At 44.7% G+C, this 285,448-nt stretch overlaps 15 protein-coding genes, 1 long non-coding RNA gene and 1 pseudogene across 20 annotated transcripts in view; 10 read left to right on the top strand and 7 right to left on the bottom strand.

Moving 5' to 3' along the window:
• Positions 1–3,348, bottom strand: part of LOC146387923 (GTPase IMAP family member 5-like) — a 4,390-nt gene extending 1,042 nt beyond the window's left edge. The window contains exons 1-2 of the mRNA XM_084924955.1: positions 3,299–3,348; positions 1–94 (exon numbers count right to left, since the gene is read on the bottom strand). The exon at positions 1–94 is cut by the window's left edge and continues 1,042 nt beyond it. Coding sequence (XP_084781081.1) covers positions 1–94; positions 3,299–3,302 — 98 coding nt within the window. The 5' untranslated portion in view covers positions 3,303–3,348. The remainder of the gene's footprint in view (positions 95–3,298) is intronic.
• Positions 3,349–9,778: 6,430 nt separating this feature from the next.
• On the bottom strand, positions 9,779–12,557 carry LOC146387922 (GTPase IMAP family member 9-like). Its single transcript, XM_084924744.1, has 2 exons — positions 12,464–12,557; positions 9,779–11,232 (listed from the first exon to the last, which is right to left on the bottom strand). Exons 1-2 carry the CDS (start codon positions 12,474–12,476, stop codon positions 10,487–10,489), a joined length of 759 nt encoding a protein of 252 aa, XP_084780870.1. The 5' UTR covers positions 12,477–12,557; the 3' UTR covers positions 9,779–10,486.
• A 19,602-nt stretch (positions 12,558–32,159) lies between these two features.
• Positions 32,160–37,912, top strand: LOC146387921 (uncharacterized; annotated as a pseudogene).
• Positions 37,913–47,519: 9,607 nt separating this feature from the next.
• On the top strand, positions 47,520–50,429 carry LOC146387920 (GTPase IMAP family member 4-like). Its single transcript, XM_084924742.1, has 3 exons — positions 47,520–47,585; positions 48,314–48,337; positions 48,857–50,429. Exons 1-3 carry the CDS (start codon positions 47,579–47,581, stop codon positions 49,639–49,641), a joined length of 816 nt encoding a protein of 271 aa, XP_084780868.1. The 5' UTR covers positions 47,520–47,578; the 3' UTR covers positions 49,642–50,429.
• Positions 50,430–56,554: 6,125 nt separating this feature from the next.
• On the top strand, positions 56,555–62,146 carry LOC146387919 (GTPase IMAP family member 5-like). Its single transcript, XM_084924953.1, has 2 exons — positions 56,555–56,801; positions 57,941–62,146. Exons 1-2 carry the CDS (start codon positions 56,741–56,743, stop codon positions 58,795–58,797), a joined length of 918 nt encoding a protein of 305 aa, XP_084781079.1. The 5' UTR covers positions 56,555–56,740; the 3' UTR covers positions 58,798–62,146.
• Positions 62,147–67,349: 5,203 nt separating this feature from the next.
• LOC146387918 (GTPase IMAP family member 4-like) lies at positions 67,350–73,932 on the bottom strand. Of its 2 annotated transcripts, XM_084924740.1 has the most exons (3): positions 73,836–73,932; positions 73,583–73,727; positions 67,350–69,874 (listed from the first exon to the last, which is right to left on the bottom strand). In XM_084924740.1, the coding sequence occupies exons 2-3, from the start codon at positions 73,647–73,649 to the stop codon at positions 69,060–69,062; spliced, it is 882 nt and encodes a 293-aa protein (XP_084780866.1). In that variant the 5' UTR covers positions 73,650–73,727; positions 73,836–73,932; the 3' UTR covers positions 67,350–69,059. The 2 variants fall into 2 exon arrangements, with proteins under 2 accessions (XP_084780866.1, XP_084780867.1); XM_084924741.1 differs by having other exon boundaries at positions 73,583–73,840.
• A 7,448-nt stretch (positions 73,933–81,380) lies between these two features.
• On the top strand, positions 81,381–85,159 carry LOC146387917 (uncharacterized). Its single transcript, XM_084924952.1, has 4 exons — positions 81,381–82,041; positions 82,802–83,158; positions 83,522–83,630; positions 84,820–85,159. Exons 1-4 carry the CDS (start codon positions 81,966–81,968, stop codon positions 84,830–84,832), a joined length of 555 nt encoding a protein of 184 aa, XP_084781078.1. The 5' UTR covers positions 81,381–81,965; the 3' UTR covers positions 84,833–85,159.
• A 7,292-nt stretch (positions 85,160–92,451) lies between these two features.
• Positions 92,452–95,023, top strand: LOC146387916 (uncharacterized). The gene is made up of 2 exons (XR_014800007.1): positions 92,452–93,449; positions 93,807–95,023. It is a non-coding gene; the product is annotated as an uncharacterized LOC146387916 (long non-coding RNA).
• Positions 95,024–95,950: 927 nt separating this feature from the next.
• casc3 (casc3 exon junction complex subunit) lies at positions 95,951–105,976 on the top strand. The gene is made up of 12 exons (XM_084924947.1): positions 95,951–96,147; positions 97,401–97,425; positions 97,512–97,567; positions 97,660–97,890; positions 98,029–98,177; positions 98,460–98,633; positions 98,804–99,684; positions 100,386–100,559; positions 100,723–100,821; positions 100,935–101,101; positions 101,264–101,471; positions 103,003–105,976. Exons 1-11 carry the CDS (start codon positions 95,962–95,964, stop codon positions 101,408–101,410), a joined length of 2,289 nt encoding a protein of 762 aa, XP_084781073.1. The 5' UTR covers positions 95,951–95,961; the 3' UTR covers positions 101,411–101,471; positions 103,003–105,976.
• A 671-nt stretch (positions 105,977–106,647) lies between these two features.
• On the top strand, positions 106,648–116,848 carry med15 (mediator complex subunit 15). Of its 3 annotated transcripts, XM_084924948.1 has the most exons (18): positions 106,648–106,822; positions 108,669–108,762; positions 109,199–109,250; positions 109,772–109,795; positions 109,963–110,127; positions 110,334–110,620; positions 112,455–112,760; positions 113,094–113,198; positions 113,518–113,640; positions 113,844–113,944; positions 114,133–114,260; positions 114,444–114,578; positions 115,081–115,144; positions 115,420–115,486; positions 115,582–115,739; positions 115,813–115,979; positions 116,061–116,159; positions 116,495–116,848. In XM_084924948.1, the coding sequence occupies exons 1-18, from the start codon at positions 106,755–106,757 to the stop codon at positions 116,629–116,631; spliced, it is 2,280 nt and encodes a 759-aa protein (XP_084781074.1). In that variant the 5' UTR covers positions 106,648–106,754; the 3' UTR covers positions 116,632–116,848. The 3 variants fall into 3 exon arrangements, with proteins under 3 accessions (XP_084781074.1, XP_084781075.1, XP_084781076.1); XM_084924949.1 differs by lacking the exon at positions 109,963–110,127; XM_084924950.1 differs by lacking the exons at positions 106,648–106,822; positions 108,669–108,762; positions 109,199–109,250; positions 109,772–109,795; positions 109,963–110,127 and adding an exon at positions 110,141–110,257.
• A 357-nt stretch (positions 116,849–117,205) lies between these two features.
• On the bottom strand, positions 117,206–124,032 carry thoc6 (THO complex 6). Its single transcript, XM_084924951.1, has 13 exons — positions 123,047–124,032; positions 122,473–122,564; positions 122,323–122,387; positions 121,638–121,741; positions 121,520–121,557; positions 121,391–121,439; positions 119,386–119,457; positions 118,953–119,055; positions 118,570–118,619; positions 118,420–118,482; positions 117,976–118,086; positions 117,765–117,893; positions 117,206–117,416 (listed from the first exon to the last, which is right to left on the bottom strand). The coding sequence occupies exons 1-13, from the start codon at positions 123,059–123,061 to the stop codon at positions 117,336–117,338; spliced, it is 972 nt and encodes a 323-aa protein (XP_084781077.1). The 5' UTR covers positions 123,062–124,032; the 3' UTR covers positions 117,206–117,335.
• Positions 124,033–132,840: 8,808 nt separating this feature from the next.
• Positions 132,841–156,722, top strand: LOC146387912 (zinc finger protein 646). The gene is made up of 5 exons (XM_084924937.1): positions 132,841–133,026; positions 141,570–144,364; positions 144,886–145,995; positions 146,994–147,856; positions 153,861–156,722. Exons 2-5 carry the CDS (start codon positions 141,789–141,791, stop codon positions 154,283–154,285), a joined length of 4,974 nt encoding a protein of 1,657 aa, XP_084781063.1. The 5' UTR covers positions 132,841–133,026; positions 141,570–141,788; the 3' UTR covers positions 154,286–156,722.
• Positions 156,723–161,712: 4,990 nt separating this feature from the next.
• Positions 161,713–209,380, bottom strand: stx1b (syntaxin 1B). The gene is made up of 10 exons (XM_084924946.1): positions 208,903–209,380; positions 182,414–182,488; positions 181,165–181,264; positions 176,193–176,267; positions 172,578–172,651; positions 171,636–171,744; positions 170,645–170,718; positions 169,345–169,482; positions 169,137–169,247; positions 161,713–168,978 (listed from the first exon to the last, which is right to left on the bottom strand). Exons 1-10 carry the CDS (start codon positions 208,930–208,932, stop codon positions 168,898–168,900), a joined length of 867 nt encoding a protein of 288 aa, XP_084781072.1. The 5' UTR covers positions 208,933–209,380; the 3' UTR covers positions 161,713–168,897.
• Positions 209,381–216,389: 7,009 nt separating this feature from the next.
• Positions 216,390–224,923, bottom strand: prf1.3 (perforin 1.3). The gene is made up of 7 exons (XM_084924938.1): positions 224,026–224,923; positions 223,893–223,934; positions 221,856–221,948; positions 220,732–220,868; positions 220,094–220,592; positions 219,001–219,371; positions 216,390–218,720 (listed from the first exon to the last, which is right to left on the bottom strand). Exons 1-7 carry the CDS (start codon positions 224,257–224,259, stop codon positions 218,474–218,476), a joined length of 1,623 nt encoding a protein of 540 aa, XP_084781064.1. The 5' UTR covers positions 224,260–224,923; the 3' UTR covers positions 216,390–218,473.
• Positions 224,924–233,750: 8,827 nt separating this feature from the next.
• Positions 233,751–244,128, top strand: LOC146387909 (uncharacterized). 2 transcript variants are annotated; one of them, XM_084924941.1, is made up of 5 exons: positions 233,751–234,234; positions 236,972–237,268; positions 237,466–237,825; positions 238,341–238,561; positions 238,649–244,128. In XM_084924941.1, exons 1-5 carry the CDS (start codon positions 233,991–233,993, stop codon positions 238,886–238,888), a joined length of 1,362 nt encoding a protein of 453 aa, XP_084781067.1. In that variant the 5' UTR covers positions 233,751–233,990; the 3' UTR covers positions 238,889–244,128. The 2 variants fall into 2 exon arrangements, with proteins under 2 accessions (XP_084781067.1, XP_084781066.1); XM_084924940.1 differs by having other exon boundaries at positions 233,752–234,363.
• A 3,094-nt stretch (positions 244,129–247,222) lies between these two features.
• Positions 247,223–258,637, top strand: LOC146387908 (uncharacterized). The gene is made up of 2 exons (XM_084924939.1): positions 247,223–247,840; positions 254,512–258,637. Exons 1-2 carry the CDS (start codon positions 247,367–247,369, stop codon positions 255,634–255,636), a joined length of 1,599 nt encoding a protein of 532 aa, XP_084781065.1. The 5' UTR covers positions 247,223–247,366; the 3' UTR covers positions 255,637–258,637.
• A 575-nt stretch (positions 258,638–259,212) lies between these two features.
• Positions 259,213–263,556, bottom strand: LOC146387907 (keratin, type I cytoskeletal 13-like). Its single transcript, XM_084924943.1, has 8 exons — positions 263,014–263,556; positions 262,182–262,264; positions 261,448–261,604; positions 261,215–261,376; positions 261,010–261,135; positions 260,406–260,480; positions 260,175–260,320; positions 259,213–259,581 (listed from the first exon to the last, which is right to left on the bottom strand). The coding sequence occupies exons 1-8, from the start codon at positions 263,500–263,502 to the stop codon at positions 259,509–259,511; spliced, it is 1,311 nt and encodes a 436-aa protein (XP_084781069.1). The 5' UTR covers positions 263,503–263,556; the 3' UTR covers positions 259,213–259,508.
• Between the last annotated feature and the right edge of the window lie 21,892 nt (positions 263,557–285,448).

Genomic DNA, 285,448 nt, shown 5'->3' with positions numbered 1-285,448 from the left:
TTTGAGGTGAAAGTCTCTGTGTTCCCCATGATGATGTTTCCTAGAGTACTTTTACCAACCGAGGTCTTCCCAAACAGCACGATCCTCAGGTCATCTGTTGGAAGAATATTAGTATGTGAGAACTGTCCCAGTCACGATCTCTTACAGCACTGACATAAATCATAAAGCAGCTGCGAGGAAGGAAATATAAAACATGAAGGCAGGAGGAATGAACAATCAGCATTTATTAACAAGGAAACACAAAGTCTAAGGAGCTTAGAAATCCTCAAAAGAGGATCCTCTCTTTCGAGGATGCCAATGTTCATATTTTGGACAGAGAGGACAGATGGTTTGAAAGAGGAGTGAAAGAAGCATCTATGTCCACTGTGAGCGACCATCTTTGAACAGAGGCGGTGGTTTACGACACCAACTGTCTGCCATCTATAATCCAGCTTTGAGTTCCCTCCCCAGACGCCTTAACGCCCACTCACATCCTGGGCCATCTGACCTCAGGAAATCACATGATAAGGTGGGGCCAGGTTTCACAATGAGCTCACCTGAAACCCTGGCTGATTGTGACCCACACCTGTTTCCACACCTTTGCTCATGTGATTAGGTAGAGGATCATTAGGTCACTCCCACTGGACTTAAATCTGGGACTCTCCACCATTTTACCCTAGAACTGAAGAACCTTCTCGGATGAGAGGTGAAACGTCTTCAAGCAACTTAAGAAAGTCCAGAAGCTTTTCTTTCTAAGCTCCTTAGAATACGATGACTTTCACAGACAAGGAAACACAAAATCTTTCAGCAGAGACACAAAAAAAGATTCCCCAAAATTCAGAGTGGGAAACCACAGAGTGCAAGATGAGGATCAAAGATCAGGATACAGTGTTCTCTCTCGTGCTCGTATCTCATGTTTCGGAAGAACAACCTCTTGACTCTCAAACGTACCTTCTACTATCTTTGGGTCTGTTTTTCAGATCCGGGACTGAGGAGCAGACTGAGAGATACGTGGATATATGATATGTATATGAACATACTAGAATGTTCATATACATATCATATGGTGAAAGACTGAAAAAATATTCTCTTAAAATGTGTAAAAACATCAGTTTGTGCTGAAGAGAAGTGAACAACCTGTAGCTACAGCTGTAAAATAAATGTAGTCCTTGAGTAAAAGGTAGAGAAGGGAAATGTTAAGTAAAGGGGTCTTTTTACATTAGAAAACATAGCTAATAACCAGAAGTGTAGCACTGCCTGAGCTCATACAGGGGTGTGAAGAAGTCTTTGCCTCCTTCTTGATTTCCTTGTTTTTTTGAATATTTATCACACTTGAATGTTTCAGATCATCAAACAAATTCAAATAGTAGACAAAGATAAGACAAGTGAACACAACATGCAGCTTCCTAATAAAGGTGTTTATTATTAAAGATAATCCAAACCCGTATGGCCCTGTGTGAGCGAGCGATGGACCCATAAACCTAACACTTGGTTGGGCCACCCTTAGCAGCAACACTGCAATCAAGCCTTTGTGATAACTGCCAATGAATCTTCCAGCACTGTGGAGGAGTTTTGGCCCACTCATCTTTGGAGGGTTTTTGAGCATGAACCAACTTTTTAAGGTCATGCCACAGCATCTCAATCGGATTCAGGTCGGGACTTTGAGGTCACTACAGAGTCCTGCTGCAGAACCCAAGTGTGCTTCAGCATGAGGACAAAAAGGTGTGGCTCTAATCAGGAATGGATATAATCAGAGTTTGGAGAAACCTGGAGTCGGGATTAATTTCCTGGTCAAGTAAAGTTAGCTGACTTAAAGCTAGCAAAGCATGCTGCAACCAGCAACTCTAAGCTGCTGATTAATATTCTGATGTTTTCTCTTTTTTTTTTGGGTGGTGGGGTCCAACCCGGGCTTACTGGGCTTAAGCCCGGGTAATCTTATCAGAAGCCCGGGGTCTTGGAGTGTAATTTGTTTCATAGTTAGATGCCTCACTGACAACTGTATAAAACAAAAACTACATGACGCACAGTCGTAAATCCCCCCTAATTTTGGTATGATCCGAGCTCAGGCACTGGGCGACTGAGCACTTACACATGTGAGCGAGGGGGAAGAAGCTGCTGCCTGCGGGTTTGCTGCAGACAGAGGAGAGCTTAGTTTGACCAGGTACCAAAGCAAATCATTCCTACTGTACAAATAATGTAAATATGACGGTGAATCACAAAAGATTGATATCAAACTGATCACTTGACCCATATTAGGTTACTTGTTCTTCGAGTGAATCAACAAACGGCGAAATGAAAAGCCGAACAACAACAATGCTGTTTTTTAGAGAGTCTTAGCTTACATGTGTGTTTATTTCACATTTTCTGTTGTTTCCCTCCACGGCTAAACAAAGCACTCTAAACCGGTTTCAGTTATGTACTGATGGACACAAAGGAAGTTAGCTCGCTAGCTTCCATCTAAATACAATATAGCATGTCCTGACTGAGGGGGTTTGCAATCCCTGGGCTGTAGCTACATCGTAAGGTTAAAACTGAGCTTAAATAAATGATTAGCGGTAATAAAAGCCGAGGGAGGTCAACAGTGATCACTGACTGTTTTAGGAGCTTTTTGATATTAAATAGAAGAAAATACAAAACATTAAACATGGTAACAACACAAAAGCCATATTAAACACAGACTACTTTAGGCCCGGAAGCAGGATTCGTCACATCATCACTTAAAGACTGGATAGGGCTTCCAGATTTCTTTATTTGAAAATGACCAACGAGAGCTGACTTTATCACCTGATGATGATTTTACAGCTCATCAATAGTTTTTCTATAAAATGAAAGGATCTGATTATTGAACAACTTTGTTTTAAAAGTGCGATAAAAATATTCACATTAAAAAAACAGAAACTGTTTTATTTCATGAGCAGATGATACATTTAAAACTTTTATTAATATCAACTCATCAGCTCAGAGTTTTATAAAACTTGAATAATTATATATTTATAATTTCTATTACTGACTCAAATATTAAGAGTCATATGAGATTCATTTGGTTATTTTCCTCTTATCTGTGATATAAAATCTTTACAGCTTAAAAAAACAAATGATTTCTTTGAGTGCAGCTTGGTGCTAATCAAGCTTTAAACTGAGATTCAATGATCAAACCTAACATGTGTGAACTAAAAACACATTTCAGACTGAAACTGAAATCGTGTCCCAGTGATTTAAGCAAAGAGCTGCTCCTGTTTCATGTTTCAGGAAATAATGACTGTCCCAAAACTCAAAGCACACACCAGCCTGAGGATCACTGCAGGACAAATACACTCACCCATGGGCTGTGGATCAATCAGTACCTTGGTCTCCACTGCAGTACGACCATCCATGTCTTCTTCTGACTATTTACATTTCCAACTCACCTCTATATTTGAGTCTGCTCCTGGTTCCCGCCCCTAAACTTCAGCTGTCCAATCAGAAGTCCGGCTGAAAGAAACCAATCAGAAGGCTGAAAAAAGTGCATCATCAGAGTGCATTTCCACAGGTCTGCCTCCCCACACTTAACCTTCTGAAGACAACAGGAAAGATCACAATAAAACAGCATTAATGTGTTTGTTATTCAGATCAAACATGTCAGGATGAGATGAACCATCAGCACTGAAGCACCAAAACCTGCAGTTCCTCTAATGTCCAGCAGAGGCTCCTGCACTGACTCAGTCCCATAGCCCCCATGGTGAAATGTCCAACTTTACAGTGGAAATAAGCATGTGTCTGAACTGGACCTCTCCTCTGTGCTTTAGAGAATTTTTGCTCTAATTGTGTAATCAATAATTTGGCTGCTGTGTGTTTAATTGTGCCAATAGGGTGAGCTGCAGTTTTGGGGATTGGAATTCTTATTAAGCACAGTTTAGCAGGAATCTGGGCCTGTGTAACGCACCTGAAATGCATTTTTCTGGAATTTTTGGTTATTGTTCCTTTCCTCACTGTTTAAATAAACGCACCATTGAAACTATAGATCGTTCATTTCTTTGTTAATGGCCAAACTTACAAAATAGATTCAAATAATTTTTCCTGACTGTATACTGAGAGCGTCTGGCAGAGGCTGCTGTCGGGGAGATCTGAAACTCCTTTGTCAGACAGAACTTTGACAGAATCCCAAGGAAAGCTGGGACACTGAGTCCAAACAGACCACCTCCATTACTGATGTAGCTTCATGGAACTATGGCTGTAAGGTGGTTGGTGTCAAGATCGCTGGATCCTGGTTCGTTTGGAGTCCTGCGTTTGGAGTCCTGCGTTTGGAGTCCTGCGCCGCGTTCTCCCACCTGCTGCTTCACCTGCCCATGAGCATTCACCACGTAGAGTGGGCGTCACCCTCCGAGCTTCGGCTGCTCACTCCCTCACTCGTCGCTCGCCCGCCAGCCGCTTCATTCACCGGCCCTTCCACCTCGCCATGGCACAGTGGCTCCGCCTTCCCTCTCGGCTCAATGTAGGCTCCCTCGCTCAGCCGCTCAGCTCCCTCCACTCAGGAGAAGTCAGGCTCACGCCACCGTCGCGGTCCCCATTCGGAGCAGCAGCATCAGGTGGTGAGCAGAACAGACTTTTTTCCTCCTCCTCGTCACCACAACCCAGAGACTGTTAATTCTTCAAACACTCTAATGGCCACTGCGTCCTCCTAAACCAAAGACTGTTTACTGTGACTTTAATCCTCCTGTTTTCAAAGAGACTGTTTCATCATCCCAGGCTCCCGTTAAAGACATTTACACCACTAGATCAGATAATTCCCCTCATCCAATCACTATTTCCTCACCCATTGCTCAGACTTTTCCTGCTAGCAGGGCGGCTCAGATTCTGCCTTCCCCTTCACCTGTTTCATCTTCTCAGGTGAAGGCGGCTAAGGCTCGGCCTGTCCCTGTGGGAGCTCCTCAAGCAGCTAGGGCTCAGCACGTCCCCGCACCCACACCAGTTCCACGGGACGATGCTGCTGACGCCCAGCCATCACCAGTTCCCAGTGTTGGGGAGTAACAGAATACATGTACAGCCGTTATGTATTTAAAATACAAAATCTGAGTAACTGTATTCCCTTACAGTTACCATTTAAAAGGGTGGTATTCAGAATACAGTTACTGTGTTTAAATAAATGGATTACATGGCGGTCTTTTCCTGTTTTATATGCTAGGCTATGCCCTCTATTTTTAGTAATTCCAAAAATAGAGGGCTAACAGTTGGGTAATTTGGAACCCGACGTATCAGCCAGAGGTCCCTTTACTACGGTCCGGAGCCGCGGACCTGTTTTATATACGCGCCGAATAGTTTTCTATACGAGATCGCTGCAAAAAGTGCAGCCTTACCTAATGTCCACCTGCTGTTACTCATTTATATTAAGATTTAAACATCTAGCTGGTGTTGGTGTGGAGAGTAACCTTCAGTAATGAATCACACAGCAATAGGACATTCATGTAGTTGTAAAAAGCTTAAGAATATATTTAGTAATCCAAAGTATTCAGAATACGTTACAAAATACATTTTGGGGCATGTAATCTGTAATCTGTAGTGGAATACATTTTAAAAGTAACCTTCCCAACACTGCCGGTTCCTGTGTCAGCTCCCAGGACGAGGGCAGCTGAGACCCAGTCTACCCCTACACCCATTCCTGTTCCTCGGGTGGGGGTGACTGGTGTCCAGCCAGCTCCTGAGCCTGTCCCAGCGTCCAGGGTGAGGGCGGCCAGGATCCCACCTCACCTCCCTAGAGGCTCAGTTGAGACTCTCCAGCCTTTGTCCTCACACTCTGGAGGCTCAGAAGAGCAAGCCTGTCCACCTGTCAGTCCACCACTTCATCCACCTCCTCACCCAGCTTTCCAGGCCCTAGCACAATCTGCTGCACTGTCACCATCCTTAGCTCAGTCTTCAGCTCAGCCACCATCCCACTCTCCCGTCCAGTCTCTGATTCAGTTAACAGTTCATCCTCCAGTTCCACTCCCTGACCTGCAGCCACAGCATGCAGAGCCGGCTGTGAGCTCTCCCGCTCCTCAGCCAGAGGTTCCCGCAGCTGCTGGCCCTGTCTTGTCGTCACCACCGGCAACTCCCACACTGTGGCCTGCAGCTCCCATGCCGTCGCCTGGTCCTGCGATCACCTCGCCTCGGGTTTGGCATCGGCGGCAACCTTCCAGGCTGCTGACTGGACTTGGACTGGACTAACCCTTGCAAGAGCTCGGTCCCCATAGCCGTCAATAAGTGGCACTCGTTCCCGGCAGGTGATGGACTCTGCCAGGGCTGCCCTTTGTTACCAATTCTGTTCATAATTTTTATGGACAGAATATCTAGGCGCAGCCAAGTGACGGAAGGCCTTTGGGTGGTCTCAGACTCTCATCTCTGCTTTTCGCGGATGATGTGGTTCTCTTGGCTTCATCGGGTGATGGCCTCCAGCTCGCACTGCAACAGTTTCCAGTCGACTGTGAAGCAGTGGGAATTAGGATCAGCACCTCCAAATCTGAGGCCATGGTCCTCATCTAGAAAAGGGTGGAGTGCCCACTCCAGGTCCGGGACAAGTTCCTGCCCCAAGTGGAGGAGTTTAAGTATCTCGGGGCCTCGTTCATGAGTGACGGGAGAAGGGAGCGGGAGATCAACAGATGGATTGGTGCTGCGGCTGCAGCGATGCGGCCGCTGTACCAGTCTGTTGTGGTGAAGAGGGAGCTGAGTGTAAAAGCCAAGCTCTCAATTTACCGGTCGATCTACGTCCCTACCCTCACCTATGGTCACGACAAGCGGCGGAAATGGGCTTCCTCCGATGGGTGGCTGGCCTCTCCCTTAGAGATAGGGTGAGAATTTCAGCCGTTCGAGAGGGGCTCAGAGTAGAGCCGCTGCTCCTCCACATCGCAAGGAGCCAGCTTTTTTTTTTGTTTGTTTGTTTTCTTGCCTGTCCCGTTCGGCTCTTTTGCATCAGAATTATTGTCTAAAGGTGAAGAAAGATGCCCAACGGATTTACTTTACCAAGTGGACCATCCCAGCCTTGCTGTAATGGTCTGTTTGATTCACCTTTTATTGTTTATTTTATTTTATTTTCACTTGTTAAATACGGGACAGACTTGACTGGGGAAAAGAAAGACAATCACCTGTTGAGAAAGAAAAAAGAGAAAACAAGCAGAAGAAGAAAAAAAGAGCAACATAATAAACAACATGACGATGATCTATGTGAATATAACAGTAAATACTACATATTAAACATTATTGTGCAGCACGTAAGATCGACAGCACACAGTGTGCTTTGAGGTAGGAGCCAAAAAGGGTGCAGTTTGTGTGTGTGAGCACCCGTGTGTACACCTGTGAGCATGGACGTGCTTGTATTAAAAGGTTCCTTCATGTAATGATCTGCTAGAGGGTGTGGGGGGGGGGGGGGGGGGGGGGGGGGGGGCACAGCCCCGTCCTCCAGGGCATGAAGCAGGTATGGAGGAGATCAAAACTCCAGGCATCCAGAGGCCCTCAGAACACAAGAGACCAAGGAAGACCAACAGAGGGGCAGCCGCGCCACTGTCCCAGAAAGAGCTGAGGAGAGCCCCAGATGAGGGGTCACTCAGCAGCCGCGGAGCAGAAGCCGGGGGGGTTGCAGTGACGTGTCCGTGAGCTCCGCCGGCAGCCAGCTGTGCCAGAGTGACCGAGCCCCAGGCCGAGAGGCCGAGGGCACCCCACCCCCGAAGTGGCCCGAGCGAGCCCCAGGCTCCAGGCCCCGATAAGCAGCCGCCAAGGAGTGAGCCGGTGTGTACCTGGACGCCCATCCCCGGACACAAAGAACCACCAACGCACCGATGTCTGAGGGCGTCTGCCACTGGCAGGGGGAGTGGTGGTGGGGGGAGATAGGCCTCCATACCTTGGAGGGCCTGAGATGTCCCCAGAGAGGTGGCGTCTGATACCCGACCTGACATATAGACACAGACATGACACAGAACTGCACCCAGACCCAGGTGGTGTTACCCTTTTCCCTGGGGTGGGGAGAAGCAGACCGCCCTGACTCCGCAACAGCAGGGAGGCCCCACACTCCAGACCCCAGTCGGACGGCCAACTCCTCCTCCCGGCCCCCCGCTCCAGCAGCCCGCAGAGAACGGGGGTGTGAGAAGACTCCAAACCTCCCTCCGCCCGCTCATATGTAGTGTTGATGCATGTGTGTTCTAAGGTGCATTTAAAACCCAGGAGGGCCTGGAGCTACCTGCCAGAGAGCAGCAGGTAAGCATAGCCCCTCCTGCTAGCCCTCAGTGTCTACGTGTATTTAAAATTGAGAGGTGGGCAACGACGCCAGGGGTGAGGTTGTACACCCTGATGGTGTTTTGGAGTCCGTGTAGCGTGCCCACCCCCAAGATCCTGTATGTATGTGTTATGAGAGTGTGAGTAATGTGAGTGTCTAAGTTGTGGGATAAAATTGAGGCAGAGGCAGCCAGAAGGGGACAGGGGGGGGGTGCCTCCCCTGCACCCTGGTGACACACCTTTACCCCAAGGCCCTGCATGTGTGGGTGGTTGTGGTGGAGCGGGAAGAGGGAGGCAGCTGGAGATGGGGAGGGAAGGAAGGGAGGGGCAAGTGACCCCTCCCTGGGGCCAGCTCCCCCGCTGACCCCAGTAGGCACCCCCACACTCTGCAACCCGCCAGGGAAAGGGGGGCCCAGGCCCCTCCGGACTGAGGCCTAGTACAGCAGCGCCGCCTGGCCCCACAGAGCCCGGGACAGCCCACCCGACCCCACCACAGAGAAAACTGCACCCACCCCGTCATCCACTCATCTTCCAGACTACATGAGACAATAGACGCCCAGGCTGAGATCTTCCCCCCCACCTGGCCCCGGAAGAAGATGAATGGATGGATACATGGAGAATAGAATAGAATAGAAAAACATTTATTATCCACATCAATGGAAAATTATTTTGGGGTTAACAAAGCCATAAACAAATCAATCAAATCACTTCACATCAACCCACATTCATGAATACACACGTACAAAACTTCAATACAACAACAATAAAAACACATCAGAGCATCTCATTGTTCAGGACACTGACTGCTCTTGGCACAAATGAGCCCTTATACAACTTTTCACTAGCCAAAGGTATCCTATGACATCGTCCCGAAGGCATTCATTCAGTCGGCATAAAGAGGGTGTTCAGGGTCAGCAAAGGCTTTCCTCACAACAGCCCAATGATACAGCTGATCCAATGAAGTTTGACGTCAACCAGTAATTTTTTACAGGGGTTCTGACAATCCTGTTCAGTTTGTTATTAATTGCCAGTTAGGTTACTACATTGCACTGAAATATTCAGCTTAGGGATGCTAGGAGGCAACAAGAAAAAAGAAATGAGACAAACCTGTGGAGGCAGATGTTACCATCATTCCTGAGAGACACCATGAAATCGATCTCTGACTAACTCAGCTGCTGCTGCTGATTTCTTTGTTTGTGTGTGATAATTGTTTGAATTCTTATTAATGTCATTTACAGGAAACCATAGTTTATAGAAGTGAGGCTTACAATCCAGTCTAATGCATGCCCGTGTTTGTGCTGAACTCTATGAGCCTTGCACAAGAGGTCAAAGAGAGGCCATATCAAAACTTTTCACAATAAGAGAATGTTAGCATTGGTAATACAGCTGCAGCCATAAATAGTAGCACATACAGGTTTTTGTTTCAAATAAAGAGCTCATTCCTTTATATTTACATTCCAACTAGTACTGGAATAAAGTTAGAGCACAACAAACTCCATTTCATTTCATTTCTACTCAAATCAAGAAGTTTAAGTTTAAATTCCCAGAGGACTTAGCTGTTTTATTCAGTGTTTTCAAATGTTGCATCATGTTCCAGTCAGGCATCCTTCCTCTGTGGAGTTGCTTCTTTCTGTCTTTTAATCAGAGCAGGAGGAGAATTCAACCCAAAGGCCTCCTCTTACACATGGAGACAAAGACACTCAGTGGTATTTTAACTTTATTATATAAATGAATAGCAAGAAACAAACATCACACAAGTACAGAAAGAGTTCAGGCAGGTGACATGTAGCAAGTCAAAAGTCCACATTTTAACATTTTATTTATTTATTCATTCATTATTTTGATGAAATAATGAATGAACTGGTTGTTCTAAATTGCCACAGGTGTGAATTTGAGTGTGAATAGTCTTTGAAAAACCCCACCTGCTCCTCCACACACAGCAGCGGGGGTGGAGCAAAGATTTAACAGTTTAGGAACAGTTAATCCCCCAAAACATATTAAAAGTAAAAGCAAAAAAGAAAAAAAAACATTTTAAAGCATCCAGACTTAATCTTTCACCTAGTAACGATTTAACTAATTTTGATTATAAACTGCTGACATGTACAAACCCAAAAAATTAAAATATAATGAAAGCAGAACAGAAACATTTAAAAATCCTGCGGAATATCTTTTTGAGCATAAACATTGTGTAGACAGAGATATTCATGAAAACTATCATCTAATCTCATCAAAGGAGAAATCTCTGTGTACAACAGACAAAATCACTCTGAGAGGCATTTTTTCAGGGGCCTCATAGCCATTCATCAAACTCCTTTGCCAGGTAAGAATTAAGCTGTATCAGTTCCTCAGCTGATTCTTCACCCAGCACAGGAGTTAACAAGCCCTTGGCCACAGAGGTCAGTTCCCTGTTTGCAGCACTGACCTGATATTTTGGTTTCAGCCTGTTCTTATGTTCTTCCAACATTTCCTTGGTGTAATATTCTTTGCCCTCTGCCTTGTTAGTTTGCACCACCTGATTGATTTTGTCCACCAGCTCCTTTACCTTTTCAGTTTTCTGCTCTTTTTCACCTTTGTTGTTAAGGACACAGTAGTTCTCTGTTTTAAAACCAACTCTCTGAGTAAACTTTGTTATCTCATCCCCAGCTCCATCTACATGAGTCATCAAGAGGAAAAAGTAAGGCCCTGACGCGTCGCCAAACATCTTCTTCAGGACTTCCACTCGTTTCTCGTCTTGTGTGTTATCGCTCTCCCATTTTTGCACATACAGGAACACATGAGGACCCTGATCAGCCTCAAACACGGATGCAGTGATCTTATTCAGCACTTCCTCTTTTTTATAGTTGGTGTGGCACAGACCAGGAGTATCAACTAAAACCAGTTCTTGGTTTCCAATACGTGCCGTCTCCGTCTTCCACGGTGTTGTATCTGAGAGAAGGGGGTTCTTCTCCACAGCAGGTTTACCCAGGAACGTGTTGATGGTTGAAGTCTTCCCAGCTCCAGTCTTTCCAACGAGGATAATCCTCAGCTTCTTTTGCTCTGTGAGAGAATTGAAATAACACATTTCATTGTAAATATGATATTATATGACATATGAGTACTGCAGCAGTTAGAGTGCAAACAAGACAGGCATGGATGTAAACAGGAACTGATGTTAGCTTAAATTGTGCCAAACTGCATTTATTTCTTACTTTCTTTTGAAAGAAATATCTGTACTGTTGCACTCATCTGAGAATATGGTTTGAAGAGCCCTTGACTAATATATTCATGAAAATTAAAGCCTGGAAAGCTGTTTTTCCTGCCTGTCAAAGTCTTGAAGTTGCTTGATCAATGAAAAAAATGTCATTAATTAATAAAATCTATTAGTAATCCAGTAAACTGCTCCATGCCATAAAGTTAAAGTATTAGATTATGGTAGAAAATAAAATACATTTCCAAATATCCAAAATAATATATATGGCAAACCAAGTAGTGAAGGGCAATGTGAAAGCATCTAACTTTAAACATAAATATGATTACTAAGCAATAAAAACTAGAATTAAGTGAATGCTAAACAGCTTCAATTGTTTCAGCTGTACAGTTAAATAAATCTATACTATCAATGCACAATCTTAAAACTTTATTTTATTATCAGTAACTTTGTTTTAAATTTTGTTCCAAAAATTGTGTCAGTTTAATTTAATCAAACTGAAGTGAATCAATGAATTGCTATATGTGTGCTCAGAGATGATAAGTGAAAGAAAAGCGTAAAAGTGAGTCACTGCGAATGCCCAATTTTTCAGATTTCTGACATTTCTGATGTTCTGAGCAGCATCAGAGCATCAAGATTTAATGTCTCAGTCATCCGGGTCATGGTAATCTAAGGAGCTTGAAAAGAACAGCGATCAGACTTCTTTGAGTTTCTTGAAGACAACTGTCCACAGGACGAGAGGTGAAACGTCTTTAAGAAACTCGAAGAAGTCTGATCGCTGTTCTTTTCAAGCTCCTTAGATCTAAATTTAATGTTTTAAGAGTTATTTGAGAGAAAAGCTCATTTGTTTGGTGACAGGCTTTGATAATATGTCAGTACAAAAAGACAAAGAAAAACACCTTCAGATACATCCTGAAACAAGGTAATGCTCATGTGATAAAGGAAATGTTTTTTTCTGTTTGTTAACAACACATGCAAACATTAATTACAAGAGAATAAGTTCAAATATGTATATGCATATATATATAAAGATCTACACACACACACACACACACACACACATGTATATAATGTACTTACCACAATTGGCCATTCTGTAGATTCTTCGTAGATGTGGTTGGTTGCTGTGTCGAGAGCGTTGCGTGTCTTGAGAGTCGTCAAAGTGCCTCGTAGTTCAATACTTTGTCACTTCATGTTTATATAATAAACGTCTGTGTACTTCCCTCCCCTTGAAGAGAGGTCACCAAACCAGTTTTAGAAAGAGCCAACCAATTACAAAATAGAAATCAGAATTAGATGCAGGGCAAAAAAAGTAAGTAAAAAGAAGCCACCAAAGAAGCAGATTTTATGTTGGTTTTTGATACATTAAAGCCACATTTTTAAATTTGGTTCTATATTTTCTGTTGCTTTGCTTGGATGCATCGGTACAAACAGGCCAAATATTGAGTGATTAAGACAATCACAGCAAAGTGGAAAGCTCTAAAATTTTGATGAAAGTGATGTTCAATTTAAACACATGTTCAGTTTTACAACAACTGTAGACGGCAAGGTAATTATTGTTACCTAAAACTAGACTTGAGAAGACATTTTGGTTCATTAAAAACTGAAACTATATTTTTGAACTTAGAAAACTAACAAAAATAGAACAAAATGATGAAGGAAATATCGTTAGTTTTAGTTTGTATTTTGTAAATATTTGGTCATATTTGTCAGATCAATCAGATCTTGCCTGATGAGGTTTGATGGACGTATTTATTGAGATTTCAGATGTCTATAAAACTCTGAGTCCTCTGCTTTCAAAAGGTCTGCAAATACTTAAAAAAACCAACACTCAAACTAATCAAAACAAACAAACAAAAAGTTTTCAAACAGAAAACTTTAAACTTAAATACACAAACTCACTCTGGGAACTGACTGGAACTAAACTGCAATATGTTTTCTCTGTATTATGGTAGGGTCTTTAAAATGTAAAACGCCTTGAGGTGACTGTTGTTGTGAATTTGGCACTGTATAAATAAAATTAATACAGTGCCAAACAGAAATGTACAAATAAACTGAACTAAATTGAATTTAAAATGACAAAACTAATTAGAAAATACAATATGGAGTAACTAAAGTAACTCAGGTAGACAGTCATGTGGGAAGGGCTGCATGAGTGCAGTCTTAAGTAATGGCAGATTTGTTGCTAGTGAATTTGAAAGGGTAGTTTTACTTGAAATACCCTTCCCTAAAAGCAGTCACCTATTGCAGCTGGCGTTTGGTCCCTTAACACTGAGTGTCAATCTCTGAAACCAACACTGAAGCACCAAAAACTGCATTTTCTCTAATACTGCATCTCAGACAATTAGAATATTGTAAAAAAAAACCAACAACAACTCTATTTTCTTCCAAAATTTAAAGCAGAAATGTCGACTGGTGAAAAGCATGTTCATTTTTACACTCTGTATTTGGTTGGGACTCTTTTACTATAGTGCATCAGTGCGGAGTTGCGTAGAGGAAATAGGATTGTGGCACTGCAGCCTGGGTTGTTTTAATAGCAGCCTTCAGCTCATTTCTATCTTTCAGTCAGCTGTTTTTTAGATTTTCCATTGGGTTCAGGTCAGGTGAGTTGGTTGACCAATCCAGCACAATACAAAAACATGGCCAGCAATCCACTTAATAGTGGTGTGTCTCCAGGCAGCTGCTAAGTCCTCCTGGAATAGGAAATCACATTTGCCATAAAGCTGTTCAGCAGATGGAAGCATGGACGCTATGTTGACTTCTCACTTGATCATACACAACAGACAAAAAACCATAAAAACCAACAGAGGTCATTGGCCTCCAAATCATTGAAGACTGCAGAAACACCACCTTGGATTCTGCCCTTCTCCTCTCTTTCTCCAGACTCTAGGACCTGTGATTTCCAAATGAAATACACATATCAAGGCAGTCAGAGGGAAGCTAGGCAAGTATTGGAGCAGCAGAAAGATATAATGAAGAATGAAGAAGCCTAAGAAGTTCAACAAGCTAGCCATAGCCGAGGCCTTGGAAACCGCCAGCAAAGATTTCCGTTCTTGCCCAGCTGCTTGAAGACGTATACCAGAGAGATAGGAAGCAGGAGAAGGTGTAATCTCAGCGGCAGGGGAACAATATGAGTATAGCCCCACCAAGGCTGCAGATAAAGCAATACTGGAAGAGGATATGGGAGAACGGTGCAAACATAACAAAAATGCTCAGTAGCTAATGCATCCAAGACTGGACCACAACCCTCCTGACCAGGGTCTAGTAGTCATCACAGTGGCAGACATCCAAGAAAGGGTCTCCGACTTGGACAGCACCAAGCTCTGACATGATTCGTACCAACTGGCTGAAGAAGCTGACTGCACTCCACGAGTGTCTAGAAGCACAAATGAACCAGCTGCTAGTCGATGAGAGACACCTCGACCAGGCCAATAACCGGCCAATAACCTGAGGGTCCTGCGCAGTATCTTAGCTGTTCCTAGGACTTGGAGTCACTTACCCAATTTACATCTTCACGTTTCCAGTCTATGTCCCTGTATTAAATAAAGCTTTGTCAACTCACAGTCCAGTTGTCCTTCGAGTCTGCTGTGGTCCACTCCTACGTGCTGGCCTCCTGGTCCATGACATGTACAAACTGGAGTCTATTAGATAGATATGATACAAACCACTGCAATGCAGTACCTGTAATACCTACAGCGTGCTCTAATCGCTCTAATAGGATATTATGGTCGACAGTATCGAACGCTGCACTGAGGTCTAGCAGGATCTTCATGTAGACAACTTTTGAGTCAACAGTCTTCTGTTGATTCTGATTGTGCTAACTGAACATGGAATTTATATTGTTTGAATAGTAAATTATTCTAACTCAAAATGAAATATGCAAAACATTTGACACAGTGAATTACTGATTTTCATGATCTAGCCATAATCATTAGAAAAGCTAAAAATATTTCTCTTTATCTGCAAAGAAGATATAGAGTATATGAAAGTTTACCTGTATAAATACTTTTAATGACGCTTGTTTTTACAGTATTATTTTTTTTAAATGTGCTAGTAATGCCTAGCAGAAGCTCTGGCCCATAAACTCCTATGTTAAAACTTCATATCAGAAATAAACATGTTTACAGCCTGATACAAAAACTGATTGGTTTCTGTGGATCATTTCCCCCTTCAACCTGTACGGGGGGAGAGTCTTTGTACATCTCATCTGTTGAAATTGTGGTGGAGGTGATCTCCAGCTAGGATGGTTTTTGGCATGTCCTACCAGGAAGAGGCTCACAAGCATTGTGTTTCTGTGCAACACACTGAACCCAAATTTCTCCCTGTGCACCCATCAGACTGTGAGTGGATGTGACAGAAAGTACTTGTGACATAGAATAAAGTTCTACAGGAATGTGTGAGAATGGGTAAATGAGGCTTCTTCTAAGTATTTTGAGGTTAATAACCAAACAAACTTAGCACTCCCAGCTCTTCTCCAAGTATCCGGTCGTTAAGTCTGACGTCACTAGCCGTGTCTGGGCCTAAACTCCTCTGCAGGTCCATATATCAAACGATCACTATGGCATTACTGAGAGTTGAAAAACTGTCTAAAGTCTTTCATCTTTAATAAAATGATCAGCGTTCTGCTCTACCAGGTGTAACAATTGAGTTTAACATCCAGGCATCCATGAAAACGGAATTTATGACATTTAACGGAGTTAGAAGTTAGCAGGAAGTTAGCTCGCTAGCTTCTATCTAAATACAATATGGCATGTCCTGACTGCGGAGTTTTGGAAACAAATTCAAACGTACAGCTCTGTTATCACTTCCAACATAAATGAAGACAGAAAACTAAACAGCAGTGACGTTTGTAGGGTTACTGAAGTTTGGCTAGCTGGTATATAATTATGACCGCTAGCGACACAGCTATGTTAGCATAATATAAACAAGCTAACTTTTTTCCACTCGATAAAAGTTAACGTGAGTGTTCTGGGTGGTCAGGAACAAATGTAATCGCATGGCAGGATGCTGTAAAAGGACCAAACTTCAGCCAGGAGAACAACTGAGATAATCCATCCACAATACGAGGTTAGTCATTCATATACTGCTGCATGGGCTGGGCTGTAGTTACATCCTAAGGTTTTAAAAACTGAGCTTAAATAAATGATTAGCGGTAATAAAAGCAGAGGGAGGTCAACAGTGATCACTGACTGTTTTAGGAGCTTTTTGAGATTAAATAGAAGAAAATACAAAAGATTAAACATGTTAACAACACAAAAGCCATATTAAACGCAGACTACTTTAGGCCCGGAAGTAGGATTCGTCACGTCATCACTTAACGACCGGATAGTCACTCCTGTCTCCATAGACCAGCACTACAGGACCCAGTGTGAAAAGCAGCAGTTGATGTCACGGTGACTTCAAACACAAACACAGACTCACTACAATGTTTAGACTTTTCATTATTTCTGTGATAAATTTTCTGTAAAAAGGTGTTCAAAAAAATAAGTTCAAAGAAACTCGAGTGAATTTAAACTGTCCTCAGTCTGTGTGGACGACGTCGTTTGTGTGTAGCTGCACAAAAAATGTACATTTCCACGAGATGTTGTGAGACTGTTGTACCAACATTTCATTTTAACAACAAACAAAGGTAACTGTTGTATGAACCATGGTGGATGACTCGGTTTTTCCTAAAACTAACTAAATGGTAAATTCAAGACACAAATTCAAAATAAAAATAGCACATTTATCTGTTAGTTAAATGTATTGTGTAGTGTTTACCTCAATGTGATTATTAGAATAGTGCAGGTTTTAATTTCAACACCAACTTCTTCTTGCCTTTGCATAATTGAAACTCCACATGTTTCAGCCTGAGGAGGACACCTACTATGCAAATATGTCAGCAAAGCCAGCGGCTGATGGGGGCGGCGTGTCTGAGCTCGGCTTTGCCCTTCTTCCAGGGAAGGGTGTCAGATTTGCCAAAATGCTGTGATTGCATAAATATACCTGTGGGGACAAATACAAATATTTCCTGCAAAAGACTTTTTTCTTTTTTTCTTTTTAAACATCCAGGTCCTGCTGCACTCACAGATACTGAACCTTAAATATTCTGTGTCTCATTTCATGCATCCTTTGAGGCCAAGGCTGCAAAATATACATGAAATTGTGAGAAGGAAACTTTGCCCATGATTATTATGAATAGGAAAGGTTTCTTTCTATGGACAGATGCTGTTTCAAAGGATGTTGGACTCTGAGGAGCACTGCAGCTGTTTGCTGAACGTCTGCCCTCTGTTGACCACAGGAGAAACTACACCTGCTGGTCTGTCTGGGTTTGAAACATCTGACACAGGCTGAGGTTAAAGGGTGAAGTGACCTGAAGTGTCTGCAGCTCTAAAACTCACAGTCTGAAGACAACATCTGGTTCTGTCTCTGTCACTGTGAGCATTGGGGCCGAATTATCCTGAGGGCATTCTGGGTAGGAGTCTAGGGGCCCATGTACAGCTGGGGGCCCATCAAAGAGGCAAACAAACAAAGACCAGGATTATATTATCTTAAATAGAGTTACATAATTGGTAGAAGACAATACTCTGTATTTGACCTGCCTCATCCCTCCTACACTGTCGAGGCTACTGGTCTGTCCCAAAGTCAACCAGCTAGTGGTTCTTCCAAAATGAATAAAACAGGCATGATGGGAGAAAACTGGGATGGACATTGATTGCTGTTAAGTTTAAAGCTGATGAGACGTTAAGCGTGATGACATGCAAGCTAATCCACAGGTTAGCCGCTCACAGTCAACGTTTCAGTGGATCTAAATGAAGGAGCTCGGCTATATCCATGAAATATTCTGTTATATTCGTTTTCTGTAACATAATTATCATTATCATGAACCCACACACAGACACAAATTCACATCGTAATGAAACACACAAGAACTTCTTTTCATGTTCAAGTTTGAACACAAAGTCAATTTGAGTGTGAAGAAGTTGATTTTGCAGCAGTGTCTTCTTTGTTGGTCATCACTGTGGACAGATGGGCTGGTGTTCCAGCACATTCTAGTTCATAAAGGACGATGTCAATATGACGCTTACAATATATTAGTATAGATACTGATCATTTCTGTGATTATTAAATGTTTAAAGTGTTTCTGATTTTGTATTTACAGCATTCATTCATCATCAGTTCCCATCCTTGTCACTTCCTGTCTTCTGCAGTAAATATTTGTGTCTCTGCTCACAGTCTGATTACTGTAATCGCAGCATTTTGACACGTTTAACAGCTTCTTCAGAAGAATGGTGAAGGCAAGCACAGTCGTGGTGGAAGAGGCGTGATGAGAAATGAAAATATCCTACAGCAACATTTTCTGAGTCTAAGGTCTTACAGTAATCCTGCTTCTGCACATGTCCTGTCATATTTCGTAGGTGTGAGTGTTAATGGTTCGTCTCTCTGTGTTAGCTCTGTGGTCTGTATGAAGATCGTCTTCTTTCTTATTTAAATTTGTGCAACGTGTTGTTTATGTTAAGAATATAATTCATATTCATTTTGTTGAAATAAACCTTTAAAGTCAGTGAATTCAGATTCGCCACATTTACAAACCACAAAATAAAGCTGAGTAATGAAAGAGTGCCAGGAAAGTAATGCATTTACTCAAATCAATATTTATTGATTGATCTGATTCTGTTGTTCAAAATTGATTGGAGCAACATATTTTCACACACTGATTAGCATTTTAACTGCATGACATGATAAAAATAAAGAAAAGGCACAACAAAGAAAGGAAGAAGAGCTGTGAGTGAAATTTAACAATCGTTCTTTTAAACAAGTCCACTGAGTGGAAGCACAAAATCCATCAGGCTTTAACACATTTCAGAAAACAAATGAAAAGAACTTTTAGCAGCTTTGATAGGAAACTACAGACTGTGCTGCAGATTCTCCAGAAAACATCAGTTGTCAGGTTTCCCTCTAACTGCAGCAGCTGAGCTGAGGTGGTATCACAGCGCTGCATTTACAGTGAACGCACAACAAAGGTCACACCTGTCTCATGCATCTGTATATACACACAAAAGAAGAAGAAAATGGTTTGTATATAATTCAGTTCCGAATTATTCAAACTCATGTTTATGGAATACGAGAGTTGTTTAACCCTTAAAATGACTTTTTGATGGAAACTGTGTGAGCACTTTCTTTGTTGTGTTACAGTCCGTGTGAATAATCTGTGCATGTTGCAGGACTGCAAGCTGTGAAATGAAGAAACATCGCTGCTGTTCACATGTTCTGTTTAACAGCTTGGACAGTGTAACTGTACAGGGGCGAAGGACTTTATAACTAACCTGTTTAAACTGTATTAAAGGCTTAAAGTTTGCATTAAAGTTTGTGTTGACTACAAAGATTTTTCATTAAGGCTGTGCTCGATGTTTCTCTCAGATTAAAAAAAATGTAGAAAAGCTGCTGACAGGTTGGTGTATAAAAAATCATTTCCTAAGAAACTCAAGTGAACATTCAGAGACAGGAAGCCAGCGCATCAGTATGTATCAGCACATCCTCAGGGAGTCTTTGTTGGACAGAATCAAACCTTAAATTATGGGCTTGTGTAAGGCTGCAGACTTGTTTCCCTGCAGGTACAGGGTGAGGTTACTGAAGAATTTCTGGTTTTGACAGCTCTCCACACCTGAAGTGAACTCACTGCCTTTGCTTCACAACACAAATTGAAACAGCATGAAACACCGAAGCCACAAGAAGAACTGATTCATCACTTTAACTAAGAAATGATAAAGCCTTTCAGAGTATATTCTGTGTAACTGTGACGAAGGAACCACACCTGCTATAGGAGGGGTCAGAGGTCAAATCTATTACTAAGGCATGAATAAACTCATCTCTATTAATGGACCACATTCCACAGGCCTTTAAGGTAGCAGTAGTTAAAACACTATTGATTTAAACTACATGACCCAGCAGTCTTAGCTAATTATAGGCCAATCTCCAACCTTCCTTTATATCAAACATCCTTGAAAGAGTAGTTGTCAAACAGCTAACAGATCATCTGCAGAGGAATGGCTTATTGAAGAGTTTCAGTCAGGTTTCAGAGCTCATCACAGCACAGAAACAGCTTTAGTGAAGGTTACAAATGATCTTCTTATGGCCTCTGACAGTGGACTCATCTCTGTGCTTGTCCTGCTAGACCTCAGTGCAGCGTTCGATACTGTCGACCATAATATCCTATTAGAGCGATTAGAACATGCTGTAGGTATTACAGGTACTGTGCTGCAGTGGTTTGTATCATATCTATCTAATAGACTCCAGTTTGTACATGTCATGGACCAGAAGTCCAGTATGTGGGAGTGGACTGAAGCAGACTCAAAGGACGACTGGACTGTGAGTTGACAAAGCTTTATTTAACACAGGGACATAGACTGGAAACGTGAAGATGTAGCATGAGTCTCAGGCCTGAAGATCACTGGAAACAGAAGGAGGTTAATACTGAATGGAAAAGGTGGGCAAGAGGTGAATTGTGAGTATAGAGAGAGCTTACATGCTTGACGAGAAGTCCGAATGCTTGGGGAGGGTGATAGAGTCAGTGTCCAGCTGAGTGGCGAGGTGACTGGAGTAGATGATCCAACAGTTGTTTCCAGTGATATAGAACTGAGCGGTAAGCAGGAAAGCAGGTAGATGAGAGTAACTGAGTCATGGTAGAACTGAAACACATTTGTTTTTGTACTTTTCAGAGAAGAGATGAACCAGAGTAAGCTGATAGATTAAGATTCCTCTCTGTTGTGTTTACATCCATGTTAATAACCATGAGTGTCGTACGGTCAGGTTTCCTTCATGAAAATGAACATTACATAAAGACAGATTTCTGTACATGAAGTCAAATCACTGTGTTGCAGTCAAAGTGAAGATTGAAGCAGATTTTCACCAATAAGCTTCGTCCCATCTGTACAAACTTTAAACTCTACATGTTTCAGCCTGAGAAGGAGGCTTGATATGCAAATACATTTAATGTGAGCAGAGTTGAACGAGACCGTGTCTGTGCTCGCCTGCACCCTTCTTCCAGGGAAGTGTTAAACAGAATGATTACATAAAACTGCGTGTGAGCACAAACACAAATATTTCCTGCAGAAGACTTTTAGTTCAAAACAACCGTCTGCTGCTCACACCGACAACTCAACTGTTTAATTCACTTTCAAAACACAGGATGTTTGTATTGTAAGATAAAGACTTCTGAGATGTTAAGATTAAAAAAATGGTTTGATGTAAATAAATGATCTTTGAATCTGACAAAAACGAAATTCATGATATTTGGCAATCGTCTAAAGGAGGATGAAGTCATTATGTCCATTGATGGAGAATTGATTGATAGAGTTACTGAATTTCGTTTTTTGGGTGTAATAGTAGATGAAAATTTGATGTGGAAATCACATATTGAGTATATTAGAAAGAAGATGGTTAAAAGCATTTATATATTTATAAATGCTATTATTTTTTTATATATTATTTATATATATTTATATATATTTATATTTATTTATTGGATTATAAAACAATGCAAATTTTATATTTTTCATTGTTTTTCTCATATTTTAGTTACTGTGTTGAAGTTTGGGGGAATACATATGAGAATACTATAAAACCTCTAAACTTATTACAGAAGAAAGTGATACGAATGATTCATAATGTTAAATATAGAGAACATACAAATAAATTATTTATAAAATCAAAATTATTTAAAATTAGGAGATTTAGTGAAATTACGGACACTATTAATTATGTTTAAGGCTAAAAATAATATTTTGCCCTTTAAGTTACAAAGAGTATTTTTATTGTGTTCAGGGGGAGAAGACAGCAGAAGGAAATTTTATTTTAAGCATCAGTTAGCTAGGACCACACAAAGATTAATGAGTCCAACGGTTAGGGGTATATGACTGTGGAACTCTCTTCATTATAATTTAAAGAGTTGTATAAATTTACATTGTTTTAAAAAGTGTTACATGCTTAAAACGATAACTCAATATGAAGAATGCGAATGAAATTGGAGTTCATTGAAAAAGGATCCATTATAATTTTTTGTTTTATTTATTTTAATTTTATTTTTCTCCTTGTTACTATGTGGAGTGGTATATTCTGATTGTAAATTTGTTGTTTGGTTTGGGTTAGGACCGGAGATAAATGTTAATGTTAGTTTGTTCCCTGATTTTTGGTGCCCACTTGTAATATAAGTTGGATTGTGGATAGGGGGCAGGGTTTAATAAGAATATTTTCTTCTTCCTGCTCCTTTTCACACATGGTTGTAGTGCTTTATTGATAGAAAGTGTGGTTGGTTTGTTTGAACTGTTGTACCAAGTGTGAAATAAATAAATAAATGAAATGAAATGAAATGAAAGAACCAACAATATCAATAAATACTGATGACACTGAACATGTCATGCATCCTTTGAGGCCAAGGCTGCAAAATATACATGAAGTCATTAGATGAAATTCCACCTCTGAATAAGAATTGAATGACCGATACTGTGTGAGTGCAGAGCAGAGACCTGCAGGGTGGAAAGAGCTCAAACAGCCTCATTTGTCCTCAGAACAGACACCTTCATCCCTGAAATCTTCATATTAGAGAGTAAACAGAGAACATGGTTGATGCTGACGAAACTCTGGTTTGAAACATGTTTCATGTAAAAATGCAGCAGTGTGTTAAGTTTGCACTGCAGAGTCTTTAGTGAGCTGCACAACAGAAATGACCTCCATGCAACACTTTGGTTTTCAGCAGCTGCTAAAGCATCAGGATGAAAGAAGGTCAGGAGGAAGAGGAGGGAGGAAGGAGCTCCTGTGATGCTCAGAGGAGCAGTGAGCCGTCCTGACTGAGCGCGCTCCTCTCCTCAGTTCTGATAACCCCCTCCTCTCTGATGGTCCAGCTCCTCCCCAGCACTGAGCCCGCCTCCTGGTTTGAGGATGTTGGACTCTGAGGAGCAGTGCAGCTGTTTGCTGAGCGTCTGCCCTCTGGTGGCCACAGGAGAAACTACACCTGCTGGTCTGTCTGGGTTTGAAACGTCTGACACAGGCTGAGGTTAAAGGGTGAAGTGACCTGAAGTGTCTGCAGCCACGATGAGAGCTGATCCACATCAGCTTTACACTCCAAGACTCACAGTCTGAAGACAGCATCTGGTTAAGTTCAGCTCGATGTTCTCCAGACCCAGCTGTGAGCATCAGTGTGATGGATCCATCACAGTGTGAATCACCTGCGGCAGGTTCATGGCTGTGACGCAGAGGAGCAGAAAGCAGTGCTGATGCCATGATGTTGAATCTGTTTCTGATCTGGTTCATCTCATGTGGGATAGATTGATGAAAAGTCTCCTTTTACTTTTACTTTACTTTAAATTTTAACTTATTTAAGTTTGGAAAAGGTTTTTAAAATACTGAAAGTGCCTGGATCACAGAGGCTTTCAGGATGCTAATTGTTATTTATCAATGCCTATATTACCTCTGATCAGCTGTGACATAAAATAATACTTTCTATAAGCCATTGCCATCCGGGATTCACTACCTTATCAAGGTGGAGGGGTTTGTGTGTCTTGTGGGGCTTTTTGTCCCTTGGTAGCGTCTCCCATGGCCAATTGGTCCTGGGTGAGGGACCAGATGAAGAGCGACTCAAAAACCCCTATGAGCAGAAGATCCAGGAAATAGTTTGCTCTATCTGGGGTAGGGTTACTGATCTTCAACACCCACCTGCAGCAGATCTTTGACAGCATTGCAAGGGCACACTAGTCTGAATGGACCATGTTCAGCATTTCCAGGTGGTTGGTGTCTGTCAAGGTGGTAAGCCCCGAACCTGATGGTGGACATCAGAGGTGAAAGGGAACCACCAGCCTGAAGAAGGAGTCCTATCGGGCTTGGTTAGCCTTGATAACTTCAGAGGAAGCCAACCAGGAACCAACAGGCTGAACAAGGCTTGGGCAGTGGCTGAAGCAAAAACTCAGGTGTGGGAGGAGTTCAGAGAGGCCATGGAAAAAGACTTTTGGACTGCCTCGAAGAGATTCTGGCAAACCATCAGGTGACTCAGGAGCGGAAAGTGCACATAGACTATAGTTGATTGATTTAAGCCTTTATTTGTCCCTTGCAGTTGCCTGCAGCAAAATTGGACCTTTTCTAAACTTATCTTTGTCCTGTTCTCTCTCTCTCACCCCAAAAACGGCAGATGGCCCCGCCACTCCCTGAGCCTGGTTCTGCCAGACATCATTGCAGGGTCTTGAGGCGTCTGTCACTGTGATTTGGTGCCGTATAAATACGTTGAATTGAAAATCAAATTATTACTGCTGAGATCTTCGACCTTCGTAATGCACATTTATTACTGCTTCTAGGGGACGCCTTCTTCGGGGATCTGCCAGGCATGGGAGCCGTCGCCAGTCCCCTTCGATGCCTTCCCCAAACCACAGCTCAACTCATGTCCAAGCATCACCTTTACCTACTAAAACGCTGTCAAACCTAAAATGAGCACGTGGGCCCAGCTAGTGAAAAAAAAAAATAAACACAATGCTTTGGTTCTATAACATTTTTTCTATCATTGCTTTATTATGGATCAGGTGCAAGAGTTGTTAAGTGTGGATAATAAATAATCGATCAATGCAATAGCAAACTGTGCCTTTTTCTCAGATGAACAGAAAGTGGAGAGTGATGAGATATGAAAATGGAGGAAAGACAAACTCCACGTCTCTCTGGACATCCTCCGTAATTGTTTATCTAAGTATCAAAAGTCTGTTAAAGCTGCCAAATCTGCCTTTTTGTCCAGCATTATCATGACTAATAGCCACAACCCCCGAGCCCTTTTTAATACTTTTAACTCTGTGGTAAACCCTTGCACTATCACTTATAGGGACGCCTCCCCTGCTCTTTGTGATAAATTCTTAAAGTATTTCTCTGAAAAAGTCTCAGCTCTAAGGGCTTCTCATCCATCTCCTTCATCATCAGTTTTAGACCCAGTTCCAGTCTCTGAATGCTTGACTGTCTTTCAACAGTTTGAGCCAGTTTCTTATTCTGCTTTAAAAGACATAATTGATCATCTCAAAATCTCTGGTTCCCCGCACGATATTCTTCCTTCTCGTTTCTTTAAGGAAGCTTTACATGTTATTGGTCCTTGTATCTTATCTCTGCTGAATGCATCATTGTCATCAGGTTGTGTACCGTCTGTCTTTAAGCATGCTGTTGTGCAACCTATTATGAAAAAGAAAAATCTTGACCCTAATGGTCTCACTAACTACAGGCCGATCTCCAAACTCCCTTTTATTTCCAAAATATTGGAAAAGGTAGTTCTAAAACAACTTCAGGCCTTTTTAGATGCAAATGGTATTAATGAAAAGTTTCAGTCTGGTTTGAAACCTCGCCCCAGCACAGAGACGGCCTTACTTAGAGTTTTTAATGATCTTCTTTTAACTGTTGACTCTGGCTATTCTGTGGTTTTAGTTTTACTTGACTTGACTGCTGCTTTTGACACGGTTAACCACAACATTCTTCTGTCAAGACTGGAACATGTTGTTGGTCTCAAAGGTACGGTTTTAACTTGGTTTAAATCCTACCTCTCAGAGAGGTCGTTCTCTGTTGCTATGGGGCAACACTCCTCGGCTTCTGCCCCTATTTACTGTGGTGTGCCTCAAGGGTCCGTGCTCGGTCCTGCTCTTTTCTCTTTGTACATGTTGCCCTTGGGATTAATTTTTAGTAAATACAACATCTCCTTTCACTGTTATGCTGATGATATCCAGATTTATTCACCTTTGAAATCCGATGTGTCTGCTTCTTTGCAACCTCTGTTCAACTGTTTGCATGAAGTTAAAATTTGGTTATCACATAATTTTCTTTGAACGAGAATAAGACCGAAATCATAGTCTTTGGTAGTCACACTCCGCTAGACCAGTTAGCTGATGCCCTAGGCCCTCTCGCTCACTGTAAGAAACCTCAGAGTGTTCCTGGATGGCTCTTTTAAACTTGAGAAACAGGTGTCCACTGTGGTAAAAAACAGCTTTTGCCAGTTGCGTCAGATATCTAAAGCAAAGCCGTTCCTTCCTCTAAAGGACCTTGAAAAGCTTGTCCACGCAGTTATTACATCCAGACTGGACTACTGTAACTGCCTCTACTCGGGCCTCCAACACTTTTCTCTTTACCAGCTTCAGTTAATTCAAAATGTAGCTGCGCGTCTTTTAACAGGTACGAAAATCTATGAACGCATCACTCCAATTTTAGCCAAACTACATTGGCTCCCTGTTAAATATCGCATAGATTTTAAAATTCTTTTGTTCACTTTTAAAATTCTAAATAATTTAGCGCCCAGTTATCTTTCTGAACTACTCCACTTATACAATCCCAACAGAGCACTTAGATCAGGGGTCTCGAACTCCAGGCCTCGAGAATTTGCATAATTAAGATTCAGGAACTGACCTCCCAGCCCATTGTCCCTTCAGTGGGCTGGTTTCAGTCATTATGCAAAGGTACTGTTTATAAGATTGAAACCTGCAGTCAGCTGAGACTGAAGACGTCACCTGGATGAGTGACGAAACATTTCTGGAGCTTCACAATCACCGTGGAACGCCCCTCCCAGAGTTTATGTGAACGTTAATGGAGCAGCTCTGGATGCCACACTAGATACAGGTTAGTCTCTTTCAGCAGTAAATGCAGACCTGTTGCCTGAAAAGAAAAAGTCATTAAAGAATCTGTGGGATTCTCCACCCATAAGACTGGCCAATGGCTGACCAATCCATTAGGAATAACCTGGTTAATCGTTGGATTTATGGGCAAGCAAGTCTATCAACAGTTTGTGATAGTGCAGGACCTGACATCCCCCTTGGTTCTTGGGATGGACTTTATGACTCACACTTCACTAACAATACGTGTCCCAATGAGAACTGTAATTATGGATGATCTGTGAAAATGGCTTTGTGGAAGCTGATCTTGAGTGTGGATCAATGATTCTGCAGAACACCCCACAGCTCTCCCTCCATGATAACGCTGGAGAAGCCAACTTGGATTCTGCGGAGAGAGAAGGACTGTTAGAATTGTTGGAAAGATGGCCGCCTTGGTCACGCTTCTCTGGCAGAACATGTCATTGTAACTGGGGATGCAAACCCTGTTAACTTGCCACCATACCGCACCTCCCCGACTAAAAAGCAAATCATAGAAGAGCGAGTACAAAAATGCTACAGGATGACATCATCGAACCTGCATCAGGACCATGGGCTGCTCCCATGGTCACTGTGAACAAACCCCCCCGCGAACCACGGTTCTGTGTTGACTTCCATGGTCTAAATTAGCTGACCGCGAAAGATTTTTACCCACTCCCGCAAGTGAATGAAACACTGGACTTTTTGTCAAGAGGGAAGTTTCTCACAACACTAGACCTCGCTCAAGGTTTCGAGCAGGTCCCCATTGCTGAAGAAGCTAAACCAAAGACTACTTTTATCATGCACTGTGGCCTGTTTCGTTTCAGAGTCCTTCCTTTTGGCCTGTGTGACACCCCTGTGACTTTTCAGCAGCTTATAAACAATGTTCTAGCTGGCCTGGTTTATAAGTCCTGCGCGGTGTATCTGGATGACATTGTTGTCACACCACGACTTTTGAGCAACACCTACTTGACCTAAAAGAGGTCCTTGGTAGGCTTAAGTCCGCTGGCCTCTCTTTATAACCAAGCAAATGCCAATTCTGCCTTACAGAACTCACCTTCCTTGGTTATTGGGTTATGCCAGAGGGGATCCATTCTGACCCTGACAAGGTGAGAGCCGTGAGTTCAAAGTGCCAGCCACAACAAAGCAGGTGCGACAGTTCCTTGGCCTAACTGGCTACTGTCGCCGCTTGTTAAAACCGTACCTTTGAGACCGTCATTCCAGTGTGCCAAGCAGCTGTAGACTTTCTTCATTCACACTGATGCATGTGATGCTGGTCTTGGAGCAGCATTAATTCAGAAGTATGAGGATGGCAAAGATGTTGCTGTGGCTAGCCATGCCTTGCACAAATCAGTAAAACCCTACTCGATTCCAGAGAAGGAGTGTCTGGCTGTCATCTGGGCCTTGGACCCTATGTCGAAGGCTTGCACGTAACTATTTACACTGACCACAGCAACTGAAAGTGGTTGATGTCTCAACCAAACCCCTGTGGCAGGCTTGGTGGTGTCTTCTCCTTCAAAACCTTGAGTTCAGCATTATCCACAAACCTTGAGAACGTAATAAGGTGCCTGATGCCCTTTCATGTAATCCCCTCCCAGGTGTGGATGCCCCTACCGATCTTCTCCCTCCCTATGCCATGATTGGGAGCATGGACCTTCGTGCTCTACCTTCTGCAATTGTTTCTGACCGACCGCATGTTCGTCAGTTGCAGCTTGAGGACCCAGTCACGGGCTCATTGCTCAATCAGCTCAAAAGTCAAAAACAAACTGTGGAGGATAGTCGGGATCTGGAGAAGTACGTTGTACAAGATGGTCTCCTCTATTTCCTCAACCAAAAACAAAATGTGGTCTCCATCCACTCAGCCCTCCTGTTAAAGACTGAATGTCCACAAAACGTCTTACTCAGATAACCCGAGAGCTTCACTTCAGGAGGCTCATGAACATGTTCGCTTGGTGCTCGCAGAGAGTCATAAACAGCGAAAGCACTACTATGATCTGAGACGTCGTGCGGTCTCTTACGATGTTGGAGACCTAGTCAGAGTAAAGTCACACCCAAAATCAGATTCATCGTCCAACTTTTCTGCAAAGTTGGCCCCTTTTTACACTGGTCCCTACCTTATCCCCAAGAGGAGGTCTGAGGTGAATTACTGTCTCACCACAGTGGACACTGGAGAGAAAGTTTTTCATGTTGCAAACCTGCAACCATTCTACAGATTTAAAGATCTCCAGACACCCTAATCTTAGGGAGGTGACGGGCGGTCACAACTTTTCTGGGAGAAGGTGTAGAGATATATGATATGCTGTGGAATGTTCTTTCTTTGAGGCTTTTGGGAAGGTATAAAATAGTTCAGGGCAGTTTTATTTAAAGTTTCCGTAACAAAAGCTGAAGGCTGCAGCAGCTTTGGATCTCAGGCTCCTGGACAGCAGCTTGCCTCCTGCTCTTCCAGACCCAGACTGTAGTGACCTTTATAATGTTGATACGAACACTTGTCTCTAGCCACACCCCTGCCGAGATTGACTTTGACCGTACTGACACCGTCCCGCTTTTCGTGGACCAGAACTCTTTCCAAGAGACTACTGACATTGCTCTGGAGACAGAGGCGTCTACTTTAAACAGACCTGGAGTGTCAACAACATCATATTTTTGACAGTCAATGATCTTTCCTTCCTTATGGCACTTCTTTGAGTCCTTATCAGAAGTGAATATTTCTCTGCTGCCCATGTTGATGCCTCCTAGAGTACTTTTACCCTGTCCACTCTGTCCATACAGGACGATTCTCAGCTCACTCGCAGAAAAAATATTTCCATGTCAGAATTTTCCCAGTCATAATGACTTCAAAGTCATCAATCTCTCGCTCTCAAACCTGATTCAAACTGTGGAACATATTTCATCATTTACAGTAATGTATCCAAAAATGTATTCATCAAGTCATTAAACAGACTTTAAAAGTACAAATGCTGCAGTGAAAGGAGCTTGCAAAGAAAAGCGTCTGGACTTCTTTGAGTTGCTTGAAGACGTTTCACCTCTCATCCGAGAAGCTTCTTCAGTTCTAAGGTCAAATGGTGGAGAGTCCCAGATATAAACCCAGTGGGAGTTTCCCCCCACAGAGGGACAAAGGACCCCCTGATGATCCTCTAATCGCCTGAGCCAAGGTGTGAAACTGGGTGTGGGTCCCAATCAGCCAGGGTTTCGGGTGAGCTCATTGTGAAACCTGGCCCCACCTTATCATGCGAATTCCTGAGGTCAGATGGCCCAGGATGTGAGTGGGTGTTCAGGCGTCTGGGGAGGGAACTCAAAACTGCTGCACCAGCTCACATACACATATTTTTATAAATTAAATAATTTGATTTTATGTATTTTTTTCTGAAACCTAGTTAAAATGAAAAATAGGAATATTCTGAATATCTATTTTCTATATCTATCTGGGTTTGTGTCACAGCTGCAGCGGTCAGAGCATAGACGCCCAGACTTCCCTCAGCCCAGCCACCTCTTCCAGTTCATTCATAGTCCAAGAACTTTCCTAATCAACCATCCCAACAGGAGCAGCAGCTCCACTACAAGTGCCTCTCAGATGGCTGACCTCCTCAGCCTGCCTCTAAGGAAGAACTCCTCATTCTTTTGGTCACAAAACCACATCAGAGTCGGAGGCCACCACCTGATAAAGCATAAACAGATAAACAGAACCACACCATCGTAAATGGTAGCTGCAATGGTTCTTATGCAGCGCTTACTCTGCCTGTGCAGTCAAAGTGCTCCTGAGCTACAGCCACTGCTCATCTGCAAAAAGTAAAGATGAAATCCTGAGGCCACCAAAGTGCAGTCCTTCCATCACTTATGCTATTCTGTCTATAAAGGTTATAAAAGTTCAACACTCAGTGTCATATTTTTCCACTCTGGGTCTACTTCTGCTGGATTGATGGATGTGCACCGCTCTGCCTCTCCTCTGTAAGCTGACAACACTGGTGAGACTGTGCTGAGTAGACCTCATACTGGACTGTGTTAATGGTGAAAACATTTTAATAATTTAACCATCATAGAAAAGAAGAGCTTTCTTTTACCAGACCTTTGTGTGTTATTAATCTGCTGATGTTCAGTGAGCAGTTTCCTGCTACTGACTGACTTGGTGATGGTTGAATTTCACTTGTGTTAGCTAATATCGTCTAAAAAAAACCCCAAAAAACAATACAGGGTCAGATCTGCTCTGAAAAACCAAAAGATTCATCCAGGAATCGAAGTTTAGATGAAACTGTCTTTCTTCTGTCCAATGCTGACAGGAGGATCTTTTACTAAGATCCTTCTAATGCTGTATAGTTGTTACTGTACTGCTGCTGTATAAATATGTTATGATATCTGATCTGTTGTTGCCAAACGGCTGTTTCTAAACTCCCTGAATCATTGCTTACTTGTGTGCTAGAGAACATTAGTGCCTGTAAGATGAACACACGTGTTACTGAGACGAGTGTCGTCCTGTTGTGTGGGCGTGCCGTCACTGAAAGAAGGAAATCTGCTGGAAACAGAGCAGTCTGGAGCTTTTGTCTCACATGGATTATTCTGTATACCTCTAAACGTCTTTTATATATGACTTCAAACAGTTATGATAACACATGTTTTTCTCACCCAGCAAAGGAATATTTGCTATACAATTAATCACAGCTTGTGATAAGCCTTTTAAGCTTTCAGGTTGAGGCATCAACACAGTAAAGGAACAACATGTGTCTCTTTCATAGATAATTCATCCGTATATAAGCTGTAAGAGATATTTGCCTTTGAGATAAAGAAGATATCAAATGATATGAAATGTAAATACTGAAGCTCAGTATTTGAAATTTAAGTTTCACTGCTGTCATTTTTTAAAATAAGTACATTTCATTTATTAATACAATGAATGAACGTTGACCTGTGTCGGCAACCTGAGCAGTGCTTCGTGTTGTAGACCAGAGCTCTAGGCTACATTAAACAGCCGCTCACTCCAGCCTTCACAGCCGGGTCCTTCAAACAGTGCAGCTCCTGAACTGAGACACAGCTACAGCTACTGCACCAATTATCTGAAGGCAGGATGTGTCCACAGTGCAGAATTGTTGATGTGAAAGAAAAACCTCCTCACATCTGTCACCATCCAGCGGAGTCCCTGAAGGCTCAGTCGTTTTGTTCTTCTTCTTGCAGACATCATGGGTGCTTCTGACTCTCGACAGTGTGAAGTTGTCTTTAGGAATTACAGCAGGAACTACACGCTGCGCAACCCCAGGTGACTCCTTACTCAAACACAACTAATCACTCACATTTCATTTTTTCTGCTGGTTAGTTCAAAGTGCTTCACAGATCATTGACATGCTGTTAATAACAGAACTATTGAGCAGATTAAAAACAGAGACATGAACGACATGAAATTAATTAAAAAGTAAAAACATCATAAAAAATATAGAACAGAGTGTGAATGACTAACAAAGACCAATATAAAGCATGTTAGGGGTGTTCATCGTTCGCCTTGGAGCAGCTCTCAGTTTCTCATTACACACACTCACCTGTGCAAAACACACTCCAGCAATCAAAACTTTTATCCTATTTGTCATGAAAACTCAGTCAATCACTTCACTGATCACTGAATTCAGATCCTTTCATTACATTTTTGAGACTTTTATCAAAACTTTGCTGACTTTGGAAAAATATTGGCCTCGTGTAGAAAAGTGTGACACAAAAATAAAACGCAAAATCAAATTACTGTTTGTTTTACCTAAAACTCTTCTTAGAACGTGTTTATTTTAAAGGCAAATTCACTGCTGTTACATGTGTTGCTATGTTTGCTCTTTCAAACACGTCTGAATAAAGTTTGAAGTGATTTGATTGAAATACAAACAGTGCTGAGGAAAGTGAGAGATCTGTGCTGTTCAGATGAGAAGCATACTGAGAAATATGTTGATGCACATATTTCACACAATAGTGAATTATGACTGATGTGAGAACTGCATTAAGAGCAGTGAGAATGACAAACTGTGAGTGGTGTTTAGGGCGGGGCTCTGGACTAACTTTTTGCCACGGTTGCACTGGTGCACCTAAATTTTTTTTCTTCGGCGCACCGGCACAAAAGTTAGACGCACTCAGATTTTTCAACCGCATCGCTTCACACCGCAGTTTCACATGTGCACTTTTGGGGGGGAATTGCTGTCCATACAGACAATATTCATTTGTAAATGATTAACTAACAATCGTGTGCTTGTGCTTAAAGTGCGTTGGCACTCTGGCAATATTGTAGACAATGTTAAACTTAATCATCACATCGGCCTCTGACGACCTGTTTGCTGCTGCACAGCTGCTGAAAGGCCGTGGGGAGAGGGGACACTTGGGCATTTATTCTTATTATCATGATTCTGATGCGTCGGGTCTGCGCTCTGTGTTTACGTCTTTGTGTGGAATCTGCTCTCATTTGTGTCTGTTGTTGACCACACGGAGACTTTTTGTTTTTTTGTTACTTGAACAGTTGGTCGCACCGGTGCGACCTAAGATTTTTTTTAGTCGCACCATTGAAAATGCGATCAAATTGGTCGCACTCTAGAGCGCCGGTTTAGGGATCTGCATTTTTAAATGTTGCCTGAAACTGGAATTTTATGCAAATTGGGAATGGTTGAGGAAAAATGTTATTTTCTAGGAATTTGCTGATCGGATGGAATCACTTGGCACTTGTTTAGTGAGCAGAACTGAGCTTGCAGAGCAAATTTACCCACGAGAGTGAGAATCTGCTGGAAGCTCACAAAGCCTGTCCTGCTGCATGTGCAACAGTTTCTCTGTGCTTGGCTGCTGAGTTCTTCACTCGTGTGTTGTTTAATTTGAATTTGAGGAATGAAAAGAAGAATTTCAATGTGGCACTTTCAATGAATACCTGAACGAACAAAAGGACTTTTACATTGGCTCCCATTAAACTTTAGGATTCAAAAATCTTATGCCTACATACACACCACTAAATGGACAAGCTACACAAAGACACGTACATAATGTACTGCTGCTAAGATGGGACCGGGTGTGTGCTGAACAGGGCGTGGACACAGATGTAGGACTCAACAGACGGATTCAATTCTAAATCCAAGCGTTTAATTTCTCTGCATCTGAGACCACAGTTGCAGGTCCCAACACTCACACAGGGTGTGGACCCAGATGCAGGAGTTGGCAGACTTGTTTCAAAATCACAGAGTTTATTGTGTTTATTGTGACAAAAAAGGTAATACAAACAAAAGCAAAAACAATAACAGGGAGGGGGGGGGAGCTGCACACACAACGAGGGAGGACATGAAAAAAGAACCTTCATTTCACTGCAGTTTACCGCATGTGGCGAATAAAAGTTGATGATGATATATACACAGGAGGAAATCAGAGCAGAATAAATACGCCTGGGAAGACAGCTGAACAGAGTCTTCTCGTCGGGACACACGAGTGAACACCACACACACAAAGCAGGAAGTAACATATGCTTCTCATTTTATTTTGATAGACAAGGAGACTGAGACCAGACTAACACATGTGAGCTTGACGCAGAGACCGGAGATAAACACAAGACATAACTGGGACAAAACACAGAGAAATGATTAAGGATAAACACTGTAACCTGGACTAAAGATGTAGGAGCTGACAAGGCAGGGAATGCAGATAACCACGGAGACACAGAGAGACAGGACAGACACGGGGACACAACTGGTAAAGCACAAATAGAGATGAGAGACTAGAACTAGACTAGACAAAAAGTAGAAACCAATATATTCAAACAAGAAAGCAGTAATTATAAATATAAAACTACAAGGCTCTGGGAAATGCAGAGCTAGAACATGTACTTCTTAAATATCTGTATCAGTATATAGAGACTAAGAGAAGAGATGTGCAGTTATAACAACTTCTACTGTTATAACTGCACATTACTTCTCTCAGTTTATATATACACTAACTTATTGGAAGTTACATGTCTATTTTTTAATGCACAGATACAACACACAATCTGCACTTTTCCAGTTATTCTAAATATTCTTAACTATTTAAACATCTTTCAGTATCCTGCTCTGATTGCACACTACAAACTGGGTTTGCCACTTATCTGTACTCTAATTTTAATAACTGTACTGTACTCTGATTTGGTAACTATTGTCCATGATGTAAATATGTAAAAATTGTGTTTCTGTGTGTATTTGTGGGGGTTTTGCTGCTGTTACAACCAATTTTCCCCTTGTGGGACAATTAAAGGATTTTTCTATTCTAAATGTAAATCATAAGTCCAAAGGCAAAACTCCTGACTCAGAATACTGGGACCATGACAGCTCCAGGCTCAGAAGTTGTTAGTTGTTCCTTGTTTGAGCTCAAAGACCTTTCAGTCTGGAGCAGTTGGTGGATCAGTTCCCAGGTTCTACAGTCCATGTGTCAAATTCAATTTTATTCAATTCAATTTCATTTATATAGGACCAAATCACAACAACAGTTGCCTCAAGGCACTTTATTTTGTACAGTATATCCTATAATAATAGATACAGAGAAAAACCCAACAATCATATGGCCCCCTAAAAGTAAGCACTTTGGCGAACCAGGCTCAGGGAGGGGCGGGGCCATCTGCTGCGACCGGTTGGGGTGAGAGAAGGAAGACAGGATAAAGACATGCTGTGGAAGAGAGACAGAGGTTAATAACAGATATGATTCAGCAGAGAGGTCTGTTAACACATAGTGAGTGAAGAAGAAACACCCAGTGCATCATGGGAATCCCCAGCACTCTACAACTACTGCAGCATAACTAAGGGAGGATTCAGGGTCACCTGGTCCAGCCCTAACTATATGCTTTAGCAAAAAGGAAAGTTTGAAGCCTAATCTTGAAAGTAGAGATAGTGTCTGTCTCCTGAATCCAAACTGGAAGCTGGTTCCACAGAAGAGGGGCCTGAAAACTGAAGGCTCTCCCTCCCATTCTACTTGTAAATACTCTAGGAACAACAAGTAGGCCTGCAGTGTGAGAGCGAAGTGCTCTAATAGGGTGATATGGTACTACAAGGTCATTAAGATAAGATGGGGCCTGATTATTTAAGACCTTGTATGTGAGGAGCAGGATTTTGAATTCTGGATTTAACAGGAAGCCAATGAAGGGAAGCCAAAACAGGAGAAATCTGCTCTCTCTTTCTAGTCCCTGTCAGGACTCTTGCTGCAGCATTTTGGATTAACTGAAGGCTTTTCAGGGAGTTTTTAGGACTTCCTGATAATAATGAATTACAGTCGTCCAGCCTGGAAGTAATAAATGCATGAACTAGTTTTTCAGCGTCACTCTGAGACAGGATATTTCTAACTTTAGAGATGCTGCACAAATGGAAGAAAGCAGTCTTACATATTTGTTTAATATGTGCGTTGAAGGACATGTCCTGGTCAAACATGACTCCAAGGTTCCTCACAGCGTTACTGGAGGCCAAGGTAATGCCATCCAGAGTAAGAATCTGCTTAGATACCATATTTCTAAGATTTTCAGGGCCGAGTACAATAACCTCAGTTTGATCTGAATTAAGAAGCAGAAAGTTAGCGGCCATCCAGGTCTTTATGTCTTTAAGACATTCCTGCAGTTTAACTAATTGGTGTGTGTTATCTGGCTTCATGGACAGATAGAGCTGGGTGTCATCAGCATAGCAGTGTAAATGTATGCTATGTCTTCTACTGATGCTGCCTAAGGGAAGCATGTATAATGTAAACAGAATTGGTCCTAGCACTGAACCCTGTGGAACTCCATAATTAACCTCAGTGTGTGAAGAGGACTCTCCATTTACATGCACAAACTGGAGTCTATTAGATAGATATGATACAAACCACTGCAGCACAGTACCTGTAATACCTACAGCATGTTCTAATCGCTCTAATAGGATATTATGGTGGACAGTATCGAACGCTGTACTGAGGTCTAGCAGGACAAGCACAGAGATGAGTCCACTGTCAGAGGCCATAAGAAGATCATTTGTAACCTTCACTAAAGCTGTTTCTGTGCTGTGATGAGCTCTGAAACCTGACTGAAACTCTTCAAATAAACCATTCCTCTGCAGATGATCTGTTAGCTGTTTGACAACTACTCTTTCAAGGATGTTTGATATGAAAGGAAGGTTGGTGATTGGCCTATAATTAGCTAAGACTGCTGGGTCTAGAGATGCTTTTTGAGTAAAGGTCTAACTACAGCCAGCTTGAAGGCCTGTACCACAGGCTGAAGGCCTCTCATCCGAGACACTTCATAAGTTCTAAAACCAAATGGTGGAGGATCAAATGTTTATTTATCCAACATTGTGGGAAATTTGGTAAATCTTTTTGTATATCAGGATGTGATATGGAAAGTATCGTGTTGGAAGTATTTATACTGTGTGACTGTTAAATGTTTGCTCTGCAGTCTTTGTGGCAACCGTAGCCAAACATTTTCTGTTAATCCAAAGTAACCCTGGTACATGCTTGTCTCATGACCGCTGCCCTTCATTTCAAAACTGACATATTCATTGAGATGTCTCTTGTTTCTCTGTCCAGAGTGCATTTGGAGAGTGGACAATATGACACCGCCATGCCTTCAACACTGTGCACTTCTGAATATGGCAGCGCTGTGTTTTCTAAGACGGCTGGCGCAGCGCGTGGATGTGTTGGAGTCGTCACCTACGATCTTTACAATGAATCTACAAAGCGAGCTGATAAGAAAATCGCTGGCATGTTCTCTGTTCCTTTCGATTATAACCTGTACTACATCTGGCATGGAATCAGAGTCTTTCCCATCAACACACAATGTAATTCTTGTCTGTTTGACATTATGAAAAACAATGAACAGTGAGGGTTTGTCAGAGGAAGAGCTGAGGGTCCCACTCTTACTTACAGAGATAATGATGTTACCCTTACTTCCGCCATCACAAACTGTAGTCAAGCAACTATGACAGTGGAAGTGCGCAACCGATAGTAGACAGTCTAATATTGGAGAAAACAGAGTGACGGGTTTTTGTTTTGTTCTTTGGAATAACCTTCAGACGATCTTTTGTTTTTAGTGGTTTATCAAGACAAAGAACATCAAAGTGGAAATTAAAATGGCATCAACATTAAAACTAGGAGGTCAGTGATATAGAAGCTCACTCAGCACAATACGTCAGAATTCACAACTTATTGTCCAAAAAGTGAGAAATATAACCCTGAGCACAGTTTGGGTGACGACCCATTAGATGAGTATTGTATGTAAGTTTGATTCTATTCAAACCAATAGTGTGGGAGAAGAAGCAGGTCTGGTGTAATCGTGAAACAGAAAACAATCATCAACAATGAAGGAAATTTGGATCTTCTGTAATGTGGAAGTCTGTTCCACAGTTTGGGCCTGACATTAACTGCTAAACAGTGAAGAGGAGTTAAAACAGGAATTTGGGAAAGAGTATTTTTAATTATTCCTATGATTCGATTGTTTCATGCAGAAATAAACTCACACTTTTGTTCTAAAATGTCCCCGATACAACAAAAACTATGTGGTGGTTTGTCTGCAGATCACTGAATATGAACAATAAAGATATCTGATGTTACTATCCCTCAGCCACTCCTGTGCTTCATTAACTGATCATGATGACGTTTCATTATTACTGGGTTGAATATTTGACCAAATAATATATTTGTTTAAATGTCTGTAGAAAGAAAAAACTGTCTTCAGGTAGATACACAAAATGCTCCATGTCTCACAATTCAAAGCAGTGCATGTGTTCAGTGTAGCAGCTTTGTTGAACCACCAGAGGGCATCAGCACTTTTCTGTGACAGCTTCAACTTGTCAGCTAAACACAGCCCCTGAGATTCACTTAAGCATTCATCATCAGCAAGGATAAAGTTACACCTAAAAACCAAAATCTGGACTTTGGTTTCTCAGTCAGTAAGACAATAAGTAAATCAAACAGGCAACATGTTTCATTTATCTTAAGCAAGAGTTCTGTGAATGCTCAAAAGAGATTTCAGTCCCACAGGATTAACATATTATACTTCTCTTATATTTAACTAGTCGCACAAATTAGAAAGTGAAGCTAAAATCTCAGCACACTGATAAGAACTACTCCCCAAAGACTTAATGTCATAATGTAATTCATTTGAAGTGTATACAGAATATAATCACCAGATAATTCAACCTCACCTCAATCAATCAATGAATTTCTTAATAAACACACTTAAACAACACTGTGAGGTGGAAAAAGCTGACTTTTACAACAGAATTTATTTGTTTCTCAAATTAAAAAATGCCTTCAAAGAACACTCGCAGATTATTTGCAACAGGAGTTCTGGACTTTTCCAGAGGGCCAAGGTCATCCTTAAGAGAAGGACGAGCGTCTAAAGGTCCAGATACTGCAATCTCTGTTTTGTTTTTATTTTTTTGATCCTTTATATTCAAAAATGTAATGCCAACCATGATTTTATACTGTCAAGACAGCAAAGACAAGACAAAAAAACCACAGGCTCCATAAATGCTAAAGAGGTAAGTATTTATCAGTTGCAGTAGATAGAAATAGATAGAAAACAAGCTGTAGGAAACCAAAACAGAAGAAAGAAGAAGAGAAATAACAATTTAACATAAACCAGTGACACACTCCAGGGCCTGATCAACCCTGGCAGGGCCTCCTTGGATGAGGGTGTCTAGTGATAATGGCCGAAACACCCGATGAATCCAAGGTCCACTACTGATGATGTGTCCCAAATTTAAAATGATAATCTAGATCTAATCCCTAAACCTAACAAAGGAAGGAAAATGGCAGATTAGCCTGGGTAAAAGACCAAAAGTTGAGGCACACAGCGATGTGTGTTTCTGGGCTGCCTTTCCTCATAACAGCCATCCCTCAAGAGTCTCTCCATTTAAAGCAATGCATTATCAGGGACTGTAACATCTAGTCCTTTAACTGAATTTTTTAAGAGGAAAGTAGATTTGAGAATCATTGGCGTAACAGTGAAATGAGATTCTGATTCTGAAAATAGAACCTATATGGGAGCATGTAAAGGGAAAAAATACTGGACCAAGGATATATCCTTTAGGCACTCTGCATTAAAGGGGGTTGGATGTGGATGAAGAGCCACCAAACCTGACAGAAAAACTGTCAAGATTGGAGCTGGTTAAATAAGATTTAAACCATTCAAGCGCAGTTCCTTTAATACCCACAGGGTTCTCCGGTCTAGACACTAGAATACCATGATCTGCTCTATCAAATGCAGCGTTCGCTAACAGTCATGTTTTAATGTTCTTCATTATTAAATATTCGCACATAAATAAGTGACATAATGTTCAGTACTTACTTTTGAAAGTAAATCTGTCATCAGTTAAAGAGAGAGGCCGTGTGGATTTATTCTAAGCTCAGAATAAAATCTCGAGGCTCCATCTTTCTGTGTGACTCTGGACTAATGCAGCTTCAGACCCACAGTGGGCCTGAACTGGGAGGCTAAACTGGAGCTAACTGATCAAAAACAGCATCCTGCACACACGTGAATTTAGTTACTACTTAAACAATTAAATCAGACTAAAGCTAACTTATATTTTTATGATTATTATCTTTTAATTCCCCTCTGAAATGTAATTAATTTAACGATAAGCTTGGTATTTTTATTTGCTACGAGTGAGAATTTTAATTTTCAAAGGGGGGGACTGCAGTGAAAATAAAACGTGGCATTTTAAGTTCATGTGCATTCATCAGTGTTTTAACAGAGGGGGTTAAGTTCTGTACTTGTACCTCTGCATGCTGCATGTTGCATGAAACAGAAACTCGCGGTTAAGATGCCTGAGACGAGCTCTTGCAGTTCACCAAGGTGATAAATATCAGCCTCTTGTACAGGAACAGTTGTGTAAAGCCCCTCCTCCTCAGCCTTTTTGGATTCACCGCCTGTTTGCAGTTTGCCTTCTTGCTGTGCAGACTCCGATCTCTGTTTGAAGATATGATTAAAACTCAGAAAGACTCCTGCTCCCTTTTGGAGTCAGACTCAAGTGGTCACTAGGGGAGTTTCATTTTTGAGTCATAAAAGACTCAATGAAAACATGGCTTCCAGATTAATTTAACCGAAACTCTGAGCAGACCCTGCTCTGAACTAGGTCAAGTGTTCAGTATAGGTTACCATGGTGATCTGATAAATTAAAAGACATCCACCTTGTGAGACTGACAACTCTGACTTTAATCTGTGTTAACTCATTAACCCAGCTTCATGGTACAGCCCTCAGGGCAGCAGCTTCAACTGTTTAACCACAGTGCACATATAGGGCTCGTCCCAGAGAGGAAGGCAGGCTAGTTCAGGTTCAGCTGTAAAAACTAGAATGAGAGAGGAGGGCCTGAAACACAGGACCAAAATCAGAGGAAGATTATTCTCCATTATTCTTTATGGTTATTTATGAACTTTTCCTGTCATCATGTTGTCTTGATAAGCTGCTTGTCTCAGTCCTCAGGTGTGCGCTGAGGGGGCGCAGAGATGTTTAGACAGGAAATGTAAGGCACACTTTACAAAGGTTACAGGCGGTGAAATACAGCTGTGATGTTTTGCATCTGTAGGAGTGCAACACTCATGAAAGAGGAAGTACTGCAAGCTTGTGAAGCAGAGCATAAAAATGATGAAGAGAAGTGAGGGAAAAAGTGAAGAAACTGACGTGTTGAAAACACATGAGGTATACTGGCATAAAAACAAAGGTGCTGGTGCAATCCAACTGCCCGTTTAATGCCGTCTAAGGACAGACATTTTAAAGATGACCAGAACTGAGTGGTGATGGATACAATGAAGACCCACACCCTGCTGTACAGGAACATCCACACTGCATGGAAAATACATAATATTCCACACCCTGAGGCCTGCAAACACACTGAATGCCGAGTCCTTTTCCAAGTGTGGAAACATAGTTACACACATCACAAACACGTGGCTGCAAACCATGGTGTTTCATTGCTTTAAGAACATGCTGTGTGAAAATTGGACTCATACCCATAAAACCTCACCCTGTGGTTACAAAGCAAGTGGCACATCAGGAAATGACAGCTACACAGTTCTTTCAGTTTTACACACAGACCTGCAGAGCAGAGCACATTTGTGAAGAAGAAAAAACTGGCTGGGTCACAAACAGGGCGTGTTAAACCGTCCTGAACATGCTAATCTGGCACACAGCAAAGACCACATGTCAGCAGGAAGAGATCACAATCTGCACAGTTAGCCAGGGTTAATACAGTTAATACAATACTGTTTCAAATGACTTCCCAACATTTTGTGAGTATGGAGTAATCTGTGCTTAACACATAACAGAGACAGAGAAGGAAGTAGGTAACACAATCACTGATTCACAAACATCCAAACAAAGGCTTCAGGCATCTGTTTTGCTGCCTCGTGACCTGAATGCATGAATTCTGCTGTCTACCAAAACATCCTGAAGGAGAATATCTGGCCATCAGTTCATGACTTCACTCAGATGCGCACTTCTTGATGCACCTCTGAAAAGCAAAATGAGCGGCCTAGTCCAGACCTGAATCTGACTGAGATGTTGTGGCATGATTAAAAAGGCGGTTCATGCTAGAAAATCCTCCAACGTGGCTGAATTAAGACAATTTGGCAAAGATGAGTGGGCCAGAAATCCTCCACAGTCCTGTAAAAGACTCCAGGTAGCCAGTTAATGCAAATACTCGAATGCAGTTGTTGCTGCTAAGAGAGGCCCAACCAGTTATTGTGTTTAGGAGGCAATCACTTTTTCACACAGGGTCATGTAGGTTTGGTTTATTTTCCCCTCAATAAAAAACATCTTCATTTAGAAGCTGCATTTTGTGTTTACTCGTGTTATCTTTGTCTAATATTTAAATTTGTTTGATGATCTGAAACATGTAAGTGTGACAAACATACAAAAAAACAGGAAATCAGCAAGGATGCAAATACTTTTTCACACCAGTGTAATTCCTGTTTTTAAATCAGATATCGGTCTTTGCATGTGAAATGTTTTTCATATTGTGAAACGTGCTGCAAAACAAACTAGGGTGTTATGTAAAGGCTGCATGAAAATACTCAGCAGGTTAGGTTTGCAGTACTGTGATGGATTTAAAATAAAGAGCAGTGTGTGATTGGTGCACAGTGGTTATCGTGTTCACAGTCACAGTTAGGGTTCATCAAGTGTAGCGTGATGAGTTTGGGGTGGGGGGCTGTAGCTCAACAGGTAAAGCAGGTCACCAAAAAATGACTTCCAAGTCTCTGTTAGTACATGACTTAATAATTGATCAACAAATCGATTTACTCTGCCTTACAGAAACCTGGTTGCAGCAGGATGATTATGTTAGTTTAAATGAATCAACACCCCCGAGTCATTTTAACTACCAGAAACCTCGAAGCACAGGCCGAGGGGGAGGTGTGGCAGCAATTTTTCACACCAGCCTATTAATCAACCAAAGACCCAGACAGAGTTTTCACTCATTTGAAAGCCTCTTACTCGTCCGTGTCCAGCCTAGCTGTAAAACTCAACAAACGTTTTTTGTTGTTGCTGTGTTGTTGTTGTTTGTAAAATCACACTGGATCATTTTCCTACATATGGCACAGAAACTGAATATTTTTAGTATTTCCTGAAAACTGAGGAAAAAAAATTCCATTCCAAATCACATTTAAATTTACAATAAAGATTTACACGGCTGTGAGTAATAGATTTCATCACAGTAGACATCGTTCTAAAAGTGCTGTAACTAAGTTTATAATTCCTATAGGATATAATTCCTTCGTTGATATTCAATGCCATGCGCCAGCACAGTGCAGGGAAGCTACCTGAACTCTGCCTCCACAGAGGTCGATTATCTTGTTAATAGTTCAACATCTACACTGCATATGACTCTGGACACTTTAGCTCCTCTGAAGAATAAAAGTCTCAAATCACAAGTATTTGACTCCCTGGTATAACCCTCAAGGACACACCTTGAATCAGAAAAACTACAAGCGGGAGCAGAAATGATGTCTCAGTAATTCAAAAGATCTTTATGTAGCCTGGATAAGCCCTCTGTAACCATCTCGTAACACGTAACATATATACAGATACTTTCAATACTACTGATATTTTTTAGACTCTTTTTCTCTATCTATTTTCTTCTACTTGTCCAGGGCCATGTCACAGGAGCATAAGCCCAAGGAGAGGCGTCCAGACATCCCTCTCCTTAGGCACCTCCTTCAGCTTATCCTTGGGAGCACGAGGACATTTCCAGGCCAGCCAAGAGACATAATCTCTCAAGTGTGTCCTGGGTCTGCCCTGGGGCCTCCTTCCAGTGGGACATGCCTAGAACATCTCACACAGGAGACACCAGGAGGCATCCTTATCAGATGCCCGAACCACATCAACTGGCTCCTTTCAATAGCGAGGAGTATCTCACCCGGTTTCTCTAAGGGAGAGACCAGCCACTCATTGGAGAAAGCTCATTTCCACCCTTTGTATCCACGATGTAATTCTTATACTTTTGGTAACTACCCATACGTGAGGATGAGGATGTAGATCGACCGGTAAATTTTGACCTCCGCTTCAGCATTCAGCTCTCTCTTCACCACGACAGACTGGTATGTCTCGGTCTGTCCAGTCCAAAAATAACTTCAATTTTTATTTCAATTTTATTTATACAGCTCCAAATCACAACAACAGCTGCCACAATACAAAGAAATACAAAGACCCCAACAATCATATGACCCCTATGAGCAAGCACTTTGGCGACAGTGGGAAGGAAAAACTCCCTTTTAACAGGAAGAAACCTCCGGCAGAACCAGGCTCAGGGAGGGGCGGGGCCATCTGCTTTGATTGGTTGGTGAGAGAAGGAAGACGGGATACAGACATGCTGTGGAAGAGAGACAGAGATTAATAACAGATATGATTCAATGCAGAGAGGTCTGTTAACACATAGTGAGTGAAGAAGAAACACCCAGTGCATCATGGGAATCCCCCGATTCCCTGGCCAATGAAGGGAAGCCAAAACAGGAGAAATCTGCTCTCTCTTTCTAGTCCCTGTCAGGACTCTTGCTCAGGGCTGGACTGGGACAAAAAATCGGCCCGGGCATTTTGACTAGAGACCGGCCCCCCAAGTGTTATAGGAAAAGCCATAAAGCCTTTGAATGAAAACAGACGCTGCTGTGACAGTGATGTACACCAGCGGTCCCCAACCCCCGGGCCTCGGACCGGTACCGGTCCGTGAGTCGTTTGGTACCGGGCCGCGAGAGTCGAGGCTCAGGTGTGAAATGTATAGTTTTCAGGGTTTTTATCGGTTTTCAGCGTTATTTTGTTATCGTTTTTATCGTTAACTCTGTTTTCCTGGGTCTTTTCACGTGTGTTATGAATAAATCTTCTTTTTTTCGGTACCGGTACTAGTTTTATTTTGTTGTATTTATCCGCGACACCTTAAAGGCCGGTCCGTGAAAATATTGTCAGGCATAAACCGGTCCGTGGCGCAAAAAAGTTTGGGGACCGCTGATGTACACTGTCTTGTTGGTATATGTATGATTTCTATACATTTTACGTCAGATAAAAACTTTGGTTGTAAGCTTCAGATAATTATTTAATAAAAGCTAGACATTTTAAATGAGAATGAGAACGTATTTCTTTGTGCCCCCCTTTCCCTGTTAATGCCCTGGCAAATGCCCGGTATGCCCGATGGCCAGTCCAGCTATGCTCTTGCTGCAGCATTTTGGATTAACTGAAGGCTTTTCAGGGAGTTTTTAGGACTTCCTGATAATAATGAATTACAGTCGTCCAGCCTGGAAGTAATAAATGCATGAACTAGTTTTTCAGTGTCACTCTGAGACAGGATATTTCTAACTTTAGAGATGTTGCACAAATGGAAGAAAGCAGTCTTACATATTTGTTTAATATGTGCGTTGAAGGACATGTCCTGGTCAAACATGACTCAGTTAATCCAAAATACTGCAGCAAGACTACTCACAGGGACTAGGAAGAAAGAGCAGATTTCGCCTGCATTTGCCTCTCTTCATTGTCTCCCTGTTAAATCCAGAATCAAATTTAAAAACATCCACATCATATATAACATCTTGAATAACCAGGCCCCATCTTATCTTAAAGACCTCATAAGTAGGGCTGTCAGTGTCAACGCATTAATGTGTAATCAAGATTAACACGATTAAAACTTTTTAACGCATTTAACACATCTGGAGCACAGACAGCAAACTTTGGACAAACTGCCTGAAGTGTGTTGACATTTCAGGGATTTTGAGTCATTCTGTGCTCCGGATGGGTTAATCGTGATGACAGATTAATCTGCATTAACGCATTAAAATTGACAATCCTATTCATAAGATATGATCACCCCATTAGAGCACTTCAGTCTCCGACTGACCTCAGTTTTCAGGCCCCTCTTTGGAACCAGCTTCCAGTTTGGATTAGGAAGACAGACTTCTCTATTTTTAAGATTAGGCTTCAAACTTTTTTTGCTAAAGCTTATAGTTAGGGCTGGACCAGGTGACCCTGCTTCAATAATGCTGCAAAAGATCTGGGCTGCTGGGGGATTCCCCTGATGGACTGAGCACTTCTTCTCTCACCTGTTTTCACTCACTATGTGTTAACAGACCTCTCTGCATTGAATCATATCTGTTATTAATCTCTGTCTCTCTTCCACAGCATGTCTTTATCCTGTCTTCCTTCTCTCACCCCAACCAATCACAGCAGATGGCCCCGCCCCTCCCTGAGTCTGCTGGAGGTTTCTTCCTGTTAAAAGGGAGTTTTTCCTTCCCACTGTCGCCAAAGTGCTTGCTCATAGGGGGTCATATGATTGTTGGGTTTGTCTCTTTTTTCTTTGTCTTGTGGAAGCTGTTGTTGTGATTTGGTACTTTATAAATAAAAATGAAATAAATTGATTATGGAACTTTTTATATATTTTTTTCTTTTCTTGTTAAACTTTGGTTCCCATTAACAACAAAGAAATTAGAACTAAATAAAGTTTATAAGATGCTTATATTAAAACAGAAAATGTAGCATTTAGTTACCAAAGGCAGCGTAATGGTTTGCTCTTCTTTCTCTTGTCAAACACATTAGCTCCATTCCTCTATGCGCTCTGAAATGGACAAGCTAAAGGTCTGGTTGTAGGTAAATAGCTGGCTCAACTTAATTTATCTGTTAATTCAATGTCAATTATCTAGCATCAGAGATTTTAAGAACATGGTATTACTTACTGTATAACTACTGATTTTATAACTAATTCAGTTATAAAATGTTAGGCGAACAATAGAAAATGTGCTAATTCAACATTAATCAAGTTGACGTTTTTACAGTGTGGGTAATCCTGCTGCACAAAAAAAATACTTCCTCTATCCCGCTGTGGCTAAACGGTCAAAATGCCAGGTTCAGCATCCTGGAAAGTTCTCATTCCAGATTGCCTTTTCGATACTCAAACATGATTTTACTGTAAGAGAGGGAGCTTCCCCGATTCCTCCAGTCGTCAAAATTTTGTTTGGTTCTATCGTTTGCTGCGCACGGATATTTTGGTTTCTGGTTTCTGAGAAGTCGGCTCATTGGCAAGCAGACGACAGTCGAACGTCATTAAGGGGAGGACGCGGCACACTGCTGAATATAAAGATGGCAAACTGTTCAACGACAACGACATCAACGACACACTGCTTTTACAAAGGACAAAGATGGGCGGTACGTACATTTTACATTTCATACAGGTTTTAAATAAACCAGCAGAGCATTTCTGTTCTTTCTTATTACGTTTTCATGTGTTATTAGCAGCAGTACTAACAACACAAATGTCTCATCTGTAACAGAGAAAGCTACACTTACACAGTCCAGCACTCCCTGTTTAGTCTACGAGCTCGCTGGTTTTTAAAATAGTTTCTAGTCATCAGACGCCTCATTCATTACATCAAAGGTCACTCGGCTTTTTAATCGCCTTCATTTGTTGCTTCTTTCATATAATTTAATATTTGTAATAATTTCTTGATTACTTGTGTAAGTATGTAACATGTAGAGATTTGTCTTTTTTCTAAATTGAATCCTGAACAGTTCTCAGTTAATCTGACGACATGAAATAATAGAAAAGTTGTTATTTGCAGTCAGTGCTGAGTGCAGCTTACATCATCACTCCGAGCACCCTAAAACTTTATCATCTATAAAATAGTAATGTTATTACATTTAATATCATTTTGACTAAATTGAGTTTTTAAATAATTGTGGCAAAGTTCTACTGAGCAGCATGACAGAAAGGCTTCAGGTGCAAACTGCTCCCGATTTATGTATTTTTAGCCATTTAAGTCAGAAAATCCTAACGTAGAACTGCTGGATCTGTTGAAATATGCAGTGTGTACCATAATAAAATTAATAATTGTACACATTTGGGGTTTTAACATATTTAACAATTCTCTTTATAGGGTCCCAGGGGAGTAAACCAGAAGGTAGGACAAACATCTTATACAGCTCCTATAAGTGACATTAACATAAAAAGCAGCTTTCTAGGCTAAATCTTCTATGCATTAATATACCTGCTTTTAATTAAACGCCTGCCCTGCACCGGACCAACGATTACTGCAGTACACAATGAAACAGCAAAGTTACTTTATGAAGTAAATTTTCTGAAAATGAAAACATTCAACTGTACAAATGGTCAACAGACACGCTGCGATCATATTTATCTGAAGTGTTTCTGAACTTTGAATTCATCAGCGAGACACCATAAAACTAAGATGGGAAAGTGTGGGAGTAAAACGGGACTGACTGTGGTTTACATGAAAGCTAATGAGTCTATAATGCTGATAGTTAAGATAATAAAAACATCTGAAAGTTAATTTCTTTGTAATGCAAAGTCAGTAAAACAAATGCAAGCTGGGAACAATTGAAGCGTCATTCAAACATCAGCTGTTGTTCAGACTAAGTGCTGCAGTGCTGATATGTGATATGATATGATTCTCCAACAGTGCCAGAGGAGCTCAGGATCGTGCTCATTGGAAAGACTGGAGCTGGGAAAACTTCAATCATGAACACATTCCTGGGAAAAGCTGCTGTGACGAAGAGCTTGCTTGCCTCAGATGAAGTGCCGTGCACAACCGAGACGGCGCCGTTTGGAAACCAAAGACTGGTTTTAGCTGATACTCTCGGCCTGTGCCACACCAGCAAATCTAAGGGGGAGGTGCTGAGTAAGATCATTGCATCCACCTTTCAGTTCGATTCTGAGCAGGGGCCTCACGTGTTCCTGTACGTGCACAGATGGGAGGACGGTTTTACAGCACATGATGTGGAACGAGTGAAAGTCCTGAGGAGGATCTTTGGTAAAGAGGTCATGCGTTATTTCTTCCTCCTGATCACGCATATCAAAGGAGACTTGTCTGATGGGCAGAGAAACCAGATAAGGAAGTTTATTAAGAAAGTGGGATTTAAAACACAGAAATACTGTGTTGTTAACAACACAGGTAATGAAAAACAAAAAACAAAAGAACAAAAGGAGCTGGTGAAGGAAATCAATGAAATGGTAGAAAATAACAAGCTAAGGAACTACACCAAGGAAATGTTCGGACATGCACAGGAAGTCTTAAGGAAGCAAATCCAAAAGTCAAAAACTCAGACGCAGATGGGTGCTGTAGACCCACATGTGGCCACTGTCGCTAAAGCCCTGTTGTCTCCTGTGCTGCCCGCGGACTTTGTTGCCTTAGTCCTACAAGCAAATGTCTGGCTGGCAACAAAGTTTGACAACTGTCTCAAATAATAACAAAAAGCAGGGAAGTAAGTCGAGACCTTAAGCCTTCAGACTGTAGCAACAAACCCATTAAAACGATCCACATTTATTGTGCTGTAATAAAACTGCAGCTGAGTACTATAAAAGAGTGAAATATTCAACTATTTTTACTGCACTTTATTAATCTGATACCTTCAGCTTCTCTGCAGACCACAATCAATAATACAACCAATGCATCACCATGCTTTAGAGGAAGGACATTTCCATGCTTGCTCCATCTGTGCCGACTCCACCTTTATCATTTTTCTGTAAACACTTTTTTTTAAAGTGATCGTTGTGTTTGGTGATGCCACATTCTTCTCCTCGTGTGTTCTTTTATCTTTCTGATTCAGTAAAGTTAAAATGCTAATGTATCAATCAGTTTGTGGAATTAATCAGACATTAACAGCAAAATCAGCAAATAAAAGATGATTCAAACAAAACGGTTGATTTTCTGACATGACTCAGCTGTGATGTGACGGGAAGATTTTAAAAAAACAAAATACAAATTTACAAAACTTGGAAAGAAGAAAATATCAAATGCAGCAATAAAAATAATAAAAATAAAACTGTACAACAAAAGATTATTCTGATTTCTTTATAGACCTTTTGTAAGAGCTAACAAGAGTACAGAGACTCAAAAAAGAAGTCCAACAGCATTTAAAGACTCAAAACAGGAAGAATGAAAACAAAGAAAAACTACAACAACAAAAAATGATCATGACAATACACAACAAGTTGCTGCTGTCATTATTATTATTGTTACTGATGACATCATTGTAAACGATTATAAGGTGATTGTAAAATTATACAATAGTAAAACCAAAGTATTATTATTTTTATTATTATCATTATTATTATTATCTTTTAATGCTATAATACTATTTGATCCTGTGAAAACTAAGGTCTCTAATCAGAAGTACCTGACTCCGTGGTATAATTCTCAAACACGTAGCCTAAAGCAGACGACTCGTAAGCTGGAGAGGAAACGGCGTGTCACAAATTTAGAGGATCATCATTTAGCCTGGAGAAATAGTTTGCTGCTTTATAAGAAAGCCCTCCGCAAAGCCAGAACATCTTACTATTCATCACTGACCCTAAAGCAGATGTGCTATATAAATAAATTTGACCTTGACCTTGACCTTGATGTTAAGTTAGACTCTTTTTCTCCAATTGATCTTTCTGAGTTAACTTCAATAATTACTTCCTCCAAACCATCAACGTGTCTTTTAGACCCCATTCCTACAAAACTGCTCAAAGAAGTCCTGCCATTAATTAATGCTTCGATTTTTTTAAATAGAGTATGATGAACTGCTGTAATGCAGAAATGCACTGTCTTTAGTCTGGTTTTATTTTATTTGAAAAATCTTGTACTTATATTTTTATTATTATTATTTGTTTTCCATTAAAATGATATACCACCCATTAAAAAATGCAAAATACAGTTTCAAACAGTAGTAACTGAATATATACTTATAACAATCTACTGTTCATTTTTGATTATATTAACTACAAAAAAAGTTTAGCTAGCCAAACAACAACTTTAGCTGAGTATAAGCTAACATTATACCAGCTAATGTTAGGCTCCAGTATGCTAAATACTAAACTTTCCTTCTAAGAAACAGTTTAATTATTCTCAAATTGTATTAGCAATTTTTTGCGTCAGAGTCCAACAACATTAGATCCACTTCAAAGAATTTTTCACCAACACTCGTAACAGAGGCTAACAGCAGCCAACAGAGTGTAACAGCAGCAAACAGAGGCTAACAGCAGCCAACAGAGTGTAACAGCAGCTAACAGAGGCTAACAGCAGCCAACAGAGTGTAACAGCCGCTAACAGAGGCTAACAGCAGCCAACAGAGTGTAACAGCCGCTAACAGAGGCTAACAGCAGCTAACCGAGGCTAACAGCAGCCAACAGAGTGTAACAGCCGCTAACAGAGGCTAACAGCAGCCAACAGAGTGTAACAGCAGCTAAAATCATATAAAAATCAGTAAAATCATAATTCACGTCGGCAGTAATGACACCCGGTTACGCCAATCGGAGGTCACTAAAATCAATATTGAATCGATGTGCAACTTTGCTAAAACAATGTCGGACTCTGTAGTTTTCTCTGGTCCCCTCCCCAATCAGACCAGGAGTGACATGTTTAGCCGCATGTTCTCCTTAAATTGCTGGCTGTCTGAGTGGTGTCCCAGAAACGATGTGGGCTTCATAGATAATTGGCAAACCTTCTGGAGGAAACCTGGTCTTGTTAGGAGAGACGGCATCCATCCCACTTTGGATGGAGCAGCTCTCATTTCTAGAAATATGGACAAATTTATTAAACCCCCCCAAAATATGACTATCCAGAGTTGGGACCAGGAAGCAGAGTTGCAGTCTTACACGCCTCTCTGCAGCTTCTCTCCTCCTGCTACCCCCCCAAAAACCCATCTCCATAGAGACTGTGTCAGCTTCCAAAAAGACAAAAAACAAACTAAAAACCAGCAACAAACAACTTAAACATAAACAATCAAAAAGAAAGAACAATACAGTATCCACATCTGAACCAAAGAGTAAAACAGTGAAATGTGGATTATTAAATATTAGGTCTCTCTCCTCCAAGTCTCTGTTAGTACATGACTTAATAATTGATCAACAAATTGATTTACTCTGCCTTACAGAAACCTGGTTGCAGCAGGATGATTATGTTAGTTTAAATGAATCAACACCCCCGAGTCATTCTAACTACCAGAAACCTCGAAGCACAGGCCGAGGGGGCGGTGTGGCAGCAATTTTTCACACCAGCCTATTAATTAATGAAAGACCAAGACAGACTTTTAATTCATTTGAAAGCCTGATGCTTAACATTGTCCACCCCAGCTGTGAAACTCAGAAACCAGTCTTACTTGTTATCATCTATCGTCCACCTGGGCCTTACACAGAGTTTATGTCTGATTTCTCAGACTTTATATCTAATTTAGTTCTGAGCTCAAATAAAATAATTATTGTGGGTGATTTTAACATCCATGTAGATGCTAAAAATGACAGCCTCAACACGGCATTTAGTCTGTTATTAGACTCAATTGGCTTCTCTCAAAATGTAAAAGAACCCACCCACCACTTTAATCACACTCTAGATCTTGTTTTAACATATGGCATAGAAACTGAACATTTAACAGTGTTTCCTGAAAACCCTCTCCTGTCTGATCATTTCCTGATAACATTTACATTTACAATAATTGATTACACAGCAGTGGAGAGTAGATTTTATCAAAGTAGATGTCTTTCTGAAAGCGCTGTAACTAAGTTTAAGAATATAATCCACCCACTGTTATCATCTTCAATGCCCTGTACCAACACAGAGCAGAGCAGCTATCTGAACGCTACCCCAACAGAGGTCGATTATCTTGTTAATAATTTCACCTCCTCACTACGTACGACTCTGGATACTGTAGCTCCAGTGAAAACTAAGGTCTCTAATCAGAAGTACCTGACTCCGTGGTATAATTCTCAAACACGTACCCTAAAGCAGATGACTCGTAATCTGGAGAGGAAATGGCGTGTCACAAATTTAGAGGATCATCATTTAGCCTGGAGAAATAGTTTGCTGCTTTATAAGAAAGCCCTCCGCAAAGCCAGAACATCTTACTATTCATCACTGATTGAAGAAAATAAGAACAACCCCAGGTTTCTCTTCAGCTCTGTAGCCAGGCTGACAAAGAGTCAGAGCTCTGTTGAGCCAACCATCCCTTTAACGTTAACTAGTAATGACTTCATGAACTTCTTCACAAATAAAATTTTTATCATTAGAGAAAAAATTACCAGTAATCATCCCACAGATGTAATATTATCTACAGCTACTCTTAGTACCATTGATGTTAAGTTAGACTCTTTTTCTCCAATTGATCTTTCTGAGTTAACTTCAATAATTACTTCCTCCAAACCATCAACGTGTCTTTTAGACCCCATTCCTACAAAACTGCTCAAAGAAGTCCTGCCATTGATTAATTCTTCGATCTTAAATATGATCAACCTATCTCTAATGGTCGGCTATGTACCACAGGCCTTCAAGCTGGCTGTGGTTAAACCTTTACTCAAAAAGCATCTCTAGACCCAGCAGTCTTAGCTAATTATAGGCCAATCTCCAACCTTCCTTTCATATCAAAAATCCTTGAAAGAGTAGTTGTCAAACAGCTAACAGATCATCTGCAGAGGAATGGTTTATTTGAAGAGTTTCAGTCAGGTTTCAGAGCTCATCACAGCACAGAAACAGCTTTAGTGAAGGTTACAAATGATCTTCTTATGGCCTCTGACAGTGGACTCATCTCTGTGCTTGTCCTGCTAGACCTCAGTGCAGCGTTCGATACTGTCGACCATAATATCCTATTAGAGCGATTAGAACATGCTGTAGGTATTACAGGTACTGCACTGCAGTGGTTTGTATCATATCTATCTAATAGACTCCAATTTGTGCATGTAAATGGAGAGTCCTCTTCACACACTGAGGTCAATTATGGAGTTCCACAGGGTTCAGTGCTAGGACCAATTCTGTTTACATTATACATGCTTCCCTTAGGCAGCATCATTAGAAGACATAGCATACATTTTCACTGCTATGCAGATGACACCCAGCTCTATCTGTCCATGAAGCCAGATAACACACACCAATTAGTTAAACTGCAGGAATGTCTTAAAGACATAAAGACCTGGATGGCCGCTAACTTTCTGCTTCTTAATTCAGATAAAACTGAGGTTATTGTACTCGGCCCTGAAAATCTTAGAAATATGGTATCTAACCAGATTCATACTCTGGATGGCATTACCTTGGCCTCCAGTAACGCTGTGAGGAACCTTGGAGTCATTTTTGACCAGGACATGTCCTTCAACGCACATATTAAACAAATATGTAAGACTGCTTTCTTCCATTTGCGCAACATCTCTAAAATTAGAAATATCCTGTCTCAGAGTGACGCTGAAAAACTAGTTCATGCATTTATTACTTCCAGGCTGGACTACTGTAATTCATTATTATTAGGATGTCCAAAAAACTCACTGAAAAGCCTTCAGCTAATCCAAAATGCTGCAGCAAGAGTACTGACAGGGACTAGAAGGAGAGAGCATATTTCTCCTGTTTTGGCTTCCCTTCATTGGCTTCCTGTTAAATCCAGAATTGAATTCAAAATCCTGCTCCTCACATACAAGGTCTTAAATAATCAGGCCCCATCTTATCTTAATGACCTTGTAGTACCATATCACCCTATTAGAGCACTTCGCTCTCGCTCTGCAGGCCTACTTGTTGTTCCTAGAGTATTTACAAGTAGAATGGGAGGCAGAGCCTTCAGTTTTCAGGCCCCTCTTCTGTGGAACCAGCTTCCAGTTTGGATTCGGGAGACAGAAACTATCTCTACTTTTAAGATTAGGCTTAAAACTTTCCTTTTTGCTAAAGCATATAGTTAGGGCTGGACCAGGTGACCCTGAATCCTCCCTTAGTTATGCTGCAATAGACGTAGGCTGCCGGGGGATTCCCAAGATGCATTGAGTTTTTCCTTTCCAGTCACCTTTCTCACTCACTATGTATTAATAGACCTCTCTGCATTGAATCATATCTGTTATTAACCTCTGTCTCTCTTCCACAGCATGTCTTTTATCCTGTCTTCCTTCTCTCACCCCAACCGGTCGCAGCAGATGGCCGCCCCTCCCTGAGCCTGGTTCTGCCGGAGGTTTCTTCCTGTTAAAAGGGAGTTTTTCCTTCCCACTGTCGCCAAAGTGCTTGCTCATAGGGGGTCATATGATTGTTGGGTTTTTCTCTGTATCTATGAAGCGCCTTGAGGCGACTTTTGTGATTTGGCGCTATATAAATAAAATTGAATTGAATTGAATTGAACAGAGGCTAACAGCAGCCAACAGAGTGTAACAGCCGCTAACAGAGGCTAACAGCAGCCAACAGAGTGTAACAGCAGCTAACAGAGGCTAACAGCAGCCAACAGAGTGTAACAGCAGCTAACAGAGGCTAACAGCAGCCAACAGAGGTTAACAGCAGCTACTAGTGGCGAAAACAGCAGCTTTTAAGAACAGAAAAGTTAACTATATCCTCAAAAACTCACCGCAATAGTGAGCTTGTCTCATGTCCTTTCCTGAGTAAATGAAGGCAGATGCTGCACAACCAGCACCAACAGCAGAGTGACAGCATTCCACAAACAGGGAAAAACTCGGGGTTTGGTCCAAACAGTAGTAGAAACAAGCCAGCTGGCCTTGGCCTTCATGGGGTACAAACCAGATTTAATTGTTCCTGATCTATCTTGGCTGTCTAAAACATGTTTGTCCTATAGCCTCCACCCAGCTAGGATTATGCACCTAAACTGGTTGGAGTAAGAAAACGTTTTACTGCAATCTGCAGTCTACTGACATCAGGCTGTGAGATTCTACACACTGTAACTGCTGGTAACGTTTTCATGATTTTACTCTAACTGGAAACTAGGAGCAGACTCAGACACCAAGATACAAGAAAAAAAACACATTTATTTACAAAGTGAAGCAATGAGGAAGAAGTGAGCGAGCCTGGGAAGGTGACTCTGCCAAAGAGAAAAGAAGGACCATCAAACTCGCCCCAGAACCCGGCATGTTTTTAGGGTTGTCTTATTTTATATGAATGCACAAATAGTTCTTCTACATTCACATTTGTCCAGGTTTAATAAGGTGTTGTCTGTGCTTTCTATAGATGTGTTGCTTTTGACAGCAGGTTAGCTGTTTCTGTTTCCAGCTGTAAATCTGTCTTACAGATATGAAAATACAAACATAACTGTCAAAAAAGACAAAATCATTTTTCATAATGTGAAACTTTTGTTTTGAATTTGCTACTGTTAGGGTTTAAATGAAACTGTGAACAGATGCGTTACTGTGATGTCTTCATGGAGTCATGTAACTGTTATGGGTGAAAAGGCAGACCTGTGGAAATGCACTCTGCCTGATGCACTCTTTTTCAGCCTTCTGATTGGTTGCTTTGTGCCACACTTCCTGCCCTAGAACAGCTGAAGTGCTGTATGTGAGGAAACGAGCAGCGGACGGTGAAATAGAGGTGAGATGGAAATTTAAGCAGCCAGATGAAGACATGGGCAGCACTGAGCCTTCAGAGAGCTCGGTGATGATCAATGAAGATCCAGAGAATGAAGGTGAGGTTGTCCTGCAGGGATACTCAGGCTGCTGTTTGGCTCAGTTTAGTGTCAGATTAGCTCCAGTCTGCATTTATATCCGAGTGCAGTCAGTGAGAGTTTAGTTTGAAGAATTACTGCCGAGTAACCAGCTAATAAAATTATTGTAATCACCTTTTATTTCACAGTAAATAATGGACAATCCAAGCATGCTGCATGACAGATGTTCAGTCCTTTGAGTCAAATCCTTTAAACAACTTCAGTCGTGTCTGAAACTTCAGTTTGTTTTTTCATTTTAATCTGTAAATGCTAACTTGTTAGCATAGTTGGGTTTTCCATGAAGGAAAAAAGATTACAGGCCCTATTAGTGATGGTGTTTGTTATGTTAAGTTTCCAAAACATTTATTAGAAAATAAATCAAATGTATGCAGAGGCAGTATTCACAGTGTTGACCCTTCTTCATGCTGAGTATCAGCACCTGGCCCAAATCCTGATTGGTGGAGATTCATTCCTGCCTAGCAGAGCTCAAAGCTGGCCACCGTGTGTGGGGGTTTTAATGACTGACCTGACAAAATAAGCCCAAACTCTTCCAACCATCTAGGAGTCGTTTGGTGACAGTCTGTGCATTTTCCAGTATGTGGAGCACCGTGCCACAGGGCAAAGGTGAGAGCTAACAGACTTGGAGGTCATCAAATTTGGAAGACTCCCCAAAGCTTAATCTGACTGAGAATCTGTGATGAGTCCTTAAAACGCCCACAAACCGTGCTCATGTTGGAGCTCTGAGGAGGTACAAACAGCTCTCGACCAATCCGGATCTGACCCAGAAGCTGCATGGAGAAGCTTCAACACTGAATCCAGACTGTTTGCACATATTTGATTGATCTGCCGAGAAAAGTCTTTGAAACTAAAATGTTTCCGATTGTTTTCACTTCATCGTGAATGAATGAATTTAGATGCATTTTTATTTTTGTGCGTATATCTAATTATTAAGTTTCCATGTGTGCACTATTACATGCATATCGATGTCAGTGCAGCACGTGGCCCATGAAGGTCATTCGAAATGTCTGTTTGAGAAAACTGCTCATGAATTTGTGGTAAAGTGATTCCACAGTTTGACACAAGAGTGGGACTTTGCTCACATGCAAACCTTTTTGTAACAGATGAGCAGGAGCTTCCAGAGCTGAGGATCGTCCTGTTCGGGAGGACAACGGTTGGGAAAAGTACGCTAGGAGGCATCATCCTGGGGGACAGTGCTGCATTCACGTCGAGCGATTCTCATGGAGAGCGCACAAAGACCTGCCACGTGGAAAGAAAGACAGACTCTGACAGTCACATTGTGGTTGTTGTGGACACTCCGGGTCTGTTTAAAATGGGATCAAGTGAAGAGGACGTGGTGAAAGAGATCAAGTGGGCCACTGAAAACGTTGAACCTGGTCCTCATGTGTTCCTGTTGGTGGAAAGGCTCAAAATCATCACATCTGAAGAGTTAAAAGCACTGCAGGTTTTTGAACGCACTTTTGGCAAACGTGCAGTGGCCTACGTTACGGTGGTGTTCACCCACAAAAGCCAAAACGAAGCTGACATAAAAGAGAGCATGAAAGACAATGAGCACCTCAGGGAACTGATTGAACGGTGCCAGTGGAGATATTTTATTTTTAACATTGCTGACAGGAGCCCTGTTCAAGTCACCGAGCTGCTGGAGAAGATAACTCAGGAGAGGCAAGATCACTCGGACTTCTTCTACACGCCTCAGATGCTCCAGGCGGCTGAAAAAGCTGCGAACGAGGAGCGAAGCGAAGACGACCGCTGGAGGAAAGCATCAGAAAACAGACTGGCTATTCTTGAGAAGAGCGGATTGTTGGGAATATTTCTCGGGAGTGTTGTTGGGTATTTTAGCTGTGGTGGTGAGCTGACACCTACATCAGGAGCTCTACTGGGAGCTTTACTGGGTATGATACTGATAATGGGAATGACATTTTCAGGGATCTGTGTATTCGAGAAATACCATAAAAAGTGACTTTTCACTCATCTGCAGGGAATCCTGAGCTGGAAACTTTCTACAGTTAATTATAGCATCAACACAGTGTGACACACTGTCACAGCATCTGTGAGAGAGGGCTGATGCTGCTCTACCTATAGTCCTGTAAAGACATGGGCGCAGGCCAAAGGGAATATAAAACCATCCACTGACAAGACACTGCCCCCTGTTGGTAAAACAAGCCACAACACGCTGCATGGCCAAAAGCAGCATCTCACAGAAGAACGCAGCAGATAAACCCCGAGAAATTACACCTCAAACGAGTCGACACATGTTAGTCTGTTAAACTGCAGAACCAGTCAGACCTCTGAACAGCGGATCAGGACAAAGCTGCTCAAAGAAACAGGAGTGGATTCAACCTGCATAGTTATACAAGCACAACATGCAGTGAAATGTGACCTGATGCGCTCCTGTGCAGAAACAGAGAACATTATAGTAAATACATGCAAAGAGGACATTATGTGCAGTAAGTGAGTGAATTATATACATCAAGTAAATTCAATAGAATAAAACAATCTGGAAATTTACAGTTCGAAATTCGAGAATGTACATTGTGAGAGTGGGGTGTTAAAGTGAAGCCAGATCAGGATCAGGCATGATATGAGAATGTGATAACAATGAGTCCTGTCTCAGTCACTTATGGTTGATGGAGCTTGGGGGGTCAAAGATAGAAGCTCCTCTTGAGCCTCTCTGTTCTAGCCTGCATGGTGCCTGGTTACAGAAGCTGGGACAGTATTTTGCTGGATGGGTCCTTCCATATCTGAGCGGCTCTGGTTCAGCATCTTCTGATTTAAATGTCGTGTAGAGGGAAAGCGTTCTGCCGTATGGAGCAGTCTATGAAGAGCTTTTTTTATCCTTGACACAGCTGGTCTGTGTGAGGATGCTCTCCACAGCACCTGTAAAGAAAGTCCTGAGGATCTCTGGAGAGACCCTGAACTTCTTCAGTTGTCGTAGGTGGTACAGGCGCTGCCTGGCCTTTCTGGACTGCACCTGGATGTGGGCAGACCATGTCAGGTCTGAGGAGATGTGGACACCGAGATACTTGATGGATTAAAACAATGATCGGCACACAAACTGGTCACACGCTGCCTCCTTGTGGTAACAATTTTCATTACATGTTGTCATTACAAACGTGCCTCTGACCAAGTCTGTCCATTCATCCATTCATTCTCTTCTGCTTATCCAACTGAGGGTGGCAGGGGGCTGGAGCCTGTGCCAGTGGCCTGAGGGACATTCACGCTAACCCCATTAACTGTGTGTCGCGGGACTGTGGGATGAAGAATGAGTCTAGAAAACCATAAAAGGGAATAAATGGCGATTGTAGGTTTTACTTTTCATTTAAAGTCTTCCAACTCAGCTTCCAGCTGTTTCAGGAAGCATTTATGCAACAGACCCAGCAGCCTGCTGTGGACTTTACAGTGAAACATGAACCAGTTTCTACTGGAGCCTCGGTGTAGCTGGAAGAATAGAAGATGTTTGAACACACAGGCAGTTACATTACAGGGAAACAAACAGCGTTTTTACTCATGAAGGGACACTGAGGCTAAACCACAGAAGAAGTTTAACAATAACTGGGGTTTGGATATTAGAGACGAAGTGGACGTGTGATCGTGTGAAAACCTGATCCACAGCTGAGCTGTGTCGGGGTGTCTAAGAACGAAAGCGTGTGGAGAAGGAGCCGCAGTGTGTTGGTGTGGTTGCATAAATCGATGCGCTGTGTGGCTACATCTACGGTGAAGTTACGACAAGATCTGACACAGAAATATAATCACGTGTTAGAACTCTTTTTATGTGCAATAACTTCAAATGTAGTTATTGTTTCTTTGCAAGCTCCTTTGACTACGATGACCTGGATGACTGAGAACCTTCACAGACAACTTCAAATGTAGTTTTCTCGCTCTCAGTCGTCCCGGTCATCGTAGTCTAAGGAGCTCGGAGAGAAAAGTGTCTGCACTTCTTTAAGGTTTAAATGGTGGAGAGTCCCAGATTTAAGCCCTAAAACTGGATCCTCACCTTAATTATATCTTCCCCTTAAATTTTGTATCCTTGTCTTATTTATACCCCTGCTAGCATGCATAGTTTTTCTACATATACATAATATTTTTAACTTCTGTTGTTTTGTGTCACTGGGACCTAAATACTTCATCTGTTCCTGTTCTTGCTACCTCACGTGTTGGAACAGCAGGTGTGGAAACAAAGCCAAAGATCCAAGTTACCCAAAGAAGACAGGAAGTATAAAAGCTCGAGAACTGACAGCATGATGCATACAAACCAGGACTGTGAAGCCAGGTGTAGGAACCATTTTTGTGATGTTACCTTATGTGTGAAACTTTTTGTGTTTTTACAGTATGGTGTGTTTATGGGACTGTATTTAAGGTAGACACACGTAGTTAATGTCAGGTGTTGTTGGTCAGACGGAGCAAACTGTTTGTGATTTATGTTACATGATGTTGGATACTGTTGAACAACAAATACAGACGATGGAATGTATTAAAGATGTTAAACAGACAGGATAAGTAGAGTTTCATTGATAACAGTGGCACCGCGTCACCCCAACCATCGAACACCTCAGTGGATTCAAGCGTCAGCTGAGCCTCTACACCAGGAATATGAACAGACAGAAACTGGGACAACAAAACGAATGAACTCACAACACAAAACACTATAAAAAGTAATAAAATCAAAGACGGGAAAAACAAACAGCATAATAACGACTAACAAATAGAACTAGAAAGACCAAAAACTCAAAGTGCAGGCTCCAAAACCCAGGAGGAGCTGCCTGGATGTGTGCAGAAAGATTCAACCTCAGAACCAAAAGCACAAATCAAAGTACAGGTACGTGTACTCAGAGTGAGCTCAACATGTGCAGGGTATCGCTTTCTGTTGTCTGGATGCACTTATCCTAACCGGAGATCAGGACAACCAGTTATCAGATGGTAAAGTTTCACACGAGAGACCAATGACACTGATTACTGTGCCGTCAGCAGAGCAGCTGATTGTACACAGAAAGAGTAAACAATAACATCAGAAAAACATGATGTCGTCACACAGTTTGGTCATAAAGACTGGAGAAGAGCGGCTGTGTTAATAAAGTTTAGCCTGTTTGAAACCTGGGAGGAGAGCCGAGGAGGAGATTATGGCGAAATCGTGCTTCATAGCTACGGAGCACTCTGACATCACATGGCCTGCAGAAACAAACACATGCAATGATGTGTGCATTTACAGTGACGCCGCAACACTAACAGCGCCAAACAGACGGACGACCTGAACTCAAAGACAAAAGATGACAAACTGACCCAGGAACCATTATATACATTTCACTCAGCACTAGGGCTGCCACGATTAGTCGACTAGTCACGATTACGTCGACTATCAAAATCGTCGACGACTAGTTTAATAGTCGACGCGTCGTTTGAAGCTTTGTAAGATCACAAAAGACGCAGGAATAAGTAGTAGGATTTAAGAGTGTAATAACGGACTGAAACAGAAGATGGCAGCACTGCATGTACAAGGATGCCAGCTGCCGTTAAACCCCGAAGAAGAAGAAGCTGTGTCCCAGAATTCATAGCGCAGCCCTGCTCAGTTTCCAACAATGGCGGCAGCTAGTTAGTGTTAATATTACTCTTATTATTCTTTCTGGGTCACAAAATAAACGTTTAACGTATTTTCAGGCGAGAATGTAGCTGTGTAAACCTCAAATATCTGCTCAGTTTATCAAGACACCACATATTTTCAAAAGCGCTCCGACGTTTTCGGAGACGTCTGTTACCCACTAGCTCGATAGCTAGCCGGGGGCTAGGCTCACTAGAGCCGTGAGAACACCGGACTCCCGGCAAATCGTTTTCAAACCCACCGCCGTCTTTCGCTACTCAGGTTAAACATATATAAGTCACTTAGATAACTTCAAAATGTTATTGTTTGGCTTTTTTTAGTATTTTATTTGTTCCTGAGTAAATCGGTTTGGCTGAGATTAAAGTTATAGTTTTTACACAGCTAAATAAATGTCAAGCAGACAGCTGATTATCAGAAGTGTGAGATGCTCGAGAATTTACTCCGGTGTCCTGTTATATTTTAGATAGCAAGGAGTTTATTAAACTTCACCGAAACAATCTGCAAATTTCATTAAAATTTAATAAACTATCATCTTGTCTTTATTTTTAGTTAGCACATACCTTAAACACTTAAAGCTGTAAGCTAATGATAGTTATATAAGAGCAGATGCTGCTGGTGCAATAAGCTGTACGTTTTACGTCCAATGGATGATGATCTGATTAGTCGACTAATCGCAAAAATAATCGGTGACTAGTCGACTATCAAAATAATCGTTTGTGGCAGCCCTACTCAGCACCAGTCCAGACCAGCTTCATCAGTAACAGCAACGTGTGCAAATAAAAGACAACAGCAGGTGAAAGTCTTTCACACACACAGGTTACAAAGAAGCCTTAGTTTATTTCAAATATATGCAAACAATTGCAGAAATCATCATATAAACAACTATGTGATTAAATTCTCTGATGATAAAGCAGTTTTTTAACGTAAGATTCAGATGTTGCTACAAATCAGCAACATCTGAATCTGTTGTCTAGTGTCCCGTCCCTCGCCTGAAGCAGCAACTGTCTGTGAGAGCTGCTGTTACACTCGTTCCTGCACGCCTTCCTCTAAGTCTGCACAAACAACTTTTATATTATTTTGAGTGCTCAGTATGCAATCAACTATTAAAGTGATCTAAAATCAGTGTAGTCCCCGTGCCATTTGCCAGCACAGCTTTTGTAAACCAAACTTTTCCAGCTCTCACACTACTCTGCTGAGGTGGTTTGGGCATCTGACTGAGATGCCTCCTCGGCACCTCCGGAGTGTGCCAAGCATGTCCCAGTGGAAGGACTGGGCAGACCCAGGACACTCTGGACAGGCTACATCTCCCAGCCAGCCTGGGAACGCTGTAGTGTTGCCCTGGAAAAAATGGATGGGTGGAGTTTTCTAACCGCATGTATATATATATATCCTTTTATAGTTTAAGTAATGTAAAGCTAGTCTGGTGGCCTTATTGATGTAAAAATCAAAACTGAGATCACTGTCAAAATGATACCGAAGTTCCGACTCGCTCACTGAGTTTCAGAGAAAAGGATGATAACTATGAACAAATCTGTCTCTGACATTTTGGAACAACAAAAATGTTTCCATGTCGTCTCTGCTCAGCTCTGAAAACAGACGTCAAGTAGTTCATCTCATCGATGCAGCTCAGCAGTACGAGGTGCAGTACTCCCACGCAACATCGCGGTTCGCCTTTGGAGGACTCACCACAGATTTATCAGTAAATTTATATTGTGTGAAATCTATTATTATGCTGCCTATGGTTATTTGAATGTTGTTAGAATTGAATAATTTTTGTGGTACAATAAGCATCTTCTAGTCTAAAACATTGATAACAATATAAATACCATGTTATAGCTGAACAGCACAGCACCAGAGGTTGTTATGTGTGGCTGTGTGCAGACAGGAATAGGACCCAAGGTGCAGACTCCGGAGACAGTCGTGAACTCAAAACAGCTTTAATGTAAAACTCAAAATATAACATAACTGGAAAAAATCAAAATAAACTTAAACCGGAGGACTGACAGAACACACGGCTAGGTAAACGGTAGATCACGACCCAGACACAAAGAAACACAGGGCTTAAATACACAGAGGGAGCAATCAGGGAATGGGTAACAGGAGGGGAACACAGCTGGGGCAAATCAGAACTGACGAGACAAGGAAGCGTAAACTGAACACACTGAGATGAGACAGAGACCTTCAAAGTAAAACAGGAAACACAAAACACAGACTGAACAAAAGACACAGACTCACATGCAGGCACTACAGAGGGACCAGAGACGTGGGACCAGGGCAGACACAGACACTGACTGGACACGGGGATATAGCAACTAAGGATACACAGAGACGCGAACTAGACAAGGGGATATAACTGACAGGGGAGACAGAGCGACTAGAGAAGACAGAGACATAAACCAAAAGACAGAACTCTAACAAAGAAACCAAAGACTAGAATTTATAAATAATAATAAACTCAAAAACCCTGGGTCAACGACCCAGGCATCCTAACAGTGGTGGAAATAGTACTAAAATATTTTACTCAAGTAAAAGTACTATTACCTGTCTAAAAATGTACTCAAGTAAAAGTAAAAAGTAGCTCATTTAAAATGTACTCAGAGTAAAAGTTACATAGTTACTTTTCTGTCAGCAGGAGGACAGCCGCTTCTGAGTAGTGCAAAAAAAGACAGTGGATATAAATCTCAAAGTAGTTCTTTTTTAGTGAAAAGAAAAACTTTACAAATTAAAGTGCAGTGGCAGTTAAACTGCAAGTCTATACATGAAAATGGATAATGGTCACCAAACCAATCAACCAAACTGTCAGGTATCACAGTGTTTTCAATACAAAACCATATCATTCTTTCACATGAGAATGTGTTCTAAACTGTCAAATAAGAGAACAAGTACTGAACTGAACGGCAGCTGCTTTAAAAATGTTTTTAATTTTTTAAACTTGGCCCTGCCCTACTGTACCTCTAGATTAAAGTTCCTGTGTCCATCCTAGAGTGTTACTCTCTGAACCTCCTGTTAATTTTGAGGAGCAGTTGATTTTCAAAGTTAGTAGAGCTCATCCTTGCTCACTTTGCAGTGAACAGTAGTCCAGCACAGCTAAAGAGACGCTCGAAGGCAGCTGAGGCAGGCAGGCCAGTGTTAAGTTTGAGAGAAAGTTTTTTGACGTCCCTAATAAGACATCAATGCATTACATAGCTACCGCTGGTAAATTATACCAATATACCTCGTGTTTGTTTTATTGGACAGTAACAGGCTAGTTAACGGGAGGTTGCAAGTGCTAATTAACAAGTAACAGAAGTCAGCTGTCTTTGACTAATCTAAGGTAAGTGAGCGCTCTGTTATTCTTTTGCCTGCAGTGTGAACATATGTGGGTTAAGTAAGAAAGTAGCCGCTTCTGTCTTTAATTTAACTATTTTTAAAATAAATTATTATTATTAACAAACAGGAAAAACGTAGGTAAACACATTTTCTTTTGGCAATTTACCAACCCAGTAAAAAAAATGTAAGTTGCGTGGACAACAACGTGCCCGATTACAGCAAGTTGCTCGTACCAACAACGTTATCTGTGTTCTTCACAGAGGTCTTAACGTAATGTGATTAATTTGAACACAGCCTCTTTGCTACCATAACGGTACGAGTTGTATTTAACTTACCTCTACATGCTTGCGCAGGTTTGATGTGGAATTTTTAAAAGCTGCTAACTCGGTCTCTCTGGGCAAACACAGCTTACACTGCATAATAAAGCTGTTGTCTTTCTTGCACTTGAAGCCGAAATGGTCCCTTAAATACGGCCAGGGGTTCACATCCGTTTCTTCAGTTCAGGGTCAGCAGAATTCGACGGGGCTTCTTTTTTCACTGGATCCGTAACACCGACGTCAGACTCCATCTTTAATGTGACCTTAGCGCCGATTTGTTCTACTACCCATCATTCCCTGCAGTATTTCCGAAGCGCAATGTTTTTGTTTGTTTTTTTAATTTACTCAGTAACGGGTGTGATTGAAAACGTAGCGAACTACAATACTTTTTAAAAAATATACTTAAGTAAAATTACAGACTTGAAAAATGACTTTAAAAAGTACAAATACACAAAAAAACTACTCAATTACAGTAACACAAGTAAATGTAATTCGTTACTTTCCACCTCTGCACAGCACTGATCCAGTCTATGCACCAAGGTATTATTCTTATTTATTCACACATTTAAGAGGCATGACAGATGCCATATTACTCAGGTGATAACTCTTCACTGAATATCTGAGGATATGTCTCAAAAGTGTGTTTAAGAGTGTACGAAGGGTTTGTAACAGTGCAGAGAGGATTTTATGGCTTATAATACATGAGAACACTAAAATAAACAATCATTTTGATCATCACGTCAACAGTTTCGAACGCAGCAGTGAGATCAACAAGAACTAAAACTGAAACTGTCTGTGAGTCACTGCTGATCCTCAGAGCTCTCTCTGTGCTGTGATTGGTTCTTATCGTAAAGTCTACAAGTTAAAAAATATTCATTCAGTTGTTTATAAACATTTTTTCAAATATGTTGATGAGGAATGAAAGAAAAAAGATCTATAATTATTAATTATCAGTGGGGTTCAGTTATTTTACTGAGTGGTAGCAGCAGCACATTCAAGAGAAACATGGAAAGTTCTAGACTGTAGAGAGCCCCTATCCCCCCCACCCACACCTCCAAACCAGATCCTAGAACCAGGTTGAGGTGCTTCCATAGCAGCACTCTGAGCTGTGAACGATACAGGTCAGCCCGTCCAATCTCCCAGAGGAGGACATCTGAGAGCGTTCTCCTGTGGAGAGCTCCTGGAGCTCAGAGACGATCAGGACACAAAGAGAAGAAGACGTCTGTCTTTCAGCAGGTTATCAAGAACCTACTTCTGTTTTATTACATGCACGAGGTCCATCTATGAGACGGACATGTTCCTCTGCTAACACAGGGAGACGTCTGCAGACTCGTCCCACTGTCTGTCTGCATGTTCACATGTTTGCTGCTCAAAGGCACAAGGTCAGGACTTCCTGTACAACAAGTTCAGGCACAAAATCCAAAGCAGAGCTGGTACTTAGTACAACACACAATAACAATAAAAGTCAGACATCATTTAGACTGTTTACCAAACTCCTCAGCACGAGCCTGTGGGTTCACATCAGGACAGATGTGGCTGTGATTATATGTGCTCATGCTCTGGACTACAAAACATGCTGTAACATATACTGATACAAGAGTACAAATACTGGATTGCATGCATTAGAATACAGGTAATGGATTATGTTTATATATATGTTTACAACACCAAACTTTTTTACAGCAAGTGAAAGTTGAAGCACACCTTTCTCCAGCCACCTAATCTATCTCATCCAGAGATGAAAACTCTTCAGCGTGTTCTGGGTCTGCTCACCTCACCCAGGGGGCGTCCAGTCTTCCTGTATTCTGTATGTAGCTTTGATTAATGAACAAACTCTGTTTTCCAGTTCCCAGTCTTAGATCTCAGGAAGGTTGAGGTGTGCGATCTCCCTGTGGTTGCAGCACCCCAGCCTGCCAGCCCAGAGACACCCCCTCAGATCTCCACGCAATGTTGCGAAGGCGTATCAACCAAGAGTCCTATGACATCCAGAGCCTTTAGGAACTGAGTCTTGGTCACCTCAGTGGAGATGTTTGACTATCTCAGTGACCAGTGAGGGGCGAGTTATCCCCCTTATCCCCAGTCTGGGGATAAGGGGGATACTAAGGAGGTCCTCAAAGCATTCCTTCAACTGCCCGACTTTACCCTCAGTTGAGGTTAACACCATCCTATCCTGCTATACACTGTGTGAGCAGAGCACTGCTTTCCCCTTTTTAGTCGACTGACGGTTTGCTATAAATGCTTCAAGACATGCAAAGAAAGTCGAAAGTCTTGTTCTGTGGCCCAACCAATCTTCCAGCATCCAGTTTTTGGTTCAGCCACTGACCGAGCCTTGTTCTGCTTGGTCTGCCAGCATGTGCAGCTGCCTCCAAGTCCCCAAGCCCAACAGGATCCTTCAGCTCGATGGCTCCCTTCACCTTCGGTGCACACCATCTGGTTTGGGGATTAACACTACAATAGGCACCAACCGTCCGTTCGGACTCCCAGCCTCCCTGAGTATGCCGTCAAAGTTCTGCCAGAGTTGGGATCAGGAAACAGTCCTGTAAAAGGGCTTTGGTTCACGCCCACCTCTTTTTATCCTATTTTAACTGCTTCAGACTCCCAAAAGGAAAGACTGTGAAAGCCAAAATTTGAGAAATATTATTTGAAATGTAGCATCTTGTTGCTTATTTATTGACGTGTGTCTCAAGCAAACCCAGGCTGAACCCTGAACCTGTACGTACACTGAAGCAACAGCAGTAACTAGAAAATATTTTGTTGTTTATGCTGCAAATCGCTGGTTCTGTCTTATGAACTGTTCCTGGAATATAAAATTTAACTGCGTTTAACTAATTTTGAAAAGCTCAACCAATCAGCAGCCAACTGAACAAATAACTTTTAGAATAAAAAACTTTACTCAAAAATAAAGTAAAATACCTAAACATACATCTTTATGGTTTCTAGACTAGATTTGGTCTGATCAGCGTAAGCAACAAAATCACTGACGCTGTTTGAAATCTATCTGCATCATGCCTGAATTTTAATTTTAGCAAGTACGCCTAAAAACGCTACTCCCACGAACAGCATCATACCGACTACAGCTCCAACCCCAGCTCCTGTTGTAGGCGTCAGCTCACCACCACAAATAAAATACCCTGCTGCACAGCCGACAGCCGTTCCAATCAAACCACACCGGTCATAAAAAGAGCGCCACTCTTCTTCTGGCTTTGGTTTTGTTTCCTTTCGTGTTTTCAGAGCTTCCTCAGCCTCCCGGAGCATCTTAGACGTGTAGAAAGGTTGACATTTTTCTCCCGTCATCTTCTTTATAATCTCCAGCAGCTCGGCGAGTTGAGACTCTTGTTGTTCGTCTCTAATGTTAAAAACAAAGTGTCTTTGCTGGAACTGATCGGTTAATCTTCTGAGGGATTTCAGTGTTTTCTCCATGATAGCGTCGTCGATTTTCTTCCTTTTAGTGGTGAACACCACTATAGTGTAGTCCACTGCCTGTTTACCAAACGTGTCCTGAAAAGTCTTCAGTGCGTCTAATTTCTCTTGTGAGATCTCTTTAAACCTCTCCACAAACAGGAAGACATGAGGACCAGGTTCAGCGTGTTTGATGGACCGCTTGATCTCCTCCACCACTTCCTCCTGATCATCATCTACTTTAAACAGACCTGGAGTGTCAACAACAACCACGTCTCGACCCGTGATGGTCTTTCTTTCCTTATGGCACTTCTTTGAGTCCTTATCAGAAGTGAATATTTCTCTGTTGCCCAGGATGATGCCTCCTAGAGTACTTTTACCCTGTCCACTCTGTCCATACAGGACCATCCTCAGCTCACCTGTTGGAAGAATGTCAGTGAGAATTAGCCAGTCTTGATCGCTCACTTCAAATACAGTTATTACTTCAAATTCATCGATCTATCAGTCTCAACCCTGATGTGGGTCACTTCTCATCTTTTGAACCCAAAATGTTTAATCAAAAAGCTGTAAAACCCTTTAAAGCAGATATGCTGCATTTGGTCAGACGCGGATATTGTTTTACATTAAAAATGTTGCTTTTAAGTAATTTTTCTAAAAACTAAACACATGTAAAAAAAATTAAAAACTGGATTTTGCAGGTCATTTTATAAAGTCCAGTTTAAGATTTATAGTTTATTTAGAATATTTGAATAAATGTTGTGATCTGGGTGAGTCTGAGTAATTTCACAGCATCAGCTCTCCTCACCTGGGTGGAGCCTTCCTCGCTCCTCCCTGCTCCTCACCTGTTGGCGATTCCTCCAGCAGCATTTATGACCAGCGCTCACAATGAACCTTCGCCAGATTGTCTGCCTACCATAGTCAGTTTACTGCCCATGTTTGTGTTCCTCAGCGTGTTGTGCTTAACTATCTTCCCCTGTTCTCTAGTCGGCGCCTGGATACATCTTTCCAACTCTCCCCATAATCACGCCTCAGGATTCTGGTCTGCTGCTGCTGGTGAAGCTCATACCTGCCTGCCTCGCATCGCATCGCTCCCTGTACTCACCCGGATCCAGTTCACCTCCTCCTCCAGCTAATCTCCACCTGCAACCATGTAAGACCTCTCAACTTTGAAGTCTTGGATGCCTTCACTGCTCCGCGGACCACACAGTGTTCCTGTTCGCCGTAGCTTTCATTGCCCTGTTCCTGCCCCTGCTATTCCTGTGACCTGATTCAGCTTGTGCTCTGGCCCTTCTCACAAAGCCTTGTCATCGCTCGCTGTTACATTTGGCTTTTGTTCAGTCCTCTGTTTAAGACACCTGTAAAATAAAACTGTTAAAAGTCATTCAGCCTCCGGTTTTGGTTCTGCGCTTGAGCCCAATCCCTTTTCTCGGGCCATTGAGCCTTGCCAATAAATCCTCATCTGAACTTAATCTCTCTTCCACTAGAGGGCAGTACAACTACCTGCTCTAATTAAAGGGGTTGCAAACTGCCAGTAAAACAGAAGAAGACGAAAGAGAAATGAAATAATAGTCATGCTGTGAGAGAGCGCAGCACGTAAAGGCAATAGATAAATATTTGAAAAGAAAAAGTCGGTCTGACCTGGATGGAGAAAGGAAAAAAGGCAAACTGGGGACAAACTGAGCCTATTCTGCTATACCTGGTGTGCAGGGGGAAATGATCAATATGCTTTTTGTGCGTTTGTTTGGTGGTGTGATTTCTCTGAAGTGAAATATAGATTGGGAAACACCGGTCTTGGGATTGTTGCCATTCCTCCTCCTCATCCTGTGATTGGAAGAGTCTGATAGTTGACTCAGGGGTGTCTAAAGTGCAGGAGGGACCGATGAAGAGGCCAAGCTGCTAGCAAGTCGGCTACAAGATAAACTAACATAGTGAATCCCTAAAACAGAGCGAATCAACAGAGACTGTGCTTTGGAAAAAGTATGTGATGACTACACTATGAAATAAGAAGTTATCGGTACATTTTTCATTGAAATGGCTACAAAAACACCACTGTGTGCTGTAACAGGAACAGGAAGTGATCCACTACCACAGAAAGAGCCAACACGATTTAGAAGAGAGAGGCCTGATGCAATAATCCATATTTCACTGTTCTATCACTTGGTGCGGGATGTTATATTTTTCTTTCTTTCTGATTTTTTTGGTATTTTTTAATGTTTTTGCAGTTTTTTGGTTTAGGTTTTTTTTAGGTGTGGGAGCTGACACAGTCCTGCAGAGCGACGGTCCTGCTGCTTTTTGATGCATCCCTATAACACAGCTGAATCAAATGGTTGGATTACCTCTTGTTTGGCAAAGACCTGGCAACAAGCTATTCATTTGATTCAGGTGTGTCAGAACAAGAACGTGTCTAAAAGCTGCAGGACGGTACCTCTGCAGGACTCGAGTTGGACACCCCTGCACTGAGAGGACGGGGTTTTGGGGGTAACAGGAGGAGAGAAGCTGCAGAGAGGCGACTGCAACTCTGCTTCCTGGTCCCAACTCTGGAGAGTCAAGTTTTTGGGAAGCTTAATACATTTCAGCAGATTTCTAGAAATGAGAGCTGCTCCAGATCACAGGGCTGAACACACAATACACGGTTCAGTTTACTTCACTTAACTGGCTGGTTTATTTTTAACTGAGAATAGAAACTCCAGAGTCGATTCCACAAAATTCTAACTTCTTAACTTCTTGTCTACATCTGCTTGTAAAGGTCAGTGCAGCTCTGTTTAAAGGTCTCACTTGGAGAGATGAACTCCTTTAATAAATTTTTCAGTAGGTTCAGTTTTATGAATCACAAATTTTGTTGTTATATATAGTTTGACATTTTGAATTTAGGGCACTGAAGCATCGTTTTGACATCACAGAAATATAAATTAACTGACAGATTTTGTACCTCAGCAAGATATTGAGAAGCTGATTTATGCTTTCGTTTCTTGTAGAAATAATTACTGCAGTGCTGTTTGTATTGGTCCCAAACGCTATCAGAGAGTTATGGTTAGTTAAGCATGCTGACAGAGTTTAAAGAGAGCCGGTCGAGTCCTCATATGGATCGATGTGAACTTGTGTTAAATGTAATGTTATCATCAGAATACATTGTTGAATTTAAAGGAATTGTTCATGAATCATTAAATGGCTTCTGTCCAAATATATATGAGATCATTAATGGTAACGCACAGATCTGAAACTAAACAGGCTGATGAGGCATTCAGTCACCGTGCTGTCCATACAGCCATATCGGTCTCAAGGCTGGAGCTGAACAAAAACACCCTGATAACAGACGGTGTTTAGACTGTTCCTCCCCCATGCAAGGCCACCTGGGTCGGCTGGAAGACTGTTTACTCAGCCCGGCAGGGCGAAGGACACGGTCTCAGCTAAACTCAGGACACACACACGCATACACACTCATCCCCCCTCCCTTTCCAAACGCCTTCGATGCTTGTCTCCTCCCGGGGCAGATGGCGGTCGACTGGACCAGCGCAGACATGCTGCAGGACCAGATGCGCCGTCTACACCGGCTCTCTCACCTTTACCCGCCCCTGTTCCTGTCTTGTGTTTCTGGGGTGTATTGACAGTCATGTGCTTTTTAAGCTGGGGTGATTTTTCTGTTCTCCCACTAGGAGCTCAGTCTGAGTGGAGTGTTTTTCTCCTCCTCTCACCTCATGTTATGTATTTCGTTGTTTTTTCCTATCAGCCTACCTCTCTGACGTCTCCCAATCTGATGTTTGTGTAAAGTTTGTTCAGAGGGTTCCTTTGTAAGTGTGCATGCACCATTAGCGTGCTGCCTGCTGTAACCCATAATTTCCTTCAGGATTAATAAAGTGATTCTGATTCTAAATAAACTTCCCTCATCTACAGCAGCTCGCTCAGTCACTGCATTCGTCTCCAGTGAAAATGTCTCTAAATGCTGCTCGGTACTAATCAGGCTTCAAACTGAACATAGAGGAACAATCTAACATCTCAGAACTTAAAAATACCAAACATCTGTCCAGATGAGCTGCTGCTGGTTTGTTTCAGGAATTAATTACTATCCCAAATATCAAACTGAACTCCACCCAGTGATCCTCCACCCTGAGTAGGATAACTTCACTTACCCATGTTTTCTGGATTTTCATCATAAATAGGAATCCTGGAGCACGTCGATAGCTTAGTATAGTTCATGTTGGCGTTTCTGTCTCACCTCTACATCACAATCAGTTATTTGTTTCCTCTTCACAACACTTCAGCCGAGGCACCAGTCTGAGGGGTGAAAAAAAGTGCGTCTAGTAAAGTGTATTTCCACATGTCTGGTTCCTCACCCCAAACCTCACAGTTACATCCCTGCATGAAGACATCGCAGTAACACACCATGTGTTAATAGTTTCATCAGCTAAAGTGTCCTGTGAGTGCAGAAAGTCGGCTAAACACAGTTTTTACATTCTGGAACATGTTTTGCTCTTCTTTCTAAGCCACGGTGTCCAACTCCAGGCCTCGAGGGCCGGTGTCCTGCAGGTTTTAGACGTGTCCTGCTCCAACACAGCTGATTCACATGGCTAAATGACCTCCTCAGCATATCTTGAAGTTCTCCAGAAGCCTGGTAATGAACTGATCATTTGATTCAGGTGTGTTGGCCCGGGGTGAGATCTAAACCCTGCAGGACACCGGCCCTCGAGGCCTGGAGTTCGACACCCCTGTTCCAAGCTCTTCGGGCTGTATCATCACAGAATTTGATCACATAAATTCTCTGACCTGAACAACTGCAGTAAAGATGACACCACGTGTAACACGTGCTTTCTACCAGGGCTTCCCCTCTCCACTTTGCGTTTTGTTGTTGTTTCTGTGTGGCATGCAAAATGTGAAGTCTCTGCTGGTGTACGATTGGCAAACAGTTCTGGAGCTTCATCTGTCTGCTGTCAAACTAGTACAGTTCCACCATGAGGGGCCAGATTATTCCATCCCATTCTTATCTTGGATTGTCACAGCCCTGGGTCAGTGACTCAATGTTTTCTGTATTATTATTTTAATTTGTTATCTCTAGTGTGTAATATAAGTTTAGTTCAGTGCCTCTGAGTTTTGTCTATGGATTTCCTGTTTTACTTTGAAGGTCTGTGCCTTGTGTTTCCTGACCTAGATGGGTGGATGGATGGATGGATGGGTGGATGGATGAATGAATGAATGGATGGATGAATGAATGAATGAATGGATGGATGGATGGATGGATGGATGGATGGGTGGATGAATGAATGGATGGATGGATGAATGAATGGATGGATGGATGAATGAATGGATGGATGAATGAATGAATGAATGAATGGATGGATGGATGAATGGATGGATGGATGGATGGATGGATGGATGGGTGGATGAATGAATGGATGGATGGATGAATGAATGAATGAATGAATGGATGGATGGATGGATGGATGGATGGATGGATGGGTGGATGGATGAATGGATGGATGGATGGATGGATGGATGAATGAATGAATGGATGGATGGATGGATGGATGGATGGATGGATGGATGGATGGATGGATGGATGGGTGGATGAATGAATGGATGGATGGATGGATGAATGAATGAATGGATGGATGGATGGATGGATGGATGAATGAATGAATGGATGGATGGATGGATGGATGGATGGATGGATGGGTGGATGAATGGATGGATGAATGGATGGGTGGGTGGGTGGGTGGGTTGTCCATTTCTTGATGAAAACATCTAAACTGTTCTGTTTTGTCAAACTTCAGGACCATCTCTATGATACCTTCTTTATCTAAACTACCCAACTAAAGTCCTTCCTGGATGAACATGCAATTCTGGAAATGTTCCAGTCTGGGTTTAAAACTCACCACAGGATGGAGTCCGATCTATTAAAGGTTTTTAACAACAATTTTTTGGCAAATTATTCTGGTGACTGTGTCCTACTCATGCTTTTGGACTTTTGATACTGTGGACTATGGGATCCTCATTTCCAGGCTGGAGCAGTGGGTTGGCATCACTGGCTCAGCACTCCAGTGGTTCAGGTCCTACCTCTCCGATAGAAGTTTCTGTATCAGCATCGATGGTTTCTCCTCCACCGCTGCTGCTGAGGGTTACCACAAGCCTCCATTCTTGGACCTCTCCTTTTCTCCTTACACCTGCTGCCACTTGGCACTAATTTTCAGAAACATGATATTTTCTTTCAATGTTATCCCGAAAAATGGATCCTCCTTTAAAGTTAAATTCTCACGTGAATGCAGTGGTAAAATCCTGCTTTTCCAACTATCAAAGATCAGGCCTACACTGGCCAAATGCAGAAAAATTACTACATGCTTTTATAGCCTCTCGTTTCGACTACTGCTGGCCTACAGTTGGTGCAAAAGGCTGTCACACGATGGTTGTGCCTGATTTTATTTGTCTGAGCTGTTGCACCCATAAGTCCGCCTCGTTCTCTCAGGTTAGCTGATTAGATGCTTTATCTCGTTCCAAAAAGGCAACGTGAGCTCAGAAGTGACTTGGTTTTTGCAATTCCACCTCCAGAATTGTGGAATGGTTTGCACGTCAGCCAGGCTGCTTCACTCACTGTTTTTAAATCTAGTTTACAAACATTTTCACTTACTGGCCAGTGTCAGATGTCTTATGTTACTTTTACGTATTCGTATAATGTTTCACTGCTACAACTCTTTTGTGTCTTTTACCTTCTGGCCTGTTTTTGTCTTTTACATTTGTAGACATCAGCTGGTCAAATCAATTCAGTTCATCCATCCATCTTCTTCCATCTTCTTCTGCTTATCCGGGGCCGGGTCGCGGGGGCAGCAGCCTAAGAAGAGAAGCCCAGACCTCCCTCTCCCCAGCCACCTCCTCTAGCTTATCCAGGGGAACACAAGGCGTATCTCCCAGGCCAGCCGAGAGATATAATCCCTCCAGCGTGTCCTGGATCTGCCCCGGGGCCTCCTCCCGGTGGGACATGCCCGGGAAAACCTCACCCAGGAGGCGCTCAGGAGGCATCCTTGTCAGATGCCCGAACCACCTCAGCTGGCTCCTTTCGATGTGGAGCAGCAGCAGCTCTACTCTGAGCCCCTCCCGAATGGCTGAACTTCTCACCCTATCTCTAAGGGAGAGGCCAGCCACCCTTCGGAGGAAGCTCATTTCCACCGCTTGTATCCGCGATCTCGTTCTTTCGGTCACTACCCACAGCTCGTGACCATAGGTGAGGGTAGGTCGACCGGTAAATTGAGAGCTTTGCTTTTACACTCAGCTCTCTCTTCACTACAACAGACCGGTAATCACTGCAGCCGCAGCACCAATCCATCTGTCGATCTCCTGCTGCCTTCTCCCATCATTCGTGAACAAGACCCCGAGATACTTGAACTCCGTCACTTGGGGCAGGAACTTGTTCCTGACCCGGAGTGGGCACTCCACCCTTTTCCGGCTGAGAGCCATGGCCTCAGATTTGGAGGTGCTGATCCTCATTCCCACTGCTTCATACTCTGCTGCGAACCGTTCCAGTGTGAGCTGGAGGCCCTCACCTGATGAAGCCAACAGGACCACATCATCCGCAGAAAGCAGAGATGAGATCCTGAGACCACCCAGGTGAAAGCCCTCCGCCACTTGGCTACGCCTACAAATTCTGTCCATAAAACTTACAAACAGAATCAGTGACAAAGGGCATCCCTGGAGGATCCCATCACCCACTAGGAAGGAGGAGTGTGAGTTCCCTGTAGTTGGAACACACCCTGTCTGGTCCAGTTGTTCTGCCCCTGATCTCTACGCAACATTGTCAATTCAGTTCAGTTAAATTCAATTCAAGTTTAATGAACTGAAGTGAATTTAATCAAATTACAATTGAAAGAACCGTGTAGCTGTTGTTTCTGTTTCCACTGCTAGTTTTGCAACCATGAGGTTTTAGTGTGACAATCCAATGTTCACACAGTAGCTTCTCTAATATGGTAAAATGATAAAACAACAACCTCAAAATACTCAAGCATAGATTCAATTCATGCATGAACCATTTTTGATCACTCTTTTAAGGGCTTTAAGGTAAAGAAATATCTGATTAGAAACCAAGTTTCTAAGACATTTCGGGTCACGTACAATGACCTCAGTTCTGTCTGAATTCAGAACTAGGAAATTACAGGTCATCCAGGTCTTTATATCTTTAAGACTTTCGCACACCTGAAGTAATTGATATGTGCTATCTTCATGGATAGATAAAGTTGGGTGTCATGTGCATAGCAGTGAAAATGTATGCTATGTCTTCTATTGATGCTGCCTAAGGCAGGGGTGGGTAACCCCAAGGCCTCTAGGGCCAGTGTCCCGCAGGTTTTAGATCTCACCCTGGGTCAACACACATGAATCAAATGATTAGTTCATTATCAGGCCTCTGCAGAACTGAGGAGGTAATTTAGCAATTTAAATCAGCTGTGTTGGATCAAGGACACATCTAAAACCTGCAGGACACCGGCCCTCAAGGCCTGGAGTTGCCCACCCCTGTTCTAAGGGAAGCATGTATAATGTAAACAGAATTGGTCCTAGCACTGAACCCTGTGGAACTCCATAATTAACCTCAGTGTGTGAAGAGGACTCTCCATTTACATGCACAAACTGGAGTCTATTAGATAGATATGATACAAACCACTGCAGCACAGTACCTGTAATACCTACAGCATGTTCTAATCGCTCTAATAGGATATTATGGTCGACAGTATCGAACGCTGCACTGAGGTCTAGCAGGACAAGCACAGAGATGAGTCCACTGTCAGAGGCCATAAGAAGATCATTTGTCACTAAAGCTGTTTCTATACATTTATAGATTTGGATTCCCAACTTTTTTTTTTTTGAATAAAGCAGCAAATTTCTTTTCTAGGCTGAATGAACAAAATCTAAATTAGTGAGATGACATTTCTGTCCACCTTACAAGTTATCTGTTTTAAAACATGTGTTTGAAAAAGGCCTGTGTGGGAGAGGTTTACACAAATGTCCCTTTATGAAAACTAACCACAGATTTCAGCTTCATCAAATATGCAGAAGTACCAAAAGAGAACTAAACAAACTCTGCTGGGTTGTGGTGACAACTGACGTAAATTCAAACGATATTCCATTTTCATACAAAGTTCTTTCTGTTGACTTTAATTCATCAATAAAATCTGTTTCCTGTTGCTTTTATAGAGCAGCAGGTAATAGGAAGAGTTTGTTGCTCTATAAAAAAGCTCTCCATAAAACTAGAACATCTTATTATAAATCACTGATCACAAAAAAATAATAATCCCAGGTTTCTCTTCAGCTCTGTAGCCAGGCCGACAAAGAGCCAGAGCTCTGTGGAGCCAACCATCCCTTTAACATTAACTAGTAATGACTTCATGAACTTCTTCACAAATAAAATCTGAACTGCTCGAGAACATTGACAACATTCCCCTGGATGGGTGAAGCAGCAGGTTTAGGGTGTGGTTTCAGGGACGCTAGGTGTCACAGCCAGTGAGCATCACCTAATCACGCCGAAGGAGAGAGCAGTGGATCGGATCAGCTGACGGAGACGCTGAAAAGTACAAGCAGACGAGAATAAAGTGTCGTTGGCAGCAGTTATATCTGGGTCGTCCTTTTCCACCGGATTGTTGGGACCTTCTCCTTAGTATTGTTAAAACATTGTGAAATGTACTAGTACTATAGCAGCTGTAGAATATGTAATGTTGTTTCATCCATCCACAACATAAATTCATATATTATTTATGTAATATATGAATTTATGTATTCTATATATTATTACATATGTCCAAATTGTAATTATTTAACGTTGAAACCACCTTACCATGATGGAGGGGGACCAGTATGACTTGCTTGGGTAAGTAGCACCCACCCTAAAGTCAGACATGTGATCAGGAGAGATGAGCCCACCCTCCCTAGGCCCACCACCCACAGGGGCAGTCTGGTGCAATGTGTGCTCAAGGATGAAGGCGTGGCAGTTTGATCCCCAGCAATCAAGGCCAACTATGAGACGTGGATGTGTCACTAGGGCTGGGTACTATCACTGATTTCTAGGATCGATTCGATCCACGATTCGATTTGATTCGTTTTGAATCGGGGAAATTTTGCCTCAGACAGTCAGAAATTTATAATTCAGATCAGTACATTTACATATTTTTGTATCTATAAAAAGGAAGCTGACACTTTCGAGACTTTATCAAAGGTGTGAGCGTCACAGCAGAGGCCTTTGTGTCAAAGCAGCTGAAGATAAACACAGAAAAACATTTTCCTGGCCTGGATTTTATAAAATTATTCTGCAGTAGATCAAAAACGAAAGAAAACCATGAATCAGCACATGAACATTACCTGATGCTGCTGAAGTGAAACAGCGGCCGACAGCCTGCAAACAGCGGTAGACTTGTGCGTAACAAGCAAGCGAATAATGCAGAAAACAGATTTTTAGACGGGAAACTGTGAGAGAGAGAGAGAGAGAGAGAGCTGTGCATGAAGTGTGATTTTATCCTGGTGGAAGCAAAACAGCAAAAGTCAGAGTGAATCCATGACGATGTTTATGTGAAGCTTAGTTTCTTTTGCTGCTGGTTCGGTCCATATTGTTTGGAGAGAGATCAAACTAACAGCTTCAGAATCAGCACAAAAAGGACGTAAACACAAAGCTCGACCCGCAGAAACATCAGAGTCAGCGAGCTGTCGGCTTTCAGCCCCGACCGTCTCCGTGCCGTCGGTGAGAAAGTCACATCTCAGGGGCGATCAAGAGTTGGGAGTTCGCCTTGTAATCAGAAGGTTGCCGGTTCGAGCCCCGGCTCGGACAGTCTCGGTTGTTGTGTCCTTGGGCAAGACACTTCACCTACCGCCCCAGAAGGGCCGATGGCGCGATATGGCAGCCTCGCTTCTGTCAGTCTGCCCCAGGGCAGCTGTGGCTACAACTGTAGCTGCCTCCACCAGTGTGTGAATGGGTGGATGACTGGGTGTGTAAAGCGCTTTGGGGTCCCTAGGGGGGGACTAGTAAAAGCGCTATACAAATACAGGCCATTTACCATCTCACTGATTCTGATGCACGCTTTGTGCAGAATCAGCACACACACAGACACACACAGACAGACACACTGAGAGTAACAGTACAGACCCGGGGGAGAAACTCACACTCCAGGAATAAAACACAAACATTAGTGTTGTGTGAACTGTGCAGCTGCCAACAAGAACATTTCTCTGTGCATTCGGGTGGAAGTATGACATCTACTGTGATACTCGGAGCGCTTGTGGGCAACCACCATGATGTGGAGGAAATGAACGGGGGCAGTGACTCTTAGGTCTGAGTTCAGACCAAGTAAACATCAGTAACCAGTTAAAGCCAGAAACAGTCAGTGCAGCGCCGTCATGACATCGAAGTTCTAATAACCCACATTGTTCCACCAGGAAGCGAAACTTCAGCGTCATTTATCTGTCTGCTGGTGTTTTGTGTTCTTAGGTTGATCCTGACGGTTAGTTTTGTTTGTTTTGACTTTCTAAGAGAAAGACGGCCTTTGTGCTTGGACATGTCCCAAACCAGGACTAATATTTATTTATTTTTGGAACAGCGCACTTAAAGAAAACTTGTCAGGTGTCATCCCTGCAGGGGTGATATTTGTGTTAATGATGTATTATTATTATTATTATTATTATTATTATTATTATTATTATTATTATACATTTTATTTGAAATAATAAGTAGACTCAATGACACTGTACACAGCAGAATAATAAAAGCAACATCAAAGCAAGAAGTTCACACAATCATAAAATCGTAAAACAGATTTCCATTAGCAGAGTGCAGCGTTTGTGTGGGATGAGCTATTTTGAACAGGTGAGTTTTGAGTCTACACTTAAAAAGGAGAGAAGGAAGTGATATTCCTTACATCAGGAGGAAGGTGGAGGAGCAGAGCAGCTGAAAGCCCTGCGCCCCATGGTGGCGAGACGGGGAGGAAGAAGATCTGAGACACGGAGATGGTGATCTGGGCCAAATCAGAGAGAAATGCAGGAGATGAATAGATTTAATATCAGCTCTCTTTTAAGCAGGCGTGCAAGGTTACAGCGGGCTTTGGAGAAACTCACTTATTCGGGACACTGATCAGATGGCGAGTCCTGAGTCTGACAGAGTCCGACTCACCTCATTAATGGCGAATGACGTCACTCATGGTGGCCATCAGTGACCAAGATAACAGACAAAGACCAACTCACCGCTTTAATGAGACGTCTTCATCATAAATATATTTTTACTCATTCTTTTCTGGTCTTTTACTTTCCTGTGATCAGATTTTATGTTCTCTGTATTAGGAACAAAATAAAAATGGGTTTTTGAATCGCCTTCATCAGCTGTGAGAAGACAGAGGCGTGTGGTCTAAACCACCACTTCTCTACAGCTGAGTGCTGTCTGAGGGAGGAACAGAAGCTGTGGGTCTCCAGAGATGTTTTAAAGATAACAGCACACAGGATGTTTCTGCTGTGGACGTATGTTTGCGTGCGTGGTGGGTGAGACTCAGAGATGAAGTGACGGTAATGAAACAGTCTGCAAACATGAAGCTCGTGCTAAGAAGTCTGCTTCTCACCTCGTTCTGCTCCATCTCATCTTGGAGTGAGTAGAAACACAGCGTAATATTGTTTTCATGTCGCTCTCATCTTATTGTGTATTTTTCACATGTTTGTACAGGATATTGTATTTGTGTTAAATGTTATATACTTATGTGGTACGTGTGTGTTGACTTTTGTTGCCATGACGCCAGGTCTCTCTTGGAAATGAGATAAATAAAGGACTAATAAAAATGTATTTCACTTATGTTCTTTCTACAAGTAATGCAGGATGTTATTGATAAGTGATAAATTAATGTGTGTAGGAAGTCTGTAACTCTCCCCTCATTATGGTGGCTGTAGCTCAGGTGGTAGAGCAGGTCATCTACTGATCAGAAGGTTGGTGGTTTGATTCCTGGCTTCCCCTAGTCTGCATGCCAAATATCCTTGGGCAAGATATTAACCCCAAATTGCTCTCCGATGCATCCATCGGAGTATGAATGTGTGTGAATGTTAGCTATGAAGCACTCAGAAAGATGTGCTTGTGCGAATGGGTGAATGCACAAGTTGTGTAAAGCGCTTTGAGTGCTCAGATGAGTAGAAAAGCGCTATATAAGAACCAGTCCATTTACCATGTCGGTGCTCAGAGCACTAAGCAGCAGGACAAACTTATGACGTGACAACAACTGCGTTTTTTATAAAAGAAAACCTGAAAATATGATCATCTTTATTTATGATGTTTATTTTTTATTTATGACAAAACACTTACTGTAATGCGTTTAAATGCTGGTCTCTTGTACTGACTCACAGTTTTGTGTCTCTTGCAGCTGTTTCGTCTGGCATGTTTGTTGTGACCCAGAGTCCAGATGTTTCTGTCATGGAGGGAGAGACAGTAAACATCACCTGCTGCTGGGCAGGAACGTTTGAAATAGGTCGAGTGAACTGGTTGAAAAATCAAACAGTCATTAGGAGCGACGTCAAATTAAATCAATCTCATGGGTCTCTGAAAAAGGAGGCAAAGACTTGCTCATCTTTGAACATTTCAAACATCAGAACACAGGATTCAGGAACATACATCTGTAAAGTGACTGTGGAGATTCCATCTTTAACTGAGGCTAAAGGAAATGGGACCATCATCACAGTCAGAGAGAAGACGATGAACAACAACAACCACACTGACTCCAGTAAGTGAACAGGTTCAGTTTGGTGACCAACGCGCCTCCAAAATATATGAACATGTCGTCTTTTACAGATTAAACGCTGTCACATAAAAGTTTAGTTACGTGTCTGTGCTGTTACCGTACATGTGGCAGCCTTTGGTCGTCTGAAGGGACGATTAATAAACATTGAATCATCCAAACCAGAGCGATGAAACTACCCGAATGTCTGTCAGCTGAAAACCTTCAAACTTACAGACGTTTGTGACGACTGGCTTAGAAAAATGTGAGCCTGTGAATCTGCTAAAAAAGCTTTTGTTGTAGTGAAACTTTGGCGGTGATGATAAAGAACGAATGAAGAGCTGAACTTTGGTTTTGTGTGAATTTCAGCTCCTTCATCATCGCCTGTCATCTTCATCCTGAGGAGTCTGCCCTTCATTCTTCTTGCTCTGATCTTCTGCTGCTTTAGAAACAAGTGGACCACATCACAGCGTCACAGGTGCACTACAACACATCTGAGCCAGACTCTGTTACACTTCATGTGTTTTGTGCTTCTTGTAGTTTGTCGGTGTGAGTCGGTGTTTGTTGGCGCGTCGCTTTGGTCCAGACTGAAGTACCAACGATGGGATTTTATATTCATGCTCCTCAGAGGATAACCCCGTCCCTGAGGTTTGGGGTTTTAGTGACGACTACAACTTTTACTACTGATAACTACGGATTATGTTTCCAATGAGATCGTCTGAAACGTTTCTTTATAGAGAAATGTTTGACTAAATGTCTTAAAGGTACCATCAAACTTGAATTTATTCATGTTTAAAGCTAATTACTAAAGACAAGACAGATGTTACCAAGGTAACAGGCTAGCTTAAGGTGGCTAACAGTCATATGTTGTATCACTGTAGGGTCTTTACCTTACAATACAGAAAGCACCGTGTCCATCTTTTATACGCTCTATGGTAAAAAGTTAATTTGGTTTAAAATCATTAACGCTAATGTAAAAAAAAAAACCAGAAAAAAGCTGCACTGTGTCACGAGTGATGTGCAGACTCAGGGATGCGCAGAGTGATGCAGACAACAGCAGCAGGAAAAGACCTTAACGGAAAACGAGGGATTCATTTAGATGGATGCAAAAGTGCAAAAACACAAGATACTGAACGATACACTGAAGAAAAAACACTGGGACCACTGAGACACTGAGACACAAGGACAGCTGGACCAATGCTCTGACGAGGAACAGAGGAAAACACAGCCAGTATACTGAAGGGTGATTAGGGAAGTGGCGACACACGGGAACACAGCTGAACTGATTAAGAGACAAAGGAAGTAACATTTAAGACACTACACAAGCAGCACAAGCTCACCAAAGTAAAACAGGAAGCAGCAGGACACAAAGAGCAGGAGTAAAACCCGACACACATAACAGAGTAAACAGTCACGACTGGACTGTGGAAAGGAGGAAACACAGGAGAGAGTCAGAGGAAACAGGATGGATGAAGTAATATGAAGAGACTCTACAGAAGGGACACACGGGGGCTTTAAAATACGTGTTTGTATTGTTCTGTATCAGCTGTGGTGAAGTTATTTCAACAGAACATGTTGTCACAGCATCATCAGTTATAATCTTGTAAAATTACAAACGCGTGCATCACTGTGAACATGCAAAGTGTAACTCATGTTTCATGTTTCAGCTGCTGGAAGTGAAAGCATGTCTGCCCAGAGAGGAGACCAAGAAGAAGAAGAAGAAGTGAGAGAAGAAAAGTGGCAACACTGTAGAAACTTGTTCAGTGTTTTTGGTTTTAAATTTATGTGATGATTCCAAAAACACTGCTGATTAAAAATGACTGATTGACTTTTGATTGATTGTCTCATTTAATGAATAAATTAATACTTATCATATTAAACTCCTCTGGGTTACCATAGTAACATGACCAGCACAGATGCTTTGGCATGCAGACTGGAGCAGCCAGGGATCAAACCACCGACCTTTCTGTTGTCAGGTGACCTGCTCCGCCTCCTGAGCCCCACTTCTCATGACAAACGACGTACTTTTCCCTTTCTGTTATTCTCACTGACACTTGAGGATTCATCATGTTTGATCAGAGGTTTTCTTATCACGTCTCTGTTCTGTGTTAGGCACAGATTACACAACACTGACACAATGTTGTGGGTCTGTGTAAACAGTGTTTCTGTGATGACCGCAGCTCACTGTCCTGATCGTTCCCTCTGTTACCGTCCTCCCTGTTAAACATGTTAGCATGAGCTTTGCTCCAGTTTATCACCGGGTCCCATCATGCTCTGCAGCTCTGTGGGTCAAACTGAAAACACTTTGTAGGTGTTGTTTCCTGAGCTGCTGCTTATTCTGCAGCCACAGGATGTGCCGAGGCTCAGGGAGGGGCAGCCATGTGACCAGGTCGGGTGAGAGAAAGAAGACATAAAAGACGTGCTGTGGAAGAGCCAGATATGAATAATAACTAATGATTAAACAGGTGTATTAACACATAGTGAGTGAAGAAGAAACACCCAGTGCATCATGGGAGTCCCCCAGCAGCCTACACCTACTGGGTGGTTGCTACATGTACAAGATTCAAACTTGTACTTTGATCTAAATAATTTCATGTTTCTATGGTGAACATAATTAAATCCTGTAGCATCTGCATGAAACTCAGCAACTTAATTTGTTCTTGTTGAGATGACAGGATACAATCGAGTAAGAGTGGTTCGTTGCTGGACTCAGGAAGTTCACAAGATCACATTAGATGTCAAACTGCAGGAAAATCGCTGGAGTTTTAAGACGCAGACAGGTACACCCACACCATGTGTTTGCTATTTATTGTGGTTTAACCTGTCAAGGACAAAAACGTACAGAAAATGCTGCATCCAGCCTTGAAATCACAGCTTTCCTGGTTGTGTTAAGCCTCGAGCGACAGCTTGGTGGTGTGATGGTTCGTGCTGGTGCCTCACAGCAAGAAGGGCCTGGGTTCAAATCCACAGTCTGGCTGGTTTGCAGTGTGTAATTAGAGTTCGGTTAATTTGTCTCTATGAAATCATCAACCTGCATATCAGTTCATTAAGCAAGACTAGCAGTAACCGCCTTGATTAACAAAGTCGTTGTTCAAACAACAAGATTTCATTGAGTTCTGCTGAAGTTATAAACTTGTGTTGAATGAATTCAAACTTTCACTCTACATACTTAAATAAATCACTTCAAGTCAATGTAAGTATACTACATTGATCCAAGGTAATCTGATTACATCAAACCACCAAATGCCAAATGTGTTGGTTTGACATGGTCAAAAGTGGGTTATTGTACTTGGTTAAATCACGTAGAAAAAGGTGCCGTGACTTTTGAACTGGCGCCACATGCAGCTATGCAGGTTAGCATCATGCTGGTCCACTCTCCCAGCCAGCTGTTGCACCACCAACTGCCAATAAAACGACAAAGAAGAACGAGCTGTGTGTGTGTTTGGGTTGATAGGTTACTATGTTGGGAGCTTGCGCTTGCTGAGTGGATGAGTGAGTAAAAGAAGATGGCTTTGTCAAAAATACTTATAAAGTTCTAAAGAGTGGAAATCTGAAGAGCTGTTATGAAACCAAACATAAGACCTTCAACCAAAGCTGTCGGCCTGGGTCTGACGGTAGAACAAGAAGAATAGATGAAGTGAGGTATGAGCGGCTACACGGCTGATAACACAGTCTGTGACAGCACAACAGCATACGAGTGTTCACTGTGAGCACGGTGGATTTTAGGAGAACTTTCACTGACTCGAAATGATAAAGAGTGAATGGAAGCTGCAGCAGAAACACTTTTAGATGGAAAAGTAAGAAAACAACTTTAGGAAAAGGTGAAGCAAATTCCCGAGTCTGCCACAAACACAGAATGGCAGAACTGTCATCTCAAAATGAACAGACCCAGCTGGACTGTGCTTTTCAAAGCGCTCCATTCAAAGTTAGCAGCTGATGAATCAACACATGTGAAAGCCCAGCTTTTGGTATATGTGGGATTAAAGAGAGTAAAGCTTTTGTGGAGGATGTTTTACGCGTCACAGAGGAGAGGACATTTACTCAGCAACAAAAGAAATGTTAACTGAGATCAATCTGACAAACGTCTCTACTACCACTGATGGGTCAAAGGAGCAGTTACTCGACTAAAAGAGGACAACCCGGACCTGTTATCACATCACTGTGTTATCTGTTCTATGCTCCTCACTCTCAGAGGGATACAGAGAGGCCATGAATACAGTCGCTGAACTTTCTCTGTGCTTCTTCATCTCATCAGCATCACCTGCTTCGTATTTTAGCACAGGTGAGCGACTTACTCCTACACAGCAATGTCAGGTAACTAAGTGCTGGGGCTACGTCCAGTGCTGGTCAAGTTACATGAAAAAAGTAATTAGTTAGTAATTACTGATTACTTCTCAAAAAAAAGTAATCCCATTACTTTACTGATTACTTATTTTTCAAAAGTAATTAATTACTTAGTTACTTTTTAAAACCATGATACACAACCTGAATATGTAATAAAGCAATAAACCTTTCAGCCCAAATCTATTTTATGCATAATCCATTGTTCTGTTATCACTAAAAGTTGTAAAATGTTGTATCACTAAAATATCATTCTCAGTCAGTTGTTATTTATTATGTGTTTACAGCGCCCTCTGTGGTTGCTTCAAGTAATGCACTTTAGAAACGGCTTTATTTTGAAACAACTTTATTGAACAGGAAGTCGGCTCTAGAAAAACAAGCGAGCAAAAAGAAGGGAAACATATCGGCACACAGTTTATGGTGTCCTGTTGGAAAAGATACTGTCCACATCTTCGGTTTATGGTTGTATCGCCGGTGTGTACTTAAAGTATAAATTGCAACTTTGTTTTTTGTACAATATGTTGCCCGCTAATGCAGTATTTGGCTGTAAAGCTAGTCCTTTTGTTAAGCTAGTTACCCGCGATTTTGGAGGTCGTCTGGGATAGCATCAGTAGTAGTTTAAAAAGTTTACATAATTAGACATATGCTATGTAGTAGCATTGTGGTATATAAATGCATATTATGCTGCACATATGTATGTCATGACTGTATTTTTTGTCTTGTTTTTAGTTTTACCCTTTTGAATGCCAGTAAACCTGTTGACAACGCTCATCGGTCTTCAGAGTGGTGATATAAGAAAGGTGTTAACGCCCCTGCATCAGACATGCACCCATAACGGCACATCCATCATATAAAACTGAATCAAGTGTTTAGCAGGACAGTAGGAAGAAAACACGATCACACTGGTATCAGGAATTCCACAGCGTATCCTTTACTGCACCTTCGCTTCATCAACCATACAATAGTGATGTGTGGGTCTTTGACGTGAACGACGCGAGCCGGCTCCTTATCGCGAGCTGTGGGTTGTTTTGTTTTTTTTCTTTCTCTCACCCTCTCTCTCGCACTTTTTCCCGCTTCACTCCGCGTGCGAGCCTTGTGCTTTACGCTGGGAAGAGGGGGGAGGGGCGGTAGTTACACTCAGTAGGAGAGGAACAGAGCAGGAGAGAGAGAGAGAGCCAGGGACAACAACGACACATTACAAAGGTATAGTAATCATCCACAACTATTTTCAGTTGCAGATGATAAAGGATTCAGAAAGTTTGTTCATGCAGGTCCATATGACAGAGAATGTGCATCTTCTTTTTGTTTTCATATTTTTTCATATTTATATTTAATTGTGTTGTGGTTTGCAGTGTTTTGTGTTGTTTCACTTTAAATTTGTAAAAGGAAAAAGCTGAAAATTTAAATAGTTAAAAGTTGAAATGTGAATAGTTGATTTTTGTATTATATGATTTATTTATTACATTTTATGTGGAGTGAATAAATAAAAGTATATTTACGGTGGCCCCTACAGACAAAGCACATACAAACTTCAAATCACGTACAAACATTGAAGCACATACAAACTCCAAAACACGTAAAAACACGTTAAAACTCCAAAACACGTAAAAACACATACAAACTCCAAAACACGTAAAAACACGTTAAAACTCCAAAACACGTAAAAACACATACAAACTCCAAAACACGTAAAAACTCAGAAGCACATAAAAACTCAAAACACGTACAAACACAACAGCAGTGCTCCAGGATGCTAGGGGGCAGTGTTGAGCTTTTGTTATCTTGTGGCTACACAAGCCAGCAAGTACCAACGACCGGATTTGGTGTGTGGTAGTAACAGGTAAATGAACATTTCTTTTTTTTAATTATTTGACTATATATGAATGGTTGTGTATAAATACACAAACAACACACACATGCTTTCATGCTTTCAATTGTGTAATTTAAGTGATCTAGGTAGCTCTGTTTTGGAAGTTCAGTTCATGCTAGAAATGTGTTTTGGAGTTTGTACGTGTTTTGTCTCTGGGGGCCACCACATATATTTATATATAAACATATATAAATAAAACCACTTTTTTTTTACATTACTAATTCCTTTTGTGCATAATTTTATATTGTTGTTAATAATAAATTAATTAAAGCAACAAAACAACCTGAAGAGCCGGTTCGGAGCCGAAAGAGCCGGTTCTCTAAAAAGAGCCGGAAATCCCATCACTACCATACAAGGTCCGGTTCAACGACTGCTGCTTATCAAACACGACACAGTGTTCACACAACCCGTAAGGTTGCAGAAGTTTAGTAAAGAGGTAAAACATGTAAAGTCCACAAAGTCACGAGGCCATTCTGCTCCTGCAGTTTCTGGAGGATCAGACGAACGTCGTTGTTGACATCACACCTCAATGATTTCCATTTGTGATTATCATGAAAGAACAGCTCTGTGTGTGATAACAGCTGTCCAGAGAAAACTCGACATTTTAAAACAGGATCTTCAGCAGGACTGTGCACGTTTCCCCTCAGGGAAAGAAATCCAGGGTGCTAACATCACCGCACATGCTGCATTTGCACAAAAACTGACGGAAAACTTTAAGGATCACTTTGATGGCTTCGCTTTGGAAGGTCAGCTCCACCTTCTCATGAAGAATCCCCTTCTAGTGAAAAATATCCCTGCATTCTCACAGGAGGATGTGCATGTCTGTAAATGGGTGGATGTAGGTTCTCTGCAAATGGGACTTCTGTATTTCCAAGCTGATATACAGGAGCAATGTGCAGCGTCTGATCCTGCTGCCTTCTGGATGCAGACTGTGCCAAAGACTACGTTTGCAGGACTTACCAAAGTTGCCGTGTAAACCTTAACCATGTTTTGATCCACATGCAGTCGTGAATCAGCCTTCTCAACTGTTAGCATGATTAAAAACAACTGAGTAATGAACATTTGCATACATGCTTAAGAGCTGCATGGACCCCATTTCACCCAGAGTTTAAAACGCTGGCTGCAGCACTGTGCTTTAAGTTACGCTGTGATGAGTTTGTCAAACATGTTTTCTGCACAGTTTAAAGAACTTCTTCATTTTCCTGAATTTTGAGGATTTTGTTAGGAGACTCTGTTGCACCATAATGTTCGTTTATATAGATGTTGCAAAAATTATTGGATCATTTCAGTGTTAAACAGTTTTTGTTTAATATCGGTGGTTGAACTGCACTTTTCTATTCAGCAGGTGATTTAACGGGCAATGAACAAAGAATAATTGATCAGTAGTTACAAGAAAAAATCTGTTAAATGTCAAACTGACTTTTACACTAAAGTGCAAAACTCTGAGCTGTTTGTCTGGAGTCTGCAGCTTCTCTGCTGCTCTCCTGGATTTATTCAGTGTAAAACAGCAGCAGCGCCGCCACAGCGCCATCTAGTGGTGGTTTGACCAAAATTAAGTGTCACGTCTTTGCTGTTCTTCAGGTTCAGGGAAACAAACCTGTAAAAGTCCTGTTTCACGATCACCTGGTTTGTTTTTCATCTTTGTGGTTAATATTTATCATAGTTTTTGCTGCACTACATCACAACTGTAGGTTTCCAAAGATGAGCTTCAGAGAGTCCGCGACAGAAATTTGTTGATATTATATTTAGAACAATTTCAGCACATTTACTAAGTAAAGTTTTTATAAAGTATTTTTACACTTTTACATAACAAAGCACTGTGCAAAGAAATAAAAGCTCAGAATAATCACAGTAAACGATCATAGAATATGAAAATGCAATTGATCGCAATACAAACTGAGTTTAAACACACAAGACAACAATGAAAGAACAGATGGTAAAAAGAAAGAAAGTTATAATCAAGAAGAATTTCAACAGGAAGCCTCATTAAACAGAAACATTTTCAAGTCCACAGCTTTGGTGCCTGAAACCCTCTGAACCCCACAGGCCGTGTAAACACAGGCGTGGACGTCAGGCACATTTTATATTCTGCTCTAACTGTGCTGCTTCTTTTGTTCTCATCATGCATTCGTCTTAATACATTTTCATAAAACAGAAAGTTTCATTGCATTCAGAATAAAGCGTTATCATTTCAGCACCACGGACAGCGCATCAGCTCCACGCTCTGTGACCGCATCAGTCACACACAGCTTTGTCTTCACTGTTAAGCTGAATCACAAGGTTCTTGTTCGGGAACCTTTTCAGAGCCACGTGAAAAGTGAAAAGCACAAAGCTGATGTATTTGATTGTAAAGTGAAATATTCTGCTGGGCTTTTTTACACTGTATTCCATGTAGTGCTTTACATAAGCATGAGAATGTTTAAATGAATATATATTTAGGAGAATATAAAATATTAGCCGGAAAAGGTTGGAGTGCCCACTCCGGGTCCGGGATGAGTTCCTGCCCCAAGTGGAGGAGTTCAAGTATCTCGGGGTCTTGTTCGCAAGTGATGGGAGAAGGGAGCCGGAGGTCGACAGACGGATTGGTGCTGCGGCTGCAGTGATGCGGACGCTGCACCGGTCCGTCGTGGTGAAGAGGGAGCTGAGTGTAAAAGCGAAGCTCTCAATTTACCGGTCGATCTACGTCCCTACCCTCACCTATGGCCACGAGCTGTGGGTAGTGACCGAAAGAACAAGATCGCAGATACAAGCGTTGGAAATGAGCTTCCTCCAAAGGGTGGCTGACCTCTCCCTTAGAGATAGGGTGAGAAGTTCAGCCATCCGGGAGGGGCTCAGAGTAGAGCCGCTGCTCCACATCGAAAGGAGCCAGCTGAGGTGGTTCGGGCATCTGACAAAGACGCCTCCTGGGTGAGGTGTTCCGGGCATGTCCCACCGGGAGGAGGCCCCGGGGCAGACCCAGGACACGGAGAGATTATATCTCTCGGCGGGCCTGGGAACACCTTGGTGTTCCCCCGGATAAGCTAGAGGAGGTGGCTGGGGAGAGGGAGGTCTGAGCCTCTCTGCTTAGGCTGCTGCCCCCGCGACCCGGCCCCGGATAAAGCAGAAGAAGATGGATGGATGGATAAAATATTAGTAATGTGCACTCCCTTATTACAGTCCAGTACTGATTAGAAGAAGAAACACAGAGCTCAGCAGTGACGTCAGAGGAAAACTGAAAATAATTGAGAAGAAAATGACAAATACAAAGTTGAGAAAAAGACTGAGTCGTGGTCACTGAAGATGGGAGCGATCATGCACAAAAATAAGTTTCAGAGATAAGCATGAAATCCAGTTTCTCACAATAGCACAAGTTATTTAAAATAAAGTCTTGTTCAGCAGCAGTGAGGCCATTAATTAGCATCACTTCAGCACAGACCAAAATAATAATCTGACTGGGTCAGATTGGGATGTTAAGTTAAACCAAGACAAAGAAAATTAGAAGTGTGGTTAAAGTCTCTGCTGAGAGCAGACACCCATAAGGAGGCGATTACAGGAGTACACACGAGTGTAACCCAAACAGTACAGCAAGCAGCAGTCCGTGCATTTAAGAGACGGATTCATATTTAACATGAAAATAGCACATAAGCTAAGCAGCTCTGGTCTGGTTCTGCTGGCAGCTGCTGAGGTGAGCTGGCTGTTAGGCTAACAGGACCTGACTCATCTGAAAACATCGGCTCGGTGTTTCAAAGAGCCTTTTTGATACTGAACAGGCCAGAAATTTGACTTAAGCCACAATATTCACACACACGAGTCTGTTCGTGCAGTTTGGACTGTCGAGTCATGAAACAGTGAAATCAGTCAAATGAATCAACAATCAGACCTTCAGGTGTAACAGATGCAGTGATGTGAACGTTATCCAAAGCATATATTTAAGCACAGACTCGGCTGACCTGCGATCAGTGCTGTATCCTGGATGTGATGATGGAGAGGAAAGAAGGAGGGAACGAGAGCAGCTCCTCCTCTGCGAGTCTGACTCAGCAGCTGAAGCCTCCGAGTCCACATCGAGCATCCTGATGAACACCGAGCAGCAGCTGCTCATCCTCTCAGGTAATATTGATAATCTGATCGAAGCTCTGTGTATTTTACTCAGATGAAAATGAGCAGAGAAGCAGCGTCTCTAAGGCCCTTTTTCAAAGATGGATCATGTTTCAGAAAAGACTCGCAGTAGACAAAGATCCACAGGAAGCTGACAGCACGAAGCTGCTGCAGCTTTGTTGTTTAAGGTGAAGCTAAATGTAAAAAACAACCACCTGAGCTTCATGGATCAGGCAGCTCATTATGACAGGGCAGCATACAGCAGGCCACAGAGCTCCTGTGTTTGCTGTTCGAGGTGAATCCTGCAGAGGCCTCTGGGTTCAGACGTGTCACAGATGTTTCATCAGGCTCACTTTCTGTATGTTTCAGAGCGAAGCAGCAGAATGGATCTGAGAATGTGTAGAGAGATGAAGAAGAAGAATACAGAGGAGGCTCCGAGAAAAATGATGAAGACGTGCAGATTTGATGGTGAATGAAGCCATAGTGAAGTTCTGCAGCACGTCTTCATCAGATGCCCTCGAGCAGCAAGACCAAAGAGCAGAGCCATCCCGTTGATGGTTGGCTCAAGGATCTCGCTGAGAAGCTGGCGGTAGTGTCAAGCTGGCGGGGCTCGGAGCGCTGGCCTTCGCCATCTTCATCGACATCATTTCAAGCTCAGAGAGCACAAAGCAGGCTCTGCGGTGCCTCTGAGGTGTGGGATCAGATTGACGAGTGTCTGAAGAGATGCGTGACGCACACGAATGATGACGCAGAGCTCATAAACAACATCAGTACCAGCTGAGCGCCGCGCTCACCAAGCTGAAGAACTCCATGATGAGGAACAGATGTCGTCACGAGCTCTGAGGGTCTGGGTGAACGGAGCCGCCTGGTAAGACTGGGAGGGCTACGGACCTGCGGAGACTCTCATCTCTGCGCATGAACGCGATCTGATGGAGAATAAATACGACCTGGACGTGGAACGTTTTAACAAACTTATTTCAGAAGAGGGTTCAAGTACAGCTGTTGCCCTTTTCCCACTTTCTGAAAGGTTAAAGATTTATTATGAGGAAAAGTACGACAGCCAGAAGAAGCAGATTAAGCAGCACTTCAGCAAAGTCAGAGAGGATCAGCTGGTCGGTCAGAGGGCTCACCTGAGTGTGCAGGAGTTCACCTGATTCGTGATTTCACTCGTTTTGTGTTAAAAAATATATATATGTGGTTAATTATGATTATAAGACTGAAGTTAACCCGCTCGCATTTAAAGCCAGTTATCCACGAGTCTGTCAGTGTCTGTGTTTCTGTCACTCCAGCTGACAAACACCAACATGTATTGTGGGGTCACTGAAAGGCCAATTATTTTCTTAATCGAGGAACAGAGTGTCAGGAAATTCCTAATTTTCAAAGTAAAGGTTCTGTTACGGGGGGGGGAAGGTAACTAAAGGAAATGGTCAGGATCCTTTAACATTACACTTTTGCAAAACAACAGCCTTCGATTATCTGTTGGATGTTATCGATGATCTAAAGCTGTGAAACTGTTGTCTCCCTTCAGCTTATTAGCATGATGATAAATGTGTTTACTCTCCTAATAAACTCAACTGTAGAAACAACAGCAGAAGTGTCCTACATGTGGAGAAATGTGCATCACAGGGTTAACAGAGAGTACAACAGGACACACTGACAGGGACGAAGGGAACTCAGGTCTGTGTAAACAGTGGGAACTAACTGGGGATAGGAAATAGACAGGGAACAGCACGCAGGTGAAGACGGTCGGACACACAGGAAGTCAAACTAAAAGTTAAACCTGCTGTCTGGAACAGGCACGCCCTTAGAAAGCACAGATGCAGTGCTGGGCTCCCCTGAGGCCTCAGACTTACTGTGGAGAGGTTGTTCTGCTCTGAGCCAGCAGCGCCGTCTAGTGGTGACCGACGGAAATGCGCTACGCTGACGTCTTACCTGTTCCTCGGGTTCAGGTACATACCTGTAAAATATCACCTTTTGCTTGTCACCTGTTGCTGTGTCAAACTACAAACATGTAGATTTTACTGCAGTACAACAACACTGAAACTCACAGCTCAGCATTAATCCAAACGTGATATAAGCGTGACCAAAACGTTAAAATAAAATAAAATAAAATAAAATAAAATAAAATAAAGGGGAGACGCTCACGTTTCAGAGCCACCACCTGCCTGCAGAAAAATGCTGCTGAAGCTTTGGTGCATCATCCATCAGCTGCACATCCAGATACTTTAAATACTTTGAGTGCTTTTAATACATTTTGCATGTCAGGACATTTACTTTACTAAAGTCAGACCCGCAGAACTCTGTTTGTTGTTTTTGTTTAGATTTTTATTACCCACTTTGTTTCGTTTCTGTTACGTTTTATTTTCTATTTATTTATTTGTCGCATTTTCAAGCGTGTTAGTAAAAGTTTACAAACAGTAGATGGCGGTAGAGAGAAAAAGAAGCTCTTAATCGTCTCACTGAAGAAGAGCTCGGATACCCATAATCCTCTGCTTCTTCCGTTTCCAACCATTCGAGTCCTAAGATGGCGGACCGGCGGCGAAGGAGGAGGCGCGCGTCCCAGGACAGCGAGGATGACGACGAGTCCGGGTCGGGTTCGGACAGCGGGAGGTCCGGGTCCCCGTCCTCGAAGCCCCGGGGACGGGAGCCCGACCCGGCGGAGCCGGCCGCGAGCCGGGTCCCGGCGAAGAGCGACGTGGAGTCCGAGTGTGTGAGTACCAGCTAGCGGCTAATGTTAGCTCCCAGAGCTCGCCCGGTCCCGGGCGGGAGATCAGAGCCGAGCTTTCCGGCGTTAGAGCATTTATTCCGGGCCAGAGACCCGCTCCGGGCCCGGGTCACTGTGGGGAATGAACCCTGGATAAAACAGCAGGTGACGTGTTCGAGTCCCACAGACAGCTCGGTGTTTGTTCGGCGTTAGCTCGAAGGGAACGGGTAACGGCTCCGTCTGACGGTTCTGGTTCATGACCCCGGTCAGCCTGGCGGTTCGAGCTGGAACAGGCCAAGTAGCTCGCTTTAGCGCTTGTGTCCGAACCGGAAAGGCTCAAACTAACACGGACACCAAACGTGACACAACACCAAGGTGTGAGAGTGATGTCCGGGACCCCCGGGCTGGCTGCATCACGCACCTCCGCGTGACCCGAGGTCTGAGAGAGGCTCTGGGCTGAGCCTCCATTTTGTGGCCGTGGGTCTGTCTGAGATCATCCCGGGCCCCTGTGGTGGCGTTTAGCTGCCGTTTTTGGTCCCCGCAGCGAGGGGAAACATGACTGATTCAGTCGGAGCGCAGTGCAGGCTGAGGCGGGTTTACTGGCTCCAGGATGTTTACATGACAACAAACGTGAGACAGCAGATTAGTAAGAACCAATCAGCAGCAGGCTTGTTGATGAGTGTGCTGAAGTGAAATGTGAGTCCTGCCTGTGATTTCAGGCCTTTGCTGTGTTTAAGCTCTGTTACTTTGGTTCCCAGTTTCCGGGCTTCTGCTTCATCTGATCTCTGCTCTCCTTCGGGTGGTCACGGCAGCTCTGCCTCCACCTCCTCCTTTCCCAGCATCCTCCTCTGTCACTCCACCCCTCTGCATGTCCTCCTTAACTACATCCACGAACCTCCTCTGAGGTCCTCCTCGTCTCCTCCTGCCTGGCAGCTCCATTTTCATCATCCGCCCTCCCTCCTCTGCACGTGCTCAGACGCTCTCTGACTCCGAGCTGTCGCTCATTTCTGACGCTCAGCTTTAGCGCCGGTTTAAAGAGACTGACTCTGTGAGACGTTCGATGGTCTTTGAGCTGCGTTCAGACTCTGCTGAAGTGATCCGAGCTGTGCTGTTGGTGGTCTGTGCAGTTAAAGGTGGAAGCTGAATAACGTGCCCGGCGCTCTGTGACGTACTCGCAGCTCTGACACAAAGACGCGTCTGATCCTCGGCGCTTTGGAGCTGCAGGAGCTTAACGTTGGTTTTCTTCTTTGTTGTTGCAGGAGAGTGAAGACGGCGTTGGAGAAGGTAAGCTGCTTCTTTGCACCACACTGAAGTCACAATCTGGGAAATCGGGCCGCTGTCGGGTGATTTCACTCCTCTTTGTTTTTCAGCCGTCCTCTCAGATTACGACAGCGCCGACCCCGAGGACAACGGCTCGCATTCAGAGGTACGACCGCCGACTCGCTGCTTCCTCTCGGCTGTGACGTCACGTTTTAGCCTCTTTAGGGAGTGTTTCTCCTAAAACTGTGTCCTCCTCAGGGAGTGGAGGAGGAAGAGGAAGCAGAGCAGTACAGCGACGAGGAAGCTCCAGCAGCAGCCAGCGAGCCCCACCCCCCCACTACAGACGGCCCTGTGGAGGGAGCGCAGGGAGAGGAGGAGGAGGGCGGAGAAGCTGAGGAGGAAGAAGAGACTGGAGGGCGGAGCAAAGAGGAGAGCAAAGCAGAGGAGAAGGGAAACCTAGCAGGAGAGCGACAGAGCGGAGACGGACAGGTGAGACAGGAACAGGAAGTGAGTCGTCCGTGTGCCACAGTGAGCCTCTGCTCAGGCAGAAGGGTAACAAGAGCGAGGGGAGGGATTAAAGATGGTACCTGCTGCCATCTGATTGGTCTGGTCTGAACTTTCATATAGGAGTCGACGGACGACCCGGAGACGAAGGCGGGGGACAAACCGGGGCAGCAGCTGGACGACGACGAGGACAGGAAGAACCCGGCGTACATCCCGAGGAAGGGTCTGTTCTTCGAACACGACGTCAGAGGGCACGCTCAGGAGGAGGAGAGGTAACCATCATAGCTCCGCCTCCAGATCAGCTCCGAGTTGTTTAAACAGACATTTAAAGTAAAGTGAAGCACCGTGTCTGCTACGTGCTGCACGCTGACAAACCGAAGCGCTAAGAGTTTAGGGAGGAGTTAGACGGGCTGGAACGCTCCGCCCACAGATTTGCGTCACTGCTTGCACGGGTCAGTCGTAACTCTGAGCAGGTTAGGGCTCGTTTTTAAAGCCTCTCTGCTGTTACCTCATCGATGTGATGTCATTGATGTCCTCTCCGTCTGTGTCTTCAGGCCGAAAGGCAGAAACAGGAAGTTGTGGAAAGACGAGGGCCGCTGGGAGCACGACAAGTTCAGGGAGGAGGAGCAGGCGCCCAAGAGCCGCGAGGAGCTGATCGCAATCTATGGTTACGACATCCGAAACGGCGGCGGCCCCGGAGACCGAGGGTACAGACAGCGGAGGCCCAGGTGAGCGGCGTGTCGGCTGAACGTTGAACGTTTCCGGAGCTGCGAGCTTTGGGACGTCCGCGGGTCACCTCGCTAAATAAAGTCACTTTGAGTGAGGTCATCGCACTTCCTGTAACGAGCGTAGCCGCTGTTGGTTTGACGTTTCACCTTCGTCTCTGTGTCTCCTGCAGACCGCCTTCGTCTCCCAGCAGAGACAAACGGTGGCGAGATGGAGGAGGAGAGCGGCCCGTCCGGTCCTGGCAGAACAGGGGAGGAGGTCTGAACCGAGGAGGAGCTCCTCCACCTTCATCTGTCCACCCCTCCTCTTCGTCGCCATCCTCTGCACAGCGAAGCGGCATCCCCTCCAGACCGCCTCCCTCCCGTAGCAGACCTCCCCAGAGTAACCTGCACCCCCCGCCTTCGTCTCACTACAGGAACAATGAATCAAACGCACCCCTGGTGCACCACCGAGAGCGGCCGGGTCCTCGGGCTCAGGCGGAGCCTACAGGGGAAAAGGGAGGTGTCAGAGGAGGGCGAGGAGGAAGGGCGCCCTCTGTGGTCATTGAGGACATTACAGTCAGTCAGGGAGGGGCCACGGAGCAGGACTTAAGCGTTGGCGCCGTAACGCCGGCAGCGTCGCCACAGCCGGGCGGTTACCAGTCCACTTCGCCGAGACGCCAGCAGGAGCAGCGAGGCGGCACGGACAGATCTGCATCAGGATTGGCCGCTTCCTCTTCCGGCTCCGACCCCTCCCTTCAGTCGGCAGCAGCGACCAATCGGGAAGCTTCCCCTCCCGCCGAGCGGCCAGTGGAGCGCAAGTCTTACTCGCTGGCTCGCAGGACTCGCTCGCGTCCCGCAGACCTGGGCAGTAAACAGGCGTCTGTGGAGGAGTCCGTTGCCGGGGGCAACACCTCTTCTCCCAGCAACGTGGGGGGAAAGAGCTGGTCGGGTGGAGGCGACGCGCCGAGCCAGGCGGGAGGAGGTGTGACGGAGCTGGACCAGGACGTGGCTCGGCTCAATCTGGCCAGGCAGAGCTGGAGCCCGACCTCGTACATGCGGTCTGAGATGAGAGGTGAGGGCTTTTACACCGTCACCTCACAGGTGGCGCTCACGAGCAGAGTCAGGTGGTTCATGCTAAATGTTGAGTGAACAGCTTCACCTGAGGCGGCGCTAAGTTAGGATGATCGGTGATCTTTGGTCCTTGTGAGGCTGAAACACGTGCAGTCCAGTTTGTGTGTGTGTGGAGGGGCCTACACCTGCTCAGCTTTGTGTCGCCTACACCTGCTCAGCTTTGTGTCGCCTACACCTGCTCAGCTTTGTGTCGCCTACACCTGCTCAGCTTTGTGTCGCCTACACCTGCTCAGCTTTGTGTCGCCTACACCTGCTCTGCTTTGTGTCGCCTACACCTGCTCAGCTTTGTGTCGCCTACACCTGCTCAGCTTTGTGTCGCCTACACCTGCTCTGCTTTGTGTCGCCTACACCTGCTCTGCTTTGTGTCGCCTACACCTGCTCTGCTTTGTGTCGCCTACACCTGCTCAGCTTCCTGATGTCTCATATGAAGCCTTCTCTCTGTAGATGTTTTGCTTTTTCTAACTTTGTCATTGTTCTGAATTCTCATGCAGACTAAATCTTACGCGTTCCATAAAAATCAACATTTGAATGTTGTTGATGATAAATGTGGCTCCATGTTGGGCCCTGTTGTTTGGCCCCATCGGCTCCAGGACCCCGAGCACGTGTGGTTGTCTGTCGTTAAACCAGTCTCTCTGACCGCAGGCCTTCCTAACCCCCTGCACATGCCCAGCGGCCCGCCGCAGTTCTCCAGCATCGAGGAGATGGGTGTCGGCAACAACCGGGCCAAACGCTACTCCTCCCAGCGACAGAGAGCCGTGCCCGAGCCGGCGCCGCCCATGCACCTGGGAGTGATGGAGGGACACTACTATGAGCCCAGTAAGCCTAAGATCACATGACCAGCACCACGTGGCTACGTCACATCAGTTAGACACGGTTTCCAGCTGTTCTGAAACACCGCAGCGTCCTTTTATGAAAACGAGCTGCTGGAGAAGAAAACGTCGCCTCGCTGCGATTAACCTGCTGTCATTTTCTGTCTCAGTGTCGTACCAGGGACCAATCTATGCCCACGGGGATAGCCCCGCCCCCATGCCGCCACAGGGCATGCTGGTGCAGCCTGAGATGCACATCCCGCATCCTGGTAGGTGGAGTTTGCAAATAGCAAAGAGAAATGAAACATGTTGAAAGAGTTCGGGTCTTAGGAGGTCAATGGATGTTTTCACGCAGTGACCTCATGTCTTCGTCTCTGTTAAGGTCTCCATCCCCACCAATCAGGAGGCCCCATCGCTAACCCCGCCCTATACGGAGGCCCACCAGTGTCTCTTTCACCAGGGCAACCACAGCAACTGCTGCCACCGCCTTTCTACCCTCCACCAGGGGTCATGACCTTCCCCTACCCCACCATGTACCCAAACCCACAGGTACTGATGTCAGTTTAAAAGGTGGCGTGGAATTCACTCTGATTGGTTCTGTTGTTTTCCTGACTTTGAGCCTCAGTTTGTGGACAGTGTCGTGTTCTGTGCAGGAACAATAGAGTGAAAGTTTGAAAGTGTGTGATCCAGGAGCTCTCTGATTGGTTGCAGGGTCAGACCCAGGTGACCTACGGAGGCGTGACGTACTACGACACGGTGCAGCAGCAGGCCCAGCCCAAGCCTTCGCCCCCCCGCCGCACATCCCAGCCCGTCACCGTCAAGCCCCCCCCTCCGGAGGTGCCCTTTGCCTCAGAGTGACTCTGCCCCTCGCCCCTCCCTGCCACTCCATCTCAGCCTCACTCTGGTCCAAAAACTGTAGGTGAGTAACACCTGAGGGGGGAGCGATTGTAGTGGGTGTTTTTAGGAGGCTAATGCGAACGAGGAACGCCGCCCCTACAGGTGGACGCAGGAAGTGCACAGGTCGTTCTTTGTAGGCTCAGGCTACGTCCACACGGGTATTTCTGCCTTTTCTATGCATTTGGGCCTTTCGTCCACACGTAAACAGCGCTTTGGGTTCTTCAAAACCTCCGTTTTTACGTTCACGTGTTGACGAGGAAAACGTAGATCTAGTCACACATCGTCAAACGTGTGCACCACTGATTCAGATCAAATTTACAGACTTCTGATTGGCCAACACGTTGACATGGTTTGCATTATATCACCACCTGTTGCTGTGGCGTGTTCTTCACAGCGTTTGACTTCGTTTTTTGTGTTTAGATGTGGACGCAGATCCTTTTTTTCCCCCCAACTGTACGTGTGGACGTAGCCTCAGTAAGAACTCTGACGGAGGAGAAACGAGCGAAACGATCCGCAGCACAGAACTGATCCAGGACTCGTTATCAAAGTTTCATACTTTAACCCTTTAGAGCCGGTCGGAGCGGGCACGCTCTGTTTTGCGTGACTATTTTTAAATCCCGGTAGATCTGCAACCACGTAAGCTAGCGCAAAAATTTTTTTTGCATATGAAACCGGAGGAGTTGTACTTACATCTTATGCCATCAGCTTGTCCTCGGTCACGGTTTCCTTCCACATACAGCTTTGCAAAAATTGCATAAAAAGCGCTTGCAGGAACAAAAACATAATATTCCAGAAACACGCTTTGCTGATCAGCTGTTCGTAACACTTCCTACGTTGGAATAGACGTCAGCGCAAACTTTCGCATGTCCGCCATTTCCTGCCCGGAACCGGAAGTGACGTCATTTTCATGGAAATGTAGTTTTTTACCATCAGGGCCTCATGAGCCTTTACTGGTGTTTTTAAAAGTTATGTTTGACTTTCTGTGTCGTTTCTGGGATGCTTGGCACTCATGTTGCACAGCTGGAAATAGTTTATTTTGATGCATATGCTGCTTTTTTGCAAATTTGTACTATAATATTTATTTTCGTTTTTCCTGCAGTATATAAAAATTGGTGTATTTCAAAAATAAAACTATGAAGACACTCAAAATAAATTTCCTGTGGTGGGAAACTATTTTGTGCAACTTGAGGGATAAGCCTCTTAAATTTCTCTAACTAGAAATATATGTTAAAAAAACAAAAACGATTTTCAATTTTTTTGTAGTTTATTGCACTTTTATGCAATTTATGTAATTACTATGCACTTAATGCAGACATATTATTAAAATCGGGGCTATAATGGTTGTATTGATGTATAGCAACTTGAAATGCTCCCAAAAATGGCTCCACAGCATGTAAAAGTATAATATAAGCTCTGGCGGACTTGGTTCTATGGTCGGTCTTAAAGGGTTAAACTAATCAAGTCGTTTAAACAAAAACAAACAAACATGATTTTTGTTTCTCAGAAACTCGACTCGCTGTTCTTTGATGTTCTGTGTGTCCCTCTGTCCGCAGGAGCGGGGTGGGCGGGTCGGTGAGGAGCTGCGGTCCAAAAACATCCACCATGGTAAAGGAGGCAGGGCGGGATGGAGACAGGCTCCGCCCACAGCATCACTGGTGGATTCAGACTTTGTCCCCCTTCTTTTTTTTTTTTTTTTTTTCTTTCTTTTTTTTTGTTTAGCCCGTGTAGCAGTCGGGCGGGTCGGCGGTTCGATGCTGTATCTTTGAGCAAAATGGGACTGACGAGTTCACGAGGAGTCGACCTCGGCGCTGTCGGTGCTCTCAGAGTATTTTTATTTGTTTTCTGTTGAATCTTGGAAACGGTTTTCTGCGTCAGGCGCTCCTTCTGCAGGAGGACGCGTCGTCATCCATCCGTCGCAGTTATAGAGTTTGAAGACAGCTCGGCTTGTTTTGGCTTCTGCTCAGTGCTCATTCCTCTAACTTTAAACGTGTAATCAGCAGATAAACATGTAATAAACGGTTAATAACACTTTATAAAGGTGCGGTAACTCACGTGGGCGCTCAGAGGTGCAGGTAGAGCAAAAATCGCCGCCTCCGTGTTCGGACGGCCGTAGTTTAGCGAGACGTCACGTGTGTTTCAGCGTTCAGTGAAACTGCAGTTCAAACTTTAAAGATGAAACGAGACTTCAAACCTGGAGGAAACAAAAACAACTAGAATCAAATCCAGAGCGAGTCCTTCTCTCTGACAGCATCACTGCAGCTAAACGCACTCAAACATTCCTGAATGTTTATAATCCGGAATATTTTGCTGTGTTTCATCAGAACAGTCTCACACGGGCGACACAGACGTGTGAGACTCGTGAATAAACTGAGTTTAACGACTTGTTTCTGTTTAAACAGATTGTTTTGACATTTCTGAGTGTTTTTGAGCAACTTCAGGAAAATAATTCCAGCTTCTCGTTTTTCCTTATCGTAAAGATTCAAACTGCAGACCTGTGACGGGGGCGGGGTTTAGGGTCCAGCATTAAAAGAAGAGTTGTGTATTTTGTGATAAATGAAGAGAATAATTAGCAGATTAAACATCAGATAGTTTAAGTTGAATTAAGCTGAACTTTTCTTCATCCTTTATGAAGGCCTCGAGTCCTGTAACGGCGCCGCGTCCCTTTAACGTGCGGCTGTCTGCCCTCCTGAGCGTACACGTGTCACTTCCTGTTGCGATGGGGAGTTGGGGCAGGTGGAGGCAGTTCGTGTTGCTGTGCAGGCGTACGTGTAAATAGAAGCTGCAGAGTAGAAACATATTCTAATAGGCATAGAGGAGCTTCGGCAGGGACCTCGAGCGAATCGATGGATGGATGATGGAGAGCGGCCGTGTGGGTTTGGTTTCCTCTGTTCTCACGTCTGTTTCTTTGGGTTTATTATCGTTGTTGTTGTTGTTGGGGGTGCGTGCCGCCTCGTCTCTTTGTTTTCTGCACGCAGGAAGCTCGAACTAAAACTTGATGAAGAACACCAGGCTGTCATGTTTCTGTTTGTTTGCGCTCCGTGTTCTGGGAGCTCGTGGTCGGACGTTAGCGTTCCTCCTCCTCTCGTTAAACTAGGGGAGTTGTTTGACTGATGGGTGAGGACAGAAGCGAGTCGCCGTTAGAAACGCCTGCCGTTCAGCCCGTTAGCAGGATCGTCAGGAGAAAACAGGTTGAATTTAACAGGAACATTAATCGTTCCTGATCCCCGTGCTGATGCTTGATTGGGGGGATTCCTGTGATGGTGGGGCTCGGATTCAGTGGGAGGAAGTCGGGGTTTTGGTGCTTGCATCAGAAACGACACCGCTCTGATCTTCGTTCACCTTCATCGGAGGAGGAAGAGGAGGCCTTCGGCTGTGACGGTAGCTTCAGCTCCAATCGTTAATGTCCACAGATGTTTCAATAAAGTTTAGAGACGTCTCCTGTTCTCTGGGTCTTCCTCTTTGTTTTCTTCTCTCAAATAAATCCTGCAGAGCTGGAGTTGGGCTGACTGCTGTGACCTTTGACCCGAGCCGCCCACACTGCTCACTGTAGCTATGTCCCAATTCATAGGCTGCATCCTTCAGAGAAGGCCTGAAGTGAGCGGCTGTGAAATGTGACGGTCGAGCCTTCAGGTTAGCGTCACCGCTGTCTGGGTGGAGTTTAATAAACTCAGCCGTCTGCTCCTTGCTATCTAAATATAACAGGACACTGGAGTAAACTCTCGACCGTCTCACACGTCTGTTTAATCAGTTTTCTGTTTGACGTTTATTCAGCTGTGTGGAAACAAAGGAGGAACCCACCCGATGGATTAATAAAGTTTTATTTAATCTAATCTAAGCTAATAACTTTGATCTCAGCCAAATAGATTTACTCACAAACAAATCAAACACTGAAAAAAACAAACAATAACATTTTTAGGTTGTTTAAGTGATTTATATCATGTTTAACCTGAGTAGCCAAAGACCGTGGGGGGGTTTGAAAGCGATGTGCCGGGAGTCTCAGCGGCTCGAGTGACCCTCGACCTCCCGGTCAGCGATCGAGCTGGTGGGTAACAGACGTCTCCGAAAACGTCGAAGCACTTTTGCAAATATGTGATGTCTTGATAAACCGAGCAGATATTTGAGGTTTACACAGCTACATTCTCACCAGAAAATATGTTAAACGTTTATTTTGTGACCCAGAAAGATTAATAAGAGTAATATTAACGCTAAAGGCTGCCGCCATTGTTGGAAACTGGAATTGGCAGGGCCACGCTATGAATTCTGGGATAGGTTGGGCCACGAAGGACACACCCGACCCATCCTTCAAATCTGGGGAAAAGGAGGACGCGTTTGGAGGAGTCTTTGAATCGGGACAGCCTTTGTCACCTGGCTGTGATGTAATCGGCCTATGAATCGGGACATACCTTGTGACCGCAGGGCTGTTGTTTTACAGTGATGATGATGATGATGACTGCATTGATTTGGTTCTGTTTCTATGTGGAGAACGTCGTCGTCCACGCAGAGGGTCAATAAAGAACCTAAAACATGTTTCTGCTCACTGTTTAGATTTATTTATTTTTTTATAATTTTAAATCCAGCAGAAGCTTCCGGAGGGATTTGGGTTCAGCACCAACAGCTCTTCAGATGTATTGAAATCACATCATTCAGCATCTGAGCAGGACGCCTCCTGGGCAGGCTCGGTGGATCCAGAACAGTCTGCTCACATCCTGTCGGTCCACTCTGGTGTCATCAGGTGTCACTGCGGTGTTCAGGACACTGAGCGACTGATGGGCAGAGCCACAATGAGGCAGTCAGAATCATAAAATCACAGACCGTATATAAAAAGTAGCCAGCGTGCTGTCAGTTTTTGGCTCTGCACTAATTATTCTGAAGCCTCAGTGTTTGTCTTTTGTTTGCTGCAGCCAGCATTCACATATTTTGTTTCATTTATTTAGATTTTTGTTTTCCATGAATAACAATGATGATGAGAGAAATACAGTGAGTCAGGTGTCAATCAGCACCTGTAAGGAGGTAAACATCTGAGACAGAAGCAAATGAATGTGAAAAATGATCAAAATGGACATCACAGCAGTCCCTCTGCAGTCTGGGGTTCAGGCTCCTCAGTGGGAGTTTGGGGGGTCTCGTTGGGCCCTTTGTGGCCTCGTGGCCGCCCCAGTTTTCCTCGGTGCAGTAACTATTCCGTCCAGCAGGCGGCGGCAGCGCGTATTGACTCAAGCCGCCATTATCCCGTAGTAGGAGGAGGAAGAACAGAGGGGAAGCATCCAGGAATTCTGCCACAGTTCTCCTGAAAAACCTCCTCTGCGCCATGGAAATGTCGGGAGCGGACAGCGACTGGAGGAGCCCACAGTTCCGACAGAAAGTCGTGGCTCAGATGTGAGAAAGTCTCTGTTTATCTGTTTAATGTCACTGTTTTGGTTTGTGTTAGCCGCTCAGGCTAAGCTAAAGGCGGCGCTGTTAGAAAATGCGTCATGTCTGAGCAGGCGTTTAAAAAACGTTAAATTAAGAAAAACCGGTAAAAAAGCAAAGCGAGCTCGGATCTGATGACACGACGGGACACAGAGGACGAAAGGTCCGGATGATGGCTTCTATTCGGCGAAGAGAAAATGGGCAAAATGACGCTAACAGATCATTTCTGTCAACTTTCATTGTTAGCACCATTAGCTGCTGAAGCTAATGAGTTACAGTTATCTGCGCTGTGAGAACGTTCACCTGCATGACTGAAAGTCAGGCTGTGTAATGTGAATAAGCGGCTACAGTCAGCGTGAGATCACGTGATGCTCCCGCTCTTCTGCTCGTACACAGTCAGGAACGTAAACGGTTTATATTTAAAAAAAGTGCTGCTTTGGTTTAACACGGGAAAGGTCGCCGGTTCGAAACCGGAGGATTTCCTCAGGGGGGTCGTGAACATGTGCGGATTAATTCCTGGAAGCAGCGGATTACAGCAGTGAGGTTAATAAAGATTAGAGTGTCCCATCTTTATAGAGAGAAATGCTGCTCATCAGGCTGAATGGGTTCAAATCCACTGTCACAATGTTCCATTCACTCCCATAAGGGACGCTGAAAAAAGGCAGACCTGAATCTAAATAATCTGAAAGAGGTGTTATGATCAGTTTGAGTCAGGATACTCTGTTGATCCTGGGTTCAGATTAGGTTTAAAGTGGGCACGCTGTTTGAACTGTCCTCCAAAGGCTTCTGATACAGTGCATTGATGTACTGTCCAAGTAAAAACAGAAGCAATAGAGCTCAGCAGAGCAGCTCTGTAAGTAAAGATCACATCATAGTCTTCATCCAAACTCAGTGCTGTGGAGTCTGTGAGGTCGTTCGTGTCATTTCTAGTGGAAAGAAATCTGTATGTCGATGTAAACAACAGCTCCTCGTGGTGTACCACAAGGCTCTGCTTTAGGTCCACTGCTGTTTTCCACCTGTGCCGTTTTTCCTTTATGCAGAACAGGGAACATTATTGTTGACGGTGGGAAAGATCCAAAAGCTTTTGTTGCATTTAGGAAAGACGTGACATGTCCTTTCTGCCAATAATCAAAAAGTTAGCGAGGTCTGAAAGCATCCGAACAAGTAACGTCCGACCAAAATATACGAGCATGGGAACCTCCACTCTGTCCCACAGCAGCAGCATTAGCAGCAAACAGGTCATTTATAGAAGCTACGTCGTTATTTTTCATCATGATTTAGATTTTTTTTCATTATTCGGTATCAGAATCCTGTAATATACAAAGATTACAGCAAACAGCTGACACGTGTGACTAGTTTAACTGTTGTAGAAGAAGATCGCTATTTGGATAACAAGTGCTTTTATTTAAATAAAGAAGATATAAAACCTGACCTCACAGCTGTAACAAAATAAACACATTTTAATACGTTAATAACTTCCTGTAAAACACCTTTCCCGTTCAGCTACGTTTCCCCCGGCTCAGCGATCCTGACGTCCCCGTACAGTCTTTATCCGTCATGATCCTTATCCACATGCAGACTGTGGTGTTCCCGGATTGGTTCAGCGTTGCAGAAAACATTCGATTTGAGCCGTGTTAACTTAACGTGTTCGCTGCTTAGAGTCGTTTCTGTGGTGTCTTCCCAGAGGTCCGGTTCATGTGCAGCGTCGTGGTTTTAAATTATGTATGTGATTGTAACTGGGGAGGTGGGGGTGAATGCAGAGACCGATGAAGATATCAAGGTGTGTTTGTGACGATGAGTGTGATTCCTGCAGCGAAGAGGCCATAAGGAAGGCAGGAACCTCGAACACCACGCACAAGTCGGGCACGGACATGGAGAACCACGTCTACGTCAAAGCCAAATCCAGGGTGAGTCCCGCCCACCGCCACGGCGTCTGGATTAGTTACTGCTGACGCTGCTTTCTGAAAATGATTGGCTTACAAAAGAAGTGAAAGTTGTTGTTACTGATCAGTGTTAACGCCACCTGCTGGGGAGGTTTGAGGGGACAAAACAAACACAGGAGAGCCAGATCGCACCAGCTGACTGGTTATTAAACTACAAACTGGGACCGTTTATGAGTTATTTGATCAGCCTTATTTGTGGAAGCAGATCACTGGTTTTAGAGGTTGTTTGAAGCTAGAGAGCTGCATTTTTATATCACGATAAAATGCAGAATAACAGAAGCAGGTTTAATGCACACTGAAGTATTTAAATGAAGCCGTGAATGTCGCCGTTCTCCTGAAACGTCCTCGAACGTCGTTCAGTGAATGTAAATTCTGCACCATGTGTCTGGTTTTTCCTCAGGAGGAGTATTTATCTCTGGTGGCCCGGCTGATCATTCACTTCAGAGACATCCGTGAGTATCCGAGGAGCGCATCGTGCCTTATTGATCTCAGATCAATGACCTGTCGCCGATCTTATGGGTGAAGCTGGCGTTGGACTGCAGGTCACAGTCACGCACTAATCTGGTCGTTTGTTGCTTTTGATTCATTTGAGCATCAAATTCAGGAAAAACAAGAAACACAATTTTATATTTCATGTTAGAAAGAAACTGTGCTGAGCAGGTCTGAGAGCAGAACGCACCCTCACTGATTTACCTGCCGGCAGGCAGGAAGTGAGTCTTTACAGACTCCATCCACAAAAACAGAGTGAGCAGGAAGTCTCGTTCCTGTGGGTACAAACGCTTTTTCAAATCAGCAAACGTGACTTTGACTCACATCACTCGTACAGCAACCTGTAAATGTCTGCTGTTTATTCACACCTGTGCTGTTCAGAGAGGGGGCGGAGCTTGTCTCCACATTCATGTAAATGAGTTGTTTGTGTATTTTGCTGAGTGGATCTGCTGCTCAGTTATTGACGACTGTGTCCTCTCTGCAGATAAGAAGGCTCTTGGAGGTTCAGGTAGGTGGGCTTCGTGTCTCTCTGGTCTCCCCTCCCCCGCCCCATTTGTTTTCTTTGCTGTGTTCTGTCCTCTGCTGGACCGGTCTGTACCGGACTCATGGCGTTCATGATTTCTGCTGTGCATGTTGGAGCTGCTTAATATGGTCTGTTGTCTACCCTTCTGCTAGATCCCATGAATGCCCTGAATACCCTGACAGGGGTTGGAGGGGGTCCTGGCGCCATTGGCATGGGGCCTCGCCCTGCCGGTGCTCCAGTGGGTGGCATGGGGGCCATGGGGCCGATGCAGATAGGCCAGCATGCCATGGCAGGGGTGGCTGGAAACCCACAAGCCAGTGAGTGTTTCCTCCATGTGGTGTTTGCTGTAAATGCACATCTTCCGAGTGTTCGGTGGAGGCTGGCTGCGTCTACGTGCCACGTTTCGGCGTCAGAGCCGGCCTGATTTTCAGTCTCTGCTTTAGCACGGTGTGTGTCTGAGAGTCCAGAGCTGGCCTCGGACGCTGGCCCGCTGCTTCATCTCCCCCTCTCTCTCCCCCTGCAGTCGGCGGACCGGGACCTATGCCCATGCAGCAGTTGGTGCAGCAGCAGCAACAGCAGCAGCAGAACGCCATGCAGTTCCAGCAGTTCCAACAACAGCAGCAGAACGCCATGCAGCAGCAGCAGAACGCCATCCAACAGCAGCAGCAGCAGCAGAACGCCATCCAGCAGCAGCAGCAGCAGTTCCAGGTGCAGCAACAGCTGAGGGCACAGCAGCAACAGATGCAGCAGCAGCTCCAACAGCAGCAGCAGCAGCAACAGCAGGCCCAGAACCAGCAGCAGCAGAACCAGGTGAGACCAGGTCATACACCCTGCAGGCAGAGTAAATGCTGCGTAGGTGCCGGGATTAAAGTCTGATCCTCTCTGCAGTAATTCAGCGGCAGCATTTGTGCTGATGTGAGGCGTGTGCACGATCTCTGCATAAATCAGCTCTATCCAGAGACGGGATGAGTTATTGTAAACTGTAAGAGCAAATAAACAGCTAACAGATCATCTGCAGAGGAATGGCTTATTGAAGAGTTTCAGTCAGGTTTCAGAGCTCATCACAGCACAGAAACAGCTTTAGTGAAGGTTACAAATGATCTTCTTATGGCCTCTGACAGTGGACTCATCTCTGTGCTTGTCCTGCTAGACCTCAGTGCAGCGTTCGATACTGTCGACCATAATATCCTATTAGAGCGATTAGAACATGCTGTAGGTATTACAGGTACTGCACTGCAGTGGTTTGTATCATATCTATCTAATAGACTCCAATTTGTGCATGTAAATGGAGAGTCCTCTTCACACACTGAGGTTAATTATGGAGTTCCACAGGGTTCAGTGCTAGGACCAATTCTGTTTACATTATACATGCTTCCCTTAGGCAGCATCATTAGAAGACATAGCATACATTTACACTGCTATGCAGATGACACCCAGCTCTATCTGTCCATGAAGCCAGATAACACACACCAATTAGTTAAACTGCAGGAATGTCTTAAAGACAAAAGAAATAATCTGATTTTCAGTGATCAACAGTTTCTGCAAAATCGACTTAACCCTTTAAAGCCGGTCAGAGCGGCACGCTCTGTTTTGCGTAATTATTTTAAATCCCCGTAGAACCGGAACCACGTGAGCTAGCGCAATAATTTTTTTTGCATATGAAACTGGAGGAGTTGTACTTACATCTTATGCCATCAGCTTGTCCTCGGTCAGTTTCCTTCCACATAAAGCTTTGCAAAAACTGCATAAAAAGCACTTGCAGGAACAAAAACATAATATTCCAGAAACACGCTTTGCCGATCCGATCAGCTGTTTGTAACACTTCCCACATTGAAACAGACGTCAGCGCGAGCGATCGCATGTCCGCCATTTCCTGCCTGAAACCGGAAGTGACGTCATTTTCGCAGAAAATGTAGTTTTTTACTTGTAGGCCTTAAAAGCCTATACTGGTGTTTTTATAAGTCATGTTTGACTTTTCTGAATAGTTGCTGGGATGCTTAGAACTCAAATTGCACTGCTGGAAATAGTTTGTTTTGATGCACCTGCTGTTTTCTTTGCAAATTTGCATCATAGGATTGTTTTTCGTTTTTCCTGCAGTGTATAAAAATTGCTGTATCTTAAAACTAAAACTATGAAGACACTCAAAATAAATTTCCTGTTGTTGTAAACTATTTTTTGCAACTTTTTTGTGTTTAAAGTTTTGAGGGATAAACCTCTTAAATTTCTCCAAGTAGAAATATATGTAAAAAAAACAAAAACGATTTTCAATTTTTTTGTAGTTTATTGCACTTTTTTGCAATTTATGTAGTTACTATGCCCATATTTTAATAATGCAGACATATTATTAAAATCTGGGCTATAACAGTTGTATTGATGTATAGCAACTTGAAGTGCTCCCAAAAATGGCTCCACAGCATGTAAACATATAAAGCTCTGGCGGACTTGGTTCTATGGTAGGTCTTAAAGGGTTAAAGCTAACCTTCCAGCGGTGCCTTAAGTTGCCTTACAGAGGATAAGTTTAATGCCCCGAGCTCACAGCTGCGATCTGTCCACCCTGAAACCACCGCTCTGATCACTAGTGGCTGTAAGGGGAGACGAGTGGCTTTCTTCTCATTACTCATCAGCTGTGTTTGTCTGATTACAGATGCACCAGTCCAGGCTGCAGCTTATGCAGCTCCAGCAGCATGCTCAGGCCCAGGCTCAAGCCCAAGCTCAAGCCCAAGCCCAGGCTCAGGCCCAGGCTCAGGCCCAGGCCCAGTCCATCCAGCAGATGGTGCAGCAGCAGCAGGTCCAGGCTCAGACTCAGCCGGTTCAGATGCCTCCTCACTCCCAGCAGCAGCAGCAGCAGCAGCAGCAGCAGTCGGGCATGGTGCCTCAGTCTCTGGCCGGACAGATCCCATCCCAGCACGTCTCTCTGAACCAGCAGCAGCAGAGGCTGCAGGCCTTCCAGGTGAGACAGAACTGCAGGTTTGGTTCTGTAACTCCGACTGAATCACAGCCAGACAGTCGGTGTGTCTCAGCGTTCAGCCCAAATCGAGTCAGAGAAATTGTTTTTAAGATTCTAATTCATAACATAAGAAAGCACAGTTTCACTCAGTGCTGTCATTCAAAGAACTGGACGTCTGAAAAAGCAGATTTTCAAAGTAAAACAGTTAGTCTGCAATGAAAATCCGACCAGAGGCTGTGATCAGTCTGCAGTTCCTGCTCCAGTGGTCTGAGATTTCACAGCTCAGTGCTCCCTTCCTCTGCTTGCATGCTTTGCTATGTGTGTGTGTGAGAACAGGCCCGTGCAGCCCTGCAGCAGCAGCAGGCAGCGCAGCAAGCTCAGCAGGCCGCAGCGCAAGCACAGCTCAACGCAGCCGCCGCTGCAGCCGCCGTGCCGGGACAGGTGAGGACGCCGCCACAAACTCAGGTTCATCAGCTCTGAGTTATTTAGACGATCAGACAAACGGCAGGAAATTGTAGAGCAGGTGTCGGGAGTACGCTTCACGGCAGCAGAAACAGGAAACTCAAAATGACAGGTTCGCCTGCTCCGGGGCGACCGCTTCCACCTTCTGTGTGGAAACTGTAGGTTAAACTGTCCACACCTGATATTCTCACTGCTCAAGTCACAAATCTGAACCTGCAGGAACATCTGACCTGGTCCTCACAGGTGTAGAAAGTCTCACCTGTCCTCTCTGCTCACCTGTGCTTTGTTTCTTCTGAAGCTGGTTCGTCCTGGGATGCAGATTCCAGCCCGGCTACCTCGAGCACCTCTGAACCCCATCCCTCCTCAAAACACCACCACCGCTGCAGCTGGCGTGGTGGGAGTGCAGGCCATGACACCGCAGGTATTTATCCCCAGTGTGACCTCTGACCTTCACCTGCTCGTCCTCCTGTTTCTTCAGCCATTCAGTCTGAAGCAGCTCCATGAGGTGGAGACAGTTTCTAGCGACCTCATGGAGCTGCTTCACGCACACAAACATCGTGCCTTCCCCTCTGTGCTCTGATTGGCTAGTTTGCCTTTCCTTGTCTGTCCAATCACCTCGAGCAGATGTCATCGCCCTCACCGGTGCAGGTCCCGACTCCTCAGTCGATGCCGCCTCCTCCGCAGCCGTCACCCCAACCCCCGACCTCACAGCCCAACTCAGCCAGGTACGTCCAGTAAATAGACCACACCGCTGACCTTTCAGGACAGCAGTGGGTCAGCCAGTCGTCTCTGGGTGAGGCGAGTTCAGATTCACGTCTGCGTCTGGTCTCTGACCCGCTCGGTGTCACAGGACAGAATCAGCGCAGTTTACATGTCTGTGAGCGAGTCTAACTCCTTCTGGCTCCTCCCACAGCTCCGGTCCCACGCCGTCTCCGGGGGGTTTCCAGCCCAGCCCGTCTCCTCAGCCGTCGCCGAGCCCCGCCAACTCCAGAACCCCCCAGAACTACGGCGTGCCCTCCCCCGGGCCACTCAGTACTCCAGGTAACCCCACAAACATCTGAAAGGAACTTTTCACAGAGCTCAGAATAACGTGAACACAGCAGCTCCGTCACGCTCGCTGACCACACCGCTGAGCGGCGCGGTCGTGTGCACCTCGATCACAGCTACACACACGTCTGTTTTCCCTCCTCAGAGTTTCACCGGCTTTTATTGTGAAACTTTCAGTGAACCCGAGCTCGGTGATGAGTCCGGCGGGGCCCACGTCTCTGGAGGACCAGCAGTACATGGAGAAGCTCAAACAGCTCTCCAAGTACATCGAGCCGCTGCGCCGCATGATCAACAAGATCGACAAAAACGAAGGTGAGCCGCTCGCCTCGCTGACATCACAACCTCCTTCCGAGACGCCACAGCACACACATGCACAGGTTCCCAAACTGAGGTTCGTGGAGTTCATCTTTGGTCGTCTTTTATTGATATTGGTACAATTGGAGATTTAAAGGATAATTCCTCTTCTTACTAAAGAAAGAAAAGCACGATGATCATGACTGGAAGAGTCGGAAAGGAAAAATGTTCTGATAGGAAACATGAACAGGAAGACGATGTCGAGGTAGGAAGTGGAGGGGAAGCGACGAGCTCATGATTAGAAGGGCAGTCATGTGACACGAAGAAGAAACACATGATCGAGTCATTCATGTTGACGAGTCCACTGCAAAGTCACAGAATCAGCAGATCGCTCAAAAGAATGAAAACGTCTGCTCCTGAATAGGGAAGCGTATCGTTTAGGTTTTATCCGATACCCGTCCCTACTCCTGAACGCATCCACGCATGGTTAAAGTTCAGCTCCTTTCTTCTGTGTTTTCAGACAGGAAGAAGGACCTGAGTAAGATGAAGAGCTTGCTGAACATCCTGACCGACCCCAACACCAGGTGGGATTCATTTAAGCCTTTCAGGTTCGATTTGTGCGTGAAACAGTCCAAACTCAGCTGACGTGGTTAGCCGCCTCCACCCAGAGCCTGCTCCACGTCTTCACATCAGACACTAGGAGTCCGGCGTTTTCCAGCTGTGGTCACGTGATCACAGCTGGAAAACACAAACACTGTAGATACGGGAAGTGATGTCAGCCACGCCTCCAAGCTCACAGCTGAAGCTGCTGCTCCTCGCTACACTTCCTGACCTCCTTTTCCTGACCTTTGACCTATAGGTGTCCCCTGAAGACTCTGCAGAAATGTGAGATCGCTTTGGAGAAGCTGAAGAACGACATGGCGGTGGTAAGGCGAGCTTCTCCTCCTGCTGCTCTCTCATTTCTAATCTTCAGAGGGTCGACGCCAGTCTGAGCCTCTGTTTGTGTTTCCTGTCCTTTCAGCCGACGCCCCCTCCCCCGCCCGTGGCCACCAACAAACAGTATCTGTGTCAGCCGCTGTTGGACGCCGTCATGGCCAACATCCGCTCGCCCGTCTTCAACCACTCCCTCTACCGATCCTTCGCCCCCGCCATGAGTGCCATCCACGGACCACCCATCATGTAGGTACCACACACACGTCGTGCTACACTTTACAGGTCAGAGGTCATATTCACAGCGCCGCGTCCTCCTCAGGGGCCCGAACATCTCCGGGCGCAAGAGGAAGCACGAGGACGACGAGCGGCAGACGATCCCCAACATCCTGCAGGGCGAGGTGGCGCGCCTCGACGTCAAGTTCCTCGTCAACCTCGACCCCTCGTACTGCAGCAACAACGGCACCGTGCACCTCATCTGCAAGCTGGGTGAGAACGCCGCCGCCCACTGCTCCGCCCACTTCAGATCACACAGTGAAACTTTATTGGTGTTTGATTTTTCTCTTTCAGACGATAAAAACCTTCCCAGCGTTCCTCCGCTGCAGCTCAGTGTTCCCGCCGATTATCCCGACCAGAGTCCGCACTGGGCCGACGACGGAGAGCAATACGGTAAGACGCGCCCACCACCGCCGTCTTTCATCACCCAATAGAGCCGCGCATCCACGGAGACGTCCACAGGCTCAATAAAAATATTAGTAAACAAAATGCAGATAAATAGGTGAAAACACTCTTAAAAGCATAAATTCACAAAAGTCTAAATTAGAGCAGGAAATAAGAGCGTTTGTGAGGGGCAGCCAATCAGGATGCCACACAGAGGCGTGGCCTTGGAGAGGGAGGATAGAGTCAGAGTAGAAACGTTTCTATCAGATGGCCGTCGGACATTTAAAGTGTTTTTGTCTTCTGGGAACGTGTGGTGATGACATCATCGACTGTGTGTGTTTCAGGTGCGAACAGCTTCCTGCAGACGGTTCACAGGAACATGACGTCCAAACTGCTGCAGCTGCCCGACAAACACTCGGTGACCGAGCTGCTCAACACCTGGGCTCGCAGCGTCCAGCAGGCCTGCCTGTCTGCAGCCTGAGACCCCGCCCACTGCTCCCCTTTCAGACATGTGGGACTGTCCTCCCCGTGCATGCTGGGTAAGACCTGCAGATGGGCGTCATCAGAGCCGAAACCCATTACCGATTTCTCTGCTGCTCCTTGAATGCGTCATGAGTCTGTTTCTGTTAGTTTAAATAAAGTTTTAGTCCCTGTTTTGTATGACGTCTTTTTGTATTAAATAAAATGTGTTCACTTCAGTCCAATCAGCTGTTTTCTGTTTACCTGCTGCAGGTGTGAACACACAGCCGTTTACTTCCTGTTCACTCGCAGGTTCATCTGTGTCAGTGAAAGAGGCGGAGTTTCTAGCATGTGACTAATCAGAAACACAAACCGGTGAACTGACAGAGTGTGCGTGTGTGCTGTGTTAATAAAGTTTATTTAAAAGCTTTCATAGGAGCGTCACAGCGCTGATTTCAGTTTCAGTTGGGAACACTTTCATGAGCGCACACCTGCGATCAGAACATCAAAGTTCAATTGTTCATCACAGGGTGGGCTCTTCGCTGGTTGGTTTAACCAATCAGAGCTCAGCTGGTGAAGAACAGTGAAGCGTGGCGTGCTTTTTCATACGTTTATTCTTTAAAGAAGCTCACAGACAGCTGATACAAAACGCCCAAAAATGAATAAAAACATGGAAAATGTGAACAGACAGTTTAGCGTGCGCGTGCGTGCGCGGTCTCATGAAGTTCAGAATCTGAGGGAGAACGCTCTGTAGGACAGGTTGGTGAACACGTCGATACGGTCGCTGCTGCCGCCGACCGTCAGCACCTGAAACACACACGACACGTTCACTAACACACTGGGAAAAAAACCTGACGTCGCTCTGTCTTCCTTCACATCCTCTCTCTTCTGGCCACACCCCTTGCTGACTTTTAATGTGTTGGTTGTTCCGGTTGTCTTCTCCAGCTTCAACCAATCAGCACTGAGCCACATTGTACTGTCCCGCCGTGTTTGCACACGCTCAGTTTATCACGGCTCAGGTCTGATATGTGGACTTTTGAAATCGGATTTTGAACCAGCGATGTGTGAAACGCGTTAAACTTCACTCGTGAACCTGTCGTGTCATGTGACCTCCGTGTTTGCGTGAGGATGTGCGTGCTGCATTCAGGGTCTCACCCGGTGCTCGGTGCTGTTGTTGTTGAGCTGCAGCGTGTTCAGGCTCTGTGGCGTGCAGGGAATCTGAGCTTTGACCTCGCCGCCCAGCAGGCAGTGCGACACGAACGCACCTTCACCCACCGTTAGGATCTACAGGAAATGCATCACAGGAAGTGAACCAGAGCGAGCACCAGCGCAGATGGACAAACACTGACTGAAGCGTCTTCCTCACCAAGTCCTGGTGGAAGGTGGACTGTCGTTGGCACCCGCTCAGGTTAAAGATGGAGGTCGGTGACAGCGAGCGGAGGTGCCACAGAGACAGAGACGGTCCGCCGCCGCACAGCTGTGGGAACAGGAAGTCAGACATGTTCAGAATCTTGCACATCTGGAATCTAAGGAAACATCTGTAAAAACAAACCTCAGAACAAGAACGAAGGAGAACGTTTCATCTCGCAGTTTAACGTCACCTGAACTCACCTGGAGTCCATCACCTGTTTCTAACACAGCACGAGTCCTCACAGAGTCAGAGTCTGACTCAGAAATAAGACTTTCATCTTTAGAGGTTTTAACGGTTAAAGATGTGATCAAAGATCAAAGATGACATCATTTTCATCAAAGTGAACTTTGATGGAAGGAGGGGGAGGAGTCACAGCGATGCGAGGAAACGTTTTCTCACCATCCAGTCGGAGTCGGTGGTCACGCAGCTGATCCATTTACCGTACTGAGGACGCGCACACACCTGAAACACACACACACCTCTGTTTATCCTCAGATAAAGAGGAAATGACATCATCACAGGAAGTCTGCGACGCTTTCTGGCACTCACCTCATACTTGTAGACCTCGATGCAGTGAACACACTGACCCGTCCTGCTGTCTGCAACAGCAACACATCACCTTCATCATCACCTCCATCACCATAATCCTCATTGTCACTAATATCATCATCATCCTCCTCACTAGGGCTGGACGTATGGCCTAAAATCCATATTGCGGTATAATTTGAAGCATGTGTGGTAACGATATATAGGCGCAGCTTGATGACATCATCAACATGTGCTATCACGGTACAGCGGCATAGTCAAAACCCCACGTTGGCCAAATTCATATCGTTTCTACTGTATATTGTTTATACCGCCCACCCCTACTCCTCGCCACCATCTTCACCATCATCATCCTCCTGACAGCCCCATGTTTCCTGTGAACTCACCCCACACCCTCACTGCTCCGTCCTCTCCCCCCGACAAGATCTCCGCCTCCCTCTCTCTTACAGTCACGCAATGGACGTAGTCCGAGTGACCCTGAAGGACCGTCTGAAGACAAAAACAAACCTGTCACCATGGAAACACAGAACTCCCCCAACAGACGCTGCCATGAAAATCAGATTGAAACAGTTCAGTGCACACACGGACGTCCAGGCATAAAACCTGCAGTTCCTCTGACATCCAGCAGAGGCTCCAGCAGTGAGTCGTTCCCCACAGACTCACACGTTAACAGCAGAAGTCATCATTTACACACACACACACACACACACACACACACACACACACACACACACACACACGACAGCGACGTGCTGTAAGGAGAAAAATACCTCAGCGGTTATAACATAAAACATGGAGTCAACTTTGTTCCCCACTCACCTTGAACACACCGTTTTCCAGGTCCATGACATGGATGTTGTTATCGCCTCCTCCAACCACCAGGCTGTTATCCTGACACACAAACACAACTCCTCATTACACGTCGGAGCGACACGTCCGACAGAAAGACAACTATCCTCATTATCATCGGAGAAAAGGCCCCCGACTGCACGCTGCATCCCTTCTAAAAACAAAAAATTAAATAACATTCAAAAAAGAGTGAAAAGTAAAAAGAAGTCAGAATAATAAAAGGACCTCAATAAAACATACAAAAACAAATAAAGGTTTAGTAAATGGGTGGCTCTGATGATGAGGAGGATATTCTTCATACAGGGAGTGCAGAATTATTAGGCAAATGAGTATTTTGTCCACATCATCCTCTTCATGCATGTTGTCTTACTCCAAGCTGTATAGGCTCGAAAGCCTACTACCAATTAAGCATATTAGGTGATGTGCATCTCTGTAATGAGAAGGGGTGTGGTCTAATGACATCAACACCCTATATCAGGTGTGCATAATTATTAGGCAACGTCCTTTCCTTTGGCAAAATGGGTCAAAAGAAGGACTTGACAGGCTCAGAAAAGTCAAAAATAGTGAGATATCTTGCAGAGGGATGCAGCAGTCTCAAAATTGCAAAGCTTCTGAAGCGTGATCATCGAACAATCAAGCGTTTCATTCAAAATAGTCAACAGGGTCGCAAGAAGCGTGTGGAAAAACCAAGGCGCAAAATAACTGCCCATGAACTGAGAAAAGTCAAGCGTGCAGCTGCCAAGATGCCACTTGCCACCAGTTTGGCCATATTTCAGAGCTGCAACATCACTGGAGTGCCCAAAAGCACAAGGTGTGCAATACTCAGAGACATGGCCAAGGTAAGAAAGGCTGAAAGACGACCACCACTGAACAAGACACACAAGCTGAAACGTCAAGACTGGGCCAAGAAATATCTCAAGACTGATTTTTCTAAGGTTTTATGGACTGATGAAATGAGAGTGAGTCTTGATGGGCCAGATGGATGGGCCCGTGGCTGGATTGGTAAAGGGCAGAGAGCTCCAGTCCGACTCAGACGCCAGCAAGGTGGAGGTGGAGTACTGGTTTGGGCTGGTATCATCAAAGATGAGCTTGTGGGGCCTTTTCGGGTTGAGGATGGAGTCAAGCTCAACTCCCAGTCCTACTGCCAGTTTCTGGAAGACACCTTCTTCAAGCAGTGGTACAGGAAGAAGTCTGCATCCTTCAAGAAAAACATGATTTTCATGCAGGACAATGCTCCATCACACGCGTCCAAGTACTCCACAGCGTGGCTGGCAAGAAAGGGTATAAAAGAAGAAAAACTAATGACATGGCCTCCTTGTTCACCTGATCTGAACCCCATTGAGAACCTGTGGTCCATCATCAAATGTGAGATTTACAAGGAGGGAAAACAGTACACCTCTCTGAACAGTGTCTGGGAGGCTGTGGTTGCTGCTGCACGCAATGTTGATGGTGAACAGATCAAAACACTGACAGAATCCATGGATGGCAGGCTTTTGAGTGTCCTTGCAAAGAAAGGTGGCTATATTGGTCGCTGATTTGTTTTTGTTTTGTTTTTGAATGTCAGAAATGTATATTTGTGAATGTGGAGATGTTATATTGGTGTCACTGGTAAAAATAAATAATTGAAATGGGTATATATTTGTTTTTTGTTAAGTTGCCTAATAATTCTGCACAGTAATAGTCACCTGCACACACAGATATCCCCCTAAAATAGCTAAAACTAAAAACAAACTAAAAACTACTTCCAAAAACATTCAGCTTTGATATTAATGAGTTTTTTGGGTTCATTGAGAACATGGTTGTTGTTCAATAATAAAATTATTCCTCAAAAATACAACTTGCCTAATAATTCTGCACTCCCTGTACTGTCACAGGTTTGTGTTTTATTTCAGGTTCGAGTGTTTTCTGCTCGTAGAGGTGGGCCAGCTTTAACGCGATGAAGAGAAGCAGAGCAGACAGGTGGAGCTGTACTCACTCTGGGGTTGATGGTCATGGAGTTTATCTCTGGGATCTCCAGGCTGGATCTGTAAGGAGACAGCAGATGCGTGAGTGAGGAAGCAGACAGGAGGCAGACAGGAGGCAGGGGTGGAAGACTGGTTCTCACTTGTAGTTCGGTCTTCGGGTCCACAGAGATTTGACGTTCTGAGGAAGCAGAGACACAAAAATCAGGCAAACTCGTTTTTCCTCTCCATCTATGTGTCCCTGAAGACGTTCCAGGTTACCTTCTTGGTGAGCTCGCTCCAGCTCCAGGCGCTGATCTCGCCATTTCCCGCGCTCAGCAGGTGGCAGTCAGTGGACAGAAGGGAAAAGACCGGTCCCTCATGAGCTGCAGGACAAAAAGACCAAAAAGGAATCTGTGAGGACAGTGTGTCCAAAATCAACACGGACACAATAAACGGCCACTAAAGTCCCAATGAAACCAGAACTCCCCACAGGGCTGCAAATAAAAAAATCACAATAAAATGAGCCTCAAAAATATTGACTCACAAACACACCTGGAACTCCACCTGCTCAGGCTAAATCCAGAGTTTTGGTTTAAAATCAGCTGGAACCTTCACGTTTTCACTGATTCTTTATTTCCAGCGTGTTTTCAGCATGACGCAGATGTTTGTCACCAAACACACTGACGCTTTAGCGCCTCACAAGAGCGTCCAGTGTGACGGGACGTTTAGCGCCCGTGTGCAGGAAGCAGACAAATGTTTGGATCTATCGACAGACAAAAGGCTGGAAAGGTGAGTGTGTTTTCATGTGAGTGAGCTCAGACTTCCTGGGTTCTGATCACGTTGTTATTTTTTATGCCACTGTTCGAGTCTGCAGGTGTAAAACACCAGCAGGTACGCCTGTGACGCCCTCGCCATACTGCAGAGGCTTGGTGGGTTAAGGGTGACCTTTGGCCCGAACACTCACCTGTGAAGGTCAGGACAGGTTTCTGGTTGAGCGCGGTGGCGTCTGGACTCAGAGCTGCAGACAAACTGAAAAAAACAGCAGTGGCAAATGAAAGGAGGCCCTTCAGCGCCAGTGAGCACAGCCGAGTCGAACCAGGTGCGTTTGACTCACCTGAACACTGCGATCTCGCCGTAGTTGTTTCCAGCTGCCAGGAAGCGGCCGCAGGGAGAGAAACTCTGAGAGAACACGGACATGTGCAGCAGCTGCAGACACAGACAGGTGCGTTAGTCCAAGCGCCACAACACAGGCGAGCAGCCACACCTGTGCAGGGACATCTGGGACACTTAAAGTTACCACGTGCTGTAGGACATTCAGCCATGTGACGTCACCTTTATTCACCTGAGTGTAAATCAGCTTTAAATAAACAGTTTGTGAATGAACGTGCATGTCTCTATAAACAGATGACTCGGAACAAAGGTTGTTATTAATACTGATCACTTCCGGTCAGTAAATCTATCGCACATCACATTCACCTCAGCGTGAAACTTTTTAAAGACTCGAATTTCAATTCAGTGGAATTTTTAACGGAGTTCGTTTTGAGTTTGTTTTCCGGTAAAACAGAGAAAACCTGGAACTAATCCGAGCTCGTTCACTTCTTTGTTCCTATCGTTCAGCACGAAGCTCGCTTTACTCTCAAACATCAGCCGGTTTCTGTTTCCGGTGAGATAAACGGAGTAAGCCTCACCTCCACGGGACCCATGCCGCTCCCACAAACACACCGAGCTCCTTTAAAACGAGCACGGCACAAACACCCAAACAGAAGCAAAGGAACCAAAACTTAAACAGAGGAGGGAAAGAGCGGACCGGGGCGAGGGAATGTGACGTCACCAACACAGCCCCGAGGATTCTGGGAGATGGAGTGTAGAAGCGACAAGACGCTTCTTTTCCTCAGCGGCTCGTCCTCCTCTGCACGTCCTCCTTCACTGCATCCACGAAGTTTCTCTGAGCTCTTCCTCTTCTCTTCCTGCCATCAGATTAATCATCATCCTCCCTCCTCTGGACCGTCTCAGCCTCCCTCCTTCCTCCTGCAGATCACAGAGTCGCCTGCCTGGCCTCATCAGCCATCCCGTCGATCAGTACTGCAAAAAAGCAGGGGCTCAGAGCAGATCCCTGATGTACTCCCACCTCCACCTTCAACCATCTCAGCTCTGTCCTCATACGTATGCTGCACCACCCTCACATACTCCTTCATGGTTCCTCGTGCAGTACCGTCAATCATCTGCTTCCTCTGATCCACAAACACACAGAAGCTCCTTCTCATCTACATTTCTCCATCAGGTCTAACGTCACAGCTCTTCCTCAGCATAAAGCCACATGTTGGTGGTGTGGCTCACCAGCGTCATCCTCTCTCCTAGACTTCTCCACACCCACAAAGGTACACTGTACTGCCAAAAGTATTCACTCGCCGATCCAAATCATTGAATTCAGGTGTCCCAGTCACCTCCATGACCACAGGTGTTTAAAGTCAGCAGCTAGGCATGCAGAAAGAATGTGTGGAAGCATGGCTCGCTCTCAGGAGCTCAGGGAACTCCCTCGTGGCGCTATCATAGGATGCCTCCTGTGCAACAGGTCCAGCTGTGGAATTTCTTCACAACTTAACATTCCACAGTTAGCTGTTAGTGGAATTATAACAAAGTGGAAACAACTGGGAACTGGGAACACCAGCAGCTCAGCTATGAAGTGGTCGACCGTGGTGCGAGGATGCGAGGCGCAGAGTGCACAGAGGTCGCTGACTCTGCAGAGTACGTTACTACAGACACCAAACTCACGTAGCCTTCAGCTGAGCTCAACAACAGTGAGCTTTTTGGAATGGGTTTCCATGGCGACCAGCTGCATACAAGCATTACATCATCAAGTGTTTAATGCAGTGGTGTAAACCACGCCACTACTGGACTCTAGAACAATTGCGGCATGTTCGCCGGACTGACCAATCACGCTTCTCCATCTGGCGATCTGATGGACGAGTCTGGGTTTGGCGGTTGCCGGGACAACGGTACTTGTCTGACTGCGCTGTGTAAAGTTTGGTAGAGGGGGGTTATGGTGTGGGGTGTTCTTCAGGAGTCTTCGTGCTTCAGCAGACCGAGACACTGCGGACACCTTCATGTTCCCAGTATGTGGGACCAGTGTGGGGATGGCTCCTTCCTGTTCCCACATGACTGCACACCAGTGCACAAAGAAAAGTCCATAAGGACACGGACGAGCCGGTTTGGTGTGGGAGGACCGGACCGGCCCGCACAGAGTCCCGACCTCAGCCTGATCCAACACCTTTGGGACCGATCAGAGCGGAGACTGTGAGCCAGGCCTTCTCCTCCAACATCAGTGTGACCTCTCACATGTGCTTCTGGAAGAATGATCAACACTCCCCATAAACACTCCTGAACCAGAGGAAATCCTTCCAGGAGACGTACAGCTGCACACGGTGGGCCGACATCATATTCACTGGAGTTCATGGCAGAACGGTGGATCTCATCTGGACCAGTCGCCTTTCCACTCTCCACCCGCGTCTTAGCTGCTCTCAAAGTTATCATAGTTTTATACTCTCAAATGATTTTTTTATTTTTATTTCATTTTGAGTTTTTAATTCGCTTTAGTTTCCAGAGAACATTTTCTTGTTTCGGTTTGGTTCAGTCCACAGCACAAAAAATCATCGGCTGCCCCCTGCCCTCCTTGTCTGCTGTCTACAACTCCCGTTGTCTCAGCAGGGCCAGAAACATCTCAAAGGACACTACCCACCCTGCCTACCATCTTTTCAACCTACTGCCCTCTGGCAGGCGCTTCAAATCCATTCAGGCCAGAACAAACAGACTCGGGGAAGGCTTCTTCCCCAAAGCTATCACCATACTCAACTCAAACTTGCACACAAGGGCGTAGATTTAGCGATTATTGAATTGTCCCCACCAATAAAGAAAAACAAACCTGATAGAAAGAAAAAAAACGATCTGTCAGCGTCTCATTCAGCCAGCGGCGCAGAAAGAGTGAAATTAGTTCTCTACTGGAGTCCTACCTCATGTGACAAATATGGCCAGTGTGATTGGCTGAGCCTTTCAGGGAGCTCTGTTTAGTTTTAGCAGCGGCAAGCGTGCGCTGCGAGGAGGAGAGGAGGACGGCAGCAAAAAGGAAGAACCTGGATATAAGAAAGTATTTTTCAAAGAAACCTGTAAGTTAGGGCTGGGCCATATCATACCGTTCACGGTAATACCGGTGTTGGGCAACGATAAGAAAATGAAATATCGCGATAGAATACGGGTAAAACGCGCATGCGCAGACCTTTGTTTACATACGCACATGGCGTCGACGGAGAATGAGAAGAGCGAAAGTGAATCGTTGAATGAAACAGATGAACCAGAACTGGTTTGTAAAATGCTGCAGCTTCAGTGGTGGAACTGGTTTAGCTTTTGTCCGTCAGATAAACAACAAAGCACTATTTTTGGTAGCGCATGCTAGCGGGCCGTCGTTATTACCGTGTTGTTTGGAAAATACTACACTTAAAATCAATCCTTTGATTTTTCTGAAAATCGTCAGAGCCCTTATAATCCCGTGAGCCTTATGTATGAACTCTGGTTGTGTTTACTGACCTCCAAACGATTTTATGTACACGGCGCTCGAAAATCTGTCAAATGTTTTAGTACGACTTTGCTAAACTACGAAGCCGCACCGCTCGATGGATTGTCGGAGCATTACGGCTATCGTAGGCGGAGCCTCGCGGAGTGATACGTACTGTGCTTCAACATAATATTACTGTATTGTGTGTGTATAACCTCTTTTTAAGTTTAGTGGATATTATACATGGTTATGCTGAGGATATGTCGGCCAGTTTCCACTGGAAACGCCTTTTGGTTAAACTGTCAGCAAGGAATTTGCATTTGCACTGTTAATTTTTTATATAACATTAATACACATAAAAAACAGCTGCTTGTTTAAGTGAAAATACATTGATGGGGTTTTTTGCACTAATAAAATTGAGGAGTTGTAAAGTATTTTTTTCTAGTGTCAATTATATCGTCAATTATATTGTTATCGCAAATTTTCAAATGTATATCGTGATAAATATTTTTGATCATATCGCCCTGCTCTACTGTAAGTCACTTAAAGCCAAGTGCTAGGCTTTGGCCCACATCTACGGTGGCCCCTAGAGACAAAACACATGCAAACTCCAAAACACTTGCAAAATCCAAAACACTTGCAAACTCCAAAACACATGCAAATTCCAAAACACAACGGAAGTGCTCCAGGACGCTAGGGGCAGTGTTGAGCTCGATTTGCAAAATAAACGGCAAGTTTGTCTGTATGGGACGGTCTAGTCTCCGTCTCGCTTCCCAGGTTGCCTAGCAACCATGATACTAACCGCTGGAAACATGTCATACAACTTTGTTTGACAGAAATGAAGGAGAACATATTTCGTTAATTTGTTTGTTTGTTTCTACAAGAGCTTTGTGTGATTTGATGAGTATCTGAGGCTGAGACCACAGGACAGTAAAACATGATTTTTGGGCTTCATTTCTGTACTGAACAGTCATTTAAGATTAGTTAGTAAATAACAAATAGCTAATGTTGTTCATGAGACTAAAGTCATCTCACTGTGGTAATGTAAATATAATATGGCCAATATTATAGTTATTATATTAATCATTATTAGCTATTACAGCAGTGAACATGAACTCTGTGTCAAATACTGAGCCTCAGTACAGATTCAAGTTGCAGTTATTTATATGTCTTATCACCTTAAATCTTCACTCAAAGACAAGTATCTTTGACAGTGTATATATAGGTGTATCATATATAAGAGACAAATGTTGTTCCTTCAGTATGTTGGCATTACTAAATTTGGCTCATTGCTTACATATATTATAAAAAGAAAATGTACAAGCTGTGATAACTGTTTCTGATAAAATGAAGAGTAGACTGATATATGAAATATTCCTTTATTGGGGGAGAAAATCAGACCATGTCATAACTGCTTTAAGTCACACAGAATAGATATCAGAGCCTTAAACAGGCTGACTTCTGCTAAATGGGTCAAACTGGGCAGAAAGTCTACAAACACATAACATCCTTATAGAATATGATGTAACACTATAGATCAACTTACCTCAGAATATATAAAGCATATAAACAATTACAGCAATATGATGCAACAAACACAGCAGTGCTACTGATCCAAAATACTCAAAGCTTCATAGAACTGAAACAAACATTTATTTTTAGCTCCATTCTGCTGCTGATACAGACTTTAGGTTTCTGAACATTAAACTTGTTGCTGCCTTTCATAGTGTGTAACTTGAAGGCCCTGAGTACTTTCTCCCACACTGAAAACACTGGATGATCACATTATTTGAACATTACCTAATAAGACTGATTCAGGACAGACAGTGATGTTAAACTTTCCTAGCAGTCCTTCACAAACAGGGAACAGTCTGTCTATTCTCTCCATCTGTCAGCTGCTGCTGGCTCTTCCTCCTCCTCTTCCTCACACACTGCTGAGTTTGTCCTGGTGGATCATCAGGGCTGCAAAGCCTCACAGATGATGTGCAGCAGTGGGTCCCTCAGTCTGTCCTCACTCTGGACACTTGCAGTTGTCACACATGGAAATCAAATGTGTGATAAGCTGCAGGATTCAAACACAAGTGTAACTTATAAACACATGTTCATACTTTTATTCCACAATCAGAGAGAAAGAAACAGAGAGAGAGTGCAGGACAGACAGACAGGTGACAGTCTCAGGTGTACACACTGCTACACAACAGCACCAGAGAAGCAGGATTTAGTGTTTGTGTTATTACGAGTGCTAAACAAGAAGAGTTCCCAGATGGTCCAGTGGACACATGTGTGACTGCTGTGATTAAAGCATCTTTCTTTCAGCTTAACGAGTGAACCGTCAGCTCGTTCAAACACACGTTAAAGTCCGTTTGGCTCGACACCACCGAACAGAGGCAGCAATATAACACAGCTAACATTAACAGTGCAGTGGATCCTGCTTGTGCCGTGATATTCAGGACTGCAAACCGAGCAGCATCACTGACTTTCAGCTTGTTGTGTTTGTGGATATATGACTGACTTTAATTATCCACAAAATCATCACATCTCTGTAAGATTAAAGTCAACTACTGAACGGCGCATATTTTGAAGTAAAGGCTTTAAAACCAAGTTAGTACAAACATCGCTAATGTCACATAACTTTCCCGACATGTGGCCAACAGTAATGTTTTAATGTTCTTCATTATAAAAACATTTGCGCATAAATAAGTGACATAATATTCAGTACTTACTTCTGAAAGTTTACTCTTCGGCGGCTCCGCTTCTGCCGTTTTTCTCGGCAAAATTATCCACACCACCGCCGCGCTATGAAATCTGGGATATGTTGGGCCCATCCTTAAAATTCAGGGAAATTAAGGACGCATTTGAGGGCCGCATTTCGAGCAGCCTTCGAATTGGGACAGCCTTCGTCGTGTCGCTGTGACGTAATCGGCCTTAAAATGCGGCCTTTAAGGCTGCAGACCCTGAATTGGGATACAGCCCAAATCCGGTCATTGGTACTTCCTGGCTTGTGTAGTTACTAGGTAACAAAAGCTCAACACTGCCCCTAGCGTCCTGGAGCACTTCAGTTGTGTTTTGGAGTTTGTACCTGCTTTGTCTCTAGGGGCCACCGTACACATCAGTCTAAAATTGTATGTAACCATGAATAACGTGTTTTGGAAACTAACTGCACAACATGCAGCATTATTAGTTCTCTCAGTCTCAGAGCAGCATTTCTAATTTTGATTGAAACTGTGAGAGAAAACGGCAGCCTCGAGCAGCCAGGATATTAGTTTACAGAGGCTGTTAAAATTATATGTCTAACGTTAAAATGTTGGTGACACAATAATTTCATCCTAATGGCACTGACATATTCATAGGGTTAATTTTTGAGACAAAATATCATGAGGTAGTCATGATTTTGCAAATATTCCACCTTGTAGTGCAGTTTGCACAAATTGTTTTAAAAATGCACTCAGCCTACAAACATTACTGACGAGTCAAGATCTGCACAAAGTGACAGAAACACTGAAGCAGCTGCACATTTTATTCTTATTGTCATGTATGTCCTATTTGTCAGGTGACAGAAGAACCAACACAGAGCTCAGAGAGTAACGGTGACACAAGATCACAGGTGAAATCGGATGATGACTTGTTGGTTCATGACTGTATTTGAAGCACATGTGTGACTGCATGTATGTGGAATGTCTCACTGTTGTTCTGTCCACCAGGAGAGACTGGACAGTATAGATATAAAACCAATATGCCAGCAGTTTATCTCAGTTAATGAGAGGAGCAGGCATGTGTTTGGCTGCTTCACATAGTGGACATTGAGTTGTTGTGTGGGGCATGTAGTGCATGTCTGTTGCTGTAACAGTAGCTCATGTTTAGAATAAAAAATCCCAGCTCACTGACTTGATCGGGGCAACAGTGCCTAAAATGTTGCATAATTTTGCTGAGAGATCTTTTGTGGTAATCTTAGACGAGTAGTTTTATGGACAAAACCCAGCAGGTCATTCAGTGTTCCCTTAGTGCTGATGTGTCAGAGATGTTGGTGTACCATAACTGAAGAAATTGTCATGACTCTATTTTTATGTTTGTATGATACCTGATTTATATTGAATATGACTGAAGTAAACTAGTCTTTGGCTACGTCCACACGTACACGGGTATTTTTGAAAACTGAGATTTTCCGTTTTCGTTTTAAAAAATAATCCCGTCCACACGTAAAGGCAGAAGTGAAGGAAAACGCTGCTAGAAACATGCCAAAGCAACAGGTGGCGATATATTCCTAACCGTGCAGAAATGTTGGCCAATCAGAAGTCTAGAAGCCTCGGTGGGAAAAAGTAAACAAAGCTGGGGCATAGAAGCAGAACCGAGTCGTCTGTGTGGAGGGACAGTAACTGTGTGTGTATATGTGAGCATTTAAACACTGCACAGAGTACAATTAACAGTAACAGTATTGTAGAAATGCATTTCACCGAAACAATAACGTGGCGCACAGTGTGACGTCAAAAAAGGCGCACACCTGTGACGCTGCGTTTTCTCCGTTTTCTCCGTTTTTCTCGTCCACACGTAAACGCAAAAACTGAGTTTTCAAAAATCTCCGTTTTCAGTGACCGAAAACGCCGTTTACGTGTGGACGAAAGGTGCAAACGCATAGAAAAATCTGCGTTTTCAAAAATACCCGGGTACGTGTGGACGTAGCCTAAAATACTTAGTCATTTGTTTAATAGTAATTTAACATTATATAATTCACATATAAAACTATGAATTGTAATTTTAAATGGTCTAAAAGCATGTAGAATAGGATATGCAGGGAAGTATATTTCTCCTTTATTTTATCAAGAAGCAAAATCAAAAAGGAAAAAAAAAGAAACGGGGCAGGGGTCGGTGGTTGAATCATCCGTCCCCACCAACGCCAAAACCAAATCTACGCCCTCGCTTGCACACAAGTAATCTGCACTGAAATATCATCAATTCTCTGCCTGTCTGTCTCTGTCATCAAGTACTGTACTGTGTATTTATATTTATATTAAGTGCATCTCATTATACTATGTATAACTTTCAATTCAATTCAAGTTTTTCTTACTTTTAGTCTTTCTAAGTATTATTATTGGCATGAGTCAGTGCAGGTATTAAAATAAAACAGGATTTTACAACTTTGGGTGTAGAGAGAAACCAGTCGGGACAGAATTCATTGCAATATTTACATAATAACATTTCCTCTTCACCAAACTTTCCTCTCTATTATTATTTTTATTTTGTTTTATTTTGTTTTGCAAGTTTACAAAAATAATTCAATTTTTACTTGAGTTGATTAAAAGGATTTTTCACACTTGGCTTCAGTTAGCTGTGATAACCTCGGCTGACCTCACTTCCTCCATCCTGCTCTTCATCCATCAGCTCCACACAGAGCACAGGTGCTCGTTAACCTCACCATCTCATCTTTACGATGTGCATGTTTGCTCTGACATCAGATGGACTTCCTGATAAAACCCTCCCAGTTTATCTGAACCAGGACTGCACTGGCTCGTGGTCCCCATGTGGCTGGGTTAAGAGACATTGTGATATTATGAAAATAATAAATATAAGACAACAAAAGGGAGATAAACAGTATTCAGTCTTCATAATGCGGGAAATTTTGTACAAAAGAGGGAAAAAGTGCTGATAAAATGTTGTTTCAGTTTAAAACATTTTGGTTTTTCCACCATCTCACCAGCGCAGCTGAAACATGTCGATTAGATCTGATTAGACTTTTATTGTGAAGTATTACTTGATGGGACTTTTGGGATTACTTTATATTCTTTTATTTTGGTATAAGTTTGTTTTTTCTGACAGTCAGCTGACTGATGAATGGACCAGCTGAGGTTTGCATTCACACTGATTGTTCCTGCAGGGACTCGTCTGATCCTCGTGCTCTGCAGATCAATATGTTTATTGATTTCATGACGTTTTATTGGTGCTTCATGGAGCTGTTGTATAACTTTAATGAAGGACCTCCTCAGAGTCTGTGAGGGGAGAGCTGCTGGCCCACTTCATTCACAGCAGGCTCGGGATCGCATTAATGCTCCATCTTAAAATGACGACTCGACACTGGTTTGTTTATTAGAACTTTGACACCAAAGCATCGGTGCTGTCTGATGTTGTGTTTTTATGAAGGATCTGCAGGACGAACACAGTTTGTGTGTAATGTGAGCATGCTCTTACTGAAGGGAGTCAGCTCCTGGGTGGACTCAGAGATTCAGAACCATCTGTATACCCCAGAGACACAACATCTGAGCTACAATGTATGAATGATTGAAAATGATGTGCTGTACCGAGAAGGCTGGTTTAGACTTCTTTGTCCATCCCTGTTGTGGGAGACAATCAGCAATGCAGGAACGTGCTGCAGCAACATCTCCAGAAACCATTACACCTGTGACACCTGTATCACATATCATACACCATATATAACATCATATCACACCTTGAGCAAGGTTTACTACAGTGTGTAAAAGTCCCAAAGTTACCGTTATGATGCAGGAAGGAAGAAGCAGAGTGTAGCATGTTTCAGGTGTGTGTGAACCTGCTGCGGGGACAGAACAGCACAGGTGAGTGTTTAATGGTCACACTGCAGACTTCCCAGTCCTGACCACGAGTCTGTGCGTTATGCAGACCGTTCTCACCTTCACCTGTGTGATCGGTGTCGCACTGAGTGGGATAATAATTGGCGGCTGATTAGTGGGCACAGGGACCGACACAGAGGCGGCTGCAGGGCCCAAGGTGTGAGCGCCTGAACAAGTCCCTCGGCTCGGTTCTGTTTTTCCCTGACGGGCCGAGCTGCGGTCGGTGTGTCTGCGCCAAAATGGACCCCGCTGAGTCCGAGCCCTGAGAGCCCGGCGCCGCCAGCGCGCCGTGCCGCTACAGCGGCGCGAGGACTTCACTGTGCGTGTGATGACGCGCGTGCGACCGAGCGGCGCTGCGCTCGGCTAGCAGCGGCAGCGGCAGGAAGTACGCTGCTGAAGCGGCGGCAGGGGGACCGAGCCAACAACCAAAAGTCGGTGATGAGCAGGGGAGGAAAAATAATCATGCCTAATCCGTGAAAGTGGCTCATTTTGCATCTCCGCGCCGTGCATCGTTCACCCTGCGGGCGCAGAGGCCAGTTGAGGGGTAAGTGTGCGCTGCGAAACGCCTTGAAAACGCGGTTTTCCATCAAAGGGGGCCGCGGTGTGTTTGTCGAGATCTTTGTGTCGCTCCGGACTAGCCTGGGGTTGCTAAGGCTAGCTGGGACGCTAACCCCTGCGAGTTCCTGCAGCTTCTCCTCGCTTGTGAGTAAAGTGCGGGCTCTCGGTGGCGTGTGCGGCCCGGCCACGGTGTTTTTGTGTGTCTGTTTGTGCTTTTCTTGTGTTGAACTTCCGTTATACCCCCTTTCTGTCATAGCGGGGGGTTGCTAACGGGCTAGCCGCGTGCTAACGCTAGCGTTAGCTCGGCCGTGTGTGCGTGTGTGCGTGCGCGTGCTTTCAGCGCCTCTTCTCCACAAAATGCGTCTTATACAAAGACGGAGACGGTCGGGACTCACTCCGCCGTCAATCTGCGTCGTGTTTCGCTCAGTGAGCCCCGCTCGGCCCGCAGCTGGAGACCACCAGTGGGCTCCGTTTGCGGGGCTAAAACGCGAGCTAACCCCCGTTAGCTGGGGGAAAATGGCTCGCTGCTCGAAAGCCATTTTCCGAGTGAGATGGGGTCTCAGTGAAAGTGGGCTGATGGCTGCCGGTGATCTACCAGCTCTGCTGGGAGCATCACATAGGAAAACAGCCACAGGCATCTCCCCCATCGCTCACCCCGTCCTCCTCCAGCGGCGGAAAGCTGGGGTCTGGAGGAAGAAATGTCGGCCGGGTGTCGAGGAGAAGATGCCCCGCTTTGTCCCAGCAAATCCCGACCGAGAGGAGACAAGCCAAGGTCAGGGAGCCCCGCTGCGCACATTGGAGGCAGACCTGCCTTCGCCGGGCAGAGAGGAGCGGGGAACACCGCGGCGGGAGCGAGCGCAGCGGCTCTTTTGATCCTGCGGTAGTTTAACGAAGCAGGGCGGTTTGTTTACATGATGGAAGGAAAAAGTGACAGGCTGCTGATTGGCTGCCGCTCCCGGGCCCGATCACATCCCAGTGTGAATGAGACGCTTCGTGTGGAAAACCTGACCCACATTATCGCCGTGGACGTCTCTGTGAGCAGCCACGGGTCCGTACGTGGGCTCCCAGCCACAAAGCGGCTCTGTTAAGTGTTAACAATGTGTTGCAGTTCAGAGTAATCCTTAAAGGGTGAAACACCAGATGGGCGTTGGGTTTATCTATTTATTTATTTATTTGTACAAACTGGGTGAGAGGGGGGTGGCCCACAAAAATTCAGTTGTTTATTTTACTTTTAGTGGAAAGGTGTGTAACATTTAGATATGATACAAAGTTGGGTGGAGCTTCTGTCCACTCTGTGTGACATCATATGAATCCACGTGTAGAAAAACTGTATGAGCCTGAGTGTCAGGTATATTTTTAAACTTTCGTTTGTGTCATTATTCAGATATTTTCTGTTTTAACATGAAGAAAATGAGTTTGTTCTTTTCACACAGGGGAAAAAAACTGAATAGGATCTGAAATGTTGAGAGTCACTTGGGTGGGGAAAAGGTTTAGTTTTCCTGAAGATATCAGATATTTTTGATTTGCTGTAACATGAAAACACAAGTTTCTAAAGCTGTGATGCTCGTGGGACAGTGGTGAAATCTTTGGTTCAACTAAAAGTTCAGAGACGCAAAGGAAAAGCAGGAAAATTAAATGTGGACACTAAAATCTCAAATAACTCTCTCTCTTTGTTATACAGTTTAGTTATTTAGTTTCTTCCTTTTAATTGGATTTTGTTGAACTGAAAGGGTTTGAAGCAGATTGCTTGACTTGGTCCTGCATAAATTCACTTTATTGATCGTATACGAGAGAAAAACAGTCTTTTTGTCTGAAAAAGGAAGTGATGCATTGTAAAAATTGCTGGTTTTTCTTTTATTTGAGTAATTGAGCTCTAATCAGTGTTTAACTGTTATTTAATAATATGCAAATCTGAATACTGTAAGATAAGCCACATGGTCAAACATGAGGGCTGTATTAGCCGTTATTCTCATTAGGTAGGTTGTTCTTTGTTACGTCATTAAAAAAAACCCTCAAAGCTGAAAGTGTTCAAATCAATTTCTTTGTCTCCAAATATTCACTTTATTGATCATGTATGAGACGGAAAAGCAGCAGAGAGGGAATTTGGCTTTTTCTACAGGAATTTGATTAAATGTGATTATTTTCAGTGTAGTCTCTGTAAATTTGTCCTCTGATTATTCTGTGAAGTACTGGGAAGTAAAAGTGCAGAATGCATTAAAAAATAAAATGCAGGTATTCTGAAATAATTTATTCTCGATCATACGCAGTTTGAAGTAATCTGAGTGTATTACAGAAATATTCCAGCGTCTCCTTTAAGTTAGTCAGAGAAACTGAAGCTCAGTGAGGACCTGAGATCCGCCGTGGACCACACACACTTCAGCTGTTTGATTCATGCGAGCCACAGGTAGAGCTGCGCGCCTACCTGTGGCTGATGGCAGAGCGCTAACAAGACGGTTTAAATTTCAGGTCCCTCTTCGTGTTTCGGATTCGCCTCGACGCTCAGCCGCAGCCAATAAAACATGAGCACTCTGTGAGCGTTTGAGAGTCGAATCACTGATATTTAAATGGAGTGTGTGATTTGTTCTTGTTTGTAAAGGAGAAATAAATTTGCAGCACTTTAATCTGCGGTCTGTGTGACTGAACAGCGAGGAAATAAACGCCAGATTACTCTGTAATGAAATCACGACTGGCCTGTTTCCCTCGCCGGTGGCGTCTCCTGTCGCCTCTGCTTCTGCCGTTGGCTTTCTTTGTCCTCACATCAAACATCTGGCCGAATGCAGCACCTCCTCCCTGTTTACTCCCCCCGCTCCTCCTCTCCTCTCCATCATTAAAACTCGTCGCAGTGGTGGTCTGAACGTAACCTTGGCATTTAAGGGCGACCTGCTCGTTTCCGTTTATTCCTGGACTCTGCTACAGTAGCGCGATTCACAGAGTCTCTGTTTAACACACTGGGAGGCTTCACACTTTCATGTCTTATCTTCTCCTCGATCGTTTCCTTTACATGAAAGTAACAGAGCACGCTCAGGTGTCTGCGTTCATCCTAACCAGCACATATTTAGGCAGAGAAAATGTCTCGCTGCCATATTAGAATAAAAGATTGTATTAAATTTGTAAGAGAAAAGTCTTAATGTAAATGAGCTGGGGAATTTTCAGCGATTTCTAGAAAGCAAATTTTTGCCTCATTAGGTTTAAAAAAATAAATAAATAATAGAAATGCGTCCACATCTTCTGTTTGGCTGTCCCAGCTGGACAGCTCTGTGACCTCGTAGAGATGCAATGGCATGAAAAAACTGATAAACTGAGTGTCAATCAGTCTGCAGCCTGAACTTGGGGCTCTCAGGGATTACTGTACATACAGTGGGCTCATTATTAACTTGGCAGTGTTTAAAATGGACATCCATCAGTGGAACAGGAGACACATGACAGGAAGTAATGGGCAGGCTGGTTTTAAACACGTGGCTGGTAACAAGTCCATCTCTCCTTTACATGTCGGTCATGTGTTTTACTTCCTCACACGTGCAGAGTGGACAGCAAGTCATCAGCGATGCAGTGTCAGATGCTCCGTTTCCTACTGAGAGTCTGAAAAATACGTTGAAAAAGTCGTCTTTTTTTCAGCTGTTTTTTTCTTGAGTAATGACTCATCAGTAAATGGTCCTTACAGATGTGCCAAACTTTATTAGCAGCTACTGCTGTCGTCTTTATCCTGCAGTAAACATGTTATGTTCTGCTGTACAGTTTTAACTTCTATGGGGAGTCTATGGGGACTGAGTCACTGCTGCCTCTGCTGGACCCCAGAGGAACTGCAAGGAGAAAAAACGAGCAAAAAACAGAAAAGTGCTCGAGTTCACAAACGAAAAGCTTCATAATGATCAAAGAGGATGATAAAGATAACAAAGTCAGCTGAACATGTTGATGCACCGCAGCTCTGATAAACACAGCACTCGCCTGCTCTGAGGTGATGATGGTGGGTTATGTGTCCCCGCTGGTGAAGGCATCGTGCCGCCTGTGGGCTGAGGTGGGGGGCTCTGCAGGTAAAAGCTCTGCAGGGAGATGTAGAGGAAGTTTTCCCCTCACATCCTTCACTCGCTCCTGCTGCTGTTTATTTTCCTTGCTGCCTTCCTGCCTGTCAGACTGCAGCTCGTCAGCACCTCCCCTCCTCCTCCTCAGGTTACCTCTCCTGCCAATCAAACCCTCCTCCACACCTTTATTTTCCACTGCAGCCCCCCACCCCAACCCCTCCTTTTCCCCCTCTTTCTGTTTTTCCCCTTCCTTCATTCCTTCCCCTCCCCCACGCCTCCCCTCGTGTCTCACCTCGTTTCCTGCTTCCTTCCTTTCTTTCTTTGTTCTTCTGTTTCTCGCTCATTACCGGTGAATCTGTTAATTGCTCATTAATGAAACGACTGTGGTGTTAACGGTACGACGGTAAATATTTTTGTGTGGAGATTGGCGTGTTTTTGTCGCGCAGACAATCCGTCTCTGCTTCCTCTTGAATCGTTTTAATTGAGTTCCTGGACCGATTTGTGCTGCTCAGCTCAGGTTTTCATGCTCATGTTTTATATTTAACAAACATCCAACAAAATGTCGACTAAATCACAGACACGTAAAGCTCCAACCTGCAGCACCACATTTAAGACCCGGGTGACTTCTGTCCTCTTACAGGTAGCTCACCTTTAATGAGACATGCACTGATCATGGTTGATTGGGTATATTTGTGTCTGATCAGTCCTGTAGTTTAGCCTCACCGCTGATATATTCGCTGCTGACTGGGTGCTGTTGGGTGTTAGAGCAAGTTTGTTTAGCTGAATTCCCATAATTCCTCTCTCTGTTCAGCCAAAGAGAACATAAACACAAACCCGAGACCTTAAATCCCACCCGATGACCAGGTTGTGTCCTCGTAGTGCTGACACTATCGCCCGTGACGGCTTGTAAACACCTTTATTTGATCCTCCTTCCTGTCAACGCTCTTTTCGCGTTAGCCAACATCTGTATTCCGGGCCTTTTCCTGCTCATAGAGATTCTCCAGTGGAGACTACACACATAACTGTGATATGTTATTTAACACAAATCTGGGTGTTTCCTTCTTCACGAAACACCTGAGCTGTGGTCCATAAGTTAAGCTTTAAGATTTATACTGTCTGCTGCTGCATCACAGTCGGCAGTTTGAAGCTGAGGTGGTGATGTTTACGTAGGACCCAGCTCGGCGGTCCATTACTATGTCTAACAGGTTTCAGCCTTTCAGTTTGCTCACATTTAAATTAAGCTGAAATCTCAGATCAGTCGTTATAGACGTTGGCTGTTCTATAAAACCATCGTAAGCAAAGGCTGGTTCAGTTGTAATGCCATCAGAAAATCTGCCCATGAGACCCTTTGTGTTCTAAACGCTTCAGTTCCTCTAACATCCAGCAGAGGCAGCAGAGAGCCTGTACCCATTGACCCCCATGTTAACAGCCTGATACACAAACTGTAGGTTTATGTATATATTTCCTTTTCATAAAGTCCTGCACACGGAGACGATGTTTGGACTGTGGCTTTGGAGGACTTTATTTTAAATGATTTTTATGGGCTCAAATTGTGGTCATAAATATTTTGTACTTGTAAATCAGGATTTGTATGTGTAAAAAAGATTTGTGTGTGGACTTAGCCAAAAAATACGTGTGAAACTCTGCACTCAAGTTTCAAGTTACAACTATGAATTTTGACCACAATTTGAGCCCATAGATTTTAAGTGACAGTCAAGTGACAGTTCTTTAACTCCCTCAGAAAACGTAAGAAACAATATTTTACATTTTCACTCTTAAAAAAATAATAATTCTCTGAGGTGTCAGTTGTAGAAAATCTAAATCTGTGCATCTCTGCTGTGATTCATGATGTTCAGATTTGTTCATATGCTCTGTTATTGACGTCACCGACGTTATGAACGGTGTTTAAGCCAAACACTGGCCGAGGCTTGAACCTGCAGAGGTGAGCTCGTGTTGGAGTTTTATAGGGATCTGTGTTATCAGGAGAAACCTGGAAAGTCTTTGAGCGGGCCTCGAGCCAGTGTTTGAACCCAGCTGTGTGTAATGAGATGAACATGAACGGCTGCTGTAATCTGCCACAGATTACAGATTACACATGAGCCTGTTAAAAAGGACACTTTAATCCCACTGAAGGATCTGTTGAACTGATTCCTGATCAGTTTGTGTCAGACTTCCACCAAATGTCTCACTCAGAAAAATAATCACAAGCATTTTAAACTGTTTTTTAAGATATACTTTTGTATAATTCTGCGAGTTGTGGTTTTGGAGAGCACATTTTAACGAGCTGTAGTTAAATTTCAGCCGTTTCTGAGGTAAAAGTGGAGCTGTGGCTTTTGTAGAGTGAGGATGTTTGAGCTGTCGGTGGAACAAAACGCGACACCTGAAGGCCAAGCTGACCGACATTTCCTCTACAAGTTTTATCTTATCTTTAATCTGGAAAATAAGGGAATTCTCTATTTCCCAGTGAAACTCGCTGACAGGTGCAGCGCTCACTGTCACGCGATGTCTGGACAAACCTGAATCTTACGCCTCCACAACCAGCAGAAACACAGCAACTGCTCCACAATGAACCGGCTTCGGAGCATTTTCAGTCCCAGCAAACCCAAACAGGACCAATTCATCAGCAGCATCAGCGCGTCCGCTTGGACTGCTTTCTTGTCTTTAACCGGCTGAGCCTGTCCTCTTTAAGTGTCTCATTTTCTTCTCACACTTGGCCAAAGAAGCATTGAGTGAGTGCCATGCTGCCATCCATCCATATTTCACAAAATCCACTCCTCCTCCTGCATGATGGGTCTGAATTTAATCCAAACAACAGTGATTATTTGTGGGTATTTACTCACGTTGTGCTCAATGCAGGGGTCCCGTTTGTAGTTTTATAGGCAGTGCAATACACAGTGAGGCGGATCAGGTCCTGCATCACTGATATTCTGGTTTTTCAGTCATACATGTAAAGTCCAACTAATCTGGACTTCAGAGGTTCGGTCTCTGATCGGTTAGACTGCATCCCACCGGGGTCCTTACAGAAAACACAAACTATTTGATCGAGGCAGATTTTAATCAAACTCTTGTGTCTAATGAGTGAAAAATAATCTTTTACAATTTTTCCCTTCTCAGAACATAAAAGTGATCCAACCGTTACTGACACGGAAAAGCAGGACATTTTTCAAACTGGAAATTGATGTTTTAAATATCAAAATAGTTTCGGAATATTTCTCTTAAAATATAAATGGAGTTGCGTGGCCTCACACATTGGAGGGGATACACCAGTTTTAACAAGTTGTCACATTCAAATAAATCAGGAGGTTGAATTACACCTGACGTGTTTCCTAAAGTTTGGCCTGCTGCTCCGTTATCTTTGTCATCGTGCAGATCAGGTGGTTTTCCGCTCTCACCCTGCTGTGGCGACTAGGACTGGATCAGGTTTACCTGACCGTGGACGGGGGAGGGTGAGAGAGTGAGGCTATTTAAACGGTAAACAAAGGTGTGCCCATGTGTTGAGTCTTAAGCTGAATCTTGTTCTTTGGTTCAAGGATAATTTGAGGCGTTTCTCGGGCCGCTCTAATCCGACGTGACTATTTTCTGTCAGGTTTTGGGGGTTTTCGGTGGTCAGTTGTGGTGATCACTGATTTTGTTTTTAATTTTAATAAATTTTCATTTTGTTTTGTTATTGAGCGTCATGTGCTAGGAACAAGGGAATCAGTATAATAAGACTACTGAACTGGTTTAAAGTCTTTCAGTTCTGGGTGCCGGTTTAGCTCAGCGGGTATGCCGTATGGCCAGAGACCAGTAGGGCCGATCCATTCACAAGTCGGATCGTCCTGTCCAAAATTCGCAAGATAGAAGTCACTTTTGAACAGTATGACCCAAAACAACTGAGACCATGAACTCTACAAGACATTTTTAGAGATCAGCTAAGAAATTAGTTTCTATAAGCAACCACAGGTATCGCTGTCTGATGGCCTTCAGATAACATGAAGATTTAAAGCACTTACCCACTGCCTTATTTTTTTCTGACAAAGAAGTTACATCCATTTAATGGTAATTTATTGGTATAATAAAAAATGATATCTTGTTTCTAGAGTCTTCCAGTTAAACTAATTTGAAATGTTTGGTCTGACACTTTATTAAAGCTACAGCTGATGCTTGTGCAACTGTGCTACTTAATTGTTGTGGTTAGCAAGCTGCTAGTGATCACTCAGACTATTGCTGATCCTTAAGATCACCATCCACAATTTTTATATCCATCTATATAATTTGTGATGCAAAAGCATAATAAAGAAAATTAAAATGATCACAGAACCTAGGACCAAACTATTTATATTAAATAATCTTTGTAGGGCTTTCCTGAATATCCCAGTCATTTTGAGATTCTGTTATAATCAATAGCAAATAGCTGAAACTTAAACTGAGGGACCTGGACTGAACTTCGAGATTTAAAAAAAAAAAAAAAAAGATAAGTAGGTCTTTGAGTAACCTGTTTTCTTTTTCTTCTTCTTTTGTTTCTCCACAGTGATACCTCATTGGCCGGTGTGACCCCCGCAGGCCCGCCACCTCCTGGGGTGGGTCCTGATTGACCTGCGCTGACGGCTCCCAGGGAGAAAATGGCCTCCACTGCTGCCCTCAGCTAAAGAGCTAAGCCCTACCGTTTCCTCCCCCACCTCCTCAACATCACTGTTCATTGCTCTGTTGTGAACTGTGATTCCCTCCAAACGATTTGCTTTAGAGTACTATGGCAATGCATGATATGAGTCGTGCCAAGGGTTTCCCCTGTAAAGAATGTGATATGGTTTGCCCGAGTACTCCAAGTCTTCTAGAACATATGAAAGCACATTATCAGCAAGAAGAGACTGGTCGTTTTGAGTGTGAACAGTGTGGACGAATTTATAAACACGCAGCTAGTCTAGCCAATCATAAAAAATCTCACGAAGTTGGATCATTCCAGTGTCCTGTTTGTACACGTACACTGCCCAACGCAGTAGCTTTGAAAAATCACTTACGGATCCATACTTTATCCCCTAGTAGTGCACACACAGAGGAAGAAAGCGAGGAAGTGCCCGAAGAAGCCGGCCACGACGAGAGGGACTACGGTCTCACCCAGGACCTCTCGGACGGGTTTGGGCGCTCCCATTTGAACAATAGTGGTATGGGACATAGTGTCCTGCAAAGCCACGAGACAGACGAACACGGAAAAAAAGGCTCCCCTGAATCCGACGACGCTTGGGACAGACCTTTCAAGTGTGATCAGTGTGACAGAACTTACCGGCACCACGGTAGCCTGGTGAACCACAAGAAGTGTCACCAACAAGGAACGTTTAAGTGCTCTGTGTGTTTCAAACAATTTGGCAACCTGGCTGCCTTAAACAGCCACGAGAGAACTCACTCGAAGTTCAAGACCCCTGGGGCCTCAATGGTGAGCAGCAGCAGTAGCAGCAGCAGCCTCCACGACTCGGAGCGCAGCACTGGCACTCAGTCATCTCAAAGTGAAGACACCACCACCTGTTTCTGCCACCTCTGCCAGGTAGCGCTGCCAAATAAGGCAGATTTCCAAGAACACATTCTGCTGCACAACACTGCTTCACCTACCCTCAGCCTGCCACGGAGTTTTCCAGGCATCATGCCTCATAATCTGAGTGCTGTTCGATCCCCGGCATACACGCCGGCGCTGGGGGACCCTCTGCCTCTGCCTCTGCCACCAGTGCCGACTGAGAAGAGGGGCCCCTATGACCCCATTATGGGCCCTCCAGTCAACAACCCCATCTATACATGTGCATACTGTGGCGCAGGACACCCAGATCTGGAGACACTGAAAGTCCATTATCTAACTCATGATCCCCACCCTCCCTCCCATAGTCAGGACAGCTCCATCCTCAACTCGGAGACTCTAAGTTCTGGATCCCAGAGTTCGGTGGCCTCCCCGTCAGGAGGTCGTGTGCCCCAGGCTAATTCTCCAGATGATGAAGAGCGGCGCTTTAAGTGTGGTGAGTGTGGCAAAAGTTACCGGCATGCAGGAAGCCTGGTCAACCACAAACGCTGCCACCAAACGGGCCACTACCAGTGCACCATCTGCTGTAAGCAGTACCCTCACCTGGCAGCACTACATAGCCACCTACGAAGCCACAAGGGTCGTCCTTCCAATCAGCCTATTAACAATGACAGCAACGACTGGCTATCCCCAGAGCCCCTGACTCTGGACTCGCAGCAGAGCTACGTCCAGGAAGGTAGTGGTGCCACCACTCCAATCTCCCTGCCAGGAAATCTCGGCGAAGCTGCCCACTTTGTACCAGACGGAGGCCACAGCAGTGGGCTAGACTCTCTTGAGTTCCATGATCGCTTTGATGGCAGCTCACTCTCCCAGAGCAGCTCTGCTCACCGGCAAGCCGACAGACACGTATGTGCCGACTGCGGTGAGATGTATGGCGATGTGTCTGGCATCAAGTCGCACATGTGTCCCCGCCGTGGCCAGCAGCAGCAGCAGGCCAATATGTCCAATGGTTTTATGGGGAATATGAACTACCATAGCTCCAGTGGAACCTCGCTGCCTGCTGGAAGCTCCAGCAGCCTGAAAGAAGGCGGCAGTCAACGACAGTATCCTCAAAGTGGAGGCAAGAGAATGGGAAGCAATGACAAAGATGACGATGATGATGGAGAGGTGTATCAGTGCTCAGTTTGTGGCAACCACTATGCTAGTTTGAGAGCTCTCAGAAGTCACTTGCGTAGTCATGCCAACAACCCCACAGGGCCAGGACCCTCCAACCTGCAGCAGGACTGGAGGATGATCTGCTGTACCTGTGGCCAGACTTTTGCCAGAAAGCAGGATCTCCTGAATCATCAGTTAATCCATGGGCCCCAAAGGCCAGATGGTCAGCAACAGGGTATTGCAGGGAGTTCAGCCAACGGCAACGAAAAGATGGATGGCCGGAGCCACATTTGTGTTGACTGTGGCATGTTTTTCGCGGATCGCCACCATCTGATCACCCACCTGTGCCCTGGGAAGAATCGAGGTAACTCGATGAACAAGCCCGGCCTAAATGGAGCCAAAGGGATGTCTGGAGGAGAGGGCGTTGGCGGTGGTGTTGCTGGAAGAAGTTGTGACGTTGGCGCAGATGGACGTAGGCCAATGGTTGATCAGAGTGACAAGCCCCACAAGTGTGACCAATGTGGGCGAGGATACAGACACCCATGCTCTCTCCTTAACCACAAGAAGTCCCACAAGACCGGTGTTTTCCGTTGCCTTGTCTGCCAAAAACGTTACTACAACCTGCTGGCTCTCAAGAATCACCAAAGGACCCACTTTGACTTAAAGAGGTAGGCCTTCTGCCAGTTTCGAATGTCTCTCAACAAAAAGTTAACATTAGAAACAGTTAATGGTAGTGCCTACTGGAGGTCAAATCCAAAATTATCATGTTACTCTTGTTTTGTAAATAAAGTAAAGACGTTAATAAAGTTTTGTTTATTTTTATGTAAATTTTGTAGCTATTTTACAGTTATAGGTACTGAGCACCAATTTGAGGCATGTGACAAATTAAAACTGTTTGGCTAATAAAGATCTCATTCTGTCAAAGTGAGTTTTTTGAGTTTAGTTGGCAAGATTTGTGGATAACATTTTCATTGGTTTTCATCTAAACTTTGAAGTACAGGAGAATTGTTGCCAAAGTAGGTAGGGGTCTGAGGCTAGTAAAACTACTGAGAACTGCTAACCTTATTAAGAATCTGACTTAGGCCACCCTAGAAATCCCTACAAAGTGTCATTTTGCTTTTGAAATGTACTGAAAGAGATTTTGCTGTTTTTTGTTTTTTTTCTTTACCTTTGCCTATTTTTGCTACAGGCACAAGTGTGAAGAATGTGGCAAAGCCTTCAAGATCCAAAAGCAATTGATCAACCATCTCCGTCTCCATGAAGAACACCGAGCCAAAGGCCTTGTTCGGACCGGCCCAAACGGTTCCCGCTTCCAGCAGCCTGACCCATCTCAAATGCAGACTATGAGAGGAGAGCCATCGAAGGGCCAGGTGATGGGGGTCAAATACAGCCACCAAGGGTTCAAAAAGCCCTACTCGTCAGCCGGTACTTCCAGACCCCAGAAGTTTGATCCTGCCGAAAGTGCACGGCGGCCGTTTGCCTGTGAAGAATGTGGAAAGACTTACCGCCATGCGGGCAGCCTGGCCAATCACAAGAACCTTCACAAAATTGGAGAATACCACTGCAATGTTTGCAACTCTACATATCCGAACAGGCTGGCAATGAAAAACCACCTTCGTCTCCATTTTGCCCAAAAGAAGCACAACTGCCAAGAGTGTGGGAAGGGCTTCCGCACCCAAAGGCAGCTCGCTACCCACACTACAGCCGGCCTGTGCAAAGGCCCACAAGGCCCTGGCGCTCAGATGGATTTCGAGTGCGACGGCTGCTGCGAAGGCTTTGCCACAGCTGACGAGCTCGCGGCTCATGACTGTCCAGCCCAGCACCTGCCTTCATCGTCCTCCACCAACACCTCGACAACCATCAGTACCGAGAAGAACTCGGTAGACATGGACTCTGACGAGAGGCCCTATGCCTGCGACCTATGCAGCTGTGCCTACAAACACGCCAGCTCCCTGTTGAACCACAAGCACACCCACAAGACCGGAAACTTCAGGTGCAACTTCTGCGACAAGCCCTATACCAACTACATGGCTCTACGCAACCACATGCGCATCCACACGCAGCGGAAGAAGCACATCTGCCACACATGTGGGAAAGCCTTCCGACTGGCCCGGTTCCTCCGCAACCACCAGAAAGTCCACGAGGAAGGCGCCACCCCGTTTGGCTGCCCCACCTGTGGGAAGAGTTTCCAGGGGAGGTCCGGTCTGGCCAGGCACCGCTGCGGGGACAACCAGGTAGGCATGGAAGTCAGGAGGAAGGCCACTGCACCCACGGGAGAGGGCGAAGAGTGTCGGTACACGTGAGTTCTCGTCAGTTGTTTGTGATTCTTCGAAGTTGAAACAAACAAATAGTGAAGATAAATTTAGGTCTCTACATGTCTATTACAGGTATATGATCTCCAATCCGGCTTCCTTGGGACCATACGCGTGCCGGAATTCGGATTTTTCTGAAGTTTGGACAAATTGAATTAGTGGAGAGACCAGATAAGTCAACCCCGTTTGCTTACAGTTAGCATATATCAGACATTTTTAGGCTAGCCTCAGTCAAACATGTCATGTTCAGATGTACTGTTTACATGCTTTGTTTTTTTCGAACTCTTTAAGCAGTATTTTGTGTGCAGCATATTGAAGTGTTGATGTTGTGTGTTCCTTGCTTCTGTTCTGATTTTGATTGCAGTCTTTGTGTTTATTCTGACACTGGTTAGCTAATAGATTAGAAACTGCAGTTATGTGATGGGGCTGTTGCATTTTGATGTTCTGAAAGGGAAGATTAGGAAGTATTTGGAGCTAGCTGCACTGCACATGTCCACAGGTCACCAGTCTTAACACCTGCAGGAGTCTTGATACATGGTAGTGGTTCTTTGGGCATGTTTGATGGATTCTCATCACTACATTCAGTATCCAAAGAAGGCTGAGACAGAAGGTTGTTTTATTTGTGCAGTGCAGGGAGCAGCAGATACCTTCCAGTTCCCTACACTTGTTTCTCCATAGTGTCTCCCATGTCCCTCCCTCCCTCACCCACCCACCCAGCAGTCCTCTCCCCTATGACCTGTGTAGAAATCATTAATGGTACACCACTTTGTAGACTTCTTTGAAAGCTTTGAGCCGGATTTCAGATCATATACCTGTATGTGCAACATCCTAGATGATGACTAGTAAAAATACTTGAAATACTTCTCCAGAAAAAGTGGTAACCAGATGAATTTGGCTACAGCATTGAAATCGGACATCCATGTTCCGTTGCTAATCTCCTTCCTCTCTCCTCCACCCCTCTTCTTCTTTGTTTGTCCCTGCACAGATGTGATCAGTGCGGCCGTTCCTACCGCCATGCCAGCTCCCTCCTCAACCACAAGAACACCCATACTGTCGGCATCTACCACTGCGCCGTGTGCCTCAAGACCTACTCCAACCTGCTTGCCCTGAAGAACCATCGCCGTATCCACTCTGAGACGCGGCGCCACCGATGCCACGACTGCGGAAAGGCCTTTCGAGTTTCCTCCCAGCTCTACAACCACCGGCGTGTCCACCAGAAGCAGCGGGAGCTGACCTGCCGGTCCTGCCAGCGAGCCTTTCCCACGCAGGCTAGCTTCAGGCTCCACATGGAGATCACTCATGGCCAGACACCGCAGCCCCGCCAGCCCAGAACCCAGCAGCCCCGCCCAGGGGGCTCCCAGGACCTGGGCTGGGGGTCAGGCCTGGACCTCACCCTGATGCAAGAGCAAGGACTCAATCCCAGCAACGTGGCCAAAGTCCGCGGCCAAGGGAGCAACAGCGAGGTCGTCAAGTCCCATGTCTGTGACCAGTGCGGTCGCTCGTACCGCCACGCCAGCTCCCTGCTCAACCACAAGAACAGCCACAAGACCGGGACCTACTTCTGCAGCTCGTGCCAGAAGGAGTTCCCCAACCTGATGTCCCTGAAGAACCACCGGCGCATCCACACTGAGCCCAAACGCTACCAGTGTCCCGACTGTGGGAAGTCCTTCAGGGTGTCCACTCAGCTCATCTGTCACCGCCGCATCCACACCAAGGAGAAGCCGTTCTCCTGCCAGCAGTGCGACAAGCGCTTCTCCTCCAAGTCCAACCTGAGGCACCACATGAAGGTGCACTGGAGCGGCTCATCGGCGCCTCCACCCATGTCCGTGAGAGCGCCCAACTTCCTGGGTATGCCTGGCGGCCCCTTCATATAAGCTGCAGGGTGAGGGGGGGGGGGGTGGGGGGGTGGTGATGATGATGATGGTCTTAGTGGGGCTGGGGTGGGGGGGTCACATGCCGAAGATTGTGGAGGTGCCAAAAATGTAGCGTAGCCTTCCTCATTGACCATGTGTGGCTGTGGTGTGTGTGGAGGACAGACTGCGATGACGTGACGCCCCACACACACGCACGCACACACAGACACACACACACCCTCACAGAGCGCTATGCTGCCACGCACGCTCACTGACAGGCAGACTGGACTGACCCCCTGCTGCATGTTGCCTTGTTATGTTTCCCTGCCACGGACTGGCGCACCACGAGGCCGCAGCCATCAAGCTGCACCCAGATGGAGCGCGGGAGTCTGATTGGTCCTGTTTCCGATGGTGTTTACAGGACGTTTTCTTCCCGTGGCCTTCGTCACAGTGTTTTTAATCTGGTTTGGAGGGACTGTTTTGATCAACAGCGTGCAGGCCAGATTCGTGTTTTGTACCTTTATCCTTTTGGCCTGGAGGCAGCAATGACTTGTGGGAACTTTTAGGACTGAACATGGACACTTTGGACTCAGAGGGACTGCTTTAAACGTGTGTGTGTATGTGTGCGTGTCTTCTTGTGTGTTGCAGCGGTGACCACTTCCTGACTTCTTGTTCACACGTGTGGACCCGGAGCTGAGAGACCACTGCGGCTTGCGTGCGGTTTAAAATGGCCTTTCTCCCGTAGCGCCTGAAGGTTGATTAAAGACGTGATCAGTTTTTAAAAAGAGGGTTTTCAGACTTCCTGTAGCGCGTCCTGTTTGTGACCACGCTAATGCTGTGAGCAGAACACATGTCATATGTTCAAACCAAACGTTCTCATGTGAAAATGACTGTTGGAGTGGTCGTGGACCATTTCACCGCCCACTGACGGGCAGCGACAGGGCGTCTGTGTAAGATGAAGAATCACAAGACGACTCCTTTTAATCTGATCATCAGCTGATTGGCGTTTAAATATTTTTCCTCAGGCCTCCGTCTTATCACACCAGCAGAGTTCATACCTCAGTCTGATTTTATATCCAGTTTTTTATATTATTTAAACTTTATTTAAACGGGGATGTTCGTGGGTTGGTCCGAGCTTTCATTTAGGAAACTGTACATGCAGCGAAGTGTCCTGATTTAATTTCACCTCTTTGAAGCAACAAAAAAGAAAAGAGAGAATCACCTCCTTTCATTACGTTTCCTCACCAATCAGCAGACAGCATGACACTAACAGGAAACAACCCGATCAAAGTATAAAACAACACGGAGGAAGTCCAAGTCCACCAAACTAACTGAATGTATTCAGACATTTGCACAAAGTCGAGAGTAATACGTTATGTTTCGGTTATAGTTTGGGTCTCGTCTGCCTCCATGTCAGCCTCACGAACCGTTAAAAAGTTAGCGTAGTTTAACAAAAATCATATAACAAAAGGTTAACGGTGCCGCCGTGTCATTGTGTAAGAACGTTGGTCTACACACAGCCGATCACTACACATCGTCAATTATCCTTTCACTGTTAAATATTAAAGGTTAATTAACTGTCAGTATTTTAAAACGTTTGCTTCCTTTGCTCGAGCTCCTACAGATTTATAGATCAGAGACTTCCTGAAGGAGGAGGTTGGAGGAAACACTCAGGAACATCAGCAGGAATGACGGCTGCTTCCCTTATTTCTCGTTTTAGGCGTCGTTTCATTTTCAGTGCAGGGGAAAAAAAAAGTTTTGGTGGATGAATGCGTCAAACGGCCCTCGACCTCACGACGGACGCTAAGATAAACGTGTCAGAGAGTGAAACTGAATCCAGCTGTTTGACACACAGCTGGACTCTGAGCTTGGCGACGATGGCGTAATCGCACAGCCTTGAGAAAACAGTGCAGTGAACACAAATGAATAAAATCAGAATTTGGCGATTATGGAAGCACGATGATCATTCCGCTGAGTGCTGAACTCTCGTTTTGTTTTGGGTTAAATCCAGCTGCTCTAAGCTCAGGTTCACTTGAGCTACAGAAAAACGCAGAATCCAGTCCAGCTGTTTGGAAACAGACATGTCGAGTTAGTGTTAAATAATCGTGTTCACGAGATCCACTCTTTCAACCCCAGAAGGATTTGTTTTTAACAGATGGCATTAACGCAACAAACCCATGGACTTCCTGTCTCACAGGGGGCGCTCTCGAGCTCTTCCAGAATAAATGAGACTGTGGAGCTGAAAAGCACTCGTCTGGTGTTAGGTAGAAATCCTCGAGACGGTAGATTCACTTACATTTTTACAGTTCTTTTAGTAAGACACATTTTTGTGAGTGTGATGTCACAGCGCCACGAGCCAGAAGCAAACGTAGCCGGTGTGATGTCACCCATTTTCTTGCTGCCACGCCTCCATCTGAACTGAAGGTGTTTAATGAGGAAAGAAGAACGTTTTATTGGTGTCTGCAGGTGTCGCCTCCTGGTGGTCATTATGTAGAGCGCAGTTTTAAGGCACCTTTTTAAACTCAGAAGCTACGAGCAGCTTTTATTCCTGCGGGTCACAGGAAGTGGAAATCTCAGCAAAAACCAATAAAAATCCTTCAACTTTCATTAAAAAAAACACGAGGGAAAACAAACCCCCGTGATCGATCTCCATGACAACACTCAGACCTCTTCGCTGTTTGCAGTGAAAACAACCCCCCCTGCCCCCGGTGTTCAGTAGGTGTAACTGCAGTGTAAAAAGCTTTCAGGAAACCAGCAGCTCCGCCTTGAACTGTCCGCTCTCGCGCTTTACGTCCACACGTATGAACAGGAAGTGACCCCTCCCCTCCCTCCTCTCTCCAGCCCCAGTAAGTATGATAAAACAAAAAGGCGAGGCCTGAGCGGCGGGAGGCGAGCGGCTGTACGAACTCGACGTTTCTGCAAGAAGGAAAAAAGATGACAGATCATGTAGTAATTCATTTATTTATATTATCATTATTATTAACACTTGTAATGGACAGCGCTAGTGTTTAGGATGTGAGTTTAGAGCTGTGTTGATGTAAACACCCCCGCCCTCCTTTTACCCACAATGCCCCTCTCTGTGGACTCCTCTGAGGACCTGAAACACGCCGGAGACGCTCTTCTTGCCTTCTTTCACGAGTGATGATGTGACGCTCCTTCATCCCTCTCTTCTTCCATATTTATCTCCTCCTCCTCTTCATCAAATCAGACTGAAAGGGACGCCTCGGTGTGCTCGCCGACCTTTCTGTTCCTCTTTATGGTAACCTCCTGTATTTATTGGTGTTTTGTTCCTTTTTATTTAATTGTTTGGGAAGCGTGTGTGTGTGCGTGTGCGTGTTTTCAGCACTGGTGCTAGTTTAAAAAAGAAAAGTTAAAAGTGAAGCCGTGCAGTGACCGTCAAGTGCTGTAGGAGTCCGTGTGATCTAGAACACAGAAGTAATAAATGTCCATCCTCCGTCTGGTTGTCCTCGCCATGCCTGCTCTTCTCTGTGTCACTTTTCCGCCTGCATTTCAACTAGTTTGTAGAGAAGAAGAAGAAGAGGACTGGTTTGGCACAACTACTACTCCCCGCCCCCCACCCCCTTTTTTTTCTTTTGTTTGAGTTCTAACTTTTGGTTTCCATGCATATATATGTAATGCTTACTATACACTTTTATAAACTATGTTTTGATAATTCATTTCGTAACAGAAGATCTTGTCCATAAACTATAACCCTACTGCTGAGTACTGAAAATAAATAGCTGAAAAACACAGTGACACTCGGTGTTTTCACTCCGTCCACATCGACGTCTCTCCCGGCACCTTCACTGGTGTTGGCAGGAAGTTGGTGCAGAACCTGTTGAATGCATCTCCAGCTTTTAGTATCAGAGTGCAGACGATCTGAAGGTTTTTACAGCGTCAGTGAAGTAAAGTCGTTTTCACACGACTATGAGTCTAATGTTTGTGACGCACACAGCTGCTATTACCGTTTTTTGTTTTTTTGTTTTTGGACCTTAAAGTGCACGGGATTATAAGGCGCATTAAGCGAAACAAAACAGTCAGACTCATTCTTCTTGCTTCCTCCACTTCTGTACCATTGATTCATTAATGCTGTATTCTATCACAGCTGCTCTGTTCCCATGTTGTTGCAGTATATTAATGACTAACCTCGTATTGTGGATGGATTATCTCAGTTGTTCTCCTGACTGAAGTTTGGTCCGTTTACAGCATCCTGCCATGCGATTGCATTTGTCTCTAACCATCAGGAACCTTCACGTTAACTTTTATCCAGTGTAAAGAAGTTAGCGTTCATCCTCCAGCTTCACTGTGTTTATGGTATGCAAACATAGCTGTGTCGCTAGCGATCATGTAGCACATCATTATATACCAGCTAGCCCAAGGACCCAGGACCCAGATTCCTCCGTGAGGCTCCAGACTACGGTAGCCGCAATGCTCCAACAATCCATCAAGCGGTGCGCCTTCGTAGCAGCCAAAGTTGTGCTAAAACATTTTTTGACAGATTTTTGAGCGCCGTGTAGCACATAAAATCTGTTCAAGGTCAGTAAGCACAACCAGAATTCATACATAAGGCACACCGTCGATTTTTGAGAAAATAAAGGATTTTAAGTGTGCCTTATTGTGTAGATAGTACGGTAATAAAAACCCACGTTTCTCTCACTGAAGGAAAAACTGCAGTTTTTATCCCATAAATGATGTTTACTCATTATTAGATGTGTTTAATTACTATTTATGTTACTCTGAGTCACAATAATAATTCAGCATCACTATGTTGTTAATGTAAAAGCTGACAGCACAGAGTTATGAAATGTGTGACAGAAACTTTAAGGTTTTTCTGTGTCATCACTGATGATTTTGGATCTTCGGACACTTTTCTCCCCCAGGAAACAGCCGAAGGTGTTATCATTAAGTTATCATTAGTTCATAATAAGAGCAAACATACAGCTTTAATTGTCGGTTAAAAGACGATCGAGTCGCTGACGTATAAATGGGTTTTTTGTTTTAAGGCAGGGGTGGGGAACTCCAGGGCCGGTGTCCTGCAGGTTTCAGATATCACCCTGAATTAAATGAGTTCATTAACAGGCCTCTGGAGAACTTCAACACATGTAAATCATCTGTGTGGATCAAGGACACGTTTAAAACCTGAGCACATCGACCCTCGAGGCCTGGAGTTGGACACCCCTGATTTAAGGCACCAGTAATTATGATGTTTGTTAAATGAAATGATTTTGTAATTTTCTGATGTTTATCTGAGGATTTAATTCATGTGTTTATTTTCTGCAGTCTAATGTTGATGATGACAATCTGATCTTTAATTCACACTAAAAGACATAATCACGTAATTAAAGTGTTTTAGCGTTTATCGGACACGTAGTCGTGTGACACGTTTGTAGTTTATCAGTTTATAATGAAACTCTTCACATCCTGTGACTTTAATTCCTTTTTTAGAAAAATCTCACGAGTGTCAGAAACGTGATGCCGTTCATTATGGTCCTGCACTGGATCCATATATAACCCATGTATGTGTTCACGTGGCTCATACTGCTGTCGGCAGTCACACCTGTGCAGGGCTTTGACAGTGGAGCTGAGGAGACAAGATAAGAGGTACGGAAGCAGCCAATCACAGGAGCTGCAGGCAGTGCGTGACAGGCGTAACACAGGTGTTACTGTTCAGATATTTCCCATCAGTGTTACCTGAAGGAAGCTCGGGATGATTGCACAGCACACTCCCTAAAATAAACCCTCCAGCTTTGCTTCGTATTCAGTGGCCGGTCGTTCTCGGCACCGACTTGATAAATGACACACTCGAGCCGCTCGTTTCAAAATTCCAAAGAGAAGTTTGGAGACTTTGGGGGTGTTTTCCAGCTTTTCCTGGTTGGAAAATTGGAGTGACAACATAATATTCCGACTCTGTGATTGGCTGATCTGACAGTGAGCTTCAGAGCCAACAGACCCTTTGTGGGTTACCCTGAACTGAAACCTTCGTGTTTCTCTCCTCCCAGATCTGAGGCCGGTGGTTTCGAGCAGCAGCTCCAGGAGCTTCGTCTGCGGCCAATGCGGTCGCTCGTACCGCCACGCCAGCTCCCTGCTCAACCACAAGAACAGCCACAAGACCGGGACCTACTTCTGCAGCTCGTGCCAGAAGGAGTTCCCCAACCTGATGTCCCTGAAGAACCACCGGCGCATCCACACTGAGCCCAAACGCTACAAGTGCCCTGACTGCGGGAAGTCCTTCAGGGTTTCCACAGCACTCATCTGCCACCACCGCATCCACACCAAGGAGAAGCCGTTCTCCTGCCAGCAGTGTGACAAGCGCTTCTCCTCCAAGTCCAACCTGAGGCACCACATGAAGGTGCACTGGAAGAGCCCGCTGCTGTCCAGAAGCCGGTCTTCGGCCTTCCTTGCCGTCTCCTCCAGACCTTTCTGACCATCCGGCCTCGCAGTTCTCCTCCGAGCTCGTCCAGTCTGACAGACCCGGACCGCATCGTCTCCTCCAACATGTTACGACCCTGCTCAAAAGCCGCAACATAAAAAAGGCGACGAATACCACACCGGACTAGGTGTGGCCAATTAGCACCATCTGAGCACACTGAGGAGATTAGGGGCTTGCTAGGGGCGTAACAAACAATATGACCGTATAATTCAACCTCAATTTAATCCTTCCGGCTGAAATCTGAACTAAGATCCACATTCAGGAAAGTTTCCCCAAATCCAAAGTGCTTCATTTGTGATGTCACAGTTCAGAGGGTGAATTAGCAGAGATCCTCACGTACCTGCTAGCTGCCTCGGCTGTTATCCTTACATTAAACTAACGGAGAGCTTGGTGCTCATTGATTGGCTGGACTAACCGTGTCAGACTTTTGGTTTACATCTGGTTTTGATTTTTTTTGTCTGGTGAGATTAGGGCACCAAAACCTGATGAGGCTGAGGTTCAGCTTAGATTAGCTAGACAAAGATGTCCTGTGGCGGATGGACGACGTGGCTCGGCCAAGCCGTAAATATGGTGGTGACGATGGTAAATGGCCTGTATAGCGCTTTACTAGTCCCTAAGGACCTCAAAGCGCTTTACACATTCAGTCATTCACCCAGTCACACACACATTCACACACGATGACTTATAATGATCTTTTAACAACCTGATGACATTTGAAGTGGCTGAGTTTAAGCAGCGGCCTGTAGTTTGTGTAGTTATCAGGCAACCTGATGATCTTTATATTAGCCAGTGTATAACTGATGGATGTCGTCCGTTGGTTTCTGAATGTTTGAAACCTCGGTGTTGGCGTCGTGTTGGGTTTGAAGTGGCCATATTTGAATAACAGCTGGGTTGTTATCACAGACTGTTTGGGGAGCGTCGCACAGACTGAGTTACCTGCTAACCAGTGCTCAGTAACATCCAATGAACAATCTCAGATTTCACTGTGCACCTAAACTCTTGCCCCGCCTCCTCAGACCGTCTCTTAGCAGCAGACTTATTATTGGTCTGAAGCCTCACAGACAGCTAGCAGCCACAGCCGCCTGTGTCACCATCCATCTGTCAGAGGCCACGCCCCCATACATAGCAGGCCACATAAAACTGGAGCCATGCAGCTGTTTTATTGTCTCTAGTGGATGTTAGAGAAAGTGCAGGTCGCCTGCTTTGCCCAGGAAGTGTAAAACTAAATGTTTAGCATTTCCAGCGTTTCTTTGATAGAATATTTCATCATGTTCACCAACTGCAGCAGATTTATGCAAGTCAGAGGAAACTGAAACCCTCACAGCTGGTGTTCAGGTTTGCTGTGTGACGATGACCTCTCCGGACTTTTGCTCCTGGTGGGAACTCGAGTTCCTCCCCGGCGATACTAACGGTGCTCAGGTCTTTGACCCCGCCTCAGACGGACCTCTCTGATGGTTGGCATGTTCTGGCTCCTCGGCAGCAGACACCAGGGGGATTGTGGGTCTTTTTAAAAAATGTTCTCAGTGTTTCTGATTATTGCTAAGGATGAAAACTCATCATCTTCCTCAGCTGTTGCTGTACCCCCGAGGGGAGGCTGAAATCTGACGTGTGGTTTGTGAACTTTCTGGAGGCCTCTGTTCACCTTCCTCCTCACCTGGTCCCCAAAATAAAATCCAGTTAAATATGGAGGCCCAGTGCTGTCACTTCTAAGGGGAAAATTGATCTTGTAATAATAATAATTTGTTTCTTATAATGATGTGAAGTTTTCTTTTTTTTTCTTTGTAATTATAACATCAAGTAACTGTTAAGGTTTAGATGTTTGTAGACGAGCTCTGGTGTGTAAATTAAAGCTCTGATAGGTACTTAGGTGATTACTATTAGAGAAATAAATGATGTCATACTGTGTGATAATCTGGAGAGTAATTTGTGAGATTATATCGGTTCATTTATCTCCTCGTTGTCTGGATTTTGAGTTTTTTTCTGTAATAAATCTGAGAGAAACTGATGAAACACAGAACTGTTTCCCTGCACGCGTCCATCAGAGGTTGGACGCTACTGTGGGTTTCCTCTGTGGACGAAGCTGGTGTCAGGAGCCACGCAGTTTTGTCTCTGAGGAAAATCAGTGAAAAAACAGACAAGCAGAGACAACAGTTCACCCTCGACTTCAGTCAGACTAACTGTTTGGACCACAAGCCTGTGACTGTGACACAAACTAAGATGGAGAACACTGACGGTACTGATGTGATGCGTTTGTAGCTGATTCTTTAGGGACTTCCTGCTCATCTCTGTATCTCTGTGTTTATTTCCTCCCGTTAGCACTGTGTTATTCACGGTTTTTACAGTTTTACATTCACAGTTGACCCTCTGCATCTTTACAGCTGTCTGGTAACTCGTTCATGTCTAATTAAAGCATAGTGGACCCAAAACCGAACCTTGTGGAACTCCCGTTTTCTAATGTTCGAGAGACGTGAAATAACATGCTGCTGTAACCTCAGAGAGCCGTGAGAACAGGCGAGATCAGGTTGGTTCAACCCAAGTATTAGTGTGATTAATTACTTGTTTAGATTTAGACTTTTCTGTTTGTTGCCACTTCTTCCACCCATTTGATAAAGCAGGTTGGTCAGCGTCTGGAAGCCTGCCGAGGGGCTGTACCCCTGTCATATGTATATGTTTTGGGGATGCCCTGTTGTCCCAGACGTCAGGGGTGGATCTAGAGACATTTCTTAGGGTGGCAAAATCAAAGCCGTTATTTTACACACTTGCAGGTGTTACATCCTTTAATATGAATTATACACGGCTATAATACATCAAATGCAGTAAGTATACACACGTTTATATACTCTATACTCTATAACTTTTTCTTACCCCACATAATTAAGCATTTCAGTTACATAAAATGTGAATTTTGATTCTATGTATAGCCTGTATGGTCTAAGGAGCTTGGAAAGAAAGCTTGAAAAAAAAAAAGCATCTGGACTTCTTTTTTTAAGTTTTCTTGAAGACGTTTCATTAAAGAAGCTTTGTCAGTTTTAAGCGCAATTGGTGGAGAGTCCCAGATTTTAAGCCCTATGGGAGTGTCCGCAAGAGGGTCATGGAGCCCCTATTGGTCCTCTACCTAATGGGGGGGGCGTCCATGACCGAAGAAGCTTCTCAAATGAGGTGGGACGTCCAGACTTTTCTTTCCCGCTCCTTAGGCTACAATGACCTGGATGGATGACTGAGAACCTTCACAAACATATAGCCTGTATCATAAATAAGCCCAATAGGCAGAAAATATAGAAAGCTACATTACAAACAGTCAAATTGTTGCTTAAATTTACACAAAATGTCAGAAATCTACAGCATCATGAAACATTTTTCACCAGAACTGTAAACCTATTTTTTCATGATGTATCAGGTTAACCGTCTGGGCTCCAGGGTATAACTGCTCATTATTTACTACAGTTTCATTTTACCTTAAACAATATTTTTGCCTCACATGTCTGAATTTAGTTATTTTTTCATTGACACATTGTAAAAAAATAAAAACCAAGTAGGGAAAAACGTTTTTACTGTAAAAACCTGTTTAGTGAATCATTTTCATAACTTGAAATGCAAATATAAACTGTAAATTTTATTAACTTATGCACACATGTTGTAAACAATAAAGTTATACGAAACTATTTACCCTGATTTGCAGCCACCCTATCAGGCGTTGTTTATATAACCATTTTAAACTACAATGAGAGAAGAATCAGGTGTCACGGTTAAGATACTCAAATTATTCAAGTTAGTCCACAGAGGAGAGCACCACAGGCCTGACAGCAGGAGGTGCATCACTCAGCGTTTACGCTGCAATCTGCCTTTGGTGGCTTTTTGGCAGCAACTGTGATAGTGTTGTTCTGACACACACAACAAAAAAACTACACATTAACTACACACTCCAAACACGCTACACATCACAAAACTCGCTCTCAGCGCCATCATTCCCAAAATGTTTCTCTGTTCCTACCAAATAATTAAATCCCACATTTTTCCGTATCATTTTTATTGGTCGACACGTTTACACTTTTCCACTAGTAAGAAAAGGTGGTGCGTGATTTGGAGGTGTGGCATGTTGTTTGACCCCAGAGGGTTAATAACCAGTGTTGGTCAAGTTACTTGAAAAAAGTAATCAGTAACTAATTACTGATTACTTCCCCAAAAAAGTAATCCCGTTACTTTACTGATTACTTATTTTCAAACGTAATTAATTACTTAGTTACTTAGTTACTTTTTAAAAACACGATTTACAACCTGAATAGGTGATAAAGTGATAGATCTTTCAGCCCAATTCTACTTTTTCTGCATAATCCATCATACAAAATGTAATCAAATGGAAAAGTCTCTTTTTAAAACTTGTTTTATTAGTTTTAATCTTTTAACTTTATGCATCAAGCAAAAATTTAATTATATGCAACATTCTCTGACTGGAAGAAATTAGTTTAACATTTAAACCTATTTTCTGCACATTCCAGCACATAAAATAATTTTTTTTTGTGTTTACACTCAGTCTTTCAAATAGATGCAAGTAAAACACAGCAGAAAGTAAATAAAGTCAAAGACTCAGCGGTCCTGTTGCTCTGTTTTCACCTGTAAAGCAGGAGTGGGGCAGGCGGAGGTTTACCCTGGTGCAGGTGTGCTGCAGCGGTCAGTGGAAGAATCCGCGAGTTTCTCTGTGAATTTCCCATTACATCGTAGCTACTCGGTGCTTGTTTAGGGGTTTTTTTGCTGTAAAAAGAAGTTTTCTTCCCACGCACAACGGACACTAATGTTATAGTCAATTTTTATGGAATCAAACTCAAAGTAAGGTCAGTACTTCCACGCTTTAAACGCTGCACGCTCATACTCTCTCCCGCACTCGATATATGATCCACTGTTGATCTGCACACAGCTGTTGTCACGAACGTCGCACTCGCTTACGTCACTGTCATGAGACATTCTCGCAAAAAAATCACGGTTTTAGTAACGCAGTAACGCAGCGTTCCTACGGGAAAGTAACGGTAATCTAATTACTGTTTTTGCAATAGTAATCCCTTATTTTACTCGTTACCTGAAAAAAGTAATCAGATTACAGTAACGTGTCACAAATAACGCATTACTGTCCATCTCTGTTAATAACACTCACCTTCATTCCATTTCCACAGCGTAACAACTAGAAATCTGAAAATGCCCACAGTGTTGATTCAAAATGTGCTCTGGGACAATCACAGGCATCGGTTGCTACTGACAACAAGAAATAAAGGTATGGGCTGAACCATTTTTTAGTGGTTTGTAATAAAAAATTTATATTCAGTGCTAATTGTAGCTAAGCTCAAAGTATTAATGCTAGCTTATGTTAATAAACTTAATTGTGATAAGCAAAGCACAAAGGGTGGCAAGAGATTATTTTAGGGTGGCACATGCCACCCCATGCCATCCCTGTAGATCCGCCCCTGGCAGACGCATAAAAACGTGAACTAAAATGTAAAACATTGAGCTGCATGTTTAAAGCCGGACTTTTATATAAAACTAAATTATTTACGAACAACTGATGTTATAAAACCTATACACGAGACCTCGAGATCAGCTGTCCCCCAAACCAACAAAGCCAAAGATAAACCAAGCATTTCTCAGACTAAAGTATAAATGAAAAGCAGGAAATAATTTGAAAATTAATGTTATTTGTGGGGGGTTTTCAGTGCATTTGGGGTTTTTTTAACACTTCCACTGATCTAAAGTAAAAACTGAAACGAGCTGCAAACTAAAACTGAAAAATGCTCTGGAAGAAAATAAAGTCGCAGAAACTAAAATAAAAGATTATTTTCCATCGGCCCGATGAGGCTTCTGGTAATAATTAAACCTAAACTAATGAAATGACACAGATAAACAAACAGAAACCTAACGATGGAGCACAGATCTGTTCTCGGGTCCACGCCATCAGCGTCCTTGGGATGGTTTTAGTGGTGCTAGAAGAAGCGTCAGCTCACAGTTTTGCAGTTTCCTGATAACGTTTCCTCCATTTCAGCTTCTCTGCAGTGGAAATCTGTAGATTCAGTTCTCTGCTGATGACCGCGGATCAAGAACGCACATATCAAACGCGTCATTTCATTAGGTACACTGTGCTAGTACCAGATTGGACACTGTTCTTTCAGTGGAGTCTAAACAACATGAAGAATTAATCTTTATGCTCAGATTCAGCTGCTGAGATTTGGCTCCATGTTGATGTGACATCATCGTGAAATCATCACACAGCTGCTGCATGGTGACAATCTCCTGATCCTCCACATCCCATACCTGCTCTGTCGGACTGATCTGTGACTGAGTGCAATGAACTCATCGTCATTTTCATGAAATCACTCTGAGATGATCTGAGCTTTGAAACAGGGAATCCCAGAAAGCTGATTCTGCTCATCTGGACGTTTTCAGTGGGAGAAATTTTTCATCATCATCAGGTGACGTCTTCAGTCTCAGCTGACTGCAGGTTTCTTATAAACAGTACATTTGCTTAATGACTGAAACCAGCACCAGTGAATGAACAATGAGCTGTGAGGTCAGTTTATGATCATTAATATGCAAATTCTCATGACCATTGATCATCAACTCTGATCAATAACCATGAGTCCCATTCACAGAGAGTTGGGGAATGGCTGCAATCACAGCATTGTAAGATGGTGACAGATGTACCCTTAGGCCCCTCCTCGATTCAGAGATGGTCTTTCCCTTTTCCCGTAAATGGCCTCCTTGACTCCGCCCTCAAACCAGCGTTCCTCCCTGTCCAGGATGTTACATCCTCATCATTGAAAGAGTGTCCACTGGCCTGTAGGTGTGAACAGACTGCAGAGTCCTGGCCTGACGAGGTGGCTCTGCTGTGTTGTAGCCAGAGGTTGTTTGGTTTCCCCGATGTATAAATCCTGGAAATCCTCCTGCACTTGACAAATGTCCAGCTGGAATAAGCACATTTACTCAGGGCCTTCTTGATGGTGCCCCCCATGTTTCTACCTGTAGTACTGACCCTTGTAGCCTCAGTGTCCTGTTCTTCATGACAGTGTGACACCGGTGTGGTCTTCTGCTGCTTGAAGGCTCAGAGATGCTCTTCTGCACATTGATTGAGGGTTTAGTTGAGTGCCTGTTGCCTACCTATCAGCTGAAAGTGGTCAACAACCACGTGCCATGTTCAAGGTCTTTGAAATCATGTTTCTTTCTTGCTCTGAGGCTCAGCTTCATCACGTCCACATACCTGAATGCACGTGCTGCCACCCTGTGTTTGGATGATTAGACGTTGATGAGCAGCTGAACAGGTGCAGCCGACATGCAGGTACTTTCCCAGTAAACGAAGCCTTTAAATGCTCACACCTGCAGCCAGGTGAGTGTGAGAGATTAAACAGAGACAAAGCAATAAAGATCCGGAGACGCTGCGAGGGTACACTGAACAATCCTTTTCTTTATTCTTTTTTGTTATCATTTCAATATGTCTGTCAGGGTTTGTTTTTTTTAAAGTTTTTATTTTAAATTAAAATTTTGACACACTTATAAAAGACAGCATCTGCATAGAGTTGTCATCTTAAAGATCCATGAAGAGAGAGAGAGAGAGAGAGAGAGAGAGGAGGGGGAGAGCGAGAGAGGGCGGAGGGGGCAGGAGAGAGGAGGGGGTGGGCAAGGGTTGAGGAGGTGGGGGGAATACTGGCACGTCACATGAACTAAACAGAACAGCCAACAGCAGTACAAGAGAGGGGGGAGGACGGGGGAGGCGGGGGCTGGAGGGGCAGGGTCGGGGGGGAATGTTTTCTTTCTGGAGGGGGGAGAGGGTTGGGGTGGTGAGGTGGAGTGGGGGGGGACAGATCGCTTTTACATTACGCTACGCACACATACACACACAAAAAAAACGGGACACAAGTTGCATTTCCGGTCAAAGTTGCGCGCGGCGCCCCTGTCCTCTCTCTTATTCAGCGCTTTGCTTTTTTCTGACCTCAGGGCTCCGCCTCCCACCTGCCGTCCCCCTCCCCCGAGATAGCTTTGTTCCTCACTCATCCCACGCCCTAAAAATCAGGTGGGGTTCACGCTTCTGCTGTCGCAATTACGGCGTCTGAAGTTCCCGTGCCATGGCCAACGCCTCTGCATGATAAAGACAAGCCCTTGTTTCTCTGAATATTGCACGCTTCGTCAGGTTAGGCCTGTGTGAGGCTAGAGAGCGGGCCTGAAACCAGGTGGTGGCGCTGGTGGCCGTGGCGTGGAGGTGACGCTGAGCCGTCAGACCAGGTGAAACCACAGGAAGTGGACCGCTTCACCTGCGTGTCATCTGGAGCTGAGACCTCCTCCAGGAACTCGTGAGGACTAAACGATGGAAAAGCCACGCAGAAGGAAGACTGCGGCGGCAGACCGAAGGTCATCTAACCATCTGAGACGATGATTCTTCTACTAAGATGGACGACTCCATTAACGTGCCGAGTCTCGGTTCTGACGGGCGTAAGCAACCTGGCACCGTGACACCAAGCCACTTTCGTCAGTCAGATTGTTTACAGTGCAGCAGGATGATATTGGATATGGCTAAGTGCTGGCAGGTTGAGTCTGTTCTTTTAGACCTAGGCTCAGGCTAAACTCTGGGGAAGCAGTCAGGTAAAGAGGCGGAGCTTTCGGTGTGTCGATAGGCGAGCTTGCTTCAGCTGAGATTGAACAGGACGGTGAGAGAGGGAGAGTTTAAAACTGCTAACTTGGCTTCCAAAGTGACGTGCAGGTGTGGCCTGGAAAGCCCTGAAGGCGGGCTTAATTTTCCTAATATGGAGGGAAGCACTTTCATCAGAGGAGCCAGTGGGTGGAGCCTCTGGACCTGGGGTAACAGATGGAGGCATGGCTGCATTTGTGCCGCAAAAACCTGTGTGGTGTTTTCATTCGCTCCTTCAGAAAGAAACTAAGAGACACGGGCACTCAAAGGGACGGCGGCACCGCTCAGCGGGCGTCCTGCTACTAAAAACACCGCCGTGCCTTCTCCGTCCACAGGTGGGCGCAGACACAGCTTCTGAACTGAGCGTGTGCAGACGCGACAATAGGAAGCCAAGTTTCTCCTAGTCTCTGCTGTCGCAACTCAGCTGCACGGTACGAACAGAGGGGGCGCCACAGCAAGGGCGGGCGAAAGAGGTGAAAGAGGACAGAGGCCGGCCTACGTGCAGACTTTGACGGGAATAGATATCTCAGTAGATTTATACATAGACATGCAAGTCATTTTTTCTCTCTTTGAAGTTATTTACAATAATTACATAACACAAAGAATCCAGTTTCAGTTTGACAAAATTGCGAGCATTCAATATTCAATATGACTACTATTATTATGATAACATAACTCCTTTGTACTTCTTTAAATCATTGCTATTATAGAATCGTCATCACCTCCATTTTTAAAGTTGATTCGATCACGTTGTGTGAAGCCGTTCGGTCTCCCTCCGGGTTTTTGCAAATGTTTACTGCATCTTTATTTGTCTGTTTGGTAATAATCATAGTAATAACAACAGTAATAATGAGGATAACGATGTTATTTCAGTGTCTTTCCTACTTGTTATGGCAGGGGTGGTTATGGGCGTGGTCTGTCTCTATGGCCCCTCCCCTAACCCCTCCCACCCCTCCCACTAGAGAACATAAACACTGTTTAAAGTGAATACTGTCGGAGAGCAACGGGACGAGTGTGAGCGCCAAATAAAGAACACTGAACATGTTTGTGATGTCATCACCCGGAGCGGGGCGCCGAGCACGTTTTGGTTTTTCAAAATAGTTTCAGGAAGACAAAAATCAGCGTGGAGGCGGCTTAACTGCGCCACAGCGGAGGAGCGACAAAGCGCCGAAGACAGACGCCGCTGTGCTCACGAGTCAGCGTGCAGAAATAACCGCAGAGCGCTGGAACGCGACCCCCGAGTCCGGGTCGGCCCACACCGCATTACTCCCACACGGGCTAACGGCTAACAGCTAACGGCGAGTCGCGCTCAAACTCTCCAGCGTTGTGCGCCTGCTCTGTCAGAAATGGAAACAACAGAAAGGTTGAACGGCGGCGAACATCCGGATGTGACTCAGATTTATGTTTGTTTGTATTTTTGTTGCGTACACATGTGATGTCACACGACTGCAGTCGGCCTCTCGCACAGGAAGAATGCTCGCTGGAGGATGATAGGGGCGCTCTGAAGAGAATCTGAGATCAACCTTTGACCTTTACCAAATCTGCTGATGTTTAACTTTCTCTCTCCGGCTGTTCGGAGGTATGTGGGGGGCGTGGCCTGTAACCCTGCAGCGGAGCGTTGATCCTGCAGCGTGAAGACGCAAACAAACTGGGACTCACTTCACGGATGTGTCATGTTTTCATTTCGGACTCTGAAGGTGGAGGGAGAGAGGCGGGTCGGTCTGATTGATGGCAGTGGAGGGGGCGGGGCTGGCGTTTAATCTTTTCTATTTGTATATTTATTCTCTATTTGTAAACTCGACTCGCGTTGTGCTCTTTGAGATTAGCGGCGAACATTTGGAGGGGAGGGCGGAAATGCTTTGGTCTGAATCGAATCAACGCCACGGCGGTAACAGTGATCATGGCGTCTGCAAGCTTCTCTCCTCGCTTCTGTCGCAATCTAAAAAAAAAAAAAGTGGAATTTTGAAACCTGCTGCAACCCGCCCACCTGCGATTGGACGCTTCGCACATTGAAACACACTCGTGCTGCTTCAACACGCACACGCACACACACAAATGCAACAGTGGAAGCGAACACGCAGACATCGGGAGGTGACGGAGGCGTCCGAACCCGGCGGGAGGGCTGGAGTTCGTGGGATGGGAATTTAACCTTTCACATTTATTTAAACATCACACCGGTCTCTGAAGAAAACATTGTAAAAATGACGCGTCACAAATGAAAGTAACTGTGAAGTGTTTCCATAGAAACCAAACGGGGTCTGATTGGCGGTAAAGTGCACGACGTGAAGGGTGAGGCGGGGAGGTGGGGTACAAAAAACACCATCATGCAAACTCCACAACGCTTTTGCATGCCTTTTTTATTACCATTATTATAAGTAGTACACACAGTGGGATGGGCGGGGTCTGCAGGGCGAAGGGAGGGGGCAGACTCCGACCCTCTGCGCCATCTTTTTGTACAACCAAACATCTACAGCACGACAGGAAGAGACGAGAGGACGGGGCGGGCAGACGTGCCGACGACCATTTGAACCTTCACTTAGCCGAATCTCCAACTGTTGCCTGCGTGGGTTTCGTAAGATTTTGTCCATGTTTTCGAGAGGATGGCGGCGGGACCCGACAAGTGACCGCCACGCAGGAGCGGGAACTTTACAGAAAACAAACACTCACACATGGCAAAATCAGTGTCAACAAGCTGGCTGGTGCTATGACGGCATCCTCGCATCCACCACAGTCACCAACCCGAGACTGCCGCGACGACTGCGACGCCGCCTGGACAACCGTCAACCGCTCGAACGAACAAAGAACGATGAACGAAGCAGCCAATGGGGACGTGGGTTTAGGTTCTCTAAATGTCCGAGGGAGTCGTGAGACATGTAAACGCAAGTAAAACAAGCACACTGGTTCATATTGAATTGACAGCTCTACATGTGAAAACACCTAAAACCAGAATGGAACGAACAGGGGCAGAGAGAAAAGTGCGAGATCGACCTAAATCTACAGACACGGCACATGACCACACATCTGCTGGGCTCTTTGGAGGAGTCGGGGTGGGGACGGTGTCTGCGAAGCTTTGGTGAACGCGCGTTACGTTTTGGTTTTGGGAAGCCAAGAATGAAACAAAACCTAACAATCGTCTACACGGCACCACAGACATCTAAAGCTAATGCTAGCTACTGTGATGGGTAAGAAAACACGTTTTCCACAAAACAACATCCGCTTTCCAACGCTCGAGCTGGCTGAGGAGGACACACGACTGTCAAACGAAAGCTAATGTCAGCTTCCTGTCGGCAGGTCTCTACAGAGCAAGGAAGCAAAAAACAGCTTTGACTTGTTATGAAAGGCGGCGTGTTCTGTTTTTTAAAGCCCTGTCTCTGAAAAGCTTCAAATAATACATTTCTCAGGAAACATGAAACAAAAACTATAAGTCAGGGACGTCGGAAGGCCGATCAGGGTCCAGCTAAAAGATCCAGAGCAGAACAGGTGAAACCAGAGAAGACGCCGTCAAACAAAACTAATCATGAGTGCTGAGCAGGAGGGGACCGTGAGGTTTTAAGGTGGCATTTGGTCGTCCAGCGAGGCCTCAACAGAAGCAGATGAACCTCCGTATCACAGAGCCTGAGCGTAGACGACCCTTCCTCTTCAACGCCGCGGTCCTACATGTTAGCGCAGGCGGTGGCGCGATCTTCAACACAGCACGCAGTCCTGAGATAGGCTGTTTGCTGCGTCACATTTCTATTTTAATCAGCAGTCTCTGTAAGGAGTGACAGTCCTGCAGACGTTCAGCTAACTGCTAATGCAACAAATTCTACTCCACATCTTCAGCCGCCTTTGTCCTGGTGCCAGTCTGGACAGAAACGTCTTTAATGTTTAAAAAAGGAAGAAAACTGATGACCGATCTGTAACAAGCAGCTTCTACATAATCTACACGAAACACAAGCTAACGCTACAGCATGCTATAAGCGACGCAGTCACTGGTTCGATATGTAACACGAGGAATTCGCGAGTTAGGGGGCGAGTGTCCAGTGTGTCTGCATGAAAAGTTAAACATGGAGTTCATGCATGAGCTACTGCTGCATTTAATATACCGCGGAATTTGGAAATCAGCACTGGGAATGACATCCGAGGCGTCAACGTTCCCGCAGGTTTGCTTTACTGCTTTTCCACAGAGAACATAAAAGCAGACGAAGGCGTTCAGAACTGATTTGAACTCGTGAACAACGTCATATTAATCAGAAACTTCCCAGGTTAATGAAACTGGAAATTCCAAGTTCCCGGTTGCAATTGAATGCAGCATATGTTGGGAATTTATATGAATGTATGCGTGTCACATGTTCCACCTTCCACAGAGAAAATCCACCAATGGGAACACCTTCTGCTGGTCAGTAGCACCTGTGCAACTCATGCGCTCACACAGCGTGGATGAAAAATCGCACACACACACGCACGCACACTCGGGGCTGCAGGTAGGATCTGGGCGAATGCTTTAAAACGTACAGACTAAACATTAACAGCTAAATCGTGTCAGGCCGATACGTCACGGGACGCGTCACACGCACCAAAACAGCAGCACCACGGAAACAACGAAGCAACAAACGTTCCCCATCAAGAAACGGGAAAGCAACGATATCACCGCGACACTCAGGTAACCAGGGCAACCAGCGCTTCTTAGTGTTGTAGTTACATTTGTTTTTCTTCTTTACTTTTTAATGCGTTCTCTTCATTTTTTAGGATCTTCCGGAAGAACAGCTGTGACAGCTTCGAGATGACGACCGCAGACCTGATCAGATCACCGAAATGCCCAATCCTCATTGGCTGTCCCAGTGACGGGGAGGCGTGGTTTTCTAAACTGCATAGATTGACTCTTGCTCGTCTGAACCCTCCTGTCCCCTTCTTCCCCATCGTTCACCTGTCAGTCAAACGTCACGGTCTTTTCTGCCGCCGGCCAATCAAATTCAGCCTGACAACCAGAGGCCCTCCCCCGGCTCTTTGGTTGGATGGGTGTGAGGAAAAGGGGAGGTTCTTGCCGCGGACACTCCTCCCTCCCCCGAACTCAGAGGGAAGCGTGTCACGGTCAACGTCCTTGATGCGTCCTAAATAACGCGTGGCAGGCCGGGCTTCGCCAGGTTAAGCTAATTTCATTGGCTGACTGAGGTGAACGCCAGGAGTGAGCAACCAATGAGAGGTGGTCTAAAGAGGCAGCGGTGAAACCCCTCCTAGCAACAAGGGGGCGGAGCGTGTTCTGCCAAAGCCGGAGGGTGCTCGTTCTGCAGGCTGACATTCCGGAACCTTCGGCTGCTTGTTCCCGTCTGCGCTCTGGAACAGAAAGTATTCCAGGGCGCAGCTCGGGAACGCTCCAGAGTTCCAGAATGTGATAGAAACATGTTCTCTCTCTTTTTTTTTGGCCTTTTATTTTGTTATCTGAGCTCGTTCCCGAAGGCGCTAAGCTCCGGAGCCTCGACGGGCAGAACTCCCACCCGGCAGCCGTCGCCGTCACTGTCCTCGGAGACTCCGGAAAAACGAAAGAAACTTTTAAAAAATAAGAAAAGAGGCAAAACAAGCAAACAAACAAGTAAATGCCATATTATAGGTCATCAGTTTTTACAGGTAGCTAACCCACGTGTTGCTTCATGTTCAATACATTTACATGTACATCTGTAATAAATAGGTTTATCTGTACCCTCTTTTGTATATGTAGTGTAGTCAGTCAGCTATGATGTCATGGTGTTTTCTCGTGGTTTTTTCTTGTTTTTTGAACCCCACCCGAACCCGTGGTGTTTCCTCTTATCTGTGATTGGGTCGTTATCTCTTCCTAGCTGATTGGTTATCTGTCTTGCATTTGTGTTTCAAGTTTTTGTGTCGTCGTTGGTGTTTCTTTTCTCTGCTGGCTGTCGGTCGGACGGTCGGTCAGTCGGTGTTCGGTCGTCACGGCAGCAGGTGGCGGAGCGCGTTACATGCCCAGCGTGCCACCGATGGACGACGCCAGGACCACGCCGAGGATGACACAGCAGATGATGATCATGATCTTCTTCTGCAGGGCGACGACAGAAAACAGAGCGGTGGTTAAAGATGTCAAAAGTCTTAACACCTGGATGTAGAGTCCAGCAGGGGGCAACTCTGAGCGCACAAAATTACTCTACACATCATCTCGCTCATAACACAAATGGGGGCTCATCCGGGATTCCTTACCTTGCGAGCCTGGCTCTGGTATTTGACGGCCTTCTTGGTGTCGGAGACGGCTCGCTCCACGTAGTCGACAGAGTGCTCCACGTTGTACTCGATTCTGTCAATCATCTCGCCCTAAAAAAAACACACGGGAGGCAGAATTTAACTCGAACCGCCCCATGTCAGCCCTTTGACGGGCTGCATGAATTTCCTGTTGCATCACGGGACGCACCTGGCTCTCGACCAGCATGGCCATGTCGACGAACATGTCGTGCAGCTCACGGATGCTGTTTTCCAGCTTGATGATCTCAGTGTGCCGGGTCTCGATCTCGTTCAGGGCCTGCTTCGTCATCTGAGAGTCCATTTTGATCTGCGAGGCAGGTTCACACAGGTCACAACTCTGAGCAGCGGTTGAGTAATTGTGATTTTTTCCACCACTCTGATTTGCTTGTTCTTTTGTTTTTTTTTAATTTTCTCTCCATATTTATTGTCATCAGATTTTTTTATATCAGTGAAGTCGTACAAATGAAGTCAAGATTCGAAGGTCTTCTACTCTTCTCATGTTTTCATTTATAGAAGTTATTAAACTGGTTCTATTTAGAAAAAAATGCATAAATGTTTTTAAAGATTAAATTAAATTACATTTTATATTAATTTCAATACAATTAAAAATTTCTTGACAATATTTCAAATCAATCTTTCAAATTAAAATCATATCAACCATTTTTTGTGAAAAAAGTGAGCATAAAGTATTTTTCAGTTGCTTTTCGATGGATAAGTAAAACTAATAGGATCTTCCTTTCAGATGGTTTTATTGTGGAAAAAGTGAAACTATGTGAAATATTTTTAGGCTCTCTTTTGGTTCTTTTTGAGGGAAACACTAAACTTTGATTCAAATTAAACCTTTTCAGTGCTAAAGTCTGTGCCTGCTGAATTCCTGAAAGGCTTTTAATTTGAAATTTTTGAGCTGTACTGAAGTATGTTATCTTGCAGTTAAATAGAAAGCAGAGCTGAAGTACCTTGGGAGGGTGAAAGCAGTTTAAATCTTTCGATTTAATTCATACTAAATGAAAGATTTTAGCAGTTAAACCTTCTAACAGCACATGCTGGATACAGCTGTGACCTCTGACCTCCAGTCCTTTCAGAATGACTTACCTTTTTGCTGTAACCGAACAACTGCTGTCAGTCTGTTTCTTCCTGAGCTCCTCTGGTGTCCCAGTCACTATACTGTGACGTCACAACCAGACGAGCTCAGTGCTGATTGGCAGCTCAGTGTTCAGTTACAGTCACCAGCAAACATGGGAGCTTTTAATTTGAAGGAGCAGGAATAACGTGACACAACTCCTTCAAATTAAAAACCTCTGCAGCTCCCATCTTACCCCTCCCCCTCCGTCCCCTTTCTGTCATGTGACAGTGGCCGTGTTCGCTTGATGTCTCAGCGCACCTCGTGGCCGTTCTGCATCCTAGACACTTGCCGGGATGCAGAACGGCACAGGTAACGTAAGCCGGGTGGGCTCAGGTGCGTTGCTTACATCATCAGTGAAGATGGCCAGCTTGCCACTCTCCAACATGTCCTCGAGCTCCTCGTTGGTAGTGGTTCTTCCAGCTGCAGAGAGAGAACACAGAGCAACACTGTTAGAGTCGCACAGCATCGCAGCGAGAAAACGACAAATCAGGAAAAAAGCTGACAGAAAATGAGGTTTTGCTAAACACACCAACAGAGACACATAATCGAACAGCTGGACTGATGGAAGATGGCACGATGTTAAACAGTAAAGCGGGGACGCTGTTCTTGGACACGTTATCTTACACGCCTGAACACGATCCAATAGGAAATCTGTATGAACATAACTAATACAAGTCATGTGCTTTGTATAAACCCACAGCCGAGAGACTAAACTTACGTAGAATTTAAAAAATAATCAAGGCCAGAGTTTTGGCTCATGATGAAAACGTTAATATGTTCTGTTTTCACAGTGGCCATGTGTCCACAAACTTTTGGCCACACAGGGTAAGTCTGGCAGCTGTGTGAAGGTCAGCTGATGCTGCTGAGAGGAAAGTAGCTGCACGCGGCCTCTGCAGTCTGTACTCTGTTTGCATCAGTGTGTGTGTCCCTGTGTGTGTGTGTGTGTTGTCCTGATGTTTATCTACACACTGTGTTGACCTCATTTATTATTTACAGCCATCAAACTGACAGACTGACTGAAACACCAACAGCTGCAGTTCCTGTGACGTCCAGCAGAGGCAGCAGTGAGCCAGCCCCACACAGACAGATGCGGGTTCAAACAGCAGCAGCTCTGATGTTTAGATTGTCATTATCTTCCATCCACAGGTTTGTGCTGTATTGGCCTTTCTAGTCTCACTGACCACTCAAAGCTTTATCACACCCACAGCCAGTTCAGAGTCATCAAGACCTTCGAGCCTTCAGGTTGAGAGATGACCTCTGACCTCTGAACAACCATGGTGCTGACATACAGTCAGCATGTAGTAAGACTGCGTGTTGCTGGCGTGTTGTGTACTCACTGATCTCCAGCTGTCTCTGGATGCGGTCCTTGCAGCGGTCGCGGTACTTGGACTGCGTGGTGTTGTACTCAGTCATCACCTCCACGAACTTGCGTGACAATGTCGAGTGCTGCAGGAACACAGAACACTTTTACCTGGAGCCATAAATTCATCCACGTCTGCATTCATAAAAAACATCACTGCAGTTTTGTGGTTCGTTCGGCCTCCACCCTGAAATCTACACCTGTGTGTCACACATTTAGACAAAACTATAAGATGACAATAAAACAGCTTTAAAAAGCTTAAAAATGCATCAAAAGCTTTGTCTCATCAGATCATGTGTGTGCGTTCAGACATAAAGCACACACACTGCTGTCAGTGGTGTTGCAGTTCTTTTTCTCTGCCACCAGGAGGCAGCAGGGAGCAGACTGCTGGAGAGGAGTGGGGGGAGCCAGGAGCCAATGACAAAGCAGAATACTGCAGGGTCAAATTACAGACAAATCACGAGACGAGCTGCGGAGGCGAGAGGGCGCCTGGAGAACACAAATAGCACCGAGTCACATGGTTCCTGTGAGGAGGCGCACACGCTCAGTAGGACGTTAGACCAGAAAGAAGAAAGGAAGGTACAGCAGGAAGGGAGGATCCCTGAGTGGGTGACAGCACGGGGTCAAGGGTCACCGCTTGCATGAAGGGGCTGTTAACATTTCAGCTGGAAGGGCAATTAAACGACGACAAAGAGCAGACACAAAATAGCCTCCTAACATCCAGCAGGTCAGGGGTCAGGGGTCAGGAGGAGGGCTTTCTGGCCTGTTTGAAACTGTGATGTCAAAACAAACGTATGAGGTTTCACTTGAAAGGTATGAATTTATTGTCATGCAGCTGAAACAACCCCGTACACGTGGCTTGTTTCAGAGGTCAGATGTTCCACGTCACATCTGCTGTCCTGATAAAAGCACGGCTCACCTGCGTCTTACGGATCCTGAGGTCCGCTGATGATCTGTTGAGCCCCTCCTCCTGCTCGATGCTCTGCTCGATTGCTGCGGGAAAACAAACAGAGCGAGTTCAACGCTGAAGGAAAGCTGGCAACGCAACAGACGCGCCAACGGGAAACAACGAGGGCGAACGAGGACCGAACGCCTCGCTCAGAGTTCAGCAGATTCACTGAGAAAACCATTAAACAGCTTCAAACTAAGGTTATCATAGTGAACTACAACCAAAGACTGAAAGCGAGTAACTCAGTATAATAACAACACTGAATTACTGAAACCACCAAAACTCAAAGTAACAGCAAACACACATCTTTTATCCGTACACCAGCGTAGCGGTTTGTGTCCAGTGTTTCTGCTAAATGTGTTTTGGCCTCTTTCAGAATTAATGCAGGAAACTGAAACTCGCTGCCTTTGGGGACGTTGAGCAGCAGGGAAACACATTTTTGAAAATGTTTTTTTCCATATGACAAATGACAGAATGGGACAGTAAACTGTCGTTAAACAGCCTGTTCACCAACACTGCCCTCCTCATCCTCACCCTGCTTCATCGCCATCGCCTCAGCGCTCGAATGAAGTTGAATAATGCAACACCAAAGAAGCTCCACAGAAACAACGTCGATGTGTCAAAATCAGTTCTGTTGTCATATATTCAGGCTGAAATCTGTTTTGTCGCTGCTCTGACCGTAAACGACGTCCATGATTTGTACAGCTGGTGTTAGAGATACTTTCTAATTCTCAAACATGAACTGTCCAATTTCACAGATTAAAAACTTTATTACAATCCAGAAGCTGTGACAGCAGAGGTCGACTACATGGCGTCAAAAGCTCTGTTAATTGTAACGATGTCAAACTGAAGCAGCCTGACTGCTCAGTGAACACAAAGACTGTTAAACCTACAAACACTAAACCTTTGGCTGCAGTAACAGGAACCGACGCGTTTCTCCTCGTCTGCTGTGAACATTTGTTTGTGTTACTTCAGCACAAACTCCGCAGTAGATTTATTTGATTTAGTTATTCATCTTAGTTTCTCTTTATATTTGGTGATTATTGCCAATTCTTTAGTGGCTTTTTGCCCACAGCATGAGAACCGCTCCTGAAGTGTGGATTTTGTAATAAGCTTGTCAGCCTGAAGGGGGCGATGCAAAGACTATGGACCTACAGCTGCAGATGAACTAATGCAAGGTCAGACAGACTGAGATCTGTGAGCAATGTAAAATGAAAAGAACGTCACAGCTGGACGTTACCTCAGTGCAGTGTGTGTGCATGCGTGGACACCATGGTAACCGGCTGCAGGTCTGTCCTGTGTCATGTGACTCTGATGTGAGTTTGTCTCTGGCATTTGATGAGCTGAGCTGAAATGCTTACATAATGGTTTCCACTCAGTCACTGTTCTTGTTTTAGATACAATGTGGGGACCCATGTCTGTTGGGAACACTGTGGTAATGAAGATGATGAAATCTTATGCTAGGACCTGCTTTAAGTCTCCGTGAAATTAATGCAAGTTGATATCTTGTAATGTGAAGTGATAAAATCACGGTGTGTGTGTGTGTGTGCTTCCTGGCTCGTGGCCCAGCTGCTCGCTGCTGGATCCACAATGACTCAGCAATATCACATAGCACTGATGGTGCGTGTGCGCAGTGTTGGTGTGCATTTGTCTGTGTGACAGTGAGATGAAAACTCGGTGAGTAAGCAACAGCTTGTGGGTCCTTGTGTGTTTGAGGACGACTTTAGCATCTTTAGCTTATTTAGAAAAAAAAACATGTTTGTTCTTACGTAAAAATCTGTTGCAGGAATATGAGCTTCATGCTGACCACAGTCCAGGAGCATGATGAAGCAGAAAATCTGACATATTGATGAACACACTGATCACTTATTGATATTACTGATACAGATAGAAATAGGAAGCAGAATGTCTAAAAAAAGGAGCTTCATCCCCAAACTTTGCTCTTCTTGGTAAAAGTCCAGCAGATGAGTGAGACCTTTGAATGAGGGCTTCATCGCACACATCCTGGCCGCTGACAACATCAAAAACATAATATTGACTCGTCACGCCAGAACACCTCAAACGTGGCGTGGATGTGCTTGCCCCCACCTCTGTAAGCTGCTATGGAACTGCAGCCGGGCTTATTTCAGATGTTATATACTGTCTCTTTAAAAACTGGACAGTTTCACAGTCTGAACCCACAGTCGCTCAGACACGGAGACAAAGACTTTTTAAGAACACAAATCTGCTGTGGGCAGAGCCTGTCTGTACCCCCATCCCTCAAACACCCCCCGAGGATGACAGATCTACAGTAGCTGCAGTGTGTGTGTGCGTTTATAAAAACACTCGTAGCCTCGCAGGGATTCCAATTATAGCTTTATCTCCAGCATCAGCGCTATTCTCAGACTGCACATGTCGTCTGTGTGCGTGTTTCCACACACATATCGTTCTGGTGTGTGCGTGAGTGTGTTTCATCCTCAGGGTGTTCATATTAAAGCGGTGATGTCCTTGAACCTTCAGCATGAACTGACTCAGTAGCTTTAAGCTCATTGGCCTGCGAGTGCGTGTGTTGCTGTACCAACGATTGCTGCTCGATATACCGCCACGCCTGTTTCTGAACATTGTCTTCTTTTGCTGAAGGTCAACAGAAAACACCGTAAACCCTCCAATAAAGCTGGACTCACATTAAAAAGTCACGGGTGTAGGAATGACGGCCCCATGAGGCGTGGCCTCCTGTGTCACCTGTTCACAGGTGAATTATTTGCTGTGAATGTCACAAAGAACTGGTCACATGTTTCACACAGGTGAGTTTAGAAACAAGAGAGGAGCTTTCAGAGGTCAGTGTCACAAATAGACCAAAGATCCCGGGTGTACGACTTACTCTAAAAGTTATACTTACGTGACATCACCACTTCTGGATCGATTGTGATCCAGCTTGGCTGTGGATCAGGGGGCGGGACAACGGCAAGCTTTACATCCTCTGACACACGCGTCATTGACAGGTAATTTAAGGACCCTACTCCTCATTTCTACCTCCATCTGCATGTTCTTGGACTGCTTTGCATGAATCCGTTCAGAATAATCCTTCTTTACCTTGTTCTGGGTCTTTATTTACACCTGTAAACTATCCTGCTTTTAATTGAAGAGTTTTACAGCAACCAGCAAAACTCAAACGTTCACAGACGCTGAAAATCACCTGCAAGCTGCGCGCTGAGCTCGTGTTTGACTCTGTGCTGAAACAAGCTGCTCACAGCGCACCGAAATAAGCTCTCAGGCTGCAGTACGAAGTCCTGCCTCTTCAAACAACAGCAGGAAACGGATTCATGCTGCTGGGATGGGACAGGAATATAAATACACTCGTCCTTCAGAGATTTCCCTGAGAACCCAAACTGACTTACAGCGAGTAATGTGAACTTCTAGAGCCTCGCAGTAGATCCTGTAAAGTAATTAAAGAATGCGTCGTGAATTCACTCGGCTCTGTCTGCAGCAGGACGTCGATATAAATGGGTTTGGATACGAGCGTCTCCGCTCTGTCTGAGAAGATGCTTCCTCATCAGAGCTCCTCGCCTGCACCGTGATGTTTCCTGCAGCAGCGCCAGGACGTACCTTTTAATTTTGAGCGAACTTTATTGGCTGTCTTCTTGATGTCAGCTGTGAGGTCCTCCAACTCCTGCTTGGTCTCTGCAACGAAAAGAACCAACACAGTGAGTTTGTGACACCAACAGCAGAGATCTGAAGCTAAAGCTGAAACAGTCTCACTCTTTAAGGCTAAAGCTTTTTTCTGATTGGCTGCAAAAAGTTTGAAGAGCGGGTGGGCGGGCTTTGTGGTCCTCTCTGACATCATAAAGATCCAACACTGTGAGCCTGAGCCTGTTTCCTGTCAGTGTCAGCTGACAGCGCCTGGTGTACAGGTGTTCCTGACTCAGATCTGGCCCTAACACAATAAAACGGTTGTTCTGGGTTATCATCAGGTTTTTATTATTCCTCATATTTGACGAGCTGCTACTTGTGAAACGATCATGAAAAATGATTCAAATTTGATCTCTTCAGGAAGCTTCCGGAACGCCAGAGAGAGACAAACATCTGTATTTCCCTTCATGGTTAATTTAGTTTATATTTCATATTTGATCATTTTTATTCTCTAGGATCGATCGGGTGTTTCACCATCACGAGACCTCTGCTGGATCTGACGAGGTTAAAAACAAACTGGTGATCTGAGAGCAGCCTCTTCAAACTCCACCTGACCTCCACCTCTTCCCTTCAAACTCCCAGCGACGAGTCAGAGTTGAATTCAGAGGCTCTGATTGGCTGTTAGGTGTTTTTGCTGAGCAGCTTTTGGTTTTGTGTAGAGCTGAGCTGTCGTGTTTGCCTCCCCCTTCACTGCTGGTGTATCGAGGCTTCCACTAAGAGTCCAATCAGGTCGATGCACGCACAGTCGTGTAAGCGCTGAGGCTGGAGGAAGCAGACGAGCAGGAGGGCGTGCAGCAACATCACATCCTGTCAGCCATGATGGAGGACAGCGGAGGCAGCAGGCGCCAACTGCAGCTGCGCGCTGAGATTTACAAGCGCTGCAGCGCCGCTTGGCCTTTCCCGCCACTGACTCGCCCGCTTGAATCCTCCACGAGTGGGACTCGAACGTGAAGCTGAAGGATTCTGCGGTTTCCACCGTCAGCACATCCATGCCTGCAGAGGCTGCACACAGCTCAGTTTAGCCCACTGATGACCTTTTTCCACTCATTTCTGACGAGTCAGCGACTTTATTTAATCTGCTGGTAAAGAAAAGACGTGTGACGCTGTAGCGGCGGCCTCAGCGAGGTCCTCGCGTGACGGTTAAACACTGACTTTACTTTTCTGTGCGGCGAGCCTGTGTCTTTGGTTTCCTGAGCTCAGGTGTAACGCAGGATTTTATTGGTTAACAGTCGGAGGGTTTGATTGGTGGGTTGGTTTAAAGGACCAATCAGCATTAATGAGGCGGAGTTGATGTCGACACACCGCGGCTGGCGTCGTTGTGCGATTGATTTTATTGATCAGCAGCTGAAACATGTTCAGCATCTGCAGACTCACATCAAACAGCATGAAGACCGATTTATAATCAATAAAAGAACAGACGCTGAATCACTCATTTTCTGCCCCTTTGTGGTCGTTGGCCATGTTATAGACTTACAGGAAGTTGGTCTCCAACGTGACCTGAAGCTTCATCGGTTTCTTTTTATATCAAAAATCTTTCTTTACACTTTCAGGTACTTTTATTCTGAAAATCAGGACAAATTCCTACAGAATCGAGATCACAATACGTCGGTCCGATATGAAGAAACGAGTGATGCTGAATTTCAACGTGTTACCATAACAACAGGAAGTTGTTGTACCTCCAGTACGCCTGAACACAGGTGCCTCCATTTTGACTCCACAGGCTGTACATAAAAGATGGAAGTGCCCACAGTACTCTTGGGCTATGGAGGCGTGACGACGGAGGGACTGTGGATCCGTGCGGCAGCGACCCGTCAGCCACACAGAAAATCCTACTTCCTGCTCCTTCCTGATGCTGATGACGCCCAAAACAAACGTCACGTTTTATTCAGGGAGACCTGAAACCAGCGACTGAGACCACGAGCTAGTCAAGGTCACCGGTTTGTTCCTCTTCCTGTCAGGCGATGACGACGAGCGTTAGACGGATATCGGTCTGCGACGAACGAGGGTGTTTATGAATGGGCTGTACTCCTCTGCTCTCACTACAATTCCCATCATGCATTATTCAGGCAGAAACACAGGGATGCATTTTGCATGACGGCCTGTCGGCAGCTGAGCGCGAGCTGACCCAGAACTGAGGGGGAGAAGAAGACAGAAAGCGACATGTTTTCACCAGAAGGGAGAAGAAGAGTCGGAGGTCAGACGAACACGAAGTGACGCTTAAAGACATCAGAGATCCCGTCTGAGCTCCAGAACCTCAGCCGCAGTTTTTACTGCAGACGTCACCGAACATCCTTTAACATTCGATCCGCTGTAGGGTTTAAAGCAGCCGCAGAAGAAATTCAACTCTCTGCTTTCATGTAACCTAAAATACTTGGAGACCGTGTGGCTGCGCTCGTGTTTCAACTCTGCTTAATGTTCCTCGCTGTCCCGGGCTGACCGTAAACATTTAAAGCATCACTAACATTCAGGATCCCTGTGATGTCACACGGTCTATCGTTCGATTGCTCTGGAAACTCTGGAAACGTTCAGATTTCTTTCCGGGTTTAGTTTTGAGGCGTTTGGGATCCTGAATGTGGTGATGCTGTGATTGAGTCTTGGATCTTTTTACTAATGAGAACCTTCAGCTTCGCGATCCTCTTTGGTGTCTTTTTGCAGTCTTCCTGTGATTGGTTTGTTTTTTGGTTACTTCCTGGTTCACTTTGTCTTCCTTCCTCTCTGTTGCTCTGTCTCTTTTTTGCATTGTCAGTTCATTCATGTTCAGCCTGACCTTGTTTCCTGTTTTATTTTGATAGTACATAAAGGTTTTCTGTTGTGTATCCTTTTCTACCCGTCAGCCCTCAGAGTGTATAAATAGTCCTGTCCTTTTGTTCCCATTGAGTGACTGTTGTTCGCGCTCCTCTTTGTTTTCCTCAGACTCAGTTTCATTTGTAGTTATGAGCTGTTTGGATAACGAGCTCGTTCCTTCAGCGCTCACAGAGCGTGGACCCAGCAGATGTCAGGGGTCAATAGTTATGATGCAGCAATGATTCTGCGTCGGGTAGCGTCCGTGTGCTGGGAAGAAGTCTTCTGTTAACACAAACCAGGTTTAAACTTGGTTTTTTTCTCAGATTTGTGGATTATAAAAGTAATATTTGAATTTCTGCCCCTCCCTGTCTCACAAACCCCCAGCATGCATCTGAGAGTAGCTCTGCAGCGAGGGCGCGTTTGGTCGGGGTCACCCTGTAGACGCAGCGTTTCTTCGTTAGCCCGTATCGACGTGTAACAGCACTGACTCTCAGGTAGAGCTGCGCCCACCCGTTTCACATGTCACTGCACACTCACAGCGTTTTCTACACACACTTACGGCGAGGCAGCCGAGGCTCGTCATCTCCTCCGAGGTTAACGTCACTTCATGCAGTTTAAACAGACTTCACAGCATGAGGGCGGGGATCAGAGGGAGCGACGGCGACGAAGGAGACGAAGACAGCGAGAGAGAGGGAGGAGAGGGCGGAGGAAAGGAAAAAGGAAAGGATGGAAAAACAGGAAAAGAACTTAAATCATGCAGCAACAAAAGAGAAACACAGCGTGCAGACAGTCGGACAGCATGCAGAGCAAACAGAAAAGGTGCAAACATGAAGCCGCAGCCTGTTCTTCAAACAGACGCAACACAGAAGGTTACAAATCATCTCCTCAGAAACTGTCTCGCTCACACGGCTAAACAGGAGCGGGCGGCGTGCGGGCGCTACGAGGTCACAGCAGGTGGGTCCAGCTGTTCACAGTCAGCTGTTCACAGTCAGCTGTTCGACACTAAAACGAGCTGCAGCACAAAGTCGCCGTTCAGCGCCTGTTTACGTTTCCTGCTGCTTCCTCAGAGGCTCATTTTGCTCATGCACGCCGTTAACCAGCATCAACTCCACATTACATAAACCCAGGCAGTTTGCTACATCCTGATTGGCTCGTGCATGGAGACAGAAATGTCTCTGGACCTCTTCGACACCGAAGGAAACCTGACAGCAGGCGGCTTCTGTCAGGAGGATTTCAGGGGTAAAAGGCGTGGACGGCGTCTCGCCAACGAAAAGCTAAAAAGGGTCGAAGCCCGACGCGGAACCCCTGAGGCAGAGACTCTGACGGCGCAGACGTGGCTGTCGGTGTCAGCGCTGACATTGAGTCATTGTTGCTGAGTCACAGCACGCCGTGTCGAGATTGGGACTCGCCAAGCCTCGTGCTCTCAGACCGGAGACGCTCTTATCGTCCCCCCACAGTGTCAGGACGAGCGGCGGAGCAACGGATGGGCGCGCTCAGTGGCGGTTTGCCAGCAGCGAGCTGCAGCACTCGTCAGCAAGCAGTTAACGGGATTAGAGGTCACTCTGAGGTCGGGGGTCGAGTTACTGAAGGGTTCTGACACGTGGACAGCGTTTGGAGAGCGCCCGCCGATCGACCAGCACAACCCCACACAGCTGCTGTGGCGGAGGGATACGCTGTGACGCTGCTCTTCATACCTTATTTTTAACCAGTTCGCGGTTCCGTCGCCTTCGTTTGTTTTATGATTTTTGAAGCTAATTTCTGACTTTTTTTAGCGACTTTACAAAAATGAAAGTCGCCACAGCTCGGTGTCAAACTCTCGTTTGTAGCGACCATGGTAACATCACCCGAATCGTTTCTGTCCGAGCTCCTTAGATAACAGACTCCTACAGAACCGCAGATATCGCCACCTGCTGGTCACTGCATTAGTTGTACACTGCGGCGATGGAGTCGGCACGTTATCGTTGTGTAGTGTGTGCTCTGCTGCCTCCATGTGTCCTGTCGGTGACACTGCAGCTTTCTGACGCTCTGGTTTTCAGAAAGAAGCTGAACCTGAGACGTTTGCGAGACGTCGCGGCGGCTCCGTGAGGCTGCCTGAGGGTCTTACTTTCGTCAGGATTGGGTGCGGCCAGGATGGCGCTGTGCTGCTTCTTGACCTGCTCCACGTCCTCCGACAGCTTTTCTATACAGCCTCGGATCTCCTCCACCTGAACCAAAAACACACAAGAACAAAATCAGTCTTCAAACACGACACGAAAATTTATTTCCCATCATGAGCTGGTTTTAGGGCCTCAGTCAGTGATAACATTAAACCTGATCACAGCTTGTTTAAGCCAGGCTTTAGTTAGCTTTAGTTTTTTTACAGCTTCTGTCGCCTGTTTCTGATGTTTTGAAGATGTTTTATGAGTTTTCGCTCACTTGATGTTTTCATGTTGATGTTTATGTTCTCCTACTCTGGGACGTCCTAATGTCCATTAACCCTTTAAGGGTGCACGCTCTGATTCGTGCAACCATTTTTAAATCCTGGTAGAATTGCAACCACATAAGCTAGCGCGATAATTTAGTTTGCATATGAAACTCAGCTCGTCCCAGGTCGCGGTTCCTTCCACAAATGGCTGTGTCTGCCGCACAGGTCCAAAGGTTTACTTTGGACTTTCACTGTTGGAAACTGTTTATTTCGATGCGGTTTTTGTAAATTGTGAATAATAATATTTATATTTGTTTTTCCTGCAGTTTGTAAAAATTCTTGAATCTCAAAAATGAAACTATGAAGACACTCAGAATAAATTTCCTGTGGTTGAAACGATTTTGTGCAACTTTGCATTCTGAGGGATGAAGCTCGAAATATGTGTGAAAAAACAGAAACTTTATTTTCTTGTTGTTTAATGTATTTCGTTATTATGAACTTAATGCAAACATGTCATTAAAACTTGGGACGTCACGGTTGCCTATTGATGTAAAGCAACTTGAAATGCTCCAAACAATGTCACTACAGCAGGTAAAGATATGAAGCTGCGCTCTGGCAGACTTGGTTCTACGGTGTGATTTTGCACATCATTACTTTTTTGTCTGCTTTTGCTGATATTTTTCAACGCGCTGATGGCGTGCAGCCTGAATCCTGAGCTCGCTCCATCGCAGCCAAAACATTTTTTATTTCTGTGTTTTCGGTCGCGTCTGCCTCAGGACACCTTTGTGTCTTTGTTTCGGTGCAAACAGCGACCTCTGAGTAATCGTTTGTCTCAGACTGAACAGTCCCAGTGTTCCCAGCTGCTGTTTACGACCCTCACAGTGTCCAGTTCATGATTTAACCCAGCGGTCACATGACTGCCTGCAGTCACCTGAGCGCGCTGTCTCACCTGTTCGAAGAACTCGTCCATGAAGTGGTCCCTGTCCACCTGCACCACCTCCTCATCGTCGTCGCTGTCCTTTGCCTGCAGACAGGAAACACGATGTCATCGGTGTGGTGATGATGCTTCAGTGATGAAGACTGACGCTGAGGCCCACAGACGGACGCACAGAGGGAAACCGCTCCATAAAAGCAAACAGGAAGTTTCCAAGCAACCGCAGCAGGGCATCACCACGCCAACGACCGAGAAAGTAATTTTCAGTTCATTTAAATATGACATTATTGTTAAATAAAATTGAAAAATGATATAATATTTAAAGAAATAATGAAATAAAAATGTAAAGACATCAAATAAAAAATATTAAAATAAATTGAATACGACAAATATGACATATTATTGCTTCAAATAAAAAAATTTAAAATTAAATAATAAATCAGCATTTTAATGAAGAAAGAGAAGAAACAACATTTTAAAATAAAGTAAATACACAAACATGTTAAAACTAAATTAAATAAAATATTAAGAAAATGAAAGAAAAACTAACACAGGGGGATAAAAAGACAGAAAAATTAATAATATTATTGAAATATGTTTTCAGACAGAGTCCAGGATGAAGATGACGATGATGGAGCTGTTTCACAGACGAACGCAGGAACATTTCATTAAACTCAGATGTTCTCCTTAGAGGAGAGATGGACAGGTGCTTCAGGCTGAAACAGGTGTTCAGTGCAGGTAAACAGTGTCCAGTTACACTGAATGGGATTCTGTTATTGTCAATACAGACGTGTGTGTGTGTGTGTGTGTGTGTGTGTGTGTGTCTGCTGACCGCAGACGACAAAAAGCACAATCCCTGATGTTCAGTAAACTCTCTGCAGATACCCGACACACAGGCAGGTGGACAGGCTGAAGGCGGGATCAGGTTACTGTATCTGTGAGGCCCGTTCTTCACAATATGAAGCTCCGCCTCCATAAAACCATAAAAACTAAAGGAAGATAAAAGAAGTGAACTTTGTTTCTGTGCCTGCTCAGTCAAATCTAAACCAGCGTTCAGCACGTTGTTAAAGCTCCGTTAAACCCATCGAAACCTGCAGTTCCTCTGACGTCCAGCAGAGGCAGCAGCGAGTCTGTCCCCATAGACTCCCATGTTAAAATAAACGTGTTTACAGCCTGACACACACACTCTCCTGATCTCTGACGATAAACTGACCTTTCATAACAACTGTAAGGCTGAAAGTTGGCAACATCAGGGGCGTGGCCTTTTTGAGTGTCAGGTGAATGCTAGTGACACACACACAAACATCTTTTATCTACAGTCTGTGTAGACAAAATGTTACAAACTTTAAAAAAGTTGATGTTTTTTTAAAGACTCGTCTTCCTCACTGATTATGAATCTCCAGCATCAGCACGAGCATAAACGTGATCACAGATGTCAGCTGAGAGCATCTGCAGCTCCCCCTGCAGGTCTGTGGTAGGACTGCAGAGATGGTGTCCCTCTGCACCCTCTGTCCTCCCCCTGCGTCACTCTGCCTCTGCAGAGGAGACTCAGTGTTTGGATTAATCAGCCCACAAACCCATTGATTACTAATGATCATGTTGCACGGTTCCAGTTTTAACTGCTGGGAAGAAGAAGAAGGTGTCACTAACATATCTATTTTTATGTTTTACAAACCAAACATTAAAGCCACTCGTCACACACGTTTCTGCCGGCACATGCCTGCCTTGAAGATGAGGCGTCACGTCTGCCTTTGCTTTTATCAGCACTGATTTATTTGTTTCTGCTGTAAACATGTCCTCTGAGTCCCACTCAGGTGTCTCCACCTGGCTCCGCTGCCCGCCCATAGAGGCCGTGGCAGCTTCCTCAGTCCATCCTGCCAACAGCTCACTGTGGGCGATGCTAATGATGTCAGCTAGCTGCAGGCCTGATGCTCTTCTCAGCCTGAGCCAAAGACCCGATGCCACGGCATCAACACACACAGGAAACACACGCCGACACACCAGAGTGAGACACGCAGACATCAGCATCGCTCTGTCCACGGACCTGAACTCTCCCAGTGTCAGGACAGACTATAGACTGTAAATAAAAGACAGACGTATCCATGATGTCACCCACTGGTTTGCAAAGGCTCATCTGGAAGCTTCAAGCCGAGTGATTCAAGCTGAACTGAAAAAGCCAGCGTTAAACCACATGATCGCAGAGTAGCCACGCCCACTCACAGGGTACCCCAACCCCCCTGTGACTGACATTTCCAAAATTAACTTAATGAGACAGCAGCTGCAGTGATGTAACACCTGACCAGGTAAAGGTGCTGAAGCTGTTTCAGACACTCAGCGACACTGACATCACTGTCACGTCCCAGTGAAGTGCTGCTGAGTGCACAGGTCATGTTTCATTCACTATTATGTCTTTAGCATCTTATACTGTCAGACCCTGAGGTAATACAGAGAAACCTAAACAATCATCACCCCATATGAGCAACAGTAGGAAGGAAAAACTCCCTTTTAACAGGAACCTGTGGCAGAAACAGGCTCAGGGAGGGGCGGGGCCATCTGCTGCGACCGGTTCAGGCTGAGGGGGAAGAGACAGGACAAGGACTCGCTGACGTGCTGACCAATCACGGTGCACTATGTTCTTCTTCCTTTAAAAACTGAGCTCTAAGACCCTCGGTAGTCCCGCCTCCTGCAGAGCGGACAAAGAGGAAGAACTTCCTCCAACAGTTACTCGAACTCTGGCTTTGTGTTTAACGGTTTAAGAAGATGTAAGTGTGTCTGTTTGGGTCCAAGAACTTCCTGGAAGCTCTCACTTACTTTTAGATCATGCAGTTAAAACGCTGATCATGGATTCCTGCAGCGTGTGTTAAACATGTTACTTTGTTCATATCTGATGTGAATTTATGGAGATGAGGCTACGAACTCATCGCAGCGCCTCATCTGTCATGTTTGGGGCCGTCCTCTGCGGTTTGTAAAGCCTGACGCTGTGCAGGAAAAAGGAAAAGCTTGAGATTGAACGTACGAGCGTCTGTTCGCGACCCGCACGGCGCCGACTCCATCCTGCAGATGGTTCGTTATTCCCGATCCCCCCGGCAAAAAACACAGCACATGTCTGAAACTGGGTCACTCTACTTCTTCAAGAAAAAAAACTACAGGAGGAAAAATAATAAAAATAATAATGTGAGCATCTGCAGGCAGAAACGAGTTCATTCATTGCTTCAGCGCAGAGCCGATCGACCAGGAGACGAATTTCTCCTGAGCTCCTCTCGCTGGTTCCTCCTGATAACGAGCCGCCGGCCTTCAGGGCGAATGTTGGACACGATGCACCAATTTCATGTTTTTAAAACCCGTAAACGTTGCTGTCATCCCGCCTACGGCTGCAGTAAGGTTGTTAAAATCACTGCATTCTTCACAGATTTAAAATCATCGGATCCTTCCAGCAACGGATTTCATCAGAATGGCTGCACTGCTCCGGTCCGCAACGACGGTTTCAGGTTTTCAGGTCCAGCTCAGGGTTCGGGTTGAGGGTCTGGGGAGGTTCAGTACAAACATGTACGTGTGAGACGAGGTCCCTGAAGGCACCGCGGGGCGCCTCCCTGTGGAAATCCTTAACTGAGGACGTGACAGCAGAGGACTCGCTGACCTTCAAACACACCCAGGAGATAGATGCCCCCCACCCCCACCACACACACACAAAAAAAATTCATACGTTTTATAAACTTTCTGAAATCTATCAAAGAAAATGATCCTGTAAGATTAAATATTTAATTCCGCCTTAAAAATATGTTTTATATAAAACTTCAGCCAGTCTGAAAACAGCTCCACCAGCAGCCAATCAGCATCATCCCTGCCTCCAAAACCAACCAATCAGAGTCTGTTCCCTCGCTGCTGTTCCTCCACATCACCATCCAGTTTAGAAATGCACACACACAGAATGAGAGGTCAAAGGTCAGGGGCTGATGGAAGTCAATGGACAGAGTTTGATTAATAATTAATCAGTGAAACGTTGTCAGCCTGCAGGTCTGCGTGTGACCCGGCCGTCAGAGGACGTGAAGGCCGTGACGGTAAACGTTGATGTGAGACCAGCAGGAAGAGGCAGGAGGTGCAACGCTGCGATGGCGGTATAAATGTTGATGCAGCATCGCTCCTGCTCTTGTCCAGCACCTCTCAGACAGCCTGACGAGGGCGCTGCCTGTGCTGCACAGGTTGTTCCAGGAAATAGCCACAGCCGCACCTACACCGTCCCCTCTGGTGTCTGCACTGACTCAGCCGAGACAGAAACGACAGAGAGCAGATGATTGGAAGCTTGGGGGCGGGTGGGCGTGTTCTTACGTGTGTTCAGTCTGACATCACACAGACGCTCAAAACAACCAAACAACTAAAGCACGCGTTTCTCACATGAGCCGATTAGCAGTTCCTGGTTTTCACTCATGGATGGGCACGGCGTTTGGTCACTGCTCAGGTGGGAGGAGCAAAACACGTTGTTTTTTTTTTCTTTTAGATTGTGTAAATAAAGTTTTTGAGCTGTTTCATTTTTCATCAGATTCGATTCGACATCATGTCCGTCTTTTATATACAGTCTGTGCTCCCCCCTCAGCAGGATATGTGAGGAAGCTTCAGGATGTTTCCACAGTTTAGCACGTGACGACCTGCAGGGCCCCGACGAGAGCGGCGCGGGGAGCTAAGGTGGGTCTTCGATGCCTTGAAACTGGAGCGTCAGCCTGTGAGTCAGGATAATCCCACTGAGGGATCAGCGGTAAAATCTGGGTGAAGGAACCTTTTAATCAGATGAAATCCAACGCTCGGTTTCTCTGCAGGGTCTCAGCTTTGAGTGTAACGAGGAGGCCGGCCCTGACTAATATCTGAACACTGTTACATAACAGCAGAGGCTGAGACACACTCGGCTGTTTTCTCCTTATCCAACCATCTGAGGAGGAGGAGGAGGAGGAGGAAGAGGCATCAGAGCACAGAGAGAGAAAAGAAAATCAGCGAAGAGGCCGAAGATCCTAAAAATAAAAAAACTGCACAAAATGCCGACCTTCACGTTTCGGTGTCGGCTCGGCTGCGATCGTGTTCTTTGGGTTTCCATGAGTTCATTTCATACAGGATTCTGTTTATTAGCTATTCATTACATAACATCGTGTTATGTCATAAAGCCTTAAATAAAAACTAAAATGGACAAATGTGAAATATACACACACAAAATCCAATATTTATATAAAGCAGGCAGGCGACACACATCCGCATCCAACGTGACGTTTACGCAGCGTCGTTTATTTTTGAGTACGAACAGAAACAAGGTGGAATGAAGATGATGAAGAGGAGTCAGACCAGCGAAGAACAGGAAGAGGTGAGTGTGCGGCGGCCGCTAACACGTCGGCCCGACGCCACATGTGGCTGAGGCGTTCACAGTCTGTGCACGTAAACACAGAAACACGTTTCTGTGGTTTCAGAGGACGGTCAGGTGTTCCGCATCATTAGCTGTGTCCCAAAACGCAGGCGGCATCCTTCAGAGGACCCGGCCTTCTCGGTCTTCGAAGGACCCAGCCCACGTAGACCGCGATGAAGCCGGGAGTTCGCTGTTTTTGCCGGCTTGAGTGACCATTGAACCCCCCGGTCGGCGATCGAGCTGGTGGGTAACAGACGTCTCCAAAAACGGCGCAGCACAAATATGTGGTGTCTTGATAAACCGAGCAGATATTTGAAGTTTACACAGCTACATTCTCGCCTGAAAATATCTTAAAAGTTTATTTTGTGACCCAGAAAGATTAATAAGAGTAATATTAAAACTTAGTAGCTGCCGCCATTGTTGGAAACTGGAATTGGCAGGGCCGCGCTATGAATTCTGGGATAAGTTGGAAGGACACACCCGACTCATCCTTCAAATTCGGGGAAAAGGAGGACGCATTTGTCAGCGGCATTCGGAGGAGTCGACGAATTGGGACAGACTTGGGCGCGTCGCTGTGATGTAATCGGCCTACAAATGCGGCCTCAGGAGGACGCAGCCTACTTTTTGGGACACAGCTATTTTCTGCAGCCTTAGATACAGTGACCTTTGACCTTAGCCATCTGGCACGTCCGGGATTATCGCAGCTCTCCGCGATGCCAAAACGATCCGATGTGAATCAAAAATAAAAAAAAATCTAAATCAAAATTTATTTCTATAGCACATAAAAATACAACAAAGTTGACCAAAGTGCTTCAAAGTGAGTCGGTCAGAGCAAAAGCACAAGAAGGAATGAAAAGAAAGAGTTAAAAGGAAACAATATGACAACTGTTTGAAACAAAAACTAGCCACAAAGTAACTAGTTTGAATCAAAAGCCAGACTAAAGTTTTAAGACGCAATTTAAAAGACTGGATGGACTCAGAGGAACGAATATAAGGAGCGAGGTTATTCCAGAGTCTGGGAGCTACGACAGCAAAGGCCCGATCACCTCTGGACTTCAGACGACACCTCGGTTGCGTCAGGAGCATTTGATTGGACGATCTAAGTGCCTTATTAGGGATATACAAATGAGGGAGTTTGAGGAGTTTTTAAGGTAAGCAAAAGAATTTTGAAATTGATACGATAATCAACAGGGAGCCAATGTAGGTTGGCTAAAACTGTAGTATCAGTTAAGAGACGCGCAGCTGCGTTTTGAACTAACTGGAGCCGGTGAGTAGAGGGATTTACAGTAGTCTTAATTTGGAAGCGATAAGAGTTTTTTAAGGTTCAAAGGGAGGTATGGCTTTGTTTTAGACATCTGATGCAGCTGGTAGAAACTGTTTTTTACCAGAGCTGACAATGCAAGACAGGAAACAGAAAAAAATCAAATTAACCAGTGAAAACTTCATAGATAGATCAGCTGACATATAACAGGTTATATTATTGGTTATTTGGTTAAGTCACGCCCAAGTAAATACTGGACTAGACCATTAATGATGAGGAGGGGGGGAGGTGACATAACCCCCACCTGTCTCAAAATAACACATGCATGAAATGCATAAGAAGGATACTATAAATATACACAAAAAAGGGGGACAAAGGGCAGTGTTTAATAATTAAAGCACGTTCGAATTAAAAAACAAGATTACATCATCACTTGGGCGTGACTTAACCAAATAACCAATACCTAGCTGTTATATGTCAGCTGATCTATCTATGAAGTTTTGACTGGTTAATTTGAATTTTTTTCTGTTTCCTCTCTTGTATTTAAGCAATTTTCTCCAATGTTTTACTAAGACCCTGATGAAGGGTCATAGTAGGGGCCCAGTTAGTTGTTCCAGCGGGGTGTGACTATCACAAACTGTAACTTCTGTCTTATCCTGGTTCAGTGTGAGAGACGTGATACGTTTTGACCTCATTTAGACAGTCAAATTGGGGTTGCAGAGACAACTGATGTCAAAGGGAAATAAATTTGTATGTCGTCGCATACAAATCACATCACAGTGACATGGCCCGAGTCCACAGGTAGAAGAAGATCATTAAAAAGCCTAACTAACGCTGTCTCGGTGCGATGGCGAGGTTTAAAGCCAGACTGGAATTTTTCATTGATACCGTTAGTATCAAGGAAGGACTGAAGTTGTTTTAGAACCGCTTTTGCCAGAATTTTGGATATCAGAGGGTGTTTGGAGATCGGTGTGTAGTTAGAGCACTAGGGTCAAGATCCTTTTTCTTTACAACGGGTTGCACGACAGCGTGCCTAAATACTGACGGTGCACAACCTGATGACAGGGATACATTCAGTAAAAGTTGGATACAGGGACCGATAGTGGGCAAAGCTTCCTTAAGAAAACGAGAGGGAAGGATATCACGGGGGGAGTTAGAGATCATCACTTATAGCTGTTAAATGAGAATAAGACAGTGGCTTGAACTGTTGAAAGACAGTCAAGCATTCAGGGACTGGAACAGGGTCAGAAACTAACAACGACTCAGATGAGAGAGACGCCCTCAGAACTGAAATTTTGTCAGTGAAATCGTTTGAAAAATGATCACAAAGTACAGGAGAGGCATCCCTACAAGTGAAGGGGCGAGGGTTTATCGAGGAATTACAAATGCTAAAAAGGGCTGGAGGAAAACATGTTTAAAATGATATATATGGATAAGTAACCCATCTTGAAAGCTTAAAGCTCGACTAGCTGGGTTTACGTGGATGCAGAGATGAGGACCTGATTGGTCTGTCAGGCATTGATCATGAAATCTGTTTTGAATCCATTAATCGATCAGCTCCGCATTTTCACTTCACTTCTTTTCTACTCTGAGCTCCAACATGCCTCCTTCACACATTCATACAAGCACTTTTCTCTACACTTAATCTAACATTCACACTCCAATGCATCCAGGTGGGGATCGAACCAGCAACCCTCCGGCCAGTAGGTGACCTGCCCCAGCCTCCTCCCCCTTTTTAGTGGAAACACAAGCTCTTCTCCCCCTTTGGCCTCAGAAGGTTCATCTGAACTCGGGATCATGACGAGTCCATGTCGCCCTTGTCCGCCCCTCCCTGAGCCTGGTTCTGCTGGAGGTTTCTTCCTGTTAAAAGGGAGTTTTTCCTTCCCACTGTCGCCAAAGTGCTGCTCACAGGGGGTCATATGATTGTTGGGTTTTTCTCTGCATGTGTTATTGTAGGATCTACTGTACAATATAAAGCACATTGAGGCGACTGTTGTTGTGATTTGATAAAACTGAATTGAATATTGTGTAAAAATAATCCATCTCAGTCGAACATTAAATAATTTCATAAACAAACGTTTGAGTTTGATTCCCGCCTCCAAACGAGTCGGATACATGAAAGTTCAGATCTCGTGATGTCACAGTTTGAATAAATCCCAACAGCACAGTCAGCGAGCGACTCCTCGCTCATCATATTTTTATTATACTGTACAGACGACCACACATAGACCAACACACGCACACGTGTGTGTTTACGGACAAGCGAATGCGATTAACGCGAGCGAGCGAACACGAAGCCCGCGGCTCTGCAGGAAGACGAGAGAGCGAGGAGATGAAGAGGAGGCGCAGAGAGGTGGTGGATAACATGGGGGAGGGGAGGAAGAGGAGGGTGATGGTGAAGAGAGCGGAGACCGCGGGGTGGGGGAGGGGAACGAGGACAGGAGCTCTGCGGCTGTAATGTATCCAATATCTGTCTGATTCTGATCACATGACCTCACGTCAGCGCCTCCACCTGTCAGGTCGAGTACTAACGAGGAAATGAGCCAACGGACGTCTCGTGACAACAATCAGTCTGTTTTCCTTAATGAGGAACATTTTCATTATGTCAGGATCCATTTGTTGGTTTTAGTAACGAGTTGTTATTAATAAACATAATGAGACTGTTCATCTATGCGTGTTTTATTCTTTATCACTTTTTAATGCGGATTTTTATTTATCCCAGATATCCCAAATCTGGGATAAATAAAGCTTTTAAAGTCTTTTCTTTTAATTTCTTCTTTGTATTCCTTCCTTTTCTTATTTGCTTTCCTTCCTTCCTTCCATTCCTCCTTTCCTTTCCCCCTCCCCCTCCTCTTCCTCTCATGTCATGCAGACTTAAATCAGGACGCTGACCTCAGGTGTCAGAGTGATGCCAGCAGAGTGTGCGTTTGTGTGTTTGCACGCATGAATACACACTCTATGTGTGTGTGCATGTTAGCAGTAAACCATGCCAGCAGCGAGCCGCGTTACCCACAATCCCATGGGATCTCTGGCGCTACCCAGAGTCCATCTGTGCTCCGTGTGACCGCTCATGTTCCCCCACAAACCGACTTCTCCCGATTTTTAAAACCTGAAAAGCTCCTTTAATCGTTCACTTTCAGAGCTCAGGCGCTGATTCAGCAGCAGACACTCAGAATTCAGAGCTTCTCATCAGCACTCAAACGCAGCGCTGCACACAGGGCTGCACACAGGGCTGCACAGGGCTGCTGCACACAGGGCTGCTGCACAGGGCTGCACAGGGCTGCACAGGGCTGCACAGGGCTGCTGCACACAGGGCTGCTACACAGGGCTGCTGCACAGGGCTGCACAGGGCTGCAAATGTTTTCAGTCTGAAGATTAAAACCAAATAAAAAAGCTGCTTAAACATTTGCATATTTTGTTTCATTCGCACAGATGAATTTATGTGATTCTTCAGTTTATCTGTTCAAAGTGTTTAAAGTGAACTTTACGATGACACATTTTGCTGTAATAATAATTCACCGCTGATTGAACAGGAGGCTGGAGGCTGTGGATCGACACTGGCTCAGAGAACAGAGACGGCGGTCCAGATCCTCCGTCATCCAGTTTGGACAATAAAGTTTCTCCCTCAGGTTGACGTTCATGTGTCTCCTCCAAACATCTGTTTGTGTCCAAGTATTAAAAAAAAATCGATTTCTATGATTTTTCTCATGTTAGTCTGAACCATAACTGTATATAAAAGATGGACATAACCACCATGACAGTCTATCGTGAACTCATTGTAAGACCAGTTAGTCTGCCAGCCTGTGGTCCCTCCCATTGGTTCTTGCACTCGCGCTACGATCAGCTGATCTCGGTTGGTGTGTCTGGAGATGGACATTACTTTGACTTTTATTGCACAAAAGGATGAGATTGCAACGGTAAAGAGGAAACTGCATGCAGGACTGAAACAGATGCTAACACTGCTAACTTCGGCTCTTTGCACAGACAGCATGCTAACGCTAAGCTAGCCAAAAACCCAGCCCAGCAGCCAGAGCCTGAAAGTCAGCTAACATGCTGATAATTGCACGAATGCAATATCTTTGATTTGCTGCTTAGCAATGCTGCGACTCTCAAAGCGGAGCCAATGAGAATCGATAAGACTATCGGGAAACTGCGTTCTCATTGAGGTTCGCAGCGCTCCTTCCTGCACAGCTGAGGTTTGCACTGCTGCAGCAGCGCTGCTGTTTCCTGTTCCAGCCGTTCGGTGCTCTGCTTCGATCTTTGGTCCAAGCTTTGGGTCAGACGGCCTCTCGAACACTTTGTAGAGAGGAGCTCAGGCCGTCGTCCCTCCTCCGTGCTGACAGCTGGTCTGTGGTTTTCTGCGTGATGGACAAACATGTCCACTTTGGTCGCCGCCATGTTTGTTTAGACAGAGGAGGCTTTCTCCTGCAGCCCTTTCAGACAAACCTGTTTCTAACTGTGCTGTCATGAACTTTAACCTTTAACCTGCTCACTGAGGTCCTGAGGCGGGCTGCAGGCGTCACAGAGTGTTGTTTCTCTTTCGTGTTTCAGGTATGACCCGTCCTTTAAACCTTTAAACCAATCACAGAGCTGCTGATCGTCGTTTCCAGCATCAGTGTGTTTCCCCTCGTCAGGGTTTGTTTGAACACAGCTAAGCTAATTCTCTGGTGGCTCTGATTCAACAGGATCAACAGGATCAGTTGATTCTGCCGCCTGACGTTTTTTGACCTTTGAAGCGACATAGAAGCATGAGGTCACGCATACTTCAGCATCACATTCAGGGTTAAAAAGGGAAAACAGCTCAAAGTGTGGCTGCGCGACTCCAGGAGAACCCAGGGAGGCAGATTTATTCCCAACAGCTGATCCGACCATCGGCGCCTCTGATGACAGCGACCTGACCAGGTGTTCACCTCCGAGAAGAGTCAGACGACAAGCTGAGTGACATCAAACCGTCCTGACACACACACACACACACACACACACACACTCTGCATCCGTCTTCTTTCTTTATTTCTTTGAATCTATAAATAAATAGTCAGACTTGTTCTCTGCTGAGGAGACGCCAGAGGGACGAGCGGGCGAATAAAGAGATGGAGGACAAAAGGAAGGACGGCGAGGGTGGACGGGGCTTTTAGAGGTCTGATAATGGACACGTGGGGGTGGGGGCGGGGTTTGAGGTAAGAAAGAGGAAGGATGGAGGAGGTTGAAATCTGAGATTTCACTCATTTATTCACAGATTAAAGATCATTTTATCCTTTTTTAAACTTTTTGGTTTCTAATTTCTAGTTTTACTATTAATGTCATTACAGGCTGATTAATTAATGATTCATTACTTCACTTGGATTCCTTTAATTATCACCTATGTATGAAAATTATATTACATACATTTTATGTATGTATTATATACATTTTGAATGATTAACTGAATTTTAGCTTCATTCAAATATTGTTTTAAGAAAAACATCTATGACGTGTCCGGATGAAGGTTAAACTGAAGTAACTTCTTTATTGGTCCAAATGTGAGCTACAGTTAGCCTGTGAGAATCCAGGCTTAAATTATCCTAAAATTAGCTGAGCTAAAATAAAGCTAAGTTTAAGTAAGGTTTAGATAATGTCCTCGGAGATAACTTTAGATGAGCTCATTTTAAATTAAGGCAGGATCACTGAACCCTGCCTTAAAGGGGGAGGAGCTGACAGAGCGTTTAAAGATGGATTATTCTGATCTGTGGCTCATGCTGAGCCGCTCTGCTCGAGCTGAGAGCAGAAACGATGATCTTCTTTTAGACGACTGGCAGGCGGCCTCAGACCGACGCTCTCTGTCCTCAGTGCAGCGCTTTGATTTCACTCCGGTTCATCCTGCTTTCGCGCACCGATCACATCGACAGCTAACCTGCTCTCATTCGCACCGTTACCCTCACGCGTCGAGACGAAAGGAAAAAGCAGAGCATCAGCCGAGGGTCGATCACGAGAGCGACGCCGGCTCATCGCGTCTGAACCCGAACTGTGAACGTTTTCCTCCATGAAACAAAACAACGATTCAGTTACAATGACATCAGCTTTTCTGCCTCGCTTCGGTTTCACGGGGACATCTCTGCCTCTGCTGCTTTAAAATAAATGGAGTGGGTTCACTGATCCACCATCATCATCATCATCAAGCAGGAGGCGTTTCTGCTTCTGTCCACTTTTATACAAACATGTTTTTGTCCTGCTGTAATTAGTTTTTTTGCATTGTTAATTTATCTCCAAAAGTTGATTCTGTTCATCTGGACGAAACGTTTTCAGTGGTAGAAACATTTCATCTCTCATCGAAGTGACTCCTTCAGTCTCAGCTGACTGCAGGTTTCCAACCTTATAAACATCTGCACAGTGACTGAAACCAGCCCACTGAAGGAACAACGGGCTGGGAGGTCACCTTCATCATAAATATGCAAATTCTAACGACCATTGATCAACAACCGCTGAACATTCAGCGTGGATATCAGCTGTGCTTAGAAGTTATGAGGAAAAAACGAGCACCAAACTTCAACTACTCTTTTATTTTGAAAATATGCATAGTATGAAAGTAAAATTCTGCATGACTTCATTAAACAAACTAAAACTACTGCAGAGAAAAAACATTCAGGCAGCTGCTTTTCACGTTAATCTAGATAAAGGTCTCAGCTACGCTCACATGTCGTTCGCTGCACATGAATTTATACATAAAAAGCTGAATTTATAAAGTCTGAAACCAGGAATTATCCTGTACCACGTCTTGAGAAAGGACACAGCCCTCCTGATGGGTTTCTCCGGCTCTTCAAGCAGCTCTTAAACGCATCCAGCACCGCACCTGCTCCTGATCAATACAGCATTGATCAGGTATTGACCCATGGCAATAAGCATGAGAGTGACACAATCAGGACTTCTCCTCTGAGGACACCATGTGTGATCTATTTTTACTGCAAACGTGATTTTAATCTCATTTAATCAAATTTTGCATCAATAAATAATGAAACACTAAAACCTGACAGAGCGCATCAAATACACTGAAGCCAGAGCAAAGTTTTTTGGACAGTGGAGACTAAACATAATAACAGAAGTATGTCAAGAATATTTTTAAACACATAATTAGTCACATGTTTATATATAAAACATTTCCTGTTTCCTGCTCTCCTCTCCTTCTGAAGCCCCGCCTCCACAACAACAATAATAATGAACAGTTACACATTAGTGGAAACGACGCAGTAAGTAAGGAGCCGCCAGACTCACTCTGGGAACCTCACAGTAACACACACACTGACCAGACTACAGACCAACATATCCAGGCTTTGTTTGTGACTCATCCAAACCTAACCCCGCCCCCACGAGCGCCACCTGCTCCAATCAAAGGTGAGATGATTCGCGCTCTGAAACTTTAAACCTATTGTCCCACAGCCTGATGAAGGACACGTTTAAATCAGATCAAAGATCAAGTGCAACAACAAACCACGTTCCCCCAGCAGAGACTGAATCAGAGACAACAGAGGATTTTAACTGAAACCCTGAACGTGATGTTTATAGCATCTGTTACCGTGGTGATTTAGCCAGGTGAAAACAGCCGTTTCACGACACAGAAAACGTCTTTACGAATGGACTCTGCTGCACTTCCTGTCTGATGGCAATTCTGTCATCCACTTAAACCCACACTGATTCTCTCAGGTGTGTAAAAATCTGTGTCAACAGCTGTAAATGGCTCCAGTTTCTGTCTGTTTGGGGGCGTGGCCTACTGCCACCTGCTGCAGGTGACACAGTGACTGTGGGTCAGATCCTTAAACGAAGCTGAACCGTCTGCAGCAGCACAGGTGAACTCATGCCAGACACACCTGGGTGAAGAGGCAGCTCAGATGATGAAGATAAATGACTCACTTCCTGTCTGGCTGCTCACACTCACACTGATGCGGGGACGTTTGATTCATTCATCACCGCCTCACCTCGCTAACCGGGCCACCGACTTCCCTTCCATTACCTCGTTAGTCCTCCGCTCGTTCCTCTGTGAGGTGCAAATCATGAAGAAATCATCTGAGGCCTTCGTGCTCATCATCATCATCATCGTTATAATAACACTGCTCTGCGGTCCTCTGAGTAAATTAATGAGAGCAAATATCTGGTTTTGTTCGACCCAAACGTCCTTCAGGATCAATTTCCTGCATTCCCAAAATGTCCTGATTCCACTTCCTGTTCCCCAGAGAGCGCACCATGTCACTGTGTGTGTGTGTGTGTGTGTGTGTGTGTGTGTGTGTTCAGGTAACAGTGACCCAAATCTGATTTTTCTTTCACGCGTGATGTGATCTCCTGTAGTGAGTGGGAACAGAGAGAGAACAGTGAAGTTATTACCCAGAATCCTCTCTGCTGTGAAGCGTGACCTCACCGTGACCCTCTCTGATCTCACGCAGTGCCCCGCCCTGATTTGTAGCCAATAGAGAAGAACTGTTAGAGAACAGCTCATCTGCAAGAACTGCATTTCCCATAAACCTCAGCAGCTGCGTCTACAGCTGAAATCACAAAGTCCTTTTAAATGTCGGGTAAAGTTCTTTGGTCTAATTCCCGCTCAGCTCTGGTTTGGTTTGGAAACAATCAGTTTAACCGAGGTTAGTTTCCAGTCATCCAAAAACCCGACAGAGTCCTTGATCGTTGGGAATGTCGAGTCTTTAACACGAAATGAACGGACGTCAAAGACTTTGGAGACTCTGGGTAATAGGATCGCTCAAAAACGAGAACAAGTCTCCCTTCAAAAGCACCAAGTCAGCAATTATGAAGAGTCCACATCACCTAAAATAATCAAACCAAGTTTCGTTGTTCAATTAAAAAGATGAAAAAACAAAAACGAGTAAAAGTCTAAAATCACGTCCATTTAATTCAGAATGAACTCGTCACATCCAGGATATTAAAATAAAGAACAGAGTCCAAGTCATGTAAACAGCATTAAAAGCCTTTAAATATTTAAAGTCGAGGCTCGAGCACTACAGAAAGCGTAGGTGCATTCCTTCGTACGGACGTCTTTAGGTCGTGTTCAGGACCTGTGAGGTGTGCTGGGCTCATCTGAATACTCCCAGTAAGCAAACACGACCAGTAAACGGCCTCGAGCTGCCGTTTCTTCTTCTCTCTGAACTTTGAGGATGAGGTAATGGTTGCTCACAGCTCGACTTCCTGTCAGGCATTAGCTGCAGGAATCTATTTAAAGGAAAGGCGCGCTCCGGCTGAGGGAGGCGAGTTCAGCCATCCGCCGACCTTTTAATGCTCTAATTCAATTCAATAACTGCCTGTAATCACTTTGGCTCGGGACTATTTATACTGCGTTTTCCTGCACTACAGACGGTACAGTAACAGCAGTCTCTCCTGCCAAAGTGCCCACGAGCAAAACACCAGACATTCCCCTGTATACTCCATCTGCATCTCTGGATGGGAGCCATGAAAACGATTAAAAGTAGGACAAAAGCTGAAGCGATGAGTCAGCAGGTGAAACTGTGAGCAGGTTCTAAACGTTCCTGAGACGCGTCGAAGGAATCGTACAGGCTGATTTACACATGAGTAGGTGGAGCCAAACCACAGCGCCATCGGTCTGTTTTACCTTTTCAATACTATGTTAGATTTTCAAACATATTCATGAATCTAACTGATTATTGAACGAAATACTCGCTGGACGTTCTGAGGATGAACTTAATATTAACACAAGAGCTGCAGTTCAAAATGACTGAGCCGCAATCATTCGAGTCATCAACCAAATCCCAAACGTTTAAATCAGAAGGACGTTTGATCGTATCACCCCGGGCTGCTGTCACCGAACAATCAATAAAGACAGATGTAGCACTGATTTAACCTTTCAGCACCAAACCTGCTCTCAGCCAGTTTACTGCAGGACTGCTGCCACCATTAACCCAAATCCACCAGTCTTTAAAAAGTCTAACTAACAAATAAAATATTATCCAGACATAAATGTTGTTTTAATGAAATGTCTTAGACGTTATTAACACAGAGTAAACCCCTCCACCCAGGTCTTCTCAGTCCTTCCTCCACAAACAGTCAACACGAACGTTTCTGAGCAAAGAGCTGAAGTTCGGCCAAAGTCCGTCGTTTACGGTCAGGAAGAAAACGACTGAACGCTTAATGCTGAGAGCAGGCTGTGACATCAGCACGACGTCACTGCCTCGCCACGTCTCCCATACAGATGAGCACAGAGCAGGTTTGCGTCCATGTGTCTCACGGCTGATTAACTAAACTGAGCCGCGATCTGATTGGCTGAGCGGATTAAAAATGAGATGCTGAGCGAAATAAAAGGAACGAAGTTCGGACGAGGAGCTGATGAAGAGGAGGACGTTTGCCGCTGTCAGGAGGCTGCTCTCCGAGCTGCGGTGGGGGGAGGGGTACATCTATAATGCATGAGGACTCACATACACAGACGCACATAAGCAAACACACAAGAACGCACACACAAAGGAGGCCAGGGAGGACTGCGGGGCCATTAAATGGAGACGCAGCCATAAATCACGTGACCAGCCTCCTACTGACCAATCAGCCCCCACACAGGATTCAGTCAGCAGATACTGCGCGGTCGATAGTACGTGGGAGCGGTGTGTGTGTGCGCTCGTATTGCTGCCATTGTGGGGATCAGCTATTAAGGCCTGTAAGTGAGGACATTTTAGGAACTGGGGACATTTTAAGGGAAAACTGAGTTATAACATTTATGAACATCTGGGAGCAGCACAAACATCAGTGGAAAAACAAAGATATTTGGAATGTGAGGCGTTATTCAGGAACATCGTATAATGGGACAGCATTAAGAGAAGTGTTTGAATATGTTGTATGAAAATGAACATGTGTGAAGCAATTTTTAGAAATGTTTTTAAAATTAGAATAACTAACGAACAATGAGCCATTTCCAAAAACCAAAGACCTCAATCCTGCTCCTCACATACAAGGTCTTAAATAATCAGGCCCCATCTTATCTTAATGACCTTGTAGTACCATATCACCCTATTAGAGCACTTCGCTCTCGCTCTGCAGGCCTACTTGTTGTTCCTAGAGTATTTAAAAGTAGAATGGGAGGCAGAGCCTTCAGTTTTCAGGCCCCTCTTCTGTGGAACCAGCTTCCAGTTTGGATTCAGGAGACAGACACTATCTCTACTTTCAAGATTAGGCTTCAAACTTTCCTTTTTGCTAAAGCATATAGTTAGGGCTGGACCAGGTGACCCTGAATCCTCCCTTAGTTATGCTGCAATAGACGTAGGCTGCCGGGGATTCCCATGATGCATTGAGTTTTTCTTCCACAGCATGTCTTTATCCTGTCTTCCTTCTCTCACCCCAACCAATCACAGCAGATGGCCCCGCCCCTCCCTGAGCCTGGTTCTGCCGGAGGTTTCTTCCTGTTAAAGGGGAGTTTTTCCTTCCCACTGTCGCCAAAGTGCTGCTCATAGGGGGTCATATGATTGTTGGGTTTTTCTCTGTATCTATGAAGCGCCTTGAGGTGACTTTTGTTGTGATTTGGCGCTATATAAATAAAATTGAATTGAATTGAATTGAATTCAACGTGCAGGACGTACAGAGGACATGTTGGCTGTGGGGGACATTTGGCAAATGTTTACGAAAACCTGCTTACATTTTATTTTGAAAGTGTCGCTCTTATGTTAAAATGTGGACCAATGTTTGGGACTTACTGGTTATTTCTGAAGTGAAGACATTTTGTTGTGTTTCATCTTTGGAGCTATTCTTCAGTCTTACTATTCACAGAGTAGCTGCACGGTAAGTTTAGCTTCCTGTTTTATCTGCTTTATTCAATTTTAGCTCATCAGAAGAGGAAAAAGCAGACGAAGAAGATCACGTATTTGTAAATTAGATTCAACGACGCCTTTTTAATCCATGAATAAAGAAGTTGTTGAAATCTGCTTTAAAACTCTACGTGCAGCCGTCCTTCCTCACAGGCGAGCGCTGTAATGAAGCCACAATTAGTTTAAGCTTATGAAGATGAGCGTCTTCACAAGTGCAGATGTACAAATGTGTGTTTGTGTGTGGACTAATAGGAGGAAATTGCTAATCTAATCAGACCGCAATCCAATTGAAATCAACTGTATCTCACCTCTGTGAGCGCTCAAGCGAGAAAACGAGTCGGGGTTAAACGACGGCTGCCTCCGAAACGCACCGCGCTAATTAAACGAGAAAAAACGTCAATTTAAAAAAAGAAGAAGAAGAAAACCCACGTCAACAGCAAAAAGAGCAGCAGAGAAAGTGCGAGCAGGAAAAGTGACCTCCGGCGTGCCAGCAGTGATGAGGGTTTGCCCTTGACTTGGCTGAACGATGGCCACTGACACACACACACACACACACACACACACAGGCTTTCAGACTGATGAGCTAGCTATCATTAGTATCAAGCCTTCAGCCAGGACAGTATCTTCAGAGCTACAGCTGCAGTTTATTCGGTAAAGTTAAACTCTCTGAGGCTTCGTTAACCTGCGCGGCTGGGTTAACAACCTGCAGACTGTTGGTAGCAGCAGCCCCCGTGCAGCGCTGCAGCTCCACCCAACGTGTCACTACCTGCAGATTAGCAGGAGACACAAAGCAGGGCCGGACCCTCCCACACCGGAGGACGACTCAGTCTTTGTTGGTGTATTTACCCTCTGGCTCCTGTTGCTAACCTTCGTGCTACAACAGATCCACAGTGAGACCGTGAGTCCACAGAGCACCAGACACAACAAGAAAGTGTTAAAGAAAGAGCTGCTATTCAGACATGTGTGTACTGTGAGGCTGAAACATGGAGCGGGAAAAGGAAGACAAGTCTGCAGTTCCTTCATCGTCCAGCAGAGGCGCCGGTCGTGTTTACAGCCCGACACAAAACCTGCTCTATAGATGACACCTGCACATTAAGGCTTAGAGTTTGCATGATTAGGGGCGTGGCTGTCTGCGAGGCCTTGTTTTATTACTTCAATTTAAAGCTTTTAAAATAATTATTCAATTCGATAGAAACCAATGCACGTGCATCTTTGGAGCCACTTGTGTTGTAAATGTGATTTATTTAAAAATCAAAAGGCCGTGATGCTGTCGTTAGGAAAAATGATCTAATGATCAGGACATCCTGTTTAAAAGGCTCACACACATTTAAACAGCAGCTCTTTCTTTATCAATCATTTGCTTTAAAAGAAGTTCTGTTGAACTTTATTTTGAAAGTGCCAGACATCTGCCATCAAGGTGCCCTTGAGCAAGTCCCTGCTGCAGGTGTGTGTGTGTGCGTGTGTGTGTGTGTCTGTGTTTGCTGGGTAAATAAAGTCAAACAAACACAGACCACCCACCTGGTGCTGCCAGGAGGACAAAACAAACCACAACGAGTGTCTCTGACTGAGCACGCACACACCTGAGGTTAGCAACACCAGCTACAGAGTGAACCACGTGACTGACCAGCAGCTGCACACCTGGGTGAGAAGGTAACGTCACATTCAAGGACAACAATTTAAATCAAAAATGAGAGAACCCGAGTGTGTCTGTGTTACTGAAGGGACACACACAGACGCTCACACAGTGACACTGTGGGGACCGCTCCCTCTGTGGACACCACGTCCCCGTGAGGTCCATCAATACATTTGATCATGAAACCTGCTTTAAAGGTGAGTCTGCAGGAGCAGCGATGGAAACGAGACGGCGTGTGGCTGCAGTGACACGTGGCTTCTTTTCCATCTCAGTGACGCCACTTAAACCCCCCCTCCCCAGCCCCTACCTGCCCCAACCCCACCCACCCCCCAGCTGCTACAATCAATGAAACTGAAATAGGATATGCAAACACACACAGTCCTTCTGTCTCTGCGTTTGCTCAGAAATATCAGTGAAATATTTTATTATTTCATTTGATTTAAAATCTTTCTCTCCTGCAGCATCGAAACCCGACGTCCAGCCAACGACGACCTGCGGCATCATCAAAACTGACGGCAGCCTGGAACCGCTTCTGCTGCAGGGTGAAGCAGCGTAACATGACGAAGCGTTTAGCAGATGGAGAAATGATGCAGCACTTTCTTTGCTGGACTGATTTTCTTGCAGCATTTTCAGGAAGCTGCTCGTATGAAACTGTTGGTTGTGAGGTTTTCAGCTCCGTTCCTGAAGATGTTCCGTCTAAAACTGAGCTGAGGAGAGACTAATCGTACATTTTATCCATTTTCTGCTACTTATCTGGGTCTCGGGGGCAGTGATGCCCAGACCCCCCCAACTCTTCTGGAGGAGGTGGCAGGGATGTTCCCATGCTAGCTGTGAGACATAATCTCCTCCCACGTGTCCCGGGCCTCCTCATGGTTGGAGACCCTCAGTCCGGCTCTGAGGAAACTCCTTTCTGCTGCTTCTGACCTCAGTCGTTCAGTCACAGCTCACGGTTACAGGTGAGGCTCAATCAACAGCTTCACCATCACCTCCACCACAGCAGACCAACGCAGCATCCTCATCACTGCTGATGCTGCACCATTACACCTGAAAAACTGGTTCCACTCTTTCCCAACACAAAGCAACCACTTCACTGGCTTCAAACCAACAACCCCGGTGCAAACCATCCCAGTGCATGCTGGAAGCCACGAATCATCCTCACACCTAAACCTTTCCATGCCGTGGTAACAAAAACGTACAGATACTGTCCAGGTTCAACCCCGGGGAACCCGAGGGCATTCCTGGAAGAGTCCCACCAGGAACAGGTGTGACTCAACGCTCCCATAACCACAGAGCACACTAAAGAACCGCCAACAGGTTAAAAATCTGCTCCTTTGTGAATTCTCTCATTTCTGTTCCTAAACTAAAGCTGAAATTCAAATATTCATGGGACAAGCACAAGGAGACAGCTCCTCCTGGAGGTTTGGGTTATTTAAAAAATAACAGCAAACACATGTGAAAGCAGGTCGTGTATCAGCACAGCATTAGCATGAAAACTAGAAGTTAGCCTGGTGTGTGTTGGAATGAAAGCACCACAGCAGGTTTGTACTGTCCTCACTTGCAGCGTTTGTTCAGACTTGTGGAGATTGGAGGAGGAGGAGGAGGAGGAGGAGGAGAGCTGGCAGCATCACTGTGATGTGGACGATTACATAAAAAAATAATTATTACTACAGAGCTGCTGCTGCTGCTGCTGCATGATACAGCAGCATCTGTTACCGGCAGGATTACGTGAGCTGGATTTCACTCCGGTGATCATCCAACATGGCCGACAGAGAGGAAGAATTCAGGAACAATTGAAAAGGAAAAGAAAAAAGGAGCGAGGAGATTCAGTCACCAGGAATCAAAAAGATTGGTGCTTCACACCGACGGGAAACACGGGGAAGAAGGAAAGCTGCCAGGACACGGGTGGAAATAAGAGAGGGATGCAGAGAAGCAGCAAAAAGAGGAAGGGGTGGGAGGAAAGATGGAGGAGAGGATGAAATGGAGGGAGGAAAATCATGAATGGGTGATGGAGAGCTCCAATGGAAGAGGTGGTGGAGGAGAAAAGAAAAGAAAGACGCAGGGAGCACGTGCACAAATGAAAGGTGGAGGAAAATCTGAGAAAATATTCAGAGAGCAAAAATAAAGTGAGGCCACAGCAGCTGGTTCATCTTCACATCTCCGTCTCATTTTTGGATCTGCATGAGCCACGATACGAATTCCTAATATGGTCATCTCAGGCTCAGAAGCCCCGCCCATCTGCTGTTAGAACTTCCAGCTTATTTCAGACTGAGGATGAACTGAGGCCCTGCGTGACTCATGCTAAGCTCCTCTAACAGAATCCAGGAATAAAAGTCAGAACGGGCACAGACAGAAACTCTGGCATCCTGAAAAGTGTCGGTGAGTTTTACGTCAGATTTATCGGGTTTAGAGCGCTCTGTCTGCAGCTAATAAAAGCTTCTTCCATCTCCACCTTTGGTTTTTATTCCAGCTTCAAACATGAGCCTGAGATCTGATTAGCAGACTAAATGTTTGAGACTCAGATTTGGTCCAAATGAAGCTCATGCAGTTTATGTCTTATTCTTGCGACGCCTCTAACGAGGTTCTGTAAGAAGTTATTAAGCACTAAGTGGAGACAGAAGGAGTAAACTCTATCCTGAGTCGATTATTTGAATGAATTGTGTCTTTATTACAGTCTAACATCAATCACAACACAAGCGAGCTGCGAGCTCAGCAGGGCTGCTGATGGGTCTCCGGTCTTTGTACGATTTGAGCATCAGAGGTGTTTCACAGGGCGGTAACTGTGAGGACGTCCTCAGCACAGCCTCGCCACTGTCTGACCTCATTACTGCGTTAAAGTGAACTCTGTGAACTTTGAGCCTTCAGGCAGCCAATCGTATATCCGATGGAGACAAAGTACAGTTTAATTCTCACACTGCAGCAAATAACCTAAGCCCAACAGAAAGTGAAAATAAAAGTGATTCATCAGAAAATAGCGACTTTAAAAAATGTTCCCACACAGCGAGGGACCCCCGTCTGCTGGCCTCACGTAGAAACATATTTCAACTGTTTGCTTTTTATCCTGATTTAAAGACTTTTCAGTTGAGACTCAGCTCAGACGCTGAGAATGAAGTCGTCACGGACAGGCTCCTCGATCATCTCCAAGACAACCACATAAAGAGACAAACCGCTGTGTTTCTACCATGTTAACCTTTCTGTTAGGACACAGCCTTGTTGGGAAGCTTTTATTTTGTGTATATTAAGCTAGCATGTTGCCTTTAAATTGGTTATTTTGGTCCTCCGGTCTCCACCTGCTCTGCTCCGTGTGCGGTGAGAAAAGGTGGCATTCGGTGTTCCCGTTGGCTTTGAGCAAGGCGACGTGCTGAAGTGTTTCGCTTTGCTCGAATTGTTTGCACTGAAATTTGAAAGAATTTCAATTGTTGAAGCAAAAGCATCAGCCAAGTCACATCGAGTCAAACGCTCCCATACAGCCGTCAGCCAATGAAATCACGTTACCAAAGCCAAGAGAGCGAGCGGGCAGCGTGACCTGCTCACCATCAAAATGTGGGAATCACTGCGGGGAACAATCACCGTGTTTCAGAACACAGTTACTCACAGGCAGCTAGCTTTGCTAACTGCTAATTGAAGCACGACTAGCTTGCCTCGTGGTGGTTAGTTACTGACACCGTGACCATGAAGGCAGCAGAGATACGCCCACAAACATGAAGAACACCAACATCAAGCACTGAAGCGTTCACATAAGAGCAGGGAGGTGACAAGCTTGACCCTCATCACCCAGGCCGCCTATCAACCATCGGTTGCTAGGGAAACGTGCTGGCTGTCACTGCGTGAGATCGGTCGCAAAAGATGGGGGCACCAAAAACCTCTGTGTGATTGCTTTGGTCACCAGCAGGTTGCCAGAGTTGCACTTAGGTACACTGAAGAAGGCAACTCATCTCCACGTTAGCGTCTTTCTAACGAGCGAGCCGTGAGACCGGAGAGAGGGCGACACAAGACTGTGTTCTTTCAAAGTAAAAGTTGTGCTTAACTAGTGCAAAAAGGTGCAACTTTTACTTTGGAGGTGACTGGTCTCCATTTCCAGTTTGTGACTCTTCCGCTTGAAGAGAAGTTGGCGAGGGTTTGCAGACAACTCGGCGTCTTCCATGCAAATTATGGGCGACCATGGCAACGTGCTAGAAACCAAAGCAACCATCTTTCGACCACTTTCACCTGAAAACTAACTGTGTCCACAGTAGACGACCTCATTCATCTTTGTCCTGCTAACTTTTATTATTCTTCGTTTTTATTCATCACATTTCATTTTATAAAGTTAAGTCTGACACAAGAATGATTCGCAGTGATTTCACCAAAAGAAAAGTTTCAGAAACGACTTCTCAGCAGAACGGACGGATCCGTTTTCTGGTGACACATCAGAGGCTCTGGTGAGTCCAGGACTTGGGGTTGGGACCAGTTTTAGCAGACCGAGCGGCTCATTGTAAAGTCTGAGCTCATCTATCAGGCAGAATCGTCCTCTTTACATCAGGTGTGTCTCTTTGTTCACACAGCAGGAAACAGTTCAACGATTTTCTGATAATTCAGTGAAATTTGGCTGATTTTAGTCTTTCTGTCTGAGGAAAGAGTCAAATCTGTGTCTGTTCAGCTGCTCTCAAGTTAGAAACACTGATTTTCTTTTTGATCAGGAAGCAGGAGGCAGACTGACAGAGGGAGAAAGGACAATAAAAGAGAGAAGAGAGGAAGCTAGGAAGGTGTAGGAAGGGAGGAGATAAGGAAATAAGAAGCAAGATGAAAAATGAGGTAAGGGAAAAGGAAAATATGAAAAAGGGCCAGAGAAGAAGTGATGGAGGTAATACACGTTACAGGAAGGATGGGTGGAGGAAAAGAGGTGAAGATGGAGGGATGAGGAGAGAATGAGAGAAGGGCGGATGACTGATTCAAGATTCAGGAAGTTTTTTTTGGCATTCGGTGAGTTATTCACAGAAATAAACAGGCGAGTGTGTCTCACCTACAGAGCAACAATAAGAGCAGCAACACAAGCTAACATTAGCACAACCCACCAGCAGCTGACCCACACTCAGGTGTAAACAGCCACACCAGTCAGGTACAGCCTCACAGGAGGCAGCGAGGACGAAAAGGAGGCAGAGAGGAGGATGAGAGGAGGCAAAGAGGAGGAAGAGAGGAGGAAAAGGAGGCAGAGAGGAGGATGAGAGGAGGCAAAGGAGGCAGAGAGGATGATGAGAGGAGGCAAAGAGGAGGAAGAGAGGAGGAAAAGGAGGCAGAGAGGAGGCAGCGAGGAGGAAAAGGAGGCAGAGAGGAGGAAGAGAGGAGGCAAAGAGGAGGCAGAGAGGAGGAAGAGAGGAGGCAGCGAGGAGGAAAATGAGGAAGAGAGGAGGCAGAGAGGAGGAAAAGGAGGCAGAGAGGAGGAAAAGGAGGCAGAGAGGAGGCAGGGGGGTGGACGGACAGCAGTGCGGTAAACTCAGGCGCTGCTGAGCCCCTCACTTTCTCAATGCAAATCACCTCAACACACACACACAGCATTCAGCTGCTGATTTATTGATCACGTATTATTGATCAGGCTCCTCCCAGAAACACAGAGAGGTGGAGGAGAAAGATGGAGGTGAAGAAACCGCAACAAATGAGGATTCATTCATAAAAACATCCCAGGGTCGATCAATAATCGGTGACACGCGCTGATGGCGGATCGATGCGTGTACGAATGTGCGCGTGCAGCTGTGCTCTGCCTCACGCGAACCCGGCTGAACCCAAGGTGGTGTCGGCGGCGGGAGGCGCGTGGAGGTGCTGCAGAGTTTGACTCGCTGATGTGACACCCCCCCCCCCCCCCTCCCCTCCCACCACCACCACCACCCAGCATCAGCTGTTCGCTCGCGGCGGCCGCATAAACGCCGCATCTCTCCGCATTCCGCACCCGCGTCAAAGCCGCACAGGACCGTGACCCCCCCCCCGGATCCCTCCCTTCTGACGGTGCCCCCACACTCACGCGGCTCCGTCAGGGAGGAGGCACGCGCAGCTCCCGGATGCGGCCTGGAAAAAAAAAATCTCTGCATTTTGGTCCCCCCCCCTTCCCCCCATCAGGTCACACAGGCACGCGCGGCCTGAATGCGCGCGGATGGGCGCGTGTTGAAGCCGTTTTCCCATCATGCACGGGGGGCTCTGCGGCGGCCTTTGATGTTAGCGCCACAAACCCCCCAAAAAACAGCAGAAATAAAAAAAGCGGGAAAGTGTCCGGCCGCAGCCGTGACCTCCACTCACGCACGCGCACGGAGCACGCGCTCAAGCCGACAGCAACGGTCCGTCCTCGCGCTCTGTATTCACAGCATGAAGCTCCGCAGAGCCACAGACCCCTCCCCCCTCCCCCCGCTCCTCCGGAGGCCGCAGGAGGAGGATGTGCGAACATGATGGAGGCCGACAGGGAAGAGGAGACGGAGGAGAGCTTACGCTTCGCAGTTCCGCCGTGCGGTCCTTCATCGTGTCGCCGCGCCGCTGCTACAAACGGAGAATCGTCCCTGGTCCAGGGGGGAGGGGGGGAGGCTTCCGGCTCCGCGTCGTTCGTCGTTTTCTCCGCTGCGAGGTCCTCGCGGTCCTCCTGCTGCTGCTCCTCTCGGCTCTTCTTCACGGAGGCAGAGATGGAGGGAGGAACGCGTCTCCGCCTTCTGCTTCTGCTCCTCGGGCTCGCTGTCCGCGCCTCCTTCTTCCTCCCGCGTCCTTCTTCTTATTCGTTTTTTTTTTTTTAATGTCCGCCGCTCTGGCTCGGCTGGCCCCCCCGTCGGTCCGCGGCTTTCTCTTCTTCCTCCTCGGTGTGGTCGCAGTGTGGCCCCGCAGCGCGCAAAGCAGCAGCCCGGCAGGAAAACCGAGCGAGAGAGAGAGGGGGAGGAGGCACGGGGGAGGTGGTACTGATGCTGCAGAAAAGAGAGAGGAGGGAGGCAGGGAGGGAGGGAGGAGAGGGGTGGGGGCGATGCGGAGGGAATGGAGAGACAGGGCGCAGGCGCAGTTCCCTCCCCGCCCTCCCTACCTGCTCCCCCTCCTCCCCCCTCCGCAGCAGAGGCAGGGGGGAGGAGGTGTGCTTGAATTCAGGTGAATCAGGTTCAAGAAGGGGGGGTCATACATGTAAACCACAGCAGGGTAAGAGAGCACAGGAACGTTCCTGTTGGATCATCACGTGTTCATTAACATATGAACGAACATCCCAAACACATCAACATGCAAACAGTTCATTAAACTTTGGGGAAGATTTCACACATTATTAATAATTCAAATGAGACACACTCACCAGCCGCTTTGTTAACTTTTCACCTGCTCATTAACCCAAACAGCCAATCACGTGGCAGCAGCGGCATTTAGGCTTGTATGGTGAAGACAAGCCGCGCGCTGAGCATCCGATAAGAAGGAAACAGGAAGTCAAATAAGTACGTTTTACAAGGAAGGTCTGCAAAAGAGCATCTCTGAGCGCACAGCTCCACTGTCACAGATCTCAGAGCAGCTTTGGGATGTGGAGGGACAGCAGATTCCCATCATGGATGAGGCGGTTGTGTGATGACATCATGATGATGTCATGTCAACATGGAGGAACGTTTCCAGCAGCTTGTTGAATCTGATGCGTGAAAGACAAAGGTGTACCTAATAAAGTGTCCAGTGTGTGTTCGGTGCAATATGAGGTCTGAGCGTGGAGATGTGAGCTTTCAGGGGGGCGTGATAAACGAGTCCTCGGTCTCCTAAATGGAGTTTTAATGGTGGAGATGAACTCTGGATCTCCGACGGGCTGGCTCAGCGCCCGGGAGAAGCACCACCAGCCCCCACCCACCTCCATTACCACACTCCTTTCACCCCCTCCTCATCCTCACTTGTCAAATCATTATTTAAATGTTCGGTGCTCGACGGGAAAAAGGAGCTCTTTGTGTGCTCGGAGAGGAGGAGGAGGGAGGTCTGTTTGACATGATGGTAAAAGGACTCTGGTGTCATCACAGATTCACCTTGCCGTCTCGCCCGCCCCGCCCCGCCACGCAGGTGAACAGTGTGACCCATTGTTGAATCAGCCTGACCTCAGTAACACTGCTGATCAGTTTCTGGGCTCAGTCACTCATGTCGGGTCACACTGAATGAAAATAAAACTCATCTGTACAAATGTTGCTCATTGGAAGATTACCCAGGATACGCTCACTGATGGGTGACTGCAGGCAATGAGGGTGTCGTTCCACAGCAAGCCCTCACTCGTCACAGCCAGCCTCAAAGCACCAAGGCGGCATCGGCCAGAATATTCACATCCGTGCTTCAAAACTTGACTTGAAGTACTGAGGTGACATCACAGGGGCATAGCTGGACTTTTTTGCCCGGTGGGCCGATGGTGATTTTTCATTTTTATGGGCCGATGATTTTTTTTATTATTATTTATTTTATAACAGTATAAACAATGAAAGGTGGTGGATTGGCCAGATGCTGGCAGATGTGTAAAAATAACTCAGTTGTTTGGTGGTGGCTATGGCGGAGCTGCCACAAGAGGCCAAGTGGGTGAGGGAAAGGAGAGGCAGGAGGAGCAGAGACCCGAGGCGGCCGCCCGTCCGAGCGTCAGGTGAACTGAACTTCAGGTAAGAAGTTATGACCTGCAGTCTGTCTGTGTCAGATATAAACCAAGTTTAGGTGGAGTTTATTTTCGTTATGCTGACTTTTTCGTACTGCGTACTAGCTAGCATGACGGAGTTCCTACAGCTGGGTGGGTGCTATGATGTTACTGATAGTGAACTTTATTTTACTCATAAGGTTAATTATTAGAGTTGCCAACCGTCCCCTAAAAAACGGAATTATCCCGCATTCAGAGAAAATATTATGCGTTTCGTGTTGAGGTGAAAAGGAACACAGTTTGTCCCGGACAATGAAAAAGACACAAAGCTGGAGTTATTCTGTCTTTACGTTGCAGCTGCCTCTTCTTCTCTCATTCAATCGTGAAACTGATCAATGATCAGCTGATCGGCTTTTCTCTCTTGCTTGTTTATCGCCCACTTTGCGCCAGAAAGAGGAAACCAGCGGATGTCGCGCTAAACAACAGCAGCACGTTTAAGCTTGATCAGCTGTTGTTAGAGTTTATTTAATATTCATTTCTAGTATCAGCTGATGTTTGCTGGAGCCACAGCTGTAAAGCTGCTGGTCATGATGTCGGTTTGGATATGTGGTGAGAGGGAAACATGAAGATGAAACCAGGAGATGTCCTTACTGAATCATCAGAGCTGAACAGGTGATGGAGAAACAGGTTTACCTTTTAGGTGACATGGATGAGTTGAAGTTATGAACTGTTTCTGAGAGACAAACAACACCAGGATCCTTTTCTAAGTAGCTGACAGCTGGTAACTGTGCAGGGGCGGGTCTAGCAAAGTGTTGCCAGGGGGGCAGGTAGGGTATTAACAGGGAGAGGGGGGCACAAAGAAATACTTTCTTATTCTCATTTAAAATGTCTCGCTTTTAACAAATAATTATCTGAATCTTACAACCAAAGTTTTTATCTGATGTACAACGTATAGAAATCATACATATACCAACAAGACTGTACATCACTGTCACAACAGCGTTTGTTTTCATTCAAAAGCTTTATGGTTTTTCCTGTAATACCTGGGGGGCCGGTCTCTAGTCAAAATGCCCGGGCCCATTTTTTGTCCCAGTCCAGCCCTGCACAGCGGCCAGCGGGACACTGGTGTGGCTCGGTCATCGCCAAATCCCTCGCTGTGGCTGCTGATGTCTCCAGATTTCTGAAGCAGACAGTTTGCGGTTTGCTTCCTCTACCTTGAGCCTTTGTTGGAAAATAATTTCAAAATAAAAGCTGATCAGAACGTTTGAACGCTTTTAAAGGTTCTTCTTCCCCTCAGTAGCTTTTCCTTCTCACTGTCTTTTATTATTATTTTTATTCTTTATCATTGTTACTTCTTTTATACTAACAATATATTTAATTATTAGATTGCTTTTATGTCAGCTGTGTTTAAATGTGCTACAGAAATGATCTGAGCTCACCGACTTCTTCATGAACTTTGCTGGTCGTCCATCTTTCATTTGGATTTAAAGCTGTTTTGTTGCTTCTCTTAAAATTTTACATCTTTTGATATTTTAATCTTGTGACAAAGTGGATGAGCAGCTGCAATGCTCTCCATGTGTCCCATATGTGTTTACCTTTTTTTTGCACATTATGCACATTACTCTGTTTCCATTTATTTGCTATGATTTGCTATTTGTCATGTAACATTGCTGCACTCACTATCCCGGGTTTGTTTGTGGAAGCGTTCTGTTGCCGGCAAATTAAACATTCGGCAAATTAAGGTAAATACTCAGTTACACGTTTCTTTATATTTTATTGTGTTACAGATTAAGTCATTTGTTCATACTTGCTTTGTTCTGTCTTCTCAGTCTTCACGTGGGTCAGGTGTGGGGAAACGCCCGCCCGGCATTTCCTCATTTTAAAGTCCTGATGATGTCACACATGACATCAGCAGGTCGAACCAAGTGGAGATGCTTCCTTTTGTTTGTGTCAAGGTCTGAAGGGATTTGTTGAATCTTTTTCTTTTCATTAATACAGCCATTTAGTTGTGTAAATGTGCATATTAGAAGAGTGAGGTTTTGTGTCCTTTTTAATCATCTGTGTAGAGTTTTAGATCCCTCAGTTGAAGTGGTACTGGCTGGGCTAATTGAATGGAAATTGATGGCCCTATTTAAAGCCAGTCTCTACCAGATTCAGATGAGAGAGGAGAGGTGAGCTGTGTTAACAGAGCCATGGTCTGTTGAGTTTTGTTAATTGAGTTACTTTGGGGGGAAGTTTTGTTAAGTTACACATTAAATTGAGTTCACTGTAAATAAATTGCTCACCTCTGGAAACCTGAAATGTCTACATAGTCTGCTTTCCTACCACCTTCCTTGACGTTTGAGTCTGACTACTTCACAAATCTACTTCTGAACTTTTTCAGTAACCACTGGTCCAAAGTGGAGTTTGTATATTTTAAAAGCATGAACAAAAGAAAAAGGATGAAAAATATAAAAAGTCAGGGAGGAGCTGCATTAAATGTGGTTTTCAGGGAAATCTGTGAAACAATAGTAGAAAAGCAGTGACGCGAACCCTGCAGCCCATTCAGAATGTATTAAATCAAGACTCTACGACTACGACAACTTCTAACCTGAGGATGTCCTTCTCTACCTCTGAAGCAGGCCTTCCTCTTCCTCCCAGCTGCCTCTTGAGCCTTCAGATATCTACAGTTTTAATAATGCCCTGTAACTGTAAACATCTGAAACAGGGTTATTGCTGTGAGGCAGGAGAGGGCATGCAGACGTGTTTTAACGACGAAGATCTCAGACGTCTGACGTACATTCACTCGCACCACCGTTAAATGTAAACGAGGGTCTCTGAACCTCCTGACTCAGTCGGCCAGAGGTCAACGCTGTGAGTCAGAGCTGAGTCACGAGTCCATGCCGCTCTGACCAATCAGAGCACAGAGAGACGGTGCTGGAGGGCCTTACAGAGCTGATGGTAAAAACCAGCTGGGGTCTTCTAAAAGATGACCGAACATTTGGAGGTCTGCCAGTTTAAAGTCTTTTAAAATGAATCGAGCTTCTCAGACGCATGATACTCAATCTGTCCATGTTAGCATGCATGCAACTGCTAGCTAACATTAGCTGAGGGTTGGATTTGAACCTCCAAATCAAAGAATTCCTTCACGAATCAAATGTTCACAAAAATCTAATCTGATGGTCTTTGTTTGAGAAAACTGTCTTTGTTCTGGCTAATGTTAATACCCAAGATAGCAGCTAACTGGCTAATACTGTCTCTGTGCGAAGCTACATCAGCGTTAGCTTTTGTCTTCCTTTTTCAGGGGTTGGGTCTATAACCTGGTGTTTTGAGTTTATTTTGTATTTTTGTTTTTCTTATGTTAGATTGCTTTAATGTTAAGTTTTTGTGTTATTTAGTTAAGGTTTATTCAAGCGATTTATTCCAGTTTGTGTTTCTTCTATGTCTCATGTTTATGAGTCTTTTCCTGTCTTCTGTGTAAGTCTCTCTTGTCCTCTGTGTTTAATGTTTAATTATGCTTTCGTCTCCCTTATCTGTCCCCATGTCTCTCCTTGTGTTTCTCCCCAGTCTGTCATGTCTGCGTGTTTCCATGTTCTACTGTCAAGCTTGTGTCGTCATGTCTACGTTTCATAATGTTTCCTGTTTTATTTTGAAAGTCCTGTGTTTCCATGTTCAGCATGTTTGGTTTTACTTCCCTTGTGGCATCAGGTTCATTTGTGCCAGCTGTGTTTCCCAGGTGTTTCCCTCATTACCCTTCTGTGTATTTAAGTCCGCTGTCTCCCTCTGTTCGGTGTCGGGTCGTTTGTTTTTCTAGCCTCGTGCACTTCAAGTCACAGGATTATTTTCGAGCTTGGGTTCAGGTCCACAGTTTTCATGGTTAATCCTGGCTTCCTCAGTGTAGGTTATAATGTAGTTTGGACGTTGCCTTTTGTTTCTACGTTCCTCTATCAGCTGTAGTTCTGCCCGTCGTGTTTTCCTGCTTTTGGGTCAGCACCACAAACACAGCTTATGTTTATGTTGTCAATTTGTGATTAGTAAACTGTATTTTGTCATGAAAGGACCAAAGATTTTCAGGGCACAAAAACACATTTAATACCACAGTAAACATGTTCAGTTGCCGTGGTTTTCCATCGCTCGGGCAACGTTGCTTCCCCAGAAAGGAAAACGACTCTGAAAGTTTACTTTGTCTTTATAATCGAGATTAAAATCTGAGCACTTAATAAATCTTAGATCATCTTTGAGATGCTGATGAAACACTGACACTGCAGTCACACTGATTCATACCTGTTTTGATCATAATTGATTGATCATCTATTAACTGTTGAACCAGTGATGGCAATGAGGCTGAAAAGACGATAATATACAGTTGACCGTGCAGGTCAACTGTATATGCAGGCCTCCATGCAGGTCTGGTGTTTATGACGGAGGTTTGTCTCTGTCATCACTGTGGAGGGGTTTTGGTCCACTCATCTTTGCTGCGTTGCTTCAGCTTATTCTGCTTTGCAGCATTCGTGTACGCACAGCCTCTCAGCCAGGCTGCATGCAGTGCATGGACCTCTGTCCTGCTGATGACCCAGTTTTCTCCAAGTTCTCTCAGTGACTGCAAGGCGCCCAAACCCTGACCCCTCCACCGCCGTGCTGACAGCTATTGTGAGGTGTTTGGTTTCCTCCAAACGTGGTGCTGTGCATTATAAACAAACAGCTCCACTTTGGTCTCATTTCTTCTTCCTACAGGTGCAGCTCTGCAAAGTGAAGCCGTAATAATTTTTTTTGCTTTCTCCTGCAACCCAAACAATCCATCCTCGTTCAGCCTTTGTCTAATTGTGCTGTCATGAACTTTAACCTGCTAACTGTAGAGTCTGGTTTTGGGGTTTTCTGCACACTTAAGAAGATTGTGGAATTGTGTTTACACACCTGAATGTTCCAGACCTTCAAAATGCCAAAAACTTCAGCTTTTACAGAGACGATCACACTGATGGTGATCAGTTAATCAATGCAACTGATTAGCAGCACCTGGCTGCTGCTCACCCTCTTAATTCTTGTGGAAGCAGTAAGGATGGACGCTTTCACAGGACTGCACAGTCAGTCAGCAGGTCCCTCGGGTCAGGAGAGGTGGGGCCGGTTATTCTCAGTTACTGTTTCATTCACCTGTCATACACCTGTTTCATTCAGTTTTCTCTGGTCTGCGTTTCAGCTCTGTAAATAAGCGACTCACCTGGCAGAGTCACCTCACCTGCCTGACTTCCCTTCACTGATATTTGACTAAGACTACATAAAGCAAGTCGCCTTTCATGGTTTTAAATTAATACGTAACACAGTTTCACAATGAAATGCAGAAATTTCCTTCAGCAACACTGGAAATGATCAGTCAGAAACCAGAATTCAAACAGGATTAAATTGCTTAGAAATTTAATACGAGCTCAGCAAAAACAAATAAATGTCCTGCTCAAGGTCAAATATCAGGACTTACAGAAGATTAAAATAGTTAAAAATGGCAGCCAACAGAAAAAAGCAGAAATAAAGTTTCTCCTAATCTGTAGTTCTGATGCTTATCAGATAAAGACAGACCGAAAGCTTCCGTCAGCACTGGGAAGTCTGAGGGATCTTCCAGGAAGGGGTACGCTACTTTCCAGACATCTGATTGGCCAGTGGGTATGGGCTTTGTTCCTGCAGGTCTCTAATCTCAAACAGACTCCTAAATTCATAACATGACAGGTTGGTCTAATTTCAGCTGATCAATTATTGTCATTTATTGGTGACATACTACACTGTTATTGCAAACATGTTGGATTTGTGTTTGTTCCTGTTCTGCTGAGGAGTCTTCAGCAGTGAGTAAGCGACAGTTTACCGCAGCCTGTGTGTGTCACACTGTCAGCAGTGTGTGTTCGGACTGTTTAACAGTCAGGACTGCTGACAGCGGCTGAAATGTTCACCATTTCATTACATCTGTCATCACTGTTTGAGCTCTGTGAGCTTTAAAGTGGAGTTAACACTCTGTAAAATACTCCATCCTGTACTTCTGTCAGTCATTCAGAGGCTAAAAAACTTTCTGCACATTTAGAAGGTTTTACTTATGCAGCTGATTCATAAAACCAATTATAACCAAAGGAAATCCACCAAATATCAGCCTGAAGCTCCAACCGTGGGAAGCTTCCCAGCAAAAATGGTAGGAACAGCGATGGTATCGTCCCAGTAAAAACTGGTCTCTGTATCACTGCGAGAACCGAAGCACAGATGGAGACGTGGTGACTCTGTTTCCACACTTGTTTTTCTAAATGACTGTGATCAGAACCTGTTTTTATATTTAAACCACACTTTCAGGCCATTAAGCTTACCTTACATCTAAATTCTATCCTACTTGTTGCCATGGTAAACTGACCATGTCTGGACTGTCACAGGTCAAAGGTTATTTGATGTCCAGCAGATGGTGAAATTCCTTCTTTGTCATCAGCACATTTTTCATTTTGGAACTCTTTTTCAACCCAGACTGGACAGCAAGAGAAGCTGGGCAGCTGTTCATCGATGTGTTTGCTGGGTTATATCGATAACGATGACGCTCATTTGGATTTGAAGTTTTGTTGGTGTTCGGGTCATTTTACAACAACCTGCTGGTAAGTTTCCATGATGTGAGCTCATTCCGCTTTGGAGACTTTTGAGAAGTTTAACATCTGGATGCTACGCAGAGGAATAGCTGAAGATTCCCAAACAGCAAACGTTTTGAAGTTCAGTAACCATCAGCTGATCTTTTCTCTGTGTCCGATGTTGGTTCCAAAATGAAAACTGGGCAGATTTGGAAGATGTTACGTCCTGGACATCTTAGTTGAATGTCCACCTTGAACATAGCTTGATGTCCTTCAGGAATGTTGCTATAGGTTTTTCTCGAGTGCCTTCTGGACATCCTTCTCTGCCTTCGGATTCTGATCTGATATTTTTATTTAATGTCTGCTGAATGTCCTTCTTGGACTTTCTAACAACAGGAAATCTGTGTTAAGTTGTTGTTTTTTAATTTAAACCTTCTTGATTGAGAGAATTGAGCAAAATTCCAACCTTTGGGGATGTTTGTCCTCCCACTGATCTGACAGACTACACACTGCTTAGGTCATATAACAGGTTTAATATCAATGATATCAGGGACAGAGGATGATTCCTGTGACAGTCCAGATATGTTAAATTCACCATACAAATGAGACATTTTACTCATACATAACCATAACTGGTTTCAAAGTCTTTTCCTCTGGTGATACTGGTCTGCCTGTGATGGCTTTTTGTGGCCAAATTACTCATCAATCAAATTGTATTGGGTTTAAAGAGACAGAAACATGCATTTTATTTCTACATTACAATGAACAAATCAAAGGTTTTGTTCCATCTGTGGTTTGGTGTTGGCGACCGGTATTGAGATAACATCAACATTTCATGCTTGCTTGGATTTTCTTAAATTATTTTGTAATCCATGTACTGCTTTTTCCTCCAGTTTCAGTAACCCTGGTGGTTCTTTGCATGTCCCATCACGTCCTGGTAGGTAGGCGAGGGGATGTAGCGCTCGCACAGCGACCCCTCCAGGCTGGGACCGCACACGACAGACAGGCGGACCAGCACTGAGCCATGCTTCAGCTTGAACTTCTTGTTGATGTTTCGACCCATCGTGGGGATGACAGACACTTTCCCCAGCAGGTCATCGTCCCAGATGCTGTCCCGATCCCAAACCTCGAAAACAAGGGGTCTGTGGAGGAAACGCAGAAGCACTACATCAGAGATCACCTGATTCTACTTGTGCTTCTCTAAGCTACTGTTTAGGAAATCTTTTATTTTGATTCTTGAATACCTCACACTCTTTTTGATTCGGACATTTTAACATGCAAATCTATGAGGACTGACTCACTGCTGGAACCTCAAGTGAACGCTAGAGAAACTGCAGGTTTTGGTTTACAACCCATAGAGTGGCTGTAAGTCTCAGATCTTGCAGAAACTGAAATTGATTAGTAATAATTAGTGTTGCTCACTTTCGTTCTTTGAGGTTGATGCTTCCAAAAGTAAAGAGGTAGTTCCACTGGGGGAAGTTGTTGTTCCAGATCACTGGCGTCGTGCCTCCTTGGTTGTTGTAGAAAACTTTAACATATCCGTCTGTCTTGCTGAAATAGTCGCCCCACAGCGCCTCAGCTCGGACCACCGTCACGTTCATCTGAGCTACACCTGCCGCGGCAGGACAGCAATGGGAGTCAACCATTCGATGACCTTGACACTGGCACGCACAGTTCTGCTTCCGGTGGCCAATCTTGCAGTTGGCGGGGCAGTGGAGCGGCTTGGCGCTTGTGAGAATGTAGTCACTGATGGCGTCTCGCAGGCTGGCCTTTAGGATGGGATTGTCTCTTATCTAACAAAGAGAATAGAGAGCTTTTAAATAATCTGGTTGAGGCTGAACGTAACAGATTAAGAGTAAAACCAACAGACTGAATGAGGCTCAGACTGATGCTAAAAGGCAGCTAAACTGATGCAAGTTATATTTGGTTAAAAAAACAACGATGCTCTTAAGTTTCTACTTGATACCTTTAAACTTTACACATGTCTGTATGCAGACAGAACAAATGTGACCTGAATATTGTGACAGTTTGTGTAAACATTGCTTCGGCCTTTAAAATGTGAGCAGAATATAATGCTTGGGGATTTAACTAGCTATTAAAATCTGTTATTAAAACTTTAACCATATTTGTATAAATCGCACATAAAAAAAAGCCCAAAATAAATAAAAAAAATACATGTAAGCATTAAACAAACGCCACTTTAATAAGAAAAACTCAAGAGTTGGTTGGGCTTTTCTTCACATGATGCATAGATATATTTTAAAGCAGCTGCACCGTCTAGTTGCTGAAGTAGTTGTGAACATGGCATAAGGAGGAGGTTAGGGTGGAGAGATGGGTCACCCAAACAAACTTTCATTTTTAATTCACAGTCAGCAGTCAGATTTCTTTTAACTGTGACTTTTATGACTCAAACTGCCATGGTTACCCAAACCCTAACCAAAAGAATTCCATCTGAAGACATTTAAAGGGAAATAATAACTTTATCAGCTCAGTTTACCCTTCATTTGTTCCTCACCAATAAGTGCAGAGGGCTGATCTGGTAGGAAACCACTCCTGGGACACTCTTCAGAGACGCAAGCCATTTCTTATACCCCTCAGACCCTTTGGGATTGAACAGGATGTCCGTTATAGCCCCATCTCCGCCCAGCACCTTGGTCTTCCTGTCGGAGAAGGCCGCACTGAAGGTTGAAGCGGTTTTAAGGCTCTTGCTCTTCCGGCGGCAGAACTCACTGGAGGCGTGAACAGGGATGCCCTTAATGGTTGCGCTGGCTTCGGCAGACAGACAGGTGCTGACAGCCTGGATTGACAGTCCAGACATGGAGGTTTGGCAGGTCCGGATTGCGGTCATGGAGTGAACCTGACCCCCGAGTTGAACTCTGCGGATAAAGTGGGTCCCGTAGATGGAGATAAACTGACGGAAGGTGGAGGTGTTTTTGTGATCATAGGTGGAGGGAAGGTTCTTCAGGGAGACCTCAAACTCTTTGCTCAGTGGGGGACGGGAGTGAAGACGGAAGCTGACGGTAAAGAAGGTAAGGGTTGACTGAGGCATGCAAGAATACAGCCACACAGGAGCACAGAGGAGGGACACCTTTTCAGGACCGACACAAACAGTCACCTGGATAGGTGACATCAGGACGAGAGAATCAAACTCACGTGTAGTATTTGCATTTGAATTCGTGGCTAGTGAAGCTAAACTTATCACTCCGGCTGCGAGACTCTGCAAACGTTGATGACATGGAGTGAGATCCTCCGATGGCGACACCAGCAATTCCCTTAATGCCGAGGCCCACCTGAGAAGAGGTATACCAGAAACATGAGACATGGTACTCAAAGAGTGTTGAAATCAACATCAACAAGAGAATTTAGCATAAGCGAGGATCGTTTTAACTTCCAGGGAAAAGCAAAGCGAAGAGTTTGATGTGGTCCCTTTGATCTGATTTACATGTTGATTCTATGTTTTATGGCCGGAGGGCAGGAAGTTTGAGTAGACAGGAGGTCAGGGTGGAGTAAAGGATCAACAAACATCAAACTTTAACTTGTTTTTCATTTTCTATTTCAAAATCATAGTCCAATATTTCTGTTAACCATGACTGCAGTGCTGGACCGAGACCATCAGAATTTACTGAGCTCAGAGATCACGTGAGCGGTAGACTCGTTTTCTCAATGACTTGTCAGGATCAGGAGTTTGTATTCCAGGACAAACTTGAGGTGACTTTTGTTGTGATTTGGCGCTATATAAATAAAATTGAATTGAATTGAATTGTATGGTTTCCATGTCAACCGATACAACCAATGTAAAACTAGGAAATCATTAATTATCATAATAATCTTTATTTCATTTAAAAGTTAAATGTATGCCAAAAGTTAATACAAGTGTCCATAAAACACTTAAAATTAAAAAATAATTAAGGACTGCTGAAAATATGAGAGAGTGTTATTAAAAGTTTTTGGGATTATATATTATTTTGAATTTGGAAACTTTTAAACGTTTACAGGATTATAATTTTCTTAAACAGTGTGAATTAGGATGACTGGGACATGAAGTTGAAGCAGCATTTCATCTAATTAATGTAAATCAAATTACTTTAGGGTGGGGTAAATATTCATAGCTGTGTTATCAGTGTTATGTCCTGTCCACCCTGTTACCTGTGGGGGTTTCCCCCAAGGCTCTGGTCGCCCCCTGCTGGACATTAATAGAATGCAGGCTTAATGGGCTTCAGTCCATCTTTTATATGCAGTTTGTGTGTGTTATTTGCTGAAGTCAGAAACTCTTCAACCTTCCAGCTGACTCCCAGCGATGAACTCCTCTCCTTCATCACTGACTGGCTGGACTCAAAGAGCTTGCTGCTGAGGCTGTGCTCGCACTGCACCTGAGGACAGAGAGCACGCTGGGTGATGCTGTTCACGTCGACATAAACACTATGTTTACTCTCCAAAGAGGAGAAAAAGGGGTTGGCTAGAACTTCTGTTATGTTATAACTTCTTCAAGTTAGAGAGACAAGTGATTGTAAAGTGGAAACAGCTTGCAGGACAGAAACAACTGGATTATACTGCTAACACATCTGTACAGACACATGCTAACACAAAGCTAGCAAAGAAAACAGTGAACATAAGAATAAATGTATGCAGACCCGAGCACAGCAGCCAGAGCCTGAACGTCAACAGGTAACAAAGGCAGGGATGATCAGCCTGCAGCTTCTGTTTCTACCTGTTTAAGTGTTCACTGTAAAATCACCATGGCAACCTCTTTGAAGTCTCTTTGGGCTGATGTTCATCTTTGCTTTGTGCTTTCAGCTTTGAGCTCATATGTAAAAACTAAAAGAAAGCTTGTACACGTGTCCTCATTAGCATTGGGATTTGTGTTGGTCTGTGGGGCTGTAGCCTCATCTTTATATTGTTAATTAGTAGTTAACAATATAAAGATGAGGCTACATCACCATGTGACAATAAACAATACATTTGTGATACCTGCTGTGACTGAAGGTTGATGTTACGACGACAAACTGATGCAGCCATACAGAAGCTGCTGGTTGGCGATTGTTGATTAGCTTCCACGGAGACGCCGAAGGAACTGAACAAGGTGGCCATGGATTTAGGATTCAGTGGGGCAGGAAGGATGCTTAACAGGGTCGGGACCTTTCATGTACTCCATGGTGATGATGTTGAAAGATTATAAAGAGATTATAGAGATTATACAAGATTATAAAGAATGACTTCATCAGTGATGTACTGAAAAGGTTGATGACACGGGGTGGCGATGAAGATGGTGTCAGTTGTGTCATCACCTGTAAAGGTCAAACTGAGGCTGGTGATGATTTTAGCACTGTGTGTCCAGTAAGAACTCCAGCAGGGAAAGCAGAAACAGCTGGAGAAGAAAAGAAACACTCAGCAACCTGCACTTTGTAAAACTCCGTGGCCACGGAATATGAACCACCTCCAAGGAACTCGGTAAGGCACAGGGAAGAATCAGATTTTACTCTGAGCACATCCCAAGGACATCAGCAGACGGTGAACCAAAGTCGAGACAATAGTGATTTTTTACATGTGCTTCACATCAGCTCCCTGACAACGTTTAGTGCAGCCACAAGCCGAGGAGGAAGCATCTGAAGGCATTTTCAAAACGTTACGATTTGAATGGCGTTCCGATGTCTGATGAGAATCTTCTGGGGCATTTGCGTATGGAGGCCAAAGCCAGCAGAGGTGACTGTTTGTACTTTGTGAAGCAGTTCCTGCATATGGATCCTGAACGTGGTTATGATGTGGCAAAAGATTATTGCATTACTTTGGTAATGAGCTCCGGAGTGCTGCTGGTTGGACAGAAAGACCTTTGCTGCTGTCAGTGCTTAAGATGAAGAACCCGAATTTCTGCAGAAGTTGACACCAAATGCAATAAGAGCAGAAATGTGAAAGCTGAGGAAATAAGAATCTGAATATTTAGAGACATTAACCTAAACTTTGTTTGGTTTTATTGCTTTCATTTAAACATCTATCGATTTAGAAAAAAAATTAAGAATGAAATCTGTAAGATTACAACAACAAAAAGGAAATGTCATCAGACTCTGTGTTGTGTCATATTTTTATGTTAGCACATGTCGTACATTTTTAATTACTTTTTTAACCCTGTTGGAATTATTGTGTGAATTATTTTGAAATATTTAAAACAAAGTTTAAAGAATGAAGTCAGTCATGCAAGCGCATGTTGACAGTGTGAGAATGACATCAAATAGATGTGAATATTATTTTTTCTTTTAAGAAGTCAGTTTTAATAGTTCACATAAGCTGTCTGCATAAATAAAACGTGTGAATGTGCTGACCTTGATGCGCCAGTCGAGCACTGAAACGGGCAGCTTCTGGATCTGTGGGAGGAGGACAGCATTTCTCTGTGAGTGAGCAGAAACAGCAGCGGCACGACTGAAACTGCTGAAAGAGCTTTGGGAGGGGAGGCACCTGGTTGAGGAGGCGGTTGTGGCACACGGTGCAGTTCCCCTGAGCACCCCCCACCATGTAGTCCTTCACGTTGACCACAAGGGCCCCGCTGGTCTGCAGCTTCACCACATCGAAACCCTCGCCGACCAGATTGTGACCCGGCACGAAGGGAACCTTCTGACACTCGGTGAACGAGCTGGTCTGACACCCCAGACAGAGAGGGAGGAAGACGAGGAGGAGGAAGGAGGACAGCATCGCAGCTGGGAGGAAGAAGAAAGTCAATCACTTACATGTTTCACATCAGCAAGCACATTTCACCATTAGACAAAGATAACCCGAGTTGGACGGGTCGATCATAATTCATGCTGTAGAATAATTCCAAGTCAACAGGAACCCGGAACAGTGCTGAACCTTCCCAGGAATGACCGGCTGACCAAAATGACTCGGCATTGACGAGTCATCCAGGAGGTCACAGACAAACATTCAAAAACTCACTGAAGGAATAACTGACTGCAGCCGTTGCTGCCGCGGGGGGAACAGCCATCAGGGTTGGGGGCAGTTTGCACACAGGGCAGGTAGGTTTGATATGTTTGTTCCCTTAATGAATGAAATCGTCTTTTAAAAACTGCATTTTGTGTTTACTTTGTTATCATTTTTCAATATTACGATGAGTTTGAAGATGTGAAACATTAAAGTGTGAAAAACATACGAAAAATAGGAAATCGAGACTTTCTCACACCATCGTTTCTGCATGTGTGATCAGCTACGTGTACAGATGACACACATATATAATCATTTATTCTAAGGACTTGGTTTTGTGAGAGCAGGATATGACATCACGTAAAACACGATTCAGATACAAAATCAGGAATTTCATTGATCTCTCACATCTGTGTCGATCTATATATAAATAGATCATATATATATGTGAATGAAATCATCATTTTATATTTCAGAATTTACATTTTTTCATGAGAAAATATTAAAAAATAATGTTTCTATTTGTTTTAAATGTAAAGTTTTAAACCACATTTAAACATTTTATTTGAATTCATTTTTGTATTTCTATCTATATCCTGTGTTTTCTGTCACATAAAAGCCAATTTGACATTTTATAACTTTGACATATACGATGCAAATTTTAAAAAAAACAAGTATAAATAATTCTGTGTTTTTTAGATATTTAAAGTTACATTAGCGTTAAAAACATAAGAAATGAGAAAGGCGGCTGACCTGCTGATGATGGCGATCAGTGAAGTCTGCTGTGCGAGGAGCAGCGTTTAAAACCAGACGTGGCTGCGTGATCACACCTCCACACAGTGAAGAAAGTGTCGCACTTCTTCAGTGTTTGACGTGTTCGACAAAATATCTGTTTGCAGTTTCAGCTTTTCTGGGCTGAAGTGTTTTGTGGTGGACGACCGATCGCACTGCCAGAACCACCCAAAGAACCTTTGACTTTGGGAAACAGTCTAACCATCATCCCCTCCTTTGTAAACTACTGCCTTTTCCATTCATTTGGGAATCTAATATTTCTATTAAGTCTACAAGGTGTAAAGTTTTTAGAAACGTGTCTGAACCATATCTGTCCTTTGCCTTTGATCATCGCTGAATGATTTCTGCCTCACTAACCTCCTGAATGTGACGCTTCTACAGTTATTAGTTAGAAAATACTTTGAAAATAGATTTGTTCAAGTCATCAGCTGTGAAGTCTCAACCTGCAATAATCATAACATTTATACTCACTTTATTAATTCCCTTCTTACTGGATGATTAATAATTAAATTAAATGACTGAAACATTGCGACCTTTTACCTTTCTGTATTTCTCATAACTAATCATCATTAGAGTGAGCACCTCTGCAGTTTGCAGGTCTGGTGTGTTAAAGCCCAAAGGTCAGCTCCATCTCAGACTCCACAGGCCTCAGTCAAAGGTTAAAGGTTAAAGTTCATGGCAACACAATTAGAAACAGACTGAACAACACAGCTTGTTTGTAAGAGCTCTCTTCACTCTGCAACGAACACGGCAGCCTTATAGGAGTGAAGGAGACCAGGAGGGTGTGTGTGTGTGTGTGTGTGTGTGTTTGCAGACTCAGCAGAAAAGTTGCAGTTGTAGTCAAACTGTTGTCACGACTGTGAAACCACGAAAACAACTTCCTGAAGAAGTGATGACAGTTTCTACACAGCACCAATTCACAACAACAGTCACCTCAGTGTCAATGTCAGAGAGAAACCCACCAATCAGACGATTCCACCCGAGCAGCACTCAGTGACAGTGGGGAGGAAGAACTCCCTTCTAACAGGAACAATCTGGGGATGTTAATTAATTAAATTATTTATTTGTTTTTTTCAATGTAAAGATTAATTTAAAAACTAATTAAATTAATAACATATTTATGAAACATCCAACAGGACTTCAAAAAACTTCAGAACCAAAAATGTAAAAACATTAGAAAAATTACAATTTAAAACTGTATCAAAAATATGAAAACACCTTTAAAAAACAAAAAAACAAAAACATGGTGGGCAACATGGAAAAAGCCAAAGAGACACTTTTAAATAAAAGAGCAAATGAAAAGTGGGATTTTCACAAGAATATTAAAGTTTTATTTTTTAAAACTTCACCATGTTTGAGTTAAATCACAGCTGCTAAACATCCTCCTGTCCTCTTACGATACAGCTTTAAACATGAGAAGAAACATGAAAGGAAGAAAGAAATTTAAAAAATGTAAAAAAACAGATGGAGAAACGTGTAAAATTCTGAATTCAGAAAAAGTAAAAATACTCCAAAGATGACAGTTTTAGGTCATTTGAAGACTTCCTCCTCCTGATGTCTCTGTGCTGTCTCTTCTGCCCCCTGCTGGTCTGTTGTCACATTGCAGCAGACTTTCACCTTGGAGGAGGCTGAAGGGCAGTGTGTGTGTGTGTGTGTGTGTGTGTGTGTGTGTGTGTGTGTTCTTCCATCTCTGTGAGGACTCTCTTTCAGTGAAGCTAAACCTGTTCCTTGAAGTCAGGTGTGCACCCTCCAGCAGCTCCGTAAATGTGAAACCTGGACTCATCGTCCCTGTAAGGACTAAAAATGAAACCAGTCCTCACAAAGACAGCCTGACGAGCGCACACACAGTGGAGTTTCCATCCCTTCCTGTGGCCTTCTCTGCACTGATCATTCCTCTTTTATCTTTTGTTTCACTTCCACAGTTCATGTGTCTTCGTGGAAGCTTCAGACTGAAATGTCCGGGCAGCCGACATTCCCGCTCAGGATGGAGTTCTGGAGCTTTAACTGAAGCAAAGCCAGAAATTTAAAAGCCAGAAATGAAACTGAGTGTGTGAGCTTTGGTCCCAGAGCTCAACTGAGTTTCCTCTCCTTTTACTACAGCGCTGTTTGACAGTCTGAGAGGAGCAAACACAGCCTCACAGTTCATTAACCAGACTGTTTTAAAATGTTTAAATATGTTTGAATAGATTTGGAAGAAAAGGTTTTATTATTCATTTTACTCCTAAAACCATCATAACACTGTAACTTATTTTAATATTTAAAGTAAGTATTAATTAGACGGACCAGATGTCAGCTCTTCCTCATCATTTTAACCCTTCAACAGAATCATCCAGTCGACTGGTTGTAAAATTACAAAGCAATTCTCATGTTTTGGGAACAATTTGAGTTTCCTCCCTGGTGTAAACAGTAACGGAGTTACAGCCATTAAAAATGGCCGAGCACCGAGCCAATGGTAACAAAGGCTAACTTCTAAACTTGTTTGGCTCCTGCACTTCGTTTTTCCCCCGTCTCTGAGCATCCGTCACCCGGCGGCTGGTTTCTCCACGCTTCCTCACGGCCATGAGTCAAAGTTTCGTCTTTCTCTCAGAGTTCATGGCTGATGTGGAGGCTGATGTGGAGCGGGCGAGGGGCCCGCTCCATTTTACGAGGCCTATGTGCGCTCAGCTCCTGTAGTTACAGGGATTTTACTGCGTGTGCCTTGGACACCGGCCCGGGAACACTCGTCTCAGAGTCAGAAATGATCCGGAGAGAAAAGAGAGGCTCAAACAGCCCGGCTCCTCCGGGTTTCCGGCTGCGACATGCTAATGGAGACAATTAAAGGCAAGAGTTCATATGTGAACGCGGCCGGGCAGATAAAACTGGAGGAAGGAGTCTCCACGAGCCGACCCCGTCCCACCGAGTCCTCTGAGACAAGGCCACTCGTTCACTCTGACCTTGCTCACCATCAGGTTTCTATCAAGTCTCAGCTACACTATGAATTATGGGATGTCATTATGTCCTCTCTTTTCATAAAGGATGCTCCAGTGTTACCTACCCTAAGGAGGTAATGGAAGAAGCACTGAAGCTCCTTATTCAGTAAAAAAGGAAAGAAATGTGTCAATAGTCCCAAAGTTTCCTACTTATGTCATGATTCTATTTGCCGTCCTTCTTTTGCTTCCTTCTTTCTCTCATGCTTTTCATCTGTCCTTCCATCCTTCCTTCTTCCTGCCCTTCCTTTCTTTTTCTCCTTTCTTGATTCCTTCCTTCTTAAATTCTGCTTTCTGTCCTTTTTTTCTTCTTTGCTAACGTTTCTTCTCTCCTTCCGTCCCTACATCTGTCCTTTCCTTCTCCTTTCTTTCTTCCTTCTTTTATTCGTTCCGTCTCTTTCCTTCCCATTTTCCTCACTTCCTTTCTACTTTTACTCCTTTCTTTCCTCCCTAATTCTTCCTTCTTTTCCTGTTTTCTAACTTCTTTCCCTTAATCCTTAATTTCCGTCGTTCCATTTTCTTATCCTTGTTTCTCTTTTTCTTCCTTCCATCCTTCTTTTCCTCCTTCTGTCCTTCCCTCATTAAACCCACTCTCATTAGGCTGCAGATACTTCAGGAAGTAACTAAACTCAAAGGCAGGAAAAAGTGGGAATATTACGTGGACCGTGAAGTGTTGGTGGGCGCGTTCTTTAATTCTAACTTCCATTCTCAGTTTGTTAGGAATAAATCTGACGAAGCTCCGCCTCCTGAAGTCTGACGCTTGTGGCTTTAATGAAGCTAAAGTCTGACGGTCAGAGGGTTAATTCTCCCTCTGTCTGTGTCTGCAGGCTGAGCTGGCGTGCTTACTCCTGCACAAACACAAGCATAACAGATGAAGCACATCTGTCACAGCTGGCACTATGCTGACAAAGAGGAAATTGATTTTTTGTTCCCATCACAGGAGAAAGCAGCAGATGGGTTTGTTTTGAGAAGGACTTATGAATTATTGGTGAGCGCCATCGTCCACCAGCGATCTGAGGAGGTTTCTGTGGTCTCAGAGTGAAGAAGAAACCAGCAGCTCAGAAACAACCTCCATGTTTCTGTGTTAAAGTGATGTTTATAGGTTCATAGACTAACTGTTAATTCAGACTTAAAAGCCAATCAGTGGAATAAAAACGTATCATTTATTTTTATCTCTAAACATTTTGAATTAAAAAATTTGAATTTCGGTTAATTAATTCTGACTTTAAGCCCTGCTTTGAATTCGTGAGGCTAGTTTTAAGTTAAAGTCTGCTTATGGTGCTGATGTTTGTATTCCAAAACAAATTTAACATAAATTAAATTGTTTGAATTATTATTTATGTTAAGATTTAGAATTAACTATTATCAAAAACAATTTAAAGAAACTGTTTAAAAATTTGACCTTTAACTTTATTTCTTCCATAATTCTAATTTTAAAAGTTTAATTAAAAAAAAAAAAAACTAATTTTGACTTCCCCCGTCAGTTACACTGAAGCAGCATTTTTTAACAATAACTTCAGAATTCATTAAAAAATATACTTTTTCTTATGCTCGAAAAATCTCGTCACGAATGAGCTTCCATACTGTGGCTCTGCTACGATGGGGCTCGCGACGTGTTTAAGAGCGTTTTCGTGGATATGAGGCCGGAAGTGAAAGTGCTTCTTCCTGCTCAGATTAAACAGAAGCTCCGACATTAAAGCCGCTCGCGGCCTTTTCCTCCTTTATGTAAGTGACGCGGTAAACAACACAAATAAGGAGGAAATGATGAAACCACTTCCCGCGGCTCTCCGTCTCACCAACCGAGCCGCCCCTGCCTCTGCAGCCGGCGGAGGGGAGCCCCGCGGCGGCCTGGAGCTCCTGAAGGCCGGGTCGGTAGGACGGAGAGCTGCGGGAGGGGGACAGGTGCAGCTCGGCTTCTCACGACAACAAAGCCGCAGATGGTCGACGGGAAGGCCCCGCCCTCTTCTCAAGCACCGATTTTACGTGATTGCCGTAGTAACTCGAGAAGAGGCGCACGAGACTTTAGGGGGCGTGTCGCTTCGCTGCGGCATGCGCTCAATCAGAGAGAGGTGGGGAAGGGGATGGAGGGGGGGACTTATGTTGTAAGTGACGTAATCCCGAAATAAAGGCGCAAAAGCAGCATCCCTGCAGGTCCCTGACACCAGAGCAGGGCCCGCCTGTGGGAGCTGGCCTCACCCAGACCTGCAGACACAGATCACATCTCCCAGCAGCCAATGACAGTTAAATACACCCATCTGCATCAGGTCGTCATGAAAGCATCTGATCCTGAGTCTGTTCTGTTTCAAATCCGTGTTAAGTGTAAAATTCTGTCAGCTGTCTGAGTCAAACCGAGCCTCAGATGTGAGCGGTGAAGTGAGTCACTCCACCTCCTCCCAGCCCTCCAACACACAAATATCCACTGCTTCTGTCTTTAACAGTGACAATGATATCGACATCGGATCAAAGTCCTGGTTATCTAACACATTGATACACAACAAAGATTCTTCCATCTCTGACGGCACGTTAAAGATACCTCAGCAGCACACCTGGATCAGGCTTCAGGTGACTCTGAGTCAAAGCTTTATGAACTCTGTGAAACACGTTTTGCACGTGGCTTCGTTGGTCGACAGAAAAGAAAGATGGCTCTTCAATGGGAGTGAGCATAGCTGGACTGGCCATCGGGCATACCGGGCATTTGCCCGGTGGGCCGATGGTGATTTTTCGTTTTTATGGGCCGATGATTTTTTTATTTTATTTTTTTTATAACAGTATAAACAATGAAAGGTGATGGATTGGCCAGATGCTGGCAGATGTGTAAAAATAACTCAGTTGTTTGGTGGTGGCTATGGTGGAGCTGCCACAAGAGGCCAGGTGGATGAGGGAAAGGGGAGGCAGGAGGAGCAGAGACCCGCCCGTCCGAGTGTCAGGTGAACTGAACTTCAGGCAAGAAGTTATGACCTGCAGTCTATCTGTGTCAGATATAAACCAAGTTTAGGTGGAGTTTATTTTCGTTGTGCTGAGTTTTTACCGTCAGTTAGCATGACGGAGTTTCTACAGCTGGGTGGGTGCTATGTTACTGATAGTGAACTTTATTTTACTCATAAGGTTAGTTAGTAAAGTTGCCAACCATCCCCTAAAAAACGGAATTGTCCCATATTCAGAGAAAAAAAAAGGAACACAGTTTGTCCCGTACTTCAGCTAGGATGGAAAAAGACACAAAGCTGGAGTTTTTCTCTGTCTTTACGTTGCAGCTGCCTCTTCTTCTCTCATTCAATTGTGAAACTGATCAATGATCAGCTGATCGGCTTTTCTCTCTTGTTTGTTTATCGCCCACTTTGCGCCAGAAAGAGGAAACCAGCGGATGTCGCGCTAAACAACAGCAGCACGTTTAAGCTTGATCAGCTGTTGTTAGAATTTATTTAATATTCATTTCTAGTATCAGCTGATGTTTGCTGGAGCCACAGCTGTAAAGCTGCTGGTCATGATGTCGGTTTGGATATGTGGTGAGAGGGAAAGATGAAGATGAAAGCAGGAGATGTCCTTACTGAATCATCAGAGCTGAACAGGTGATGGAGAAACAGGTTTACCTTTTAGGTGACATGAATGAGTTGAAGTTATGAACTGTTTCTGAGAGACAAACAACACCAGGATCCTTTTCTAAGTAGCTGACAGCTGATAACTGTGCAGGGGCGGGTCTAGCAAAGCTTTGCCAGGGGCCCAGGTAGGGCATTAACAGGGAGAGGGGGGCACAAAGAAATACTTTTCTTTCTTATTCTCATTTAAAATGTCTCGCTTTTATTAAATAATTATCTGAATCTTACAACCATAGTTTTTATCTGATGTCCAACGTATAGAAATCATACATATACCAACAAGACTGTACATCACTGTCACAACAGCGTTTGTTTTCATTCAAAGGCTTTATGGTTTTTCCTATAATACCTGGGGGGCCGGTCTCTAGTCAAAATGCCCGGGCCGATTTTTTGTCCCAGTCCAGCCCTGGGAGTGAGCGTGTCTCTGGTGGACGGGCAGCTCTGTGTACAGAGCTCATGAGCTTACATAAGATGCATCCATCAGAGAGTGTGTGTGTCTGTGTGTGTTTGTCTTGATGCTTCCTCTCAGAGGTCGATTTGAGTCTAACGAATAAACTTTAACAGTCGTATAAAGGTGCTCTACTTCACCATGGTAACACTGCAGGTGTGAGGCTATGTGCTGTCTCACAGAGCGTGGATCGTGGCCTGCATGAGTGGACAGTTTGCACGTTAACACCATGAAAACGAGCTGCTGGCTCATCGTTAGTCAGTGCTGCTGGTTTCAGTTCTGCGGCTGTGCTGTTTATAATGTGTCAGCTGACACCGAGGGACACGCTCAGAAGCAACTTCCTGTTCTGTCTCACCTGGATTACTGAGCATGTGGCGGGAAAATTCCTGTTGGTGTGCAACACTCAGAGATGGCAGCGTTTCAAAGCTAGCACTGCTCAGCAGTTTCAGTCTTCATGGTTATTATTTGTGGATGAGTACACGGTGAGACCTATCCCACCATCCCAGCTGCCAAACAGCAACGGGCGGGAAGGCCCCACGGAGGTCGCCCATCTGCACCCTGCAGAAAAATTTCATGACACATCGGGTTGACCCAGACTGCAGCTACTGCGGTTGGTCTGCAGCATCGCTTCCTCAGGAGCATTTCACCCACTGTTTGAGTTTATCTGTGAATAACAATCAGCACAGAGAACCACAATTACAGCTTCAACGTGAGGAGTCACTAATACCAAAGCAACTTCAGGCAACTGTTGTTGTGATTTGGTGCTAATAAGCAATCCTGAAGTGACTTGAACAGAGAGACTGATGAAGCTGTCGGGAACGTGCAAACTGGAAAACCATGAGGGACAAATATGTTTGACTTGAGAAACCAGAGAGCGAGGACCCAGGAGCAGAGGAAGTCCCATCATTTTATTTTTCCATCATCTGATATCGCTTCTAAATCAGCGAGAGAAGACCACACTAACACAGAATGCTAAGCATGAGCAGAAATACCAACAGTGATGCAAAGATTCCCCATAAAAACCTGAATCCGCCTTTGTATAACGTAGCATTAATTAGCATATGTCTGTGTGATGCTCCCTGTGGATCAGGCAGCTTGCACACCTAGCATGCTAGCATAAGTTGATAACTCCACCCTCACTTCGGGCTCCAAGATCCAGCTCGGTGACGGAGGCGAGGCTTCAAAGGACGGAGCTCACCAGCAACAGTAGCCTGTGGCCATCTTTTATATACAGTGTGTGCTGCGGCTCCACTAAATGCATAAGGTCACAGAGTTTAGGATTCACATTAATTAATAACGGTGCTTTTGTGTGCTGGAACACATCTATGAGCAGCTGCAGCAGATGCTGAGGCTGGTCCCGGGTCAGCTGCAGGCTGCAGTCTGATGTTTGGGAATGACTGATGTTATTTTCTCACAGCCAAAATGGCGTGACTGACTGCAAGGGCGCGAGCGTGGGCCAAGACATGTGGGCGGGAAAATGCTGCTGCGCCTCTACTCGGGTCTTTCCGGCCTCCTCCGGAGCGGTTGAACACGCGCGACTCACAGAGCAGCAGCAGCCGCAGCAGCAGCGCCGAAGAGCCGCTGGAGGAGCTCCGCGACCCGCCGCCGATTTTAACCCAGATTTCCGTCGGGAACTCGGGCAGGCGGTGGGCTGGGGGCTCGGGCACAGAAGAATGAGAGAGCCCTCTCACCGCAGGGCGCGCAAACATGAACGGGGCCGTGTATATGTCGTTCTTCCAGGGCCAGCTGGAGTCCGTGCTCGAGCAGGTCGTTCAGCTCGCTGTCCAGGAAATAAGCAAGACGGTGGGCTCCAGCCTGAACGGCCTCCTGCTGGAGACGGCCGTGAAGGAGCAGGAAAACCGCCGGCTCGGGCTCCAGCTCCAGGCGCGGGAGAAACGGGGCCGAGCCTCCGCTTCAGACGACGGAGGAGGAGGAGGCTCCCCGGTGGCTGGTAAGAACAAAGCCGGGGAGAGGGCGGATAGCGGGCGGGCGAAACCCGAGCAGCAGCCCGGGGGACAGGGCACGGGGCCTGGCGTGCCCACCGACACACGCCGCCTGGAGCAGAGAGGACGAGTCGTGGGTAGGCACCCGTTACACAACACACACACACACACACGTTTCACTTCCTATTAATCCCGTTTTCCAAAAACAAACAAACAAATATGCCTGCTGGCCAGCAGGAGGCGCTGTGAGGCAGCCCTCGTGCTCCACACTGTTTCACTTTAGTTCTGACAAAGTCAACGTAATTATGACGTCATCCATGACTGAACAATCAGCTTCCAAACAATAACGCCGTCCGACACGGTGTTCGGTCTCAGGTGGACGACAAACGACGTGTCCGACGCTACCTCTGCGTCCTTCCAGGTCGACTTACTTTGACCTCGCCTGGACGTTTTAGTTGATCCTTTTTTTATTGTAACAAATAAAACACGTCAGCCTTCAACAAGAAACCGTAAAACACCGTGTGGTGGGACACCTGAGCGCCCGCTGAGCCCTGATCCAGGAGCCTGCAGTGCTCGGTGGACACGAGTTACTTGATGATTTGTGAACGATTCCACGTGTTTTAGTGTTTTTTTGTGACATTGTGCGGTGGAAGCTCGCTGGATTTGACATGTATTTCACGGGCTTGAACTGGTTTCCATGGAAACACTGCGACCAGTCTGAGAGATGCTGGATGTGGCGTTTGGAGGCGGTGCTACGTGTTATCTCGTGCAGGTGTGATGTCATCTTTTCAATGAAAAAAGGTGACGCCTGCAGGTGATTGGACAGAACACTCGGTGTGCTGGGGGAGCATTTCAATTGGTTCTAATGTGTCTGTGATACAGGTGAAGCTGGACGCAGTGACCCTGCAGAGAAACGTGAACTCAGCGGCCTCGTTTGCGTGTAATCGCCCGTCTGAGCGTCACGTCAGAGACGGTAACGCTGCAGCTTCACGAGGAGAAGTCGAGGAACTCGAGTGTGAACGCTGCAGGGATGAAAATAAAAAGCGAGGTGTGCAGCCCGAGGATCGTAAAACAAGCCACCCCCTCCCCGCAGGAAAGGAGGGGTGCCGGTGAGGAGGAGGGGGGCATGCAGAAGACCGCAGGAGAAAGGGAGGAGGACATGCTGACTATCAACCTGACGCAGTGACTTGAGTGACGCCTCAGTGACGTTTCATGGATGTCGGGTCAGATTCATCAGCCGGAGCACGACCGCTCCGGGCCACGGGTGTCCGCAAGTGTGGCGTTCTTCATTTGTGGAGGTGGGAGGAGCCTGCCGGAGAATCATGCGGAAAGAAAAGACTTCACAGCACGAAGCTGATTCGGCCGGTGGGACGATTTTAGTACTCTTCCACACAGGTGATGACCGCACAGGTGCCCGTCCTGTCGGGTCATGATCACCCTGCAGGAAGCGGCTCGGCTGGAGTCAGAAGGAGGTCATTACAGACTGGCGTCTCACGCCTACGTGCTCGTTTCAGGCTGAATGTGTCGGCACATTGTCTGTTGGCGCCCTGCGCTCTGACCGAGTCCAGCTGTGTTGGTTCACTCTGAGGTTAAACTCGTAACTGTCACGCTGCTCTGAAATCCTCCCCGGTCAGTGTTTCTCTGTGGATGATTCACCATGACGCTGAAGTCGGACCCGAGTGGACTCGTGGATGCAGAAACTGAACCCACCCCCGCACGGTGTGTTCGCCTTACTCGCCATTACAGTCAGGTCCCTGCGGCAGGATTCTCCTGAACGCTCGCTCAGACAGACCCAAAGAGCTCTGAGCTCTGCTCATGTCGTGTTTGCAGGTTTTAAACTGTGAGCACTTTGATTCAATAACATGACTTTTTCCAGATGTTTACATAAATGATCTCACTGCACAGCAGGTTGGAAAAATGTCTGACGAGCAAACGTCCGCTCGCTGTTCAGCAGCTGCTGTGTTTAAGGATGCGAAACATTTCATTTGAGGGACTCCACTTTATCCTGAAATTCCCACAAAGACTCAAGGAAAAAACAGGAAATGATTTGAATCGGAGTAACCCCACGATGAGCGCCCGCTGTGCTGAGGTCTTCACGCCGCACACACACACTCTCTCTCTCACTGCACTGCAGCAGCGTCCACATGCAGGGACATGTGAGCAGGAGATAAAAGACGCTCTCTCGCATGCATGCACACATCTGTCGACTGCAGCACACAAACACGCTGCTGAGCCCCCCCCACACAGAGATTACCAGGTCACAGTCATGCACCGCCAGAGTTCAGGATATCAGCAATGGCGGCGTCAGAAAGCATCAGTTCACTTCCTAACGTCCTCATACACACCCCACAGGTCAAAGGTCACACTGCTGTGTGTGGATAGAAAGGATGACGATGCTGAAGGGAAAAGCTTTGACGGTCAGACGATGCTTGACAGCTGGTGAACCTGGTGAAAGCCTGAGTTTCACAGAGTGTCACTGAAGTATCCCCGAAGCGTAGCGTGCTGAAAATCCTCTGATCCGCGACGTCTGCTCGGCTGCTAGCAGCTTTAGTGAAAGTCGTTGTCACTGCGACAGAGCCATCAGCCAATCAATCGATCAAAGTTTCAGAAAATAGTTGTTTAGGTTGTGTGAAGCTCTCGCTGCTGGGCGCTGTTCAGCTGGCCCTGCAACCTGTTTCATCATGAACTGTGATTTCACAGCCAGTCTCTCCAATAATTAGCCCCGCCCCCATCTCTGTTCCACAGACCAGCTGAAGTCCGTCATGGAGCAGGTCCTGGATTTCGGCGTGCGTGAGCTGACGAAGATCGTGGAGGCGTCATTCGACGACCTGCTGCTGGAGATCACCAAGATGGAGCGAGAGCAGCAGCTGCTGGAGAAGAGGCTGGGAAAGGGCGCTGAACGAGGAGGCGGGGACAAAGGGAAAGGCGGAGGTAGGGGGAGGAGGGGCTCGGAGAACGACTCTGTGTCCCCGAGCGGCTCAGAGGACGCCCGTGAGGAGGTCGCTGTGGTCACTGCGTCCAAAGAGACGCCGCAGACACACGGTGAGTGATCAGCTGGAAGGAACTGAGTGTCGTACTCTGACCGGGGCTGGCTGGTTGTGATTGGCTGTCAGTGAGCCTGACTGGGTGTGGCTGGTGTCCTGTTTTGTGTTTCCACAGGTGAGTCAGATCAGGTGTGTGGAGTGACTGTTATTTTAGCTGAAGCTAACCTTCTTCCTCCCACTCTTTACCCCCCCCAGTCCCGGAGCGTCCCCCCGTCCTGTCTGTCTCTCAGGACTGGGTTCCCATCCTGGACAAAGTCTTCGGTCAGAAGTGGTGCAGCGACGTCTGGAACGTCAAAGAGGTTGGCGGGGGTGGAGGAGGAGGAAGTGGGCGGGGGTTAGGAGAGAGTGTGCCTCATATTGTCCCCGCCCCCACCCCGGCAGTGACCCTGGAGCCGTTCCCCTCCTCCCCACAGCAGGACCCCCGCTGGACTCCTTTGGAGGACATGGAGGTGTTTTCTCCTGATGAAGATGAAGCTGCGGGCAGTCTGATAAGTGCTGCCGCCGCTGTCAGACCTCCACCCGGACCTCCACCCGGACCCCCCCTCAGCCCCACATGTGAGGCACCTGCAGTTTATCCTCAGTGCTTCAGGAAATATGTAATGTAACATTAACAGGTTTATGTGTGATTAAATAAGAAGGAAATACTCAGTAGTAACATTTTAACATCTGAAAGCGTGATAGTGATGTTTACGCTCCTTAAAGCAGCGTGAATGGAAACAACTGGATCCTATAAAAAAGAGCAACATTAATGATCATTTATATGTACTAATGTGTATTTTTCCAGTATGTATATGTTTTCATACATATATGTATGAATATTGCATGGCTGCGTTTTAGTTTTGGGTGCGACCTGTCCAGGTGTGCCCCGCCTCTCACCCTGTCACAGCCGTGATAGGCTCCACCCCCCATGACCCTGATAAGGAGAAGTGGGAGAAACGGGATGGATGATTTTTAGTTTCATGAATAAAAAGTCAGAAAACTTAAAGTGTTTGTAAAAATATCTGATGATGTTTTTATTGACACCGAGAGGAATCTGAAACCGTGACCTTTGACCTCGCTCCCTCCTTCAGGTCAACGGTCCTCAGCCTCCATGCTTCATCGCCTCCTCACGCTCCCCTCCCAGCTGCTCGATGACGATGAGGAAGCCACCGCCAAGGAGACGCTCGGGTGTCTGGCGTTTGACGGCTCCATCAGGCCGCAAGACGCCGTCGAGCCGCCTGCTCAGACTGGCAGAGAGGAGGAGGAGGAGGAGGAGGGAGAGGAGGAAGACGAGGAGGATAAAGGGATGAAGGTGAGGAGCGCACAAGAGGGCAGGAAGCAGACAAAGGTTGATTTTTAATGTTTAGATGGCGAGCTGACATCTCTTCCTGTCTTTCAGCGGAAGCGGCGGCGGGTTTGGTCTGAGTGCGAGGAGTGCGGCCGCAGGTTCAGCCGGATATCCCTCCTGAAGGCTCACCGCCAGACTCACAGCGCCGGAAACGCCGCCACATCATCGCCTTCATCGCCGCCCGCCGGAGCTGCCTCGCCACTCCGCTGCTCCGACTGCGGCAAAAGGTTCTCTTCGGCAACACGTCTCCACAGCCACATCCGGACTCAGCATCACAGCGACCAATCCTGATCTGGGACCAGACGGTACGCAGGCGAGAGCAGCAGGACGTTTTATTCTGTTACACAGACACTTTCACTCTGGAAGGCCACAGGAAGTAACTGCAAAACTGACCTCTAATCAGAGCGGCCTGCTCTCATTGGTACCCCCGGAGCGGGATCCCGGGTTCTGAACGATCCGGCTCAGCGACAGGAAACGTTAGAACGAAAACGTTAGAACGAAAACGTTCTGCCAAAGTTTTTTTTTTCTAACTTTGATGTTTGTTTCTTCAAATATTTAAAGTTCCTGAAAGTTTTCAGGTCTCTAACTTTTTTATTTCTTAACCAGAAAAACTTTAGACAAAACAAAACACAGTCGCGGGGCTGCGTCTGAAGTTCGTTTCGGTTATTTTCAGATTATTTTTTTAATTCATAATTTTTCTGAAATTTGAGCTCAAAACAGAAAGAAACCTAAAAGTGTCACGTTTATTAACGTTTCGTCTGGAACAAACTGCTGAAAGCTGAAACAGTTTGATTTCAGTTTGACAGGAAGACGAGCGAGGACGGACGCGAGGAAAAATCTGACATTTATTTGAAGTTTATTAGAACAATTTCAAAATTAAAGCCTCAAATTCAGGAGGAAGATCGGTGTAAAATCTGCATGTCTTTGGGTTGATACGGAGGCCAATTCGCACATTTGAGAACCTGGAAACGTTTTTTGGAGGTGACTCGACGGCGTGAATCTGAACCAGTGCAGAAACTTTTGAGGTGGAGGAGGTCAAAGGTCAGGGGTAACTGAGGGAAAACACGCACACATCCTCCTCCTGTAAATTGTAGGCTTGGTTTTTTGCTTCTTTGCCCGCTGCCTGCTGGTTTGTGTCTGTGCGGCGTGCACACGTTTTCTACTCGTTTGGTTTTGAAGTGCCCTTTTTTAGGTTTCTCTTTGGATTATCGTCGAGTCCATGTCTGTGGTTTTATCAGCGTTCCTCAATCAACTCCGAGGACGAAAACAAACAGGGAAGGAACAACTTCCTGTCCATCGGAGGGGTCTTCAGTTCCAATGTGAAGCTCAGCGGTGAGCTCCTTCCTCCTTCCATCTCACCAACACAAAATGTGTCACACTTGCAGAATTTCTTTGTTTTCTCATATTTTGTTGTTCAGACATAATTTAACTCCATGAAGCTACGAGTCACCTCAGTGTTAGCATTTTACCCACAGCTCAGACTGGTTAAACCACCTGAGCTCACAGCAGTCCTATTATGGGGTGAGGTGAAGCTAGCAGCTACAGCCGCCTGTGTCACCATCCACCTATCTGAGGCCACGCCCCTAATAATGCAACCTTTAAACAGGTGAGTTGTGAAAACATTCTGCCCCCGTACAGGTTCTACAAAGGAGGAAATGATCCACAGAGACCAACGTGTTTATTTTAACATGGGAGTCTAGGGGGGCTGACTCACTGCTGCCTCTCCTGGGCGTCAGAGGAACTGCAGCAGTCAGTTTTTATCATGAAGGCTGGATTATGAGATCTAAACTTCGACTTATTCGTCATTAATTCAGGATTTCGTAGGCTGTGAAACATTTTGATTTTATAAAGGCAAAATCTTCACTTTTCTTGCACAACTGGGCTTCCGTAGCTCATCAGCTGGAAATGATTCTAAGAGCTGATCTTCTTTGGTAAGTCTGCTGTGTCCACTACGGAAGCCCATTCCTACCAAAAAACATAACATTGGGTTTCACTTTGAGTGGCAATTTTTTTTCCCCTGAATTAAATTTTTTTGCTTTAACATTTGCATTCTTACATTTTTCATTATGTATTTCAAATTTTTCACTCTGTCAAATAGTTAAATGCAACGTAAACATCTGTTTTAAGTCTTTTAGTGTTCGCCAAGTCAAACTCTGAATAAGAAAATCTAAAGATTTATTCTGCGTGTCGTTTTCATGTTTTGCTGGAGGAAGAGGATGGAGGGAGGAAGGATCAGGTGACAGGAAGTTATTCACCCTGAGAGTTAGTTTTTATCTCTGAGAAACGTCGAACAATCACAGAATCCGTTGTTTCACGCTGTGTAAATGTGTGAACCTTTTTTTCAACTCGGAAGCAATACGACGGCGAGCTCTGCAGAGCTCCGTGGTTCAATTTGAACAAGGACCAGAAATGCACAAAATGAAACCGTCTGCGAGCCGGGGCGTCTGACCGTTGGAGGATCCAGAACTGTGGTCACCTCAGGCGAAAATCAGACTCTTTTTTTTTTTTTTTTTTTTTTTTTTTTACTGTCCTGTCTCTGCTTCACCGATCGCTTCGTCTCGTTTTCGTACCTCATTTTTCAAGTGTTTCTTTGACTTCCTGTTTCCATGAGACCTCATTACCTCAGCTGAAGCGCAGCGGCGAAATCTCACCTGATCAACGAGCAGATTTTAGTTTTTTCCCCTGGTCTGACATAAAAACCACTCGACATGAGATGTTTCTTTGTTTTTTATGTCTTTATTCTTTGAAGGTTTGATTCATACGGAATCCAAAATCTGACAAAAAATGTTTGTTTTTGGTTTTTTAATATTAAGTTGAGTTTAAGTAAATAACTGTTTACATTAGTGAAGAATTTAAACGTGTATGTAAACACAGTAAAAATGAAATTCTTTTTATTGTCAAACAGAAGTTAAATTTTCTGTCAGGACTGTGGCTGCTCCGTGTGTACAAAATCAGGTGATAAGAAAAGCTCGCTTTTGTGGTTTTTACGCACCGGCGGCAGAAGGATCGGACGTTCCGTTAAAGTTCAGAAAAATCCGAATCCTGAGCTCAATTTGGCCGATCTCTCTTTAAGGCTCCCTCCTTGTGCGCCTCCTGCAGCCGTCCCTCGCTCTCTCCTGTTCTTCAGCTGACGGATTAACCAGCTTGCCCTATCCCAACATCCTTCTCTGCAGCAGCCTTTCCATCAACTGTGTTGGCCAATAGGAAAGTGTCAGAGCGCCCTCTGGTGGACAGACTCCAACAGTGGCACTCCTGATGTGGCTGTGGGGCGTTTCTTTGGTCTCTACTTTAGTTTTCATTTATCAGGGGTAGTTAAAGCTGTAGACAGATGAGGAATGCCAAACACCGGGCGGCGGATAAATCAGGACGTAAAAGCTTTTTTCAGCTGCTCCGTGAATCCTCGGGGGTCTCCGTGGCCTTCCTGACAGAAGCCCAGAGCTCTCCTTTTACTTCAGATGTGTGAAGCGCTAAATTTGCACCGTTATCATTTTATTTAATATGATTTTAGGGTTCTGGACCTCTAAACTGTGCATATATGAATAAAGCCACAAAACTGCTTTGTTCAAATTTCTACATTTCAGTAAAAACTGAGAACTTGTTGGACTTTTGAAAACCTCGTGTGGCTGCTTGTGCTGACAGAATTAACCGAACCCAGAACCTAAAGTCCAGACTGTATTTTTCCCATCGGTCGGGCCGGATCGCTCCATTCGTCAGATTTTACTTCCTGAGAGTTGAAGCCTGAAGCAGCTTCACTCGGCATAACGGGACAGAACTCTGGGAAAACTGGGCGGCGGTGCCAGAGAAGATGACCTGAATGAGAGATCACAGGTTTATGATGACGTCAGGCCTTTTTTTCTTTATGTCACACAGCTGCCGTCACAGGCCATAAATAGACTGTATGTAAAAGATGGGCATAAACAGTGGTCAGCGCATTTATGAAGAGTTGAGCTGACGGATTTTACCGTCTCAGCTTTCAGAAAGCAGACGTGATGCAAGACGATGGATTTCTGCACTGACTTCCTGCCCCTCCGTGACTGATGGGACCAAAATCTCCAAAATAAACTTCCTGTTTTCTTCAGTCAGACCTGAACCATAAACACATCAGAACAGGGTTTACTGAGCTCAGATCAGCTGAGCAGGATGCTCATTTTCCCATTCGGACCAGAGGAGCCGCCTCCTGCTGGACACTAGAGAACAGCCTTATGTCCATCTTTTATGTACAGTGTGTAGGAACAAGCTTTGTCTGTTTGACTTTAATGCTGCCCTGAAGAGTCAGACCACTGATCGTTGGAGATATCATGTGACCTGTTTAACCAATGACAACTCCTCCTGTCCTTGTTTACACAGAGGAATGCATCTGCCTAGAAACAAACATGATATTAGAAATAACTTTGAAGAGGAGTGGCGTAACACTTTGTGTTTAAAAACCTGGATATCAACATAAATGTGTGATAATACTGTCATCATTTGTTTGTGTGCTGTTTGAGGCCCATGTTGGAGCTCCATTAAATCTGATCTAATCTCAACGCAAAATGCGAACTCTTTCCAGATGGTGAAAATTGAGTGAAACCCTAATCTCACGTAGTAGTCAAAGGTCTCTTAAGTTATAATTAATGAGTAACATTTCCCTGCTGGTGGTCTTTATTCATTTATTATGTTTGTAGCTGACCAGATGCATTTCTCTTCCAGAAGAGGTCCGTGGCTGTAACGCGTCGTCGTATCATTTCTAGTACTGAAACATTCGTGCAATCTCATCGCAGAGCTCTTTTTTTTCTTTTTTTGTTAGCAGTGAAAAGTGGTTGTGTGGTACTCGTACTTCAGTGCTTTGTAGTTAAAACTTTGGGTGTGAGCGAAAAACTAATAAAGATCCTTAAAAGTTGGCGAGGAGTTCCTCAGGGAACAGACGTGTGAATGAGGGGCGAACGGGTTTGTTTTCGTTTGTTTTTTTCATGTTAATATTTCCAGTTGGAGGTTTTCCTGTAAGTCAGGCTCTTTGTGAAGACACAGGGGGGGACTTGTTTCGGGGGTGGGTTTGTTTTAAACTTTAAATATGGATTTCTACTTCCTGTTTAACCTTGATGAACGCTGTATGTCAAAGAACAGTTCATCTCATTTTTTGGATGTCATGCAATACTTTTTATAAAATGTTCCCTGTTTTTTAATTTAATTTTGTTTTTTTTTAATGGACATCAGCCAAATGGTAGATTGAATGCTTCAGGATTTTTTTTTTTTTTTTTTAAAGGTCAGACTTGATGTGACCTTTGACCTTGTGTGACCAGTGTCAGTTCTGAGTGAGTTATCAGACTCTGATGTGTTGGTTGTTTACTTTGTGCCTGGTTTTATCTGCGCTGCATGGGCTGAATGTCATTAAACACCAACTTACAATGGTCTGCCATGATGATGATGATGAAGGCTACGGTGGCTGTTTTTTTTTTAAAAAAAAAAAAAAAATGTATTGCCTGTTTTAGTCGAGCAGAATGGGTACTTTGTAGTGTTAACATTCAAAGGAAACAAATAAATGTTCATAACTACCCGGCTGGAACGCTGACTGTTCTTTAACCTCCTAAGACCCGAACTCTTCCACGGCATGCATTTTTAATTTCTCTTTGATATTTGGGCATATTGGGGGCCGATGAATGTAAAAACAAAGAATTACCAGATTTTTTTTCCTTATTTTTGTTTTTAAGAAAAATAAGAGCCACATATGAGGATATTCGTTTAAAATTTTGATAGAACAGTAGCAGTATAATGTCCTCGTAAGTGGATATCAGGCCCCTGTAGAGCAAAATTGAGTATTTTGGTCTAAATAACCCAAAATGTGATGTCCACATATGTGGACGCCAGGTCCTAGGAGGTTAATGTTATTTCACAAATGTTCAGCAACTTGACCTGGTTGCTTCAACATTTAAACAAAATGCTGTTTAAACAGATAAAAAAAACCCTCAGAGACATAAATGCTGTCTTGAAATATTCGTAGTCCACGTATGTATGAGGTTAAAGTGTTTCCAAATTTAGACTCAAATAGAAAACGTTCATAAAGGCTAAAAATACCAAACTTTGACACAAAGCTTCTATAAGCTGCATCGCCTTGTCACAAGGGGGCGCCACAGTGGGTAGGTCCACCTGTTTGATTTTAAGTGACCCCCCGAAGGGGATTTGGGTCTGTGGAATCAAACCACACTCACTTTCACTTTGCCCTGAAACAAACACCTTGCCCCCCCCCCCCCCCCCCTTCCTCAGCCAGTATTCACCTGATTGGCAGGTTTAAACAGTAGGTGGGTAGGGTCTCTTAAGATGACCATATAAGGACAGCCAATCTGTGTGACTGTGATCAACATTAACAATAAAAAGCAGTTCTGCATTAATACAGAGTGTATCAGAAAGAGTCATCTGATTTCAAAAGGCTTTGAATAAATTTCAAGTTTTACATACACCTACTGGCAACTATGCGAATGTCAGCTGTTTCATACACCCTGAACTTGTTTCTGTAAAATTCTGAACTGGTAGCAGGACAGATGGCGTGCTCTTATTTTTGATATTTTTTGCAGGAAAAAAAGTATTTTATTTGAAAGATATTTTCAAAGACGCCCACCTGCTTTTGTTCAGCTAGCTGACCCCGGTTTTAGCAGCTGATACCCGCCTTAATAAAAAAAAAAAGAAAAAAAGACGCCCACCCCATGGACACGTGCTGACGTCACTCGACTGCACTTGACCGCCTTGACCCGGCTCAGCGGGCGCGTGCTGTTCCCTATTCATTCATATTAACACACCGGCGCGTGCGGATGGAAACAAGCCGAGATCAAATGGAGCGCGAGGGGACGACGGCGTCTGTGTTGCAACAATGTAGCGAGCGCATACCCGCCCCGCGCGCGCACACACCGAGAGCTGTGCTGTACCCACCTACTACCGTTGTCATAGTTACCTACATACCCGACTGAACGGGTATGTGCACGAGCGAGAAGGAAGGGAGGGAGGGAAGGAAGGAAAGGGGGGGAGAAGCGAGAGAGGAAGGAGGGAGGAAAGGAAGGTAAGAAGGAGGGAGGGAGCGGAATTAGTCAGTGATAGAGGGGAGGAGAGGAGGCGAGGCGGCGGGTGTTCTGCCGAGGTGGACGTGGCGGGTCCGGCGGAGTGAGCTACGAGTGACGGGCAGCGGAGCAGAACCGAGGTGGACAGCCAGCCGGCCATGAAGCGGACCACCCGCAGGTAACGTCCTGCCGTTATCGGCCGCCTGCTCGGCGTCGCCGCGCCGCTCGCCGCCGCGTCGCTCCGCTCGGTTTCCTGCCGTTTTACCGCGCCGCCGGACGCTCGATGACCGCCGTGCCGCCGCTCGGGCTCTATAGTTTGTTGGCTCCTTTTGTGTTGCGATGTCAGCCGCTCGCCGTAGCGCCGGAACCCCGGGGAGGGGGCCAGGCTAACCGCTGCCCCCGCTGCGCCCTCTCCCCGCCTCACTCTCACTTTCTCCCCCTGCTAGCAGTAGCAGCAGCAGCAGCGCGCTAGCTTAGCAGGCTGCAGACGATAAACAAGATGGCCACTGGCTAGCTGCTAGCTAGCTAGCCAGCCAGCCAGATAGACATGGCAGCCTGCCCGTCTTTGTAGGGCTGTGAGGCGGCTGCGGAGCGTGTCCTTCCGCTGGCAGCCGTGGGTTTGTGTGTACGAACCGCAGTAAAAGTTGTGCAGAGTTGGCGAAGAATGTGGAGGTGTTAGAGCAAGAGCGGAGAGGAGCAACCTCCGGGGAGAACCACCGCCAGCAGCCCGGGAGGCAGGCAGTGCGGCGGCTGCGTGGCTTGTGGAGGGGCCACCTGAGTGCTCGCGGGGTGACAGGTAATATGGAAGGGAGGAGCGCAGGTAATGTTCACCTGAGCGGCAGGGAGGCTAGGAAGCTGCAGCACTGTGCACAGAGCGGCTGTTCTACTTTACCTGAAAACTTTTCAGTGCATGTGTGTGGGAGGCCGCTGCACACACACAGCTGCAGCAGCTGACTGTCTTTTCTAATGACATCCTGCTCCTGCAAACAGCGCACCTCTGCAGGCCGACCTGTGCCCCATTTACAGCTGCCACCACATCAGCTTTGTCTGCATGATGGCGGTGACCGGCTGACTGTAGTCTTACTGTTGTCATGCACCAGTGCAGAAACGGAACCGCAGCAGCTGTTTATAGGGATGTTCCCAAGAGTCATCTCTAACATTGGCGCTGGTATCTGCTCCCCTGAAAGTGTAAAAATGTTTGCTGTAAAGTTATTCAGACTGAGTTTTTCAGGCGTGCTCATGCTGCAGGTGCAGCCTCAAAACCTCAGTAGAGTCTCACCAGTCGGCACACATTAGGCGCCAGGGCCGGACACTAACGGTGGTGGCCTCAAGCCCCTGGGGGCAGGGGGAATCCTGGTTTCAAAATATGCTTGCATACCTGGCTTTCATGCTCAGAGGTGCTGCAGTGTTGACGGTTTCCTCATCTTACTCTGATTGGCTTTAGCTGCTGTTGTCATGGTGATCAACTCCTCTGTCTTCTCTCTACAGGCTCGTGATGGTCAGCCGTACCTGCTGACATCTGGCTGATCTTTCACTACGTCATCGTTTTCCAGAGGACGCTCTCAGGGACTCCCCAACCCCCCCCCACCCCCAGCCCCCCCACCCCCAGCCCCTCCTCCTGTGAGGGCCAGCAGACTTCACCAGCAGGAGGGGAGTGGAGGAGGAGGAGGACTTTTACCAACCTCAGCGATACCTCAGGTGTTGAAACGGAGCAGGTGAGGAGGATTAGCTCCGCCCCCTCACCATGACAGACTTGGAGAGTGAGTGCCTGAGCCTGGGCCTGCCCCCCGAATGCGGCTCGCCTCCCCTGCCGCTGGACTCCTCCCTGCAGGTGGACTGCGGCGCCGGGCCCGTCGGCTCAACCCCGACGCCCACTCTGGCCCTCCTCTCCTCCGACTGTCCCACGCCCACGCTCAGTTCACTGGCGGCGGAGATCGCAGAGCCGCTGGTGATGCTGCCGTGCGTGAAGAGCGAGCCGGAGGACTGTGACCTGGAGCCCATCAGGACCGTGGATCTGTCAGAGATCCAGCCGCTGTCCACCGCCGAGCTGGGCCAGGACCAGATCAAGATGGAGATCAGTGGCCTCGACTACATCAAGTCTGAGCATCACGGTCACCACGGGAACCACCACCTGGGGCCATTTCACCACAGTGACGTAACAGAGCTGGACTACAAGTTGCACTACGAGCCGAGCTCAGTGTTCGACTACATCTCCCAGGTAAAACACCAGAGGCCGGCAGCTGAGAGCGACGACGCTGTTATTGTGTTATTATCGTTATTATCATTCGTGCTTTTTCAAAGTATCTTCATAAATTGGGTATAAATAAAGTTTTTCATATTCCGTGAATAAAAGCGCCCACCAGAGTCCATTTAAAATTCTGCTGATGTAACAGAAACCCTGAGGTTGTTTATCCTGTCAGAGAGCAGTGTAAAAGGCTCAGTCCAACTCAGACGCCGTCAACGCCAAGCTGTTTGTTTCATTATTTACTTCTGTTGTGTTTGAAAGGTCTGAATATATTATATAAAGATGTGTGTTTTGTTGTTGGTGGTATCTTTGTAGAAGTTTTGCAATCCATCCGAGGCGCCCTGTGAGTGTGCGTCCACTTCATGTTGTTAGTGCGATGGACGCTCTCACCTTCATGGACATCTGAGGTGAGGTCGGGCGCTTCACGATTGCAGCTGCTGCCTTGTTTTCCTCGTCCTTCGTGCGGCCGTTATGCTGCAGGTTGTCATGTTTTGTCGGACGGTCCAATCAGTTACGCTCTTTGCGAGTGCTTCACCTTCCGCTGTGGCTTTTGGTTGCGTCCTGTTTGTTTATCTGACTTTAATCTGGTGTGCAGGGGACAGCTGTGATTGGCTCATGTAGGGAGAATGAATTGTCACTATTGGTTGATCGTGTTTAATTAAGTGCGGGGAGACAAAATCACGGCGGAGATTAAAATTCAGTAAATTTGCAACCCTGAGAATTTTGCCAAAGCAGGAGGAGCCCAGGGGTCAGCTCAGGGCTCAGGTGTGTGGTTGGCACACCTGAGGGTCAGAGGAGTGTGCGGAGGCCTTGTGAGTAAACCAAAGCATACAGAGGTTATTAAAAGTGGTAAGAGCAACACAACGAAGTGATAACTGTGACTTGAATAACTGAGTTTAATTTTTGCCATATTTGAGAAGTTGTAGTGTTTTTAGACGTGCTCTCCCTTTATGAGACTCTGGACCTGATCTGACGACAGCTGTACTAAGAGAAGCTCGTGGTGATGACGTTCACAGAACTCTGGTGATTTCTACGAACAAAGATTTATCCCCAAAGTTGAAACCTGTTAGGACAGCGGTCCCCAACCCCCGGGCCTCGGACCGGTCCGTGAGTCGTTTGGTACCGGGCTGCGCGAGTTGAGGCTCAGGTGTGAAATGTTTGGTTTTCAGGGTTTTTATTGGTTTTCAGCGTTATTTTGTTATTGTTTTTATCGTTTACTCGGTTTTCCTGGGTCTTTTCACGTGTGTTATGAATAAATCTTCTTTTTTTCGGTACCGGTACTAGTTTTATTTTGTTGTATTTATCTGCGACACCTTAAAGGCCGGTCCATGAAAATATTGTCGGGCATAAACCGGTCCGTGGCGCAAAAAAGGTTGGAGACCGCTGTGTTAGGAGATCAGAGCATTTTGGAGATGACCTGGGGTCCGTTCTTCGTACCTCGCTTACTACATCCAAGATCAAATGACACATCCAAGATCAAATCATCGCGCCAACTTTGAGCTCGCTATTCCGGTTCTCCGAACACACCTGTTGTTGACGATTAGTACAGCTGGATGAAGTAATGTGAGATCACTGGGTGGCTTAAAAGGGGCTACGCATCGATAGTAGAAACATTGATCGGCAACCCTTTGATTGGTCGGCGAAAATGTCGAAGGAGCGCGCTCAGTATTTTTCGGCAGCAGAGCAAGAACTCTTGATTGAGGGATTTCAGGAGTTTCAGAGTTTAATTAAAACGCAAGGGAACACTGCAAAGGCTGCAAAAGCAAGGAGAGAGGGCTGGCAGAAAGTTGCTGACAAATTAAACTCGTAAGTGATTTAATAATAATAATAATAATAATGGATTGGATTTATATAGCGCTTTTCAAGGCACCCAAAGCGCTTTACAATGCCACTATTCATTCACTCTCACATTCACACACTGGTGGAGGCAGCTACGGTTGTAGACTGACAGAAGCGAGGCTGCCATATCGCGCCATCGGCCCCTCTGGCCAACACCAGTAGGCGGTAGGGTAAATTTATTATATTATATTACATTATATCCTCTTTCACATTAGAGCCACAACAGGACCCACTAGAACATGGGAACAAGTAAAAGTGAAATATAAGAATATTCTACAGAATGGTAATATTTATCACTTATATTGCTTTCAGTCTCTTGAAAAGAGACCCTGAAATAATCTGTTTGTTTGTTTATAATAGCAACCAAGAAAAGGGCAGAGCAAAAAAAGACAGGTGGTGGTCCCGCACCCCCTCGTCAACAAGTTGGTTAAGTAAATAATACCCTCACGGGAAAATCGATATCTCTCTATGAGCACACTGTCGCGCTGAGCTAAAGGATCCTGTCTATCCCGCAATATACGCTGAATTCTGAAAACTCTCCTTATCAATCTTGCACCTTCCGCAATGGGTTGCTCGCGTACAAACGGACAGGACATGGCTGCGACAGACTTCCCAAATCCACCTTCGCTTTTATAGCCGTGGTCTCTCATCTTGATTACACGAAGTAATTTACTATTACTACTCTAAAATATGAATTACATCTGACATAATCAAATACATGGAATAGAATGATTAATAGTACATTTCCCTTTTTTTAGGAAATGACCTGTATGTATCTGTATGAAATCAATAAAGAATCAAATACTGCATTATCTTTAGTTACATTGATAATATTTATTTATGGGAAAACAGTGGAAAAATATCGCTGTTGCTTTGGTATAAATGAAGCGGACATACCTGAGCGGCCGCGATCTAATCCTGTTTACATAAAGTAAGCCTGCTCCCAAGCAGGTTTACGCTTACGGATCTGTTGCTATGACAGCAAGTCCCGGATGAGCTTCGGAGAACCGAACGATCCAAGATCACGCGAAATCCTCAACAATCAAATCCAGCTAACTTACTTAGCGAGGTACGAAGAACGGACCCCTGGAGTCAGAGCTGTTTGTATATGAAGGAAAGGGCCTCAGTGCTTCCTTTATGACAGGGATGGGGGGACTCCAGGCCTCGAGGGCCGGTGTCCTCGATCCAACACAGCTCATTTAAATCTCCTGAAGTTGTAATGAACTAATCATGTGATTCAGGTGTGTTGACCCAGGGTGTGATCTAAAACCTGCAGGACACCGGCCCTATTTTAGATGAGTCCTTGATCCAACACAGCTGATTTAAACGGCTAAATGACCTCCTCAACATGTCTTGCAGTTCTCCAGAGGCCTGGTAATGAACTCAGGTGTGATGACCCAGGGTGAGATCTAAAACCTGCAGGACACCGGCCCTCGAGGCCTGGAGTTCGACACCCCTGCACTACACAATTAATGATAATCTGGATTTATCTTATCTGACTTTTTACTACAACCCTCATTTACAAACACTCTTTCCTGTGCCTAATCGCCTTGTCTAACATTCCCACTCTTGCACTCTGGGTTCAGTATCTTGCCCGAGGGCACTTCAGTCCACTGACCTTCTGATTGGTTGTCTCCCTACCAATCAGAAGGCTGTGGCTCTTGGTCAAAGTGCATAATAGGTTCTCTGCAGTTTAGTAGTTGCTGTCTTTCATGGTTGTCGTGACTTTTCTCTTTTGGGAGTCGGGTCAGCGATGGAGGAAATCTTAGATAACCCAAAACATGAAGTGGCTTCCCTCCGCTGGTGTCCTTCACTGTGTTCATGATGATGTTTTTATGATGAAGGTTCCTTCTTCGTGTAGATGGTTCCACATTTAAGCTGCTCAGTAAGAAAATGCTGTTTTCCTCGGATCAGGAAGAACCTCAGTGAGCCGCTGCAGGTCTGTTGCTGTGGCATGGAGGGAGCTGAGGTTATACCAAACTGTCGGCAACATTTCCACTCTGTGTTCAGTCACAGAGGCTTCATAGAAGGACGCTGGTGTGGAGTCTTTGGCTCAAATATTTTACTGTAATGAGCAGCAGTGATGAAGCAGCGGTGCCTCACTGTGAACGACGCTCGTGTCGTCACCGTGTTCGTCCTGAGCCTGTCGTTAGACGAAGCTGGGAGTCGTCGCTGCGAGGAGCTCCGAGAGGAGTCTCAGCTTCTCCTCATCATCAGGCTCACGACTGCAAATCCTTTTAAAGCAAACACCTGAGCTGATCCCACTCCTGTTTATCTCATTTAAACAGCTTTATTTAAACAGCTCAGAGGGACAGACCATGCACTGCATCATTCTGAACACTTATTTGAATATGAAGTAGGGCTGGGCGATATGGCCTAAAATTCATATCGCGATATAATTTGAAGCACGTGCGGTAACGATATATATCGCGATATATTCTTTTCTTCTGTATAAGGTATTTTCCACACTATAAGGCACACTTAAAATCCTTTAATTTTCTCAAAAATCGAGAGTGTGCCTTATGTATGAATTCTGGTTGTGCTTACTGACCTCGAACCGATTTGGGCTGCAGAAATCTGTTAAAATGTTTTGATGGATTGTCAGAGCATTACGGCTGCCGTAGGGAGGAGCTTCGCGGAGTAATCTGGGTCCAAAACTCCGTCGGCTTCAGGTCCCAAAGTCAAACGAACACTGAGAGTTAAAAACGGTCTAAATTCTTTCATCTTTAATAAAATCATCAGTGTTGCTGCTTTACCAGGTGTAACAATTAAGTTTAACATCCAGGCATCCATGAAAACAGAATTTATTAAATTTAATGGAGTTAGAAGTTAACAGGAAGTTAGCTTGCTAGTTTCCACCTAAACATTTCATACCCTGTTCTGACTGAGAGGTTTCTGAAACTAATTCAAACGTACAGCTCTGCTGTCACTTCCAACATAAATGAAGACAGAAAACTAAACAGCAGTGGCGTTTGCAGGGTTACTGAAGTTGGACTACCTGGTATATAATGTTGTGCTACGTGATCGCTAGCGACACAGCTATGTTAGCATAACATTAGCACAGTGAAGCTGGAGGATGAACGATAAAAGTTGACGTGAGGGATTCTGGTGGTCAGGGACAAATGCAATCGCATAGCAGGATGCTGTACACGGGCCAAACTTCAGTCAGGACAACAACTGAGATCATTCATCCACAATACGAGGTTAGTTATTAATATACTGCAGCAACATGGGAACAGAACAGCTGCGAGAGAATTCAACATTAATGAATCAATGTTACGGAAGTGGAGGAAGCGCAGTTTTTGGCCTTCCCCATATTTCAAGAGTGCTTCATCTCTTTGCTATGACTGTCGCCCGCCATAATTTGCAGATGATAATGGTTGTAGCCGCTGCGATGCTTTCGACCAAAACAGGCGCAGCTTGATGACATCATCAACATGCGCTATCGTTGGCCAAATTTATATCGTTTCTATCGTATATCGTTTATATCGCCCACCCCTAATATGAAGCAGAGCCTGAGCTTTAGCCCTGAGGCTAGCCATCAGTTTAGTAATCGAGTATTCTATTGATTAATTGAGTAATTGGATACTTTTGTCTTTGAAAATGCAGTGTTATCTATAAAAAACATTTCATTTTGTATTTATCTGCTATATTTCTTTTAAAGAAAACATCTTAGTAAGAAATTACAAGTACAGTGATGTTAAAATAAGATACATGCCTTAGTTTTGGCTGTGTGTGTGAGCGCCTTTAAAGAAGCACATGGTGGCTGCAATGAAGAAAGTCGAGCGTGTCGGCATTCTCGCTATCGAAGCAAAAACTGTTAGTTTGAATAATCGAGTTATTTGATGAATCGTGGTGAGGATGCTGCGTCACTGTCCGAGGTCTGAAAGCAGATCAGGGCTGAAACTCTCAGACAGCCTTTCATGGAGGTCGGTCACACAAGACTCTCAGTGCGTTTTTATCACAGCCATGTGAAATTTGTCCTTTTAAACAGCTGAATTCACAATAAAGTCATTCTCACACTGTGTGGGCCACGCCTCTGTGAACTCAGGTGTTTTTAAGCCTGATTGGCACAGGCGTATAAAATCCAGCACCTGCAAACTGGAAGTGCACAAAGAGCCGTCCATGTAGGTATCTCAGGCCCGCGATGGATGATGTGAACGTCCCACAGACACTGACGTCTTGTAGAAAGTCTTCCCAGATCTAATGGGGGTTCATAAAAGCTGCAGGTCTGTGTGGACAGAAAGGGTGTGATTGAATCCCCGTCCACATTAATGCTGTCTAGTACTGACAGCGATGCTTCCTCTGTAGTCTTTTATCATGCAGTTTACTGTAGAGTCAGTTGAGCAATAGCAACAAAGAGCAGAGAAATGCAAAGATTTGTGTCTGAGGACAGACACGCAGCAGTGTGAAAACAGCAGAACAGCATCAAACATGAGTGCATGAACATCTGCTGCATCAGCAGCTGAAGGTCACATTTCTTGTCTTCCTTGAGGTTTTGTCACTGAGAGCAGACCAGAAATCAGAGGCTGATTTGCTGTTCTTTATCATTTAGCCTGGAGAAACGGTTTGTTGCTTTATAAGAAATCATCACTGACTGAAGAAAATAAGAACAACCCCAGGTTTCTCTTCAGCTCTGTAGCCAGGCTGACAAACAGTCAGAGCTCTGTTGAGCCAACCATCCCTTTAACGTTAACTAGTAATGACTTCATGAACTTCTTCACTAATAAAATGTTGGTCAGCAGACCTGATGTGCTCGATGCTCAGGTTGAGCAGATGTGACTGCAGCTGTTTTCTTGTTGCAGGTCACTGACACGCTGGAGTACATCAAGTCGGACCACCACGTGGACCTACAGTGTTACTACACCACCGATCTGAGCGCGCTCAAGTCGGAGTACCCCGAGACCAACGCCATGTCCGCCCACCTGCAGCACAACGGCCTCGAGTCCATCCACATGGCCGAGCTGCGCACGGAGCTCAACAAGCTCCGCCCCGACTCCCTGCTCTTGGACAGCATCGGCAAACCGGACGCTGAGTTCGGAGGGGGGGCGCTGTACGAGCTGCAGCCCGCACACGTGGGGAAGTCCTCCACGGAGGCAATGATGGCGGCAGGAAGGGCAGGAGGGAGTCTGGTGGTCACGACTAAAACGCAGAGCCCGACGGTGAGGAAACCTCGCAACATGCAGGGTGAAAAACCATTCTCCTGCACGCAGTGCGGGAAAAACTTCAGCACGCTGGGAAACCTGAAAACGCACCAGCGCATACACACGGGCGAGCGGCCGTACACCTGCTCACAGTGCGGCAAGAGCTTCGGCCAGGCGGGCAACCTCAAGCGGCATCAGCTCATCCACACAGGCCAGAAGCCGTACGTCTGCGCCCACTGCCCCAAAGGCTTCACCAAAGCCGACGACCTGCGCTCACACCAGCGGCTGCACACCGGCGAGCGCCCGTTCATCTGCACCACCTGCGGCAAGAGCTTCAGCCAGTCCAAGGAGCTGAAGGCGCACCACCTGAGCCACACGGGCGAGCGTCCGTACTGCTGCCAGCACTGCGGCAAGAGCTTCACCAAGGAGACGAGCTACCGCAACCACGTCCAGATCCACACCGGCGAGAAGCCCTTCACCTGCTCGCAGTGCGGAAAGACTTTCAGCAACTCGGGCGTCTTAAAAACCCACGAGAAGATCCACACGGGCGAGCGGCCGTTCGGCTGCACGCAGTGCGGGAAGAGCTTCGGCCGTCTCGGCCACCTGAAGGCGCACCAGCAGATCCACACGGGCGAGCGGCCGTACGCCTGCCCCCAGTGCGGGAAGACTTTCAGCCAGTCGGGCCACCTCAAAGCACACGAGCAGATCCACAAGCGAGAGCGAGCGGACACGGCGAGCACCAGCAGTGACGGCGGCAGCAGCGCCGTGGGCAGTGACAGTAGCTAACTGCAAACCCTTTAACCTCCGGAAAAACAAAGTATTATTCCTTTTTTTTTTTTTATAAATACGATATATAAAGCTTTTCCTCATGAGTTTTTCTTACATTTTCATACCTTTTGTGCTCTTTTTGCATTGTATCTGTGGGCAGGGCGGACTGACGCATTTGCTCTTATGCAAGTGTCTGTGTGTGCGTACACGTTATATACCGTGTGTCTGGGGTGGCGGGTGGGTGGGGCTGTAGATAATCTTTAAACTGGACTGACTGTAGAGTACCAGGACTTATTTTTGGAGACCTTAACAAGCACAAATACTTAAGAGACCAACAGTTTGAGTACTTCATTTTTGTATTTCCTGTTTTTTACTGACTCAGACCAGCAGTTCCTGACAGACCGTGACCCCGTTTACCGAAAACTGCACACTCACGGCACTGACACGCCATCTCGGTACGCTCTAAAGGAACACGAAAGGGTCCAAAATCCCAGCCTCCCATTCTACAGCTAGAATCGGGCTTCGTAGTCCAGTCGCTCTGTGGTGTCGCTGATAACTGATGGAAGCTTTATCCTTCCTCTGTAACTTAAATCTATGTGACCCGAACAATATCGGCTGCAGTTCTGATTCATTCAGGTTTCTGTGAAATATCTCACGAGTCTGCTGCGCTCTCCACCGTCCCTGCAAAGAGATCAGCCTGGAGAAATACTTTGCTGCTTTATAAGAAAGCCCTCCACAAAGCCAGAACATCTTACTATTCATCACTGATTGAAGAAAATAAGAACAACCCCAGGTTTCTCTTCAGCTCTGTAGCCAGGCTGACAAACAGTCAGAGCTCTGTTGAGCCAACCATCCCTTTAACGTTAACTAGTAATGACTTCATGAACTTCTTCACAAATAACATTTTAATAATCAGAGAAAAAATGACCAATAATCATCCCACAGATGTAATATTATCTACAGCTACTCTTAGTACCATTGATGTTAAGTTAGACTCTTTTTCTCCAATTGATCTTTCTGAGTTAACTTCAATAATTACTTCCTCCAAACCATCAACGTGTCTTTTAGACCCCATTCCTACAAAACTGCTCAAAGAAGTCCTGCCATGAATTAATTCTTCGATCTTAAATATGATCAACCTATCTCTAATAATCGGCTATGTACCACAGGCCTTCAAGCTGGCTGTAGTTAAACCTTTACTCAAAAAGCATCTCTAGACCCAGCAGTCTTAGCTAATTATAGGCCAATCTCCAACCTTCCTTTATATCAAACATCCTTGAAAGAGTAGTTGTCAAACAGCTAACATATCATCTGCAGAGGAATGGTTTATTGAAGAGTTTCAGTCAGGTTTCAGAGCTCATCACAGCACAGAAACAGCTTTAGTGAAGGTTACAAATGATCTTCTTATGGCCTCTGACAGTGGACTCATCTCTGTGCTTGTCCTGCTAGACCTCAGTGCAGCGTTCGATACTGTTGACCATAATATCCTATTAGAGCGATTAGAACATGCTGTAGGTATTACAGGTACTGTGCTGCAGTGGTTTGTATCATATCTATCTAATAGACTCCAGTTTGTGCATGTAAATGGAGAGTCCTCTTCACACACTGAGGTTAATTATGGAGTTCCACAGGGTTCAGTGCTAGGACCAATTCTGTTTACATTATACATGCTTCCCTTAGGCAGCATCATTAGAAGACATAGCATACATTTAGAGACCTGGATGGCCGCTAACTTTCTGCTTCTTAATTCAGATCAAACTGAGGTTATTGTACTCGGCCCTGAAAATCTTAGAAATATGGTATCTAAGCAGGTTCTTACTCTGGATGGCATTACCTTGGCCTCCAGTAACGCTGTGAGGAACCTTGGAGTCATTTTTGACCAGGACATGTCCTTCAACACACATATTAAACACATATGTAAGACTGCTTTCTTCCATTTGTGCAACATCTCTAAAGTTAGAAATATAGAAGCTGATCACAAACTCAGTTACTGATCAGAGCTCAGATTTTTTTTTTTACAGGAACTGTAACTTTTTACAGTGTTGCTGTTGTAGTAAAACCTACAAACTAGCTGGAATGGTTTGGTCTACACTAGGCTTTTATTTTGAAACTCGGTGGAATCTCTGTGCCTATTCTGTCCAGCCGGGGGATTGTTAGTTTTTTTTTTCTTTCTCTCATGCTTGTCAGCCGGCAGTGACTTGAATGCGTGGCGTTCACTGACAGCAGAGCGATCAGCGATCCCGCTCGTGGAAAGGGAAGCTCGCTGTTCTTCCAGTTTTGATTTTCCTCATTGATTCTCAAGGGTGACCCTGTGGGCGATAAACGGGTGTAGTGGGTCATGAGGTTGAGCCACAGCTGCAACATGAAGCCCCTAACAGAGCCTTCAGTATTCTCATAAGTGTACGACGTTCGTGTCTGCGAGCTCGCGTGAATCTGACCTTGGACCGACTCTGTTACAGCGTTGTAGTTTTTATGTGAAAAGAAGAAACGTCGCATTTCTCGGTGAACGGGGTCTGACCTCTTCAGGTTCGTCCATTTGTGTTTTTGGCAGTCAAAGTACTTAAACTCAGGTGAGAGTACTTCCTGCCAGTTTACTAGTATTTTACTTGCAGGTGTGGGTACTCGCAGGATGTGGATGTACTGTTAAACTCTTTGATCTTTTCCACGTTTTTATTGAGCAGTATTGATTGATCGGGACACGGCAGGCGTCTTTTTGTTGCTGATGATAATCACGTGACGGTTTATTATTATTATTATTATTATTATTATTATTATTTTTTAATAATTTGTTAAAGTCAGTTTTTAGCGTTGTTGGGCTCCAGAGGACCAAAATTCATCATCAGCACAAAGGAGCCCAACCCCCCCTCCCCTCCCGTCTAGATCGCTCACTGTGTACAAATCTATTGATTATGTAATTCCTACAAAATAAAATGTAATAAAAGTTAAAAAAAGAGAAACAGAAGGTGGAGGCAATTGAGCATCTTGTACTGGAAGAAAGTTAATAAAGAAACTAATGATACATGTTGCAGTTTCCGTCTGTTTCTGCTGGAATGTGTCGGCTTGTTTTCAGAAACAGGAAGTCTGCCGTCCTCACAGAGTCATGAAGAAGGGGGGGTTATCTATAGAGACCAAACAGGTTGTATGGAAACATGTTTGTTTTTGCTCAAAAGCTTTAACATGGGAGTCTATGGGGACTGACTCACTGCTGCCTCTGCTGGACACCAGATGAACTGCAGGTAGGAGCTGCTGTTGTTCGGTCTCTAACACCGAAACATGTCCAGCAAAAATGTTGAGAACTAGTTTTTGAAACATCCTACAGGTATCCACCTTCTCAGAGTAAGAGCTGTGCCATAAAAATATGGATGATTGTGAATAATAAGCTGGAGTAGTTTTTAGAATTCATCTTACTGTGATCGATTTCTTTAACAGGTGATGCAAAGATGTATCTGTTTTGAATTTCAGTTCATGAAGCAGAAGAAACAGTTGCTATGAGGTGAAAAGGATGTGAAGGTGTTTTAAAAATACTTTTTACTGCCTTTGGTTGATATTTGAGAATAAAGCTGTTTTGTTTGAGTAACGCAGAAGTTTGTGAGCACAGACATTAATTTCAGACACTTTTTGGGTTTTGTTGCGTTTTATTTGTTGGAGCGGCACACAGAAGACCTGCAAGCACAGCAGTAAAGTTTCACCAGCATAAGCCAAGAAAATGCTTCCCCTCACAAACCCTCCATCTTTAGACCGCCTGTGGTTTCCTGTGAAGCAGGAAACTGGTGTGATGTGAAGGTGAGAAGCGATCTTCAGGTGGAGGTGTGCACTCGCCCAGCATGCAGGAAGGTGAAGAAAGGTGGAGATCCGACTCCAACCCCGGGCAGGCAGACACGTGATTGGCCTCAGATGGTTTCCTCCACAACCTTTGTGATGATTGTTTTGGTTGTGGTGGAGGTAGAGGAGGAGAGCGAAGATCTGCGTGGGAAATGAGACAAAGCTGGTCAGAGATGCTCGTCTGAAAAGCAGAACCCGCTCACACGTTTACAGGTAGGTGCTGTAGTGCAATTCCCGAGTTTCCAACATCAGTTGACCAAAATGAGCAGAAGCCGAAACATCTACAAACTGAAGTAAAAACGAGTGCCAGACCGTGGTTTTGTGTAATGCCAGTTTGCACCACAAGAGGGCACAAAGAGGCAGTGCAACTTCCTGTGACCAGCAGGAGAGGAAGAGGAACATGAATGTGAGTTTGGACACTGTGGACACTGTCAGGCTCCTTAGATAAACACTCTTTTTCTTCTAAGCTAACGAGGAGCCTAAATTCTGCATATTCAGAAAACTTTGTGGTGAACAGTTTACTTACATTTTACAGAGGGGAATTACACAATGTACCATTAAAGGTACATTGATCAGGACTTTCCAGATTGAACTAATGTTAGCAGCCGATGGTAACACTAAAACTAAGGATATTTCCTCTGTATATTTTAGTTTTCCAAGTAACCTCTGTAAGGAGAAGGAGGAGAGAGCAGGGGCCACAGAGAGCTGAGGCCGTCCTAGTGAGCTCTTCTTACCCGCCTCCCTCTCCGTCGAGCAGCCTCCTGTACTCGGCGATCTCCAGCTCTAGTCTGGTCTTGATGTCCAGGAGAATCTGGTACTCCTGTCCCTGCCTCTCCAGGTCTGCTCTGAGCTGCACCAGCTGCTCCTCCAGACTGCTCACCTGCACAGGTGAACCCGGTGTGAGTGTAAAAGCTGAAAGCAGCTGACGGAACATTTGGATGCGACCCCGTGAGAGCAGGACTCACCCTCATCTGGAATCCTTCCATCTTCATGCCGTAGCTGCTCTGGACTTCGGCGAGTTGGGCTTCAAGGGACATTTTCTGTAAAAACACGAGCAGGTCAGAGACAGAAGCTCTACCTGTGGATGAGGTCGTGACATTGGGCTACATTTCAGCCACCTCTCTGCGACTCAGGATTTTAGGAATCAGAGAAAACGAGGCCACGATGTGAAGATGTAACTGAACCAGCCTGATGTTACTCCCCAGGGAGGATTTTCTAAAACCCAGAACTTAGTACCCTCACAATTCCTGTTCTTTGACTTTGTCCTTTGACATTTTGAATGAGGACCCCTCTGTGCCCTCTTCTAACTCCCTCTGTCCAGCAGCCTCCGGCACTAACATTAGAGAGACTAGTGGCTGCTGTATTCTTGTTTATTTTCAGGGATCAGAACTGACCCCGAGCTGGCTTTCCTCTGGCTAATGTTAGCTAACAGTATGTTACCTGCTCATAGGGCTCGATGCTTGGACCACTGATATTCAAGCTCATCATTAACCGTTTGACATTTTTAATAAGTTGCTCTCATTATATTAAATGTATTGATGTAATTATGAGTTAGACGGTTCATCTCACCATGCTGAGCTGAGACTGGAGCTCAATCTCCAGAGCCTGAAGCTGACTCTTCACTTCCTTTACTTCCACGGTTGATGTCTTCAGTGTCATTTCTGTGGCTGCCACCTCCTTGGTGAGGACCTCCGACTGAAAGAAGAAGAAGAGGAAGTAGTGAACAAAAACAAGCTGTTGCAGGTTTCTGTTGAATAGCAGAAAGCTGATGTACCTTGGCCTGGAACCAGCCCTCTGCGTCTTTGAGCGCTTTGGCGGCGACGGTTTCGTAGTGCTCTCTGATCTCCTCCATGACTTTGTTGAGGTCCTGCTGAGGAGCAGCGTCCACCTCCACATTCACCTGACCGCTCATCTGAGTGCGCATGGACACCAGGTCCTAAAGGACAGGGAGGCGAGGCTAAGGATACCAGTATGTTTTAACATTGCGTGTGAGACGGATCTGCTTACCTCCTCGTGGTTCTTCTTCATGCTTGCCAGATCGTCCATCAGGGCTTCGATCTGCATGTTCAGGTCAGTCTTGGCCACGTCCACCTCTCCCAACAACGCCTTCAGCCCGGCGATGTCGGCCTCGACCGACTGACGCATCCCCAGCTCGTTCTCGTACCTGTTAAAGTTAAAGACACAGAAAATAATGGGTTAGTTCTGATGAATAAAATCCAAACAACAATTCTGTGAATAACTTTTATCAGCATTTGGTGTTTGTGCTGATTTCGAGACAAAAACCAGAACTCTATTTTTTTCTTTTAGTAATCTTGAGGCTCGTTTCTACGGATTAAACAGTTAAATGTGCAAATAAACTTTAATAAAGAGAAGTGAATCTTAGACTTTCTGAGAAACATCTGCTAAAATCATCTTTAAATTCTAACAAATGAGCTCCAATGAGTTCTCATGTTTATCTAATCTAAGTCTAATTTTTGCTCTTGCTGGACGATGTTTGGGGGATTTTTCTGGATGAGAGAAAATCAAAAAATCAGACTGAGGAGTTTGTCTGTTCTTGATGTTTTTCTACCAGCAGACAGCAGAGGGGGCTGAAGCAAGGCAATATCACAGTAGGGAGGTTTTCACTGTCAGGACGTCTATTTCAGAGCATTTTTCTGTCAGAAGAAAACAGCAGCAAGAAAGTACAAAGAACACAGGAAGAGAAATAAAAGGTAAATAAAAGAAAAAAAGGAGCCACTGACTTCAACCTGAAGTCGTCTGATGCGAGCCGGGCGTTGTCGATGCTCAACATGACGGTACCTTTGGCGATGATGGCATCCTGGATCTGAAAACCAGCACAGAGCCACAAAAAAAGGGAAATCAATCAATGGTAGATTATCAATAATGCTAATCAGGTGATGCCATTCAGTAAAGAAGGGTTAATAAATCAAACATTACAGAGAATAACAACAAAGCCAATCAGATCTCCTCACGCCGTAACACGCCCATCAGTCGCAGCAGCTGCTTTTATGTGAAAAACCAAAGCCCGTGTTTCCTGTTGGAGCCAAACGAAGACCAAAAACAAGTGACTGGTTTACAGGTGACATCAGTCTTGGAGGGCGTGGCTGCTTCACTCGGAGCACTCTCACACAGGTGTGGTTCACCTCAGATTTCCATGCACTCACTGGGAGCCTCCCACCAGATTACTAACACTACTCTTCTTCCCAGCCTCTCGGTCAAAAGCTGCTGTGATTACAAAGGTTTTCTATTCTTTCTCAAAATCACCAGAAGGTTCGAGTGCTTTTTTTTTTTTTAAATTGTAAAAGTATGAATGAAACCCCAGCAGTGCAAACATCTTTCTGGGCTGCACTGTGAGTGGATTTGTTAAAAAAAATAAAAATCAAATGTAGGTTTTCTCCAACTTTAAATATGAGTTTTTTGTAGGCACAACAAAACATTGTTCACTTGAGCTTCCATGCAATTTCAAACTTTTTGTCTTTTGATAAAACATTATGTGATTTCATAAATGTAAACTTTAAAATGTGGACCAATAGGAGCGGAGACCCCTGAACACCATCTGCCCCTTTTCCTCACCTTGGCATGCAGCTCGGCGATGGTGGCGTAGAAGGCGCTGTAGTCCCTGGCGGCCGGGCCAGCCTTCATCTCCACGAACTGCTTGATCTTCAGCTCCAGCTCGCCGTTGGCCTTCTCCAGCGATGCCACTTTGGCGAGATAGTTGGCGAGACGGTCGTTCAGGTTCTGCATGGTGAACTTCTCATTGCCGATGACGCTGTCGTCCATCCCTGCTCCTCCGCCAAAGCCACCCCCAAATCCTCCACCTGCAGCAAAGCCTGCACCAAATCCTCCACCTGCACCTGCAGCAAATCCTCCACCTCCACCTGCACTGAAAGCTGCACCAGCTCTTCCACCGAGGCCGCCACCAGCGGCGAAGGTTCTCCCGGCCTGTGAGACCCTGATACTACCGCCTCCTCCAGCAACACTGAACGAGCTCATGCTTCTGGATGAACGGCTGCTGCCAAAGCCTCCGCCGATGGAGCTTCGTGAGAGCATCATGGTAGCCATAGTGATGGAGCAGAAAAGAGGAGGTGCTTGTCAGTCTGTCTTCTCCGGTGGAAGGAGCAGGAGAGAAGTGAGGAGAGAGTGAGGAGGTCGCTGCTTTTAAAGCTTCTCAGGTGGGCTGAACTGCAGGTACAGGGGCAGGGTTAGAGGGTCGGGTCGGGGAGGGCAGGGTTAGAGGGGAGGGTCGGGGAGGGCAGGGCTAGAGGGGAGGGTCGGGGAGGACAGGGTTAGAGGGGAGGGTCGGGGAGGGTGGGGGAGGGCAGGGCTAGAGGGGAGGGCCGCGGTCCACATTGTCCTACCTCCAGCTTGAATTCTTTTCTCTGACTTCATTCGGCACTTTTGCACACCATGACATATATTTACACACATATTTTTGTCCTTTTATATTTTTATGTATATTCATGTTTATACCTATATCTATAGCTCAATATTTATCTATTGATATCTCTGTTTCTACACTTCATTTTATATGAATGCTTGGCGTTTGTTGTATGTGTGCTGCTGTGACCGCTCAGTGTCCCTCTGGGATCAATAAAGTCTCTCTGATTCTGATTCATGAGACACAAACGGGAGAGACGTTTTCCGTGTGAGGCACGGCAGAGCTCAGAGGCTTCACGTTTCCATGTTATCTGTCTGAACACGACAGCAGCTGAGACCAAATCTTCGTCCTGACCCGGCTGCTCTGACAGATCCTCAGCTGATCTGCAGAGACACAGAGAGCACATTCCTCCATTATTAACTTCTCCTCTCGTTGTTTGAGGGGAATTTTTGCTTCTTTCCCGTTACACTCGTTACATCCATCAACGCACACAGCTGCCCCTCCCTAAGCCTGCAGTTCCTCTGACATCCACTAGAAGCTCCAGCAGTGAGTCAGTCCTATAGACTCTCATTTTAAAAACTTCCAGCAGAATTAATTCATATTCATTTCATCCATTTTCTTCTGCTTCTCCGGGGTCGAGTCGTGGGGACAGGAAGACAGGACAAGGACAACTATATGCTTTAGCAAAAAGGAAAGTTTGAAGCCTAATCTTGAAAGTAGAGATAGTGTCTGTCTCCTGAATCCAAACTGGAAGCTGGTTCCACAGAAGAGGGGCCTGAAAACTGAAGGCTCTGCCTCCCATTCTACTTTTAAATACTCTAGGAACAACAAGTAGGCCTGCAGTGTGAGAGCGAAGTGCTCTAATAGGGTGATATGGTACTACAAGGTCATTAAGATAAGATGGGGCCTGATTATTTAAGACCTTGTATGTGAGGAGCAGGATTTTGAATTCTGGATTTAACAGGAAGCCAATGAAGGGAAGCCAAAACAGGAGAAATCTGCTCTCTCTTTCTAGTCCCTGTCAGTACTCTTGCTGCAGCATTTTGGATTAGCTGAAGGCTTTTCAGGGAGTTTTTAGGACTTCCTGATAATAATGAATTACAGTCGTCCAGCCTGGAAGTAATAAATGCATGAACTAGTTTTTCAGCTTCAAAGCTGCCGTCGAGTCTTTATTGAAGTAAAGACAGTTGGGTTGAAATGGGCGTGTGTGGAAAAGCATTTTACGCATAAAAACATGGTTTAGAGGAAAACATGCAGAGTGCATTAATATGTTCATGTTTTCACCACTTTACAGTCACATCTGCAGAAACACATCAGATTCTGTTTTTCAAAGGTATGAAGGTGTGATTACATCGGTGCCTCTGGCCTGCGTGCCATAACTTTATATAACATGAAGTGAATATCGTGTTCCATCATTCAGCACAAAGAGTCTTCAGTTTGATGATGACTGGAATGCCCTCTGGCACCCAGCGCTCATCTATCACCTGTCAGCGTCCGATTTAAGGTGCTCACTGTGGGAAAACGCCCCCAGCTTAGCGTCTGTTTGTAGGATCGTCATGGGGAGCAGCATCTTAGTGACTCTCTTTTGTCACATAGAAACGCTCTTTGTTGTATAAACTCTGTGTGAAGTTAACCTCTGCAGCTCAGCCTCCACCTCACAGCAAGCAACATATACACTCAGCACTTCATCAAGTACACCTGTGCAGGTGAGTGCAATCCAACAGCTCAGCCATAAATTCAGCTTTAATGGAGTCAGTTAGAGAGGAGATTATCACACTTCAGGTTCCAGTGGGCGTGGCAGTGGGGCCCTCAATGCACAGGTCAGCTCCAACACAGGACCATTCGGTACCCACAAATATAATAATAATTAGTTCATTTTCTGTGGAAGTCACCAAAAGCAGCCAAAACAAACTAGAAAGAAATAAAACTTGTTTAGAACTTTAAATCAATTAAAACAGGACTTCCTGTGAAGATGGTTGGCTAGAAGACGTGCTTTCACTGTGGTCCCGCTCCCACCTGTATCTGTTACGGTGTAATGCGCGATATTGTCTATATTTTTATCTAAACTACTGACTGAGAGTTTTGGGAATACGCAACAGCCCTACATACGCTTTTTGGACAACAAGTAATGTCGAAACAGACAAAGATACAGACTCGAAAGACGACGGCCGCCATGACGAACAGTGCTAGCCAAACTGACATGCTAGTAGCAATAGGCGACCAGCCCTCACCCCCGGTGGACACCGCAGCTCTCATCCGTGAGGTGACTAATAGCATCAGTGAGGTAATTGACCAAAAACTGTCTATGCTGTCTGGGACACTGGAGAAAATTTCGTCCTCGCTGGAAAACGTCTCCAAATGCATCACGGAGGCAGAGCAGAGAATCTCAGATGTAGGAAGACGGGGTGACTGACCTCGCGGGAAGACTGGCTGAAGCTGAGGAGAAGATTAAGATCATGGCAGGGGCGATTTTAGCCCATTTTTTGGGGGTGCTTCACCCCCAAAAATGAATCAAAGCACCCCCAAAGATTTCTTACTTTTTTTGAAAATATTTGCTGTTTGTGGGACACACTACTAAAAATACAAAAAGCATACAGTATTTAATTGAGATGGAACATTTTAACAACAAAAGTATAGATACCCCCCCTCCCAAAATGGTTTGTTCCAGCTCTCCCCTGCTCTGACTCTAGCGCCGTCGTTGCTGCCAGAGCGATGGTGGCTGAGACGCAGCAGAGCGGAGGTGTAAGTGTCTGGCTTAAAACAGGACATATTAGCTGCATTTAACCTTCAGTTACTCTTTATATAGTTGGTAGGAGTCAGACCATGTTTCTTTTTAGCTGAAAAACATTACACCAGGTAACCTGCAGTGTTGAAAACGTGTTTTCCCACGATGTTTGCTGCCCTACAATCCGTCCTGCTCTGTAGTAAAATCAGCGACATTTGACCGTCCTGTTGCTCCCATTGAAATGTATACAGCCTATTTAAAACCTAAAACTTAACATTGTCCGTAGCCTAAAGTTGTTACCACTGTTGCTACAACTGTTTGAAATGTAATGAGAGAAACTGGTTATTTTGTCATATGTGCCGATATTAAACCCAAGGTACTTACTAGCTAACTGACTGGATGCCCATTAACCTTATAACTGCTGTTGTGTGTGTGTGTGTGTGTGTGTGTGTGTGTGTGTGTACAGAGAGACAGCCAGGTTCATAATGGATATGAGGAAGTTTTTTCAAAAAAAGGAGCCACATTCAGGTAAAAGTGTAAAATCTAATGATCCGTCAATCAAGGATAATGTTGGATCAGTGTTTCAATATTTACATCCTTTATTAGATGTACATGTGGTTTGGTTATTTGCCTTTTGGTTGAAAGTACACTGAGAGAGGACTTTTTTATTAGTGATCTTAATAGTATTTTTTAATCTAATTGAATCCAATCTATTTGTGTATGATTGTCAGTCCAAAGAGGGAGAGAGGAAAGAGGGAACGTGAGGAGAAAGTACAAGGTCAGGAAGAACCAGGTAAGAAAACAGACAGGGAGCAGTGACAGGCACAACAGAAACTGTTAAACCGGCAAAGGAAAAAAACAAACAAACAAATTTTACTCGTACAATCTGGAAGTTGTGTCCTCCCTATATTAAAGCTGCTATACAGAGTCTGCAAAACAAACTGGGTTGTCAGCCCTGGCACTGCATTACCATGTTGAACTTCAGTCAGAGGAAGTCATGGTTGCCAAAAACTTTTTGAAGCTCAAGAGTGAGGCTGGTGCCATCCCAGATATGTTAACATTGTACAATCTTCTGGATAATCGGATCTTCCCCGCACTGAAAACTGTTATTCAGGTTGCCCTAACAAACCCAGTTAGCAGCTGTAGCTGTGAAAGGTCATTTAGTGTCTTGAGTCAGCTCCATACCTGGCTGAGAAGGACCATGGGTCAAAGCAGACTCCAGCACCTGGCTGTGATGTCAGTTGAGAAAGATGCTTGAGAGACTTGACCACCAAAATGTTATAGATTTACCAACCTCAAGCTGAGGCGACATAGGTTAAAAGAAAAGAAAAGATCTGCAGAGCCATAGAAGTATCTGCAGTAAGGATCTTTTCATACATTGTACCAGAGGCCAAGGTGTCTCAGTTTTCTAATTTTTTAATAATATTTTGAACATTTCAAGGACTCTTCTGTTTTTGGAGTGTATTTTTTTATATATCTGTATTATATTATACGAACACTTTAAAAGTGAATCTCTGTCCAAAAAATGCACTCAGTTTACTTTTTACTCACTGTGAGCATCATTTTCATCATCAGTTTTTTAAAAAAAAAATTCCAATCCATTCTTCTTTAGCAGCATTTAAATAACCTTTATCAGATTTAATGGTTTTGTTACAGACTGGTCAAAAAAGTGTTTTGCTTTTCTTTCACAAATGTGGGGATTAAATTGTGTTAAAATGTACAAAACAGTGATGTCATGTTCTGTGACGAGGACCCAGGCACAGAGAGACTTGATGAATTTAAGAATCTTATGATTTAATAAAGAAATTTGCAGACTTGCACAGAGATGGTAAAATTATGATGACTGATAACGGAGACGAAGACAACAGATGATGAGGACAGGGAGGAACAGGGGGAACTCGGGACAACTGGAGACATTTAGGGATGCAGGGACTGACAGAGACAGGGAAGAAGGCTCATCGTGATGAGTAAAGTTTACCTTGCCTGGCTGGGCAGCTCTCTGGGTGCACCCCCAAAGCTCTGATCCTAGAATCGCGCCTGGATCATGGCAAAAAGCTTGGATGATTTAGAGAACTGCAGCAGGCGCGACGACATCCACATTATTAATCTGAAAGAAGGCGCGGAGGGTGAGAGTCCTATTCAGTTTTTTGAAGCCTGGCTGGGGAACAGCTCCACGGGTAAAGCCCGCATTAAAATTGACCGTGCACCCCGGGGCCTCGGCTCGCGGGGTGCTCACCCCAGGCCGGTGAATATTAAGCTCCACAACTCCAGAGACAAACCGCAGATCATGGCAGCAGTGAGAGCGGCCCCGGAACTTCACTACGACAGACAGCGGATCTTTATACACCAGAATTTTTCCTACGCGATCCGTGAGAAACGACGGGGATTTAATGCTTCTTGTCGTGCCTTAATTAACAAGGTCATCCGCTTCAGAATACGCTACCCAGCGACGCTCATGCTGAATCACAATGGCACTGAACACAAGTTTGATTCGCCTAAAGATGCACAAAGTTTCATCAGTGCGCTGGAAGACAACTGATACTTGTCCCGTACAAACTGTGGCACTGTTGGATTTAACTTAGAACATGACATTGGTTCAGCTCGCCATAGGACGCGTAAGTCCACAGTGTTTAATGCAGCTTGAGGGAAAAGGGAAAGTTTAAAGGTCAAATAGAAATTTGTTCATTCTTTGTACCTAAAGTGGCTTTAGGGCCAATATCTAGTATACAGTACTAATTGTTTACTCAGTCTTTAATTTTGTTTCACAACTGACAGTAACCCGATTTGATTCAGGTTTGGGAAGCGGGGGTGTTTTGTTTTTTTTTTCTCCCGTGGAGTGAAACGTCTTTTGGCTACACTGGTCTTGTAATACCACCCAGTGGGTAGCTTTTTCTTTTTTTTTTTTGTTTTTGTTTTGTTTGTTTTGTTTCTGGTTTGTGATATTTTGACGTTTATCCTGATTCCTATATTCTCATGCAGTTTGTTGTGTGTGTAAGGGTTCCTTTGCCATTCGTTTATGATGGTTTTGTTCATGTCAGCACGGCCAGTCCAGCCCATGGGTTAAATCTTTTACAGTGTGTTTATTATGATGGGTCTTTTTTGTTTGCTTCGGGTTGACAATCTTTGTCCAATGACTGACAACTTTTACAATGAGTAACATAAAAAACTTTCAATGTCAAGGGAATTAATCACGTTATTAAGAGACGCAAAATATTTTCCTCACTCAAAAAAGATAGAGTGCAGATTGCATTACTGCAAGAGACTCACCTAACAATTCTGAACACTTAAAACTCAAGCGTGATTGGGTGGGACAAATTTACTATTCCTCTTTTAACTCTAAAAGTAGAGGCGTTGCAATATTGATCCATAAAAATCTACCGTTCACTCTAAATACTATTGTAAGGGATACAGACAACGATTTATTCTGATTACTGGGCTTTTATATGGGGAACAAATTCTATTAGGAAGTGTTTATGCACCAAATACTTTTGATAGATTGTTTTATTCAAACCTTCTGGCAGAAACCTCCTCTGTGTGTCCCAATCACGTAATAATTGGTGGGGATTTTAACTGTGGTCTGAGTCCTGAAACTGATTATAATCCACCAAAATCTCAACCACCTTCAAAAATGGCAAAGGCTACAATGGACTTCTGCTCAGACCTTGGCCTTTTTGATGCCTGGAGAGTTTGTAATCCACATGTGAAAGACTTTACATTTTTCTCACGCCCCCATTTTTCTTTTTCCAGAATTGATTACATGTTTGCTTCTAGATCTGTCCTTGACAGAACTCGGGGTTGTTTGATCAACACATGCGCTCTCTCAGACCACTCATCAGTCTCAATGGAGTTATTACCACCTTATTATGATCCCTTGTCTAGACACTGGCGGCTAAACCCAGCTCTCCTTAGTGACCCTGAATTTGTAAAATATTTAGAAGATTAGTGGGAACTTTTTCTTTCTACAAATGGTTAGTGCTTCTACTCTATGGGAGGCGGGTAAGGCATTTCTCAGGGGCTCTATTATCTCTTTCACCTCAGCGAAAAAGAAGAGCACCATAGCCAAACAATTAGTACTTGAACGCGACATTACTAACTTGGAGAGGGAGTTTAAGAAATCCTCGTCTGTTTCTGTGCTTAAAAAACTGGATGCAGCCAGATCAGCCCTGGACCAACTACTAACTCAGAAAGCAGAAACTGCAATATTCTATGCAAAACATAGATTATTTGAATCGGGCAACAAACCTGGACGCTTACTTGCCCGACTTGCCCAGGAGAAAAAGGGCTCTTATGCAATACCCTCTCTAAAAGATAAGAAAGGCGTTTTACAATTCGAGGCTAAACTTATCAGCAAAATAATGAAAGAGTTCTATCAGGATATAGGAGTGTCAAAATACTGTAGACGCTAGGAAATTGTTTCTTGATAATGTTAATCTCCCTATACTATCAGAGGAAAGTCGATTAGATCTTTAGAGTCCTATTTGGGCACAGGAAATCTTAGATGCAATCAAATCCTTACAGAGTGGAAAAGCTCCAGGCCCCGATGGGTTTGGGCCAGAGTTTTATAAAAAAAATGGCCAAACACATGGTGGGTCCTTTATTAAAAATGTATGTGGAATCTCTTGAGAGGGGCACACTTCCACCCACCTTAAACCTTGCCCATATATCCCTGATCTTAAAGAAGGATGAACCTGCAGATCAGTGTACATCTTATAGACCTGTAAGTTTACTCGATGTAGATTGCAAGATTCTGTCCAAAATGTTATCTAGACGATTGGAGGAGGGTTCTACCAGTTCTTTTTTTTTTTTTTTCCTGTCCCATTTGGTTCTTTAGCCGTCAGAATTGTTGTCTGAAGGCAACATAATAAACACAACACCATCGCGTTAATCTAGCTAAGTGTAAACAGCAGTAAATACTAAATATTGAATGTTGTTGTGCAGCACGCAGGACAGACAGCGCACGATGTGCTTTGAGGTAGCAGCCAAGAAAAGTGTAGTTTATGTCTATGAACAGTGAACACCCGTGTGCACACCTGTGTGGATCAGCGCGCTTGTATTCAAAAGGTTTCCCCATGTAATGGTCTGCAAGAGGATGTAGAGAGCCATAGCCCCGCCCCCAGGGCATGAAGCAGGCATGGAGGAGATCCAGGCTCCAGACATCCAGAGGCCCCAGAGTGCGAGAGCCCAAGGAGGACCACCGGAGGGGCAACCGTGCCACCCTCCTGGGAAGAGCTGAGGAGAGCCCCAGAAGAGGGGTCACCCAGTAGCCACGGAGCAGAAGCAGAGGGGGCTGCACTGGCGTGCCCGCTGGCTCTGCCGGCAGCCAGCTGTGCCAGAGTGAACTGAGCCGCAGGCCCGGAGGCCCGACAGCCCCCTACGCCCCGGAAGAGGCCTGACCGAGCAACAGGCGCCAGGCGTCTAAGACCCAACCTGACATATAGACACAGACACAAACATGCATTCCCACCCTCATGCACACATATACAAATACTCAGCACTCACCCAACCTAAAGATAGACACAAATGGACATTGTACACACAATCACACTCCCCAAACATACTCTATACCCCGGGTCCAGGTACCCTCGCCCCCAGAGGGGGAAACGACACCTAGACCCAGGAGATGCTACCCTTTCCCCCGGGGTGGAGGCAAGCAGACCGCCCTGACTCCACAGTAGCAGAGAGGCCCCGCATGCCGGATCCCAATCGGACGGCCAACACCTCCGCCCATATTCTCCACCTCTCCTATGTCTCTCCCCCACCTGCAGAGTGGACTCCTGCAAGGATGGAACAACCTCCCTGCCAGTTGAAGAGCCCCCCCCAGTTAGGCCAATGCACCAGAGGCCCCCTGCGCCAGGGCTGAGCCCCCGTACACCCACCCGCCCACAACCTCTGCGACACACCAACGAGGACCGAAGCCCCCAAGGCCCAGCCAGAGCCCTAGCACGAAGGCGAAGCACCCCCGAACCCCAAGCTCCCACGCCTACCTCGGATCCACTCAGGGGCAGCCAGGCTACCAGGCCAGTAACCTACGTCCGCCAGCACAGACCCTCCCTCAGCCCTGCTGCATGCAGCCACGAGGAAAACACCCTCTAAGAGCAACCAGAGCCACTAACCAGGTTATGACCACAACCCCCGGGTTTAGCCCTCCATGGATAACGTCCCTAGGGATTCTCCAGACGCCCTAAGCCCGTCCCAACCTCCACATCAACCACAATAGCGAAGGCGGGACCAAACCACGACCCCTCACCCCCGCTAGGTGATGGAGCCAATCAAAGGAGCCCAGAGGGATTGATCTAATGTGGTGGCAGAGGCTTTGTCGAGGCTAATGTGATCTATTAGATGGTTTCTATATTGGGTAGAATTAAGATTATTTTTATTTTTCCAGTTCATGAGGACCGTTTTCTTGGCAATGCAAAGGGCAGTGAAAACCATGTGGACTGTATTAGTTTCTGTAGTGACATTATCCAATTTTCCCAACAAGCACACTAAAGGGGAGGTTGGAATTCTACATTTCAGACACTTTGATAAGTCTTCACATATCTCGCGCCAAAACTTCTGCACTGGTGGACAGAACCAAAGAGTGTGGATGTAATTGTCCGGTGTATTGCCTTGACAGTGTGAGCAGTTGTTGGAGGATGTAAAGCCCATCTGGAACATCCGATGACCTGTACAGTGCACTCTATGTAGTATTTTGTATTGTATTAATTGCAGAAAGGGATTTCTAATCAATTTAAAGGTTTTTAAGCAAGTCTGAGACCAGAAGTTTTGGTCTAAGCTGACTAAGAAATCTGCTTCCCACTTTGCAATAGGAAGGAATATTGATTCATCTATTTTAGAAAGTGTTCTGTATATTTTAGACAATAATTTGGGGGATTTAAGAGTAAGAAAATGTACCGCACTAGGTGGTGTTTGTAGTTCAACTTGGCAGAGGTTAAATTTCTTTTTTACTATGGATTTAATTTGTTGATATTCTAAAAATCTTTTCTTGGTTCTGCCAGTTCTGATAAAGCCTGACCGAATGGGTTTTGTCAAGAATAGATACTCCTGCTTCAAGGTACGCCGACTCATAAATGTTGTGCAGTTCTCTCAGAACACCAATTATAGGGCTCTTGCAATTTCATTGGATGCTGAGAAAGCGTTTGATCGGGTGGAGTGGGAGTATCTATTTGATGTATTGGACAGATTTTGTTTGGGATCTGAATTTGTCAAGTGGGTCAAACTGTTGTATGGGGCCCCAGCTGCAAGGGTATTGGTTAACGGCTCGGTCTCAGATGTTTTCCCACTGGGTAGAGGAACGTGTCAGGGATGTCCCCTTTCTCTCCTACTGTTTGCACTGGCAGAGGCTGTAAGAACTGACCCCGAGATCTGTGGGGTAACCTTGTTGAATACTGAATACTGAATTTCCCTTTACGCGGATGAGCTGTTGCTCTTTGTCACTACGCCAGAAACATCTATTCCTGCACTGACACATATCATTAATCGATTTGGCCTTTTTTCAGGGTATAAAATAAATTATGATAAATCTGAAGCTTTGCCACTGGGTGATGGGGGGAGATGGGACACTCCTCCTAATTTTCATTTCAGGTGGTCGACCACAGATTTTACATATTTAGGTATTAGGGTGTCCGCAGACACAACAGAGTTGTACAAGTTGGCCTTTAAACCAATTGTGGCCTCAATCAAGAATGACCTCAATAGGTGGTTTGACCTCCCCCTATCTTGCATGGGTAGAATAAGTTTAATCAAAATGAATGTTTTACCCAGAATATTATATCCCATACAAATGTTGCCTCTCAGGATCAACAGAAAAACATTCTCAGAGATTGAGGGATATCTTCCTAAATTTATATGGCATGGGAAGAAATCTAGACTAAAAATACAGATTTTACAACTGCCTACAGATGAGGGGGGCAGGCACTTCCTAACCTTTTAAATTATTATTGGGCTTGCCACGCACAAATAATCTCAGGGTGGTTACATTCCTTTCTATACCAAGGCGAGCCACCAGTAGATACTTGGTGCTGTGACCCTCTTTCGCCTCTTAGTCTTTTATGTATTGATCTGGCTGACCTTCCTCTTGGTGTCAGAAATAATTTCATTTTGTTGCCTACACTTAAGGTTTGTCATAATATTGTTTTTCTAGTGCACTGCAGCCTCTAATTAGGAATAAAGCTTAAAGGTATTGGCATTAGTATATTTGATGATTGGCATTCTAAAAATATAAGATTTATTTGCGATCTGTTTGAAAGGGGTAGTTTTATGGCCTTTAATCAAGTTCAGATTAAATATAATTTACCACAGAAACACTTCTTTGGGTTCCTGCAGGTAAGGCATTTTGTAAATTCCCTTAAATTTCCAGCCAATCAACCTGTTTTGAATCCTACTGAAGGCTTTCTTCTTAAATTTAAGGAGGAAATAATCACAAAAAAGTAATTTATCTCTCTATGTTATGGGAAATTATTGTCTTTGAATTTTGTAACTACTGATAAGGCCAGGGTTCGGTGGGAAACCGACCTCGAAGTTCAGATTTGGCAGTTTAGTGCAGAGGCATGGTCCAAAACTTTTAGATCTGCCAAGAAATTGTTTTCCTGTAACAGACTCCAGGAAAGCCGTTACAGAATCGTACACAGACTGCAGCGTACGCCAGAGTTTCTAAATAAAATTCATCCTCAGATTTCTCCTCTTTGTGTAAAGTGCAATACGGATGTGGGGCCTTACTACCATTGCATATGGAAATGTCCGTTAATTACTAGATTTTGGAAAAATATTGCTATAGAGCTTCGCTCAATCTTTCAGCAGACGATCCCACTGAACCCTGTGCTGTTTGTTCTGGGTCTATCTATAGAAGGGCTCTCTCTGTCTTCTGTACAGATGCTTTTGTTAGGTAAACTTTTACATTTAGCGAGGCGATGTGTACTGTTTCAATGGATTCAGAGACAGCCCCCCACTGTTACACAATGGTACAGAGAAATGTTCAAGGTGCTGCCAATGGAGCGCCTTAGTGCCATTATAAAGGGCAATTGTGATGCATTCTGTAGGATGTGGCGGCCTTTGCTTGATCACCTACCTCGTAACCTTGCTGTGCTGTTACATAAAGGGGATCACATTTTGTTTTTAAACACAATAATTAATGTCTGTATTCCCCTTTTTTCTCCCCCCCCCCCTTTTTTTTTCTTCTTTTTTCTTTCTCTTGATTTCAAACGTGAAACACTGAACATATTTTGACCCAGACATGTACATCTGGAACTCATGTACCTGTATTTGTTTTTTTCTTCTCTTTTTCTTATTTGTATTTGGCTGTGCTGATTTGTTGCTGTTTGTGTTGTTTCAAAAAATCAATAGATCATTGTTTTAAAAATAAATAAATTAAAACAGAACACAACTGAAGCGCAACATGAAAGCCAGAATGAGATTCAGCGTGACTCCAACAACTTAAGAATAACATACGAATCTAAAAGTAAAAGAAACTGAAATATCAAATCTGAACAATATAAATGAGGCTTCAGCAGCAATTTAAACAAAGACATTGACGAGATGAGTCGGAGTTCCTCAGGCAGGTCGTCCAGCAGCAAATGCTTGATCACCTTATATTCATACCTATGAACCCAAGGATCTCGTGCTGCCTACGCTGGAGACTTGAAGCGCTTCAAAATATATGCTAGATTCTCTTGTAAGTCTGGCTGCTGTGCTGTGAACAATCTGAAGTTTACTTAATGCTCTCTGATTGACAGCTGTTGGAAAATTGTTCCCATGTTGAGGAAATAAAAGCATGAATGAATTCGGAGTGTCACTAAAACTCTGGACTGATTCAAGTGTCAGGACTGGGCAAACTGGTTTAAATGTTAGACTCAGCTATCCCATGACTTGATGCTTGGATGCAGGTAGCCTGAACCAATTATAAAAACTTCTTTTTATATGAGTTCAGTATCCTTTTCTTGTTATCAGTCAGACTGTCTGTAAGGTTGGAGAAGTTTGTTAAATCAGTTGGTTTTACTGGGATACAGAGCTGCGTGTCATTGGTATAGTGGTGGAAGTCACCTGTCAGTACAAGATCATTAACTTCCAAGTTAAAAAGCTAATGAAGACCATGAAGTTCATCTTCATTCAATTCAATTTTATTTATACAGCACCAAATCACAACAACAGTCGCCTCAAGGCGCTTTATATTGTAAGGTAGACCCTACAATAATAGATACAGAGAAAAACCCAACAATTATATGACCCCCTAAGAGCAAGCACTTTGGCGACAGTGGGAAGGAAAAACTCCCTTTTAACAGGAAGAAACCTCTGGCAGAACCAGGCTCAGGGAGGGGCGGGGCCATCTGCTGTGATTGGTTGGGGTGAGAGAAGGAAGACAGGATAAAGACATGCTGTGGAAGAGAGACAGAGATTAATAACAAATTTGATTCGGTGCAGAGAGGTCTTTATGAACCCCCAAGTCAAGTTACAGAATAAAGAACTGCAACAAAATCAGCAATTTACCCGCCAAAACAGTCCAAACCAAGTCGAGCAAGTCCTGAGATTTTTACCAACAAAACTATCAGACTTCCGCTATGGTTCGCAGCTGGGCAGTCACGTGGCAGAGCCGCTCCTAACTTTCAAGGATTTAACCACTTATTTAATCGAATTTCCATCAAATTCTAACTTTACTGGAAGTGCCAAATACGAAAAAAAAAAATACGATGCCTCCCAAAACTACGAAGCAACATTCAAAACAGCAAAAGACTAGCCTTGTCCAAGATCCAGAACAACAAGCTAGCAAGATGACGGAAGATGAGCTAACTAAGGATGCTAATGCTAGCGAAGTTGTCCCGACATCCATACTTCAGTAAATGCAAGTAGACTTTGGGAAAAGATTTGATATTGTTCTTGCCGAAATCAAAGCCGCAAGATGTGATATACAACTTCTGGCAAACCGTGTCGCGCTGGCAGAGGACAGAATTGGAACAAACGAGGACGACATTGCTGCTGCTAAAGCTACGAATACTTTGGAAACGAAGTTGGAGACACTAACACGCAAGGTAGAAGAGCTGGAGAATAATAGCCGAAGAAATAATATTCGCTTGGTGGGCCTCCTTGAAGGAGACGAGGGCAAAGATATGTGTGGATTCCTAACTAAGGTGGATCCCAGAGGTGCTTGGGATTCAGTCTTTCCCAGAACCCATAGTGATTGAGCGAGCCCACAGAATCGGGAGACCCCAGGATGTTTCAAAGTCAACAGTAAATCCAACACGTCCCCGCGAGGTGATAATGAAGTTGTTAAACTCTGCTGATAAGGTTCGTGTTCTAAGAATCGCCAGGCAAAAGGGCAGCGTACTTTATGAGGGCAACAGAGTCATGTTTTTTCCAGATTTCTCAGTGGAGCTCCGTAAACAACGAAGGTTGTTTGACCCGGTAAAAAAACAGCTGTTAACACTTCGCATCCCGGACCTCCGTTTTGGCTTCATCTACCCAGCAAGGATGTTGATAACCTTTCAAGGGGACCGACATATTTTTGTTAATCCATCTGAAGCAAGTTCATATGTACAACAGCTCAAGCCAAATGGACAAGAGAATGTTACGACCTGAAAGGCAAATGCTCACTTACCGGTAAAGCTTCTGTTGTCATGATTGTAATGTTGGATTTAAGGATAATTTCATTCCAGGCCATATAGTCAGTGAATAACAAATGCACTTTGAGTATAGAAGTGTCATGGCCTGATTTAATTCTTTTTCGTTGTGGTGGCAATTTACTGTTATTATTTTATAATATCTGACCATCCATTCTTAGTTAACTTTTCTACTTTATTAGTTTTATTATTAGAGAGCGGCTCTGTTTTCTTTTGTTTGTTTGCTTGTTTGTTCTGGCTGCTCCTCTGCAAGGTATGGCATGGCTCGGCCGTGAACATTAGCCGGGCCTGTTTAAACTGGGATGGATCGGGTGCGCACAAGTGTGAATCACAAACGTGCTTTGGTTTAGTTCGTCTTGTGTTCTAATGTTACGCGCTGTGCACCTGTTTTCTTTTGCACTATTGTGTTGCTTTGTTTAGGTTTTTTTTGTTTTTTTGTTTATCTTCAGGGCAGACTTGTACATGTCTACATCTTTCCTATTATAAATGCCGACAGCTCCAGATCTGAACATAACCTCCTGGAATGTTCGAGGGCTGAATAAACTGGTTAAACTGAAACAAGTTATGACTTGAAGTAGACAAATTAAAGCCCAAGTAATATTTTTACAAGAGACCCACCTAACTGCTGATAACATTGTTACTGTAAAGAGATGATGGCCGGGTTTTAACTGCACAATTTATCCAAGTGTTGATAAATCAACTGGAGTCGATTCAGCTCATAAGCAGTCTAGAAAGGAAATACTACCATTTATGACTGAAGTCAATTTAGTTAATGCTTGGAGAAACATGCACCCGGATATGATTACTTTCTCTTGCTACTCTAGCACTTATGGCACCTTTTCCAGAATTGACTATTTCTTACTTTCTGCATCTTTGGTACCCATGGTAACTAAATCCTGGTATGATAGTATTGTCATATCAGATCACTCCACCGTTTTGTTTCAACTAAATTTACCTAACTTACCATTATTTACCTTAGAATACATTGGAAAGCAAATACATTATTACTTTGCTTATAACACAACTCAAACTACGGGACTATAAAATGGGAGGCCTTTAAAGCTTTCCTGAGAAGGCAAATGATCATTTTTACAAGCTTTAAACATAAAGCATCCAGGATGGAACTGGTTCATTTGGAGGAAAAGATAAAAGATATTGAGGAAGAGATATTTATATCCAAATCGAATGCTCTAATTCTAGAGTTAAATAAACTCAGAGCTAAATTTAATATTTTGTCATTAAATAAAGCTACTAAAAGTTTACTAAGACTGAAACAGTCATATTATGAACAGGGTGACAAAGCAAGAAAAATACTGGCTTGGCGTATTTAACAGGCTCAGGAAAGAACAATAAACTCTAGAACTACAGATGAAGGACAGAGCCAGTGTTGGTCAAGTTACTTGAAAAAGTAATCAGTAACTAATTACTGATTACTTCCCCAAAAAAGTAATCCCGTTACTTTACTGATTACTTATTTTAAAAAGTAATTAATTACTTAGTTACTTAGTTACTTAGTGACTTTTTAAAAACACGATTTACAACCTGAATAGGTGATAAAGTGATAGATCTTTGAGCCCAATTCTACTTTTTCTACATAATCCATCATACAAAATGTAATCAAATGGAAAAGTCTCTTTTTAAAACTTGTTTTATTAGTTTTAATCTTTTAACTTTATGCATCAAGCAAAGATTTAATTATCTGCAACATTCTCTGACTGGAAGAAATTAGTTTAACATTTAAACCTATTTTCTGCACATTCCAGCACATAAAATAAAATATTTTTTTGTGTTTACACTCAGTCTTTCAAATAGATGCAAGTAAAACACAGCAGAAAATAAATAAAGTCAAAGACTAGCGGTCCTGTTGCTCTATTTTCACCTGTAAAGCAGGAGTGGGGTAGGCGGAGGTTTACCCTGGTGCAGGTGTGCCGCAGCGGTCAGTGGAAGAATCCGCGAGTTTCTCTGTGTGTTTCCCATTACGTCGTAGCTACTCGGTGCTTGCTCGCAGGTTTAGGGGTTTTTTCGTTGTAAAAAGAAGTTTTCTTCCCACGCACAACGGACACTAATGTTTTTGTCACTTTTTATGGAATCAAACTCAAAGTAAGGTCAGTACTTCCACGCTTTAAACGCTGCGCGCTCATACTCTCTCCCGCACTCGATATATGATCCATTGTTGATCTGCACACAGCTGTTGTCACGAACGTCGCACTCGCTTACGTCACTGTCATGAGACATTCTCGCAAAAAATCACGGTTTTAGTAACGCAGTAACGCAGCGTTCCTACGGGAAGTAACGGTAATCTAATTACCGTTTTTTGCAATAGTAATCCCTTCCTTTACTCATTACTTGAAAAAAGTAATCGGATTACAGTAACGCGTTACTGCCCATCTCTGGACAGATCACAGCTGATCCTAAACATATTAATGACTCTTTTTGTACTTTTTATAAACAGCTATACAAAACTGAGCATTTAAATTCATTTACATCAAAACAAAAAATCTTTTTGGATCAGCTGCATTTTCCTACACTACCGGAAAACGATATGGATGAACTAGAGCTTAATATAACAGTAGAAGAAATTACTAATGTTATAAGGAACATGAAAGGGGGCAAAACTCCTGCACCTGACGCAATACCAATAGAAATATTCAAAATATTTAAAGATAAATTGATCCAGCCCTTATTGGATATGTATCAGGAATCATTTGAATCTGGGTCTCTCCCCCCTTCACTTAATGTTGCAACAATTACTCTGTTACTGAAACCTAATAAGCCAGCAACACATTGTAGTTCTTATAGACCAATCTCACTGTTGAATTAGGATTACAAGATACTTTGCAAACTATTAGCTATGAGACTAGAGACACTCTTGCCTAAGATGATTCATTCAGACCAGAACAGCTTTATCCAGGGGAGGCAGGGGTTTCACAATATACGGAGGGTCATGAATATCATTTATGAGAAAAAAGAGACCAGAGACAATGCGTTAATCTCAATGGATGCGGAAAAAGCCTTCGACAGGATCGAATGGCCATTCTTATTTGAAGTTTTGAAAAAGTTTGGTATTGGAAACAGATTTTTTAAATGGATTCAATTGATATACTTCAACCCTCAAGCAGAGATTTTAACCAATGGTCTTTTTTCCGCACCATTCAGATTATATCGTGGAACTAGACAAGGGTGCCCCTTGTCACCTCTCTTGTTTGCCTTGGCAATTGAGCCTCTTGCAATGGCAATTCGGAATCATAAAAACATATCAGGAATTAAAGTAATGTTGACCACCGTATTGCCCTATATGCAGATGATGTGATCCTGTTCTGCACTAATTTAAACAAATCAGTACCATCTATATTAAGTCTCATTAATACATTTAGTGCATTTTCGGGTTATAAAATAAATTTTGATAAATCCGAAATATTATTTTTGAATAAAAATGAACGACACAATCCTCCAGTCAACACTCCCTTTCTGCTATCTGAACATGGGTTTACTTGTCTGGGTGTGAAATTATCTCATCATAATTCCTTGACAACGTCAGTTACTACACTTCTAAACAGATGGATGAAACTACTTATATCTTTAATTGGTCGTATTAATATACTAAAAATTTAAATTTTGCCAAAATATCTTTACCTTTTTCAATCAATACCTCTCGCTCCACCAAACTCTTTCTTTTTAGCTTTGCAAAAACTATTCCGAAACTTTATTTGGAACAACAGAAGACCAAGACTCAGAGTCTCATTACTATACCGTCCTTATGAAAGAGGGGGTTTACAACTTCCAAATTTAAAGTGGTACTTCAGGGCTGCTCAAATCAGAGCGGCAATGTTTTATTTTGTTAATGAGCAGACTCCAGTGTGGGTTTCTATGGAGTCTACAGAAATCAAAATTCCCCCGAACTTATATCTTTACTCAGCCGACAGGAAGACACTAAATAAGCAAACTAAGAACCCCTTTTTAAAAAACACTATAATGATCTGGTTTGAAATACATAACTACTTGGGAGAAATGATACAGCTGTCTAGGTTTACTCCGATATTTGGAAATAACAGCTTTCCTCCTGGTAGGGCGGATGCAGGCTTTAAATTTTGGTTCAATCAAGGTATAAGAAAAGTGTCTGATATATTTAGGAATAATACTCTTATGTCTTTTGAACAACTTAGAAGTACCTTTTCTATTCCTGTCAAACATTTTTTTTTTTTAAATTTCTTCAATTAAGAAATTTTATCTTAACCACACAAGGTGACAGCTTAGAAATCCCCACCTACTCCTCTAGAGAACACAGTTATAAAGCATCTAAATGGGAGAGGCCAAGTTTCTGCATTGTACAAATTATTTATGGAAAATTCCAAAGAATCAACACAGTCTATTTTAGAGGCATGGAGGAATGATTTGCAAATGGATATATCTGATGATGAGTGGTATAAATCATGCTCCTTGGCCCAGAGTCAGACAATTAATGTGCAATCTCGACTACTTCAATATAAATGGTTAACAAGACAATATCTTACTCCGTCAAAAATGCATCATTTTAACTCAAACATCCCAGACACCTGTATTAAGTGTGGAGTGGACAGGGGCACTTTATTTCACTGTATATGGGAGTGTCCACGTGTGAAAATCTTTTGGGAAAAGGTAATAAATCTGTTGAGACAAATCATTGGTGATGTGATTCCACTTCATCCTAAAATATGTATTTTAAAAATATATCCGAATAATTTTGTACCTGCTGCAAACAATAGAGCTCTGTTAATGATTGGACTTTTGGAAGCCAAGTGCTGTATTGCTATGTGCTGGAAAAATCAAAAAATATGTGGACTATCTCAGTGGCTTAATGGACTGACATCTATACTAACTATGGAGAAAATAACTTATGCATTAAGAAATAAACTGTACAAGTTTGGGGCTATATGGTCAAAATTCTCCAACTTTTTGGAGAACTGCAGCGTGCACACTGTGGACTTAACGGCCTGAAGTGCTAACTTGATTTGTATATCTGCCTAGGGCTGTGCGATATGAACAAAATCTCATATCCTGATATAAGACATCTATCGTCCGATAACGATATAAATCACAAAAATGTAACTTTTTCTGTAAATTCTGTGAATCTCGGGCAGCTCGACTTACGTGAAGTGTTTCCAGCTGCGCGTCGTGTAGCTGGAGTCGAGTGTTTTAACAGATGCATGAAACGATACATTTTTAGACATAAGTTGTAACGGCGCCGTTTTCTTTGAGTATTTATTACACGGCGTGCTGCGGGGAAAAGCCTGCTCTAACGTTTGAGTCTAAGGTTTATTTTTTAGCTTTTTTACTTCTCATCCGTAAATAATCTGCTCTTTCACGTGATTCAGTTTATTTTGAAAAGTCTCAACAGGATCTTGAGCTTTATTGTGAAAGGTTTATGTGGAACATAAACAAGCGGACACGCGATGCTGTTACCGTCGTTGTTGCTAACGACAACGCATAAAAACAGGTGCTTGTCCGTCCGTAGTGTGGTGATATTAAATATAAGAGAAAGAGAGAACTTTAATAAATGAATATAGCCACTACAGTGACATCAGAACGATGAAAAAATATTGCTGTAAACAGTTTATTTTGCGACACCACGAAACAAACGGTAGCGTAAAATGAAACGATAGACGTTTTTATATCGTCATCCGATATATATCGTTATATCGAGCAGCCCTATATCTGCCCTTCCCTTCTGTTATGGTTTGTTTGTTTTTGTTTCTGTTATTATGTTGTTTTTGTTGTATGTTCACGGTGTATCATGTAAAACCGGTTAAAACCAATAAATAAATGTTAAAAAACCCAAACAAAACTATCAGGACTCTTTTCCAGTTTATTGTCAACAAGTCTGCGACTGAGTTTCAGATTAATCAACATGGCGAAATCCCGAATTTTTACAGGAAGTCCAAATCATGATGAGCGAGACGAAATTAAAACCTCGAAATGAAGCACATCGAGACAAAGAGCTCTCACAACACATGCAAAGACCAACCCAGAGGTGACCACTGTAAAACCGTCCTCAGGTCAGAACGCTAACCTGTGCTTCATTTTCTTTAACCACTTTTAAAACAGAATCACCGTGTGAATATGTAGAAGGTGCTGGGTGTGGACGAATCACAGGCAGTGACAGTGTGCACCGCAAAGCTCACCAAAACATTACAACCTGTTAATGTGGCTCAGGCAGATCTGACGTGTCACAGTAATGTGTTTCAGGCTCCACTGAGTATAATTCAGGGTTTGCAGAAACCCCAGCAGACCCTCTGTTGTCTTGTTTACAAGTCACGCGAGCTTCTAGGTCATGAAATTTGATTTAAAATATAAAGCCGAACTGATTGCAATAACTCCACCTGCTCATTACTCATCAGGTGGAGTTATATATTTATAATATATATGTAATAATAGACTGCTCCAAGTCAAAATCAAGAAGTCGTGAGACATGACGAGATCACAGAGTTTCTGCGTGTGGTCAAGAAATAATACATAACAAAATAACAGAGTCGTGATTAGCCAGTCCTGTCCAAAGGACCGTTAAGCTCCAATATTCCCAAATCAAACACAATAAGTCACAGCACCAAAACAGAACCACTGTGTCCTGAATCGAGTGGCCACACAAAGGTCGACCAGAAACTCTGTAGCTTTGTCAACAGGTTGAATCTCCACAAACACAGAACCAGCACATTTCAAATAAACCTCCAAGATCAAAACCCAAGAATTTGAACAAGTGGCTGGACAACACAGCGAATCACTTTCCCGTCAGAGCTTGGTACTGCACTGTAACCGCATCACTTTGTGGTCTGTTTATATTTGATTTTATTTTTTCTTTTATAATGTTTCTCTCTGAATCTCTGCACTGTGCGGTCCATGTACGGTGCTCGTGTTCAGGCGTCAGTCTGGGGAACGCTTCGACTGCACCGATTACTCACTCAAAGTGGCCGACAGCAAAATGAGGTCTGATCTTTGGAATGACAAGAAGTGGATGTGGCTGGCAGTTGAAGATCTGCTGCCACATGTACCAGCCCGAGCCCTGCAGCTGAAAACACCACGGCTGATTTACAGGCTCATATTTCTGTGCATGCAAACCTGCAGGCATGTGTGAGCCCATTTATGAACTATCCATCCATCCCATCCATTCGCTTCCGCTTATCCTTTTCAGGGTCGCGGGGGGCGCTGGAGCCTATCCCAGCTGTCATAGGGCGAAAGGCGGGGTACACCCTGGACAGGTCGCCAGTCTGTCGCAGGGCCAACACACAGGGACAGACAACCATTCACACTCACATTCACACCTAG

This window comes from Perissodus microlepis, chromosome 4, assembly GCF_051167445.1.
Source record: "Perissodus microlepis isolate ML-2025 ecotype Zambia chromosome 4, ASM5116744v1, whole genome shotgun sequence".
NCBI classification, from domain to species: domain Eukaryota; kingdom Metazoa; phylum Chordata; class Actinopteri; order Cichliformes; family Cichlidae; genus Perissodus; species Perissodus microlepis.
The sequence above is the reverse complement of the archived record's forward strand: the minus strand, read 5'-3'. Positions and strand labels throughout refer to the sequence as shown.

Bases quoted from the DNA above. Each gene is read 5' to 3' on its own strand.
- LOC146387920 (XM_084924742.1), top strand. The intron at 48,338-48,856 runs GTAGGACAAACA...ATTCTCCAACAG, and splicing joins CCAGGGGAGTAAACCAGAAG to TGCCAGAGGAGCTCAGGATC.
- LOC146387919 (XM_084924953.1), top strand. From the start codon at position 56,741: ATGGGCAGCACTGAGCCTTCAGAGAGCTCGGTGATGATCAATGAAGAT. The intron at 56,802-57,940 runs GTGAGGTTGTCC...TTTTTGTAACAG, and splicing joins TGAAGATCCAGAGAATGAAG to ATGAGCAGGAGCTTCCAGAG.
- LOC146387918 (XM_084924740.1), bottom strand. From the start codon at position 73,649: ATGAACTATACTAAGCTATCGACGTGCTCCAGGATTCCTATTTATGAT. The intron at 69,875-73,582 runs GTAAGTGAAGTT...TTCTTCCAACAG, and splicing joins TGAAAATCCAGAAAACATGG to GTGAGCTGAGGATGGTCCTG.
- LOC146387917 (XM_084924952.1), top strand. From the start codon at position 81,966: ATGAAACAGTCTGCAAACATGAAGCTCGTGCTAAGAAGTCTGCTTCTC. The intron at 82,042-82,801 runs GTGAGTAGAAAC...TGTCTCTTGCAG, and splicing joins CTGCTCCATCTCATCTTGGA to CTGTTTCGTCTGGCATGTTT. The intron at 83,159-83,521 runs GTAAGTGAACAG...TGTGAATTTCAG, and splicing joins CAACAACCACACTGACTCCA to CTCCTTCATCATCGCCTGTC.
- casc3 (XM_084924947.1), top strand. From the start codon at position 95,962: ATGGCGGACCGGCGGCGAAGGAGGAGGCGCGCGTCCCAGGACAGCGAG. The intron at 97,568-97,659 runs GTACGACCGCCG...TGTCCTCCTCAG, and splicing joins ACAACGGCTCGCATTCAGAG to GGAGTGGAGGAGGAAGAGGA. The intron at 100,822-100,934 runs GTAGGTGGAGTT...GTCTCTGTTAAG, and splicing joins GATGCACATCCCGCATCCTG to GTCTCCATCCCCACCAATCA.
- med15 (XM_084924948.1), top strand. From the start codon at position 106,755: ATGGAAATGTCGGGAGCGGACAGCGACTGGAGGAGCCCACAGTTCCGA. The intron at 106,823-108,668 runs GTGAGAAAGTCT...TGATTCCTGCAG, and splicing joins CAGAAAGTCGTGGCTCAGAT to CGAAGAGGCCATAAGGAAGG. The intron at 113,641-113,843 runs GTATTTATCCCC...CACCTCGAGCAG, and splicing joins TGCAGGCCATGACACCGCAG to ATGTCATCGCCCTCACCGGT.
- thoc6 (XM_084924951.1), bottom strand. The intron at 121,742-122,322 runs GTGAGTGTTCGG...TTTGTCCTGCAG, and splicing joins ACCTGTCCTGACCTTCACAG to CTCATGAGGGACCGGTCTTT. The intron at 121,558-121,637 runs GTAACCTGGAAC...CTGCTTCCTCAG, and splicing joins GGAGCGAGCTCACCAAGAAG to AACGTCAAATCTCTGTGGAC.
- LOC146387912 (XM_084924937.1), top strand. From the start codon at position 141,789: ATGGCAATGCATGATATGAGTCGTGCCAAGGGTTTCCCCTGTAAAGAA. The intron at 144,365-144,885 runs GTAGGCCTTCTG...TTTTTGCTACAG, and splicing joins ACCCACTTTGACTTAAAGAG to GCACAAGTGTGAAGAATGTG. The intron at 147,857-153,860 runs GTATGCCTGGCG...CTCTCCTCCCAG, and splicing joins GAGAGCGCCCAACTTCCTGG to ATCTGAGGCCGGTGGTTTCG.
- stx1b (XM_084924946.1), bottom strand. From the start codon at position 208,932: ATGAAGGACCGCACGGCGGAACTGCGAAGC. The intron at 176,268-181,164 runs GTAAGACCCTCA...TTTTCGTTGCAG, and splicing joins CGCACCCAATCCTGACGAAA to AGACCAAGCAGGAGTTGGAG. The intron at 172,652-176,192 runs GTACGTCCTGGC...GTTTTCCCGCAG, and splicing joins AGTTCGCTCAAAATTAAAAG to CAATCGAGCAGAGCATCGAG.
- prf1.3 (XM_084924938.1), bottom strand. From the start codon at position 224,259: ATGCTGTCCTCCTTCCTCCTCCTCGTCTTCCTCCCTCTCTGTCTGGGG. The intron at 219,372-220,093 runs GTGAGGAACAAA...TCTCTTTGTTAG, and splicing joins TCAGCCCTCTGCACTTATTG to ATAAGAGACAATCCCATCCT. The intron at 218,721-219,000 runs GTGAGCAACACT...TTTCCTCCACAG, and splicing joins ATCAACCTCAAAGAACGAAA to ACCCCTTGTTTTCGAGGTTT.
- LOC146387909 (XM_084924940.1), top strand. From the start codon at position 233,991: ATGAACGGGGCCGTGTATATGTCGTTCTTCCAGGGCCAGCTGGAGTCC. The intron at 237,269-237,465 runs GTGAGTGATCAG...TACCCCCCCCAG, and splicing joins AGAGACGCCGCAGACACACG to TCCCGGAGCGTCCCCCCGTC. The intron at 238,562-238,648 runs GTGAGGAGCGCA...CCTGTCTTTCAG, and splicing joins AGGAGGATAAAGGGATGAAG to CGGAAGCGGCGGCGGGTTTG.
- LOC146387908 (XM_084924939.1), top strand. From the start codon at position 247,367: ATGACAGACTTGGAGAGTGAGTGCCTGAGCCTGGGCCTGCCCCCCGAA. The intron at 247,841-254,511 runs GTAAAACACCAG...TTCTTGTTGCAG, and splicing joins TGTTCGACTACATCTCCCAG to GTCACTGACACGCTGGAGTA.
- LOC146387907 (XM_084924943.1), bottom strand. From the start codon at position 263,502: ATGGCTACCATGATGCTCTCACGAAGCTCCATCGGCGGAGGCTTTGGC. The intron at 260,321-260,405 runs GTGAGTCCTGCT...TCACCTGTGCAG, and splicing joins TGGAAGGATTCCAGATGAGG to GTGAGCAGTCTGGAGGAGCA. The intron at 259,582-260,174 runs GTAAGAAGAGCT...TTTCCCACGCAG, and splicing joins CTCGACGGAGAGGGAGGCGG to ATCTTCGCTCTCCTCCTCTA.